This window comes from Carcharhinus amblyrhynchos, chromosome 13 (genome assembly GCF_965287045.1).
Source record: "Carcharhinus amblyrhynchos chromosome 13, sCarAmb.v2.hapA, whole genome shotgun sequence".
Classification (NCBI taxonomy): domain Eukaryota; kingdom Metazoa; phylum Chordata; class Chondrichthyes; order Carcharhiniformes; family Carcharhinidae; genus Carcharhinus; species Carcharhinus amblyrhynchos.
In genome coordinates this window covers 58,489,177-58,777,534 of record NC_137336.1, presented here as the reverse complement: position 1 = coordinate 58,777,534, position 288,358 = coordinate 58,489,177, and the positions used below count along the sequence as shown (strand labels likewise).

The 288,358-nt window shown below is 42.9% G+C and overlaps 4 protein-coding genes and 2 pseudogenes across 7 annotated transcripts; 3 read left to right on the top strand and 3 right to left on the bottom strand.

Annotated features, from left to right (window-relative positions):
• The first annotated feature begins 8,097 nt into the window (after positions 1 to 8,097).
• LOC145351539 (acid sphingomyelinase-like phosphodiesterase 3b) lies at positions 8,098 to 27,032 on the top strand. The gene is made up of 8 exons (XM_080201136.1): positions 8,098 to 8,371; positions 12,030 to 12,240; positions 14,693 to 14,790; positions 15,571 to 15,714; positions 18,761 to 18,930; positions 20,077 to 20,257; positions 24,199 to 24,332; positions 26,036 to 27,032. The coding sequence occupies exons 1-8, from the start codon at positions 8,311 to 8,313 to the stop codon at positions 26,402 to 26,404; spliced, it is 1,368 nt and encodes a 455-aa protein (XP_080057262.1). The 5' UTR covers positions 8,098 to 8,310; the 3' UTR covers positions 26,405 to 27,032.
• Positions 27,033 to 30,096: 3,064 nt separating this feature from the next.
• On the bottom strand, positions 30,097 to 47,925 carry LOC145351940 (transmembrane emp24 domain-containing protein 9-like). The gene is made up of 5 exons (XM_080201747.1): positions 47,752 to 47,925; positions 39,041 to 39,141; positions 36,076 to 36,201; positions 34,279 to 34,425; positions 30,097 to 33,320 (listed from the first exon to the last, which is right to left on the bottom strand). Exons 1-5 carry the CDS (start codon positions 47,909 to 47,911, stop codon positions 33,171 to 33,173), a joined length of 684 nt encoding a protein of 227 aa, XP_080057873.1. The 5' UTR covers positions 47,912 to 47,925; the 3' UTR covers positions 30,097 to 33,170.
• An 8,240-nt stretch (positions 47,926 to 56,165) lies between these two features.
• On the bottom strand, positions 56,166 to 121,568 carry LOC145351299 (spondin-2-like). The gene is made up of 8 exons (XM_080200925.1): positions 121,500 to 121,568; positions 118,896 to 119,036; positions 94,085 to 94,197; positions 85,966 to 86,114; positions 84,845 to 85,068; positions 81,944 to 82,135; positions 72,313 to 72,487; positions 56,166 to 56,378 (listed from the first exon to the last, which is right to left on the bottom strand). The coding sequence occupies exons 1-8, from the start codon at positions 121,566 to 121,568 to the stop codon at positions 56,197 to 56,199; spliced, it is 1,245 nt and encodes a 414-aa protein (XP_080057051.1). The 3' UTR covers positions 56,166 to 56,196.
• Positions 121,569 to 124,058: 2,490 nt separating this feature from the next.
• Positions 124,059 to 214,295, bottom strand: LOC145351939 (C-terminal-binding protein 1-like). Of its 4 annotated transcripts, XM_080201742.1 has the most exons (11): positions 214,219 to 214,295; positions 213,969 to 214,050; positions 207,880 to 208,058; positions 151,361 to 151,515; positions 142,167 to 142,311; positions 139,537 to 139,743; positions 138,515 to 138,729; positions 136,560 to 136,690; positions 133,763 to 133,890; positions 130,901 to 131,018; positions 124,059 to 125,710 (listed from the first exon to the last, which is right to left on the bottom strand). In XM_080201742.1, the coding sequence occupies exons 3-11, from the start codon at positions 207,941 to 207,943 to the stop codon at positions 125,527 to 125,529; spliced, it is 1,347 nt and encodes a 448-aa protein (XP_080057868.1). In that variant the 5' UTR covers positions 207,944 to 208,058; positions 213,969 to 214,050; positions 214,219 to 214,295; the 3' UTR covers positions 124,059 to 125,526. The 4 variants fall into 4 exon arrangements, with proteins under 4 accessions (XP_080057868.1, XP_080057872.1, XP_080057869.1 ...); XM_080201746.1 differs by lacking the exon at positions 207,880 to 208,058; XM_080201743.1 differs by lacking the exon at positions 213,969 to 214,050 and having other exon boundaries at positions 214,219 to 214,273.
• On the top strand, positions 177,637 to 177,737 carry LOC145352056 (U2 spliceosomal RNA; annotated as a pseudogene).
• On the top strand, positions 213,510 to 213,685 carry LOC145352035 (U2 spliceosomal RNA; annotated as a pseudogene).
• Positions 214,296 to 288,358: the final 74,063 nt, after the last annotated feature.

Genomic DNA, 288,358 nt, shown 5'->3' with positions numbered 1-288,358 from the left:
TTTTCAAGTTTGCTGATGACACCATCATACTGGGTTGGATCTCCAACAATGACTAGACAGAGTATAGGATTCATAGAAACCCCACAGTGCACAAGGAGGCCATTCAGCCCATTGAGTCTGCACCGACATAATCCCACCCAGGCCCTACCCCCATATCCCTACATATTTACCCACTAATCCCTCTAACCTCCATACCTCAGGACTCTAAGGGGCAATTTTTGTTGAAACCCGCAACCATACTGTTATTACCACTGGACGTGATGATTCCCAATGCTCTGCTGCTGATCTCCCACCTTCTCCCCTTCATAAACATGAACTCACTCAAATGCTGTTGCCCATCTCCTAACTTGCACCAAATCCTGCTTTCCCACCTCCCCTGTGCTCGCTGACTTACATTCAGTCCCAATTCACCCACCAGCCACAACCATACTAAAATTCTCATCCTTACTTAAAATCTTTTCTGTGGTCTCGCTCTTCCCTCCCTCTCTAATGTCCACCATCCCTACAACACTCCAACATACCTGCGAGCTCCAACTCTGGTCTCTAGCGAATCCCCAGTTTGAATTCATTCACCATTTGTAGCCATGCTTGGAGCTGCCAGGGTGCTGTGCTCTGGAATTCACTGCCGGAACTTCTCTCATTTTTGTGGGACTTCTTTAAAAGCTACCACTTTTGACCAAACTTTTAATCATCAGCCCCTAATACCTCTCCACATTACCAACCCTTTCCCCCCCAGCACCACTCCAACAATTCAACATCAAATTTTGTTTGATGACCATCCTTTAATATTTTACTGTCACAATATAAAACTAAGTACCTACAGTTCAAAAGAAATTTCATGGGCTGGGAAGTGCTTTGTAACATCCTGAGGTCAATCTTCCCAATTCCTTCTAATAGTCTGAAGGCTGTATCATCTAAAATATATTTATCCAATTGTGAAGCCTCTTCTATTAAGGAGTGAAAATTTCTCCTGTTTTCTGACTGTAAATTTCCTTCTTTCCCATGATATTCTTCTTATTTTTTCCTGTTTCTGCCCCTCTTTCTGAAAACAATCACACCCTGAGGAGTTCAGCTCCTTGAGTGATAATCTCTCATCCAAGTGTTCAGCCTCTGTGTATAATCTACACAAGTAATATCGTTGGACTGTTCGATTGCCTGATCTCCCTTGGCATCCTTCTGAAGTGGACTTACTGGATAGTAATGAGGAGTACCAGCCCTTGGTTGACTTGTATCCACCCCAAACCCCTCCCCAATCATTCCTATCAAGATGCTGAAACTAACTCAAGGTATATTGGCAATGCCACATGGAGTTCTCCAGCCTGTATATCTGAGCTCCGCATCGCCATCAACCAGCTGAACTGTCAGGGATCTGGCTCCATAATGTCTCATTGGAGTAAAGGCTGACTGGGCTGAATAATAGACCGAATTTCAGACCACGAATTTGCCTTTCACTTTTAAAAGAAGGAGCAGTATGAGTCAATCATTTCTAACACTGTGGGTCAGCACATCGTCTTGTGGGATAGTTTAGCTGCACAGACTAAGAGCTCACGCTATTAGCAGGAATCTGTTCCACTCACCATTCAATTAGATCATGACTAATCTGTATTTGAATTAACACCACTTACCAGCCAATGCTTCATTTATCTTGCTACTCTTACCTAAAAAACCTCTATAGATCTCAGTCTTGAATACTCTAATGGAGTTCAGTATACAGTTTATCTGGTGGGGGAGAGAGTTTCATTAACGTGTATGTCAATGCATGTTTCCTGATTCCACTCCTGAATGGCCTAATTCTACTCTTAACATTGTTCTGGATTCCTAAATGTGTCTTCTCTATCTACCCTATCGAATCTGTTTGAACATCTCAAACAGGACGACAATCCCAGCTGACTTGGCTGCTCTGAATGGGATGATGATGGCTGGAGATAGCTGGAGAGGTGACACTCTGTGTGTTTATAAATATCGATTGCTGTCACAAAGTCCATGTGCAACATTCCAGCTTTTTTAGATTGCACAAAGTGTTTGAGTTATGTTCACAGCTGAATCACCATGGGAATTCATTCGGATTGGAGTCCCCCCAACAGGCTCTTGATCTGAAGATGTCGCTCAGCTGGTGAAGGCTGAACCCTACCCACCAGAAAGTTCCTTGATCTGCAATAAAAGGCAAAATACTGCTCAAACTGGAAATTCAAAATAAAAACCGGAAGTACTCAGCAGATCTGGTAGCATCAGTGGAGAGAGAAAGAGAAAAACAGAGGCTGAAATTTTCTGACTGTTCCCGCCAGCAGGATTATCCAGTCCCAGCAATGGTGACCCACCCATGCCCTTCCTTCCACCCCTGCCATGCATTTCCCAGTAGCAGAGGGTGGGGACAAGGGGAAAATCCGTTGACAGCAGCGGGACTGGAAAATCCATTGACCACAACGGGACTGGAAGATCCCACCACCAGCCAATGGCAGGCCACATCCGCTGCTGCAAAACACACTGCAGAGGGGGTTGGGGGGAGGGAGGGGGTTTGGGTGGGATGAGGGGATTGCAGAAAATTCAACACAGAGTTAATGTTTCAAGTCAAATATGACCCTTCTATTTCCAGAGTATTCAACTCTATAATCCTTGATCCATGCTGATCCCATCAGGGACAGCTAGGGGAGCTACAGTGAACTTCAGTGGTGGTCCCACTCTTTAGACATTACCTGACCTCTCTCCTTTGACCTTTGCAGATGTCAGGAGGCAGAAATTCAAACTTGGTTATTGATGCCCCATGCAGTCGAACAGCCTGCCAACACACGTTTTAGGCTCAAACCGGAGCAATGGCTATTTGGATGAAGAAATGATGGGTGTTCAGTACTTCCACACCTTCATGGGGAGAGTCAGTGCCTTGGGGTGACTGAGGGGTAATTTTCACATTGACATCTTGTATATTGGTGTGTAGAGGAGAGGAGGGGAATTTGGGGGGAGGGGAGCAGTAAGTGTGGCGATATTATTGTTAACTTTTTTAATGGGACCATTCTCTTCAGAAAGACAAAGGAGGGAATGGATAGGAAGCTATCAGGATCCATCCAGCAGCCCGGACAATCAACTGCAGATGGAATGATCCATTCCATCATCTCATGTGGGAAGCAAATCCAGTGGCTGAATTTATGACCTACTTTTAACCAACCATTGGTTCTGGGGAAGTGGACAGGGTGTCACCAGCTCCAGATCTTTGCTGGATATTTAGGGGTCTTTGAAATTCCAGTTGTTGAGATACATGAGGGATCACATTTCCTGAATATCCCCGCCTTTGCTTCCATCCGAAGGTTAAAGTTAAAAGTAAAATTCAGAGCGAAGTTGAGTTCAGGAGTTTTAACATGCCGATCAGGGGCTGCTGGAAGGTCAGAGTCTGCGATTGTATTGGCAGATGTGGCAAGTCCCGAATCACTGACTGCTCAGGAAGAGCTAGCATATGTTGGACCGCTTGTGTTTGACTGACTGGCAAATGGATCCAGCAGGAAGCGGAGTCTATTAATAATAGCTGAGAACACAGGGCCTATTGTACCCAAGGCAGGCAGTGAAGTCATTCAGAATGTACAGGAAAGAGTGCAATAAGTGAATTTCCTGCTCTGGGCAAGGTGGAATTTGAGGGTTTTTTTTCAAAAAATACCATCAGTGTGAGCGGCACTTTATTACTCCAGTCATGTGATTAGCTCTGACCCCGAGGACGCAGCATTCCATCTGACTTTAAAAGAAAAGTCCCCTAACATACCAGTCCCCTTGGTGAGCGGCCTCCACCAACAGAATGTACACCAAAGGCCAGAAAATCCCTCCCAAATCTTGCATTTCCAGAGTTTTACACTGTGTTAAGACATTCCAATACTAATTCCAATGGAGTACATTTGAAGTGTAATGTAGGGAAGCCACCATCGCCGAATCTCTCACCATCAACATCCTGGAGGTTACCACTGACCAAATACCTATCTCAATCAGCCATATAAATACTGTGGCTACAACAGCAGGCCAGAGACCAGAAACTCTGCAGCAAGTGATTTATCTCCTGACTCTCCAAACTCCATCTACAAGTCAGGGGTGTGATGGAATACTCGACAAGTCAGGGGTGTGATGGAATACTCTACGCGATCCCCATTTGCTTGGATGATTGCAGCTCCAACAACACTGAAAATCCTCAACACCACCCAGGACAAAGGAGACCACTTTGATTGGCCCTCAGCCACCTCTGCAAACATTCACTCCCTCCATCAGTGCCACACAATATCTGCAGTGTGTACCATCTGCAAGATGCACTGCAGCAACTCACCAAAGCTACATTCGACAGTGCTTTCGTCCACTTAGAAAGTCAACGGCAACAGACACAAGGCAACATCATCTGCGAGCTTCTATCTCCATCACTCACCACCCTGACTTGGAAATATATCGCTGTTCCCTCGTTGTCACTGGGTCAAAATCCAAAGCTCTCTCCCTAACAGCACTGCGGCTCTACCCTCATCACTGCTGTGGTTGAAGAAGGCAGTTAGGGATGGGCAACAAATGCTGACCTTGTCCTACATCATGTGAATGAAGAAAAAAGAGCAAGTGTTCACAAACAGCAAAGGGATAGCGACCAGCTCATCTGTTTTAGATGTGGCTTGAGAAATCAGTTATCAGGGAAAACCGTTCCTGTTCTTTTTTGCATAGTACCACGGGATCTTTTACATTCACTTGAGAGGGAAAATGGGACCTCAGTTTAACCCCTCATTTAAAAGATATCACCTCCTTTAGTGCAGAACTCCCACACTGTGGGGCACGATTTTTCCATCCCGCTACGCTGATCAGGTAGCGTAGCAGGGTGGGAAATGTAAAATGAGTGGCTAGATTGCACAGTGCCGGAAATACTTGGGCCTCAGCTCACCCAAAAAATGGGCGGGAAAACCTTTTGATTTGATTTTTTGAGGGGAAAATCGCTACCACTGTGTCAGCCTAGATTACATGTTCAAGTACCTGGAATGGGACTTTGGTGCAACAACCTTCTGACACAGAGGACAGAGTGTTCCCAGCTGAGCCACAACTGAGATTAGTTCAACTCACTGGCTAATGTAGGGCCAGAGCAATATAGGCCTCAGTTCACCCGAGCCCAGATTCTGGTGCCTGATTGATGTTCCGTATTGGCTGCCGATGTGATTATGTCTGTATTAGATAGAAACAAATGGCAAGAAGCATTTAGATAATGGCTTTGACATCGTGAAGCATCCTCAAGTGCTTTGCAAATGCAAAGAAGAGGGAGAGGTAGGTGGTGGTAGTGATATGATGTTCAATCAATGTGATGGGTCTTAATGGGTGTCTGAAAGGAGGAGCTGGGAGGGGGGTTTAGGGAGTGAATTCTGGAGTGTTGGGGCCTACACAGCTGAAGGCACAACTGCCAATGGTGGGGCAAAGAGTAGAGAGATATATAAAAGAGGTTAGAGATGGAAGAATAGAGAGCTTTGGGAGAGGAAAATTTGGGACTCAGGAAAGGGGTGAGCATTAGGAGGGACATAAACAGAAGGAGGAGAATTTTAAATTTAAGTCATTGAGGGACTGAGGGTCAATCGATCATACTCAAATATAATAACTGCTATTAAGGGTGACACAGTGGTTAGCACTACTGTCTCGCAGCGCCAGGGACCTGGGTTCAATTCCGGCCTCGGGTCACTATGTGAAGTTTACACATTCTCCCCGTGTCTGTGTGAGTTTTCTCCCACAGTCCAAAGATGTGCAGGTTAGGTGGAATAAAGAACCCAGGTCACTGGAGCTATGAGGCAGTGGTGCTAAACACTGTGCCACCCAATCTTTGTCTTAATAGTTGGAATTGTCCTCCTGTCCGAATCTGAGGGTTGTGTCAAGGCCAGGGGTGGAGTGGGGGTGGGGGTGCGGTGCAGCAGGAACAAGAATTGGGACAGGAATTTGCCACTGCTGAGCTTCCATGTACTTGGAACCAATTCCAAAGAAGAGTCATACTGGACACAATGTTATCTCTGATTCTCTCTCCACAGATGCTGCCAGGCTAATTGAGTATTTCCAGCACTTTCTGCCTTCAAGCTAAGAGGATATTGAACACCGTCTCCAGAACAATCGAATACAAGTCTGGGCGAATCCTGATCAAACTGTACCATGTTCTGGTCAAAGCTTACCTTCGGCGCTGTGTCCAGTTCCAGTCACTGAGAGATGTCAGGGATGCATGTGTTGCAGGAGGTGTGGAGAAAACTACTGGGCCTTTTTTTTTGGTGTTTGTAATGAGGAAAGGCTAGGGAAATCTGAGGTCTCAGTTTTGAAAAGGGGCAGCAGTAGGTGATCTTACAGAGGCTGAAAAGTTGTAAATGATTTGGAAAAGGTGAATCTGCAGATTTAACTTAAACTGAATTGTCAGAGCATAACAAAGAGCTACAGGACAAAAGCATTAAAGGCAAATTTCGAGGCATTAAGTGAAAATTATTGGTTAAGTAAAGGGTGGCATGATGGCACAGTGGTTAGCACTGCTGCTTCACAGTGCCAAGGACCCAGGTTCAATTCCAGCCTTGGGTCACTGTCTGTGTGGAGTTTGCATGTTCTCCCCATGCTGGCATGGGTTTCCTCCGGGTGCTCCGGTTTCCTCCCACACTCCAAAGATACGCAGGTCAGGTGGATTTGCCATGCTAATTTACCCGTTAGTATTCCAAGATGTATAAGTTAGGGGGATTAGCGGGGTAAATATGTGGTGTCACGGGGATGGGCCTGAATATGATAAAAAGATAGTTCAGGATAGACAATCCAGCGCAATGCTGAGGCAGTCCTGTGCTGTCAGAGGTTCCTTCTTCAGGATGAGGTATTAAATTGAGGCCCTGTCTGCCCTCAGGTGGACACAATAAATGCATTGGCACTACTTTGAGTAAGAGCCCAGTGTCCTGGTCAAGATTCCACCGGCATCACTCAAACAGATTTGACCATTATCACCTTGCTGTTTCTGAGGTCTCTGCACAAATTGTTTGCTGCATTTCCCACATTACACTTCAAAAATACCTCACTGGCTGTGGAGCATTTTGCAACTTCCTGAGGTTACGAAAGGCGTTATATGATGCATCTCCACATCATCACATGGTGTAAGTTCATTTCTTCCAAATCAGGGACAATGCCGGTGTCATCTCACCTCCTAGCAGCAGGTGGCAGAATTCATCCACAGTGTGGAGAAACATAGCTCAAACTGCTACCCTGCAGTTGTAACCCATTACGAAATAGTCATAGTCAGTCCAAAAATATTTCTTCTTCAATCTTTTCTTTTTAAGTTTGCTCTGTCAGGCAAAAGATGAAAGATCCCATGGCACTATCAGTGGAGCAGAAGTTTTTATCAGCTTCCTGTTCCACTCACTTAAATTTCCAATAGAACCATAGAAAATTACAGCTCAGAAACAGGCCTTTTGGCCCTTCTTGTCTGTGCCAAACCATTTCTTGCCTAGTCCCACTGACCTGCACTTGGACCATATCCCTCTACACCCTTCTCATCCATGAACCCATCCAAGTTTTTCTTAAATGTTAAAAGCATTTACCACTTTATCTGGCAGCTCATTCCACACTCCCACCTCTCTCTGCGTGAAGAATCCCCCCCCTAATATTCCTTTTAAGCTTTTCTCCTTTCACCCTTAACCCATGCCCTCTGGTTTTTTTCTCCTCTAGCCTCAGTGGAAAAAGCCTGCTTGCATTCACTCTATATATTCAGTCTGTGTTCCCCCTTTAGCATATATTTGTCCTCTATGTTTGTATGTGTCTCTGCAACCACCACCACCTGCCCCTAACACGCTATCTCTCCTCCCCGCGTGTTTCAGAATGAGCCAATCTGCCTATCTCTCTCTTTGCTTCTGTTCGACTGTATCTATGTTTCATCGTATCTCTCTCTCCCTGGGTTTGATTCTCTCTCCACACACACCCACTTTCAATTGCCTGTTTCGATGTCCTGGTGTTTGAGAAGTAAATATCTCCAGTTTTATTTTAAAAAGAATCAAAAACAGAAATTTTTTTAAAAACTCAGCGTTCAGGATTAATCCAAATTCCATTCAATAAAACCACATCCTGCAACCTCTGAACCTGGATCCAAACTCGCAGTTAGGAAATCATTCAACCACTCTCCCCCACACATCCTTTTCTCCAATTTTATATCCCCCCGCCGGGAAAGTCTCAGTAACTCTTGGAGCTTCCGGGGGAAGTTTAGCGTCCTCTTCTGCAACTTTCAGCTTTGGATGAGATCCTCATTTGTAAATTTCAATCCATCTTGAGTCTTGGATCGCAAAGAAACCGCTCAGCAATCTACGAGTTACTTCCTACTCTATCATGTCTCTCCTCGGTTTGCTGGTGTTGTTAGTGAACTCCGGTATTGCCGGATCTTCAACAGGTGAGAATGAATCATTCCTCATCTGAGTCCCTACCTCTACCTGTAGGAACAAGGTAACGCGGGTGGTGAGGGTGAAGCATTTGATTATGGCTCGCTTTTCACTAAATGAGCATGCCCCAAAGTGCTTCACACACAACCTTATTTGACGTTCCCTCTCAGGATGTGCATTTTTATTTAGCAAGAAGACAATGAATGCCTTTCCAGCTGAAGTACTTCTGAAGTGTCGTTGAAAAGCTTTTCCTAAGCTGTTCATAGTCAATTAATTATTTTTGGAGTGTAGCCCTTTGTTTTAGGCTAAAGCAAGGCAAGAGAAGTAGAATTCCAAAACATGTTATCATTGTCCCTGTGTGAAGTTTGCACATTCTGCCTGTGTCTGTGTGGGTTTCCTCCCACAGTCCAAAGATGTGCGGGTTAGGTGGATTGGCTGTGCTAAATTGCCCCTTAGTATCAGGGGAACCAGCTAGGATAACTGCATTGGGTTATGGGGATAGGGCCTGGGTAGGATTGTGTTCGATGCAGATTCGATGGGCTGAATGGCCTCATTCTGCGCTGTAGGATTTTATGATTCTGTGTTGCCGAAATGAAGGATACAGCTGGGAGTCAAGAGAATATCTGGGATGTGTGTTACATGAAGAGAGACAGGAAATGTTTCCTGAACGATAATATAGGGAGCTGGAAGTGTTTTGGATGAGGGAAGTGTAGCAGTAGGGAATGGTACAGGCAGGGTTAATGTGGGTACTGAGTGATTAGCCATCAATAATGTGTGGATTTACAGGGATAGGGCAAAGGGGAGGGCATGGTTGGGACACTCCTTCAGAGAGCTGGTGCAGATCTGATGGACTGAATGACCTTTTTCTGCACTGTAGAGATTCTATGGTTTTATGGCCCAAAGGGAAAAATGAAGAAAAGCCATTGCCAAGCAGATGAATGACATTTTTGTCCACCCCACAAGAACTGATTAAGAATAATAACATGCACTGCCAAACCAGCCAGGACATGGTTTCAAGCAATGGAAGAAATAGATGAAAGCAGACCAAAATGCCAATCCAACCTCCAAGTTAACAAGAACCAGAACCACCAGAGCTTGCCATTCTCCCAACAGAATGGTGAATGAGATGTGGAAAGATTATAAGGCATCTCGACCACATGACCCCATAACTACAAGGACTTGAATTGGGGAGATGGGATACTGAGAGTGTTACTAATGTTAATACTATAATAGCAATAATGTTGGAATAGAATTAAGATTGTAGCAATAAGGTTAATGCACAAGACTTCTAACAATGGAAGACTTCAATTAAACTAAAGTACCTCAATCTCCATGAGATAAACACATGATGCAGAGGTTTGGGGGGGTGTAGTAGTAGGGTCAGGTACATAGAGGGTTAATGTGGAACTGAGTACAGTACCACCCACACAGTGATATAAGAAGATCCATAACCCAGAGAGAAGGTCATTCTGGAGGAGGACAAAGATATGTAAGAACCTAGGATGGACACAGCTCCGCACGTGTACGCACCACTCTATATATGAATGTATTTGTGAGCCCTTTAATAAAGACTTGCTGTTAATATGTTCAAGACCACAAAACCTACTTATTGGTGTCTGAAACACGTTTCTTCAGGAGAGACAGGGAGGCCAGAATTTTCAAAGGACTGTGGGTTTGGAAGCCAGTGCAAGGATTTGATCCCAGTAGTTATCCAGTGACCCTGACTGTTCTGGCACCAGTTGAAATTTTCAAAGTAAGTGAATGGAAATGGTGTTTGCCCCTTAAGAAACTTTTCAAATTCTTTCATGGGATATGGGTGTTCCAAAAATATACTTTATTCATAAAAATCTCAAGTAATCTATTACAATGTACAGGGCTTCGAGTAGCAAAACAATGCGGAATCAAAACATTTTTGCAGATCTGTCCAAACTACAGTGACTACATTTCAGTATTTCAAAAACTATGTCTATGTCTCAATATTTACATATTTGTACTAATTACAATGATTACATTTCAATACTTAAAAACTATATACATGCCTCAAAAGATTACTGTGTGCCGTTAGTGCTCAGATTGGCACACAGTTACGCAGGTCGAGGGTATTCTGCAGTTCCTGGGCCCTCGGTCTGCCTCCGTTAAAAGGCCTTACAGCGTGGCCTTTCCCCATTGTGCCTTTGCGGCGGCTGCCCCAAGCTTCAGCGCGTCCCTCAGCACGTAGTCCTGGACCTTGGAATGTGCCAGTCTGCAACACTCGGTCGAGGACAGTTCTTTGTGTTACTTACAAGGCTGGCATTTGTTGCCTATCCTCTGAACTGAGTGACCTGCTAGGCCATTCCAGAGGTAGATAAGAGCCAACCACATTGCTGTGGGTCTAGTGTCACATGTCGGCCAGCCCGAGTAAGGACGACAGATTTCCATCCCTAAAGAGCATTGGTGAACTGGTTGGATTTTTACAATAATCAATAATAATGTCACAGTCACCATTACTTAGACTAACTTTATAATCCAGATTTATTAATTGAATTTAAATTCTACCAGCTGCCTTGGTGGGATTTGAACTGTTGCTCCCAGGACATTGCCTGGACACCTGGCTTATAATTGCAGTCACAGAGTCATACATCATAGAAAAGGCCTTTCAGCCCATTGAGTCTGCACTGATAATAACTACCACTAAAGTCACACTAATCCCATTTTAAGCTCTTGTTCCATGTTCTTGAATGTTATGATGTTTCAGTGACATTTCTTCTGTACCAGCGTCCCACCAACAGACTTTGTCAGTCAGGATAGCAATTCTCAATGATTGATTGACAAGCCCAAACAGTCTTGTTTGTGTACACCTGGCATGTTTGCCAAGGGGCTCACATAAGTTTGTGTGCATTCATTTTCAAATCATATTTGGCGGGGGGTGGGGGGGTGGGGAGAGCAATGAGCATCAAAATGACCACTGCACCTTCATTTGTCATCTATGGCTATTTCCTGCCATGTTTCCTGGTCTTCTAAGGAGCTTCCTTGCTCTGTTCAGTAAGGTAGCAACAGCCACCAACATGACTACAAGAAGCCTTGCCATCAGCAGCAGACAGGCAGCCCCTGCCTCCTGGACATTCTCAATGCCACTAGCTGGATTCCCAATTTGCCCCCAGCCTAATTAGGGCATTTACATATAAAATAGGGTCACACGGTTCAGGAGTGGGTTGAGTGCTTGGAATTCACCCAGGTTTCGAATTCCTGATCAATAGTCAATTTTAACCAATTGTCCCTTATTTTGACTGTCAGTCTATACCCTTTAAGTTGTCCTGTATTTCTTGGCCACTCCATGGTAGACAGAACCAGGGAGTCTTTTGTTTTATTTTCCATGAGCATGCACACTGGAAGGAATGATGGCCACCTGAACATTCCCACCCAGCTCATATGGTTACCAGCGATTAGCACTTATGCCAATGCAGCACTCCGTCAGTACTGCCCTAGGAGTGGGAGTGTCAGACTATATTTTGTTCTCAAGGCCTCCTGTAATCTGAAAGTGAGGGCAAGTGTGTTGACTCGGAGTTTTTAGAACATATTGAAATAGCAGATCTGGATTAGTGACAAGCTCAACCTATTCTGACCAGTCCTGCCTCCAGAACTGTTTTTGTCTGTTCAGCCACAAGACATACTTTTCTTTTTTGCCTTCAGGTTATTTCTGGCACATCACAGATGTGCACTGGGATCCTGATTACAGAGTTACTGACAATCCATTGGCAGTGTGCCCTTCCGCATCGGAGCCCGTAAGGAATCCTGGAAAATGGGGTAGTTACCTGTGCGATTCTCCATGGGCTCTGATCAATTCATCGATATATGCCATGAAGGATATCTCCCCGAATCCCAGCTTCATCATTTGGACAGGGTAGGTATATATTGCGCGTGAATATGTGACTGTTGAGTACATGGTGTATAGGAACATAGGAATTGCTAGATAAAGAGAGAATAAAGTGCGTCAAGTTCACTCTCTACCATCCTAGTAGTTGGGTTATACACTGGTTGGTAACTAATCATGGCTAAAAATTAGTTTTCAACAGGCCCAGGCATGACTTAAGGGAAACCCCAGTAGTGGAAAGTTTTGGGAGCGACAGATCCAAAGTCTCCTGTTCCTCCATTACATGTGTCTGACTCAAATTAGTTATATATTGTATTCCAAAATACTACTTTCAGAAAGAAATCTCATTTGTATTTGAAGGGACTTATACTAACTGCTTCCACCATCACTCTGGGAAGATTGTTCCATAAATTGACCATTCTCTCACTGAACGTTTTCTGCAGATTAGTTTTTGGATTTATCCTGCCTTAATTGCAGATCATGCTCTCTGGTTCTTCTGTTCTGGCCAAGGTGAAGTAGCTTGTTATGGTCTCCATAGCAAAGTGAAGGGCTCCTAAATGCAAACTCTTGTCCTCAAAGCTTTGATCCCGGTTAGTCTGATCATAACCCACAACAATGCCAAGCTGGAAAATCATGCTGTTCACTTCGCTGTTCTTTCATTATTCTTTAGAGCTCCCTTTATACTGGTCTTACAGTGAGATTTAACTTTCAGCATCCTCCGAACAGGTAGCTACCATTCCAGTCTCCCAGATTCCTCACATATGCATTCATTTGCACTCCTGAATGAGATTGGACCAAATGAGATATCAAAGACTAGGATATGTAGTCTTATAAGATTAGGATAAGTATTTACCCCATGTATGGTAGTGTATTTTTGTTGTGCATTTAACTTCCTTTGACAGCCTTATTTGAAACAACTCTCTGGGAAGTTTGATGGGTTTCGGGTAAGATGGGCACCACAATTTTGGAACTACATTGATTAAGGACATAGCCAAAGTTTGCTGATAATTGTGTTAGCATGAACTTAAGTGAGTGAACAAAACTGTGTTAAATGGATCTCAGTTTGTTCCAATTTCAGTGTAAGGTCATTCATATTAGATTAAAAATGATAGATCAGAGAGAGTACTATCTAAATGGTGAAATGCTAGAAGCAGTGGAGGTCCAAAGCAACTTAATAAGCTGTGTACATGTATATGGATCCCTAAAACATCTTGGACAGGTACAAATAATAATCAAAAAAGTCCATGGAGTGCTGACCTTTATAACTACAGGACAGGATAAGTTACTCTTATCTATACAAAGCCTCGAAGTTTGTCCAGACTGGAGAACTGTGAGAACTTTTTTGGACAGTCACCTTAGGAAAAATAAATTGGCCTTAGAGGGAACATTAAAACAATACTCCAATGATTTAGTTACATGGAGAAATTATACAAACAACAATGATTTAATTACATGGAGAAATTATACAAACAACAATGGTTTAATTACGTGGAGAAATTATACAAAAAAGGGCTGTAATTCCCTGGAATTTGGAAGATTAAGAGGTGATTTGATCAAAGTTTTCAAGATGTTAACGGGAACCGATATTGGGTGGAGAAAGAAAAAGTAGTTTTGCAAGGTGGGAATCCAGGACCAAGGGACATAGCATTTTTGGGAGTAAAGTTAGGAAAGCACCTCCACATGGTGGAAAAAGTTTAGAACTCTCTTCTGTAGTGGAAATTCATGCTAGATTGTTTGTTAATTTTAAATTAAAGATTGATAAATTTCTGCCAAGAGGTGTTGAGGGATATGGGGTAAAGGGCCCGCGATGGAGTTGGGTCACAGATAAGCCATGATTACAGTGAGTCCAGTATCGTAGCCTCAGTCATCTTCTTGGCAAATCATGGCAGCCAGCTTATCTCTGTAATGAACTGTTTCCTAGCATCTGTCCTAGGCTTCTCCCTTATAACCCTCAGCCTGTAACCTTTTATCTTGCTGCCCAGTATTGTTCTGGGTTTATTTTCACCATCCTGTTTGCTTATATCATAAGCTATTCAGCTGGATCAGATATGACAACCAAACAAGAGTCACACAGAGTCCAGTTAAGAAAGTTTACTCTATCAGGAACTTACCTGAATCTTCCTTCTATCCAGTTGGATTTATGTACAAACTCTAATCCCTTCCATTAGTAGGAGAGTCCAGGGTCTGAAGACACAGCCTCAAAGTAAAGGGACGACCCTTTGGAACCAAAATGAGGAGGAATTTCTTCAGCCAAAGGGTGAGAATCTGTGGGATTCATTGCCACAGAATGTTGTGGAGGCCAGTTCATTGAGTGAGTTTAAGACAGGTAGATAGGTTCTTGATTGGTAAGGGCATCAAAGATTATGGGGAAAAGGCAGGAAAATGAGGCTGAGAAACTTGTCAGCCATGACCGAATAGTGGAACAGACTCAATGGCCTAATTCTGCTTCTATGTCTTATGATCTTATGGTTTTCTCCTGCAGGGATGACACTCCACATATCCCCAATGAGAAGCTCAGTGAGGAAGCAGTGCTGAGGATGATAGGGAATGTGTCACAACTCATACAGCATGTGTTCCCAGGTGAGTAACCCCATTGCTGTGGCCTTTGGCGGATAGGCTTCCCAGAGACGAAACAACAAATGGGGTTAGATGACACCCCATTGTTTCTGCCCCTTTATAAGCTGGCAGCAGGAAGCAGAGATCTCTGCTGAGACAGCACACCAGTGAACCCAGCAGAAAGCAATGAAGTACAGAGTGCTGGCTAGTACAAAGTGGTTACACCAGTAGTGTATCAATCAAAGTAGGTCGGTCCTGATCACGACAGGGGAAAGTGCTGGCTGCTGAACAAAACTAACTGTGGTGGACATCACAGCCCAGAATAATTTTGCTTTGATCCAATAGCTACAAAAACCTACTAGTTTTAGAAAACTATCAAGAATGTAACCCCGACTGACTTTTCTCTGCTCCCCAGCCCAGAGTTCTTCAGATTTATTATAGAATCACTGTTACAAATTCAACTGCACTCTACGAACATAGTGCAGACCCACTTGGATGTTCAAGGTTCAACTCCACACTGGACCAGCCACAGGAAGAGGCTCCAGGGCAAACCTTAATTCCACGATCCTGTTTCCGGCACCATAATAACTCTGCAAAATGGAGCCCCTGTGTTTGCTGAGTCCACTGGGCTGACTGGGAAGACTGATGAAGAACGGCCAGTTGGATGAAACACTGGAGAACACCTCCTGCATGTGCAGCAATATACAATAAACCATGTCTTAAGGAGAAATCAGTCCCAGAAGCGACCCATCAAGCTGATGGTCCAACATCTGAACGATAACCATTTTATTATTCTTCACTCAGAGACCAAGGTTTACGCTGCAATGGGGAACCATGACATCCATCCAAAGAGCCAGTTTCCTGCCACAGGTCATGTGATTTATAATCGAACTGCGGAGCTGTGGGCCCAGTGGTTGGACACAGCATCTATTTCCACCTTCCAGAAAGGTACAGTTTGCACATTAGTTTTATCCTTTCATGGGATATGGGCGTTGCTGACTGAGCCAGCATTTGTTGGCTAGCCTGAGTTGCCCTCGAGGGAACATTTAAATGTCAACCACATTTAAAGGAAGTACTGCAGGGCTGTTACAGATTTTTTTTATTTTTAATCTCTGCACCACCCAAAAAAAGGTCTCAATACCACTCTTGACTTATTGACAAATGATCCGTCAACATTTTGCCCTCGGGGCATGTGTCTTCCTCCCCCCCACCACCTCCCCCCACCTCCTTACTTCATATCTGCTAATCTCTCCTGTTCAGTGCTCAATTGCTCCCAGTATAAAATAAAAAAAGGTGGCAGCAACAGAAAATGTTTTCAAACGCCTACGTAGACGTGCAGACAAGATGCATGCAGATTGTGAGCAGGCACAGGGGCACATCCTACATTTTAGAATAGAATGGAGCATCAGTTAAAACAGTTCGTCACCCTTCAAACAAAGTGCAGAGTAAATCAAAGAGATCAGGGGATCTTTCTGATTTGACAATAAATTGGCGCTATTTCAACCTTAGCCCAGTGGCAGTGAGTGAACCCAATAATGATGCATTGTAAGATAAATATTGAGTTAGAATAGTGAGGTAATCCTGACACTTTATAAATCATTGATATGATGAACTTAGTAATATATACTGCATACAATTCAAGTCACCATAGATGGATATTGCTACTATTGAAAGGCTATGGGCTAGAGCAATAGAATGGTTCCTAGGGTTGGAGAAATGCAAAGAGGACCTATTGGTCAAATTGGCATATTCTCACCAGTTAAGAGAAGGTTGAGAGCAACACAATTGTGAATTTTAGGATTCTAAAGGGACTAGATAATGTCGACCATGCCAGGCTATTTCATCTTGTCTAGAACAAGTAAAACCAACTGACACTGTCTACACTTGCACTTCCAAACTCATCTGGGGAATCAGTGGGCACAGGCCTGATTTTAACTCAATGTGGAATGAGTGGGCTTTTTTTTTAAGTCAATATTGGTCTTATTAATATTTCTGTCAGCAAGTCTATGGGCAATCTGAGACATAATGGAAGTGGTTGGTATTAATTCATTTAAATTGAATTTAGATAAGATCTCTTCAAGGAAAACAACATTTTGGGACACAATAATTTGAGATGTGGCATGTGGTAAATGATTAGGAAGAACTGGTAACTTTGGGCCTACGGTTCCCAAAGCTATCCGCCTCTCATGTCATGTTTAAATAATTGAATCATAGAATGCCTACAGTGCAGAAGGAGGCCATTCAGCCCATCGAGTCTGCACTGACCACAATCCTTCAGGCCCTATTCCCGTAACCACATATTTACTCTACTAATCCCCTTTAAGTAGGGTCAATTTACCATGGCCAATCCCCCTAACTTACTCATCTTTGGACTGTGGGAAAAAAACTGGAGAACTCAGAGAAAACCCACACAGACATTGGGAGAATGTGCAAACTCCACACAGACAGTGACCCAAGGCCAAAATTGAACCCAGGTCCCTGGTGCTGTGGGGCAGGAATGCTAACCACTGTGCCACCGTGCTGCCCCCTTAAATTTAAGGTTGTAGAATAATTGATAGAGATTGACAACTCCATTAATTGTTGTATGAAGCAGCTACCAAGATGGCTGATGGTGAATTGATGGACCTCAGTCTTTTCATGACTCATAATTCCTATGTGCCATGCCAGCTACCTACACAGATTTCATTGTGGTTCTGCATTGTGGTAACAAGTCTCAATGTGGGATGTGATTAATTGTTGGCCTAAAACCCTCCTCCACTCCTCAAAATTGTTAGCTCAGTGAGAAATATACATAGGGAGGTTATCCGTGGGATACTTTAATTAGATTCAGGGCCTCAGCTAGGGAAGAGAAAAATAAATAAGTCAGGGTTTTCATTCCTGACAACTCTCTGGTGACTCCTGCACGGTGTGCAAACATCAAATGAATGCAAAATCAGACTTGGCTGTGATACTCTCCAGAGTCAAGTAGCCTGACAGACATAATTACTGAGACTTACATTTGAATAATAATCATTCAAGGGGTTAAGTGCCAAGGGAGCTGCTGAAGCCTAGAGAAACCATAACTAAGCCAGCACGAGACATAGGAACAGAGGATTTGGGAGTGGAAGTAGGCAAATTCAGCCCTTTAAGTCTGCTCTGCCATTCAATCAGATCATGGCCGATCTCTCACTGGCCTCTAATCCACCTCACACCTGTTCCCCATATCCCTCATTCCTTTTTTTTAAAATTAGAAGTATATCTATCTCCTTCTTGAAACCATTTAACGATTCAGACTCCACCACACTATGGGGCAGCCAGTTCCACAAAGTAGTTCCTCCTCATCTCAGTTTTAAATCTATTGCCTCGCAACCAAGACCTGTGATCTCATGTTATAGATGACATCAGAGGGAACATTTGGTATACATTTACTTTAGCAATCCTTTCAAAATTGTATATACTTCGAGCTGATCCCCTCTCATCTTTCTAAACTCCAGCGAGTATAAACCCAAACTGTTTAATCTGTCCTCATACGTCAACCCCCTTCATCCCAGAATCAATCTGGTGAACCTCCTTTGAACTGCCTACAATGCCACCACATCCTTCCTCAAATAAGGAGACCAAAACTGGACACAGTACCCCAGATATGGTCTCACCAACACCTTATACAATTGCAACAACACTTCTCTACAGTACATTCAGCAGGGTGGGTATTAGGTATACCATTCTGCTCAAGGACAATTAGGGGGGGAAAAAAAAATTGCTGGTCTTGCTCACATCCCAGGAACAGATAAAAGCAAAATAATGGCAATGTATTGACACAGCCTGGTGAAGTCTATCAGTGACCATTATGAATCCTTGTCTGTCCGGTTGCAGGCGGGAATGGAAAATTTAGAGGGACAGCCCAAAGCCCATTAATTCTCAACATGACTGTAAAATCCCATCCATCCTTTACATTTTTCCCAGTGGACATGCACGCTGCCTCCAGTGAGCTTTTCTTTGCCATTTTATTCTGCAGGCGCCTTTTACACAGAACAGCTGCTGCATCGGGAAGGGCAGCGAATCATCATCCTGAATACAAACTTCTACTACAAAAGCAATGCACTGACTGCGGATCTGAGTGACCCTGCTGGACAGTTTCGATGGTTTGATGACATCCTCTCCAGAGCCTCAACGGCCGGCGAGAAAGTAAGAGACGTTGCATCATGATAATACACTGAAACACACATTGTCCCAAAAAAAACAGAAAGTTTTGCATTATAACTGCTTTTTTCAAGATGTTATGAAGTCCTAAAGTTCCTTACAGCCAATGCGTTGAAGTGTTGTAATGCAGGAGACATGGTAGCCAATTTGCGCACAGCAAGATCCCACACAAGCAGCAATGTGATAAATGACCAAGGTCAACAGACATCTCAGAGTTCATATTTACCCATTTCCTTTGTCCACGGATTCTTTACATCCATAGAAGGAAGGTTTGGTACGATGGGATGCTGTACAGTGAGAAGTCTCAAGACATGATTCGCTTCATTGCAGCTATATACTGCAAGTAAAGGTTGAAAGGAAGGCAGCGTTCTTGTGTTTGTGTCTGATCTGCTTGAATCCTGAGCATCATTAAAAGTCACAACAATCACAGATGAAAGAATACTATTTTAAGCTAGGTGTTCATTAAAATGACAACTGAAGGCACGGTCATCAAGACTCAGAGTAAATGTGTCCATGCTATGCCATATCAGTTGCAGGTTAAATCCCTGGGCTGTGGTGAACTAACTTGTTCCTGGATGGCACAGCAATACAAGTGCTCGGAGCAAACAAATTATCCCAAGATTCTGACTCCTGATCACTATCTAATGGCTTTCTTTTGCAAAGTGATGTCCCTTAAGTTAAATAGCCAGCCAATATTTCAGTGCAGAAGAAGGCCGTTTGACCCATTGGCAGAGTGTCTCATCCAGGCCCTCTCCCCTGCCCCATCCCCATAACCGCTGTACTTTTACCACAGCTAATCCACCTAACCTATACATTTTAGAACACTAAGAGGGAATTTAGCATGGCCGAGCCACCTTAGCAGCACATCTTTGGACTGTAGGAGGAAACTGGAGCACCTGGAGGAAACCCACACAGACACGGGGAGAAGGTGCAAACTCCATGTACGTCACCCGAGGCCAGAATCAAACTCAGTCCTTTGCACTGTGAGGCAGCAGTGCTAACCACTGTGCCACCGTTCCATCCATAGTCAGTGCACAATGGTTTGCCATTGGGACAAGTTCCTGAGATGTTTGGAGCTTTAGAGAAATGGTGAGAGGCAATTTGAACTAATATTTGAAATCCTATTGTCAGGTTTATATCATTGGGCACGTACCTCCGGGATTCTTTGAGAAGAAAAGGGGAACACACTGGTTCCAAGAAAATTTCAACAAGAAGTATATCGAAATCATCGAAAAGCACAGTCGCGTGATAGCAGGACAGTTTTTTGGACATCAACATCGTGACAGCTTTAAGATCTTCTACTCCAACAATGGTAATGCTAAATTAGTCTCATCCTATTAAAGTTAAATTCTGCTCAATATATCTTTTGCTTTTTGTGTGCAGAGAGTCAAAAAAGAAATGGCAGCAGTAAGTGTCAAGTGAGCCAAGGTAGTGTCACATTCCTGCTCAGCTACTCTCCTAATTAACTTCCATGACCCTCAGCAACAATTCACCTTGATCCTGAAGCAATATTCATACAAAGGCTGCAACATCGCACTAATGTAACTGCAGTACTGATTAAAAGCCTTTTGTAGGGACCATTGAGCTTGTTGTATATTTCAAGCTCTTCCAGCACACAACACTTTATTGTTTTGTTACAGATTTGTGCCTATTGAGGGGAACAGTGTGAGTACAGAGAAATAGAACGTGCCGGTTTTTATCACTCAGTGTCAGTGACAAGCATTCCCAAGTACACTGTGAGATGGATGCAGTGGAAAGCCCTCTCTACATTATACCATCGTGGTAGCTCCATCGACACTGGCAAGCTCTTTGCACTTCCTATTCCAGCCATCCTTGTGACCTGTCTTAGCTTAGAATGATAACTGAGTGACAATTCAGAACTGTACAATCACAAGCAATTTAGCTAAGAATAAGCAACTTTCAGGAAAGGTAGTTAACAGAGTGACTGCAGAGAAAAAGGACTTGGATCCCCAAAGGTGAGCTGGTGAAAGGCTGATTAACTGCAAAAATGCGGGAAATGTAAAGGACGAGAAGAGGGCATTTGTCAATCTGATCTTCCTCTCTGGTACCCAACTCTCCCAGCTATATTTTGAGCTCTGTTAATATCCTTACCTCTGTGATCTAAAGTGGAAGATTAGGTCATCTATTCATCAATCTTTAAATTAAAACAACTTTTTTTTTCATTTATTCTGCATGACTTTAATGGGCCCTAACTCCACCAGCTTGGTTTAAACTGATATAATAGCATGGTGAATCATAGAATCCCTACAGTGCAGAAGCAGGCCATTCGGCCCATAAAGTCAGCACTGACTCAAAATCTTACTCAGGCCCAAACCCCCACCTGCCCACTGTGGCATGCCACAGCAAAACCCAGAATTTTCCTAGTTAATTCTTGGATGCATTGCTGATCATAACTGAAACGATAAAGGAAGAAAATCACTTGACTGTAACATCTGGGCTGAACTCCTGAAGTTCTTCCTCCTTCAATCAAAACTCCAGTGTGATGATAATAAATATTTCACTCAGCTCACATCTGGGCAGAATGCACACGTGCAGAGGACAAGACACCAGCTTTCACACATATAGACTTCTGCCAAAACCACCAAATTTCTCTCTCCTCTCCCAATCCAGTGGACACTAAGTCCAATTGCAACATCCTGACTGAGAGAATGAAAACTCAGCACAGATGGAAATCCAATGCAGGACCCCCCCTTGGACCATATCCTCAGCTACTAACCAGTTGAGTAATTGAAAAAAAAACACAGAAATGTCTTTATTAAATAAAAATACATTTTTCAAACTTCTCCTGATGATCTATTCTGGCAGCACTCACTGACTAGGCTGACACATGAAATGATCATTAGATGAGGTAATGGCTGCACCACTGTCTGTATTAATGTGGCCAGGAGAGAATAGGTAGAGAAAGGGATTATCCAACACAGCTAGTTTTACTGACACTCATTTACTTCATGTGAAAAAAAAACGCTTGTTTGCAGTGAGGTATTCTAATTTCATGCTCAACTTCCTCCAATCTGGAACTGAGAAAATAAATAAACACTGCCTAATTAGTCACTTAGTCCTTAGTAACCAATCACCTCCTCCATTCAGGATGAGAGAATATTTTGACTTTTCTAAACTAATTTGTTTTCTTCACTGACTTCCAGATGACTAATATGGGTCAGCTTGGCTCAGTTAACAGATCTCACACTTTTAGTTTAGAATTTCTTCACCAAGACTTTTGGCATACAACTAATACTCTAATGTGGACATTGTTTGCACGCTCTGGAATTCCCTTCGTAAATATTTCTGCCTCTCTACCTTTCTCTGCTCCTTTAAGATTCTTCTTAAAACCCACCTCCTATCCTGTTTTTAATCACCTATCCTAATGTCTCCTACTTTGAATTGGTATCAATTTTTGTCTAATCACATTCCTTTGAAACATTAAAGCCATTATATAAATGCAAGTTCTTAGAATTAGTGAATAGTAAGGCACAGAAGTAGGCCACTCATCCCTTTGCATATCTGCCAGCTCTTCAGAAGAACAATCCAGTTAATCCCGGGGCCTGGCTCTTTTAAAGGATTGCTGAGGATTCTTGTGCTCACCACAATACTTCCAGACTTATCTATTTTTATCTAATCTCGTATTCCAACAACCTCATTTACCATAACTTCAGCAACATCCTCTTCCTCGATACATACAGATGCAAAGTATTCACTTTGTATCTTGGCCACACCCTCTGTCTTCTCCATGGGATCTCAGTTTTAGTCCCTAATCAGCCCCACTGCTCCTCTGATAATCCTGTTACTGTTTCTATACCAATTAAAGCTACTTGGACTCCCTTTTAACCACTAACCCATTCTCGTACTTCCTATTTTGACCCTCCTACTTCCTTTTTCACTTCTCCTCTGTACTTTTTATTTTCAGCCTGACTCTCCCTTTTTTATTCAGCTGATATTTATCATTATCCCTGCTTCATCCTAAGCTCTGATTTCATCATCCAGGGAGCTCTTACTTTTTTTGCTTTCTTCCCTGTGGTTATGTATCTAGATTAACCCAAACCATCTCCTCTTTAAAAACCTTTTGCTCTATTATAATGCCACCTGCCTGTCTTTGACTTCAACTTACCTGGGCGAGCGCCTTCCTCAATTCACTGAAATCAGCCCTCTTCACGTACTTTTATTTTGGATTGTTCTGTGTTGCCCTTTTCCATAATAAATTCTCTGATACCACAATCATTGTTCCATCCCTGTGACAGCCTCCAGCAATGCCTTTCCTCACCGTGCAGGAAACATATCAATCAAGAAAATTCCCTGAGCAGACGTCAGGAATTCCTCCCTTTTCAGCCTTCAACGCAGTCACTTCCCCCATCAATATTGGCAGAGTTATACTGGGATTCTCCCAAAAAAATTTGAAGTTTGCAACGTGCGGGAAAATGAGAGTAAATCCCACTAGTTTTTTTTAGCATATTTACCAGAGCGATCCTCCAACACTCTGTGCATCACTGAGTGCCTCGGTGAGATTCCCACTGAAGAATAGGGGCAGGGCAGCATAGCACTGAGCGGGCCACCGTGCATGCACGTCAGAGTGGAGATCAGCGGACTCACAGTGGTCCCCCCATTGCTGATCTCCCGATCGCTGGCCAGCCCCGCAACTCTATTGTTAGCCTTCCGACCCCTCCACCCCTGATTGTTGGCCTCCTGGACCTCCCCAAGCCGGCCTTTATGTCCCCAGTCGTCTCCTTAATCAAAGTTGCTACATCCATAACAAAGCCAAGGATACTAGAACTGTATAAACAACATGAGCTTCATGGATAGATTATATGAGCTATTGATTCCTTACAACAAATCATGTTGTTGAAATCATCACTTTTGCACCTTGATCCTTCCTAAAGTTAATGGAGAATAGATAGGTGCTTGATGGCTAGCGCAGACAAGATGGACTGGAGAGCCTCTTTCTGTGCTGTAAAACTCCAAACCTCTTTGAGTACTGGACAGAAATGCTAACTGTAGGCTAACAAATGACTTGTATTAGCATTACAACACTGTCTTTATCCAACTTAGGCTTTTTCTTGAAACCATTTGATCATTTTGTCCTCCTATTTTTGAGGTTTTGAACCTTTAAGCCTTTCTGCTCTTTTATTCGAAGTTTTGTGATTGAGTGTTTCTTGCCTCTTCCCACAGATTTCTTCACATTAAATTTTATATGTGTTCATTGGCCTTAGACTAATAAATCACAGAATTATTTCATTGCAGGTTCTCCAGTCAGTACTATGTTCATTGCCCCTGCAGTGACCCCTTGGAAAACCACATTGGCTGGTTTACGAGATGGATCACAAAACCCTGGGATTCGCCTCTTTGAATACAATACGGACACTCTCCAGATCTTGGTAAGAATTCACACAAATTAGACAGGCTGGCTCAGTGTCTATAGTGTCATCTCTATGTTCTTGAAACAATGTGTAGTATTGTCTAATGATCTATGCCATCCACCCCAATCCATTCCCTCTTGCCAATGCCTGAAATTTACTCATGGAGGGTCCCCCTCATCTCCTGCCAGTGGAACTCTAGTCGAGCATCATTAGTGACCACTTGCCTTATTTTTAGAGTCAGTACTATGTTTTGACAGGGGAACTCCATGACAGTTCTTCCTCCTGATCACAACTAACCAAGTTACCTCATTTATTTTTCTTGTAAGGGAGTATGTTATACTTTGGGCCTGGCTGAGTGCTGGGTTCACACATGGTTCACATCTTTGTATCCCACAAAGTTGTGACTTTGGAGCAGTAAGTCATCAAAAAGAAAAAAGAACAATGAACTGTGTTGCAAAGTGAGTATAACTTGAGATGCATGCTGAAAAAGTATGATGGCCTGTTCAGAGCACTTTGTCCAGATTTGGGTCATGCAGGGACAAGAGAAGCCTTGAAGCTGTGTGGAGAATAACCACAAGCTGATCTCTAGCAGAATGGGACCAGCCCTGAACCTTTAGTTTCACCTTCTCCCTTAGGATTTAAAAAAAGGATATTCACAGTGGTCTTCTAAAAGGGCATAATACATAATCGCTTGTAGTTCTTCCTCATTCAAGCAGAACAGCCTTGAGAATGAAGTTGGATAGGTATCTACCCAACCTGTATCACATCTTCTGCATCAATTGCTGATCAGCTGCATGAAACGTATGTAAGCTGTCAGTCAAAGGTTTGAGTTTCATGTGTGACTTTCATGTGTACTGCTGGAATACAGGGTCAACAAATTAAAGCTTCAAGGATAGTTACCTCCTCCCATAGCTGTGTGTGGGTGCTGCTGGAACTCTGCATTGCACTGATCATAGTAGCCCACGCCTGCCAAGCATACTCATTGTTTTTCATCAGTTGGGTATGCCCGAATTTCCCAAACAGGGAAGCCTTCCTCTTGCAGTAGCATTTCAACTTAAACTAAGTTCCAGCATTGCCCCAGACCAGCTCTCCTACTGACAATTTTCATTCTCCAATTCTGCTTTGGAATTCCTTTTTTTTGCAAATTACTGATATTGGCCCAGATTTGGGAAAAGTTTCCGAAAAGGAACTTTGAACCATCAATGGACCAGGTGTGTGCCTATATCTTTTCCCAACGTTCTCCCTTAGGCCACTGCATTGTGTTCGGTATAATCTTACAGGTACTGCCAGCTCCAATACCCTAGTCAAGTGGCCATTGTTGTCTGTTTGCAAACCCAGATACTAAGCATTGACACTGAGCACTATGAAACCTAAGCTGATCCCCAATGTCTGCCCACATATTCCAGCAGGAGTCACTGGCAAGCAGGACAGGCTAAGTCTGGAGTAAGTACCCCAGTGCCTTGATTTTTGTTTTAAACTTCTTTTGGCCACAACAGGAAATAATTGTAACTGCATGTCTCAAGTGAGCACAGACCATGGGTTGAGTCCAGAAACTTCTGGTCAGTCTTTCAATTAGTAATGCAGTGTGTTGCATTCACTTGCTAAAGCAGTGTAGCAACATCCATGTGTGGGAAATGGAACGGAACATGCTGTCTTAATCCAGAACAAAATTACTGCTTGGTCTTATTCTGTATCTCTTTCTCCCCCTTCAATCACCTTAGGATGTAGTGACCTATTATTTAAATTTAACCTTTGCGAATACCTGGGCTCCACGTTGGGAAAAAGAATACCGCTTAACGGAAGCATTCCAAGTACCCGATGCCACAGTTGAATCGATGCAGACTGTGCTGGATAAATTAAGCCAGGACAAGAGTTACCTGCAGAAGTATTATGAATATAATTCGGTCAGTTATGACTTGGGGGAATGTAACGAGTGGTGCCGGACTGATCATATTTGTGCAATTAAAGATGTCGATTATGAAAGGTACAAAAACTGTATCAGGTCTGAGGGATCATCCAAATTGAATGAAAGGCAGTTTTTGCCGTGGCTTTCTGTGCTATTATCTGCCCTGTTATTTCCTTACAATTGACGGCAATGGCACAAAGGAATTTTATGTCTGAATGCAGATCACTTAATCTAGTATTACTGTTGAGAGTTAATCTTGATATGGTGAAATGAAGGTTCACATGGGATATAACCTATAGCATAGACCTGTTGAATAAGCCTTTTTAGGTGATTTAAATTCTGTACTCACATACCAGTTCCCCATACATAGACAGCATCAAGACACCACTTCCTCTAATACTAGGACAAAGGTCCAGGTTCAGTTCACTGTTGATTTTTCTTTTGACCTCCTTGACCTGTGTTGCTTAAGACTCAAGAAAATACATTGAAGATGTTTTCTCAAAAAGGCTATAGAATTCTATATAGGAATACTTAGAATTTCACTCTCACACTTGGAAATTGAGTCACTTCCCATTTACGGACCTGCACATCAGTACAACCATTGTTCCAGATTAGTCTCAGCAATAACATCAAATTGTACCTGCCAGCAAAGGATGTTCCTCTGTGGGGAGCTATTGAGATACTAACCCCATATTAAACCATATTTTCAGTTATCACATTGTCAAATATTACTGGACTGTTAAGACTATCTTCCACTCAAAATGTCTTTGATGGTTTAAACCAAGATTAAATACTGGCCTTTTGACAAAAACAACGATCCCAATTGGTGTCCTGCTTGAAGGACTCTCAATGCTGAAATAAAGTGAGAGGGTGAAGTTGTGGAACCACAAGTCCCCACAAGGTGACCTCTGAATTTCACCCAAATGATTGTGGGCAACCAGCAAGAGAATGCTACGTCCTTCCTCAGGCAAGAAATTATAAATCCAATAGTTTAATTTCAAACTTGTATTTTTTAAAGCATGCTGAAACTAGGACAACCTTCCTCAGTTGTTTTTCACTAACCTTTTACTGGCAAGAAAAAGCAGGTGTGACTGAACAAACACTGATAAAGCACTTATAAATGAGTAACCCAAATGTTCACACACAACAGCAGATTTGCCAAGATACTCAAGAAGAAATGGCAAGCTGCAATAGTCCCCATGCTAGGTTACAAGTATTATCAGTTTAAAACCTTTTGGCTATGTTATTGAAGTAATATCCAGAAGCAAGAGCTCAAAATTTCACCAATGCAGCCTGTGAATTAGGTAGATAATTGGATTATTGATAAACATGATGGCTGAAGGTGCCGAATTGTGAAAATGACAAAACAAGCAGTTATATCCAATGTTATGAACTATCGTAAAATAAAAAGGATTGCAGTGATCATTTCAGCATGCATATAGTTACATGTCAAAATGCAGATCTCCTTGATTTGCAGATTAGAAATGAAAGGCCAGCTGTACCTCATTGTGTATTAATGTCTAAAGATATGTTGTCAGGTTGAGTTCCTTAAATTTTTAATCACTTACATACTATTTATGTTCTTTAAAGTAGCCAATTGGGTGGCCTCAGACTATTCATTCTAAATCTTATTTGTAGGAGTGTCTTTTCACCTTAAATTCCACCACATTTTTACTTTTGTTTTGTCATATGTATTGGTATACAGTTAGAAAGTATTGTTTCTTATGCACTGTAGACAAAGCATATCGTTCATAGGGAAGGAAAGAACAGGGTGCAGATTGTAGTTAGAGTTATAGCTAGGGCGCAGAGAAAGATCAGCTTAAGTGTAGTTACGGCAAGAAATAGATGGGACTCAAGTTTTATTATTTTGTGTTTTCAGTAAAGGAACACATTCAGTTGTGCAATCATGTCAGACGAGCTTTGATGCTTGTTATCTAGGATCAGTTTCTGTGCTCGTTGAGCGCTTTCAAGCTTGCTCACATGCTCTATGGAAAATCCAGCATTCTAAATAGGCATTGCGTATCCAACAATTGGTCTTACATAACTATCAACCAATGAATAGATCTATTTGGAATGCAGTGATGCTGAAGACATCATACATTAAGTCATTATGCTCACAAGCATTTCACACTTTAAATTCCATTTGAGATCACTTTCACTGTCCATTCTTAATGGTGTGATGCATGGTTGTTGCATAATTTCCACATCAACTGAATTCATGAGGAGGGGAAAAAAGGATGCCAGCAATAGTTACACATGAATCAATTAAAGGAATTTGGTTAATTAAATAAATAATGGAATAAAAAGCTAGGTCAACACTGATGATCACGACATTAATGGATTGTTGCAATATTGCACCTGATTCACTAATTTCCTTTTTAGGAGGAAATCTGCCTTCCTCACCCAGTCGGGTTTACATGTGATTCCAGACCAATATCAATGTGGTTGACTCTTAACTGCCCTTTGAAAGTCACCAGTGTTTCATGGAAATTAGGGTTGGCCTTGCCACTAAACCTACATTCCAAGCGCAGATTTATAAACTGCTCAATATTTTTAATGTTTAAGTCATTGGTTGAGTAAGTACTGAGGAATGAAACACTTACAATTTCAGTTTCAGTGCTATTTGCCATTCCCAGGTTATATAACATTTGATTTAGGGCCAGTTGTGTATTGGAATATGTTAAGATTACTCAGACTGGTTACAACATTAAAGTCATGACAGGAGGCAGAGTCTTTCTTCCGAGTTTGGGATAAATTTCAGCTCAGTCACAAATCTTCCCCAGATCAAATCACATATAGCAATAAGCCAAATATTTTGCCAACATCAGACAAAACACAGATCCAGGAATATCCAAGATTGGTGCTGAGGGGCTGGTGTGAATTTTGACTAGAATTATCTGGGGAACACAAGAGCCGGCTAGAATTATCTGGGGAACACAAGAAAAACTGGACTTTACAAGAACAAAGACGACAATGGAGGATGGATATAATGAACACCTTTATTAAATCTTTAGTTGAAGTGAAAAATAAATCAGCTTAAAAATGATTTACAAATTCATCTTTTTTTTATAAAATAATCAAGATACAGCAATTCTGACTGCAATATTTAAATACTGAACACACACCTGAAACAGAAAGTAGTCAGTTCCAGAAATGTGTGTATCAAACCCATACAGGTTTTGCAGATCCACCTGGGTCTCACTGCATCCTGTTACATTTGGCTGAGGGATTCCGTAAAAGTGAAAGCAGAACATTATCCACATCTAAATGGTTTTTAATTGTGGTCTATAAAAAGCAATTAATTTCTGGCTTTGAACTCAGCAGTCACAACTTTTCATTCCTCTGTCCACCATCCCTCTGGGGCTAGATGAGCGTTCAAAGTTCTCCACTACCTCGGCCAAGTTATCTTTCTTCCTTGATGAGCCAGGGCAGCAAGTGTCAGAAAGCTGTTCACTTGAAGCTTAAAAGCTGAGCCCAATTCTGTTCTCAACATGCACGTGCAATTCAACAGGCAGGGATCACCGGCTCAGTTGTGGTGGCATTCTTCTCCTTCCATTTTCCCCTCACCCACTTCCTAGTCAGAAGATGCTAAGATCACTTAGCACCACATCCTGTCAAGATCAGTTAATTCACCTCATCAGAGATCTGATTGAGGGGATATGGTCTATCTGGTTCAGTATCACACAGCACACTCATGTAAGCCAAAAGGAGAACAACTGGAAGCTGTAAGTTTAATGCAGTCATTGGGCTACAATGCAGTTTTGATTTATCCCATGTATGGATTTATCAAACCAAGGTTCTTGTTTTTAAAATGCAAGTTACATATGCCTAAGGCTCAAGTAGCCAGCATGAAGAATGAGAAACTTAAAAAAGAAAAAAGGTGGAACTGGTTTATTTCAAAAATTGAGAACTTGTGAAAAATAGTCCATGGTAGCAGTAACTAAAAACTTGTACATGTCAATTACTGAACATACAGAGAAACAAATCTCATTAAACAATGCAATCTCTAAACAAAATGCACCAATTTCCAAAAGGGGAAAGAAATTATAAAGAGGATGGAATAAAAGAACAGAAAACATACATTCAAACAAAAAGCAGAAATTTGCACTGAGGCACTATTTATTTTCTCAACATGTATATAATCAATGACTTGGCTCTGATGTATTATACCAACATAGTTAGAAGTCTATATTTTGATATCCAAGGCCAATTGTCCACTTGTAATAGTTGCCCTGTGCATGTTCTTATTTATCTGATTGAACAGATTGGGAGGATTGTTTCCAAGTGGCATACAATGGCTCTCTGTTCATTTCAATTTTTCCACACTACACCCAGAACAGTGCATAAATCTGAGCTGTTATTTACAGTAAAACCTCTCATTTAAAGATATCAGGGGTAAAAGGAATAGATTAAACCACACATGTTCTGTTCTTTACCATAACTAAGTAAAACAGCATCCATTCACTCTCAATCCAGACAGTTCTTTTACAGCTGCTTTTCAAGAGAACGTGTAAAATGTCATTTATCACAATAGGATCTTCCCTGTCAAGTTTGTCAGGAGTATTATCTGCAACATGAAAGTCCACTTTTCAATCTAACCATTGGTTCACTTCAATAGTGAGCCTATCATTGTTTCTTACCTCACCAGACACCTTTTCATTTACCATCCATGCCTTACTTAAGCACTATTGTAATCAGCTCCGTTGGCTGCATTCTCCAGGATTGCTGGTTACACTGTAATACCAAAGATGCCATGGAGTGGCACATGACCCTAATGGTCCTGGCTCGAGGTAGTTGAGAACACCAAGCCTGTTAAAACTTGAACTCATCATGCACTGAAGTCATGTAGTGATGAACATCATGCTTGTGAATTGGTTGACATCAATATTCATCAGGAGGCACTATATATCTGGAGTGCCTCGGTTTACTGGGCTAATAAGAACAGATTTAACCACTTTGTGGTATTTTTCCAAGTAGAGCTTCCCAAACAGGACAAATGGCTCCAGGGAAATTACAAACATGTTATTTCCCTGAAAGGGAAGAAACAACATCTATTAATTAACATTCAACTTTTTCAACTTATCATTTTGGTTAAATGACAAGGCTCAGAGGGTAGGAACAATTTAAACTAAAAACTGGGGCTCAAAAGTTGTTAGCTGCAATTAGACAAGCATGGTTTACAATAGAGCAAGCATGACATTTGTTTTGAAAGCAGTAAGCAAACTAAAGAAACCGCTGCTTTGAGATGGGAACCATTGCATCAGCTTTTTTAGAGCAATTTAGAGCCAAGGATATGGTCCCCTCAGCAACCCACCAAGCAAATAGCAAAATGCTGGCAGCAGTGGATCATGAATATCCAGATATCCATGTCAATGACCAAACAAGCATGACATGATACATCTGGATAATGGCAGTCAACATGGTTTCTCATCTAGAAATTCAACGATAGAGTATGCAACTGAAGTATGCAACAACTCTCAGATTCAGCAGGATGCCCCATGTCATGTTGAATACTTTGGTGTACTCGATTAAAATGATATTCTGCCAGTTCCTCAAAACAGGAAAACCTCATGAATGCAATCCAGTGGAGTCAGTTCATTGAACAGGTCATGTTGACAACAGTAGAAAGTAGCAATGACCAGACTCATTTATCTGCCCCCCCAAAAAATGAGGCAGATAAAGGAAAAAGAAGTCCCAACATCAGTTTAATGATATTTTCACCCAATCTCTATCAATCCACAGAAAGCAGCAAAGTTCAAAACTTCACAGACAGACAGTACAAGTGTACACGAGTTGATTCGGTCATGCTCAAAACGTTAACAATTTGGATGTGGTCAGATTGAGGCAAACATCTCTAATTTCTACTTCTGCCAATGTGCTGCTACTGGATTGCAGATAGTCAGCAGTTATGGTACAAATATTAACAGCTGCCTACAAACAATCAGAATCAGTGCAGCTGCACAGATGTTATACCAACTCTGTTTCATACTCAAATTCAAATAGGATATCCCCCACATGTATTCAGTGGTTCCTACATCCTTATCCCGCAGTGACTGATAGGACCAAAACCAATGCTTCCAATTACAAAGACATATGGCAATTCAATAAATTATGTTTGAGAACATTGCAAGAAAATCGAAGCATTAAGTTGCTCTGCAGTGTTGCCCTCCCAATGTCAGGGAAATTCAATTGCAAGCAGGTATAATTATAAATAATCAACTCTTGCTTCATCACAAGACAGGCCATGTCTGGTAACATTGCAAAACCTTACTCATACCTCCATGATCACACCTAGTCACAGAGGTTGCCATTGCACAATATTTAAGGGTGATTTAAAGGAAAAGGTCACACAAAGGAAGCTCACAGGACACTGCTTTGTGCTTAATAGCTCCAAAAATGTTAAGACTGGCCAATAGATTTAACAACTCGAGTGCTACAGATGGGAAGAAGGAATGCATACCTTCGTACATTTAAATACTGCATAACTCTACTTCAAATGCTTCAGTAATGGAGTATTCAAACTTTTGGTAAGATGAAAAAAAATGATAGATTTACAGTGACTTAACAAGATACAGGATCCCAAAGGCAACAAAGCAGTCATCTTCAATGTGATGTCGGTTGGACAAAGCTGCCTTTTTGTCATTGGGCACCATGCCAAAAACACACCTGGCAAACATATCTGTTACTTGCCAGGATCCACTTGGAAAAAAGACTAGCATTTATATACGGTAGCATCTTTCACAACCTCAGGACATCCCAAAGCACTTCAGTCACTGAAGTACTTTTGTTATGTAGGAAGCACTGCATGTCATGGAGATTGGGGAGGGAGAACAAAATTGGGCCAAATCCAATGAGCCATGACTTGAATTGTGTAATTGAAAACATGCCTTTGGCCAATCAGCCTTGTACTGTATTTAAATCAAGTTAATACAGGTCATTGCAAACATGACCTATACCAGTTTCTTGGCCTCAAAAAAGCTTTTCAGATGCCTCATCTGCCAGATTCCAGTCAGAATGAGGATCAGCGTTTGCACAATTGACCACCACAGGACTCGTTGATTGGTGCTCTCGCTCGTCACCCGGAAACGTTCCTCACGATACTGGAACAGAAAAAGACATTCAGGATACAAAAGTACTTACAGCACAAGAGGCCCTATCTTGGAGTAGTCATTACACTGTATCATGTTAAACACAAATGCTTGCTCTAGACCACAATTTTATATTCCTGATCCAAAGAATAAAAAGCCTCAGCTATACCAAAATATCCTCAGCTTTTTCAAAAGTAGGGCACTGCTTCCCTAATTCCAATTACAACATACAACAGACTCCAATTACAACAGTGCAGAAGGAGGCCATTCAGCCCAACAAGTCTGCACTGACCACAATCCAAGTCATGCCCTATCCCCATAACATCGTGCATTTACCCTAGCTAGTCCCCCTAGCATTAAGGGGCAATTTAGCATAGCCAATCCACCTAATCCGCACCTCTATGGACTGTGGAAAGAAACTAGAACCCTTGGAGGAAACCCACTCAGACACAAAGAGAACATGCATACTCTGCACAGTGACCCAAGACAGGAATTGAACCCAGGTCCCTGGCGCTGAGGCAGCAGTGCTCATTGCTGTGCCACAGTGCAACTGATGCACACAAATGCCACATTAAGAATCAATGAAAAGAGAACAAAAAAAACTTAAATATTTTGGAATATGTTGTTTAAACAAAAACAAACAGTGGACAGGAACCAGATGTTTCTGAGCCCCTGTATTCATAATTTCTAAAAGCAAAATGAGGCACTAAACTAAACTTATTGACTCTACATTCCCCATGACTTTTCTACCTAGTTTTATTGCTGTTGATTCTTAGTTCTTAGCATTCGAAGTTTTAGTTTCCCTCTGTGCAGTCACTTTATTCCTGCCCTCACTTTCTAATTTGGTTGCCCCTATCCTCCTCTCCAGAAAGGATGTTCCTGCCCCTCATTTATTCCAACTGTGATGTCTTTGCCCCTCACCCGTCCCAATATGTCTATCTCAGACACTTTCCCATCGAGCCCCACTTACCCGCTGGTAGTTCTGTTCTTTCTGGATTTGTTCCACCTGTTCAATGAGTTGTCTGACACGGAGTTGGAGCTCTGACAGCTTGTCCTTTGCTGCAATTTCAACATAATCATTGGCATGTTCACCAACTTGGATGTCTAAGTGAACCCGCTGCAGAGAGAAAACTCATTACTTAAGGATAATTGAACTGTTCAACCAAATTTAGGAGCATCCTAGTTTGTATGGATTAGTGCCATATAAGGGGAGGGATTCAGACAGGCATTTAATACCACAAGGCTACTTTTTAGTGCTTCTTTAATTAATATGACTTCACATTGCTCTAATTATTTTACTGAACAGGATAAAGAGAGTGGGCTAAAAGAGTGGAATGTTATGGTGGCACAGTGGTTAGCACTGCTGCCTCACAGCGCCAGGGACCCAGGTTCAATTCCCACCTTAGGTCACTGTCTGTGTGGGTTTCCTCCCACTGTCCAAAAGATGTGCTGGTTAGGTGCACTGGCCATACTAAATTCTCCTTCAGCGTACCCGAACAAGCGCCGGAGTAAGGCAACTAGGGGATTTTCACAATGATTTAATTGCAGTGTTAATGTAAGCATACTTGTGATTAATAAATTTATAAACATTAAACCTTAAGACTAGCATTACAAGGAGGATTGCCTCTTAAATCTACTGCTAAAATATCACATGAAACTTCAATATTTAAGACAAATTTCAAATTCTGGGGACAAGACGACCCCAGCTGAGTTAGGGACATCAGCCTGAATTTTTCTTTCCCGCTCCTCCCACACCCTCACCCCAACCCCTTCAGTTTATCTGTCCCCATTCTGTTCCACCATAGGACATTCAAAGGCAATATGATAATGTACCTTAAGTAAAAAAAAAAAATCAGTCATTCTCCCTCCCAACCACAAGGAATCCAAAGATTTCCCAGGGTAAGGAGAATAACACAGAACTAATACTAAAATTAACAACAATATTTTTGTTGGATTTAACTATGATGGGAAAAAGCATTTCATTCATCTCCATAGGAAGGCAAGTAAAGTCATCAAATTCACTAACATTCTGTCACAATGACCATTAAAATCAGAACAAATTTTATCCACTAAAAGGAGGGAGAAATGGACAAAATGGTATTTCCATTGCAAGGAAAGAAGTTATGCTAAACTTACGTGGAACCTTGGCAAGACCACTTACAATAATGCACACAGCTCTAATTTTCACAACACAAAGAGACTAGAAAACATGTAAAAAAAAAAAAAATTTTAAAGGGTACCAAAACTGAGAAGTTATGCCATCATGAACATGTATGGGCTGAGATATCTTTCTATGGAAAAAAAGAAAATGCTGATATGTGGCCTGAAAATAATCTCTAAAGTTATGACCTGGTTTGATAAGGTGAATGTAGAAAATGTCTTTTCATTGTGGGAGAGTCCCAAATTGTGAATCATAAATACAGGACAGTCACCAAATGACCTAATCGGGAATTCAGGAGAAACCTTTTTAAACGAGAAAATGATTAGGATTGGTACTTGCTACCACACTTGAGTTGTTGAGGAAAATAGCATAGATGCATTTAAGGGGAAGCTAGATAAATACATTAGGGCAAATAATAGAATATGTCAATAGAATTAGATGACACAAGATTAAGAAAGAAACTCACGTGGACATAGCAGCACAGATCTGCTGGGCCAAAAAAATCCGTTTGTGCTATAAATTCTAAAAAGTTGCACAATCAATATTTGTTACTGATTTTACCTTTGTTTCCACAAGCTGTATTATTCTTACAAATTTTTTGCTTACCAACATTCCTGATGCAAAGAGAGAGAGTTTGGTGGAATTGGAGTGCAGACAAATCTGGTGCTCTCCTGGAATATGGGAGGTGAATGTGAATCTTCCTTCAGAAGCATATTGCCTTGACAGGATGACCTACAGAAAAAGACACATTAAATCATTAGTACAAGCAAAATACTGTGGATGCTGGAATCTGAAACAAGAACAGAGGGTTATTTGATATTAACTCCAATTTATCTTTATAAAGCTTGATATACTGACATATCTACAATATTTTCATGGTTTTTTGGTAAAGCTCTGAGCAAATACGCAATAATCGCAGAGTGCTGCGTGTATTAGAGACAGGCAGGTACAGTGAAACCCCAATTTTATACACCCTGATTTAGCACGAATTCAGATATAGCGCAATGAGTCACTGGACTTTTTTTTGCTCTTTCTGGGGAACTGAAAAGTTTTTGGTTACTGCAATCTATTTCTAAAGTGAAAGAAACTGTGGACAGAAAACACTTGCTTCCCCCCTTGCCCAGTTCAGATAAAAGGATTCTCACTTACAGAAAAAACTACATTAAACAGTTGTTCAAAAGAGGAAGTACTTCGCAGTTAATGGACCATGGAAGTGTTTGTGTAAATAAACATCCCCACTGCCTGTTTTAAATTAGCCTGGACCTGCCAAATCAAAAGGTTTGTAAAAGTTAGTGAAGTGTGTAGTGATTGTATGAACAAGCAGAGCTCTGGCAGACACAGATCATCCGTAACGAAACTGTAGCACCCCGATTTAGCACGACACCACTTTTTTCGCGACAACGTTTTATGAACCTCAACCGTCGCGTTATAACGGTGCCGCACTGTATATAGAAAGAGCTTCACAGCCCTTTCCTTAAAATACAGAGCAGTGGAAGTCTTGTAGCCCAGAGTCATAGAGGTTTACAGTATGGAAACAAGCCTTTCGGCCCACATTGTCCATGCTGCCTTTTTTTTTACAACCTCTAAGCTAATCCCAATTGCCCACATCCCTTGATACCCATTTTATCTATGTAACTATCTAAATGCTTTTTAAAAGACAAAATTTTACCCACCTCTATTACTACCTTTGGTAGCTTGTTCCAAACACTCACCACCCTGTGTGAAAGAATTGCTCCTTTGGATACTTTTGTATCTCCCTCTCACCTTAAACCTATGCCCTCTAGTTTTAGATTCCCCTGCCTTTGGGAAGAGATGCGACTATCTATGCCCCTCATTATTTTATAGACCTCTATAAGGTCACTCCTCAGCCTCCTACGCTCCAGAGAAAAAAGTCCAAGTCTATCCAGCCTCCTTATAACTCAAACCATCAAGTCCCAGCAGCATCCTAGTAAATCTTTTCTGCACTCTTTCTAGTTTAATAATATCCTTTCTATAATAGGGTGACCAGAACAAAAACAGTATTCCAAGTGTGGCCTTACCAATGTCTTGTACAACTTCAACAAGAAGTCCCAACTCCTGTATTCAATGTTCTAACCGAAGAAACCAAGCATGCCTAATGCCTTTTTCACCACTCTGTCCACCTGTGACTCCACTTTCAAGAAGCTATGAACATGTACCCCGAGATCTCTTTGTTCTGTAACTCTCCCCCAATGCCCTAACATTAACTGAGTAAGTCCTGCCTGGGTTCAACCTACCAAAATGCATCACTTCGCATTTGTCTAAACTCCATCTGCCACTTATCAGCCCCCTGGCCCAACTGATCAAGATCCCGTTGCAATTGGAGATAACTTTCCTCACTGTCCACTATGCCACCAATCTTGGTGTCATCTACAAACTTACTAACTATGCCTCCTATATTCTCATCCAAATCATTAATATAAGTGACAAATAACAGTGGACCCAGCATTGAGCCTTGAGGTATACTGCTGGTCACAGGCCTCCAGTTTGAGAAACAACCCTCTACAACCACCCTCTGACTTCTGTCAAGAAGGCTTCAGGGCCCTTTAATTTTGTTCATAAATCAGAGCATCACTGACGGGTATTGCCCATTCCTAATTTTCCTTGCAGTAGTTGTTAGCCCCATTCCCCAAACACTCACCCATTGCAATACGAGTGTTTTTAGGGAGATCCACAATGCAGTTAGAAAGAGAGTTCCAGGATTTTGATCTAGCAACAGCGAAGGAACAATATAGTGCCAAGTCACGATGGTGCGTGACTTCGAGGGGAACTTGTAGGTGGCAGTACTGCCACACATCTGCTGCCCTTTTTCTTCCAGGTGGTAGTGTCATCAGCCTGGTTGGTGTTGAAACAACTACTTCAGTGCATCTTGTAAATGGCACACTGCTGCCTGATAGAGGAAGTGAATGTTTATGGTGGTGCATGAAGTGCCAATCAAGTTGGCTGTTATGTCCTGGAAGGTGTTGAGCTTGTGTGTTGAAGTTACATTACCACCCATGCAAGCAAGTTGTGACTTTTCCATTACATCTCTGGTTTGTGCCTTGTACATAGTGAACAGGCTTCGATAAGTCAAGAGAGTTATTTGTTGCAAAATTTCTAACTTCCGATCTGTTCTTGTAGCCATAGTATTTGTAAGGTTTGTGCAGTTAAGCTTCTAGTCAATGGTAACCTCCACGCCCCTTGATATTATTCTCAACAATTTTACCCGGGAGCTGTCATTTGTGAAAATTAGACTGAATATTTACATTTATTATATAATAGCACAAACTCTCAATCATGGAGACATTATTACCATCTAATTAAGCTTGCCCTTGAAAAAAAATAAAGTAAATGTAACCTCAATAAAGTTTACATAAATGCTTCATGCGGCATCTAACCAGACTTGAATCAAGTACAAAAATATTCCCATTTCCAGCACTACCATTTATCATTAGCACAACATACATATTGAAAAAAATCATTTGGCTGGGAGAAAATGCCCTAAAGCAGTAGAAAATGCTCTTGAATTGAGGAAACAAATAGATTTGGGTTTTTTCAGTTGGATAAGTCATACCTTTTCATCGGGATCTTTCACTTCCACAAACATTCCAAGTCCCACAGGAGAAGGCAGGTACTCCTCCCTTTGTTTGTCATACATCAGGGTTTTGTAATTACCTGAAAAATTCCATTAAAACATTAAGTCAATCAATTGCTAAATTGTAATTGGATAGTAGCTGTGAGGCGGGATAAGAGGAGAAACTCCAGACACTGTTCATAATAAGTTTCCTGCCGACAGATTCATGACCATATTGACGTATAAAGTTAACAAACATGAAGCTTACACCACCATGCAGCTCCCCCAAGGATGGTTGGGAAGAGGAGGGGTGTGGAAATTCAAGCATTTATAATCAGTAAAATTGAACAAGTACTCTAGCTGGGGCCCAAGAGTGGCTTAGTAGCACCATTAATAATCGAGTTCTGCAGCAGATATTGAGGGAATCAAGAGGAAATACCTACTTGATCTTTATCCTCAGCAATCTGCCCATCACAGCTGCACCAGTCCAGGAAAAGGTAAGAATGAACACGTGGAGATGACTTCCATTCTTCATCCTGTTGTGGTGTTGTCTGCATTACCACTATGCTAAATGGAATAGAGTCAAAACTGGGTCCACTGTTATTCGTCACTGGGCGTGTATGAGCCTTCAGGGAAGCAGAATTGCATTTAACCACAATCTATAACCTCATGACCCAGCATATCCCTTACTCTACCACTGCAAGCCAGAGTTCAAAGAAGAATGCAGAAGGGCTTGGCAGGCATATCTTAAAATTAGGTGCCAACCTGGTGAAGCAGCAGAACATTATTACTTTAATGGCAGGGATAAGAGTGGCCAAAAATGGAAAGGTCTGAATTTTTATTAATATGACAAGGAATTGAGTACACATAGGGCAAAACAGTGAAGTCACTGCAGCAAGAGCTGGAAATTAAAGCAATGAAATGCAACTGCTCCGAGACCACAAATTAAGCTCCAAACGGACAGATGTATTCATTATCCATTTGTTTGCTTTCTGTTATTGCCAAAACTGAGGATCAACGTATTTGTATAAAATTACCAAAGTGACTTTGGCATTTCAATGAGTATGCTTTTCATGCAACTGGTACACAATAGCACAGATTTCATCCCGTATTTCAACAGAACATGACCTTGCTGGATTATATACAACATGGGCGGGGAAATCACCCTTTAATTATCTTAAGTCCAGAATGAATACGATCAGAGTCAACTCCAAACCCCCATCAGAACCTGAGTACAAATCCCACTAATGCAATTCAGAACCCCACCTCAATCCCAAGCAGGTACAATCAGTCTTCTCCCAACCCGAGCCAGGCATGATGCCCCACCACCTCTGCTCTGGATTTCGGCCTACCTTTTGCTTCCTTTTATCTTATGCAGCTTGTCTTCAGCATTATAGAAGTATTGAATGGGTCGGATTGGTCGATCATCCAGTCGAAGTGCTCTGTGACAGTTCAGCCAAAAGTCTCCTGCATGTTGACAGCAGGATCACTAAAATAACTCAACCTCCTAGGATAGATTCCCTCCCTCTTATTGCTCCTCCAATCATAGATTCTGCCTCTAGAGGAGATGGAAAATCTGGAAACTGACTGGGAAATTGCAGAAGTTGGAGCAGCAACTATGGAAGAGACAGGTCTGTGGTTGGAGGTGCAGCTCCTCAGATTCTTTCCCTTTCATGTTCACTGCTTCTCCAATCACAACTCATCATTATTTTCCTGTACTCAGTTTTACTTGTCTTTTCAATCCTTTTTGCTCCACTTGCGCTCTAGAATAATTGAGGCCAGAAGCATATCAGAATGCTGGAAATTTCAAAATCCAAATTTTTCATTCTTGTTGCACGCCCAATAGCAGAAGGAACATGTGACAGACAGAATTCCACAACCAACAGATTAAATCTACAGGCTTTCTACACCCAGTCACAAATAGTGGACAATTATATAACTTACAGGGAGTAACTCCATAATATTCCCTGCTACAATGAAGATGGAGCTCAACATGTCTGTGCGAAAGGCTAAAGCAGTTATACCTGTCTTCAGCCCAAAGTAGGTCATCCACCTCGTCCTCCTCCCAAGATGCCCCACATCACAGATGCCAATTTTCAGCCATTAGACTGGGGTATCAAGAAATAGCTGAAGATGCTGCACTCTATGGGTCTTGACAACATCCTGACACCAGCACTGAAGATCTGTGCTCCATAACTAATTGTGTCCCTAGACAAACTGTTCCAGCATATCTACAACACTGGTATCTGCCCAACGTGCAAAACTATCCAGGTATGTGTTGCCCACAAAAAGCAAAGCAAATCCAATCAATCAGTCTTCTCCCATTCATCAGCAAAACACTGGAAGATATCAGCGACAATGTTTTCAAGTGGCCCCTTACTTGGTAATAACCTGCTCACTGGTGCTCAGTTTGGGTTCTGCCAGAGCCCCTTGGCTCCTGCCCTCATTACAGCATTGGATCAAACATGCAAAAAAAAATGAATTTGAGAAGTGAGAGTGACTATCCTAGATATCAAGCCATATCTAGCACAAAGGAAGATGGTTGTTGTTGACGTCAATCATCTCAGTCACAAAATATTGTCGCAGAAATTCCTCAGGGTATTGTCCTAGCCCTAGCCAACTATCAGCTGCTTCATCAATAATCTTCCTTCCGTCATTCGGTCAAAAGTGGGGATGTCCTATAGACTATTCACATTAAGATGGGGTTGGAACGAGGAGGCATCACAAAAGAATCTCATTCCTCAGCAAATATCCACAAATATCTGGTGATGCCTTTCCCCAAGGCATCACCAGACTCTCATCAGTACCTTACAGAATCAGACTGCTTATTTTACTTCACTGCTCAGATCATCAGCTACATGGGCACATTCAAGAAACTGAAGAATTAATTAGTTGGGTATTCATTATAGGCAGTAGTGGTTTTACTTTCTGGGCAGTGGAGGAGCTGGGGTGGCAAAGTAGTTAGCACTGCTGTCTCACAGCACCAGGTACCCCAATTCCATTCTGACCTCGGGTGACTATACAAACTCGACACATTCTTCCTGTGTCTGCGTGGGTTTCTATTGGATGCTCTGTGCTCTGGTTTCTGCCAAGGTTCAAAGATTTGTAGATCAAGTGGATCGGCCATGGTAAATGCATGGGGTTATTGGGGGGGGGGGGGGGGGTGGTAGGCCTGCATAAGATGCTTTTTCAGAGAGTTGTGGCAGACTCCATGGGCCAAATGGCCTCCTCTTGCACCATAGAGATTCTATGTTGGTATCTCACTTTCCTTCTAAAAACAACAACCTTCTCTGATAGGTAATGTCTGTAAATTATCTGCAATCACACAAGCACATTCCCTAGATTATGCTGTCAGCAGCATCACTCTCGAAAACTACAAACAGAACCCAATTCAGCGTTAGTAAGAAACCAGAAAAAAAACGCACCAGTTTTTGTGTTTGCTAATTTGCTGCAGAGTTTATTTCCCTCAGTTACAGCAAACCACCCAGTTGAGCTGTGTATCACTTCTGGAGCTAAACAGTTGTTGTTCCCCTGGGAGACCTATGACCAATGCAAAAACAGCACCATTCAAGGTTTTATGTTGAAGACTGCCACTAAATTTTGAAAGTTTCTATCCAGGTGAACCATTCCCAAATTTGCAGAACTTGAATGACCGCACGGAGGATAAATTACGCTGAGGAACATGCAGCCTGTGCAGCAGGAAGTTGTTGCTGAATAGATTAGAACCATAACAGTAGCGAAAGGAAGTGGTTCACTGAAAAGAACAAAAGTAAATGGTCACCCAGGATTACAGCACTTAACATTAGGCCAAGAGTAACTGACTGAAGAAAAATTATCACATTCCTATTTGTGGGTGCTTGCTGCACATTTCCTGGATTATAACAGTGACACCACTTCAAAGATCCTTCAATGGCAACAAAGCACTGTGATGAGGTTGTGAAAAGCACGGCATCCCCACACATTTGTTTTTAATCTATTGTGAAATTGAAAAATACATGATTTTAATACAAAGCTCCATCAGCACAATCATATAAACATGTCCCACACACACAATCTCCAGAGTTTGTGAACAGAAAATTTGCTATGAAAAAGTACCAAAATAAGGCACTTGCAACAAAGTATTCCACCTCTTCCAGATTCTAAATTGAAGTTTTAGTTGTTCTCTCTACTTTATCATGTATAAAAAGACAAGCTTAAAATCTTTTGTTGATGTGTACCACCTTCTCTCCAAAGGGAAAGCAAATTCCAAAGAATAATCCTACTGCAAACTGGATCAAAGAGTCAGTTTTGTCAGTATATCAAAAGTCAAAAAAATGTCGAAACAGAAAACTCGACCAATGGATGAGTAAATTTTGCAATATTTGCAGCACGCAATGACTGCAAGGCAAGTGCTACAGGCAAGTTCACATAAACATAGTACATTTTGAACAAACTAGCTTCTTTCCCCAAAAGGCACAAGCTGAACTCCCAGTACAGAATTTCACATGCCACACCGCCTTTGCCATTTTGAAGGGTGGCAGTGCCCTGACCTCAATCTGAGCAACATTTGAGATATCTGTTCCTTGTTCTATCAATACCTTGACATTCCTTTCCAGTGAAGCCACAACTCACAAATGAAAGGACATAGGTCTTCCTTACTTTTCACATCTTCAATTCAAGTAAATTGTTCTCAGATTCATCACCCAAACTAAGCTCTGGTCTAAGCATTATAGGCTGAGGAAAACATATCTGGAACAGCAGAAATAAAAGTTTCAGCTCTGAAGGAGAGATAGAAGGTCAATTAGCCTTTTTGAGCTCATCTATTCAGTAAAAAAAGATTGTCCGTCCATCAAAGAGATGGGTTTTGAAACCTTTTCTTAAGAGGGACAAGAAAAGAAGAGTTTGGAGACCTTGAAGTAAGAAAGACCTCGGATGATGCAGGCTGAGACAGATCAGAGATAAACACAGCAAGACCACAAGAAAGATTTCAAGACTCAGGGGAAAATTTAACCTTGCCCATCAAGTGAAAACTTGGAGTCAAGGTTTTAAAATAAGGAAATGAAGCAGAGTTTTGGACGAGTTGGGAGTTTATGCAGGGCAGAGGCCAGGAGACATTGGGCCCGATTTTACCATTGCATCGCGCCCATTTTCAGGCGTGAAAATGTGGTAAAGTCGGGTGTGAGGCCATTAACACGATCCACACCTGCGCAGCTGGCCACCTTACTGAGACCCAGGAATGGCCGTGATCCGATTCACAGCCAAAATGGGAGCAAAGGTGATTTAAATGCATTTGCACACATTTCAATTGAGTTAATAAACTGCCCACCCAACTTCATCAGCATTTCCCTCTTTACCACCACATTTGCCAATCCAGAATCGCATTGAAATGGACATGCTGAGGAAAAGGGTGAATCAGGCCCTCCAACTGCTGAAGAGGTAAGTTCAGCGCTTCCAACGGCTCTGACTCAGATTGGTAGTGGAGGAGGGAGGCAAGCAGGCCAGATCATTCACTGATTGGTGGGGGAGAAGAAAAAAGGGCAGATCGTTGTCTGATTGGGGGCGGGGGTGGGCAGATCATTCTCAGGGGGGCAGGAGGGGAGGCTGAGTACACATGGGAAATCTGCTTTCAGACACCCCAAGTTGGATCTGAACTGCGCCCAGGTTCAGCACTTAGAATGAAAATAGTAAAAATCAGGCTTATCATGTCTGGAGGTGACAAACCATGATGCGGAGATGCCGGCGTTGGACTGGGGTAAACACTGTAAGAAGTCTGACAACACCAGGTTTAAGTCCAACCGATTTATTTGATAGTAAACTCACAAGCTTTCGAGGTTAAACTCTTCGTCAGGTGAATTCGCCTCAAAAGCTTGTGAGTTTACTATCAAATAAATAGGTTGGACTTAAACCTGGTGTTGTCAGACTTCTTACGGTGACAAACCATGGCAGTGATGGGAATGAATTAAGCAACAGTACTGTGCTAAAAGTAGACAGTCTGTAACCATAGAATTCTACAGTGCAGAAGGAGGCCATTTAGCCCATCAAGTCAGACAGCAGTGCCAACCACTGTGCCATGATGCCACCCATAATGATGAGGAAGACAGTCCAAAAGATAATCTCAACACCAAAATGGACAGAAAGATTGAAAATATTCTAGATAAACTTGTGTCAGGCCATGAAGTGCATCGGTAACAAAGCTTGTAGCGAAGTTAAAAGCCCATGGCTTGATTCTTTTGAGTTTGAGCAGGACGAAGTCCTGAGAAGTACAAGGCAGGAATCTGAAAAAACAGTTAACATTACAGAGGCAAGCGAGGAATCAAGAGAACTTGGGTAAGTACAGTTGGGTGCCACCAGCCTGCTTGTGACAGCTGATGCCATCTAAAGAAGATGTCACCAAGAGTCACTGTACAAATGAGAAACACGAAAGGGCAAGGTGACATTCCTGGGGGAAATCACAGAATCCAACAGTGCAGAAGGAGGCCACGTGGCTCATCGAATCTGCACTGACTGCAACTCCACCCAGCAATATCCCCATAATTCTAGCTAGTCCTCCTGACACTAAGGAGCAATTTAGCATGGCCAGTTAATTGGCATAAGGGTCAGGAGTTGATATTAAGGTGTTGAGTGGGGAGGGAGCAAAAAAAAGTAATGCACACAGGGTGGGAGAAGAGGAAAGAAACAAAATTTTGAAATCGAAGGTTACAGAAGCGGGTGACAACACTCCAGGATTTTCCTGGCTTCTGCAGTTATTAAACAGTAATCTCCTATGACCAACACAGGAGAAAATTTGAACTCTTCCATTAGTTAGAAAAAGTGAATATAGGAAAAGGCCTCTTTTACAGAATAGGCTTACATTAACACGGCAATGAAGTTACTATGAAAATCCCCTAGTCGTCACACTCCAGTGGCTGTTGGAGTACAGAGAAAATTTAGCATGGCAAATGCACCTAACCAGCACGTCTGTGGGAGGAAACCAGGGCACCTAGTGGAAAACTATGCAGACACAGGGAGAATGTACAAACTCCACACAGATGATAAGACCCAAGCCAGGAATTGAACCCAGGCACTATGAGACAACATTGCTACCCACTATGCCACCCCACAATAGTTGGAGCCAATAAATTACCTGAAGACACATGCACAGATACAAAGTTGACAACCAAAGGTTACACTAAGTAGGAGACTAGGCTGATGACACCAAAATTGGTGGAAAGGCAAATTGTGCGGAGGGTGGGGAGAGTCTACAGAAGGATCTAGATAGGCTGGGCGAATGGGCCAGGAAATGGCAAATGGAATTTAATGTTGGTAAGTGCGAGGTGGTCCACTTTGGTAGGAATAATGGTAGGAAGGATTATTACTTACGTGGAGAAAAACTGCAGCAGGCGACGGTGCAGAGGGACCTCGGGGTCCTTGTGCATGAGTCGCAAAAACCCAGCTTGCAGGTGGTCAGGAAGGCGAATGGGATGCTGGCTTTCATCGCAAGGGGGATTGAATATAAAAGTAGGGAGGTCTTGCTGCGGCTGTATAGGGCGTTGGTGAGGCCGCAGCTGGAGTACTGTGTGCAGTTTTGGGCGCCGTACTTGCGCAAGGATATTTTAGCCTTGGAGGGAGTGCAGAGGAGGTTTACTAGGCCGATTCCGGAGTTGAGGGGGTTGAGCTATGAGGAGAGGCTGAATAGATTAGGCTTGTACTCGTTAGAGTTTAGAAGAATGAGGGGAGATCTCATTGAGACGTATAAGATGATGAATGGGATGGATAGGATAGAGGTGGAGAGACTCTTCCTGCTCAGAAAGGATAGTAGGACTAGGGGGCATAGCCTCAAGATAAAGGGGGGGCGGTTTAGAACAGAGTTGAGGAGGAACTTCTTCACTCAAAGGGTGGTGAATCTCTGGAATTCTCTGCCCGTTGAAGTGGTGGAGGCTGCCTCGCTAAATATTTTTAAGACGCGGGTTGATGGGTTTTTGATAAGAGAGGGGATTAAGGGTTATGGGGAGAGGGCGGGAATGTGGAACTGAGCCACGACAGATCAGCCATGATCTTATTGAATGGCGGGGCAGGCTCGAGGGGCTAGTTGGCCTACTCCTGCTCCTATTTCTTATGTTATTTTCTAAACATAAGAGTTGAATCCAAGTAAGTTTATCCATTCGAGTCCTCGCATGTCAAAGACAAACCCTGCGACTTGTAACCACCTCCAGGAATCAAGCATTTATATTTCCATGTCCAAAGCTGATATGACACTATCACAATTCCAAGGTCTGCCATAACTACAAGATGGCACTTCATGCTGCTCCTCATCTCCACCAAAAAATAGAAAGTTTTCAAACTTTTCTATATAAGAACTGTGCAAAACTAACACTTGAAAAGATCAGTTAATTGGAGCATAACGTGAACTACTATAGAATTTTTTCTTAAATTAATACACAGCAACTCACTCAAGGAGGTTCAATGTAGATGACTCGCCAATCCCTGAGATCCAATTACAACCCCCCGTTTGGACGGCAGAGTAAGTCTCTCATGAAATAGTGGCCAACTTTCAACTTCCTCTGCCCTGTTTGCTGGGGCTAACATACTCCACCCATGTAACAGGTGTTCGGCTCTGCCAGTGTGGTCAGGGCAGCAGGGCTCAGCCTCAGTGAAGGCCCAAAACTCTCTACCCCGACAAGAGTTTACGTGTCAGTCAAATTAAATCAAAGGGGGGGGGGGGAGCCCCAGCAGAAGCTCCCCTTTCCATTTACCTATGACCATGGTCTCGTCGGGTATCTCCTCGATGAAGCATTTCTTCTCCGTCTCGCCGATGTGGAAATAAAGGCCGGAACATAACGTGGCCGCGACCTGCAGCAAAGCCAAGGAACGCAACCACTCACCGACCGCCATCTTAACGCAGGTATTTACCATGCGCCTGCGTACAACGCGCCACCGGGAGGAAGAACGGGTGTGCGCCCGCGCGTTCCCTGCCGCCGCGAGAACTAAACGTGTACGCCTGCGCAGTGCCGGCAGCTGAGAAGACGAAACGTGTGCGCCTGCGCCTACTCGACAGGTTGGCAGCGGAAGCGTGTACGCCTGCGCTTTCCCGGCCATCTGGCGGAGGAAGATTGTGCGCATGCGCCCTCCCAGTCGCCCCGGAGCGACCGTTCTACACGACGTTGCGGGCAGCGGCGTGACAGTGCGCATGCGGCAGCTACAGTGCCACGTACCTCTTTAATCCCCTTTTCCGATTGGACGGGCTGTAGCGATTGGGCTTCCTCTCTGCCATGGCATCCGCTTATTGGCTGCTCTCACTGTTCCTCATTCTGATTGGCTAATTTTGACAGGCGCTTTGTCGCCCTCTCGGGGCTGCTGTGAGTTATAGGTGTGGGAATGCCGGCGTTGGACTGGAGTAAACACAGTAATAAATCGGTTGGACTAAAACATGGTGTTGTCAGACTTTTTACTGTGAGTTATAGGGACAGTGATGGAATAACCAACCCAGATCACTAGTGATGCAGAGGCTTTGCTTTCACACAATTAAAAATCTAATGGAGTCATAGAGGTTTACAGCTTGGAAACAGGCCATTTGGCCCACATTGTCCATGCTGGCCTTTTTTTAAATTGCTAAGCTAGTCCCAATTGTCAGCACTTAACCCATATCCCTCTATACCCATCTTACCCATGTAACTGTTTAAACGCTTTTTAAGAGAAAAAAATTAACCCGCCTCTACTACTGCCTTAGGCAGCTTGTTCCAGACACACACCATCCTCTGAAAAAATTGCTCCTCTGGACCTTTTTGTATCTCTCTTCTCACTGTAGATCTATATCCTCCAGCTTTAGACTCCCCTACCTTTGGAAAAAGATATTGACTATCCAGCTGATCTATGCCCTCATTATTTTATAGACTTCTATAAGATCACCCAAAGCTTCCTACGCTCCAAAAAAAAGTCTCAGTCTATCCAGCCTCTCATAACTCAAACTATCAAGTCCTGGTAGCATCCTAGTAAATCTTTTCTGCACTCTTTCTAGTTTAATAATACCCTTTCTATAATAAAATAACCAGAACTGTACACAGTATTCCAAGTATGGCCTTACCAATGTCTTGTATAACTTCAACAAGAAATCCCAACTCCTGTATTCAATGTTCTGAGCAAGAAACCATGCAGCCCAAATGCCTCCTTCGCCACTCAATGACTTCACTTTCTAGGAGCTAAGAACCTATACCCCTAAATCTCTTTGTTCTATAACTCTCCCCAATGCTCTACCATTAACTGAGTAAGTCCTGCCCTGGTTTGACGATAATGGAACTAATGGTGATCATGAACAAATTCCCAGGAGCATCACACCTAAAAATGTTCACCAAGTGAAACTACAGCACAAGCCAACCAACATAAGCAACAGGAGATATAGACAGTGGCATCAATCAATGGCACCGTGGCTAGCACTGCTGCCTCACAGCGACAGAGACCTGGACTCGATTCTGGCCTTGGGTGACAGTGTGGAGTTTGCACATTCTATCCATGTCTGCATGAGTTTCCTTCAGTTTCCTCTGGGGGTTCCGGTTTCGTCCCACAGTCCAAAGATGTGCAGGTTAGATTGGCCATGCTAAATGCAAGAAAGCATTCTTTCTGGTTGCATCACAGATCCTGTGGCTCCTGCTCTGTCCAAGACTACAACAAACTACAAAGGGTCTTGAACAAAGTTGAGTCCATCATGCAAACCAGTGGGATTTCAAGAACAGGGTCTAGGTAGGACTGATGTCAGTACAGACTGTGCTGTAGTGTTCTATGTTCTATGTTCTATATCTACAAGATACAATGCAGGGCCTTCCAAAGACTGCACCTTCCAAATACTACCATCTAGAAAGACGAGGGCAACAGACATGTGGAAACAGCATCACCTGGAGGATTCCCACCAAGCTGCTCACCACCCTGTTTGGTAGAACCACTGTTGCTTGGACAATATCCTGGAACTACCTTCCTAATGGCACCCTAATATGGGTGCACCTACACCACATGGGCTACACTGGTTCAAGATGCACCACCTCAAGGGCAATTAGAGGTTGGCAAGAAATGCTGGCCTAACCAGTGACATCCACACTCAGTGAATGCAGAGGTTGTCATTTGGAATAAAGGAATTACGTTTTACTGTAGGAAGTTGAAATAGGTTTGCTTTCTTTGTCATTGTTGGTGACTACAAATGTTGCTTCAAACATTTGTGAATTCAGACAACTGTGCTCCAAAAATTCTGTTCCCAGACCTACCAGTTAATTTATTTTTAAAGAGGATTTCACACCTCTGATTTTCACTCACTAAGTTAAAATTATCTGTTTTCACAAGGCAATCAATTGTTCTCCCTTTGTTTTTCTACAGTATTCCCCTTTTTGTCTACCAGTGCAATCCATTCTGCACCCTGCAATAGGAGAAAGTTACATCTAAACTATGCACTTTAGCGATTGTTAAGACTGGGACGGGATGAATGCACTTTTTTCTAGCCCCACCACTCTGCAGGTAATTCAAAAGTCCAATATACTCACTAAAATGGTCAATTGTTTACCATCTCCCCCAGTCCCAAAGATAGAAGAATCTTTAACTAGGTTGCTTTCAATAAACTCAGAACAATTGTTTATTACAAACAAAATTTCTTTTTACGAGTTGCAAATATTGATTAACACAGTTGTAGTCAGGAAGAATATTCTTAAATAAATACCTCAGCGTACAAACAAACAAAGGAGAAACTGATAGGGGATGGGATTTTACAGTGTCACTTGTCCAGAAACTGTAAAATCCGCCCAAGGTCTACATGATCCGTTCCACACCTGCTCTGAGTCCCATGGTGGGTGGAGCGGTTAAGTTCTGGCCAGAGTCTACAGAGATGGGCTTCTGGACAGCATTATAAAATGAAGGATAAAGTTCTCAGAATCTCAAAGGTGTCAACCTGGAGGTCCTCGTGAGATGACTTTGGATGGTTCTGCCATTGCTATACTATAGTTACTCTGAAAGGGTTAGAAGAAATAAAACCACTTCTAACTTTGCTGTAACTATTTTAAAGAACCAGGCTGAGCCCCACATGATACATTCCCCAATTCCCAAACTTCCGAGAACTCCTCCACTCCTCCTGCCCACATTAAGCACCTCCCAACACAATATTCCCTAACCCAACACCCCACCTGCACAGTATTGCCCAACACCCCGACCTGACCCTTACCAGCCTCAGACCTGATCCAACTCACCCTCGACCACCCTCGACTAGACCAAACCCCTGACACCCATTCTTGACCCTCCACCCCACATGTCCAACCTCGTACCTCCTAATGTCTGATCCCCTCCAAGTCTGAACTTCACCCCCCCCCACCATACTCCATGTGGAATCCAATCTCCCAAACCCCTCCAATGTTTGACACTTGCACCCACCATGTCCAAACCATCCCTCATCCCCCGCCAACATCCAATCCCTCATACCCCTGACGTCTGTCCTTCTGCCCCAATGATAACCAACACCCCCTTGTGTCTGAAGACACCCAATGGCTGACACCCCCCCACCATGTCCAACAAGACTCCCACATCAGCCCCCCAACCCCACAATGTCCAACCCTCCCACCACCCCCAAATCCCATCAATTTACCTTCTCTCACTGGTCTGTTACTATCAATCAGACTTTTAAACTCACCTGCTTAATGGCAACTCGTGCAATAAAAAAGTAGCCTGTTCTCCTTCACTCTGCATCGTTGGAACCCCAATGCTGGAGCCCAGGATGCACCACGTTGCTAGGATCTCACTGAAGGTTAAGGGACACAGGCACTTCAGAATTTTAGTGCAGGTAGATGGGTTTGAGTGGCAATCCAACATTGGTTGCTATTCCAAGGGAATCAGGGCCCATAGAATTTTAAGACTAGTCTAAACTTGAGCCAGTGTCCCCCAGTTTTAGAGTTTGTACCAATCTCTAAAGATAAATGGCCTAGATTTGCAATTTTAGTGAAGGTGCAACATTCACCAGGTAGAGGAGCTGGAATCAGAGGATAAGCTGTGACAGATGAAGATGTCGGGGGAGGCCAGGTAGGGAGGGAATGGGGGGATGAGTAGGAGGGGGCAAAATTGAGAAAAGGGGGGGGTGCGAAAAGGTAACAAAAGGGGGAGATAAAATCAAGGGAAAGATTGGGGGGAAATAAATAAAGACAATATAGAAATAAAAGGCAGGGATCAGTTAAAAGTTAAATAAAATGAAAACAAAGGGGTCAAGGTGGGGTAGAACTAATCATCTGAAGTTGTTGAATTCAATGTTGAGACTGGAAGGCTGTGCCTAGCCGGAAGATGAGATGCTGTTCCTCCAGTTTGCGTTGAGCGTCACAGGAACTTTGCAGCAGGCCAAGGGCAAACATGTGGACATGGAAGCAGGATTGTGTGTTAAAATGGCAAGCAACAGGAAGGTCAGGGTCCTGATTATGCACAGACTGACGGTGCTCAGCAAAAGGATTACTTAGTATATGTTTGGTCTCTCCGATAAAGAGGATCCCTCCTTTTCTTACCTTTTCTCCCCCTTACTTTCTCTTTTCCCCCTTTTTTCTCGATTTTATCTCTGTCCCACCCCATCTCCCCCACCCCACCGCAAATTCTTCTGTCACAGCTTAATCTCTGATTGCAGCTGCTCTGCCGTTTGGCCATTCACACCTTCTATTCTATCTATGGACTGCCATTAGCAGCCTTTTCCCCTTGGTTTTGTGGCTGTGACTCATCTTTCATTCTCCCACCCCACAGTATGACTATCTCCCAGTTTCTATGCCTCTTAGCTTTGTCAAAGGGTCATCTGAACTCGAAACGTCAGCTCTTTTCTCTCCTTACAGATGCTGCCAGACCTGCTGAGATTTTCCAGCATTTCCTCTTTTGGTTTCAGATTCTAGTCTCCACAGTAATTTTCTTTTATCCACTGGGGAAACTCTTCCATTCTTCTTTGAATTGTGCCATGGGCTATTTTATGTTCAGATGAGATGACACATGCAGCCACAGTTTAATATCCCATCCAAAAGGTGGCACCACTGACAAAGCAGAAATCCTTCAGTGCTGCACTGAAGCTTTGATTCTGTGCTCCAGGGTCTAAATTTAACACAGGTATGATTGCTGCTACTGAACCAAGTCCAATTATTTCACTTCCAATTATTATACTGTTTGTGCAAAACATCTGTTACTCTATTATTACAAAATTCATGTGCTTTTTAAAAACTCCTTTCATGTCCTCAATCTACCTTGTTTCTGAGTGGTTCGCAATAGTACAAAGAACAAAGAACAAATAGTGTTCCAGAATGGAAAGGAAACAGTGGATGAAGATTGTAACAGCAGTGACACTGTGGAGATGGAAGGGCAGAGATTCACAGGAGTAGAACTGAAGAGAATGCACCCTAATTGTAAAGGTAAGTATGTTGTAAAGAGAAGGCGGAGTGAAAGAAATGATATGGAGACAAGATGATCACAAATTGAATCCCTTGCTTATAATGAGTTGGCTGCTGTTCACATGATTGGGTCTGCAATTCTCATTACGGAGGGAAAAATAAAGCCACAAATCTGATCCATGTTTTTTAATCAAATTTCTGTCAAAAATTCTGGCCATGTGCACATCAGTTGAGGACAGGACCGGACCTGCTTTTGATGGTACCCCTTCCCAAGATGAAATTAGCCACTAACTCAGTTTACAGGCCCACAACATGCCAACTGGTACTAAGCGAAGGTCTAGGAGTGTTTCTAGAACTAGTAGATCCCACACCTCCCACAAAGGGGCAGTTCTTGGAATCTAGTTAGTGTATTGTGCCACACTGCAGCAAGCAATTCCATCACCCCCCTCAGTTTCTCAGATGGGCTGCACCGAAAGGCATTGAATCTTGGCTTCAGTCCACATATCATCCATCACCATCACTTCCACAGCATCACCTATCGCCATAGGACTAGTCAGAGTCATAAAACAATGCTAGGAGTAGTTTATAGGTCCCCCTAACAGTCGTTATACAGTTGGACACAGCAAACAAATTATTGGAGTTTATGACAAATGCTCTGTAATAATAATTGTCGGAGGGCATTAGTCTTCATGGAGGTTGGACCAATGAAATTGGCAAAGATGGTCTGGGAGATGAGTTTAGACAATGCTTTCATGATAGTTTGCTAGATCTGAATGCTAAGTGAACTCTACTCTCTTTGGATAGGGCCATGAGATCTTTAATATCAATCTGAACTTTCAGCTGATTACAGCAGCTCTGATAATGAGGCATTTCCTCCATTCTGCACAGAGAAGTGAGTCTAGATTATGAACGCGGGCCTGAGAAATGGGCCTGGCACAGCCTTCCGGTTCATGAACTGAGACAAGCTGACTTTTCTGTGGGAGCCTTATGAGGCCTCTCAGAGAGTTTAACCATGTATCGTAGATATGCCAGAGAACACACAGAAATTAACAAGCATGTGGGTGATGGGTGAGCAGGACCTAGTGCAGTGTAGGCTGTGGCTGCTGCAGAAGCTTTGCAGAGGTTGGAATTAGTAATGGGTGGAGGTCGGCAAGGAGAATGCATGTTTGCCCTATTAGATAAACAATGCAAAGCATCATGTCCATCTGAAAAATAGAGCACTTATTCCAAGGTGTATTCTTACATTTTCAAGGGAATTATTGAAAATTCTACATTAACAGTTGATATCTCCTTGCAGCTTCCATCACTTGGTGATTTGATTTCCTTCCCCCCTCTCTTAGTCAACACCTTACTCAACACCAACATTACTGTTTATTATACTGTAATTCGCCTTCCTTCTTCCAAGCTATTTTGAAATCAAAACCTATTGAACTTCTTTCACTCCTTTCCTGGCACCTCCAGCCTGCGGAACTCACTCCCTGTCTCTCTCTCCATCAGTTTTCCCTTCTATTCAGAATTGATATGCTATTAATTTCCACTTCCAATCTTGGTTTTGATTATCAATAGATTGAACCTTCCCTCCTACATGCCAGCATTGGTGAAGCCTCTTTAAAATCTATTCATTGTACATGTAGCATTTCCAGCTGGTTCAGCATTTATAGTCTTTGTGAAGGAGGCGATGAGCCATCTTCTTGAACCGCTGCAGGCCATGTGGTGTTAGGGAGCAAATTCCAGGACTTTAACCAACTAGAGTGAAGGGAAAGGATATAGCTCCAAATCATGATGATGAGTGACTGAAAGGGGAACTTGCAGATGCTGGCGTTCCCATTCATCTGCTGCCCTTGTTTTTTTAGATGATAGAAGTAGCAGGTTTGCAAAATGCTGTCAAAGAAGCCTCGGTGAGTTGCTGCAGTGCATCTTGTAGACTGTACCACTGGGCATTGGTGATGAAGAGAGTGAATGTTTAACGTAGTGAATGGGGTGCCAATCAAGTGGACTGTTTTGATATGGACAGTGTCAAGCTCCGTGAGTGTTGCAGTCCACATAAACACCCGGAGCTTGAACATTAATTGGTTTCAGTTATCAGCTGATTAGTTAACATTAGGAACATTTTGAGATATTCAGCCATCTCCTTATCCACTTCTTTTCAAAAGGACCTCTGATAGTAGAATGATTCAGTGCAGAAGGGAGCCAACCATGCCTGAGACACCCCTTTAAAAGAGTTATCCATTTAATCTCACTCCCCTGCAATTGTTTTTCCTCAAGTAATCTGTCCAATTCCCTGGTTTCCTCTTCAACAGTTCCTACTGACTTAAAGATAGTCTAAATGGTGTTTTATGCTCCTATTCAGGCCAGTGTGTTTTCATTTGGATGGTGAAGTGAAGGCATCTTGAGCTGAGCTGGTGAAGTTCATTTCAAGATAATTGATGTTTTGTTTCAGGCAAATTGCTCACAATTATAAAGGGTTCAAGAACCAAGTGTGCCTGTCGGGGGCTTGGAGTCATAATGGATGTCAGACCTCATCTAAGTGACCTATGGAATAAATGATCAGGGAAGGCCAAATGAAACAGACAGTGCACATGGGTTTGAAAGACATTTATTTGTGTATCCGGAAAAAGAAGGGCTTGTGAGATATGATGAGAAGATGGGTGAGAAAGCAGTGAGAACAATCAAAAAGCAATGGACTTGTTGGTTCCAATGACCTCCTTCCATTCCTAAAGATTCTTACGTTCTTAAGCACACATCAGTCACTGGTACAAACTCTTAGTTGTGACCTACAGTAACAAAGATATTGTCACCCAATTGTCATCCGTCACACATCTGAAGACATCACCAAAAACAATTCCTGGGAATACATTTCCTCTCCTGCTCCAGCTCTGGACAAGGAGCTCCACTGCTGGAAGGTTGTGTGTGGATAAAACGTGTCCTACTCCGAGCACCGAGCTGACTGCAATCTCCATTGCATAGACCCCAAGAAGACCAGGTGGAAACCACACAATCCAGAGGTGTTTCTGTAAGGAAACGCAAGACCAAATAGAGATCAATGTGAGAGTGTTCTTGGAGGCTGTCTAACCCTCACCAGAACAGCAACCCAATAACATAAGGGCAGCAACATTACTGATAACACCATAAGTGTGCAATCAAAGAGATTGTTCCCTTTCTCTCAGGGAAGAGATGAGGATTTTTAAAAATATTATCTATAATAAAGCAAACAATATTGGAATAACTCAGCAGGTCTGGCAGCATCTGTGGAGAGAGAAATAAATTTGATGTTTCGAGCCTGTATGACTTTTCTTCAGAGCATTTTTATTGGTAAGTGTTGTTATGATCTAGAATGTATTGCCTCAAATGCTGATAGAAGGAGATCCCAAAGTAATTTTCAAAACACAAGTGGATAGATATTGAAAAAGTAGATAGCAGAGGAGTGCAACCAATTGGATCACTTATTCAAATGGCTAGAACAGACACGATGGGCCCAATGGCCTACCTCCATGCTGCAGAATCCAGCAATTCTATGACTCATCTGTGGTGTAACCTCAGTTCTTGGCCATCTGCAGTATATGCAATACACATGTACGGACATGCACTCACCCATCACACTACCTAACAAAAAAGGTTCAATACCACTTGAAGTTCAACACCACAGGAGTTCCTTAGCATAGTGTCCTCGGACCAATCACCTTCAGCTGCTTCACCGATGACTTTCCTTCCATCGTAAGGTCAGAAATGGGAATGTTCATTGATGACTGAGTATTGTTCAGCACCATTCACAACTTCTCTGAATATGAAGCAGTCCATGTTCAGACGCAGCAAGACTTGGGAAATATTCCGAATTGGGCTGATAAGTGGCAAGTAACTTTCATGCCACACAAGTGCCAGGTAATAACTATCTCCAAAAAGAAAGCATCTAACCATCTCCTGTTGACATTCAATGTCATTATCCACTAACTTGAGGGTTACAATAGGCGAGAAAAGCCTAGTAGGTTAGAGAAATTTTAAATAATTAGGGATTTAAGGCACTAATCAAACCACTGATACTAAGTGAAATAGTCTCAGATCAGACAGGGGAAATACCTGCAGTAAGAAGTTTAAAACAAGTATTTCTGATTTAAACATGTATTTTAGATTTTAAAATGTATTCGTAGCTGTATGTTTAAAGCAATCTGTAAACTTTAGCCAAAAGCAGGTTACCGCAGAGCCTAATAGCATGGAAGGTTTATTGAGAGGAACCATAGTCTTTAGAACAATGAAAGATTATTAGCAGTAAAGTTCTCAGGGCTACTTCTGAATAGAGTTTATCACATTATCCAAATAAGACGGGTCTCTTCAGACATGAGAATGTACATCTGTCTGGATCAGCCATCCACATAAACAAGAGCTGGTGGGAACCTTAACTTTGATCTTTGTAGTTAGGTGTCAGGAGTTGCTATAGGCAATAGAGGAAGAAGCTTCAGAAATAGGTGGAGGAAGATTCCAGATTCTATGGATCAATAAAATCCCATTATGTCAGAGGGTAAAATGCAACCGGCTGAAGTATATGACAGGTATTATCAATGATTGATTTGCATTGAAGATGATTGGTTGACAACTAACAAAAGGCGAGAGAATTTGATATGAAAAATGTATAATTGATCAATCTGTGCATTGTAACTTCAGAGTTATTTTGGAAAGTTCAGAGCCTTCTCTTCTAGAGAGACATTGGACTGACCAATGTTATCTCTCCCTCCGATCATTGATTAATGTAGATGCATCTTTACCCAGGACATTGACTTTCGTGAGTCTTTGTACTGGTTGAAGTTTTGGTGATTCCTCGCCTCCAGAGAACCCCACAACACCTTTGGCTGTATGAGCAGGGGAGGGTCACAGGAATCTACTGGCAGGATGCGTCTCCTAAAAGGGGATGAGTATATTTTACCTTTACCACCTGAGTAGTTAGGTGAGTAACGTGTCAAGCCATCGGAGCCCTAGATTGACCTATCTGAACAAGTGTTAGGGGTTGCAGAAAGAGTGTCACTGTGTAAAGAAACTGTGCTTAAAGCGTGGGGCGAGGGAGGGAAATAATGGAATTTCACAGCTGAACTGTCAGTAGAGCTAAGAGAGCCACATGGTAGACAAAGATCATAGAATCATAGAAACCCTACAATGCAGAAAGAGGCCATCTGGCCCATCGAGTCTGCACTGACCACAATCCCACCCAGGCCCTACCCCCATATCTCTACATATTTACCTGCTAATCCCTCTAACATACGCATTTCAGGACACTAAGGGCAGTTTAGCACAGCCAATCAACCTAACCTGCACATCTTTGGACTGTGGGAGGAAAATGGAGCACCCGGAGGAAACCCACGCAGACGTGAGGAGAATGTGCAAACTCCACACAGACAGTGACCCAAGCCGGGAATCGAATCCAGGTCCCTGGAGCTGTGAAGCAGCAGTGCTAACCACTGTGCTACCGCGCCGCCCCAAAGATGGGAGGTGTTGGGTGGGTTTTATGTGGAAGGCCATGGACAGACTCGTGGCATGCTCTGAGGAGCAGAGGGAAAGAAAGCTGCGCACTAAGGAGAGCATCAACTGGACGAAGTGCTGCACAAGACTGATGGTTGGCCCGGGTGCTAGAACTTCCCAGTGGGGAACAGGAGTCGCACCCAGTAGGGTGACAAAAAAGCTCTGGAGACAGAGGTTCAGGAATCAAAAGAAAGATAGACCAGCAGTAAGGCAGACAGAAAACAAGCAGCAAGACAGACAGAACACAAGTAGCCTGTGTTAACAGGAGTGAAAGGAGAGTGGGATTGTGTGGTCTGGAGCGCCCTCGTGTGTTGTTGTCGAGTATGGCAGGAAATGTCCAGTTTCGGAGTTGTGATTGCTGGGGAATGATTGAAAGCTTTCATTTGCATCTGAGATGCAGAGTTTAAAATCAAATGGGAATTGGAATGGATTAAACCAGAATAAGATAAGGTCTTGAAATTCCTTAATCTTGAAAACAATCGATGGTCATAGCCAACTTCAAGAAAAGACAGGAATTTGACAGAGATTTTGAGCTCTGTCATTTGTGGAGCTGGGAGTAAAAGTGGAAATTTATGAGCTGTAGCAATCTCAAAATGGCATTGTGTTCCATTTGAACGGTAGTAAGGAAAGTTAACTATTTGAGCTAATGGTTGATTTGGTTTCACATCACTCTGAGATGTGTGCCTGCATCAGTTTATAATGGCAGATTTATGGGAAACAATTAAATATGAAAATTTTAAAATTAGGCTGGAGTGTGAAAGTCTTAATTTGATAGAGATATTTGAAAAGATTATTATCAATCTTGTTTTGGATTAATTTGGATCAAAACTTCTTGACAGCTTCTAAGGTATATTCCTGATACAATTACAGTAAAAAGATCACTTTAAAATTCAATTCTAAGAATTAATCTGGGGTTTTTGAATGCTTCCCAAGAAAAAGAGTGATGATGTAATGATGTCTAATTGAGAACTTTCCTACACTCCCTTTTGAGATGAGCAGAGAATACCCATTCTATCCAAGATAGGATGGATCTTTGTGTTTCAAGATTTGCAGTAGCTTCAAGACATTTGGGAATTTATTTGTAGTTTTTCAATATTGTAGAAATTATTAGCCTAAATCAAAATCTAGCAAGAGAGGGGAGAGCATCTGGTAAGGAGTTACACAAGATAGAGTGGGTGCGGGAGTGCGAGTTTACATTTATCCCTATTGGACCAACCTTTGGCAACCGGTCTTAGGACTGTTCAGCAAAGATAACGACCCAACAGCATTTTAGTTGGAGTGTGTGGAGTGGGTATTCAAAGTTAGGCAAACAATCACAAGACCAGGAGACGTGGTTCAGAACGCAGAGCACGCCGTGTTGCAAATTTTGAATATGGGAAGGTTGAAAACCGCATCAGATGCAAGGCGGGTTCAACTGGAAAGCCTGTTGCTACCACTAAACTGACAGATTATTATAGTTAGAGTTGAGAAAAATAATTCAGTGGAATAGATGAACATTGAAGGGGAGGAATAGATATGTGATGTGCAGATGAGATATGGGGAAGTGCACAGGGTAATAAAAGAGACATTCTAGAAGAGCTGACAGTTGAACTGAATAGGACAGGGTTAAAAGAGAGATGGATAATGGGAATGACAATGGTGATTAAAAAAGAGGCATTTAAAGGGATTCTAAAAAAGGAAGACACAATTTAGATGGTAGTTATGGATGTAAGAACAAAGTTTTTTTAAAACAAAGAAGAGATAAGATAAATGTGAATGGACATTTGAAAGCCCACAACACTATTTTTAATTTGGGACAATTCTGAAATTAGGAAAAAAGCTACCTTAAAAATGTTGGCTCAGATAAGACCAGCATCTAAGGTCAGTCAGGGTTCCCCTTGGGAAATACATGTTAATACCTATACATGGCACATACATATGCTACCTTAAAAATAATGCTATCAGCAATCAAAATAAATTACTGCCTGGCATCAAATACAAAGGTTTGATTTCTGTGTTAAATATGTTATGAAGCAAACTGAATAGGATTAAGTAATTGAGGAGATAGAGATCAGAACTTAAACAGCAAAAGGGGACAGGGATATTGAGTGCAATTCAATTCATTGAAATATTTTGACTTAACACTAAAAGATGTTCTAGTGAAAGGAAAACATATTGTCTGGTAATTACAGATCAGTTTGTCTAATGGGTAGAAGCATTTCCATGTAAATATGCCACAGCCAGAACTGTAGCTTTGATATTGGCAAATGAAATAATATCTAGATGGGGAATGCCTCTTCTGTTAGACTCAGATCAGGGAACTCACTTTACAGGAAGAGCCTTAAGAGAGTTTGCCAGATGTTAGGGATAAGACAAAGGTTTCATATACCATATCACCCCAGAACTCAGGAATGGTGGAATGGATGAACCGGACACTGAAGTATAGTTTATCTAAAGCTATTTTAGAAGAAGGAAACAATTGGGTACAGGCTTTGCCTGCAATATTGCTGTGACAGAGACCTACTCCTTCTCAAGGAACAGGATTAACCCTTTTTGAACCAACAACAGGAAGAGCAATGTGTCTCTCAGAAGGGGCAATAACTGGGGCGGAGGTGGGGGGGACTTGAAATTAGCCAAGGAGCAGCATTTCAATGTATGAGGGATTTAGTAAAGCTTTTACGTTCTCTCAAAAGCAGGTAATTACTCAACAGAGACTGGATGAAAATGATAGAGGAAAATATTCCTAAATTACCCACACCCAGAGGTAAGGTAATGGTGAAACTCATGACAGACAAGAAAGGATTAGGGATCCATTGAGAGCAATTCTATGAAGTGGTTGTCACAGGACAAACACGTGCCGTAGTTAATGAAAAATTCAGCTTGCGGTGGCAGCACTGGATACAACTGAAATTGTATCCTAATAAGTAAACCAGCAACAATGAAATTCGCTAGTGGATGAATGATCCTACAGAACAAAGGGTTATTGGCTCTTCTAACTGCAATAATGACAATAGGGATAATTTGGATTGACAGAAGAATTACTACAGTGAACCAGACCATGGTCAAATCATGGCACAAGAGAATCAGGAGGGTATCAGAAGAGAGAAGATCAAAATAATTCAGTTGATAAGATACTAACTTCAAGGCCGAAGGGCATTTTTGTTTATATTTATAGAATATCACTCGTGCATGAGGATCTTTGGGGCCCCATGGCTTCAAACAAGAACAAGTAGACAACTCCCAATGTTGATGACAAGTGAATGTAACAAAGTGTAACGTGGTTGCTATGTGAATCTGAAAATGTGTTTCACTTACTTGACATTGACCAACAGTTGGGATTTCTTTAAAAAAAAGAGAAGGCTGTAGAAATGGTTATTATGAATACAAGTGTTTATATTTTGTTAGTATTGAATATACAGATTCCTGTTCAGATGGGACAAGCATCTAAGTCATTCAATGTTCCCGATGGAAAATACTTGTAAATACTTACATATACATGGCACATACATATGCTAAATTGTCCAACCAATCAAAGTGTTGGGTTTGTTCACATATTCCCATCAATCCAGGGGGAGGATGCAGGGGGCGAATACCTTTACAACCATCAGCCATCTGTCATGGTCAGAGTTGATAATGGCAGACCAAACATCCCAGAATGTTACTAGAGAGGTGGTGCTCGACAGACTGGAGGGGCTGATTGTGGACAAGTCCCCAGGACCGGATGGAATGCATCCAAGGGTTCTGAAGGAAATGGCGGAGGTGATAGTGGATGCCTTGGTGGTTATTTTCCAGACGTCGCTGGATTCCGGGGAAGTGCCGGATGATTAGAAAGTGGCTAATGTTACGCCGTTGTTTAAGAAGGGTGCCAGGCAAAAGGCAGGGAATTATAGGCCGGTTAGTTTAACGTCTGTTGTAGGTAAAATGTTAGAATCCGTCATCAAGGAGGAAATAGCGAGGCATCTTGAGGGGAATTGCTTGATAGAGCAGACGCAGCACGGTTTCGTTAAAGGGAAGTCGTGTCTGACAAATTTACTTGAGTTCTATGAGGATGTGTCTAGGGCAGTGGATAGAGGAGAGCCGGTGGATGTGGTCTTTCTGGATTTTCAGAAGGCGTTTGACAAGGTACTCACAAGAGGTTATTGCAGAAGGTCAGGGGACATGGAGTTGGGGGTAGGGTGTTAGCGTGGATAGAGGACTGGTTGTCAAATAGGAGACAGAGAGTGGGGGTCAATGGGTGCTATTCGGATTGGCGGTTGGTGACTAGTGGAGTGCCTCAGGGGTCGGTGCTGGGGCCTCAGCTATTTACCATTTATATAGATGATCTGGAGGAGGGAACCGAGTGTATGGTGTCGAAATTTGCTGATGACACCAAGATTGGTGGAAAGGCAAATTGTGCGGAGGGTGTGGAGAGTCTGCAGAAGGACCTAGATAGGCTGGGCGAATGGGCCAGGAACTGGCAAATGGAATTTAATGTTAGCAAGTGCGAGGTGGTCCACTTTGGTAGGAATAACGGTAGGAAGGATTATTACTTACGTGGAGAAAAACTGCAGCAGGCGACGGTGCAGAGGGACCTCGGGGTCCTTGTGCATGAGTCGCAAAAACCCAGCTTGCAGGTGCAGCAGGTGGTCAGGAAGGCTAATGGGATGCTGGCCTTCATAGTGAGGGGGATTGAATATAAAAGTAGGGAGGTCTTGCTGCAGCTGTATAGGGCATTGGTGAGGCCGCAGCTGGAGTACTGTGTGCAGTTTTGGGCGCCGTACTTACGCAAGGATATTTTGGCCTTGGAGGGAGTGCAGAGGAGGTTTACTAGGCTGATGCCGGAGTTGAGGGGGTTGAGCTATGAGGAGAGGCTGAATAAACTAGGCTTGTACTCGTTAGAGTTTAGAAGAATGAGGGGAGATCTCATTGAGACGTATAAGATGATGAATGGGATGGATAGGATAGAGGTGGAGAGACTCTTCCCGTTCAGAAAGGACAGTAGGACTAGGGGGCACAGCCTCAAGATAAAGGGAGGGCGGTTTAGAACGGAGATGAGGAAGAACTTCTTCACTCAAAGGGTGGTGAATCTCTGGAATTCTCTGCCCGTTGAAGTGGTGGAGGCTACCTCGCTAAATATTTTTAAGACGCGGGTTGATGGGTTTTTGATAAGAGAGGGGATTAAGGGTTATGGGGAGAGGGCGGGAATGTGGAACTGAGCCACGACAGATCAGCCATGATCTTATTGAATGGCGGGGCAGGCTCGAAGGGCTAGATGGCCTACTCCTGCTCCTATTTCTTATGTTCTTATGTTCTTATTCCTAGTTTCCTGGACACCGAATACCAAGATTCTCTAGCAGAGAGTTGGGGAGGAATTTCATTGTATTGCGTCTTATGTAGGAAAGTTAGGCCTTATCAAGAAATACAAATCTATTTATAACCTAGAAAAATCAGCTCTTAGCTTAGGCTTAAAACAGATGGCACCAAAGACAAAAGAGATATATTGTGCAGAGAATATGGAAGGCACTGGGAGAAACCTAGGCATTAGTGAATATCACTATCGAACAAGCCGGTTATGCCTGAATCCACCCAGTAATGACCAGACTTGCAACACCTCTTACTATTTTAAGGGAGGCAACGCTTACCCAACTCTCATTGATACATGTTGGATTTGTGAGGATAGGGCCTCCTTGGTTCCCTGTCAGGTGGAAGAGATCATGTTATCTTTGCTATGTAATCCCATACATATATCACATTGTGAAACTCTGTGCCTTACCAAGACATCAATGAGCTATTACAGAAACGGAACTGTTCTTTGGAATAATGTTTCCCCCATATGGAGTTGGGAGAGTGATGTGAGAGACTCAACTTCCATACTCAATTTTGGAACAAGTTGCCATTGACACAGCCATTACCCTTACTAAGGTCAATGATGAGATGGTTGCTGTGCGCACTTCAACATTGAAAGGCACTGGATTATGTCTTAGCAGCCAATGGTGGAACATGTGCAGTAATTGGAACAGGGTGTTGCACATACCAGATCATTCAGGAAACATTACGGGCCCGATTTTATCAACATGTTGTGCCCATTTTCAGGTGCAAAAACTTGGTAAAATCGGGTGTGAGGCAAGTGGCATGATCCACGTCTGCGTCCACGCTGGCTTCCTCTTTACCAATGCATTCGCCCATCCAGAATTGGCGCGAAACAGACATGCGCCATTTTACCTATTTTTTCTGTGCATGCGCAGTTGGGGATGCCAACTGGTGCCACAGGGTTTTGGGTGTGTTAAGCCCTGCCCACGGGGACTGTGTGGTGCAATTCGGACTCACTGATATTTTTACAGGGAGAGTGCGAATGGGTGTGCCACAAAACGGATCTAAAAGTTGGATCTGATACACTCCCAGTTTCAAATCCGTCCAGCACTTAGAACCAAAATGGTAAAATAGGGCCTAATGGATCTGATTGGTCACATCAAAAAAGAGGTGGAGAAATTTAAAATGCCCTAACCATTTACTCTAGGTGGTTGGCTCTCAGGTTGGCTAGGTTCCCCAGGAGCATCAATCCTGCATGGGATTGTACTATTTTTCATTGTGATCTTAGTAGTAGTAATAATTATAAAACTGCTCAAATGCGGTTGTGCACAAGTAATTAAGTCCACAAAAGATAAACACCAGTGATGGCAGTCAGAGCGTGGAAGAGAGGATCCCAGAGGCCAACTTACCCTTCAGGATTTAAGAATATTTACATAGACACATCTATTTAGTGGTCGAGTCTTGGGCTAGCCAAGGGCCAAAAGTAGGGGGTGGGGGATGGGGGCTATGTTGGAGAGAAAATCCTAATAAGTTAGAAAAATGTTAAATAATTAGGCAGTTAAGGCAGTAATCATATCACTGAAACTAAGTGAAATGGCCTCAGATCAGACTAATAGTTTAACAAGGGAAATGTCTGCATAAAAGCAAATAAACACAGTAAGTAGTTTAAAACAGGTATTTCTGATTTAAACATGTAGTTTGGATTTTAAAATGTATTCTTAGCTGTATTTTAAAGCAATCTATAAACTTTTGCCAAAAGCAGGTTACAGCAAAGCCCAACGGGATGAAAAGCTTATTGAGAGGAACCATGTTCTTTAGAACAACGAAATGTGCAAGTTCTTGTCAGTGAAGTTGCTAGCAGTAAGGTTCTCAAGGCTACTTATGAATCGGGTTTTCCATACTATCCCCCGATAAGGCAGGTCTCTTCAGATGTGAGAATATACATCTGTCTGGTTCAGCCACCAACGTCAGTAAGAGTTGGTGGAAACCTTAACTTTGACCTTTGTAACCAGGCGACAGGAGTTGCTAGGTAGTAAAAGAAGAAGCATCAGCAATAGCAGGAGGAAGCATCCGGATTCTATGGACCAATGAAATCCTATTATGTCAGCGGATAAAATTCAATTGGCTCAAGAATATGACAGATATTATCAATGATTGATTTGTATTGAAGATTATTGGTTGACAACTATTGAAAGGCGGGAGAATTTGATATGAAAAATGTATAATCAATCAATCTGTGCATTGTAACATCAGAGTTAAACTGGAAAGCTCAGAGCCTTCTCTTCCAGAGATACACTGGACTGACCAATGTTATCTTTCCCTTCGATTGTTGGTTAATAATAATGCATCTTTAACAGGGACCCTGTTAAAGTCTTTGTACTGGCTAAGGTTTTGGTGATTCCTAACCTCCAGAGAACCTTGCAACAGTTACCATTGATAGAAACTTAACTGGATTAGCTATATTAATACTGCGGCTACAAGAGCAGGTCAGAGACTGCGAATTGTGTGGAGAGTAACTCAACTCCTGACTCACCAAAGCTTGTCCACCACCTACAAGTCAGGAATGTGATGGAATACTCTCCATTTGTTTGGCTGAGTGCAGCTCCAGTAATACTCAAGAAGCTCAAAAGCTGTCCAGTTGGCTGGCACCCATCCACCATCGTAAACATTTACTCTCTCCACCACTGATGCACAGTGTCAGTAGTGTGTACCATCTACAAGATTCAGTGCAGCAACTCATCAAGGCTCTTTTTACAACAGCTCCCTGTAAAGCCCATGACCTCTATTTGCTAAAAGGACAAGAGCAGCTGGCACATTGTAACACCACCACCTGTAAGTTTCCCTCCAAACAAAACACCATCCTTATTCAAAACTATATCACTGTTACTTCACTGACTCTGGGTCTAAATCCGGTAATTCCCTAAAAACATTGTAGGTGTACCTATACCCCATGGACTGCAGCAGTTCAAGAAGGCAGTTCACCACCACCTTCTCAAGGGCAATTAGGGATGAGTAACAAATGCTGCCCTAGCCAGTGATGTCCACAACAAATAAAGATGTTTATTTCATGTATTCTACAGTACAGAACGGATTCTGAAAGATTTTGCTCTCTGTACAGAATAAGCACTACCAGCAATGATAGGTATTAATGCTAATAACACCATGACTTTGCCTTTGTTGCAGGTTTGACCTGGACTGACATTCTGTCCATATCAAGGAAAATGAGCAATGGAAACAGTAAAGATACTAAAGCAACTTCAGAGCAAAGGCGCATTTGCACATCCATCCCATAATAGAAACAGGATGGATTGTTAATCCAGGCACCTTCAGTCTGTCATAGAATTGCTGCTACTGAAAGTAGTTCCACAGTATAAATGTGTATATGAATCTGACTGCATCTAAATCTGTTTGCTGATCAAATCTGACAAATAATTGTTGAATTATTGTGCAGCAATACCTCTCATTGTACTGGCAATTCATCTGTATCTTCTATTCAACATAATATATAATCAGCTTTAATTTCTGTCCAGCACTGAGTTAGCTGATCCCTGCTGTGTAGTTTCTGATGCATAACTACTGGCTTTGGCACTCCTAGGTTAAAGGACGAGAAAGAATCAACCGGGATTTCTGCTCCCAGTCCCTATCCAGTAACTTCTGCTAGAAGGTGTTTAAGAACATAAGAACATAAGAAATAGGAGCAGGAGTAGGCCATCTAGCCCTTCGAGCCTGCCCCGCCATTCAGTAAGATCATGGCTGATCTGAAGTGGCTCAGTTCCACATTCCCGCTTTCTCCCCATAACCCTTAATTCCCTTGCCTACCAAAAACCTATCTACCTGTGTCTTAAATAAATTTAGCGAGGTAGCCTCCACCACTTCAACGGGCAGAGAATTCCAGAGATTCACCACCCTTTGAGTGAAGAAGTTCCTCCTCAACTCCGATCTAAACTGCACCCCCCTTATCTTGAGGTTGTGCCTTCTAGTCCTGCTGTCCTTTCTAAGCAGGAAGAATCTCTCTACCTCTACCCTATCCATCCCCTTCATTATCTTATACATCTTTATAAGATCCCCCCTCAGCCTTCTAATCTCCAACAAGTACAGACCCAGTCTATTTAGTCTCTCTTCATAGTCCAACCCCCTCATCTCCGGTACCAGCCTAGTGAACGTCCTCTGCACTCCCTCTAAGGCCAAAATATCCTTGCGCAAGTGTGGCAACCAAAACTGCACACAGTATTCCAGCTGCGGCCTCACCAGTGCCCTGTACAGTTGCAGCAAGACCTCCCTGCTTTTATATTCAATCCCCCTCGCTATAAAGGCCAGCATACCATTCGCCTTCTTGATCATCTGCTGCACTTGCAGACTGGGTTTTTGCGACTCATGCACAAGGACCCCCAGGTTCCTTTGCACCGTTGCATGCTGCAGCTTTTCGCCCTTTAAATAGTTTGCATGAGCAAGTCTCAAGATTGGACTCCTTGAAATCTACTTCTCTGAAAAAGCTTTTAGTCACTTTCCAGGCTAACTCCTTAAGTGCCTCATTTACCACATTTTGTCTGATAACATTCTTGTGTCGTGTCTTTGGGCATTTAACATTCAAGGTACTATATAAATGCTGGTTGTTGTTGACTGGTCTGTGACACTCTTGGTGCTATGGCAGCCTATCAATCCCTGTCCAGTCATGAAGGACGGGCTCTTGGAGAAGGTATAAGAGACTGCACTTCAACAAGGTTGGGCGTGGGGGGGTGTGGGTGCGGGGTGGGGTGGCGGGTGGAAGTTATGGTGTACAAAATTATCCTGTGGTGATAAACAGATTAAGAAGTAGAGGACTGATAATGGCAAGAAATGGCCCAACACGTTTCGTAAAGTTACAAAAGTCCAGATAAATTCATTAGGGTTTATGTTAGTTCCAAGTAGAACAGGAGACCATGCAGTTACAGCTGCCTCAAATTATCACAAATAGAGTTCTGGGCATAGTCCAAGTCCAGTGATTCTGGCTCAGATTTTATAACAGAAGTAGAGATCCCTAAAACATGTGCTATGAAGAATTAAACAACCACAGGATACCTGGAGGAGATAGAAATTACTCAAAAAAAAACCCACAAAGGAAATAAGTGAGGAGACAAACAAGGCTCAAGTCAATATTATTAGCTTCTCCAGAAATGGATGACTGGAAAATGGATTGGCCTAGAGACCAGCTAGCCAGAGTACTTTAAAGAACAGTACTGCTGGGCTGATATAGATGGGCTGATCAGTGGCAAATTGAATTCAATCCAGATAAATGGGAGGTGATGCACTTGGGCAGGACAGACAAGGCAACGGAATACATGATGAATGGCAGGACCCTGGGAGGCACTTGGGCTGCATGTACACTGGTACCTTCAGGTCACAGGACAAGGGAATAAGGTGGTTAAGAAGGCATACTTGCCTTTATTAGCCAGAACATAGAGTTTAAGAGCAGAGAGGTTATGCTGGAACTATATAAAATTTTAGTTATGCAGTTCTGGAATCCACATTACAGGAGGGATGTGGTAGCATTAGCAAGGGAGTAGAGGAGATTTACTAGGGATTTGCCTGGGCTGGAGATTTTTAGTTATGGATAGACTGGGACTGTTTTCCTTGGAGCAGAGGATGCTTAGGGGGGACATGATTGAGATGCTTGAAATTATGAGGGGCATAGGTAAACTAGACAGGAAGAAACTTTTCCCCTTGGTGAAGAGATCAATGACTAGGGGGCATAGATTTAAGATAAATGACAGGGGGTTTAGCTGGGATGTGAGGATAAAAATTTCATCCAAAGAGTGGTGGGAGTCTGGAACTCACTTCTTGAAAGGGTGGTGGAGGCAGAGACCCTCTTAACATTCAGTATTTAGATGTACATTTGTGATGCCAAGGTACAAGGCCATGAGCCAAATGCTGAAAAATGGAATAAAAATAGTTAGGTCGTTTGACTTTGACCGGTGCAGATGTGATGGGCCAAAGGGCTTTTTATTTTGTTCTGTGTACCTTCTATGACTCTATAAACAGTGACATTATATCATTTAAAAATAAATCATTCTTGGGATCAATGTCAAGGCTGACATTTATTGCCTGCTGTTAGCTGCCATTGAGAAGGTAGTGAAGGTCCCTCTTCTTGAACAGTTGCAATGTATATAATGAAAGTACTCTCACAATGAGAATGTTCCAGGATTTTGATCCAATAATGATGAAGGAATGATGATATATGTCCAGGTCATTGCGATGTGATCGATCAGCGAGGATTTGTTTCTGCTAAGAGTTCGCAGATTGTAACTTTTTGCCTCTAGGTCGGAAGAAACCATCGCGAAAAACAATTGACTTCCTGTCTCCTTTACTTGTAGTTTTGAGCCTTTGGAGTGTGACAGGCACACAGCAAATAGGGCAGGTTGGAGTTTTGCACTGGTATTCCCATTCACCCACCTCACTTCAGGAGGGTGGGTAGGAATAAGGAAACATCAGATAAACAGCGTAAACAGAAGATACGGCATTTACCCAAAGTATCTGCAATATTTTCCTTAATGTTGCTCCAACGTTGGGAAACTTGTTGATGACATTAATATATAACCAGCTGATTCAGACTGAACAGATTTCCTGATTCCGAGGGGCATCAATTTGGTGACAAAGCAGGAGGCAAATGAGTTCCTGTGTGGATCAAATTCATCACATGATGGAAAAGTGCTTTTCTTTCTCGTGCCTCATCTTTTGATTCAACAACTTACCACAATGATGCTTGGACATAGTTAAAAAGAGGAAGATTGAACTTGCTAGCAACCATCCAGTACGCATGGTCATTCTTCATTTGTGAATCTGGGCTGTTAGAGTAGGCTATTCCATCATGGAGGGCATCACAATTACTCCAGTCTGTGGTGCACTGGTACTTTATGGGCAGGGAGGCATTATTTAATCACAGACTCTCCCACCCGCCCTTCCACAACCCTCACCATTAGCTCAGGGGCATTTTATTCTTTCCTTGTCTGAAATCAGCCAACTCAGTATTGACCAGAAATCAGCTTCATTGGTTGCTTGTAGTAGCACCATATGCTCTGTGAATGTGGTTACTGACTGTGGAATGTTGTAGGGCACAGTACAGTAATTATAAACCAGCTGTAACTCCATGGGTTTGTACAGATCCTCTTACACTGTTCTCCCCAGTGTGGTGCAGTGTGCAGGAGGACTACTGAATTTCTGGATAAATCATTGAACTTTAGACAGAATATTTGGAAGGGTGGAAGGCCTGAATTTATCCTAGAATCCTTACAGTGCAGAATGAGGCCATTTGGCCCAAAGAAAACCAAATGATGGAATATCTCACCCAGGCCCTCTCCCCCACCCTAACCCACAATCCCACACACTTACCATGGTTAATCCATCGAACCTACACATCTTGGGACACTAAGGGGCAATTTAGCATGACCAATGCACCTGACCTGCATATCTTTGGAGTGTGGGAGGAAACCAGAGTACTTGGAGGAAACCCACACAGACATGGGGAGAATGTACAAATGCCACACAGACAGTGACCCAGAATTGAACCCAGGTCCCTGGCACTGTGCTACAAAATCTGAACAACATTTAAGTTTGGACTTAAGCAAGTGGCATTTGCATCACACAAGTATCAGGTGAGGTCATCTCTAACAAACAAGAATCCAGCTATCTCTCCTTGACATGTAATGGTATTATCATTGCTGAATCTCCCACTATCAAGTCCTCCTTGATAACACTTCACCTTGATAGCACGACACCTTTCATTACTTTTTGATGATTAAGAATAGACTGATGGGACGGCAATTGGCTGGATTGGATTTGTCCTGCTTTTTGACAAGACGTATCTGGGCAATTTTTCCACATTGTTGGTAAATGCCTGTGTTGTAGTTGTGTTGGAGAACAGTAGCTTGGCTAGGGGTGCAGTGAGTTCTGGAGCATAAATATCCAGTGCTACTCCTGCCAGAGCCCATACCCTTTGCAAATACGTGTCAAGTATAGCATTAAGTAACTCTAAGTGAAGTCTCCTGTGGCATTGGCACTCGCAAATTTCGTAGCTTTGCAGAACGATGCAGAGCAAAAGAGGCTCTTCATCCCATCGAGTCAGCACCAACACAGATTGGGGCTTGCTGTCAACTGGACACTTTGAGAAAGTAGCTCAAGGTAGGGGGACTGTCTTACCTGAAAGCCTCTCAGTTTCCCTGCCAGGAGGTATGAAGTTTAAGTTATTAGTTGGTGTTTTTACTGCCTGCCAACTCTTCAGTTTCCGGAGTGTGACTCGTGCCATTGGAGGGAGATGTTGGAGTCTGGGGTAGTAGAATGAATTTGCGCCATGATTAGGAAATCCTGCTGTTATCTGGAAGAAGCAAACATTTAAAACATGGCGTTACTGGAGTTATCCAATAATTAATCCATTTGTCCAGAGGAGGATAGAAAGAGAGAGAGTAGGAAACCTCTGCAGCTTTCAAAACATCTATTTTGTTGCTTAATACCTGTGTATGTGGTGTCCAACACTTAAAGACAGCAGAATTGAGTCAGCTGACTTGAGGGACTAAGCGAGGAAGAACATAAGAACATAAGAACATAAGAAATAGGAGCAGGAGTAGGCCATCTGGCCCTTCGAGCCTGCCCCGCCATTCAATAAGATCATGGCTGATCTGTCGTGGCTCAGTTCCACTTTCCCGCCCTCTCCCCATAACCCTTAATCCCCTCTCTTATCAAAAACCCATCAATCCGCTTCTTAAAAATATTTAGCGAGGCAGCCTCCACCACTTCAACGGGCAGAGAATTCCAGATATTCACCACCCTTTGAGTGAAGAAGTTCCTCCTCAACTCCGTTCTAAACCGCCCCCCCCTTTATCTTGAGGCTGTGCCCCCTAGTCCTACTGTCTTTTTTGAGCGGGAAGAGTCTCTCCACCTCTATCCTATCCATCCCATTCATCATCTTATACGTCTCAATGAGATCTCCCCTCATTCTTCTAAACTCTAACGAGTACAAGCCTAGTTTATTCAGCCTCTCCTCATAGCTCAACCCCCTCAACTCCGGTATCAGCCTAGTAAACCTCCTCTGCACTCCCTCCAAGGCCAAAATATCCTTGCGCAGGTGCGGCGCCCAAAACTGCACACAGTACTCCAGCTGCGGCCTCACCAATGCCCTATACAGCTGCAGCAAGACCTCCCTACTTTTATATTCAATCCCCCTCGCTATGAAGGCCAGCATCCCATTCGCCTTCCTGACCACCTGCTGCACCTGCAGGCTGGGTTTTTGCAACTCATGCACAAGGACCCCGAGGTCCCTCTGCACCGTCGCCTGCTGCAGTTTTTCGCCACGTAAGTAATAGTCCTTCCTACCATTCTTCCTACCAAAGTGGACCACCTCACACTTGCCAACATTAAATTCCATTTGCCATTTCCTGGCCCATTCGCCCAGCCTATCTAGATCCTTCTGCAGACTCTCCACACCCTCCGCACAATTTGCCTTTCCCCCAATCTTGGTGTCATCAGCAAATTTCGACACCCTACACTCGGTTCCCTCCTCCAGATCATCTATATAAATTGTAAATAGCTGAGGCCCCAGCACCGACCCCTGGGGCACCCCACTAGTCACCAACCGCCAATCCGAATAGCACCCATTGACCCCCACTCTCTGCCTCCTATTTGACAACCAATCCTCTATCCACGCTAACACCCTACCCCCAACTCCATGTCCTCTGACCTTCTGCAGTAACCTCTTGTGAGGTACCTTATCAAACGCCTTCTGAAAATCCAGAAAGACCACATCCACCGGCTCTCCTCTATCCACCGCCCTAGACACATCCTCATAGAACTCCAGTAAATTTGTCAGACACGACTTCCCTTTAATGAAATCGTGCTGCGTCTGCTCTATCAAGCAATTCCCCTCAAGATGCCTCGCAATTTCCTCCTTAATGACGGATTCTAACATTTTACCTACCACAGACGTTAAACTAACCGGCCTATAATTCCCCGCCTTTTGCCTGGCACCCTTCTTAAACAACGGCGTAACATTAGCCGTTTTCCAATCTTCCGGCACTTCCCCGGAATCCAGCGACGTCTGGAAAATAACCACCAAGGCATCCACTATAACCTCCGCCATTTCTTTCAGAACCCTCGGATGCATTCCATCCGGTCCTGGGGACTTGTCCACAATCAGCCCCCTCCAGTCTGTCGCGCACCACCTCTCTAGTAACAGTAATGTCATTAAGACCCTCCAGTCCTACCACCTTTCCATCGCTAACACCCGGCAAATTATTCACGTCCTCCTCCGTGAAGACAGAAACAAAAAAGTTATTCAAGACCTTAGCCATATCCCCATCCCCTACCACTAGGTCCCCTTTCTCATCCTCTAAGGGACCAACGTTCACCCTAGCCAGCCTCTTCCTTTTTATATATTTATAAAAACTCTTGCTATCCTTTTTTATATTAAGCGCTAGCCCAGCTTCATAGCTTCTTCTACCCTCCTTTATCAACTTTTTTGTCAATCTTTGTTGACATTTAAACCTTTCCCAATCCTCTTCTCGCCCACTGCTCTTAGCTACTCTAAATTCCTCCGCTTTTAATTTAACACTTTCCTTCACCTCCTTCGTTATCCACGGCTTATTACATCTCCTCCTACGGTCCTTTTTGACCATCGGAATAAATTTCTGCTGAGCACCAAGAAAGATCTCCTTAAAGATCCTCCACTGCTCCTCAGCAGACCTACCTTCCAACGCGCTCCCCCAGTCCACATTCGCCAATTCTTCTCTCATCCTACCATACTCCCCTCTATTCAAACAAAGGACGCGTGTCCGGGAACTCACTTTCTCCTCCTCCATCTGCAACAGAAACTCCACCATACAATGATCACTCTCTCCAAGAGGATCCTTCACCGCAAGGTCCCTAATTCTACCCGCCTCATTACATAGCACCAGATCCAAGATAGCTCGCTCCCTTGTCGGCTCCAACACACACTGGTCCAGGAAACTATCCTGGCAGCATTCCAAGAACTCCTCCTCGAGCCCACCTCGTCCAACATGGGTCGACCAATCAATATGCAGATTGAAATCCCCCATAACTACTGCCGTCCCATTCCTGCACGCCGCACTTATTTGCGCGTTAACAGCCCGCCCCACCTCCAGATCATTATTCGGGGGCCTATAGACGACACCCACCAGCGTCTTCCTCCCTTTGCTGTTCCTAATCTCTACCCACAACGATTCCACTTTCTGCTCTTTGGCTCCGATATCATCCCTTGCTACCACCTTGATGCTGTCCTTAATCAGCAGAGCTACGCCACCCCCTCTTTCCTCCTGCCTATCCTTCCTAAACACTTGATAGCCCTGTACATTCATCTCCCAGTCCCTGTCACCTTGCAGCCACGTCTCTGTAATGGCCACCAGATCGTATCCATTTGTGTCGGAAAGAGAGGTATTTTCCTTCAGGAACCATGTTGTAAGCATGTAGAACTAAGATCATGCATTAGATCAAACCCAAGATGGGGTGCAATGCCTTATCTTGTCAGCTTGGATCGTGTTTGTCTCTCTTGTGGGAATCACAAATTAGATTCAATTGCATTTTGAATTTGATTTTTGGAGGAAGCAAGGGTTGGGTTTGGGTTTGCCCCATCCATTCTGAACATTGACTTTGTAACTTGAAGCCTGAATAATCTTTTTTTTAAAAACTGGTTTCTGTCCCAGGTCAGCCTTCGTGCTACACAAACGTCCATTACCAAGTTCTCTCAACAAAAAATATCTTTTGTTTCAAACAAAGCCTGAAATCTTTCGACAATGCCATAACAGCCACAACGTAACAATACAAGTAATTATTTTCAGCAAATTCATGTCAAGAACATCTGGAGCGTGGAAAATGAGGATGTAGCAAGTTTGTGCAACTGATGATTGATGAATTTGGACCAATGAGAGACATGATGAAAGGGTTTGTATCTGAAATAGTCGTGAATGGTTTACATACATGAAAATGAACTTGGATCTATCAAGAGCCAGTTTTAACAAACACTGGTCAATGCACTCAGTGAGATAATGGATTCCGTGGTATCTTGTAGTGTTATTGATGTTGCTCTTCATTTTGTTCCAAAGTAACTTACTTATTTCATTGAATTGTGTAGCATTAAAGTAGACAAGTCCCCAGAGCCTGATGGGATATACCCCAGAATACTGAGAGAGGCAAGGGAGGAAATTGCTGGGGCCTTGAGAGAAATCTTTGTATCCTCAGTGGCTACAGGGGAGGTCCCAGAGGATTGGATAATAGCCAATATTGCTGCTTTGTTTAAGAAGGTAGCAAGAATAGTGAGCCTTACATCAGTGGTAGGGAAATTATTGGAGAGAATTCTCCAAGACAGGATTTATTCCCACTTGGAAATAAGTTGATGTATTAGTGAGAGGCAACATGGTTTTGTGAAGGAGAGCTTGAGTCTCACTAACTTGATTGAGTTTTTCTAGGAAGTGACGAAGATGAGTGATGAGGGTAGGGCAGTGGATGTTGTCTACATGGACTTCAGTAAGGCCTTTGACAAGGTGCCTCATGACAGACTGGTGCAGAAGGTGAAGTCGTAAGGGATCAGAGGTGAGCTGGCAAGGTGGATACAAAGCTGGCTCGGCCAAAGAAGACAGAGGGTAGCAGTGGAAGGGTGCATTTCTGACTAGAGGGCTGTGTCAAGTGGCAATCCTCAGGGATCAGTGTTGGGACCATTGCTGTTTGTGATATATATAAATGATTTGGAGGAAAATGTAACTGGTTTGATTAGTAAGTTTGCAGATGACTCAAAGTTAGGTGGATTTGCAGATAGTGATGAGCACCATCAGAGGGTACAACAGGATATAGATCAGTTGGAGACGTGGGCGGATAGATGGCAGATGGAGTTTAATCAGGACAAATGTGAGGTAATGCATTTTGGAAAGTCTAATACAGATAGGAAATATACAGCAAGTGGCAGAACCCTTAAGAGTATTGATCTGGGTGTACAGGTACACAGGTAACTGAAAGTGGCAACGCAGGTGGAGAAGATAGTCAAGAAGGCATATGGCATGCTTGTCTTCATAGGCTGAGTTTAAAAATTGGCAAGTTATGTTGCAGCTTTATAGAACCTTAGTTAGGTCGTACTTGGAATATAGTGTTCAATTCCGGTTTCCACACTACCAGAAAGATGTGTAGGCTTTCAAGAGAGTACAGAAAAGATTTATCAGGATGTTGCCTGGTATGGAGGGCATTAACTATGAGGAGAGGTTGGAGAAACTTGGTCTGTTCTCACTGGAACAATGGAACTGATAGAAGTCTACAAGATTATAAGAGGCATGGACAGAGTGGATAGTCAGGAGTTTTTTCCCAAGGTGGAAGAGTTAATTAGTAGGGGGCACAGATTTAAGGTGTGAGGAGCAAGGTTTAAAGGACATCTACGAGGCAAATTTTTTACACAGAGGGTGGTGGGTACCTGAAACTCGCTGCTGGGGGAGGTAGTGAAAGCGGATACGGTAGTGGCTTTTAAGGGGTGTCTTGACAATACATGAATAGGATGGGAATAGAGGGATAAGGTAGGGAGTTTTAGTTCAGTCAAGGAACATGGTCGGTGCAGGCTTGTAGGGCCGAAGGGCCTGTTCCTGTAATTTTCTTTGTTCTTTGAGTCCAGAATTGAGATAGTAATCCACTTAAAGCCATTTCTCTGCCTTGTCCCCAAAGCCTTTTAAGTCCAAAAGGTGTGCTGGTTTGGTCCATTGGCCATGCCAATATTTTTATGATCGCTTTTTGATTTTATTTACAGATTTTGTTTTAAACTGAATTCAAATACTGGGGCTGCCTGAGTTTTCTGAATTATTTCTTGAATTTTTCCAGCAATGTAACCACTGTACCTATGCTTAAGCTGAGACTTCCAACCATGGCGCACTAGTCTGATGTTTTCTCTGTGGCTCAGTTACCAGCTGAACCACACAGACTGTGAAGATCCCAGGTTTCATCCCCTGCCTGTATTAGGTTAAGTCATCTCATATGATGCAAGATAACAATTTTTAAGAGCTCATTGCTCATAGTCTTTATGCCTATAATGCATCATTGACCACTAATAACCATCAAGATTATCTGTTAAGACTGAGAGTTAAGACAAGTGGCACAGTGGTTAGCACTGCTGCCTCACAATGCCAGGGACCCGGGTTTAAAACATAAGAACATAAGAAATAGGAGCAGGAGTAGGCCATCTAGCCCTTCGAGCCTGCCCCGCCATTCAATAAGATCATGGCTGATCTGTCGCTGCTCAGTTCCACTTTCCTGCCCTCTCCCCATAACCCTTAATCCCCTCTCTTATCAAAAACCCATCAACCCGCGTCTTAAAAATATTTAGCGAGGCAGCCTCCACCACTTCAACGGGCAGAGAATTCCAGAGATTCACCACCCTTTGAGTGAAGAAGTTCCTCCTCAACTCCGTTCTAAACCGCCCCCCTTTTATCTTGAGGCTGTGCCCCCTAGTCCTACTGTCTTTTTTGAGCGGGAAGAGTCTTTCCACCTCTATCCTATCCATCCCATTCATCATCTTATACGTCTCAATGAGATCTCCCCTCATTCTTCTAAACTCTAACGAGTACAAGCCCAGTTTATTCAGCCTCTCCTCATAGCTCAACCCCCTCAACTCCGGTATCAGCCTAGTAAACCTCCTCTGCACTCCCTCCAAGGCCAAAATATCTTTGCGCAGGTGCGGCACCCAAAACTGCACACAGTACTCCAGCTGCGGCCTCACCAATGCCCTATACAGCTGCAGCAAGACCTCCCTACTTCTATATTCAATCCCCCTGGCTATGAAGGCCAGCATCCCATTCGCCTTCCTGACCACCTGCTGCACCTGCAAGCTGGGTTTTTGCAACTCATGCACAAGGACCCCGAGGTCCCTCTGCACCGTCGCCTGCTGCAGTTTTTCGCCCCTTAAGTAATAGTCCTTCCTACCATTCTTCCTACCAAAGTGGACCACCTCATACTTGCCAACATTAAATTCCATTTGCCATTTCCTGGCCCATTCGCCCAGCCTATCTAGATCCTTCTGCAGACTCTCCACACCCTCCGCACAATTTGCCGTTCCCCCAATCTTGGTGTCATCAGCAAATTTCGACACCATACACTCGGTTCCCTCCTCCAGATCATCTATATAAATGGTAAAAAGCTGAGGCCCCAGCACCGACCCCTGGGGCACTCCACTAGTCACCATCCGCCAATCCGAATAGCACCCGTTGACCCCCACTCTCTGCCTCCTATTTGACAACCAATCCTCTATCCACGCTAACACCCTACCCCCAACTCCATGTCCCTCGACCTTCTGCAATAACCTCTTGTGAGGTACTTTGTCAAACGCCTTCTGAAAATCTAGAAAGACCACATCCACCGGCTCTCCTCTATCCACCGCCCTAGACACATCCTCATAGAACTCAAGTAAATTTGTCAGACACGACTTCCCTTTAATGAAACCATGCTGCGTCTGCTCTATCAAGCAATTTCCTTCAAGATGCCTCGCAATTTCCTCCTTACTGACAGATTCTAACATTTTACCTACCACAGACGTTAAACTAACGTTTGATTCCCGGCCTTGGGTCACTGTCTGTGTGGAGTCTGCATGTTCTCCCCGTGTCTCTGTGTGTTTCCTCTGGGTGCTCCAGCTTCCTCCAACAGGCCGAAAGATGTGCTGGTTAGGTGGATTGGCCATGCTAAATTCTCCCTCAGTGTACCCGAACAGGCGTCGGATTGTGACGACTAGGGGATTTTCACAGTAACTTCATTGCAGTGTTAATGTAATCCGACTTGTAACAATAATAAATAAACTTTAAAGTTGTTCATTTTTCAAACACTTATCAACTTCTACTTTAGAAGTTATTGCAAATTCTATTTCCATTACTGTTCCTGGTATGATCTTACACGTCCTAAAAACCTTCCTCTAAAGAAAATAATTCTGCTCACTATTTAATTTGATCCTTTGGTGATGATTTTGAAATTATAGCTGGAATTCTTCAATCTCACTGACAGCTGGGATTCTCTGATCCCACTGCAGTGAATGGAGATTGGGTTGAGCACCAAATTCTCTGTTCTCACTGGCAGCAGTAGCAGGGTGTATAAGACCGGAGAATTCCTGCATATATCTTCTACTTAACGGATTGATAAGTGTCAATTGTTTCCCTAGTTTGTCTTCTCAAAGCCCAACAGACCTTTCAACCTCTCTGCCAAATCTTCTCTTCACTCTTAAGTGAAAAGTTTCTTTAATTCTTTAGTTCCTGGGATGAAGGGCTTGTCTTTGGGCCTGTACACATTGGAGTTTAGAGGAATAAGAAGTGATTTTATTTAAACACAAGAGACCCTGAGGGGATTTAACAAGCTGGATGCAGGGAGGTTATTTCCACTTGTTGGAGAGACTAGAACTAGGGGACACCATTGAAAAATAAGAGGTCTACCGTTAAAGATGGAGAGAAGGAGAATTTCTTTCTCTTGAAGGGCCATTAATTCTCTTCCCCAGAAAGCAGGGGAGACTGGGCCATTGAATTGATTCAATGCAGTTAGACAGATTTTTGATAGGCAAGGGAATCAAAGGTGATGGGAAGCAAACAGTGAAATGGAGTTGAGGCCACAACCAGGTCAGCCATGACCTTATTGAATAGAGGAGAAGAAGGCAGAATGGCCTACTCTTCCATCAATATTCCTACTCTTCCATCAATATTCCTACTCTCTTCTTGACTGAAGCCTCTCATCCTCATATTATTTAATGTAAATAAATGTTGTGGTTGGGACCAAGCTTTTAACTAAAATCTTTGGAATGGGAAAGGGACCTGAGTGTTATGGTATACAATTGTCTATAGGTCATAACAAAAACAAATTGAGTATTAGAGTGCATTTACTATAAAGTAGAAAGCATTATGGTGTCCTTATTAAGGATCTTGATTAGGCCTCACCCAGAATAAGAACGAAAACTGGAGGCAAGATGGATTTGAATGAATCTGCAGGTGTTGTTGGTTTGGGCAAAAGAAGATGCATTTGGACTTACCACAAACATGTTTTAACTAACGTTGATCAATACCCTCAGTGAAATGTTGAAATCCAGAGTCCTTTGCACTTGGCAGGTCATAACACTCAGGGCTATGGGCCAAGTGCTGGCAGATGGGATTAGGTGGAGGTTCAGCTGTTTCTAATATTTTGGTGCAGACTCGAGGGGCCAAAGGGCCTCTTTTGCGCTGTAGGATTCTATGATTTGCAAAGTTATTAATGTTGTTTCTCTACCTGTGAAAAAATACATAGAGGAAGTTGGGTGGTGTGCCTCATAGTCATTGTAGTCTCCTGGAAATTGTGTTTGATCATCTTAGAGAGGGGTCCGAGCTTTTATAAGTTTATTTTTCTACCTCAGTCAAATGATTACATGATGCTACCAGGTTTGCATCACGGTGTGTGTGTGTGTGTGTGTGTGTGTGATTGGTTGGAGGGGGGGTGCATTCTGATAATAATGGTTCCACACAGGTCCTTATCATATATAAGAAGTGTGTGAACTTTATCAAAGTATTTGTTTGCTGGAATGGTCTGTAATGTCATTGATTATTTTCCACCTTTTCTCTCAACCATAATGTTGACTCAAGTGGAAAATAATTTGAGCAATCAATTGGTACAGCTCCTAATAGCTGAGCGCAATCTCTTAATGGACTGGAATTAAAGGCCACTAACCACATATACTTTGCTTCTTTATGGAGAGTACAGAGCACTGTACGAAGCACAAAGTACTTCCTTTCCTCCATCTATTTTGTTCCTTAAATTTTATTACAAATGTACAGTCGGAAGTCAGGTTAATTACCTTTGTTATTTTGTCCTGTGGAATTGTTGCAAAATTGGGTGAGGAAAAAGTGAAGCCACTGTCTGTCCCAGCATCATAAGGATAAAGGTCAAGTGTCAGCTCCTCCTTCCAGTGACTTCCCTCGCACAGAATAATGCTGTCACCACCAACAAACCAGTCAGGACTAGGGACTATCCGGACCATAAAGGACAGCTGAAGAAGAACCAACAAGTAAACCACAGTGATAGGATACAACACTCTGTACAATCACACATTACCACAGCATAGATATCCCCACTCAATCCCGACTTGATTCCTTTAAGAAAAATATACTTTCAATTTCCCAATCGAGTGAGAGATTACGCAGTGTCTGGGTGGAATTTTCCCGTCCTGCCCACCCGGGAACCATAACGGCTGGGGGGATGGACCGTTCGATGATCCATTGACTTTGGGCGGGAATTTCCAACTGTGGGGCAAGCGTGGTTAGAAAATCCCACCCACTTGTTGGAACACTCTTTACGGTTTGGTGTCTACATTGCTCACAACTAAATGTCAGCATGGTGGCAAACACAGCTTCCTCACAGCGCCAGGGACCTGGGTTCGATTCCCGGTTTGGGTCACTGTGTGTGGAGTTTACACATTCTCCTCGTGCCTGTGTGGGTTTCCTCCGGGTGTTCCGGTTTCCTCCCACAGTCTAAAGATGTGCAGGTTAGGTTGATTGGCCATGATAAATTGACCTTAGTGTTTGGGGGATTAACAAGGTTAATCTGGAGTTCAAGGCCTGGGTGAGATTGTGGTTGGTACATAACTGATGGGCTGAATGGCCTCCTTCTGCACTGTAGGAATTGTATGAAATGTCAGAGCTGACGTTAACCATTGCTTGCTGCGACAGGGTGATGGGAATAAAGCCAAATTTTTAAACTTAGAGGGCAATTTTACCATTTTGATTCTAAGTGCTGAATCAAGGTGTAACTCAGACCCAACTTGGAAACCTGCTCTCAGGCGCCCCCATACACACTCAGCCTGAAAAAGAAATTGCAAGTCTGAATTGCGCTGTGGGCGGGGCTTATCACGCCCGAAGCACCGCTGCTCCAATCGGAGTCTTCAATTGTGCGTGTGCGCAGAAAAAAACCCGATAAATGCTCTCCTGTCACATCGCTTCCAGGCCACAAAAAGCAGATAAAGCAGCCCCGGAGCAAAAAGCAGGAGCGATGGCCCCCACAGATATCACCCCACCCCCACAACATAACTGACCTCTATCCACTCCCCCCCCAACCACTACCAGCCCGATCGCAACCCCCCGCCCCCTTTCCCCCTCACCAATCACCTGCAGAGTGGCAGCGGACCCCTCCGCCCCTGCCAACCCCAACCTCCCCCTCCCACAAGAGAATGATCTGGCTTCCTCCTTCTCCCTCCCCCCACCAATGATCAGGCCCTCCTCTACCAGAGATACATTCGGCCTCCCTCCTCCTCCCCCCCACAACCAGAGGAACATCTGACCTCCCTCCCTGCCTCCTCCACCTGAGAATGATCTAGCCCATCTCCCTCCCCCTCTCCCCGCGCCCCCCATCTCCCATCACCTGAATTAGAGAACCATTGGAAGCTCTGAACTTAACTCTTCAGAAGCTGGAATGCCCGAAACAGACCTTTGTCAAGCATATCTCCTTCACGCTGCATCTGGACGGGCAAACACAATGGTAAAATGGGAAACGCAGGTAAGATTGGGCGTCCAGCTCATTAAGTCAATTTAAATGCATGGAAATACATTTAAATTAGCATTGTGCTTGTTTGGGGCACGGTTCCGATCGCGGCCATTTTCGGGCCTTGGTAAAGTGGGAGTCTGCGTGGACATGGGCGCTGATCGCGCTACCTGCCTCACACCTGATTTTACCGAGTTTTCACGTCCTAAAAAATCGGGCCTTTAGTGATCAGAATGAGATCAGTTTGCTTGAATTTACCAATACATAAATTTAGTTAAATTCAAGTATCAGGCTGGGATTAGCATGGTCCTTTACTTTTTATTAATTTATGGGATGTGGGCATCATTGGCTGGGCCAGCATTTATTGCCCATCACCTGTTGCCCTTTAGCAAGTGGTGGCCTTTTTGAATCGTTGCAGGGCCTAAGTTTTAGGTACAGCCACAGTGCTGTTAGGAGGGGAGTTCCAGGACTTTGACCCAGCGACAGCGAAGGAATGGTGATATATTTTCCAGTCGATGATGGTGAGTGACATGGAGAGGAACCTTAAGATGATGGTGCTCCCAGGCATCTGCTGCTTTTGCTCTTCTGGATGGTAGCAGTCATGGGTCTGGAAGATGCTGCCTAAGGAACATTGGTGAGTTTCTGCTACACATCTTGTAGATGGTACACATGACCACCACTGTTCATCAGTGGCGAAGGGTGTGAACACTTGTGGAAGGGGTAGAAATCAAGCAGGCTGCATTGTCATAGATGGTGTCGAGCTTCCTGTGTATTGTTGGAGCTGCACTTTTCCATGCAAGTGGAAAGTACTCCATTTACAGAAGCCAGAGGTCTCGAACCTACAGCTTGTGGACTACAATTGCCTAAACCCAACCCACAAAGCCCAAGCATTTCAATCCTCTGTGATTGCTCCTCATTCACTGGTTTGTCCTGTTTGAATTTTTATGGGCCTGTTGATTTAGAAAGAGTTCATTTTAGGTTACTGCCGCCTTATTGTATTAGTATCAGCAGCTTGAGGCATCTGAATGTGAATTGTAATAACTTTCATATGTAGCTAAGTGTATCTGAGAGACAAATAGATGGGCAGGTCTGCACTGAGCTCTGTGCTGCTTCCATTGGCATCGCAACACAATTTCCTCATGACATTCTGTGCTTCCATCAAACCAGGTGAGCCAGCTGTCTACCTTGTACACATAGAAACATTGCTTCACCAATTCCTTACCAGCGGATGTGTTGGATAGACTGTAAGCTTAGTTGATCTCTGTCCTATCCCAGTCGGAATGGCTGGTGCTTCGAAGAACCCAGCAACGCTGTGCATCTTGTTCTTTGCTCTCTCTGTCTCGTATGTTAGTGTAGCATGTGTTCCTCTTTCTGCGTATTCCCGTACTCCAGGGCTGGCCAGGGAATCCAACTGCCAGAGCTGGTATCTGTCGCTATGAGTGACGGCTGTATTGGAAAATAAAGCTACTAACTCAGCATTTATAAAATCATTGAGTAAACTCCTTGATGGTAGATTAAGATGGTGAGCAGCTAAGCCGCTCAGACCTGGAAAGAATAAACAGTTACTCTGTTGTAAATCTTTATGTGTTTGGATAAAACAGGTTCGAGTGTAGCACGAGCCTCTTTTGCATTTCTCCTGATCTTTAGTTTAAACGGATTGCCAACTCACTATCAACTCAGTTTTATAGCACAGAAAGAGGCCCTTTGGCCCATCGTGTCTGTGCTGGCCATCAGGCACCTATATATTCTAATCCCATTTTCCACCACTCGATCCATAGCCTTTGATGCTATGGAATTTCAAGTGCTCTAAAAGCTTTTTAAATGTTGAGGGTTCTCACCCCTACCACCCTTTCAGGCAGTGAGTTCCAGGTTCCCACCATCTCTGGCTGAAATGGTTTTTCCTCAAATCCCCAACAATTCTCCTGCCCCCTTATCTTAAATCTATCGCCTGGTTATTGAGTCCTCTACTAAAGGGGAAAGGTTTTTTTCCTATCTGCCCTACATCCCTCATAATTTTGTACACTTCAATGCGATCCCCCTTTAGCCTTCTCTGCTCGAAGGAAAACAACTCCAGCCAATCCATCCCCTCTTCCTAGCTGAAATTCCCCAGTCCAGGCAACATCCTCATGAATCTCCTCTGCACCTTTTTCAGTGCAATCGCATTCCCCCAGTTACTTATTGCCCCATTGCCCAACTGTCCAGCCCACCACACCCTCACCAACCCCCCCCCTCCACACACACACAACCCTTTCTCCCAATGCAGCCCATCCTACCCACTCCCCCCCCCCTCAATTTCTCACATCGCTGCTCCATTATTTTCCAGCATGGCGTTTCTCCTCCTACCTACGAGAGGTGACCACTGTGCAGGAGGCCTGTAAAGCGGGTACTGCTTGGGGAAGGCACTGGCGCTCCATTTGCCTTTAAACACCAGTGAATACGAGGCAGCACTGTGAGCTGAACAAGACAGGACAGAGCTACCATCAGTGAGCGGCGTAAGGAACAACAGCTCCAGGACATTCCAAAGGCACAAACAGATGAGAGGCTCCATTGGGATACCTGCATGCGGGAGAGGGAAAGAGGAAAAATGATACCACATTGTTTAACACTGTTTCCATTCATTAACAGGTCTTTGTGAAGAAACATAGTCTGCTATTAATTACACACACCAATGTGGGGAAGACCGAGGCCATGGGAAGTAGGCAGTAATGCACAGGATACAGACAGAGTAATGCTTCAACAGAAAGGCAGCAGAATTTTATTTGAAAACCTTTTGAAACTAATATTCCCTAATTTCAAAATTGAGATGAACCGAGAAACTGATTATTTACCAAAAAATTGACATTTTTAAAAGAGTTAAAAGTGTTTGTTTCAAGTGTAAAGTTAAAAATTAAACACCATGTTACTTGACCAGCTCTCCTCTCCCTTGGCTCATGATTCCCTGATATTTGGAGAGGTGTTTATTTGACAGTGGTGGTGGGTTCAGTCCATGACTCAGTCACGTATGGAAATAATAGGCACTAAGATCATTTCCAGATGATAAGGATGATTAAAGTCAGATTTTAAATGTCAGTATTAGATCCCAGGGTTTTTTTGTTTCAGGTGTTTTCCAGGCGCTATTTTTAGCATCAAAATCTCATGAAAATTAAAAGAGGAGAAAATAATTGGGCCTCAAAGTCGGGGTCAATTAACAAAAAATCAGTATTTACGTCACAGTCTAATAACTGAGAGCACATATCGCCAAAGTGAAACACAGAAGCTGAAATATTTCCCCAGCGATGTAGAGGAAAAGAGATTACTTTTGAGAAATCTTAAAATTCAGAGTTGTTAGCATCGGCCTATTCAAACAGATCGCATCAAAACATACTGGAATTGACACTTATTTTTAACCCTTTAGTATTGAATGTTGCCTGAGTAGAGTGGAGAAAGGAATATCTGGCAAGCCCAAACAGAACCCAATGGATTTTACTTACATTTATTTTAAAACAAAAAACTAAGAACAATGAAGAGTAGAGCACAGGACAGGCCATTCGGCCCTTCAAGTCTGTACTGATCATAGTGCCTTAACAAAAAAAATCTTCTGCCCTTACTTGGTCCGTATCCTTCTATTTCCTCCCTATTCATGTATCTATTCAGATGCCTCTTAAAGGTTATTGATGTGCCTGATCCCACCACATCCTCTAGCACGTGTTCCAGGCACTCACCACTCTCTGCGTGAAAAACTTACCCCGCACGTCTCCCTTAAACTATTCCCCTCTCACCTGTGCCTCCTTGTAATTAACACTTCCACCCTAGGAAGAAGCATCTGACTCTCCATCCCGTCTATGCCACTCATTATTTTGTGGACCTCTATCAGGTCTCCCCTCAGCTTCTGTCTTTCCAGTGAAAACAATCCTAGTTTATTCAACCTCTCCTCATAGCCAAACCCCTCAAAACCAAGCAATGTTCTAGTGAACCTTCTTTGCACTCTCTCCAAAGCTTCAATTTCCTTCTGGTAGTGTCATGGTCCTTGTCAAGGTACAGCATGGTAGGTTGTTGCATAAAGTCAAATCCCACGGGATCCAGGGTGAGGTATCTAAATGGATACAAAATCAGCTTCTTGACAGAAGTCAGACGGTGGTTGTAGACAGTTGTTTTTCAAACTGGAGGCCTGTGACCAGCGGTGTGCCTTAGGGATCAGTGCAGAGTCCATTGTTATTTGTCATCTATATTAATGATTTGGGTGAGAATATAGCGGACATAGTTAGTGGATTTTGGTGGCATAGTGGACAGTGAAGAAAGTTATCTCCAATTGCAACGAGATCTTGATCAATTGGGCTAGTGGGCTGATGAATGGCAGATGGAATTTAATTTAGACAAGTGCGAGGTGATGCATATTGGTAGATTGAACCAGGGCAGGACTTACTCAGTTAATGGTAGGGCGTTGGGGAGAGTTACAGAACTAAGAGATCTAGAGGTACATGTTCATAGCTCCTTGAAAGTGGGGTCACAGATGGACAAAGTGGTGAAAAAGGCATTCGGCATGCTTGGTGTCACCAGTCAGAATATTGAATACAGGAGTTCGGACATCTTGTTAACGTTAGACAAGTCATTGGTAAGGCCTCACTTGGAATTCAGTGTGCAATTTTGGTCACCCTATAATAGAATGGATGTTATTAAACTAGAAAGAGTGCAGAAAAGATTACTAGGATGCTACCAGGGCTTGAGTTATAAGGAAAGGCTGGGACTTTTTTCTCTGGAGCATAGGAAGCTGAGGGGTGACGTAATAGAGGTCTATAAAATAATGAGGTGCATAGACAAGGTAGGTAGTCAATAACTTTTCCCAAAGGTAGGGGAGTCTAAAACTAGAGGGCATAGGTTTAAGGTGACAGGGGAGAGATACAAAAATGTCCAGAGGGGCAATTTGTTCAGAGGGTGGTGAGTGTCTGGAACAAACTGCCAGAGGTAGTAGTAGAGGCAGGTACAATTTTATCTTTTAAGAAGTATTTAGACAGCTATATGGGTATGATGAGTAAAGAGGGATATTGGCCAAATATAGGCAATTGGGATTAGTTTAGGGGTTTTAAAAAAAAGGACGGCATGAACAAGTTGGACCGAAAGGCTTGTTTCCATGCTGTAAACCTCTATGACTCTATGACCCAAACTGCAAGCAATACTTCAAATGCGGCCTTATGTAGCTACATGATTTCCCAACTCCTGCACTCAATGTCCCGGCTGATGAAGAAACTCAATACTAGGATAAGCAACACTTTTTCTTTTGTTATATTGACATTCACACACCTATCCCTGACCTCAACATCCGTCATGTCCTTCTCCTTGGTGAATATCAGTACAAAGTATCATTAAGGATTTCACCTACTTCCTGTGGGCTCCATGCATAACTTCCCTCATTGTCCTTGAATGGGCCTACTCTTTCTCTTGCTACCCTCTTGCTCCAGTGGGTCCCTGTACCAGCCTCCCTGTCTAATCTTCTCTACACTCTGCCCACAGAATGAATGATGTTTAACACCCAGGATGATTAAAATCCTACAAATCACAACACATCACACCATGGATAACTAGCCCTGTAATCTATTGAACATTGGGTACAAGTGGCTTTCCTTTGAAGCACAGGGATTCTCTCTTTACAGCTTTGAATGGCAGAGTGGCAGTGATTAGCACTGCTGCCTCACAGCGCCAGAGACCCTGGTTCAATTCCTGGCTTGGGCCACTGTATGTGTGCAGTCTGCACGTTCTCCCCATGTCTGCATGGGTTTCTTCCGGGTGCTCAGGTTCCCTCCCACAGTTTCATTGGCTGTGTTAAATTCTCCCGCAGTATACCCGAACAGGCGCCGGAGTGTGGCAACTAGGGGATTTCCATAGTAATTCCATTACAATATTAATGTAAGCCTACTTGTGACACTAATAAATAAACTTTAAACTTGTGCCCATCCAAAAGCACTGAAGAACTGAATGATTTCTACAGGCAATATAATCTCTAACTTGATAATACTTGAGCTTAGGATAGGGCAGTGGGACTACGTAACCCATATCAACCAGAAAAAAAAGGCCTCTGCAAAATCGCCATAAATGAACTTTGCCATAGACACAATTAAAACACTTAACCTTGTTGAAATGATAATTACATTGTACATATGTTGTACAGTTACCAAAGCTCCATAGAGGTAAACAAGGAGATATCCTGATCCTTTATAAACAGGAACACCTGTCAATTACAATATGATTAACATATGATAATATAAAAGTAAGTTCAGTTACACTCACCATATCATAGCTGGGGTCAGAGGGGCAACTTTTACTACAGATAATACAATGAGTTGCCTGTACACAAAGTGCATATGTGGCACACTAAAACCTTGTATGTGAATATTCCTAGATCCTACTTATATTTCATCAGAGAGTTATCCATGTGTACCAGTGGCCCCAGCAACACTGAAACTGCCTTTTCCACAGCTGTATTTCACCAGCTTCTTACAATTTGCCATCCAGGCACATCAGTTTTATTCCTGCTTCTTTTTCCCGGTTCCTGGCGTTAGAAGCAGTTGTGATCTTGTATGATGTGGGTCGTGTCTGTTCTGCATGGCACATGAAACATACAGCTTGTAACACACATAAATAGCATAAAATAATGACTCACTTTTATGCAACAACAGTTACAACCCCAGGACTGCCCAGTGCACTTTATGACCAATTGAGTGGTTTTGAAGTATATTCACTGATGTAATATAGGAAATGTGCATGTAGCAAGGCCCCACAAATAGTAATTTAAAGTTACCCACAGTTGTACCGATGCTGCTTGATAGATAAATACTGGAAAACTCCTGAGCTCTTCATCCAAATACTGCCACAGAATCTTACTACCACAGAATCTTTTACATCTACAGCAGAGATCAAACGGGGCAATGATTCATCATCTCATCCCAAAAAAGGGATAGCTCCTACAGAGTGACAGAAAAGCGAAAGTCTAGATGATGTGCTCAAGTCTCTAGAGTGGGACTTGAACAGAAAATATTATGGCCCAGAAGTAAAAACCAGGAGAATTTCATTTTCCAATAAGTTTACCCACTAAAAAGTTGATTTGTTGGAAATCAGCAAAGGCAGTTTCAACGATCCTTGCACAATATTAATCCACACTGAAGTTCTGTCATTAGTATCTTTTTTATTGCCTCCTTCAGGACACTGAATCATAGATTCCTTACAGTGCAGAAGGAGGCCATTCAGTCCATCAAGTCTGCACCAACAACAATCCAACACATGTAATCCCCCCTGACACTAAGGGGCAATCCCACCCAGACCTGTTTCCCATAACCCCAAGTATTTACCCCGCTAATCTCCCAACCTATGCATCTTGGGACACTCAGGGGCAATTTAGCATGACCAATCCACCTAACCTGCACATCTTTGAAGTGTGGGGGGAAACCAAAGGAAACCCACATAGATACAGGGAGAATGTACAAACTCCACACAGACAGTCACCCAAGGCCAGAATTGAACCCAAGTCCCTGACGCTGTGAGGCAGCAGTGCTAACCACTTTGCCACCGTGGTTAATGATGTATATCTATGTCTGAATGAAGACAGATTGACACATTGATGGTGTTGTTAGGTATCTTTATAAGGGCGTTCCTGTTTATGCAATAGAATCGGGATTTCTTCCTATGTTTCTGTAGCGTGATCCTGCTATAGTTACCAAATAAAACCTGGTGTTGTCAGACTTTTTACTATATTTACCAAAGTGAGGGACACACTTTATTTCAGAAGACATTTCTGATACTTTCACAAATGTTGCCAAATTTCTAACTTTTTTTCAAACAGAGGAAAAATCTCGATAAACATTCTCTGCTGAGGAGATGTCAGGGACTTTCTCCTTTTAGGGAATTAACCTGTGAAATTTAGAATTTCCCCAGAATTGAAATCTGAAATCACAACATGAATTTCAGGGGCAAAGAGAGGGTAGAAATCAGGCATAAACTTCTTTTTTTGCTGTGGATTTTCCCGGAAAGCTAAGTGAGAGAAGGGAGCTGGTTAGCTCAGTTGGCTGGGTGGCTGCAGTGAGTTGCAGAATGATGTCAATCCTTGTACTGATTGAGCTAGTTCTTTGGGCCTACTTCCTTGCCTCATAGCAATATCATGGGGTAAAGCATGATTGTCAACCTTCAGTTGGTGAGGACACTACTGAACAATAAAGAATGAGGTATAAAGAGGTGGGTGAAAGCTGGACTGGGAGAGGAGAGTGTAAAGAAATCTGGAGGGAGCAAGATGGTAATGAGAGCTTCACAGGTTTACAAGTAAACAGATTTTAAGAGAATTTTGCATTATATGGAAGAGCAAAACAAATTCAAATTATAAATGAAAAGACTTACAGGGCTGAAGGAGATGGTCAAAGATGTTTCAAGTTCTCTCTGCAACTTTTGCCTGGATATGCTTGTCTCTTGCTATCGTCTCCCCTGGATTTTTTTCTCCTCTTCCTTTTCTGTGAACTTTTCTCCAGTCTCTCTGTCTGTTCCCTCTCCAAAACTCTCTATCCTCTGCTCCCTATTTGTTTCTCTCCTCTTCTTGCTCCTGTCTTTCCTTTCCTCACTTCCCTATCTCTGTCTCCTCTTCCCCTCTCTCTCTCTGCTTTCTCATTTTATACGTGCACACATGCAGTTCACTTACGTTAACTCATTAACACAGACCCACACATGCTGAGCTTGGCTCACGAAAAAGCGCACATCATTTTTTTTCCTCCTGAACACTGAAGTTTCTTTTGCCACCATTCGAGTTACTATAACCTGAAGTAAATAAAATTCAATCCAGTTTGTCAGACGTGACCTATACTTTATAAATCCATGATGTCCCCTCTCTCTGATCAGCTGGACATTTCAAACTGTTTATGCATCTTGCCTGGAATTCTCCAGCCATTCGCGCCCCGCTGCCGTGGCAAATGAGGACCGAGAATTTGGCCCTCAGCCAAATCTCCGTTCACTGTAGCTGGATCAGAGAATCCGTGAATGACTGGAAAACCCCAACCCTTACCTTTAATTACGTATTAATTTATGAACAATAGATGTAAGACTGACTGGTCTATAATTCTTCAGTTTATGTTAAATATCGACCAGGAATTTGAACAAAAAGAAAAGTAATGAGGTGACACACTTGTGGGTTAAAGTCAAACATGATTCAGCTTCATTGAGGAGATAAAAATGGAAAATGCTGGAAAATCCCAGCAGGTCTGACAGCATCTATATAGAGAGAATAGAGCCAATGTTTTGACTCTGGATGACAGACTCAAGGGCTGGAATTTTACCACCTCGCTCAGCCTGGAATCAGGGCAGACAACGATTGCAGAACAGAATTCTCCATCAGTCTCGGGCAGGATTTTACGAGCCTCGCCCAAGTGAGGTCATGAAATACTAGCAAAAAATTTAGCTCTATTCTCTCTCCACAGATGCTGTCAGACCTGCTCAGACTTTCCAGCATTTCTATTTTTGTTTCAGACTCCAGCATTTGCAGTAATTTGCTTTTATTTTGTTGAGAATGTGTTGCTTGTCCAAGGTCCAAGGTGGAAGTGCAGGAAAATCCTTGGGAGATCCAAATATTTTAAATACGTGCGAGTTTCCCTTTCTAACCTTTCTTAAATTGCTGTGTGATATATGTAACTTTCCAATCGGGGAGAGGCAATGGCCTGGTGGTATTATCGCTAGACTAATAATCCAGAAACTCAGCTAATGCCCTGGATATCCGGACTCAAATCCAATCATGGCAAGACGGTGGAATTTGAATTCAATAAAAAATTTCTGGAATTAAGAATCTACTGATGACTGTGAAACCATTGTCAATTGTCAGATAAACCCATTTGGTTCACTAACACCCTTCAGGGAAGGAAATTTGCCTTCATTACCTGGTCTGGCCTGCACGTGACTCCAGAGCCACAGTAATGTGGTTGACTCTCAACTGCCCTCTGAAATGGACTAACAATCCATTCAGTTCAAGGGTGACCAGGGATGGGCATTGAATGCTGGCCAGCCAGAAACGCCCAGCTCCCATGAATGAAAACTTCTAAAGGAATTGTTCCTAAATCAAGAGGAATTTGGAACATCTGCAATGTTCTCATCTACTTCCTTTAAAAGCCTGAATGTAAACCACCTGGTCCTGGGTATTTATCACTGTTTCATCCCATTATTTTCTGCATTACAATTATTTTGCTTGTGTTAGCTTTGATAAGTCCCCATCCTTGATTAAGCATTAGCTTCCTCAAGCTGCCTGCCATCTGCTTCCCTTCCTGTAAATTCTGGTTCGTCTTTTTTCTTCTTTTCTTTTTCTTCTTTTACTTCCTACATCTGTTTTCCCTTCTCTCCTCTTCAAAATGTAAGTTTATTTATTTATTGTTGTAAGGTAAACTATTTTCAGTACTGTTATTCATTACAATTAACATAATTTTTTTTAAAATTTGGTAGTTAGTGTAGCTATTAGCACACACAGGATTGTCCAGCAGTGTTGCCCAATTGCCAAATCACATCAAAAAGTTGATGCCTTGTTTTGACTTTTTTGAACTTGACCTTGTTAAGTATAGTCTGTACTCTGCCTGTTATGAACACCTGAAGGAACATGCTGTTTTCTATGATCAACCAGTCATTGGGACATATAGTCTACATATATGATATGGCAGTGGCACTGAAACATGTCTCTATATTCAACTCTACCATTTCCTTGTATTCATTGACAATATCACTATTATCAGATCTCAAGAAGTCCACATTATTCATAACCATTCCCTTTTTCTAACATAAGTAGAACATTTTTTGGTGTTGATTTTAATATCTCTTGCAAGTTTGTTTTCAAACTCCAGTTGCTGTTATCCCATCCACCAGGATTTGTGTTAGTTCTTGCATTCTTTTGAGCTTTCTCTTTCAGTTTTAGGTTGTTCCTTTCCTTTTTAGTCATCCAAAGATTTATCTTTTGGTACACAAGGCTCTTCCTGCTTATGTGTATGAATTAGTTCTGTTTCACGTTAAAACAGTTCATGAACACTGATCTATCATTTGACCCATACTGAAATTTTCACTCAGCCCTTCATTACCTCGAGATTTCGTTATTCCAACGCACTCCTGGTTGGCGTCTCACATCCTATGCTCCATAAACTTGAGGTCATCCAAAACTTGACTACCCGTGTCTCAACTCACACCAACTCCAGTAGCCCTATCGCCCTTATATTGACTCCTAGTAAAGCAATGCCTTATTTAAAATCCCAATTTGTTTTTAAATCTCTCTGTGACCTTGCCCTTTCCCATCTCTGAAATTTTTTCTAGCCCCTGAACCCTTGAATTTTCCATCATCTATTTCCTGAAGGTTACCACTGATCAGAAACTGAATTGAACCAGGCAGATAGGTATTCTGTCTACAAGAACAGGTCAGAGGCTGGGAATTCTTTGGCTTATGGTTCACCCCCCCTGATTCCCCAAAGACTGTTTCACCATCTGCAAGGCATAAATCAAAAGTGTAATGTAATACTATGTGCTGAACTGGATGAGTGTGACTCCAACAGCATTCGAGAAACACAACAAAGCAACCCACTTAATCAGCACCTAAAACATTCACTCCCTCCATTATCGACATGCTGTGGCAGCACTGCGTACCATCCACAAGATGTATTTTAGTAACTCACCAGACTGGGATTAATTAATGATCTCAAATTAAAGGCACCTCAGATAGAAATGATCAGATCATGATTGAATTTTGCATTCAGTTTGCGGGAGAGAAGAGTAGATTTAAGATGAGTGTATTAAATTTTAATAAGAGCAATTATGAAGGTGTGAAGACTGGGAAATTGGATAAGGAAATTGGTTAATTGAGATGCAGTGGCAGATGTTTGAGGAAAGATTTCAGAATACTCAGGAAAGATACATTTCAGTGAGAAAGAAAAAGTCTAAGAGAAGGTCATGCCATACGTGGCTAACTAAGGACGTTAAAGGTAGTGTCAAATTGAAAGAAAAAGTGTAAAATTCTGCAAAGATTAGTAACAGATCAGAAGACTGGGCAAAACATAAGAAACATCAGAGAGTGATGAATAGAGGGAGATATGTACAAAGGTGAGTGTTGGATCTCCAGAGACTGAGTCTGGGGAATTAATAATGGGAAATAAGGAAATGGCGGATGAATTAAAAATAAATTTTGTGTTCATCTTTAGAACCTAAAGAGGATACAAATAACATTCTAGAAATAATTGTGAATCAATGAGGTGAAAGGGAGGAAGAAACTTAAAGTAATTGGATCACTGGGGAAAGGATACTGAGGAAATTATTAAAACCCTAAAAGCTGACAAGTTTTCAGGTCTTGATGGGCTTCACCCTAGAGATTTAAAAGAAATGGCTGCTGAGATATTGGATGCATTAATTTTAATTTTCCAACCTTCCCTTGATTCTGGGAATGGTCCCATTGGAATAAAAAATAAAGCATGTAACTCCTCTATTCAAGAAAGGAAGGTGACAAAAAGCAGGACACCATCGCCCAATTAGCTTAATATCCGTCACTGAGGAAACCTGGAGCCTATTATTAAGGGGGTTACTGTGGGGCACTTATTTGAGGAAGTAGCATCCAAGTGGATAAAGGGGAACCTGTAGATGTAGTAGGCATTTGACATGGTGCCACATCAAAGGTTACAATGCAAAAGAAGAGCTCATGGTAAGATTCTAGCATAGATTGAGGATTGATTAGTTAACAGGAAAAAGAATAAACATAAATGGCTCATTTTTGGGATGGCAGAATGTAACAAGTGGAGTGCCACAGGGATCAGTGCTGGGTCCTCAACTATTTACAATCTATTTTAATAATTTGAATGAAGGAACTGAATGTATAGTTGATAGATTTGCTGATGACACAAAGAAGGTTAGGAAAGTAAGTTGTGAAGAGGATATAGGGGACAGAATTTTTCAGCCTTGTTCGAGCGATTCCAAAAATTCCTCCCTGAGGTCCTTGGAGGTTTCCATTGTCAGAACCTCACCCACTCTGATTCCATAGCAGATATGTTGGTAGAACTTCAGCTAAGGAATCTGCAAAGGGATAAAGATAAGTTAAGTGATTAGGCAAAAACTTGGCAAACTTAGAAAAATGTAGAAAAATGTGAACTAGCCCAGTTTGGCATGAAGAATAGAAAAGCAGCATATTATCTAATTGGAGAGAGTTTGCAAAACTTTGAGATACAGAGGGATCTGGGTGACCTGGTAGATAAATCACTGAAAGTTAGTATGTAGGTGCAGCAAGTGATTCGGAAGACAAATTAAATATTGCCATTTATTGCAAGGAAAAATAGAATATAAAAGTAGGGAAGTTTTGTTACAGTTGTACAGGGTGTTGGTGTGACCACATCTGGAGTACTGTGAACAGTTTATAGAACATAGAACATTACAGCGCAGTACAGGCCCTTTGGCCCTCGATGTTGCGCCAACCTGTGAAACCAATTGAAAACTTGTATAACAAAATACATAATTTCATTTGAAGCAATTCAGAGAAAGTTCAGTCAACTGATTCGTGGAATGAGGGGTTATCTTATGAGGAAAGCTTGGACAGGTTGGCACTATGTCCATTTCATGTTTAGAAGAATGAGGAGTAATCATATTTACATACTTAAGATCCTGAGGGGAATTGATAGGGTGGATGTTTCCCCTTATGGAAGAGACTAGAACCAGAGGACACAATTTTAAAATAAGGGGGCTCACATTTAAATCAGAGATATACTAATTTGCATGATCCTATATAACCCTCCAAAATATCTGTGCTCCACTAATTCTGACCTCATGTGTATCCTCGCTTTTAATTGCTCCACTGCTGGTAGCTGTGCCTTCAATTGCCTAAGCCCCATAAGCTCTGGAATACCCTTCCTACATTTCCCTGCCTCTTTGCCTTGCTTTTCTCCTTTAACACATTCCTTACTTGTACCTCTGACTTATTATTTCCTTATGTAGTTCAGCATCATTTGTTTCATAATGCTCTTGTGAAGTGCTTTGGAATATTTTATAATGTTGTTTTATGAGCAGATTTACTGTTATCTCTCTTTGGCTCATCCCACTGGTATCAGTCTTATCTAAATCTGGAATCTCCGTCGCTGTTTTTCATTTCTCTCTTTCAAACACAATGCTGAACTCACTCATATTATGATTGCTATCACATAAATGTGTGTACCATTAGGCTGTTAACTACAATAGTTTCATTATGCATGGAAACATTGCAGATAGGCAGTATTAAAAATATGTGGAAGGATTTGATCAAAATTTGGGGAAGTACTTGTTTTTAGGACTGGTTTGTTTGGCTGTGTGGTTCCTTTGTGTCCTGTACTTTGTTCCCAAATTATTTTCAATTACATTTTATTTACAAGGGCTTGCCAAGGTACAGTAACTAGTCCATTCTAAATTAGCAATTCAGATCCAGGTTTTCAATAAAAACTGCCCTGTAAGCAGAATGACTGGTTTAAATAATTTTTAGAACTTGCCTTTAACGAAGATTATTTGTCCGTTCTCCCTCATTAAAACACCGCTCTAAGCTACTTGAATAGGTTTCAGCAGGGAGCTGGGACAGAAGCCATTGGGTGCAACCTGGAGGCAGTTATAGAAATTGAAACCAGGCAGCTACACATTTAATGACAACCTGGCCCATTGTTCTATTAAGAAACCCAGTCCTAGAATAGAGATGCAGGCTGGGTGAGAAAGCTTGCAGCCCCAACAAGAACGACCAATTAAATTGCCTTCTGGCATGCAAAAGACCTCCTCAGAACAAAAATAATTTGATTCAAAGTTGTCCTTTCCCTTCCTGCCAAGCTAAGTCCAATGCTGAGATATTAGAAGAAAAAAGTGTGCGCATGATTATGGCAAATAATTAAGCTTTAATTCATTATTAATTGGATGTGCAGGCCCAGTGCTCCCAATGATTCCACTCTGCAGTGCAAGGAGGTTTCAGAGATAGTGAGGGGTGAGGACATGACTAAATTTGAACAAGAGGATGGTCATTTCAAAATCAAATTGTTTCCGAACTTGAAGCCAATTTAAATCGGCAGTCACAGGGATGATGTGTGAACTGACCTAAGAGTGGGTCGGGAAACGGGCAGTAGAACTTGGGTTTATCGAGGCTGGAAAGTTCAGGGACTGTCAGAAAAGTACTGGAATAGTCAAGTCTAAATGTAACAAAAGCCATGGATGAGGGTTTCATCAGCAGATGGGCTGAGGCAGAGATAGGTAGGCAATGTTATGGCAATGAATGTATGTAATTGTTGGAGAGAATATGAATTGAAAGCATGGTTGAGGGTGATGTAGGCTAGCAAGGTTGTTAACTGTCTGAGTTAGCCTGAGATAGTGGTCAGGAAGAGTAAGGAAATCAGTATCCAAGGATCAGTAGCTTTGATCTTCCCAATATTTAACTGGGGGGAAAAACTGCAGGACTAAATAGCACACAAGAGTTGACAATACAGAAGCGGTGGAGAATTCGAGAGATACAGGGGTACAGCTGGGCTATACAGTAACAGTTAGACCATTCAGCCCATTTGAGTCTGTTTTGCCAATCAGATAGATCATAGCTGATCTGTACCTCAACGCCATTAACCTGCCTTTGCTGCCTTAATTAATATATCCCTTTATCTGACAAAAATCTAACCATTTCTGTCTTTAAAGTTTCAACTGATGCAGCGTTCAAAAACTTTTTGGGAGCGAGAGATCGAGATTTCCAGTACCCTTTATTTATAGACATGTTTCTTGATTTTACTGTCATTCTGCGTATTGTATATAAGTGGATGTCATTCATACATGTCCACCAGCATGAACCATTAGATCATTATTCCTGAGGTGCCTGGTGCAGAACTAAACAGAATACTTTAAATGAGGGCTGAATAAAGTTCTATACAATTGATGTAACATTTCCACCCATGTGTAATCCTGTCCCCTTGAGGTAAAGGCCAATATTCCTTTGGCCTTTTCTACAGGTTCACCAGTTTTTGTGCAGATGGGCACCTCAATCCCCTTGTTCCTGCACAGTATCCAGTTCCCCACTACTTACAAAATCCCACACTCTGGTCTGTCCTTTCTCAATTCAAAGGGGACCACCTCACATTTTCCTGCATTGAATACAATTTGTCACAGTTTTGCTGACTCACTTAACCGGACTCTGGGCCAGGATTCCATGGTCCCCGCTGAAGTAAATGACAATGTAAATGACCTGTCGCATCCGTCAGAGACAGACAACCATTCCCCCTTCCCAGACCCGCACTCCCCCCACCCCTTTCCCCTGTCCCCCGTCCCCCAGCAGGACTGTAAAATCTTGGCCCAACCATAGCATGTCTCTTCCCCCAACGTACACCATTATTTTGTAGTCTCCTGCCCCCAACTTACTGTGCCTCCCCAGGACTATGTCACTGAGGGACAACATGCATGGAAATACAATGGGGGCTTGGATAGATCTTTGTGGGACTTCAGAGGTCAGCGTGTGAGAAAGAGAGGCCATTGCAAGAGATTCTTCAGTTGCGACTGGATTGATTAGCAAGGGTGTTCTCATTCAGCTGGAGAATAAATATTGCATGGTGTGGTCAGCTGTGTCAAAGGCTGCAGACAGGTCAAGAAGGACGAGGAGATGGAATGTACCATGGTTATGCTCTTATAGGATGTCAACTGTAATTATGATAAGAGCCATCTGAGTATTGTGGCAAGAATGGAAATCTGATTGGAGTTAGATTTTGTTGGGTTTCATGTATACTGTTTCTCACAGTAAAATCTTAATTAAATATAGACTGATCATTGAAGCTACAAAAGAAATAAAGGTAACTTTATCCATCAGACTGGATCAATTGTGCCGAACTTGTTAATCCACTGAAACCTCTCCATCAATCTAATTTTAATTCTGCTTTCCAGAAAGTATCCATGTGAAGTATACATTGCTTATACTGAACTCCACACCCACATTCCATCTGCTTTAGAAATGCTGTTTTTTGCAAACTGAGTTACAATTTCAGTAAACTATTGGACTGAGCAAACCCTTCCACCAGTGGCCTATGCCTGAGAACTAATAACAACTTGCATTTATGGAGTGCCTTAAAAAGCAAAACAATTTAAGGTACTCAAAGGGATCAAGATTATTAAATGTGTTTCATTAATTCAGTTAGAGATACTACAGCAGGTAATCAAAAACTTAGTCAAAGGACATGGTTTCAAGGAATGTATTTAGGGAGAAGAGAGAGATGGAGAAACTGAAATTTAGGGAAGAATTCCAAAGCTTAGGTCCTAGTTACAGTACGGTGGCACAGTGGTTAGCACTGTTGCTTCACAGCACCAGGGACCCGTGTTCAATTTGCACATTCTCCCTGTGTCTGCATGGGTTTCCTCCAGATGCTCTGGTTTCCTCCCATACTCCAAAGATATGCCGGTTAGATTGATTGGCCATGCTAAACTGCCCCTTAATGTCAGGGGGATTAGCAGAGTAAATACATGGGGTTACAGTGATAGGGCCTAGGTGGAATTGCTGTTGATTCAGGCTTGATGGGCTGAATGGCCCCTTTATGCAGTGTAGGGGTTCTATTCTGTGTTTCTATAGATAGCTGAAAGAACAGCTGCCACTAATAGGGCGATGAAAATGAAGGATGAACAATAGGCCAAGATTGAAGGAACACACAGATCTTAGAGCAGGAGAAGACGTGATGGGCGAAGGCCATGGAGATACTTGAGCATAAGAATGAGAATGTTATATTTCAGGCATTATCTATCTGTGAGGCAAGCCAATAAAATCAGTGAGCACACAGCTGAAGGGTGAGTGAGACAGTGTCAGTTACAATGTGGGCTGCAGAGTGTTCAATGAGCTCTGGTTTATTCGGACAGTAGAGTTGGCTAGGAGAGAACTGGGTTCACTGATGCTGGAGGTAACAAAGGTGTGGAGAAGAATTTCAGCAGCAGGTGCACTGCTGGACCCCTGGACAGACTCCAGGGATGGGGATGAGCAATATTACAGAGCTGGTAGCGGGCCCATTGGTGACAGACAGGATATGGGGCCGGAAGCTAAATGCAGAGTCAGATAGGACATTGACATTTCAAGCGGTTTGGTACAGATATGGACAAAATATTTGGAAGTCTATGTATAAAAATTTAATTTCCCATATGCAAAGTCATGAGTCTGGTTGCCTGTCTATATTCAGCACTGTGTTTCTGATTATCAGATTTGTGTATATGTGTGTGTGTATGTGTGTGTGTGTGTATATGTGTGTGCGCAGAGTCAGCTCTTTTGAAATCGTTGGCCAGCTTAAGCTCGATTTCTGCATTGGGACATCTGGCAAGGGCTTGTAGCCTGGCAGAGTGTAGTCTGCATTATACCCAATGTGATTTCTGCAGTAAAGTGGCTGTGCTAAACCTGGTTCTGGCTGGTTTACCAGATTGGATCCAGGTGTATCTCTTCTATCTGAAAGAGTGATAAACTTTACACTAGAGGTGAAAAAACGCCACATTCAATCATTTTATTCCCGGATCATTTTGTACTAAAGCAAGTTTTATTACTCCTCTGTGCAGTTAGCATGTTGGCTTGTTCCCGAGATGACACACTTAGTTCCAGTAGGCAATTTCTGTTGTTGTAAATCATTTGATTTTATGGGGCTTAGAAATAAATGGTAACATATTGATTTTTATATGGAAAAGAAAAGGGGACTCTCTTTGTTCAAGGTGTACGTGTAGCTGACTCTCTGGTTCCTTGTTGCATAATTACTTTCACTTTGGAATTTTACAGCAAACTTTCCTCAGTTCGCTAACTTTGAAAATACTAAACCCATCTGCAGGTGGCTTTTACCTGGAGGCAGAAAGAAAAGTGGCTGAAGGTGTTTTTCCATTTTGTCTTTTATCTTTGTTCCATCTGAGTGAAGCAGTGTCAGGTAACTGAGCGATCACAGCTCTTGACAGTTAACTGGTGTCGTTTAAAATCAGTACCTTGTGTCCACCAAAGGCTTGCCATCACAGGGCAACTAGGGGGGTGCAGGTGAAGAAGGTGTTTCTCCGCTTATATCTCAGCTTGTCCCACTAACGGCGAAGTTTGGCATTCTGCCCTCATCATTCTATTTCTTGTGTAATCCTCCCAACCCACAGCAAATGTCCCCATTAAACTGAAATATGATTGATTTCAAAGCTGCTACCCAACCGTGGTGGTCAGATGTGAACACGTTAAAGGAGAAGAAAGGTGTAAATCAGAACCAGTATGGTTTCTTTAAAATATTCTCCCATTGCCTACTGAGAACAATAAGTACATAGATATTGACTATCATTTTTGTTCCATGTGAATTAAGGTGTTCTAGTTCAAGAATCACAAAAGGTTTCTGTGCAGCCACAGTAAATATTCTTAAAATCCTATAGTACAGAAGGAGGCCAGTCAGCCCATCGAGTCTGCACTGTCTATAATCCCACCCAGGGCCGATTCCCATGACTCCCTGTATTTACCCACTTAGTCCCCTGATGCTAAGGGACAATTTAAGCATGGCCAATCCACTTAACCCGCACATCTTTAGACTGTGGGAAGAAACCGGAGCACCTGGAGGAAACCAGAAAGGGGGAAGAATGTGCAAACTCCACACAGTGACCCAAGCCGAGAATCAAAACCGGGTCCCTGGTGCTGTGAGGCAGCAGTGCCACTGTGCAAGAAGGCTAATGGAATGCTATTCATTATTATGAGAGGAATTGAATATAAAACTAAGGATGTTATGCTTCAGTTATAAAGGGTATTGGTGAGACCATATCCTGAATACATTGTACAGTTTTGGTCGTCTTACTGAAGGAAGGATGTAAGTGGATTGGAGACGGTTTACTAGATTGATATTTGGAATGAGTGGATTATCAGATGAGGGAAGGATGGACAGACTGAGCTTGTTTCCACTAGGGTGGTTAGTTGATTGAAGTATATAAGATCCTGAACAGTTTTGACATGATGGATATGGAAAAGGTGTTTCCTCTTGTGGTTGAGTCTGTAACTAGGGGGAACTGCTTTAAAATTAGGGTCGCCTTTATAGGATAGAGAATTTTTTTCTCTCAGAAAGTTGTGAAACTTTGAAACTCTCTGCCTCAGAAAGCAGTGGAGGTGGGGATGATTGAATATTTTTAAGCCAGAGGTAGATTCTTGTTGGGCAAGGGAAACAAAGGATATCGGGGATAGAAGAGAATGCGGAGATCAAAACACTGACAGACCAGCCATGATCTTATTGAATGGTGGAGCAGGCTTGAACAACAAAGAACAAAGCACAGTACAGCACAGGAAACAGGCCCTTCGGCCCTCCAAGCCTGTGCCACTCATTGGTCCAACTAGACCATTCGTTTGTATCCCTCCATTCCCAGTCTGCTCATGTGACTATCCAGGTAATTCTTAAACAATCCCAGCGTGTCTGCCTCCACCACCCTACTTGGCAGTGCATTCCAGGCCCCCTGCACTCTCTGTGTAAAAAACGTCCCTCTGATATCTGAGTTATACCTCACCCCTCTCACCTTGAGCCCGTGACCTCTTGTGATTGTCACCTCCGACCCGGGAAAAAGCTTCCCACTCTTCGCCCTATCTATACCCTTCATAATTTTGTACACCTCAATTAGGTCTCCCCTCATTCTCCGTCTTTCCAGGGAGAACATCCCCAGTTTACCCAATCTCTCCTCAGAAGGAGGCCATTCTGCCCTTGACGGGCTGAATGACCCACTCCTGCTCCCATTTCATACATTTGTATAAATGCAAGTTGCTCTTTTTTCCAAAAAAATAAAGATAACTTGTCCCTCCCAGTGCAGGTTTCCATGTCATTTGTTGTTTGGAACAAATGTTAAACGTGTGTCCAAATCCTGATTTCCAACTGTTAAGGTTCTGGATCACTAAAGGTATCAATAGTGTTTTTGATTGGAGCAAACCTACACACAGAACTGGATTACCATTGACTGAGTCACGATGTTGCATCTTGCTCGACCGCAGGTTTGTGTTCTTGTTTGGATACCTTTCTTCTCCATTTTCCTGAAGATGTTAACTCTTGCCACACATGTCAGAAGGCCTCTGATAACTCTTCAAACCATCGAAGCTCCAGGAAGGCATTGAGAATTGGCAACCTATTTGAACAAGAGGGCAGCATCGCTGAACCCAATCCTGTCCTTGCTTGACTACTATGCAACTGGAAATGGGGTGATTGGTCAGGAGTTGTGGGTCTGTGTTTCTCTCCTACCCCAGGAACACAATTGCAGCATCCCTTTAATCACGTGTGCTGATGTGATGTAATACAACTGTGTACATCATCTTGTTGCCAACAGCAATAATTCAGCTGTGTAGTTGTATAGCAGTCAGGTAGTGAGTTTCAGCTGGACTGGGGATTTTGTTATGTGCTATTATAGCCAAAGAAGGAGTCTAATTGCTGTGGTAATGATTAATTACTTTTATTTCTAGAAGCTCTCATGCAAAGGTTCCCAAACATTACTCATTACATATCTCCTTCCAGCTGTGTGTAATTCTACCAGCATAGTTTTAAATGGTTTAATACCTAGGCATTGAACAAAATACACACATTATAATAAACACATGCATACAACTTAACCAATTACTTAATGGTGCCACTCACAATTAATGTGATGGATGAGGTTGTTTGTTTGAGCTTAGGTGCATAATATTTGGAGGGATTGTTAATAGCTTGTTTTCTACACAAAGGCATTGACTGTGCTCTGATTTAATTCCAGCAAGTGATGAAAATCCACTTTCAGGCATGTGGCAAATAGCAGCAAGACCTTGTAGCCCATTCAGGGAAAGATGTTCATCTTTGGACCCTTGGACCTTTGGCAAGTCAGCTATGAAGCTCACCAACATTCACAGATGCACTACAGAAAGCATTCTTTCTGGTTGCATCACAGCTTGGTATGACTCCTGCTCTGCCCAAGATCACAAGAAACTACAAAAGATCGTGAATGTAGCCCAATCCATCATGCAAACCAGCCCCCCATCCATTGACTCTGTCTATACTTCCTGCTGCCTTGGAAAAGCAGTCAACATTATAAAGGACACAGTGCACCCGGACGTATTCTCTTCCACTTTCTTCTATTGGGAAAAAGATACAAAAGTCTGAGGACACATACCAACCGACTCAAGAACAGCTTTCTCCCTGCTGCCGTCAGACCTTTGAATGAACCTACCTAGCACTAAGTTGATCTTTCTCTACATCCTACCTATGACTATAACATTACATTCTGCACTCTCGCCTTTCCTTCTCTATGAATGGTATGCTTTGTCAGTATAGTATGCAAGAAACAATCGTTTTCACTATATACTAATATATGTGACAATAATAAATCAAATCAAACCAACAGACAACAGCTTATGTTGGAACTTAATTTTGATTTCACTGCCCATTGAGTCATCTAATTATTCTCTTGGTCTTGTCTTGACAAGTTGTGTGGCATAAAGACTGCGGTAAAATTTGTGGAAAGGATAATGGACCCAGTTGCTTTCAGTTCTCATGAAGGAAAAGTAATAGGAAAAGTAGGGTGGCACAGCGATACAGTGATTAGCACTGCTGCCTCTCAGCCCCCAGGACCCGGTTTCAATTCCCAGTTTGGATCACTCTCTGTGCAGAATCTGCATGTTCTCCCCGCGTCTGCATGAGTTTGCTCCAGTTTCCTCCAAAATACGTTTTGGTTAGGTGCATTGGCCATGCTAAATTCTCCCTCAGTGTACCTGAACAGGCGCCAGAGTGTGGCAACTAAGGAATTTTCACAGTAACTTCATTGCAGTGTTAATGTAAGCCTATTTGTGGCACTATTTATTTTCTTCTTCTAATCACATTACGGGCCCCCGAATTTTGTTTCTTGGTGTCACCTTTAACATGTCCTGCAGTTGATGACTTGCATCCAAAAATTAAATCAATTAGTGCTGGTTATTATCAAAGGCAGAAGTGATTACAAATCAAGAAATGGCAATAGTGTCAATCTGGAACAACAAAAAACAAAGAAGTGTACAGCACAGGAACAGATCTTTCTGCCCTCCAAGCCCGTGTCAAAATCAAAGTAGAAGAAGAAGCAGGAACTCAATTGTGTTCTGATAAGAAAGTTCCAAGGGCATGGAGGAAAAGCATTTTGGTACCTACATTCAACGAAAAGGAAGACATTCAAGATTGCAAAACCAGAGAGGAATTAAATTCCTCCCACAAACCTTGAAACTGAAAGGAAGAATCTACAAGCCAGTTGTGAGACAAACCTTGGGAAACATCAGGAAGAGAGGAACAACATCTGGATACCAATGAGATGCAGATCCTGAGATGGATGTGAGGAGGATAAAACCTGGAAACAGCGCATCAGAAGACCAGTGAGGATTGTGGGAGCATTGAAGGAAATAGTCAAGAGAAAGCCGAAATGATATGATCACATATCGCAAAGAGAGAGAGAAAGAAGAAATGTGGTGAGGCGAGTGATAGAAATGGCACTGCCAGGTAGAAGAAGAGGAAGGCCTGAGACTAGAGGGAAAGATGCAAAGGCAAGAGAGAAACACAGCAGCACTGGAAGAGAAATAGGTTCCAAGAGGAGGTGGAGAATGGTGATCATCCAGCATTGTGGTGACCCCAAGTAAAATGGGAGAAACTGAAAGAAAATTATCAATGGGCACAACGTCACACTGAATTAATAATATGGCCAACAACATCTGAATTCACTCAGGAACATAAGAACATAAGAAATAGGAGCAGGAGTAGGCCAGCTAGCCCTTCGAGCCTGCCCTGCCATTCAATAAGATCATGGCTGATCTGTCGTGGCTCAGTTCCACATTCCCGCCCTCTCCCCATAACCCTTAATCCCCTCGCTTATCAAAAACCCATCAACCCGCGTCTTAAAAATATTTAGCGAGGTAGCCTCCACCACTTCCACGGGCAGAGAATTCCAGAGATTCACCACCCTTTGAGTGAAGGAGTTCCTCCTCAACTCCGTCCTAAACCGCCCCCCCCTTTATCTTGAGGCTGTGCCCCCTAGTCCTATTATCCTTTCTGAGCGGGAAGAGTCTCTCCACCTCTATCCTATCCATCCCATTCATCATCTTATACGTCTCAATGAGATCTCCTCTCATTCTTCTAAACTCTAACGAGTACAAGCCTAGTTTATTCAGCCTCTCCTCATAGCTCAACCCCCTCAACTCCGGCATCAGCCTAGTAAACCTCCTCTGCACTCCCTCCAAGGCCAAAATATCCTTGCGTAAGTACGGCGCCCAAAACTGCACACAGTTCTCCAGCTGCGGCCTCACCAATGCCCTATACAGCCGCAGCAAGACCTCCCTACTTTTATATTCAATCCCCCTCACTATGAAGGCCAGCATCCCATTCGCCTTCCTGATCACCTGCTGCACCTGCAAGCTGGGTTTTTGCGACTCATGCACAAGGACCCCAAGGTCCCTCTGCACCGTCGCCTGCTGCAGTTTTTCGCCACGTAAGTGATAATCCTTCCTACCATTATTCCTGCCAAAGTGGACCACCTCGCACTTGCCAACATTAAATTCCATTTGCCATTTCCTGGCGCATTCGCCTAGCCTATCTAGATCCTTCTGTAGACTCTCCACACCCTCCGCACAATTTGCCTTTCCTCCAATCTTGGTGTCATCAGCAAATTTCGACACCCTACACTCGGTTCCCTCCTCCAGATCATCGATATAAATGGTAAATAGCTGAGGCCCCAGCACCGACCACTGAGGCACTCCACTAGTCACCATCCGCCAATCCGAATAGCACCCATTGACCCCCACTCTCTGCCTCCTATTTGACAACCAATCCTCTATCCACGCTAACACCCTACCCCCAACTCCATGTCCCCTGACCTTCTGCAATAACCTCCTGTGAGGTACCTTGTCAAACGCCTTCTGAAAATCCAGAAAGATCACATCCACCGGCTGGCCTCTATCCACCGCCCTAGACACATCCTCATAGAACTCCAGTAAATTTGTCAGACACGACTTCCCTTTAACGAAACCGTGCTGCGTCTGCTCTATCACGCAATCCCTCTCAAGGTGCCTCGCTATTTCCTCCTTGATGACGGATTCTAACATTTTACCTACAACAGATGTTAAACTAACCGGCCTATAATTCCCTGCCTTTTGCCTGGCACCCTTCTTAAACAACGGCGTAACATTAGCCACTTTCCAATCTTCCGGCACTTCCCCGGAATCCAGCGACGTCTGGAAAATAACCACCAAGGCATCCACTATCACCTCCGCCATTTCTTTCAGAACCCTCGGATGCATTCCATCCGGTCCTGGCGACTTGTCCACAATCAGTCCCTCCAGTTTGTCGAGCACCTCCTCTCTAGTAACAGTAATGTCATTAAGACCCTCCAGTCCTACCACCTTTCCATCTCTAACACCCGTCAAATTATTCACGTCCTCCTCAGTGAAGACAGAAACAAAAAAGTTATTCAGGACCTCAGCCATATCCCCATCCCCTGCCACTAAGTCCCCCTTCTCATCCTCTAAGGGACCAACGTTCACCCTAGCCAGCCTCTTCCTTTTTATATATTTATAAAAACTCTTGCTATCCTTTTTTATATTAAGCGCAAGCCCAGCTTCATAGTTTCTCCTACCCTTCTTTATCATCTTCTTTGTCAATCTTTGTTGACATTTAAACCTCTCCCAATCCTCTTCTCGCCCACTACTCTTTGCTACTCTAAACGCCTCCGCAATGTCATTGAAATGCTTTGCGCTTTAGCTAAACAGATCCACAGACATGACAGGAGCTCAATTCTGATATGCATGAGATATGTTTATAAAGGTGCAATACAAGCAGGCATTTTGATTAGTTGGACGCTGCCTACCAGGGTAACAACTGAGCAGATTTCCTCCTTGCTTGACAGATTCATAAATCATTTGGTTACAAGGTAGTGTTATCTGCAACAATGGAGAAAAGTTAATGACTGGTTGGAGTGCCATGTATCAGAGCATCTCCTATGCAATGTGATTGCATTGCAGAGCATGTGGTGGGGAAACACTTGCTATCAAAACCATGCTTCTGAAAGTTAAACCTTGAATTGCAAAATACTATCTGTCCATCAAATGATTTAGGAAGCAGGCACATCAATCTGTTGCTGTATGTGGGGGCTCAATAGCTGTCATGTGGCAGGGTCTTGGCATATTTCTTTGAACTCAACTCTAAGGGCAAGTTAATCTTTACAGATTACCCATTCCGACTCTCTCACTGTCTGCATGATACAACCTGGCTCTCATGGCTAGGCATCTCTATATTATCCCACCTGACTATGTTAGACCTGGGGTTACAAGGGCCAAGTGCAACCACTTTCAATCCCTTCTATAAGATTCAGTCAACGATTTGTGGAGGAAAACAGCACCGTAATTGTTTTCTGAACATACATGAATTCCTGACAATTCGGTGAAAATTTCTGACAAATCCTTCTGCTATGTATTAGGTTATCTGACTTTGCAATTCTGTAACTCACTAAGTATGGGGCCAATTAATACTAAAATCAGCAACACAAAACATTCTTCCTCACCAATAGTAGCATTCATGATTGTTTGAAAGAGTCTGGCAGTTTGTCTTTGTTTATATTCTGTCCCCAAATGTCTGTGTAGAAGAATTAAAGTCTTAACTTTGGCCATTACTCAAGAGGACTTTAACACACACACTATGGCTGACAAGGTATTCAATGGTTCCAATCTAAGTGAATCCCATTTCAATGTACCTTTTCTCATACTTGTGTGTCTGTAATATCAGTCTTGTTTTGTGCCTGGTGTCAAAGTTTCAATGACATTTGTGATTTGAGTCACTTGTTATCTTGCCAGTCTTTTCACCAAGTAGACTGGCACTAGCAAGGCTGATTTCATTCCTTTACGACTGAGTGTTTTCTTCTTAACATAACCTCTCTGTTTATTGATCTGTCCATTTTCCACTATTATGGTTTGGCAGATTTAGTGGTGTAGTTAGAGTGGAAACGTATATCACAGATTAAATCTGCCAGCTCCCCATAACAAACAGCAACTATTAAAACTCCTAAAAGCACCAACTGGCCCCAGTACCCAAACAAACATCAATTATCCCCCATTCCCCCAGAGACCAAATCACCCACCTCACCACAATGTTTCAATATCCCTTAAGGGGAGGATGTGCTGTCAGGCACAGTCTATAATAATTCACTTATTCTCTGCATTTGGAATTGTACACATGAAGCAACCAACACACACTGAGTCTAAAAGTTAGAAATACATACTTTGTCTGGATTTCTTCCCGAAGCAGCCCTAGGTGTAGGTGAAATCCTGAACTGAATAAGGCAGCCAGGGTACCAGACTGGCCATTCCACAGCCCAGACAAGGGGAGTAACGGGGTACAAAAACAGAAAATGCTGGAAAATCTCAGCATCTGCGGAAAGGAGAGCCAGCATTTCAAGTCAGGATGACCCTTCATCAGAGCTGAACTGGAGTTGTTTTTGTTGAATTTGAATGGTGTGCAACAAAGGTCAGAAAAATGGTGTCACATCAATATTACCCTCTTTTTTTTGGAAAATCTTGAGACACCAGCACCCTCCCACGCAATAATACTAAGAAATTGCACACTTGTGAATGAAGTGGAAACAACAGAGGGAGCACGGGTGAGAGAGCACAGAGGGGATTCACAAGAGAGTGTGTGCTCGGAGGGAATATGCAAGAGAGAGCAAATTGATGGAGGCATGGGGGTGCAGGAGAGAGAACATGAGAAGTGGGGACGTGCAAGAGGATGCACCATTGGGTAATTTCTCTTGCGCAGCCCCAGAGATGCCCCACATAGCCCCAGCTCCAGATTGTTCCCTTGGTCAAATGGCAATGACATTACTCACTGCAATGTGTTTATTCCCATCAGGGAGCCATCTAGTGTTCAGTGATTAAAATGCATATGTAATACATGTGTAACTTGTTTTCTCCTTTGCACGTTGGCATCCATAACCCGATGGCTGTAAACTACAACCACATTATATTACAGAGCAGCATTCAGCAAACCAGGTCTATGCCAATATTTTTCTCCACAGACTTCCCAGAGTAAACCATCATCTTGCCACTCGCTGTGACCTTTTAATATTCCTCATTTTCAAACAACTGATACTCTCCCTCAACAATTTCTTAATTTAAATCACTCATGGGATCCATCAGTGAAGAACCAGTATTTGTTGTCCATCCCTAAATCCCCTTGAGAGGGTGGCTCTCCTCCTGAACTGCTGCAATCGGTGTAATAAAACCATAGGAATAGAATCATTGTAAGTTTACAGCACAGATGGAGGCCATTCAGCCCATCCTGCCTGTGCCAGCTGAAAAATGAGTCACCCAACCTAACCTCATTTTCAGCATTTAGTCTGTGGCCCTGCAGGTTACAGCACTTGAAGTGCATATCCCAACATTTTTTAATGTGTGGAGGATTTCTGCCTCGATTACCATTTTAGGTAGTAAGTTCCAGACCCCCGAAACCCTCTGGGTGAAAAAACATTTCCTCATCTTTCCTCTAATCTTCCTACCAATCATTTTAAACTATACCCTCTAGTCACTGACTTCCCATCCACTCTATCTAGGCCACTCACAATCCTGCACATCTCAATCAAATTCTGAGGAAGGATGTTCTTGCTCTCGAGGGAGTGCAGAGAAGGTTTACCAGGCTGATTCCAGGGATGATGGACTGATTTATGCAGAGAGATGGATTAGATTAGGATTGTTTTTGCAGTAGTTCAGAGGGAGATCCCATTGAGGCTTATAAAATTCTAACAGGACTAGACAGAGTAGATGTAGGGAGGATGTTCCTGATCGTGGTGGTGTCCAGAACCAAGGGTCACAGTCTGAGGATACAGGGTAGACCATTTAGGACAGAGAGGAGGAGACATTTCTGCACCCAAAGAGTGGTGAGCCTGTGGAATTCATTACCACAGGAAGTAGCTGATGCCAAAACATTGAATGTATTCAAGAGGCAGCTAGCTATAGCACTTGGGGCAAATGGGATCAAAGGTTATGGGGAGAAAGCTGGATTAGGCCATTGAATTGGATGATCAACCATGATCATGATGAATGGCGGAGCAGGTTCGAAGGGCTGAACAGCCTCCTCCTGCTCCTGTATTCTATGTTTCTCTGCTCCTCAGTCCCCTCTGCTCCGAGGAGAATAACCCAAACCTGTTCAGTCTTTCTTCATAGCTGCAATTTTCCAATCCTGGCAACATCCTCGTAAATCTCCTCTGTACCCTCTCTACTACAATTATATCCTTTGTATAATGAGGTTTACCAGATCTGCTTGGAGTATTTAAGTTGATTTGATTTTGGTTTGATTGGATCTATTATTGTCACATGTATTAGCATATGATGAAAAGTATCATTTCTTGAGTGCTATACAGACAAAACATACCATTCATAGAGAAGGAAATGAAGAGTGCAGAATATAGTGTTACAGTCATAGCTAGAGTGTAGCGAAAGATCAACTTAATGCAAGGTAAGTCCATTCAAAAGTCTGACAGCAGCATGGAAGAAGTTGTTATTGAGTCAGTTGGCACATGACCTCAGACTTTTGTATCTTTTTCCCGAATGTCTGGGGTGTGTGAGGTCCTTAATTACTGCGGCTGCTTTGTCTACACTTCCTGCTGTCTTAGCAGAGTCAATGGATGGAATGCTGGTTTGCATGATGGATTGGGCTACGTTCACGACCTTTTGTAGTTCCTTGTGGTATTGGGTAGAGCAGGAGCCTTACCAAACTGTGATACAACCAGAAAGAATGCTTTCTATGGTGCATCTGTAAAAATTGGTGAGAGTCATAGCTGACATGCCAAATTTCATTAGTCTTCTGAGAAAGTAGAGGCATTAGTGGTCTAACTGAGGATTTATACAATTCCAGCATAACCTCCCTACTCTTATTTTCTACACTTGGCTAACAAAGAAGAGTATTCCACATGCCTTCTTAATCACTTTGTTGACCTGCCTTCAGGGATCTGTGAATATCCAAAATTCTTTACTTCCTCCACACCTTGAATATTCTCCCATTAATTATGTGATCCTTTGCCTTGAATGAATTCTCCACATGCATCACCTCACACTTCTACAGGTTGAATTCCATTTCCCACTTTACTTCCCACCTGAGCAGTCCATTGATATCTTCCTGCGGTCTGCAGTTATCCTCCTCACGATCAGCCATGTGGCCAATTTTTGTATTATCTGCCAACTCTTTTATCATGCCCCCTGCAGTTATATCCTAATCATTAATGTCTACCACAAAAGGTGAGACCTAAAACTGAGCGCTGGAAACAGTCTTCCAGTCAAAAACACCCATCAAAAATTAACCTTTGTTTCCTGCCACTGTGTCAATATTGCACCCAGCTTGTTACATTCCCCTGGATCCCATGGACTTAATTTCTTTAGTCACACTTCCAATTTGGGACCTTGTCAAAAGCCTTGCTAAAATTCACGTAGTCCACATTGGCTGCACTCACCTCATCAATCCTCCTTGTTACTTATTCAAATTATTCACTCAGGTTAGTCAAACATGACCTTCCCTTAACAAATTCGTGCTCACTGTTCTTGATTATTCTGTACCTTTCTAAGTGACAGTTTATCCTAATTGATTCCAATAATTTGCTCACTACTAAGGTGAGACTGATTGACCTGCAATTATTCAGTCTATCCCTGGCTCCCTTTTTCTCAAAGGTTATTTTAAACAAACATTAGCAGTCCTCCAATCCTCAAACACCACACCTGTATCCAGGATTGGAAAGTGATGGTCTTTCCAACATTTTCTCCCTGGTTTCTTTCAATAAGCAGGGGTACAGTTGATCCAGCCCTCGTGAATTTTCTACTTTTAAGGATGCTAATCCTACTACTTCCTCTCTCCCTATGATTATTATATCCAATACTTCACACTTCTCCTCATCTACAATATTTGGATTGTCCCCTCTTCCACGAATACTAACGTGAAGTATTCATTAAGAAACATACCTTCTTCTGCTACTTCTACCGATAGGTTACCTTTTTGGTCTTTTATGGGCCCTACGATCCCACCCAGGCCCTATCACCTTAACCCCTAGTATTACTCTGCTAGTTGCCCTAAGGGGACACCAAGGGCCATTCAACCTAACCCACATATCTTTGGGCTGTGGGAGGAAACCGGGAATTGAACCCAGGTCCCTGGCGCTGTGAGGCAGCAGTGTTAACTACTGTGCCACCATGTCGCCCCATCTTTTGTGATTATCTTAAATTAGTCCCCTATTGTCCCACTTGCTAACCGATGGAAACAATTGTGCACTATATAAAAGTTTTTCAAGATGACCAGTTCACAACTTTTTTGTCTTTCAGCCCTCGTCAATTAACTTGCTCAACTTCTTATTTTCAAGTCTTCTTTCATAATTATAAGTTCACTTCCCTGTCCAGGCCCTAAGATCTGGAATTCCATCTGCTCCCATTCTCAGCTCTCTGCCTTTTTCACCTTCTTCAAGATGTTGCTTAAAAGCTACCTCTGACAAGTTATTGGTCACCTATCCTTCTTTGGCTTAGTGCCAATTTCTGTCCAATTATACTCCAGTGAGGTTCCTTCAGCTGCTTTGCCATGTTAAAGGGACTTCATAAATGCAAGTTGTTCCTTTGGACATGGCAACTGAGCCAGAACAACTCAGTGGCAATTCACGGTCATGGTTTTTTTTTATTCATGGGCTTCACTGGCTGGCCAACATATATGCCGATCCCTAGTTGCCCTTGAGAAGGTGGTAGTGAGATGCCTTCTTGAATCACTGCAGTCCATGTGCCGTAGGTTGACCCAAAATACCATTAAGGAGGGAATTCCAGGATTTTTACCCAGTGATATATTTCCATATCAGAGCAGTGAGTGGCTTGGAGGGAGACTTGCAGGTGGTGGTGTTCCCATCTGTCTGCTGCCCTTGTCCTTCGAAATGAAAGTGGTCATGGGAAGGTGCTGTCTAAGGATCTTTGGTGAATTATTGCAGTGCATCTTATACACTGCAGCTACTGAGCGTTGGTGGTGAAGGGAATGGATGTTTGTGGATATGGCGCCAATTAAGTGAGCTGCTTTGTCCTGGATGGTGTCAAGCTTCTTGAGCGTTGTTGGTGCTGCATCCATCCAGGCAAGTGGGGAAGTATTCCATCACACTCCTAACTGGCTTTTACTAAATACATTTCACAAAAACCCAAAGCAAAAAGACTTCTCTCCCTTGTGCAATTGTTAAATGGTTCATTTTTTTGTTACAAATACATTCATTTGGGCTCCTCGCATGCAGGTCAGCAGGATAGATTTGGGGTCTTCACAAAGTAGATGTGAAAAAGGATATTTCCTCTTGTTAAAGAATCTAGAACAAGGGATTACGGTTTTTAAAAAAAGGGGGTCGCTCATTTAAGACGGAGACGAGAAGAAATGTTTTTCTCTCAGAGGGTCTCTGGAATGAACTTCCACAAAAGGCAGTGGAAGCAGAATCTTTGAATATTTTTTAAGACAAAATTAGATAGATTCTTGATTAACAAGGGGGTAGGCAGGAAACTGGGGTTAAGGTTACAATCAGAACAGCGGTTAGCCCTGCTGCATCACGGCACTAGGGACCCGGGTTCAATTCCAGCCTTGACTCACTCTCTGTGTATTTACATGTTCTCCCCATGTCTGCATGGATTTCCTCCAGATGCTCCGATTTCCTCCCAACAGCACAAAGGTGTGCGGGTTAAGTTGATTGGCCATGTTAAATTGACACCTAATGTCTGGAAGATCAGCAGGGTAAATACATGGAGTTACAGCAATAGGGCCTGTTTGAGATAGTTATCGGTGTGTGCTCAATAGACCGAATGGCCTCTTTCTGCACAGTAGGAATTCTATAATTCTATAAGATCGGACATGATCTCATTGAATGGCAGATCAGGGGGCTGAGTGGCCTACTCCTGCTCCTAAGTCGTATGTTATATATATGTTTGTGTGAATGCCAGGTTATAGCAGATGGGTCCCAGTATAAACTGGCTTAAAATGCTCCAAATCCTCTGTGAAAGGAACAATAATTGTCATTATAAAGCTTCAGCATGAGCAGCTGGGAATAACAATAGCCTTTTCCAAGTTTCTTTTCATGACACTCCTGACCTCTCCATTGCCAAATGCTTCAAAATGTTTAATGAGAATTTTTTGTTTACAGCAACAGAACAAGATCATTAAACCACCACCAGATGGCAATAATTTGGCAATGTACTAAAACCAGCATAGATTCTTTGCAATAACTTATAAAAAGGCAACTTTAAAAAATAATAACAACCTGGCGAACTTGCTCTCTTGGGCATCTGGACATTGCATCACACATCAGGAATTGACCATAGGAACATGGAGCAGGATTGGGCCATTCGGCCCCTCAAGATATTCTGCCATTCAATTAGATCATGGCTGACCTTCTACCCAACCCCATTTTCCTGCACCGTCTCCATATCCCTTCATATCTTTAATAATTAGAAACTTATCAACCTCTGTCTTGATCATGATCAATGGCTCAGTCTTCATAGCCCTGTGGGGTAGAGAATTCCAAAGATTCTCTGCCCTCTAAATCAATCAAGTCTTCCTCATCTCTGTCCTGTTGCTTATTAAACTGTGTCCTCTTGTTCTAAACCACTCCCACCACCCCAGCCAGGGGAAACATCCTTCTTGCCCCTACCTTATCAAACCCTGTAAGAATTCTATTTGTCCCAAAGAGGTCGCTTCTCATTCTTCTGAACTCTAGCGAATACAAGCCCAGTCTCCTCAACCTCATACGACAATCTTACCATCCCAGGATCAGTCTGGTGAACCTTCGTTGCACTCCTTCTGTAACAAGTATATCTTTCCTCAAGTAAGGTGACCAAACTGCATAATATTCCTGATGCAGTCTCACCAAACGTCATGGTCAAGGTGGAAAGAAATGATATATATATATTCACCAGCCAGACTATTTTATAAAATTATTTTTCTCATTCTGTTTTTCAAAACGGATAATTGCTAGGCTGAGAAAATGGCTCCAGCTGGTCACATGGTGGCTTCTGGAAATTTCTGTGCAGCTTGAAGGCAAACAAAGGTAACAGCTCAAACAGCCTGCAATGTAAGACTCCTTGCATTGTATAAATATTCAAGCCAAGCCAACATAGTAGCTTGGCCTCAGCAGAACAGAAGCAGCTTCTGGGGACCCTCAGTCTCCAATCTGGTGCCAATGATCTAAGCATTACCTGTTCAAACACACAATAGCTCAACCAGGGGCCTTGTTTAGTCAATCTACAACCAGTGTTTCCAAGAACAAAAGGAATTCTGACTCCCATTAAACATCTCAAGATCCCAGTCCTAGGAAAATTCAGCCTTTGTCCAATAATTAGGAAAAGTGGTGGGAGGTATATAATCACATGACTTCCTCCTCGCTGCTGGAACCTATAATATAGTCCTGTGGAGCTGAGTTCAGGCAGTTACAGTTTGAGCTCCAAAGAGAAACAGTAGCTCCAGACAAACAGCCTGCACTGTCTACCGTCAAGCAGACGGCAGCAAACAGAACTCTAGCCCTCATCAAAACTGCGATATTATAGGAGCATTGGGCATTGCACCTTCAGCTCTACACTTCTGCTCCCCTGGCGGAAGTCTCATTTCTGGAAAGACAGAATTGTTTCCTATATCATGACACCATGGTCAGTTTGCTCATCCACCTTTCACACCCTGCTTTTGTCCACACAGGCCGCAAGAACTTCAAACCTGTTGGACAACTGCAAAGGCTGAGGCACCCTTTACCTGCTTTGCTTTCTATGTTGTGTCCCTAACCATGGGCCAAATTAGCTGACCCTAACCTTAGGCAAATGCCTGTGTCCTGGAACAAAGTGTCCCAGTAACTTTCTCCCTCCCTGATGTGCTGCAATGTCTGCAGCTCAGCCTTTAGCTCAATGACCTTGGGCCAAAGTTCCCCCAGTTGCAGATACGTACTGTAGATGTGTTTGCTTCAGATCATACAGGTGTCCATGAGCTCCCACATTCTGCAGCCGCTAAACTTACCTGCCCTGCCAACTTTATAACAATTAAAGTTTATTCATTAGTTTCATAAATAGGCTTACATTAACACTGCAATGAAGTTACTGTGAACAATTAATCAATTATTTCACAGATTAATTCAAATTCATGTCTCTATATCTTACGATCTTGTTATTTTAATAATAAATGTTCTAGAACTATGATTGAAACTCCCTTGTTAAGGTAAGTAGAAAACACCAGCAAAATCTACTAAACTTTATTGCTATTAGTAAACCGTCTATTACAAATAAAATCTTCCTGTTACTAAGATTGCCCAAGTTTTGAACGATAATTGAGAAAAATAATCACCAACTAATGAACTACCTGTTTTCCTGTGACGTTGCAATTGGTTGTTCTCTGAGCTTGGTCCAATCCTTTCTGTGGCTCCACAGTAGACCAGCCTGTTTCATGGTTCCCTTCTTGCTGCTCCACCAGCTGATCACATGATGACAACTCTGCAAGCATCTAAAGTCACACCTTAGATCAATAGTCAAGTTAGATTTAGGAATTAAGAGTTATTCACTTTTCAGATGGCAGGCAATGGGAGCAGGTGGTGTGATTTTGTCTCTAACGGTGAAGGGATTGGCTGTTGATTTTGGTTATTGACATAGATAGTAATAGTACAATGAGATTGCATGCCCACAAAATACAAAGAGTCGGGTTAGATGCTAAAATCAGATATGCCAACCCTCTGTAGCAGGTTATTAATACAAGTAGTAAGTGAAGGTACAGTGGAACCCTTTTAGAAGGCACTCCATATATTTGTGATGGAGCACACAGGAGATCTACATGGGTTAGTTAAGTTCACTTAGCAATATGGCACAGGTTTCTGGCACCTTGCTTGATTGCCTTCTCAGATCAGAGAGGAATTTTCCAGAATTCCCCTGAAGTTGGCCATGGGCCAGTTGTTGTGCTTTTGCTGGCTTTCTCCCAGCGATTAGCATTTTGGGCAGTTGCACCATCTAGTGGATCACAGCATCAATACATGAACCCAAGAATTTTATTGGCCTTCCATTTTTTTTTCAAACACCAGTACACAGAGTCATGCTCAAATCCCAGATTGGTGAGAGGAACCTGGCAGGGCAGGGAAACTACCTCTTCATGGTGCTCTCTCAGCAAATCACAGTGGCCAAAATAAATAAAACACACAAGGCCTGAGAAAAACAGTTGGTAGTTATAGTGTGTCACAAAATCTACATCGAACATTGCCAACTATTTGCGTGGATTTTGTAAAGATTGAGTAATTTAACTATTATTGAGCAACTTTGAAGTGCCAAGTCAATGTCAAACATTCAATTCTGTTTTTTTCTATTTCGAGATGTGGATGTCAATGGCTAGGCCAGCATTTATTGCACATTCCTAACTGCCCTCCATTTCAGAGGCCAGTTGAGAGTTAAACACACTACTATGGATCTGGAGTCACATGTGGGCCAGACTGGGTAAGATTTCTTTCCCTAAAGGATATCAGTGAATCAGATGGGTTTTTACAAATCGCAACGGTTTCATGGTCATTGTTAGACTTCTAATTTCAGATTTTTTTATTGAATACAAATCACCATCTGCCATGAAGCCAGGTCCCTGAATCTTACCTAGAGTCTCTGGATTAGTAATCCAGTGATAATACCACTATGCCACTGCCTCCCAGCAGTACATCAATTTTAGTACATCAATTACACAAGTCAATTAATAGTAAGAAAGCAGCAATAAATACACCAAAAATAAGAATTTCTAAATGACCTTCTCTCTGCAATACTGAAACATGATTTCATCATTTAAAATTTTATTTACCATTTCAGAAGGTGCTCCAGCTCTGTCTTTACAACATTAGTGAATGCATACTCTCTTACAATTAATTTCATGGCATTAAATAAACATCTGTGAGGGTGTTGCACAGCTTCCCAAGTGTTCAGAGCGTCACAACCAAAACAGCACTGAACACACTGGTAATATATTCTTTCACTGACCTCTATTGAATTTTATTTTCAACAATGCCTTAAGGGAGTGCAGTCTGAACTGAAAGGGAAGATTCACAATGTGCTATTCACTATAATAAGTAGAATCAGCAGCAGCTGTTTTTTACAAGGCTGTGTGGGATGATAGCATGCCACCTCTCACAAAGTTGCCTTCATTTGGTATCCAAATCTTTTGCGAGCCTTGAGCCATGTTCTGAAGGTCTCTTTCACACTTCTCCAAGCTAACTGGGGGAAGAAGGTGAAAATGATCTATTTGGTGATCAGCATGATGCTGAAGAAGACTGAGTCGAGAGTTGGTACAGCATGACATCACATCAACGCAATACAACAGCACCACTGGCAATGTGGGAAACTGCATTTCAGAGTTAGCAGTCAAAAGGAGTGAAGATTGATGCATACAACTAGGATACGGACCAAGTCAATTGATGCACATTATAGCAGCTATATGTCTACTTACAAAACACACCATTGATCATCAACAGTGAAATGCACTTCAGAATGTTTAATCAAGAAACACTTCCTTAGGGTTGGCAACACTGGTTGGAAGTACATCTAAAGGCTCAATTTTCAGTCAGGAGATGTAGAGGTCATGGGCGAGGCCAATATTTATTGCCCAACCGTCACTATCTTGGGAAAATTTTTGACTACTGCAAGACATGTGGCATTAGGGAACAAGTTTAATTTTGATCCCGTGACAATGAAGGAAAGATGATTTGTTTCTTGGATGGTGCATGATTTACAAATGAACTTGAGGGGTGCAGGGGAGGGGGTTTGTTGTGTTCCCATCTGCTCTCTGCTCTTGTTCTCCTGGTCAAGGTCACAGGTTTGGAAGGTCCTTGAGAAAGAATAAAAGCAAGTTACTGCAGATGCTGGAATCTGAAACCAAAAGAGAAAATGCTGGGAAATCTCAGGAGGTCTGGCAGCGTCTGTAAGATGAGAAGAGGGTTGGACTCACCTGGGCTCGAAATGTCAGCTCTTTTCTCACCTCACACGTACCGCCAGATCGGCTGAGATTTTCCGGCATTTTCTCTTTTGGTTCCTTTAGAAGAAAGGTGAGTTGCTGCAATCCAGCTTATAAATTAGTCATCTGTAGTGCAAGAGATGCACTTTTAAAGTTGTATCTGGGCAGCTATCAAGTGTTATGATTTATCCTGTGTGGTTTCTTGCTTTGTACTATTGGAGTTGCCAGGCTAGTGGAGAACATTCTATCACATTCCTGACTTGTGCCTTGTAGATAGTTACTGCAGAACCCCTAGCTTCTGAATTGTTGCTATAGTTGCAATATTTTGATGGTCAGTGGTAACCCCCAGGATGTTGATGATATCGGGAATTTGGTGACATAATACCATTGACTATCGAGGGGAGATGGTTATATTTTCTCATATTGTAAATAGTCATTGCCCGGCACTTGTGTGCTACAAATGCTACTTGCCAATTAGCAGTCAAAACCTGAATGTTGTTCAGGATTTTAGGCATCTCGGTGCACAGTTTTTCAGTATCTTGAGGAGTTGCAAATGCGACTGAACACTGCAATCATCACTGAACATCTCCATTCTGATCTTAAGTTGGAGTGAAGGTCACTGATGGCATTAGCTGAAGATGGTTGGGCTTAGGACACTACGCTGAGGAACTCCTGCAGTGATATACTGGAACTGAGATGATTGGTCACCATCATAATCATCTTCCTTTGTGCTAAGTATGGCTCCAACCAGCGAAGGGTTTTCCCAATTCTCATTGATTTCCATTTTTGCTAGAATTCCTTGACGCCGTGCTTGGTCAAATGTTGCCTCGATATCAAGGATGGTCACACACACTTCATCTCAGGAATTAGGCTGTTTTGTTTGGATCAAGGCTGTGAAGAGATTAGGAGCCAAGTGCTCCTGGAAGAACCCAAAATGAGCCTTAATGAGCAGCTTATTGCTGATAAAGTGCTACTCCATAGCACTGCTATTAACATCTTTCATCCCTTTGCTATGATTGAGGGTAGATTGATGGGGTGGCAATTGGCTGGATTGGATTTATCCTGTTTTTCTGTACAGGACATACCTAGGCAATTTTCCACATTGCTGGGTAGATGCTGGTACAGTAACTGTGCTGGAACAACTTGCCTAGGGCACAGCTAACTCTGAAGCACAAGTCTTCATTACTATATCTGGGTTATCAAGGGCCAATAACCTCCGCCATGCCTTTAGCTGTTTCTTGCTATCACATGGAGTAAATCCAATCAGTTGAACCCTGGTATGTATTGGAGTTGTGCTTTGAAATGTGACCCTAACCTGAGCATGACAGTATTCAACATTCTTAAATTACCAGCATTGATCTGCCAGTAGATGTTCACTCGATATGTGATCACTCTACCTTGCAACTGATATTCTCTGCTCGCTATCATTTAAATTAAAAGAGCAAACATTTCATTTGCAGTTTGCAAAGTTAACTGTCACATCTTGTTTGGGGAGCGGAGGAAGCAGGGTGAGAATTGGCATCAGGAAGGTGAAGAAAGGATTGGAATCAGTTCTGAACCTCACACTCCCAAGTCAAACCTGCGAACACAACCTCAAGGCTGACACATGAGGATCAGCCACTTTAGTGAGGCAGTCTGGCCAGAGATATTCAGTCATCTACACAAACAAGCTAGCACTTTCACGAGCAGAGAGATAAGGGACACCAAAAGAAAATATATGGGAAGAAAGTTCAAATCAAGTACCCAGATCTTGGTTGTATGCAGACATGACAAACCACTTTATACAAGTATCCCTAGGTTAAATTCGGTCTGCTCACTGTTCTATTACTTTTTCATTCATATTCCCAATCCCAGCACAGATGAACATTTCAGGCTTGAAGTCTTTAACTACTATAGACATTATTTACATCAAAGGAGACTAGTATTTCTGGGGCAAAATTTCCAAACATGCCCCTTCCACTAGGTAAGCTTTTTACTTATGGATTGCCATAGTTGGACCACGCAACTCTGTTTGCATTTCCCACTGTAAGGCTACAGCAAATAGAGCACAACTTCACACAGAACTGCTATGTAAACACATCCCACTATGCAAAGAAGTGTCTCCATGGAGAGGAAGAGATGCACATGCATGCATTGACAAGGGGAGAAGGGCACTAATGGGTAGAAGGACAAGGGTGAGGGGGAGTGTGCCCTGTGAGGTAAAGGTAGGGAGCAGTGTGCCCAATATGGCAAGGGGCCAACTGGAGGGAACACCAGCAGATGATGCTGAATATTTGCAAGAATTGTCCAATTAGTCCCACTCCTCTTGCATCCTCACACTGCCTTGGCAATTGTACCTTTTTCGATATACGAGAAATTCCGTTTTAAAAATTACTACAAGAGCCATTTCCACCATCTTTTCAGGCAGTGTATTTCAGGATACAAATGAACGTGAAAGATAAAGGCAATTTTATATAGACATGGTGGCCGATAGTTAAAACCTTTCACCTACCTGGAGCATAATGAAAATTGCTACTGGCTTTACATAACAAAATACAGTAACCGCCTGACAGGTTGTCTCAAGAGTTTTGTCTTTTTGTTGATTTTATTAAAATATTTCATACCAATGATTACAGCCACAAACATGATTTCTAACAAAAAAAATGATCAAGGAGCAAGAGGGCGTGTGTAAGGGATAGAGATTAAAAACTTATTCAGCAATCGGACGCTGGGACTCACAGTATCAATGGCCGTAACAACACAACAAAATGATTCAGGTTGAATTCCTAGTCTGGTTTCTACTTCACATTACAACTGACATTATAAATTCTCATTCTAAACAGAAGAAAAAGAAATAACCTTGGACTTTTTTTCCTTTAACGTTAAAAAGGTATTTTGTGAAAATTCATGGTGTAAAGATAATACGGTTGCTTCAAGTCCCTTCAGGTACACCTGATGCAAGTTCTATTGCTACGTTTTAGAGTGTGCTGACTGATTTAATGCTTGCAGAATTAGACGTTAAAAACAAAGTTTAAATAAATTCATCGGGTTTTTCATTTTAAAATTGAGAGATAAAGCAGAAAGGCCAACCTCTCATTTCCAGAGTTATCGCCTAATCCCCACACACTTACTGTAGTGCTCCATGCAACAAGCCAAGTAAAAGCTCACGTGCTGCTTATTTAATGAAACCCATTTCTAGTTCATAGTGATTGTATTCAGGGCAGGGCAAGACAAGGTGGGGGAAAGGAATGGCAAGATATGAACACGCTGGCAGAAGGAAAGATGCAATCTTTGGGGCAGAGCGGGGGTGGGGGGGTGAGAAGGAGTCAGGATCAGACTGCCCCACGGATCTCCTTTCAACTGGAGAAAGGATAGGTAAATGTCAACCTTACCTGAACGTGTCAGGTTGAACTTTGAACATACTAGATGCATTATACACAGGTTTTTTTTCCCTCCCCCATGGGGTGGGGGTACAAGGTCAGAAGGTATAGTTTCTGAACTTGGATATGATGCATCTTTCACCAGATACTGTAACTGGGAGGACTGCAGTTACCCGAGTGGGGCTCTCTGAACCTCTATAGCCACTATTAACAAAGACTCTGAAGGGACTTGGTGCAAGTCACCAAGTAAACTAAGACAATAAAATCATGAAGTTATTTTTTTTCGCCTGAGAATCTTGTGCACTGACAAAGCATCTCCATATGCAAAAGTAGGAAGTCTTGTATATTTTCACTTTTTCTTTTTAAAAAGTATATTCACAGCTAAACAAATCTGTGGCTTCTACAAAACTGTACACAGACAGAGTACATTCATGGCTGACTTGAGGTACTACAAGGTTTTTTTCCTTTTCATACAAGGTCACAGAATTACAGACGTCAATTGGAAATGCAGTAAGACTCCACACTTTGCTTCTGTTTAACTGCATAAACTACACTTTGCAGTCCCAGTTTTTTTTTTGCTGTGAACTTCAGGGCTACTTCCTAGCGGAAGGTTAAAGGTCAAAAGGTGAGGAATGCCATTTCTTTTCTTTTCTCGAGAGTTGCTATTGGTCAGCTGGGATATCTCTGTCAGGTTCCGATTTGGCTGTCTGGCTTGGCGATGGCGTGTGCGAAGGGTGGGCTACTGAAGGCATCCCATGTTGCATGGGGATGGCACCTGCTACAATTCCTTCAACTGCAGCGGCTGGGATACCTGCTGCTGTTACTCCGACCACTCCACTTGGAAATCTGCAACGAACGAGACAACCGTCAATGAACTGTCCGAGTATAGGGTTGCCGAGCTTAGCAACAGGACTGTTACACAAAGGCCGAGGTCTAGATGGGATGGCTCAGTGGCTAACTCAGATTTGGGTCTAAGCAGAACTCACCAACAGGTTCAAAGGGACATGATCTGAAAATTAGTATTAACCCAGTTTGAAACTTAATTCAGGAAAAAACATATTCACACACTGCTAACAGCATGTACAACAGGCAATCCTAAGGTTGTACTGGATGCAGAATCAACTGGCTTTCAAAAAACCATTCAATATTTGCCTGGGAAGTAAGCGACGTGCACAAAGGTGCGAAGAGATTGGAAATGCTTGGTCGCTATCTGTGTAGAGTTTGCACTTTCTCCCTGTGTCTGCATGGGTTTCCTCCCACAGTCCAAAGATGTGCAAGATAGGCTAAATTCTCCCCTCAGTGTACCCGAACAGGTGCTGGAGCGTGGCGACTGAGGGATTTTCACAGTAATTTCATTGCAGTGTTACTGTAAGCATACTTGTGACTAATGAATAAATAAACTTTTCTTTACTTTAAATGGGATGAATAAGAGGAGACATGATTAAGGAAATGGCAGAAGAGGTTCAATGGGTTGCATGGCCTATTCTTGTACAAGCTTTCCATTCCTCAATGCTTCTGGAAAGTGCGAGGATGATTGCTGAGAATAGAATTAGATTCAGCCTTAATTCCTCTTTATGTCTGAATATTCCACTGATGTCTATTGCTAAATTTCCATGTGACGGACAGGGGGTGGGGTGTGGAAATGTATGCAATGAGGTGGCGCTATTGGTTCATTTTAGATCTGAGATTTCTAAATTCTTATTATTCAAAAGGTATTAAGGAATATGGATAAAAACAAAATACTATGGATGCTGGAATCTGAAACAAAGACAGAAAATGCTGGAAAATCTCTGCAGGTCTCACAGCATCTGTGGCCAGAGAACAAAGCCAACATTTCAACCCTTCATCACAGCTAAGAGCAAAGGAAATCAGAAGAGATTTATACTATAAGGGTGAGGGGGGCATAAGACAAAGGGGATGTAAATGAGGATGAAGAATTTGATTTGATTTATTATTGTCACATTTACAAATATACAGTGAAAAGTATTGTTTCTTGCAGGCTATACAAAGCATACCATTCATAGAGAAAGAAAGGAGAAAGTACAGAATGTAGTATTAATCATAGCAAGGGTGTAGCGAAAGAACTTAGTGTGAGATAGGTCCATTTAGGAGTCTGACAGCAGCAAGGAAGAAGCTGTTCTCGAGTCAGTTGGTACGTGATCTCTGACTTTTGTATCTTTTTTCCGATGGAAGAAGGTGGGAGAGAGAATGTCCAGGGTGCATGGGGTTCTTAATTACACTGGCTGCTTTTTCAAGGCAGCAGGAAGTGTAAACAGAGTCAATGGATGGGAGGCTGGTTTGCATGATGGATTGGGCTACATTTACAACTCTTTGTAGTTTATTAGAACGTAAGAACTGGGAGCAGGAGTAGGCCAACTGGCCCCTCGAGCCTGCTCCACCATTCAATAAGATCATAGCTGATCTTTTTTGGACTCAGCTCCATTTACCTGTCCACTTACTGTAAACCCTTAATTCCTTTACTGTTCAAAAGTTTATCTATCTTTGCCTTAAAAACATTCAAAGAGGTAGCCTCAACTGCTTCAGTGGGCAGGGAATTCCATATATTCACAACCCTTTGTGTGAAGAAGTTCCTCCTCAACTCAGTCCTAAATCTGCTTCCCCTTATTTTGAGGCTATGCCCCCTAGTTCTAGTTTCATCCGCCAGTGGAAACAACTTCCCTGCTTCTATCTTACCTATTCCCTTCATAATCTTATGTTTCTAGAAGATCTCCCCTCATTCTTCTGAATTCCAAAGAGTATAGCCTCAGTCTACTCAGTATCTCCTCATAAGCCAACCCTCTCAACTCTGGAATCAACCTAGTGAATCTCCTCTGCACCCCCTCCAGTGCCAATATATCCTTTCTCAAGTAAGGAGACCAAAACTGTACACAGTACTCCAGGTGTGGCCCCACCAGCACCTTATACAACTGTAACATAACCTCCCTGTTTTTAAACTCCATCTCTCTAGCAATGAAGGACAAAATTCCATTTGCCTTCTTAATTACCTGCTGCACCTGCAAACCAACGCCTTCAGATTCCTGCACAAGGGTACACAGGTTCCTCTGCACAGCAGAATGCTGCAAATTTTTACCATTTAAATTATAGTTTCTTGTGGTCTTGGATAGAGTAGGAGCCATACCAAGCTGTGATACAACCAGAATGTTTTCTATGGTGCATCTGTAAACGTTGGTGAGAGTTGTCGCTGACATGCCAAATTTCCTTAGTTTCTGAGAAAGTAGAGGTTTTGGTAGGCTTTCTTAACTATAGTGTCAGCATGGGGGAACCAGGACAGGTTGTTGGAGATCTGGACATCTAAAAATGTGAAACTCTCGACCATTTCTATTTTATCCCCATTGATGTAGACAGGGGCATGCATATTCTCCTTTATGCTTCCTGAAGTCGATGCCTTCATTTTGTTGACTTTGAGGGAAAGATTATTGTCATCACACCAGTTCACCAGATTATCTCATTCCTGTACTCTGTCATGGTTTGAGGTAAGACCCACCACGGTGGTGTCATCAGCAAACTTGAAAATCGAGTTGGAGGGGAATTTGGCCACACAATCATAAGTGTTCAAGGAGTATAGAAAGGAGCTAAGAACACAGCCATGTCCGACACTAGCGTTGAGGATGATCGTGGAGGAAGTATTGTTATCCTTACTGATTGTGGTCTGTAGGTTTGGAAGTTCAGGATCCAGTCGCAGAAGGCGGAGCGAAGGCCCAGGCCATGGAGTTTGGAGATGCATTTCGTAGCAATAATAGTGTTGAAGGCTGAGCTATAATCAATAAATAGGACATAGGTGTCTTTGTTATCAAGGTGTTTCAGGGTTGAGTGCAGGGCCAGGGAGACGGTGTCTGCTGCGGCAGTAGGCAAACTATAGTGGATCCAGGCAATCCGGGAGGCTGGAAGTGACTCGTACCATGACAAACTTTTCAAAGCTGAGACGATGCCAAAAGTGTCCATTAAGTAATCAGAATGCATGAATGGCAGAACAGTGGTACAGATGATTAAGGCAATTGCCAGGGTGGGCTTGTGGTACAGCAAGGACAGCAGGAATGGAAGTGAGAAAGAAGAATGATAAATTGGATGAATGAGATGAAATAAGATAAAATAAATGGAAATAGGGTGAAGGTGGAAGGGAGTGTTCATACTCTGAAGTTGCTGAACTCAAACGTTCAGTCCAGAAGGTGTAAAGTGCCCAATCGGAAGGTGAAGTGCTGTTTCTGCAGTTTGCACTGGGGTTCACTATAGCATTGCAAAACCCCAAGGATGGGCATGTGGACAGGACAGCAGGGTGGTGTGATGAAGTGGCAAGCGACAAGGAGGTCTGGGTCATGCTTGCACATGGACCATGGGTGTTCAGCAAAGTGATCACCCAGTCTACATTTGCTCTCTCCGATGCAGAGTAGACCGCATTGGGAACAGCGAATGCAATAGAGCAGATTGAAGGAGATGCACATGAAGCGCTGCTTCACCTGAAAGGGGTGGTTAGATCCTGGGATGGTGAGCAGGAAGGAGGTAAAAGGGCAGGTGTTGCATCTTCTATGATTGCATGAGAAGGTGCCATGGGCAGAGGGTGAGGTGTTGGGTGTGACGGAGGAGTGGACCAGGGTGTCCCAGAGAGAACAGTCCCTGCGGAATGCTGACAGGGGGGAGGGGAAGATGTGTTGAGTAGTGGCACCATGGAGTTGGCGGAAATGGTGCATGATCCTTTGAATGCTGAGTCTGAGTGGGTGGAAAACCACAATAGAGGAAGGAAGAACGACATATCAGCAGCACTATTTTGGAAAGTGGCATCATCAGAACAGATGCGGCAGAGGTGAAGGGACTGAGTGATGGGCTGGATTCCTTAAAGGACATGGGGTGTGAAGAGCTGTAGTCAAGGTAGTTGTGGGAGTCAGTGGGCTTGTAATGGAAACTAGTGGACAGTTTATCACCAGAAATGGAGACAGAGAGGTGCTAGAGATGGACCACGGGAAGATGATAGAGGGGTGGAAATTGGAAGCAAAATTGATAACTTCTTCCAGGTCCAGACAAGAGCAATAAGTGGCATCAAAATAGTTGTCAGTGTACTAATAAAGAGTTGTGGGAGGGGGCTGGAGTGGGACTGGAACAGGGAATGCTCCATATGACCCATAAGAGACAGGCATAACTTGGGCCCATGGGGGTGCCTAAAGTCACACCTTTTATTTGGAGGAAGTGAGACGGTCGAGTGAAAGAACAGTTCAGCCAGACAGAGAGTGGGGTTGTTCAGATCTCTGTTTAAGGAAGAAGCGAAGAGCTTTGAGGCCATCCTGGTGGGGAATGAAGGTGTAAAGGGATTGGACACTCATGGTGAGGAGGCGGTAGTTTGGGCCGGGGAACTGCAAGTTGTTGATAATGGCATAGGGCATCGGAGGAATTGTGGATGTAGGTGGGAAGGGACTGGAGAAGAGAGAATGGAGTCAAATAGGAGGAAATGAGTTCAGTGGGGCAGGAACAGGCTGACACAATGGGCCTACCGGGGCAGTCCTGTGACATCTACAAGGCATTAGGTACAGATTAGCCTGTGTGTCTTGTACAAATTAATGCAGTCGATGAAACAAGATTGTAAGGAAACCCTGAACAATGGGGTTCATAAATTACAGGCTGTGTCACAATAATTAGTATCATCATGCTGGGATATACAGAACCCCAGGTTCACTGTGCCTAAGACGGAAAACTCTAATTGTAGAACCCGATCTGCATTTGCATAAGATGTGAAAGATAAATGGCGGGTCCACCATGACTTGCTCCTTAAGTGTCCTTTCAACAAAGCTTTCAGCCACCTCTTCACTATATCTTGTTCTTTGGCTTGGCACTCATGTTTCTCTGGTGTCAGCTCTGAGAACCGCATCAGAAATGCGCCAGATACATACCTGCACGCTGTGACTGCTGCTCACTCAGGTGTAGACAGCATTGAGAGTGCAGTTCAGAAAGCCTGGCCCAGGCTTCAGAGTGGTGAGTACCTGCAGCCAATTGCCTCAGTAAGAATCCATGAAGAAGTCCCTACCCTACCTGTAAGCAGCTCCATTCAGTTCGGGATGTACGGCCACAGGATCAATGCCAGTCCATTGAGCAGCTGCTGCCAAATACTCTTTGTTCACACAGTTTTTTAAGGTATCCGGAATGCGGCCTGTAGAGAAGTAAACGTAGGAATTAGGAGCAAGGGTAGACAAGTTCAGCACTTCCCACCTGCTCCACCATTCAATCGGATCATGGCTGATCTTTCAAATCCACCTTCCAACCAATTCCTCTTATCCTTTTTTTTAAATCAGAAATATGTCTATCTCCCTTTCAAAACCATTCAGCAATTCAGACTCCACCAGGCGATGGAGCTCCACAAATTCAATACCCTCTGCGAGTAGTAGTTCCTCTCCATCTGTTTTCAATCTACTGCCTCTCAACCTGTGACCTCTTGTTCTAGATTGACCCATAACAGGAAACATTTGGGCTACATTTACTTTATCAACCCTTCTTAAAATTTTATAAGCCTCCATCAGATCCTCTCTCATCCTTCTAAACTCCAGCGAGTACAAGCTCAAACTGTTTAATCGCTCCTCATACATCAATCCCTTCATCCCCAGAATCAATCTGGTGACCCTCCTCTGAGCTGCCTCCAATGTCACTATATCCTTCCTCAAATAAGGAGACCAAATCTGGACACGACACTCCAGATGTGGTCTCACCAACACCCTACACAATGGCAACAACACTTTTTATACTCCAGTCCTTTTGCAATAAATGTTAACATCCCATTTGCCTTTCTTATTATATGCTGCACCTGCATATTGACTTTCTGCGATTCATGAACATAAGACACCAGATCCCTCTGCCCAGACACATTTTGAATCTGTTTTCCATTTAAGTAATAAATTGCCTTTCTATTTTTGTTTGCCAAAATGGATAACGTCACACTTATTGGCATTAAACACCATCTACCAAATTTCAGCCCCTTCTTCTAGCCTATCTATATCCATTCATAGAATCTTTACATCCTCTTCGCTGTCTACTTTTCCACCTATTTTAGCATCATTTTGCTACATTACACTCTCCCTGCTTGCAGATTATTTATATAGATGGTAAACAGTTGAGGTCCAAGGACTGACTCCTGTGTCACCCCGCTAGTTACATTTCACTAGTCAGAGAAGGACTCATTTATCCCAACTCTTTGCTTTCTGCCAGTCAGCCAATCCTCAATTCAATCTAGTACTCTACCCCCCAATCCCAATCTCACCTTCTGGATCAATTCTTTTGTGGCATCTCGTCAAACACCTTCTAGAAGTCTGGATATACCACATCCATAGGCTCCACTATGCACCTTGCTGGTTATGTCCTCAAAGAACTCAAACAAGTTTGTCAAGCTGACTTTTCCTTCATAAAACCATGGTGACAATTGAGCTTTGACTTTCCAAATGTTCAGTCATCTCCTCCTTAATGATTGATTCCAGCAACTTGCCCACCACAGAGGTCAAACTAACTGGCCTATAGTTTCCTACTTGTTGCTTCTCGCCCTTTTTGAATAAGGATGTCACATTAGCATGTTTCCAATCCACCGGGACCTTACAGAATCCAAGGAATTTTGAAATATCACAACCAATGCATCCACTATCTTTGCTACCGCATCCTTTAATATCCTCAGGTGCAGGCTATCAGGTCCCAGGACTTCTCTGCCTTTAATCTCATTAATTTATTCAATACCCTCTCCCTAGTGATGGTTATTGCATCAAGGTGCTCTGCATTAACTACAGTTTTTGGAAAATCTTCATTATTCTCTACTGTGAAGACAGAGGCAAAATATTGATTTAGTACCTCCGCTATCTATGTTCCCCATTAATACCTTACCAGTATCATCCTCTAAAGGGTCAACATTTACTTTAGCTATTCTCTTCCTCAATTTAATGCCTGGGCAAGCACAGGAGCTAACATGCAGAGGAGGATGACAAGACCACCCAGTCAGAAGTCTGAGGCAGGTTCACCCTCATACAATCCCTTCCTCAGCAGCCCTGAGGGACAGTCACCCAAAATTACACACGTATACCTCTCTGAAAAACATGATTAGAGAAATGACAGAGGTCTGGTCACCTGCTCTCGCTCGTGGGCTTTCATCTAGAAGTGCCCTGCGGGGATAGGCTGCCTTGGCAAATCTCTTCCTTTTAATTTAAAATCCCCTAGTAATCTTTCCTTAGTTATAATATTCTGATTTTCTGTTCTATAACATGCACCCAAAATTACACATTTAATCTGCATTAAAAATGAGGAAAAACTACATCGCAACATACAATCATTTGAAGTATTATTGTAATAACCAAATACTTGTGTCTTATATCGTGAACACAAATTTATATTTTACATGAATATAACTGATTCACCCATATAGCAGATCTCTTCACATATACCTAAGTTTATGGGTTAAAGCACGTCCTGCGATGCTGGCAACTTCCATACTTAGATAATGCTGTAAATCTGTTAACTGCTACTAAACGCGAGTCATAGGGAGGCCACCAAGCTACAGGGTGGGGAGAAAGCCGAGCTGAGCCACAGAAAGACAGATCATTTATGCTACTAGAGCAGCCTTACTCCTTTTTTTAATCCACTGCATGGTCAAAGTACACCTTGCAAGCGGAAAAGCAACGACACATAACTGCCCTCTTGTGGCAGGATAAATACTTCGCTCAACAGCAGAACGGCAACAGCTCAACACAAATGATTGTATTTAATCAATTGTACCAGAGTTTTGCAACATTGATCAATCATTTAGACAGTACCTTAGTACTACACATAACAGCACCAGCTCTGAATCTCCACTCTCCCACCCAACTTTTCTTTCCCCCTCCTGAAGGAATCAATGCCCTTTCCCAAGGTGCAGTAAAACAATACCTGTGATAGCTCTGCGAATCTCTCGAGCTGCCTCCTCTCGCACTTCAATGGACGCCTGCTCGCTGTACCATGCTGTGTGCGGGGTGCAGATAAGGTTTGGTGCATCCTTCAGGGGTCCCTGACTAAAGCTGGAAGATGACAAAAGTAAAATATCTTTTTAAAAATTCCAGAAATTTGATTTAAGAAAAACTACAATTCTGAGAAACGTACAGAAAAGTAGAGAAAAAGATAACAACACTTCAGAGGCACAGATAGCAATGTGTCATTTGTTCTTTTTCCAGCTGGAACTGGAAAAGCCTTTTCTCCGCAAGAAGAACCCACTAATCCCTCTCCCCGAATCCCAGCAAATTTTCTCACTTCAGATAAATATCCAATTCCCTTTTGAAAGCCACGTTTGAATCTGCATCCATTACACCCTCAGGCAGTGCTTCCACACATTAACCAATCGCTGCATAAGAAAACTTTCCCTGATATTTCCTTTGGCCATTCCTCTCAAATCCGAATCCTCCGGTTCTCGCTCTCTTATGTTAGCATCTAGTCTCCTCTCACAACCTTTGCTTCTCTTATTAGTTTTTCACTTCCCCTCAACTTTCTATATTCATCCTGGTTCTCATTGTATTGTCAACCTGATATATGTCAACGTGCACCCTTTTCCTGCTTCGTCTTCCTCTCCAGTGCTTTCGTTAGCCAGGGAACTATGGCTCTGTTAACCCTAGCTTTCCTCTTGTGGAAAATTACCTCAATTGTGGCCCAACTATCTCCTCTTTAAAAACAATCCATTGTTCTATCACAGTTTTGCTGCCAACCCTTGACTAATTTCCCTTGGTCAGATCAGTTCTCAATCTACCAAATTGGCTCCCACTTTACTAATGATATCTACGCTCCTTTGCTATAGCTAATCTAAATCTTACACTACCACTGTCCCCCAAATCTTCACCTGACTGATGCTTGATCCATCTGACCCAGCATACTTGCCAGAAGCAGCTCCAGCAATGCCTCCTTCCTTGTTAGGCTGGAAACATACTGATACGGAAAATTCACCTAAATACACCTCAAACTCTTTCCCTCTCTGTCCTTCACTATTACTATCCAGGTCTATCTTAGACTTAAAGTTCGCCATTATAACTAGTCTATGCGTTTTTTGCCCCTTCATGATTTCCTTTATTCCTCTATGTCATTTCCCCCAGTTGGTGACCTTTAGAATACACCTTGTAATGTATCTGAACTTCTATTGTTTCTTAGCTCTAATCAAATAAATTCTGTTCTTGATACCTCTAGGGCATCCTCTCTCTCCATCATTATAACATCCTCCTTCATCAATACTGCCACCCCTCCTCCTTCCCTATCTTTCCTGAACACAGTATATAGGTCTCTTTTCCTACTGCAACATGGTGATGCCTGAACCTCATTAATTTTATTTACTATACTTGTAAATTCACATACATGCATGACAAACACAACTTCAATCTTACTGCATTCCCTCTTACACCGACCCTACCTAATGCCCATTTCTTACTCCAGTGTGAGCAGTCACACCCTCTCCACCCCCTCCTTTTGTGCATCCTGTTTCTTCTTTCTCTTCTGCTGAGTTAACATAAGTACTCACCAATAACATTGGCAAACCATCCCCAAAGATACTGGTCTTGGCCCTTTAAGATGCAACCCACCAGGCCCCAATGCCACTAGAACCAATCCTAACATCCTAAGAATCAATAAAACTCACTCCTGCACTATCTTGTGAGCCACGTATTCATCTGTTCAATCCTCACTAATATATGGCATTGGGAGCATTTTGGAGATTACCAACTTTGACCTACACTGCAACATAGCATTATTCTAGCAGGTTGCTAGCATTACACTATTACACACCTGCGTACTTTCTGCTGACTGATAGAGCATCTACGCAGTGCACATTCTGGGCATGCTCTTTAAACTGTCTCACTCCAGAGGAGCTCCACAATAAACTGTAATTTCTTTTTGAGAGGTAAGTCTGGTACTTTGCAGATTCGTGTGACCTTAGCACAATTTTCTCCCCATCTTTGCTGAAGGTGCTGACTCCACATTCAAAACAATTTTTATTCGGGTAAGCTTGGGCAGTGAGTGCCAACAGGCTCCTTGACAATGTGGGGCATTAAAAGAACTTGAACCTGTGGGGATCTGAATTTTCTTTTATTCACTTATGGGACAAGGGTGTCACTGTCTGGGCTAGCATTTATTAACCATCCCTGACTGCTCTCCATTTCAGAGGGAATTTGAAAATGAACTATTGCTGAGGATCTGGAATCACATGTGGGCCAGACAAGGTAAGGATGTCCTTCCTTAAAAGGACATTATTGAATCAGATGAGTTTTTACAATGATTGACAATGGCTTTCATGGAGATTGCCAGATGTTTTTATTCCAAATTTTTAATAAATTCTAATTTCACCATCTGCCATGGTGGGGTACAAACTCTGGTTCCTCAGAGTATTAACTTTGGTTTCTGGATTACTAATCCAGCGACAATACCAATATGCCACCACTTTGCCTGTGGGTTCTTCTCAGTCAGTTTGGCTCAATTACTCACTGAGGCTTTGACAAAGGGTGATTGCGGGGTGGGGACAGTAAAGTGTACAAACACATTCTGAGAAAAAAAAATCATCTTGTCCCTCTCTTACCTGCCCGCTCATGCCACCCAGCCCCACCAAACACAGACAGTATAAAAATGAAGGAAACTAAACATGCATACCAACCAGCCTTGAACAACCCACCTCCCCTTCCTTTTTGAAAGCCACTTTGCCCTACATGCTGTACTTCACCTGAAAGGTTCTGATTCATGAACATCTAAAGCTGCCCCTCGTATCCGTCCATCCTTCAGCGCCTGGCTCAGTGCTTTCTCATCCACCAGCCCCCCTCGTGCTGTATTCACCAGGAACGCTCCCTGACGCATCTGCGAATTGCGTTCACAGTATTACCAACAGAAACAACAGGGCAACATTGAGAGATCAGAAGTAAAATAGTTCCATGAACTAATTTAACATCAAATTAAATAACACAGTAACGTACTGTAATATACAACAAAGGCAACATTCTCTGATGCACAGATTGCCGCTCAATAAACCAGATTAATTAACTTCTGTAAAAGTTCTTATGTATTCAATGACACTAATCAGTTAGCATCTGAACTGACAGTTAATACCTACAGGAGTGACCCCAACAGAATTAAAGCCACTTGAAATTGTGCATATAAAGAATTAATTGCAAAGAGAGCGAGATTTACACATTATCAAAATAGCCAATTTTGCAAACTAGCCAATTTTCAAATCAAGGGCTTGGCAACTCACAAGTATTCAATTAGCTGATTGTACCAATTTATTAAATTACAAACAATAGTTACAACTTTTAAAGCTCATTTATTAGTGCCACAAGAAGGCTTACATTGACACTGCAATGAAGGTACTGTGAAAATGCCCTAGTTGCCACACTCTGGCATCTGTTCGGGAACACTGAGGGAGAATTTAGTATGGCCAATGCATCTAATCAGCGCATCTTTCAGACTGTGGGAGGAAACCCACGCAAATACAGCGAGAATATGCAGACTCCACACTGACAGTGACCCAAGTCAGGAATCGAATCTGGGTCCCTGGTGATGTTAAGCAGCAGTGGTAACCTCTGGTAATCTCTGGAATTCTCTGCCAGTTGAAGTGGTGGAGGCTACCTTGCTAAATATTTTTAAGACACGAGTTGATGGGTTTTTGATAAGAGAGGGGATTAAGGGTTATGGGTAGAGGGCGGGAATGTGGAACTGAGCCACGACAGATCAGCCATGATCTTATTGAATGGCGGGGCAGGCTTGAGGGGCTAGATGGCCTACTCCTGCTCCTATTTCTTATATCCCTTATATCTTATAACCAGTGTGCCACTTGTCCTAACTCTCATTCTTAACAGATAATCTTGACGGATATGGCATTAGTGGTCAATGATGCACTTATGGGCACAAAGACTATGAGCAGTGAGCTCTTATAAATTGTCATCTTGCACCACATGACATGAATTAACATAGTACAGACAGGGGATGAAACCTGGGGTGTTCACAGTCTGTATGGTTCAGCAAGGAAGTGAACCATGGGGGAAACATCAGACTAGTGCGCTGTGGGTGGAAGTCTCAACTTAAGCACAGGTACATCGCTGGAAAAATTCAAGAAATAATTCAGAAAACTCAGGCAGTTCCGGTATGTGAATTCAGATTTTAAAAATCTGGGAATAAAATCAGAAAGCGATCACAAAGCTGCTGGGATTGCTGCAAAATCCGAATTGGTTCAGTAAGGTCCATTAGGGAAGGAAACCTGCTGCTCTTACCTGATCTGGCTCTAGTCACACACCAACATAGTCGATTCTTATTTGCAGAGTGAAGAGGCCTAGCGAGCCATTCAGTTGTACCAAACTGCTACAAAAAATAATAAAACTGTTCTTTCAGTAGGTCAAGAAAGGGCTTTAAGGGTGGCCAATAAATGCCAGCCTTGACACGGATGTCCACAGCCCAGGAATGAATTTAAAAGCCTTCCCTGAAGCTACACCACCTAACGTCTGTTCTACTGATTGAAAGAAAGGGGATGTAGGGGTGTATGTATTTAAAAGGGGCTTGGAGAACGTACTAACAGCACACTCACGTTTAAACAGCACAAGTTTCTCCAAGGGTTTCACATAACAAATTGCTCCATTTCCCCAGTGACACACTGACACAGTAACACACAAGACCTTGTCCTCTCTCTACCTGTTTGATGGTGAAGTCATTGATGAGATGGTGATTGTGCTCATTCAGGCTGCAGTGCAGGGTCACACAGTCGCTGTGAACCAACAGGTCCTGTAAGGTGCTTATTCTCTGGAGACCAAGTGACTTTTCCACTCCGTCTGGCAGGTATGGATCATAGAAAATCACATTAAATCCAAATGTTTTTGCTCGTAAAGCCACTGCCTGACCAACACGACCTGTAACAGAAAAGGGTCACGTGAGACGTCTGAAACAAGTACCATCCTCCTTTATGGTTAAGTTGGGACAAAGCACAGGGAAGGCAGTCCCAGGATCAATATCAGATTTGTGTAGAGTTAGCTAAGCTCAGCTGGGGCAGTCAGGATAGGTTTGGGCACTGTTCCTGCACCTGATCATTATCCAGGAAGTGCAGGAGACAAAATACACAGCCAAAGGCAGGATGGGTCGGCACATCACATTGGCAATCTTTCTTCCTTCTAACTGTAATTTTCTTTCACCAGGCTCCCAGATGCTTAGCTGTTCTCCTTAGCCACTTTCAAAATTTCTGTCTCTACCTGCTTTTCCTCCATCTCTTTATTCAAACATTGTCTCTCTCATTTCTCGCATTATGCTTATTGTCACATGCCTGATTTTACATGAGCCATTAAATCATTACCTATTCACTGATGCACTTTGCAAGCTCAATCTATTCAACGGAGGGGTGGGGTGGGGAGAATTGTGGGGTGGGTAATCATTTCCCCTCATTGTTCTGTTTTAAACGCTGAGTTTAATATCTTCCAGCTTTGGCAGAGAATATCCACTGAAAGCAACCACTCATCTGTTCTCGCTACAGATGTTTGACTTGCAGAATGCTTCAGCAATTTCTAGTTCTGCTGCATGAGTTGTGTGTGTGTGTGTGTGTGTGTGTGTGTGGGTGTGTGTGCGTGCGTGCGGTGTGCGCATGGGGTGGGGGAGCTAGGTAGGTAATAGAAAGAGAGGGCTATTCATTTGGCTTCATAGCATTACAAGACATCTAGCTAACATACCCAGGCCAATGATACCCAGAGTCTCTCCACGGATTCGGGCTGCTCCTGCAGCTACCTCTCGGATCTGTTCAACACTCGACACCCTTGTCCCCTCTCGCAAAGCCTGGTGGAGCCACGTTGATCGTCTGTAAAGGTTTAATATGTGACACAGTGTGGAGTCTGCTGTCTCTTCCACCGAAGACGAGGGAATGTTACACACTGCAATCCCTGCGACGAAAAAAGAATCGTGAATTTAACATTACCATTAAATGCACGCAAGCCTACTTGTTACTGGATTAGCATATTCCCTATTAATCATAGAATCCCTCCAGTGTAGAAGGCGGCCATTTGGCCCATCAAGCCTGCACCAACAACAGTCCCGACGTATTTATCCTGCTAGTCCCTCTGATGCTAAGGAACAATTTAGCATTGCCATTCCACCTAACCCATACATCTTTGGAGTGTGGGAGGAAACTAGAGCACCTGGAGGAAACCCACGCAGGCACAGGGAGAATATGCAAACTCCACAAAGTCACTCAAGGCTGGAATTGAACCCATGTCTCTGCTGCTGTGAGGTAGCAGTGCTAACAATGTGCCACTATTGATCAAGTTGACTTTACCAGTATTATTAATTGAGCTGGGAAAAAGGCAAGTCTTATCATTGAAGCATGGAACCATTCTCATTTTGGCATCCAATATTTGCACCGACCACATCCCAAACAAGTACAGAAGGTTAGGCATAGAACTAAGTTCCATCTGGGTTTGCTGCACAGGTTACGCACAATATAATGCTCCTACCACATCACTCTAAGCAACGAGCAGCTTTCGAATTACCGTCTCTGGACCGGGAGTTAGTCTATTCAGCCTGCAAAGACAAAACCTACATGTAATCTCACCCTTCCCACAATGATGCTGCCAGTCCCTAATACTTGTAGCTGCTCCAAAGACATTCCAGTTTCAGAACCAAATTAAGCTACTCCAGCAAACTACCAGACCAGCAAACAGTTCTATTCACATTGACACACTCTGCTCTCAGATCGCCCACCTTTTTTCCTTCATTCACCTATCCAGCTAATGTTGACATAGCGTCTGCAGCCTCCACTAATCCTGGAAGTCAATTCCACAACATCAATTTTTGTGGATAAAGTGGCTTCTAACTATTGCTCTAAATCTCTTACACCTACCTTGCACCTATGGTCACTCTTTTATAACCACTCAACTAAAATAGTTTCTATCTATCCTGCCTCATTCCTTCAAAGTCCGAAACATGCTTATTATATTGGTTCATAATAGGTTGTTAAAACCAGTTACTTGTTTTATTTCTTTTTCCTCAGACTGGGCAACGAATCCATACTCTACCCTACTGAATACTGTCGCACAGAGAGCAGGCATATGAACTGACAGGGGGATGTGAAGGAGAAGCATTCAAGCATTAAAGAACATTGAAATGTTTTTTAAGAAGGACATTTCAAACAGGCTTCCTTTGACTACATTCGAAAGTGTTGTTCTCTGTATCGCCATTAGGCTCAATGATTAAAGAAACAGTGCCCAATCCTCTCATGTCAGATGCTTAAATGCAATCATTTAATTGCTGCTCACTAAACTTGATGACAACGGTTGTATGTGATATTATTGCTTTGTTGGGCAACACAATGGCACAGTGGTTAGTGCTGCTGTCTCACAATGTCAAGGACCCAGATCCGATTCACTGTCTGTCCACAGTCTGCACGTTCTCCCCATATCTGTGCGACTTTCCTCCAGGTGCTCCAGTTTCTTCCCAAGTCTAAAAGACATGCTGGTAAAAGTGCAACGGTCATGCTAAATTCTCCCTCAGTTTACCCAGAGAGGTGCCGGTGTGTGGCGACTAGGGGATTTTCACAGTCACTTCAGTGGAGTGTTAATGTGAGCCTACTTGTGACTAATAAATAAACTTTAACTTTCTAAGGAGCAGTGGACTGCTGGATTGCAGGTTTCCATTCTGAGCAACATGGACATTTTTGTACGATTTTCAAAGTGGTGGACAATGACAGTAGTGAAAAGTTTAGTGAAAGTTTAGTGAAAAGTGCTGACATTTCAAGGCATCCTGCCCAAAGTGTAGACTTGGCAAGACAGCCTGCAACCAACGTGCTTCAAGGTGCCATTAGTCTAAATGGTACCTCAGAAAATCATCATTTTAAATCTTAATCGCCCTACTGGAAATGCTCTCATCATCCACTTATCCCCTCTCCCAACAGTGGGACAAGATCTGGAACTCATCAGTTAAGTCAAAACAAAAGGCAAAAAACTCTCACTATTCTAAGGGACAATACAGAATTCCAGTGTGCTGTCCCAACATGAAGGGAAAGTCAGTGATTATGGGAAAAGTAATTTATGTAGTAGCAGGGTAATAAATACACCAACTACAATAAATTAACAGTAGTCACTAAAATCAATGAACAGACAATACAAATAATTATTTGTTGCACTCAACCCTCAAATACATCAAACGGGACATGCATCAGACCAATTAATGCAATAACAAGGTGCCAATTAGCCATCATACGTGAGTGGGGCAACACAGTAGTCTTGTGGTCACCACTGCTTCATTGGGAGTTGGTTTGATTCTCCTCCATCTCACAGCTCCCTAAGTGGGCTGTAGCCCAATCCCTTACCCAAATCTGCAGCCGATTTGATGTCGACATTGTCGTAGCCACTGCCAATCCTGACGATAATTCGAAGTGCTTTGAATTTCTCAAGGTCCTCTCGTGTTAATGTAATGGTGTGGTACATCAGGGCACCCACCGCTTCATTCAGTACCTGCATTGAAACAGAGTCTGATCAGTCTGGCCTTTTCATCATGTACACTCAGGTGGATGTAGCACAGGTATAGATGCAGGGATCATAGCTCCCCCTATGGTCTACCTTCGCAAACTTCAGTCACGTAAATTTTAAAAATTGATTATTCAATAGTGCAAGTTAAGCGATTGTAATATAACAGTCATGAGTTTTCATAGCAAAGTACAAATTAGGAGGATAACTCAAAATAAATATCAAATTGAAGAGCAATAAACCACAGACTATTTAATCAAAGTCTGCTGGGTTAGGCACAACAGGACATTATGGTACAACGTTTTCTGCACCATCCATCAAGCATTCATAGCTTGCATACTGCGTAGGTTAAAAGTTCTCTAAATACTAGCTCTTGCTGGATGCAGTTCTACAGGCTTAAGTCACCCCTCCCACCATCCATTTGTTCAAACACACACATAGCTATTTATGTGCAGCATATGCAATATTCTTATACACTCATTTCAACATCTGTCACTATACAAATCTGTGTCAATGTCAATCTAACGCCGCTTTACACTTTCCAAGCAACTCTCAATTGAATGGAGGAGGATACAGCAAAGCTTTGAGAGAATGGTTCCAGGAAAGAGGGACATCAGTTACTTGACTAGATTGGACACATTGGATCTGGTTTCCATAAAGAGAAGATATAGAAGAAAGTTGATTGGGGTGTTCACAACCATGAGGAGCCTGACCAGGGTTGACGGAGACTGTTCCCACTGGCGAAAGAACCAGGGGATGCCAATTTAAAGGTGATTGGCAAAAGGAGCAATAGTGGCATGAGGTGACATGTTTTACCCAGTGAGTTATTAAAATCTGGAATGCAGTGTCTGAGAGCATGGTGAAGGGAGATTTCATTAAAGCCTTCAAAAGTGAATTGGATAATTATCATAGAATCCCTATGGTGCAGCAAGAAGCCATTTGGCTCATCAAGCCTACACTGACAACGATCCCACCCAAGCCCTATCCCTACATATTTATCCCGCTTGTCCCCCTAACACTAAGGAGCAATTTAGCACAGCCAATCAACCGGACCTGCACATCTTTAGACTGTGGGAGGAAACCGGAGCGAAGCCGCGCAGTCACAGGGAGAACATGCAATCTCCACACAGATAGCGACCCGAGGCCAGAATTGAACCTGGGTCCCTGGCACTCTGAGGCAGCAGTGCTAACCACAATGCTGCTGAACCACTGTGTCATTGTCTAAAAAGAAAAGAATTGCAGGCTAAGGAGAAATGGCAAAGGAAAAGGGACTAAGCGAGTTGTTCTTGCGGGCAGTCAGCACGGATATGACCTCCTTTCTTTGATGCAACCATTCTACAAAAGGACTGAATCCGAATGAGGAGGTATAAAAATGACCCAAGCCACTGCTACACATTTGGTAGCTTATCCAGCTGCATGAAAATTTCATGCATTTTGCTTCACTGAAATTGAAATGACAATGCAGCACATCAATTAAAAATAATTTGTATTATCTCCAAATTTGCAGATGACCCAAAGTTGGGTGGGAGGGTGAGCTGTGAGAAGGATGCAGAGATGCTTCAGTGTGATTTGGACAGGCTGAGTGTGTGGACATCTGCATGGCAAATACCGTATAATGTGGATAAATGTGAGGTTATCAACTTTGGAAGCAATAATAGAAAGACAGATTATTACTTGAATGAATGTGAATTGAGAGAGGTGGACACTCAGCAAGACCTTGGTGTCCTCGTGCATCAGTCGCTTAAAGGAAAGACGCAAGTACAGCAGATAGTAAAGAAGGCAAAAGGTATGTTGGCCTTGCTTTGATATTACATGAATGCAAAAATACTGCAGATATTGGAAATCTGAAATAAAAATAAAAAATGCTGGAACACTCGAGAAAGAGTTAACTTTCCATGCTTATCAACACCGATCGTGGGTCATTGGCTATGTAACCTTGGTGTGCAAATTGGCTGTTGTATTTGTCCACAAGAACTAGGAGCAGGCCATTGAGCCCCTCCAGCCTGCTCCGCCATTTGGTAAAATCATGACCAATATGATTGTCGCGTCAACTCCATTTTCCTAATTTGCACCCATAACCGGACTCCTTTGCTATCAAAAATCTAACAACCTTGAACAAATTAAATGATCCAGCCTCCCCTGCTCTCTGGAAGAAAATTCCACATACTAATGGATTCCAAGGGAACAAACTTCTTACCTCAGCCTTAAACGGGAAACCTTTAACGGGAAACCTTTAACTTTTACACTCTGTTCCCTGTTCTAGACTCCCTACAAGGGGAAACATCCTCAGCAACCACCCTATCAAGATCCCTCAAGATCTTATATGCATCAATAAAATCACCTCACCTTCTAAACTCCAACATGTATAAGCCCAAGCCATTCACCCTTTCCAATTAAAATTTTCTTCATCCCAGGAATCAGCCGAGTGAACCTTCTCTGAACTGCTTCCAATCCAATTATGTCCTTTAAATAAGGAGATAAAACTGTACATTGTACTCCAAATGTGGGCCATTTGATGGGTGCTGCATTTTAAATTAATTAATTTCAGGTGGAAGCAGTTCAAGCTGTTCCTCAGTGACATGGAAACAGGCTACACGATTGGTCACCTCTCTTCTTTTTCAAATTGGTGTGAACACCACATCGTCTCAGAACTCATTCTGTCAACGCAACCCACTTCTTGCTTCCTTGACTCTAACCTCATCAAGCTAGTGACCGTTCAACCTCTCTTCCTGGCCCCCACGCCAGCCAAAACTGTTGAAAGTTTCCTCTTCTCTAAAGGTGTCCCCTCCCTTTCAAATCTATCACCTTTAACCCATTGACCCCAATGTCCTTGTAAAATATCATTCCAACCTCTTTCCCCTCAAATCTATGCCAATCATCCCTTCAATTCCATGTTTAAATGTCTCAAATCAAATGTCACCAGCATCCAGTGTAAAATGTCTATAACACTGCAACACAGCCTGCACCGCCTGTTTGTTTCCTTGCACCCAGTTACAAGATATAAACACTAACTCCTGCCTCGGCAAGATAACCACTGACTGCATGTGACCCAAAGACGCTATTGGTAGGAAACACAAATCCACCTCCTTTTCCACAGTCTTGAAATTTTTCATATTGAATTTTATTTTATTGTCCACGTTTCCCCAAAATGACTCAAACCACAAAAGAAAACACAGCCAGGTGGACGGTCCCTCTAAACCAGTTAAATGATTGGTCTGAAATTTCAAGTGATTTCACAGTCCTGAGCCCGCAGCAGGCACCCAGAACATGTCTTTGTCTCCAGCTTTCTCTCATCTGTCCCAGATACCAGCTTATTCTAACTGGAGATTGGGGGTGAAGATGGGTGGATGAAGTGGGTCCCATTTGCTCTGTCTAGCCCTGTCTGAGAGTTGTGGGGTGAGCTGTAGGCAGAGGGAATTATTAGAAGTGTTAGCTTGATGCTGCCAGTGCTATAATATTTCAAATTCCAGGGCCAGTGATGACTGCGCATCCGCCCTACTACACACTGCTCCCTATAAAGATGACAGCCGTTCATCAAATTGCACGTGGGTGGCATTGGTAGGAAATGCAGCCATAAGATAAACATGCACCTGTGGGATAAAAAACGAGGTGGATTAATAATTTGAATACAACATGTCATGGCTGCAAAGGCCAGGGAAGGGAGGTGGCTCGACCTACATGTCACATATATGCAAAGACATGATTTTTGGGGTCAGAAAAACGAGGTAACTTATACAATGTGATTTGCAGGTATACTGTCTTTGAAAATATAGCTGTTGTTGTCACTATCAATGCCTCTGCCAATTCCGCAAAGCAATAATTGAGTTTGCAGTTATGCCTTGACTGCACTATACTTCCTGGGGAGGGCAACATGCAGTAAAATCCCACCATTCGTGATTTCCTATTTCGTAAACACTTTTACTTGTGCAAAAGTCTGTGTACTTTGAACCCCATTGAAGACTGGTTTGAGAATTTCTTTCTGCATGTGGCCAGGCTTATCTGAGGGAAAATAACTTGTCCTTCAAGGCCCTACTTATTCTTAGGAACACACCTGGACATCCATACACTATTGCGAATCCAGATGTTGGTTTCTACACCCAAATACAACCTCACTTAGCCAACTAGTAGACCAGGGGGCCACTGCATCCAAAGCTTACTCCCACCCCCCACCCCCATACAAGTTTCAGCCACATTCACAACATCATGAAAGCAAATCCATCGGCCACAGTCCATGACTGCCGGAAAGAATTCAACATCCTCACAGAAATAGGGATAACAGGTCATCTGGGATGAGGTTAGAGAATGCCTGCTAGCCTGAGGCTGTGAATGATTTCACAGGTTACTCCAAAGTGAGTGTCGAAGTGGCCAAGATTTTTGAATTGGCAAAACAAGTAGATGGGGAGGGATTTGAAAATGTGATGATGTGGATGTGCCGGCGTTGGACTGGGATAAACACAGTGAAAAGTCTGACAACACCAGGTTTAAGTCCAACCGATTTATTTGATGGTACTAGTGAGTGTACCATCAAATACATCGGTTGGACTTAAACCTGGTGTTGTCAGACTTTTTACTTTGAAAATGTGGCCAGGAGTGTAGGAGTTGCATCAGTCTCATCAAGAGGAACTCTCTGCACAGAAATTGGTGGAACAAATTGAGTGAATTTAAACAGGTGCAGGGAGAAGAGCGTAAAGCAGCTCATTTTACACCCAAGACGATGCTTGACCTCAAAAGATCTGAAGATCTGAAAAAACAGGTGACAGACATCAGAAAAAACAGATACAAACATGGAAAGAAGCATTGTCTTTTGTAGTGTGATTAACACAGCTACTGCTCCTTCCTGATTAACAAAACTGAAAGGCAACAGATGAAGCATTATTCTTTATGAACCACGTCTAAATCAGCCATTTCACCCATTCCCTCCACCCCCCCAGTACTCAAATTGTGATAGATTTTCTATTGTTTTATTCAACAATTTCACCAACAAATTTCTCTACAATACATTTCAGAACATAACTGTTTCTGCCTCTGTTCCTTCATAGATATTGAATTTTGGGATAGCTGGAACCTATCTAAATTGACTCCTGTTGTGCACTATTTGCAATTTCGCCCTTTTAGATTTTGCAGGAATGTAACTCATGTGAACAGCGGGACCTTACTCTCTACAAATAACCTAAACATCTTTCATTCTTCACCTGAACTCTTTGCTGGGATTTATTCTGAGAAGTACGCCCCCTTACTTGTCCAAGTCTTCACCAGTGAGCAATCTTGGACAGCAAGTATCAGCAGAAATGTAACCATAAAAGGCATCATAACCAAACCAATCCTGTCCTTACCTGATAGCTCCACAGCATACTCTTGGTAGCTCCTGCTGCCAAGTAAGTTAAAAGCAAAGAAAGTCCCTCTCACCTCCCAAGATTTGGTTGGGACCAGAGAGTACAATTCCATTTTATCCTTTCACAGTCTATTGAGCCATGTAGCACCAACTATGGGGACCTTGCTCCCAAGCCTTCACACCAAAACAACATGTGACGGCTGTTTGGAAACAAGCAACAGCACACAGGGATGTGACTCCCCTGGGAATTCGTCCTCTTGTGGAAGAAGGCATGTACAACTTCCCAGAGCAGTGGTATGGGAAATAAACATTCAGCAGTATTGTAACTGCAATTATCTTATTAAAATTAAATGTACTACCGCACTTATATTAAAAAAACAAAAGAAAATCCAAGAAGAATGCGTCTAAAAGCAAATCCAGAGTCACTCTACCTTCCAGGTCTCGTTAACACTATCGTAATTACCAGCAAACATCTGTACCTGTGCTACTTAGTTATGTAATATTTATTTTATACACCTGGGACAATGAATTAGACATTTTGTTCACTTTAAACAGCCAGGCAGGTTCAACTGCAGTTTAACAGGAAATGAAACATCCAGGGCAAATGACTGTCACAGAATGGTTGCATCACTGAAGGAGGCCTGCATTCAACTCATCATGTCTGTGCTGGCCCTCCAAAGACACATTCACCTACTGCCTCTCCATTTTTTCCCTGTAGCCCTGCATTTTCTTTCCCTTTTCAGATAATAATCTAATTCTGGAAGTTCACCACAGCAACTGCATTACCCTCTTCAGCTCTCTGTTACTTCATCAGAAAGCTCAAGCAAGTTAGTTAAACATGATTTGCCCTTAACAAATCCATGCTGAGTATCACTCGTTAACCTGCATTTGCTGTAGTGACCCATTTCCGAACAAGAGTGTAACATTTGCAATTCTCAGGTCCTCTATCACCACCCAGAGTCTGAGGAAGATTGGAAAAATATGGCCAACGCCTCCATAATTTCAACGTTCTCTTCCTTCAGTGTACTGGGATGCATATCATATGGTCTTTGTGCCTTAATTTGAAGTACAGCCAACCTCATTAGTTTTAAACTGCTCAAGTGTCTGAACCCACTCCTCTTTCACCATGATCTGGGGAGCATTTTCTTCCTTGGTAAAGATAGGTGCAAAGTATGCATTTAGTACTTCAATCATGCCCCATCTGCATGCATAATTCTCCTTGTTGATCCTTAAATCAGCCCCATTCTTTCTCTTTTCACCCTTTATATGCCTAAAGACTATTGGATTCCCTTTTACTTTAGCTGCCAGTCTTTTCTCATGCTCTCTCTCTCTGCTCTTATTTCCTTTATCAATTGCCCTTCTACATTGGGCCTGGTTGTCAATTGTATTTTCTACCTGATTTGTCAAAAGCACATTTTTTTTTGCTTCATCTTAATCCCCATCTTCTTTGTCATCCAGAGAACTTTGCATGTATTTGCCCAGCATTCTCTTTTGTGGGAATATACCTTGACTGTATTTCACTTAACCCATCTTCAAAGACAGCCCTTTGTTAAGCTAAAGTTTTCGTGGTAATCTTTGATTCCAATTGGCTCGGATCAGACCCATTCTTCCCTCATTAAAGTTGGCTTTCCCTTGGTTAATGATTTTTACTCTGGTTTGCTCCTTGTACTTTTCTATAGTCAATTTAAATCTTATGATACAATGATCACTTTTCTTTAAATGCTCCTCTAACACTTGATCTACTTGGCTCACCTCATTCTCAAGAACCAGGTCTAACAATGTCTCCTTTCTCACTGGACTGAAAACATGATACTTTAAAAAAAAATTCTCCCAAACGCACTATCAATTCTTGTGCTTCACTGCCTTTTATAATACTACTATCCCAGTCCAAGTTCGGATAATTGAAGTTCTCCATTATAACTATTTCAAAATTTTTGCACTTTGCTGTAATTTCCTTGCAGAGTTTTTTTTAACCTGTATATCTTTCCCACTAGTTGGCAGACAAGACTACATCGAGCAATGTAATTACACCTTTTTTGTTCCTTAGCTCTAGCCAAATAGATACCGTGCTTGACCACGCTTGGACATCTTTTCTCTTTCTTCAGCACTACAAATATTCTCCTTGACCAATACTACACGGCCTTCTCCTTTCCTCTCTTTCTAGAACACCTCATATCCAGAAATATTTAATACCCAGACCTATCCTTCTTTGAGCCAGGTCTCTAATTGTCACAAATCTTGTTGAAGCTTTTTGTCTTGTATTCATCAGGACAATTTTAAGACTACAAAATGTAACAGAACTGCTGCTTGATTGGCAGGTGGACGCCAATTGGTAGAGATATTGCCATGAAGAATGCACCAGTTAATGGTGACTGACAGTTAGCTGCCAAGCATCATTTGAAAATTTAAACCAGGCGGTATGACTCTGATTGGTCAGGGCATTATCCTGAGTAATGAGCCAACTTGTTATCACTTAACCATTTCAGTGCAATGTTAGGTATGCAGACTGCACATCCCAAAGCCTGGCAAATCATAGCAAACAATATGCCCCTTCTGCTGTCTGCAACTGGCAAGGTACAGATCATACGCAACAAGCCCATGCTTACACAAAATGTCCAACATTAGATGTAATTTTGTAAGTGGAGAACATTTGCTAAAGAATCCTCAGTATGCTAAAGATTACACTGACAGTCAGGCTCAGTGTGCAGCGATTGCACACACTGGAAGCTACAAGTATTAATACATAAGGCCCTGCTCTTTGAACAGATGTGAACGGTAAATAAGATTGAGTTGCAGGGCTATGTAGCCACATTGAAATATATAATTGTTGTTTGGAATCACAAACTTGATTGCTGAAAATAGACACTGTTTCAAAGTTTCTTGTCTTGCACTCATCAGGACAACTGCAACAATAACAGTCAGCGGAAAACAGCAACTTTACATTATATGAAGAGAATGCTGATTGGTTGGCAGGTGGATTCTAATTGGCAGATGCATCACCATGGAGAATGCATCAGTTAATGAAAGAACATATACACACGTTACACCTGCTTCAGCTAAACTATTTTTTGTTTCAGCAAAATAAGTGATCACCATTCGCTGATTCATTCCTCAGGCCAATGCCTTGATCGATCACAGTCAAGCTGACTGGTTTAAATTTTCAAACAATGCTTGGCAGTTAATTATCTGTCACCATTAACCGATGCATTCCCCATGGCAATGCCTCTAACACCCCTATTGTCGCCCTATTTGACCCGTTTTTTTTTTGCACGTTCACCATCTGGCAAGTAAATTACGTTTTAATTAAAGAATTCTGCGAATAAATCGTTGTTACAGTAGAAATCAAAACAAACTAATTTTTATACAGTATAAAGTTGCCGTTTCTCCTGACGTTGGTATTGTTACGATTGTTCTAATGAGTGGAAGACAATAATCTTCGACGCTATGTCTATTTTCGGCAATCTTCAAGTTCTATACGACTAAACAACTATCATATTGAAATGCGGCTATCTAGCTCTACAACTCAATCTTATTGACCGTTCACATATGCGCACTGCAGCCCTAAACTCGACGTTAATAGTTTCCTTCTTGTGTTGAATATGCAATACCATTACTATTTTGCTATTAGTCTCTAGCATTACCTCAATTCCCACACCATTGACATGAGTTTAAACCCTTCTCACAGACAAATCAGCTTGTCCTTACCTTTTCGTGTATCTCCTGAGTAGACTGCGCATCACAGAATGCCACTGTTGCGACATCTTTCAGGACTGGCATCTCGACAGTGCAATCCCGGCCATCCAACAGCGCCACTAAGGGCCGCGGGTGCATCGGGCCATTTAAAATGGGAGGACGAATGCCTGGAAACAAATGAAGCACAAATCAATGATTCCATCAAGTTGCAAGAACTGACTGGCAGCTCCTTTTGCAAGTTGATTTTCTATGAATCTATCAGCATTTTACTGAGTCATCTGCAATGTTTCTGTCACTTTCAACACTGGCTTTCCGATGCTTGACTCAGTTTTAGCAGTCATGCCTCTGAGCGAAATGGGGTTCAAACCCCGTAAGAAGGTTAGTAAGAACCCTGGCACACAATCTAGGCTGAGAATACCAGTGCATTACTAAAAGGAGTCCTGCACTATCAGAGATGTCATTGTTGAATGGGATATTAAATAAAAGGCCCTGTCTTCCCTCTTGGGTGTACATAAAAATTCCCAAGATACAATTCTAAGAGGGGACAGTTCTCCTGTGCACTCTGGGCAATACATATCCCTCAACCAACCCTAGCAAAACAGGCAAAAATCAGTGTCATTCTCTGACTATAATTTCAAGGTAGTGAACAGGTTGCTAAGAGCTTTGAGGCTGATTGAAGTAGCTAAACGCATTATTCAGAAAAATACAACTCATCATATACATATATTTTAATGTTATATATGTTCGGGTGTGACACTAAACTGTTTCGTCAAATTATTCCCACCATTAACACCACCAGTTACTTAAAGCCAAACAACCACCAGAACACTCTCCTAGTTTTATCTAGCGCAACATGTTCTTCTCAGACACAACCCAAGTTTGAAAGCATATAGAACTTGGCGTTTTCAACTTAAATGCAGATTTCAACAACTTCAGTCGTCCCACATAACACCTCAATGGAAATCTCAACATCAGCATTGATACATCCTTCCTGTCATTTCGTGCCCAGAGCCGGATACATGATTCTAGATCAATTTGTTTTTGAAATGTTTACTGAAAATTTTCTTATATTTTACAGAGCAAACAAACACAGATACAGATCCACACAGTGCTCACATGTACATTCCAACCCAACTGGACACAGGGCTCCCCATAGCCAGGGGACAAGCCCCTGGTACGCTTCCATACCCACCCCACCCTAAATCCCATCTAATTGCACCAGTAATTACAGTAACAATATAAAAACAAAAAGGCAGAGGAATGCCGCTGGAGGTCCAACTGGGCGCCCAAAATGATCCTAGGTCAATTTAGTCTGCCATTTACCTGCCCAGAAGTGAAGCAGGTATGGTGAGCCTCTGACCAATAGTCACTGCCTCAAACCACCCACGCTCTTTTTCTTTGCAACTTGCCCACCTGCCCAGAATCGTAATATTTTCTTACAGCAGTCATCAAGATCATCAGTACTGTGAATTCTGTGGACAATCCATCACCCCCAATAATTGTTGGGATGTAAAATTTCAAATTATGTTTCACCACAGATGAGCAAATTCAGATTCAAAAAAGCCAAGGTTGCTGATGAGTCAGTTGTAATCTCAAATCAATCTAGCGAACAGGGCACCTAAAATCAGCACAGTTCCGCAAAAGTCAAGTGAAATGAGTAATGTACTATTACAAAGGCGGCCAGGCGTCATTATTTCACATTTGAAAATAGCGTTGATCAGTGGGGCACTCTATACAAAAAGCACTTCTGACATAGGCTATTCTGACTTAATCCTGGGAGTTTCTCATGTATGTAATATTTATTCTGACAACTGGTAAAGTTAGCTGCCTGCATATTAAGCATCACTAGATGAATGGGTTTGGCCTCGGTATCTCATATAGATCACCAGGGCACCACATTCTGACTTCAAAGAAGGCGCTAGCACCTAAAGTTAAACAACTTTACCAATGCAGTTTTTTTTCTTAAAAATCATCTTTGTGCACAAAAAGACAATCACAGCATGTCGAAAACTAAAGAAAGCCAAATGGCTTTGTTCAAGTGGGTGGGGACTCACAGTTTTGAATATGTATGGTCTAGGTCATTGCGAATCATGAACAAATGTCAAGGCTGATAGGAATTTAGCTGCAGTACAGCCCTGACAATTCCTGCAGTCTAAAAATAGGCGCTTATCATTCCGACAGTAGACAATCAGATTCGATGCAATGCCTATGGCAACAAGGCAGACCATACAGGAAAAACAGCACAGCGACTGTAGCGTTGGATGGTTAACCCGTTAGAGGTCAAAATTAACTATTATCATCCGACTCAAACGTTTCACATGCCATAAAAAGTTAGAACAGAAGTTTTCCAAACTACGCAATGAAAATGCAATATCTTGAAAACAAGAAAAATGAGCAACTTCACTTTAGTTAAACGACCCAAGGCACTTCACAGAAGCTTTAAACAGAATTTGACACGGAACCTTAAAAAGGGGAGATTACAGCGAATGGAAATAGGTTTTAAGGAACTCTTAAAGAGGTGGAGGTGTTTGTTGGGGGAGAAGTGAGGTGGATAGAATTCGGGCTTAGCCTTAGTAACTGAGGACACTAACTGGAAAAGCTTTGAAAAGGACAATCCAGTTTCTCTTGTCCCTCCGCACATCTGAAGTCTGTTGTCGCTGGTATGATTCTGGAAAATCTCTTCCACAATCTTTCCAAAGTATTGCCACCTTTCTTGAAAAGAGTGGTTCCAGAACTGGGCAATAATGGGAATCCTAACCAATAATTTACGAAAGCTTAGCATAACTTTGCTGCTGTACTCTCTGGTGCTTTTTGTAAAGCCAGGATTTAGTATGCTCTTAAAACCATCATTTCAATTTCTTCTCTCCTCTTCAAAAGATGAGAAGCTAATCCAAGCTCTAATTTGGAACCATGCCGGAACTTGTACATCAATACTATCATCTTAGAACATACAGGGCTCCAGGCTAAAGGGAAAAAAGCGATAGTTGGAGCAGATGGTTGAAACAGGAGGAAAGGAAGAGTGAAATCAAAGAGCTAGAAGGGAAAACTAGCTTTGGGGGATGATTGGAGACAGGAGAGCACAAGAGAGAGAGGCAGCATGCAAATGAGGTAAATGAAAAAGACTGGGCAAGAAACTGCAAGCAAGCAAACACACACAAGTATATTTTGTAGACACAAGGAGTTGGATGATCAGCTTCTGCAGAAGACTCCACCATACAGTTCAGCTGCTTGCTGTTGGGTAAGCAGTGCGAGGGTCCACTGCAATAGCAAGGTGTTTTCTCACGGCACTGCCTGCACACCTGCACCCCCTTAGTGTATACAGGTACAGCTACTGCCAAGTTTTCTACCAACAGTTCCCATCATGTTGCAACAGCTGCGGTCTGATGGAGATGACAGAAAGTGATGAATGCAAATATCAGACTGAAGCACTACTCCCTTTGGAGCAATAGAAGGAAATTTGATACAATTGTGCGAGAATATGACAGGTTTAGATTAGGGAGACAAAGAAAAACTGTTCACCCTAGCTGAAAGGACAAGAATTGGGGGACACTGATTTAAGACTTTGGGCAAGAGATGGAGAGGGAGATGTGAAGATGCAACGAGTAGCAATGACCTAGAACACACTGCCTCAGGAGGTGGTGAAAGCAGAGATGCTCAATGAGTTCAAAAGGAAATTAGATGGGCACTTGAGTGAAATAAACCTGAGGCTTACATGGGTAGAGTAGGGGAATAGGACTGACTGGAATGCTCTACAGAGAGCTGGCATGCAATACAAATATATAGAGACTACCTACATGTTCATTAATTATGGATTCATATCATTCAAAAGAGGACTCCCATGTTACATACTGCTATTGTTGCTTAAATAAAATTAAAAAATGAAAACTGATAAAAGGCAAAATGTTATTAAATTCATCATTCTGTTCAGCAATATTTTGTTACATAAAAAGGGTGTGCAGATTACTTGAAATACAGCCCTTTCCTCCAGCTGCTTTCAAATGTATTTGCCTTTGAAAGGAGCAAGAGAAGAAATGCAAAAGCGTCTCTCGAGACCATCACTAGAGCTGGACCGAACGGAGACTCTTCTTTGCTCCTACGCAGCGTGGTGCTAACACACGTCTTGTTAGCAGATAGGGCTGAGTCTCCAGTGCACCGCATTTCACCTGAGGCAAAGGGTTTCACAAATGAATCATTACCAGCTGTGTCATTTGCTACTTGCAACAAAAAGGATTTTATCATGATTGATGGGGGCAATGCAGTTTGAAAATCTCTATTAGTCATCATCACATAGCAACACCAGGCTCTCTCTTTCTCGGCTGAGTGGTTTAAAACAGAAAAGTAGCTCAATTTTCCCTTCTATCCTCATCAAAGAAGGGCAATTCTCCTCTTCATTTTCCAGAAAGTATTACTTTAATAAAATTGCTTCATTTTCTCCCAAAGATAACAGCTCTTACTGGAGCACAGCCATCACGGAAGGGACCATTTCCTTTTTAACCCTGTGGCAGCAACGGAGGGAGTAGCAACTTGCAGTGAGGTCTGAAAGTAAGCAAAGTACATGCTCGGGCTGATTCAGTTTTGTTTCAGACAAAGCAGGCCGCAAAAACAACAGCTAAAAATGTTTAGAAGCATCATATTTGGCCAGATTTCAACTCAGGAATCTCTGAAGTGCCAGGGTAGATTGCGACAGAAACAGCACTTCATTCAACATCACTCCGGGTCGTGACGCGCAGTGCCAATAGTGACAAAGACACCACTCTCGGAGCAGCTGTTACAAATGCATATATTTTAAGATTATTTTTAGTTTGGAAATTGTAGTTTTTTAAAAATGCAAAATAAATTAAAGAATGCCTGGGCTGAGGGCATCACAGACAGACATGGGGTAATTACTGATCAAAGGAGTGACGTCACAACATGAGGTGTTAAAATTAAACAATGGAAGCCTCGTTAACAATCTCTCGAGGACACTGTCTTTCCGCGAGGGTTTATGCGATTCACGTAATTTCCTCAGGTCAGAGGAGCTTGAAGGTCACTGTTGCTCTCCTCCACCTTCTTCCGTTGGGAAAAAGATACAAAAGTCTAAGGACACGTACCAACCAAGAACCGCTTCTTCCCTGTTGCTGTCAAGACTTTTGAATGGACCCACCTCACATTAAGTTGATCTTTCTCTACACCTTAGCTATGACTGTAATGCTACATTCTGCATTCTCTCCTTTCGTCCCTATGTAGGTATGCTTTGCTTGTATACTAATACACTTGACAACAATAAAATCAAAGGAAAGCTTTAAAGTATCCATATACTACTCATTTCAAGTAGTATATGGATACCCACGTTAAATTCCAGCCTTGGGTGACTGCATAGAGTTTGCACATTCTCCCTAACTTTCCTCCGGGTGCTCCAGCTTCCTTCCACTGTCCAAAGATGTGCAGGGTAGGTGTACTGGCTATGCTAAATTGACCCTTAGCATCCCAATATGTATCAGTTAGGGGTAAATACATGGGAGTTACGGGAACAGGGCTTGGGTATGGTGCTGTTGATGCAAACACTATGGGCTGAATGGCCTCCTCCTGTAGTTTTGGGACTCTATGACAGGCGGTGTGTCACATTGCCATGGAATTGGCTTGAGTGGAGTATTGTTGCATCTGACAGTCTGTGAATCAGTCCGTGTCCGGAACAGCTTGGAGTAGAGGATCTGTCAGCAGATAGAGCAAGGAGCCGAGGGTCATCAGGAATCAAGGATGTTTCTGATTTGGAGTCACTCGCAAGGATGCTTTCTTAGGCTGGTAAAATCCAAAATCATGAAGTGTTGAAGTAGGGTTGGAGGATTCACCTAACCGGATGCTCATGAGAGAATCCCAAGAAACCTCTCACCTCTGGAATTAACTGAGACAACGGGGAGAAAAAAATGCAGTAAATCCTTGGAAGTTGGTTGGATTTCAGGAAACCTGAAAGGACACACAAAACTATAACATTTAGGGAGTTCTTGGCGCAAACTAAACGTAGAGTTCGGTTTGGAATTGTGGTTTAAAATATATACGCTGACAAGATAGTGCTAAATGCTTGTTTGCTTTCGTCAGTAAATGTTTTTATCCCTTTAAGACACTGGTGTTGCATGTTTTTTTTCAGTTAATCGTTGGCATTTTGATTTTTTAAGTTACCAATTCACCTAAGATTGTAACAGCGCAGAGTGGCAACTATGTCGCTTGCAGCATCAGGGCAAATTACACAATTAAGTACATTGGACTAAGTTCAGGACATGTACAAAACAGTATACGTTTTACATCTAAATTGGGCGTTTTGCTGTTTTATCAAATTGCTTTTGATTGTGTTTTCAGGATATCTGATGCCACTGTCATACCATAAAACTGCCAGAGTGACACAATGAGCTACATTTGCACTGCACTGGAATTTATTGGATTTGGCAAGATTTTTGTTGAGGCTGTGGTGGATTGTCAGAGGGTACTCCTTATCCACCTACCTTGTACCTCGATCCCCACGAGTTGCTGTAACTGACCCCACACCCAAGAGGAGAGGCTCACCATTTGTGCTCACCTTGGGCTGCAGTATCTCAGCCAGTTCAACAACATGAAGCAGACCAAGCTGATCCGTTGGGTTTATACTCACAATCTGAACCACATCTAGCCCAACTTTCAGCCAATTTATCCAAAAAAGATAAAGTCTCAGGTTACATACCAACGGACTCAAGAACATCTTCTTCCTTGCTGCTGACAAATTTTTGAATGGACCTATCTTGCAGTAAGTTGATCTTTCTCTACATATTGGCTACACTACATTCTGCACTCGTGTTTCCTTCTCTAAGAAACGGTATGCTTTGTATAGTGTGCAAGAAATAATACTTTTCACCTACATGTGACAATAATAAATCAATTCAAAATCAATTCCTAAGACATCACTGATGGGATTTGTCTATGGTTCAGTACATTTAATTGGAATCCACAGAATTCCTACAGTGCAGAAAGAGTCCCTCCAAAAACAGTATCCCACCTAGGTCCTCCCCTCCACGCTATCATTATTATCCCATCCATGGCTAATCCACCTAATTATCCATATTTTGACACTAAAGAATAATTCAGCATGGCCAATCCACCTAACCTGCACATCTTTGGATTGTAGGAAGAAACCAGAGCAGCTAGTGGAAACCCACATAGATGCAGGGAGAACATGCAAACTCCACACAATCACCCGAGGCTGGAATCGAACCCGGGTCCTTGGCGCTGTGAGGTAGCAATGCTAACCACTGTGCCACCATGCTGCCCATCTCGTACTACGTCTTCAAAACTGATCAGACAAATAAAGAAAAGCTCATCAGGGAGAAAACTGAGCGATGATTTAGACCATCATCTTGAGAACTCAAAGCAGAAACGATGACATGATTGGTAATTGTACTGTATATACTACAGAAATTGTAAAATGTCTTAATGCTTTAATAAATGAATTAAAAAAACAATCTGGTAATCTGTGGGCAGACATCATCAAAAGAATAACCAGACTGACAATTAGTTCGCTCATGACTGCCACCCCAGATGATACTATGTTCAGAGGCAGAAGTACGTTATGTAGAAAAAAGGAAGTTACGAAGAGGCACAGGCTAAAGTGAGTAAATCAAAGAGTTCAACGTGGAGGAGGTCTGAGCTCATCTATGCTGGATCTCAAAAAGAAAAATTAGAATTTTTTTCATGGCACAACATTCAGAGCTATGGAAGAACAAGAGAGATAGGTGTTCCTGTGTACACATCGCTAAAAGCTAGTGCACAGGTACAATAATAATCAAAATAGCTAATGGAATGCTGCTCTTCATCTCAAGGGGGGCAGAATTCAAACATGAGCAAGTAATCCTTCATTGGTACAGCCATGGTCATATCCTATCTGATGGCAACGCTGCTTCACAGCACCAGGGACTGGGGTTTGATTCCCTGTCTGTGTGGAGTCTGTACATTCCCCACTATGTCTATGTGGATTTCCTCCGGGTACTCCGGTTTCCACCCAAAGTCTGAAAGATGTGCTGGTTAGATGGATTGACCACGCTAATTCCTCCCTTAAAGTACCTGAACAGGCACTGGAGTGAGGTGACTAGGGGATTTTCGCAGTAACTTCACTGCAGTGTTAATGTAAACTTCCTTGTGACGCTAATAAATAATTTATTTTGAAATCTAGAAAATTTCTGTTCGGGCACTAAAACGCAGGCAGACGCATCAGCCTTGGAGGTTGTGCAGCTCAGATTCACCTGAGCAGTAGAAGAGATTAAAAGGTTAAATTATCAGAACAGGTTTCATAAACTTGCCTTGTATTCCTGGATTTTCAAAGGTTAAGGGAGTGTTCTAACGGAGTTGTTTAAAGCGATTAAGGGATTCTACAAGGAAGACACTGAGAAACCGTTTTCTCTGGTGGGGAAATTCCGAAGCGGATACCATCTGAAAATTTGAATGAGGTCACTTAGGAGTGAAATCCAGGAAGCATTTTTTCTACACAAAGGGCAATGGAACATTCAAACGTTCTCATTGAAAAGGCTGTGGATACAGTCAATTGAAGTTTACAAGATTGCAATTGACAGATTTGTTAGATAAGTGTATCAAAGGATATGGGGAAAAGGGCAGGTAAACGGAAATGCATTGCAGATCAGTCGCACCATAACCATGTTGGAATGGGTCGTGTTGAACCTCCAATGCTGTCTGGCTGACCAAACTGTTCACTTGTAAATGCATTTCAGAGCAGCCATTTTCTCAGGGCCACAAGGGGAGAAGCACCACACACGCTCCCAAAAACCAACTCCTTTGTCAGCCTGCCATACTGTTGAGGATTGGACTCTCCCTCTCTCTGACTTGTCAAAAGATTCAGCAGCACATAAATAGCAGCTCTAGCAGCCTGTGCTCAAGTACTGCCTACTCTTCACTGCACAGCCTGTGGTGTAAAACAGGGCTGCGTTGGCAGAACATTAGCCCCTCTCCCACTGGCCCATCTGTCCCACATGTCGAAGCAATAACAGACATCAGTGCAGACATCTTGGTATTCCGGAAACCTCTACAGGGTTAAGCAAACTGGGAGGGTTGCCAAGGGAATACACTGCTCAGGCATAGGCCTGCCCTTGTTCTCACTTGCACACTCGAGATTCCAGTTCCAAAGAGTTAACCCAAACTGAAATCTTACTGCAGACAGGAAACCACAAATGTAATCAGGAGTGCACACAACATTCAAACAGGCCTCTGCATTGTTAAGTAAACAGAGCTCTCCCAGACTAGCCCAAGCAGCACAGATTCCTACTTCTTTTTTCAAATCGCTCCCGTTTCCCCTCCCTCGGAACAGACAGTATTCAAAAAGCTGTGATAACGAACAAGCTACTCATTCAGAAACCCTGCCACTCCAGCAGATCAACATTGGCAAGGTTTTGAGAGAAGGGGTGGAGTGGGGGGGGAGAGTCAAAGGAATCTGTTCAGCCAGCATTGTTAAATTAAGCGGCTGCCCCTTTCATTGTTTTTACTGCAGCTCTTGAAAAATTCGTGCCTACCCTATGAAATGTTTTAATGCCTTTCTCTGCAATAAAATGATCAGCATTTCAACTTTCCAGGGATTAACTTCAGCGAGTTAACAAACCCAGGAAAGCAAACCATACATCCATTCCAACTCACCAAAATGTAAAGGTGCTTTAAAAACTTTGCTTGTAATTCAAGTGATTTCTCGGAGGAATGTGATTCTTGCAACTAAATTAAACGTATTTCTAACAAAATACAGGGGAGAGGTGGAATTGAGATCAGGGAAAGATCGACCATGATGTGACTGAACGGCAATGCAGGCCTATTTCTGTTCCTAATTCCTATGTTCCTATCCTACATTTATGTATGACACTACCTAAAAGCAACTTAGGAGGAAACTTACAATGCAAAGCCACCCTTTCAAGAGAAAAAGACAAATCTGAGGTTTTTCAGTACTTTAGAGCAGAATTAGCTGAAAACGTGGTCCACAAAACAAGGTTTTAGCATACCGGTACAGTAATATCTTGCTTAACAGTGCAGTTGCATTCTTGAAACATGCAACTTTAAAATGAAACAAAGTAAATTGGATTTGCCCATTACAATCAATGTGAAAGATGTAATGAGGTTCTAAAAGACCTTTCCCGTCAGAAAAAGACATTAAAACATAACACATGCATTAAAACAAATAACATACATTCCCAAATACATAAACAAAGCAACTTTTAAATAAAATCCATAAAAGAAATATGCTAACTCTTGCTATTTGCCTCTCATTAATTTCCTCTCCATCTCACCAGTTTTCCCACTCAACTCTCTCTCTCTCTCCCCCACTCTCCACTGCTCACTTCCTCAACTCGCTGTTTCCCCACTCGCTCTCACTTGCTACTTCCCTTACCCAAACCCTTGCTGTGAGTGAGCGGGAGAGGTTGCCAGAAAAATGGCGATTAGGCCTAGTGCAAAACAACACTAAAGCAGAAATTCCATTGGCAAACGCTCATACTGTTCCATTATATAAACTGCCCTTGTAAAAGCAGGGCAACTTAAAATGGAACTTGCTGCAGTTAATAACCCACAAAACTCAAATAACAGCAAGGAATAATGAGAGAAACCTAGGATGCATGCTTTAAAAGATGTTTACATTTATTCATTATGGAATAATAATAATGTTCCAAAATATGGAGATTTTTCAATTAAATTCCATTCTGCTTAGTCTCGATTAATGAACCTCTACCACAAACTAATTACTGTGGCACAGATTCACATGAAATCACCCTGCAGTAATTCCCATCAAGTAGTCCTCTTTTCCTTATGCAAATAAACATCACAAGTTATTTGTGGACGGTGGTGCAGTTTATGCCCATCGCCTCACGCATACACATATGCGTGCACTAGCAGAAGGTTATTTGTGGAGGGCAGCACAATTGCACGGGAGAATAGTAGCCACTGCTGTCTCGCAGTGCTGGGGACTTGGGTTCGATTCCGGCCTTGGGTAACTATTTGTCCATGTCGGAGTGGGTTTCCTCTGGGTGCTCTAGTTTCCTCCCACGGTCCAAAGATGTGCAGGTTAGGTGGACTGGCCATGCTAAATTGGTATTAGTGTCCAAAGATGGGTAGGTTAGGTGGGTTAGCCATGATAAATGCACAGGGTTACAGGGATAGGGCGAGGTGAGATTGGCCTGCATAAAATGCTCTTTCGGAGAATCGGTGCATACCCGTTAGGCCGAATGGGCTCCTTCTGCACTGTAGAGATTCTGTGGCTCTGTGTCAGGGATTAAGGGGGAGAACACTGGCTAGTTTTCTCCTGACCTTCTGATCCAAGCATATCAAGTCCATTCATGAAGCCACCCCATGTTACGATCATCTATCTTGGAGAAATCAAACTAACTAGAATCATAGAGCCCTACAGTACAAGAGGCGGCCATTCAGACCATCGAGTCTGCACCAACCATAATCCCATCCAGGTCCTATCCCCATAACCCCATGCATTTACCCTAACTAGTCCTCCTGACACTAAGGGGCAATTTAGCATGGCCAATCCACCGAATTCGCACATCTCTGGACTGTGGGAGGAAACCAGAGCACCCAGAGGAAACCCACGCATCCACGGGGAGAATGTGCGAACTCCACACAGACAGCCACCCAAGCCAAGAATCGAACCCAGGTCCCTGGTGCTGAGAGGCAGCAATGCTGACCACTGTGCCACCATGCCGGCCCTGTTGAAAACACACTTATTTTGCCATCCTTCACAGGAAAATTCTGGTGAATGCTTAGAATTCCTTGTGCTTACTCATCTTTATTGGTTCCAATACCAAAATATTTCAATTTTAAAATTCACGTTGGCCTCAAATCCAACCATGGCCTTGCCACTCTGCATCTCTAACCTCCTCCAACAAAGCAACCATCCAAAACCTCTGCAATCTTCCAATTCTGACCCATTTCTAAACTGGTTCATCACCCCCACATTGGTAGTTGTGCATTCAGCGGCCAAGTCTGCAAGCTCTGGAATTCCCTTCCATCTTTCTGCTTCTTTCTTCAAGGATCTCCTTCAAATTTAGCTCTTTGACGTGGCTTTTCGGTCACCTGTCTCAAATTTTGTTGATAAAAATTCTGGGATTTTTTATTTTAAAAAGATTACATATAACTGGAAGTTATTCAAGCATCACCAGGCACCCTCATATTTCAGAGTGTAGACTGGTAATTATTCTCTGATTCTACCTTTAGGAATGCCTAGTCCTCAATCAATAGCTTGTGTAAAGCTAGAACAAAACATAAAATATGGTGTTGCTATGTTCAGAAATGACCTGACTACAGACATTCAAATCTGGTTTAACAGCAAATTCTCTTGCTCAGTTAATTTGCTTCCTCGCTGCTTTGTTTGGGCATTCGAAGAGCTAAAACACCCACAAATTTTTTTTTGTTTTCCATCATGAGATTCCCATCCCAAGAGCCCACCCTCCTGTGCTAAAATATTTCAACGTGCAGAAATATAGACTGATGTCCATATTACAGGCTCAGGTTAAAATAGGACCTTGTTAAAACATTCTCACCGTGGTTCAAGACATTGGAGCCAGCTACAAACTACAAAGGAAGTGACTACGTAGAATAGGAGAGAGAGAGAGAGTGTCAGACAATGGACTGGGCTGTGAGCTACACAGGACAACTGATTGGGCTGTGAACAGGAGAGGAATAAATCAGTAGCGAAAGACAAATCTCATTAAACTGAGTAATTTTGATGTCAGGTTACAAGAGCCAAACTCAAGCTGCATGTTCATGTCAGCACAATATTGAATTTGAGCTTTAAACCCCCTGCCAGGTATTTATTATAAATATGCACTGTATAAATATAACACATTGATTGCCTGTCTTACTCTGCAAGGTCACAGAAACTGGCAACTTTTTTCACTTGTGCAGCACTCTCCTTCACAGGACGAGTTATGTCTCGTCAATGTTTCACTTTGAATCAAACTTGATTAGGTCAGACCTTGGACTGAGTGATCAGAGGAGACAGACTGAATTTCATCCACCTAACTTTGCTGACGATGACAAATAATGTGACCCATTCTTCACCAGAAACACCTTTGTTAGATAAACACAAATTATGCCAAGGTTTAAAATCAAGTTGGAAATTCAGTACAGCATTTCTAAATTCCCAGTCTACTTCAGGCTTTTTTTGTCTATACTTCATCGAAATAGCTGGAAAGACTACATACCCAAGGAAATACTTACATGGAGACATGAGACAAAATTCTACAACAGTAATACAGAATTGAAATCTGAATGTCGATGCCCATTCTTTGGAATAAAACTCAGCTATTATTCTATTAACCAAAAAATTAAATCAAAATGTAGGTCTTCAATGAATTCCAAAAGTCAACTTGTACCAAAATTTCCATAGAAGAATGACCATCATGGTTGAATGGATGCAGGACAATCAAGCATTTAACAATATGACCATGTAAAGAATAGCCACTTTGGCATGGAGGAAAACAAGGACAAATATGTTATTTGAAGCTCAAACACAGCTAGTGGCAACTCTAGCCAAGAGAAGGTCAACAAGCTTCATTCTGTTCCTTGGTTATAAGAATGCAACAACACTAGTGTAGTTCAGAACACAATAAACAATGACCCAGATCTCATCACAACTACAGCTCTCCTATTATTTGGGACTGTTGCATGCACAAAAGGACTAGCAAACCAAATTTTTAATTCTCAATACTGCCACCTAAATTAGAGGCAGAAGAGAATAAGTAAAAATGAAGGACAGAAATACAATTTAGTTGTCACATAAATGAATAGGCCATACCAAACAAAAAAAAATGTTTGTAATATCTAAGTGATCTGGGGGAAAATGTGGATGGTCTGATTAGTAAATTTGTGGTTGTCATGAAGATTGGTGGGAGTTGCTGATAGTGCCAAAGATTGTCAGATACAACAAGATATAGGCAGATTGGAGACTTGGCCACAGAAATGGTAGATGGAATTTAGTCCAGACAAATGCAAGGTGATGCATTTTGGAGAATCAAATTTAGGTGTGAATTATACTGTAAATGGCAGGACCCTGAGGAATGTTAACATACAGAGGGATCACGGCATGCAGGTCCATAGTTTGCTAAAAGTGGCAACACAAGTAGCCAAGGTGAAGAAGGTATATGGCATGCTTGCCTTCACCAGTCGGGCACTGAGTGCAAGGGCTGGGAAATCATGTTGCACCTATATAAAACCTTAGTTAGGCTGCATCTGGAGGCTGCATCTGGAGCACTGTGCGCTGTTCTGGTCACCACACTACCAGAAAGTCGTGGAAGCTTTGGAGAGGGTGCAAAGAAAGTTCACCAGGATGTGATCCGGTCTCAAGAGCGTTGGCTATGGCGAGAGGTTGAATAAACTAGGATGTTTTCACTGGAAAGACGGAGGTTGAGGGGAGACTTGATAGAGGTCTACAAAGTTACGAGAGGCATAGGCAGAGTGGATTCCTAGGGTGGAAGTGTCAATTACAAAGGGCCACAGGTTCAAGGTCAGAGGGGGAAAGTTTAAGGGAGATGTGCAGGGAGATTTTTCATGGAGAGATTGGTGGGTGCCTGGACCACGCTGCCAGAGGTGGTGGTGGAAGCAGGCACATTAGCAACATTTAAGAGGCAGCTAAATGAGTACATGCATAGGGAGGGAAAAGAGGGATACAGACCGAGTAAGGTCAAAAGGTTTTCAAAAAGTTTTAATTAGGGCGTCATGATCGGCATGGGCTTGGAGGTCAAAGAGCCTGTTCCTGTGCTGTACTTTTCTTTGTCCAGAGGGAACAGTGCTGAGGATGAGCTGATAGAGGACTTTATTATGGAAGAAAGAAGAAAATGTTTACACTTGGTAGTCGATGCCAAAACCAAGGGCCTAACTATAAGATGGTCACCTATAAATCCAATGGGGAAATCCAAGACCAGCCTCTTTAGCTGAACAATGCTTAGGAAGGTAGAGCTCATGACTGCAAGCAGTAGTTGAAGCAACAAGCATTGATACATTTAAGAGGAAGCTAAGTATACAAAAGGATAAAGAAAGAGAAGGATATGCTGATGGAGTGGGATGAGGTGGGGAGGAAGGAGGCTGGTGTGGAGCATAAACACAGACACAGACCTGTTGACCTAAATGTCCTGTTTCTGTGCTTATAAATATTACATAATGCTCTGCTTTTAAACTTCCTTCAGACCAAAAAAATCTCAGCGTGACAACATTTACCCAATGTCAATTTATCAAGGCTACCTTTCTTTCACGGCCTGATATTCCTGCAGCTTGCTTTAACATTGCAACACCATTACCAATCAGCTTTTAAGACTGCAATACCTGTTCCATATTTGATTCAGAGCAGCAAGCCATCGACAATGAGGCTCAAAAATGTGCTTACACTGGGTTTTATTCCATTCAAACTATAGAACATAAAAAGTAGAACATACAGCACAGCACAGTACAGGCCCTTTGGTCCTCGATGTTGTGCAGAGCTATATCCAGTGCCTGATTTCCAGGAGAGCAAATATGTGTTCGCCTTCAAATTTCTGATATTTTTCTTTCCTTTGTTAATTCAACTAATGTGTCATTTCTGTCACTGTCCACTAACAATTTTTTTTTCCCCAATGCTTCTTTGGGTCACTAGCATCATCTATTTGTAAGCTGTAATAGAGGGGAGGCCCTCAAGATGTTGTTACCCACGTGTGGACAAGTTCCAGGAACACGTCAGCAGTCAAAGACGTCCCTAACACAGAAAAGCTTAAACATCGAGCAAGCAAAGATTGTGGACACAAGGGACCAGTAATGATGACTCCCTTGTCCATCTTCTTAGCTTTTCTAAGCCAATGCTTGCTGGGCTATGGTGTGTGCATGTGCTGGTAACCCGATGATTCACCCAAGAGGTAATCTGTCTTTTGCAAAGCTAGACTAAATTAAGTGCAAAGGGTCCAACAGCTGAATAGGTCCTACAGCCAATATCCACATATGAAGTTTCCGACCAGATACCACACTGGCAGGTGGTGTCCAGGAAACCGTGATCAATTACAACCCATCGCGCGTGGGCAAGCTGACTGAGCATAGAGCAGGATTGAACCTGTGCCCTGCTGCTCTTAAAGGCTCTGTACTACAGCAGGCCTTCAAGGTAATTTAATGCTAGTTTGACAACCCGTTACTGCTCCAAATATTCTCTCTCTCTGTGTATTTGAAACATCACATGGTTTAATTGAGTCATAGAGCTAAAACAGCCCCGCTTTGATTCTACGCTTACTCTGTGGCGGCAGTAGTTGGATGGCAAGAAGGACATCAGTGCCATATTGGTGGAAACGTGGCAGGAATTGGGAAATAGAAAAATCAGCACTGGACAGTTTTCCCAACTGCTAACCAACAAATTTGTAGATTAAATCCAAGGATTGGTTGCTGTGAACAGCACACCGTTGAATATTCTGCCAGTACAAACTATTTATGTTCATGAGGAAGTAACCATTTTAGCAAAGTACAGAGAAGTCACTTCACTTATGAAACCAAGTCCCAGCACAATGGAACTGGAGACAGTAACACAAGGTGCTGACTGGGAGGGGCTAAAGCCCAGGGCAAGGAAGCTGAATTATTAATAACATAGGTTGGTAGGTGACTGGGAGAAGTTACTGAACGAAACATTGCGAAGGGGGAGGGGGGGGGCAGCATGATGCTATTTACTGTGGGTTTTGTCTCTAATTTCAAAATGCTGATTCGGTCCAGCCCCTTGGGTGAGACATTGGCACACACCACGACGTAAAAGAAAACAGAAAATAAGCATTAGCAGTTCATTTCAACTTTTCCACCTCTTGAGACCACAGACTTCCACTGGAAATTGGCTCCCTAGGCACAGCCCCACCTTCCAAAACCCTTGGTTGTTAAAATTAACCTCAGGACAGTGCATGCAAATCACTCTCAGCCCACACCTCAGATGAGCCCAATCTGATCCTTATCTTGCATCCATACCCACAAGCTCTCCCAGGAGAATGTTGGGATGGTTGTCATGACTGGGAACTCCAACCAACAGTTTCCATCACTAATCAAGAGGCGCAGACGTCAATTCTACCAGCCTTACTGTACGATGTCTGCAATGAGTACGGAATACTCTACTGCAAAAGCGTAGACAGAGGTTTACAGTCCAGCCCATCATGTCAATGTATCAGCATATGTGATACCTCTGGAGACTGTTTCCTCTGGATCAACCAAACAGATATCCTATTCTGAAAAACGTGACCATCAATTTAGCTTCAGAGATGACCATCCATACTTGTGCAAACTGACTCACTCGCAAACAAGCAAAACTCAGCTGAAAACAGGATTTTATGATATAAAGACTCAATATTTGAAATATTAACAAGAGATGCAGGAAATCATGCTAAACAGCATCAAATACTAAGCCTTCTTTGCATATCAAAAGGTCCGCTACAACAGTGACCATGCCTCAAAAGTTCTTCATTGGCTAGAAAACATCTGGAATGGTCTAAGATAGTGAAAAACGGTCTAGAAGCATAAGCCTTTTTTTCTTGTTTTCAGCAGATTAGGGAAGGAAAACAACAGGTAGTACAGGAAGAGACGCAAGTGACACAGCCGCAGCCAGTGAGGAAGCACCCGCAGAGTAACTCTGGAAATGTAATTCTTGCTTACAACTAGCACAGGAAGAAATTCCATGACCAAGTTCACATCCCCAGAAGATCACTGTATCATATCTTCACACTCTTCCCTGTCACAGGGGATGGACATGTCTCAGCATTTAAAGCATCTCTAAAACAAAAAGGCTTTATCCTACAGGTAGGTCATGCATACCAGCAAACTGTAAATGACTGGAGGTGACCAGGTAGGTTGGCAAATAGGTGAAGCCCCTTCTGGATCCCATTTCTAGGTAAAATCCACTTTCAAGTAGGTTCATGCAGGTTCACATACATTTTCTGTTTGATATTATGCACAGACTCCAACCCCTCCAATACCTAAATCAACAATGACCATTTTCAGGCTCCATATTAATGCCACTTTCATTAATTTTCACTTTCATCAGCCACTACACCACCAGAAACACTGGGAACATCAAAAGCTATTGCGCTGAACAAATGAATGGTAAAGTTAGAAGTGTATGTATTTGAAGCAAAACAGATGCACTCCATAAACTGCAAAGGATAATAAGTGTTTAACAAGTTACATACTGTATTGAGCCACACACCTTTCGCTCTCAGTCATCAAGATGAATTGTAATAGCCGGTTCAGCACTTGGTTCCACAGCCATTAACCTTTATGTAATTCCTGGAGCCCCTTTGCCTGTCACTGTTGGATTCCTACCCCACCACTTTTGCCCATTATCCTCTATACAACACTTGCCAGTTGATTGCCCACTATCATTCATTACTCGCAGTCTTGTCACTGTGAAGCTTGCAATCCAAGCCTTAATACCATGGAAATACATTCTCCCCGTGTCTGCAAGGGTTTCTTCCGGACGCTCCTGTTTCCTCCCACAGATCGAAAGACGTGCTGGTTAGGTACATCAGCCATGTTAAATTGTCCTTCATTGTACCCATTAAGAGGGCTGCTTGACTAGAATGCTTGAAATGGCGACGGAAGAAATGCAGGAGTCAGAATGAAGGAACAGCCAGAGGGTGTGTCCAATAACCTCTTCCAATGTCGTACGATTCTATGTATTAAAGGTTCAGTCTGCACATAAACATTCAAATGCTATTAATTAATTGAATCATTTCACTTCATTTCATAGTTTAACGAATTACACCCGTTAATGGTGTATGTTTGTAATCTGATGACAGCAAAAATAAAGATTCACAACCAATACCGGGATATTTGTAATAGAGTCAAAATCAAACGCCACTTGTTACATTTTTTCAACAACTTGGGATGATTAATTGTGGCCTACTTGTCCCACGAGCTAAACCGTTCTCATTTCAGGATCTTCAGGGATAGTTTACATGAAACTGCCCCTAACAAAACCACACCGGCAAGTCTAGTAATGAGGACTTTTAAGATGATATTAGTTATTGGGCAATTCCATCAGCAGCTACTCAAGAAAAGAACAATTTACTAATCCTCTCAACCGCTCGATCTCTTGATGGAAGGCTTTCATTTCAAAAGACACACATTTTTAAGAGTTCCTACATGAACTGTGGATACTTAACACACTGCTGCATTGGTGGGCCTGTCATTCAGACTGTGGTTGGCTTGTCTCAAAAGAGCAGCATGGTGACACAGTAGTTAGCACTGCTGCCACACAGCTAGGGATCGGGTTTGATTCCCAGCTTGGGTCACAGTCGGTGCAGAGTTTGCACATTCTCCCCATGTCTGCATGGGTTTCTTCCGGGTGCTACGGTTTCCTCCCACAGATTGAAAGACATGCTGGTTAGGAGCATTGGCCATGTTAAATTGTCCTTCATTGTACTCAGACAGGCGCCGGATTGTGGCGATTAAGCGATTTTCACAGTAACTTCATTGCAGTGGTAATGTAAGCATATGTGTGACACTGATAAATAAACTTGAACTAAGGTTTCTGGGGCTTCCCCATTGACTTAGCAGGTTTGCATGTTAAGTCAATGAAAAATCCTACGGTCTGGTCTTGTCTCTGTAGTGTGTGCTGATCTCAACTAATGTTTCTGCTCCCAACTACCACTCAGCAATTCTTCCTAAGGGTGCATGATTGCATGCAGTGAATGGAGTGACAGGGCTCTTATTTCTCCTGCCTATCAACAAAGAGCCCAATAACCTTTTTAGAGACGCAAAGAGGGGTGCAAGATAAGAGTAAAAATTATCAAGAACAAACAACAATTTCCCACACAGTTTTAACATTCAACCTCGCCCCAAATGTTCTCCTTCTTCCTACCAAGACACTGGCCTTAAGTTGGAATACAGTCTGATGGCAGAGTACTAACATGTGAATCTAGATGACGCTAGCAGGCTATTAAATTGTGGAAAGCATTACAATCGGAGCTAAATCCTCCCCACACCTAACAGCCACACTACCCATACTTTCCCAACCATGGTCACCAGAGCAGTATTCCCTACCTTGGCCCCAGCTGACTTGGGAACTTCCTTCTGCAACAATCTAGTAGAGGACTTTCCAGTGCACTTCCAAGGTAATTCGAGTTTTCATCTCAAGGTTAGGATAGAGGTTTGCAGCTTTTCCCATAACCGTTCTCTGGCTAGCTGATCGACAGCACAATCCAAAATGCACGCAAGTTGGACCATACTGCTATTTCCAGTGCCCTAAAGAAGTGAAACAGCTTACACGGACGTACGCAGAGCTGCTTAAGTGTCCAGAAGCCCTTCAGTTCAAACCAACGAACATTTCTTCTTCAGCTACGAGTTCACTTCTAAGAATCCCTCCCAGTGTTTGCTGTACAACATTAAAATTAATGCAGCTACATCATTCATTGATAAGCGCTCACCAAAGTTCAGCATGTTCTGATCGGTAAGGTCTGCCAGCACTTCCAGAGACAGATGTAGCTCATCTTAGATTCAGAGTAAAGGCCTGAATACAATACCCCAACAAACAGTCTTAGACCCGGCCCAGGATACTCTACTTTGGGGCAGCATGGTCGCAGAGTAGTTAGCACAGCTGCCTCAATGCCAGGAACCCGGGATCAATTCCCAGCTTGGGACACTGTGTGGAGTCTGCACATTCTCCCCATGTCTACATAGGTTTCCTCCCACAGTCCAAACATGTCCAGGTTAGGCGGATTGGCTATGCTAAATTGCCCCTTAGTGTCAAGACGACTAGTTAGAGTAAATGTATGCGTTGTGAGGGTGGGATTGTGGCCAGTGTGGACTTGGTGGGCCAAGTGGCCTCCTTCTGCACTGTAGGATTCTATCAATAACATACTTCAAATGTGAAAAGACTAGCTCCAAGTACATTAGTGTGACAACTGCATACCAAACTTGCCGATTGAGATGATCATGCTGAACCGTGGGGCTATTCTTCATTGTGCACACCCTGATTACCAACCAGCTCGCACTTCAGAATCATACCTTTTTCAGTCTAGCCGTTAGCTAGAGTAGAATTTATTGCCCATCCCCAACTACTTAGGGGTCTGCTAACATCATGGTTTAAGCAGCATTCAATCCCAAACCAAAGCGAAAGGTAGGTGGGTCACTGGGTCTCCTGGAGTTACAACAATGCTTTTAGGAGTGGGAGCCGAGAGACAAATATCCCAAAGTTTTCTTTTCCTGAATTAGCCAGAGGAAGGGGCTCTGGGTGATGCTGCATAGAAGTAAACGAAAAATGTGGTAGTTGTGATGAACCAGCTGTCTTTCCTCACACTCCTTTTTTCCATGTGTTTGGAAAGTGAACAGAAGGGAGGAACTGCAAATATCCAAGAAAAAAGGAACAAGGCTGAGTTAGACACCTGTCACTTAGCACCATAATAACAATCTCTGGAACGGAATGCCAGTTGTGCAGTAAACCTTAACTTAGCTGGAGCACATGGTTTATGATGGGAAAAAGATAACTCAAGTGGGAAATTGACATTTGATTCCTGATCACAATTCAGTAACAGAAGATGAAGTGTGCATCCAATCCAGATGATATCAGGCTAACTCACCTACAGTTCCCTGTGCAGTGGGAACCACTCAATGCCCAGGTTCATTCATGATGAATGGCTAGTCGGTGAGGTACTGCGGTATGTCAACTGTCTCAGGAACTCCATGCCAGCACAAGTTAATAGATCTATTTATTTCTTTGTCACAAGTAGGCTTACATTAACACTGCAATGAAGTTACTGTGAAAATCCCCTAGTTGTCACACACTGGGCCTTTTTCGGGTATGCTGAGGGAGACAAAAAGTTCAAAATCAAAACAATCCAACTCCTTGAGTCAAGTCCTTGCACAATTTGTACAAGGGACCTTGTCCATCAAGAAGGTCAGCCAAGCCCTCAGATCGGCTCCCTTCCCAAGGTCTCCACTAACAGCACACCTTCAGCTCCATATAAAGACCATGTGAATGGTAAGTCATTACTTCAGCAGGAATACACCAAGCCGCAGACTTGTACTTCCTCAGGCAAGGCATTTGCACATACACAGACACTTTCCCATGGCAAATTGCCAGACACCTCCAAGGCAAACCTACACACGCCCACTGCAAACAAGCTGAACTTTCTCCCCTGAAAGCATTTGCAGAAATTGGAAATCTGCAATATCTCAATTTGACTTTGCCAGCCCTTGCTTCGTCAATCTGAATTCTGCCACTGGCCAAGACTGCTGTTCCACACAGATTTATTTTCATCAACTGCGGGTGAAGAGACTCAGTCAACTATGAACTGATTATTTCCATTGTTCCCTTATTTCCATCATCTTCCACACGACACCCCACCCAATAAACAAATAGAATTATATCCAGTGCTAAGTTTCCTTTACAAGTAATTTTTTTACCATTGTCCTTGACTTGTCCCACTCATGGAGCAGTGCAACACTGAACAAATCCTACAGCTGATGCACATGGTTTAGCTCACTTAACCCTCAGGCTTGTGTGTTGTACAGTGAGTACTGATTAGTCCCCTCACACTATTTGGTTCAGTAACTCCTTCCAGCCACCACCCTGTGACACTGACTGCATCTCTACTGATGTTAATCATGCTTCATCACATCATCATTCAGTAACCCCTCCTGGGCTGCACCCTCCAATACTGATTGTAGCCTGACTGATCCAGCTTCCTCAAACTCAACTTCCAGAGTTTCCTCAAGCTCCGTGACTCGGTATTATGTAGGCATTATTCACAAAACCAACTGAAATGGAATGAGAGAAAAAAAAATCAAAAGATGCCAGTTTAGATATTATAAAAATTAAAAGTGGTCCTGGAGCAGAGAATTTCTACTTTAATTTGTGTCACTATAAGACACCATACCTTAAGAGACCATGACCCAGAGAACAGGACTGTAGAATTCCTACAATGCAGGAGGAGGCCGTTTGGCTCATCGAGTTTGCACCCCCTCTCCAGTAGAACATCTTACTCAAGCCCTATCTCTGTAACCCCACATATTTACCCTGCTAACCCACACATCTTGAGGCACTAAGGCAATTGAGCACAGCCGATCAACCTAACCTGCACATCCTAGGACTGTGGGAGGAAACCGGAGTACCTGAAGGAAACCCACATTTAAAAACCCATCAAGTGTTCGAAAAAATTATGGAAAATAGTTAAGTAGACAGAAGTGCTACAGAATTAATTAGCTGAGAGTAAATGGGCTATATTCAGATTGCCACGCCACTTGAAGTTACTTGGAAATCCAGGTGAACTTATCTAGTCCGAGCTTCCACCTCAGGTCAGGCACGCTCCTGGAGCCTACCCTCAAGGTAAACTACGCCCCTTTTTTTTTACAGCACTAGCTGGCATGAGGTGTTTGGGGGTGGGGGTATGAGATTATCACACCCAAAAGCGAGAAATAATTTTAATTCTTTTAACTTTTTTCTAAGTAACTAGAGCTGCAACACATATTACATTTAGGCAGCACAGTGGCTAGCACTGCTGCCTCAGTGCCAGGGACCTGGGTTCAATTCCAGCTTTGGATCACCGAGTGGAGTTTGCACGTTCTTCCTGTGTCTGCGTGGGTTTCCTCCGGGTGCTCTGGTTTCCTCCCACACTCCAAAGATGTGCAGGTTAGGTTGATTGGCCATGATAAATTGCTCCTTAGTGTCGGGGGATTAGCAGGGAAAAATGTGAGGTTACGGGATTAGGGCCTGGGTGGGATTGTCATCAGTGCAGCCTCTTTGGGCTGAATGGCCTCCTTCTGCACTGTGGGGATTATCCATTAACAGTTGGAACCATCTAAAGTCAACAACTTTAAATCATATTTTGGAATGGTTCCCAATTAAGGGAAATTGTTCATCAAGACGCTTGAACTTCCTGGACAACTGCCGTGCAATCCTCACCCGAGAACGACTGGGGTCGGGGAGGGAACTGCCCTGGAGCTCTCAAGTTCCAGCCAAATAAGTAGCATGTCCCTAGATAGTGTTTAGCCATCAATGGTGGAGCTAAATCATTAGTTGTAAAATACAAATATAATGTAAATTATCACAGAACTTTGACAAAATGTCCCATTTTCTAAAAATAATTGCAAATCAATTCTGTATTGACAAAATGATTTATAAAATGCACCTATACTGTCCTTAATATATTCTCATCAGCAAATCAGCAGAATTTCATCAGAACTCAACACTCATCCTACTGGGTGTAAAACTTCATGGAGGCTACATGCAAGGCAACTCCAAGGTCAGACCATTAGAAATGATGCATTGTGTTTTCCTCATTGCTTCACCGCTCTCCCCCCCCTCCCACCAACTCCACAAGACAAAAGAAAGGTTTTATAAATCCCATGAAATGGATTCTACATTCAACCTGGCACAAACACACACTTTTCCATCGAAGCATCGCATTCTCAGGACCTTGGGGCGAGGGGGGAAGCTTGCAATGCCAGTTTAAACAGGCTAATTCCAACTTCCTCCAGCTCATAACACCACTTCCTTTTGGATGCAGATACTGAAAAGCTTGGAACAAAACCAAGTCTATTTTCTTACACTGCTTTACTAGAAGGATAATTGCAATTGGTGAAAAGAGCGGGATCTTGCCAAGCAAGCTACAAACAGAGGGCGTTAACATGTCCCTGACTGTACTGTATGACATTTACAGTGTACTGTGGAATGTATTATCAGGCAATTTAAGTAGGACGGAATACAAATGGCTTGACATCGTCTACTCTTATAAGCAGAGCAGTAAGAATTAATTGACAGGTTAGAATTACAATCTTCATTGTAAAAGGGGGCTGACCATGCATTTACAACTGCATTTCGACTGGCACCCATTTAATCTGTTCACCAAGCTCTTGTTCAGCCCACACTCACCTAACACCGGTCAGTGCCTTGACTCAGTGTTGGCCTCAGTACTCTTCGCAGTCTCAATGTCAGTCAGCACAGTATCAGAACATCAAACGCAACCTGTACCTAACCTGGGAGTATTTTATGGAGCAAGGCAAGTTTAATTTAATTGCTCTTCTTAACCTGAAAATATTTGAAGAGGAAAACAGAAGGAATTTGACCCAACATTCATCACCATGAGCACTTGTTGGGTCCATGTACTGAGAGCTTTACTTGCTTGCAACCAATCCCAATGCTAAGTTCACAGTACTCGAAGGAGAGGTATATATAATCTAGGAATGCTTAATACAGTCGACAAAAGCAGTGGGAGTGGGCAGGTTTCCCCACCCAAAACCTCAAAGAGAACTAAATACAAATTTTGTGGGGTTTTATGGAAAAAGGGAAACAATAGCAGTGGATATATCTGCAATAAACTATGATGCTAATCCATTTTTGCATCATATGAGCCAGTAACTCTTGTGCGTGCACAACCGTCTGCAGTTTCCTCAGCCATGACTGAGCTTCCATTACTGATTAGATTGTCATTTAAGGTTAGTGCCCACCTACTACAAGACTCATTTGCAATAGTGTACATCAGTTTAAAATGATCACCCATTTTAATAAAATAAATCCTACATCATACATTTAAAAATGACCTGCTCTTTCTGGTAACTCTGACTTCCACCATTTCCTGCCCAGAGTTGACAGCGCAATTAGTCAATGTGTGCAGATATGCATAGGAGTGGAGCTAGGCCCAGTGCCATCACTCATAGAAACATCACATCCAAATAGGGCAAGTCACTGACTGGGTTAATTATCAAATTACTTATCTATAAATTTGCTAGATGCTGGAATAGAAGCATGCCCTGTTGTACTATTCAATGCAGTACTTGATGAGTTTAAAACTTACAGCATCATTTGAGATGTCACCAGGATATTTTTCCTTCAAACGGTGATAAACACCAATGCGTCAGTTACACTCTAGACTTCCAGTACACTGAACAATTTCTGATCTCTGTGTTCAGGACAACTGTCACAGTATTATATGGAGGGGGAACGGGAGTGTCTCAACTCTCTGTCTACAAGCTCCAGCTGCAAACTGGAGGTAGCTCTGGGGATCTTTCTTCAGATGTGGGAATCACTGGCAAGGACAGCATATATTGCCAATGCTGGATTACCCTCGAGTTGGAGGTGGCGGGACTTTCTTCTTGAACTGCAGCAGTCCTTATGAGGAATGTGCTTTCACAATTCTATCAAGTAGGGAGCTCCAGGAACTTAATGCTGACAATAATGGAATAGCACAGATATATGCCCAAGACAGGATGTTGTGCGATTTGGATGAAAATTTGGAAGGTGATGAGGTGTTTACTTACTGCCCACTACATGCACATCTTCAAACATTGGGAAAGAAAAGACACAAGTACGAAACAAAGCTTCTCGGCCTTTTGGCTAAGATCAAGTGTAGTATTGACATGCTGCGCTTGGTTGAAGTCATTAGGTTACATTTTAGTTTCATTTGAAGCAATTTTTAAAAGCAGCATATGGGCCTTTTGGCTAAGACGCAAATGAGATCAAGCCTTACAGGAGGAGCTATGCCTACACCAATCAGCTTGGATCATGTAGGTCAAGCCCAAGACAGGAGGTGAGAGCCCTGTCTTGTCAGCTTGGATCGGGAATGTCTCAACTTGTCGAGACTCTGAATTGGACTTGATTTGATTGAACTGGAATAAAAACAAAACAAAAGGGTTCCAAATGTTACCTTATTCAAACAGGAAGTAACTCTTCAAATACAATATGACGCGCACCCTAAACCCACAACTTGCTGAATTACTTTTACGGTCAACATGTCTCTTGGAGAATAGTCATGGGCATAACAACATTTTTACTGCTCTCTAATAAACTCTGGATCGATGCATACTTGGTCTGTGAGTTACTGCCTCAATCAACATGACCATTTCCCATTCGGTCCAGCACAGAGCTCTAAACTCTAATGGGCATAATCACTCACAACAATCACCGATAAATCAGAGACGTGGAATGTAACTGAAATTCTTGAAGTAGCATGCTTTCAATATAGCAATTTCAAATGTACCTTGCACTGAGTTCATTAAAAAGCACAAAGAAACTGTGCACAGCTTTTACTTTACAAATTTACTCCATCGTAAAATGTCACAGATGGCACAGACTCAGGAACACACTTTTCATCTGGCTGCTGAAGCCAACATTGCAGAGGATCAAATACGCAATTATGTTATTTTAGTACCAATGGCAATACCAAAGTAAATTTGTTAAATTCACTAAGGCCTGTGGTAGAAAGGCTCTCTGAATTTCGCAAAAAATGGGCTTTACCAAAGCATGGCATGACCACCACCATCTAGAAAGACAAGGGCAGCAGGCACAGGGGACTCCCCTCTAAGTCACTCACTATCCTGACTTGGAAATAAGTTGCCGTTTCTTCACTGCCACTGGGTCAAAATCCTGGAACTCCCTCACTAACAGCAGTGTGGGTGTATTTACACCTCAAGAATTTCAGCAGTTCAAGAAAGCAGCTCACCACCACCACCACGTCAATGACGTGGGATGGGCAATAAATGCTGGTCTCCCCAGCGATGCCCACATCCCATAAATGATTTTTTAAAAATGCTTTCATGAATCTAACATTTCAGTGCTGCCACAAGCCAGGCAAAACCTGCATGCAAGGAACTGGTAGTAAAACGAACAATATGAAAAAAATCAAGACAATTAGAATTCAGTATCTCTTGATATACAATTATAAGGCACAGTGACATTGATGCCTCAGTGCCAGGGACCCTGGTTTGATTCCCAGCTTGGGACACACTCTGTGCAGACTCTGCACATTCTCCCCATGTCTGCATGGGTTTCCTCCAGGTGCTCCAGTTTCCTCCCACAATTCCAAAAGAAATGCTGGTTAGGTGCACTGGCCATTCTAAATTCTCCCTCAGAGTACCCAAGTGTGGTGACTGGGGGCTTTTTCACAGAAACTTCATTGCAGTATTAATGTAAGCCTACTTGTGACACTAATAAATAAAACTTTTTTAAAAAATTGTACTGACACTACATTAAATACTGTTGTCAGGCCTTGACTCAATTGTAAAATTCCCAAAGAATTAAAAAACTGTTGTGGCACTACAGTGGAATGCTGGGGAGTTACAGTGCGGTTGGAAAGACTCCAAAGCTCATCTTGTGTGCATGCAGAAGTTCCTACACCACTATTCACAGACCAGGGAACTTTTCTGGTCAACATTTATCCTTCAATCAGCACCTAAAACAGGTAATCTTGTTATTTATTTCATGAGCATTTATGGGACCTTGATTTGCATTAATTGATAGCTACATTTCTTATGTTACAACAGTGACTTCAAAATGGAGGATTTGATAGCACAAATAGGAGAAACAGCTTCTGCTGGAAAGTGGGGCTGTAAATAGAGAACAAACAGTTCAAATAATTGGCAAAAAATACTAAATGGGAATGTCGTGGTGGGATCTGAACCCAAAACTCAGGGCATTAGTCTGTCCTCTGTACTATTGTTCCAGTGCCATTACCACCACGCCATCATCTCTCTGCCAAAGGAGATAAGAGAAGTTAAATGATGCCATTGAATTTCAAATATGGACTTAAAATTCAATGTGATTGCAACTTTACCCCACAAGTGGCAATGCTGAGCACGCTGAAACTGAAATATTGTAAGATGTTCTTTTGTATTTGATTCATTGTCTCTTACATATACATGAAGAGAACTAATTTGCACAGAGAAGAGGAAGGACAAGGGTGAGAGGTTAAACTGACCCCTTTCAAAGAGCCAACAGAAGGATGACGTTAACTGCCCCCCTTTTGCTGTATTATTCCATGCCAATACTAATGCACTGCATTTTTTCTTTCCCAAAGCATACTTTATTTATAAAAATTATAAAACTACATTGAATGGATTCAATTCAGAATATTTTGCACAGCGATACAGTGGTTAACACTGCTGCCTCTCAGCGCCAGATTCAATTCGACCTTGGGTGACTGTGTGGAGTTCGCACATTCTCCCCAAATATGCATGGGTTCCCTCCCACAGTCCAAAGATGTGCAGGTTACATTGATTGGCCATGCTAAATTGCCCCTTAGTGTCAAGGGGATTGGTAGATTAAATATGTGGGATTACAGGGATTTGGCCTGGGTGGGTTGTTTTCAGTACAAGCCTCATGGGCCAAATGGCCTCCTTCTGCACTGAAGGATTTCTATGATTCTCCATACAGCATGTTCCACTCGTGCCTCAACACAATTTAAAATACTCTTGATATTCACATCACACTGTATACAGCCTAAGGGGTTCTGCAGTTTCCAACCCTGCGGTGTTCTTTAGCTAAAACATCTTCTTAGACGATGACCTTTCCCAATGCACTCTTGTATCAGCTCCCTAATGTTTAGTGCACTCTTCAGCTTGTAGACCTGGACCTTGGAATGTGCCAGTCTGCAACACTCGGTTGAGGATAATTCTTTGCACTAGAAGACCAGAAAATTTCGGGTAGACCAAAGAGTTTCTTTCCCTGTGAAGAGCCAACCTTGACAAAAACTGCTGTGCCTCTCTCCAGCCCATCTTTGCAAAGGCATGTTCCAGGAAGAGGTGGTTAATGGCCTCTTCCCCACCACAGCCACCTAGAGAAGAGGAGAGACTCCAGGCACGTACTAAAATAAAACTATAAAATGCTTAACGACATCAAGTTTACCTTTCTTGATGGATCATTTTACCACTTTTAAATTGTTCCAACTACTACTTACTCCTAAATCCATATTAATTAGAATATACAGCATGTTCCTGGGCTTTTATAACAAATATTGGAACAGCTTGCATTTAGATAGCAACTAAAACATAGTAATACATATGTAGTGCTTCTTGGTAGCATCATCAAACAAAGCTCAACAAACCATAGGAGTTATCGGGGGGGGGGGGGGGAATGGAGAAAGGAGTGGGGGGAGAGAGAGAGAGAAGGGAGATGAAAGATGGGTTTTAAGGGATATTTTAAAAGGAAAAAAACTAGCATAGGGAGGTTTAGAAGGAGAATTTGAGCTTAGGGTCTCATCAGCTTAAGACATGATGGATCAATGAAAATCAGAGATGTTCAAGATGCCAGAATTAATGGAGCACCATTAGATCGGACAGCTGGAGATCTAAAGACAAATGCAGAAGTGTAAAGAGAATAAGCCATGCAAGGATTTGAAAAAGATGACAAAAATGTTTAAATCGTGGCGATGTAGGTCAGTGAACACAGGGGTGACAGTGAACGGGATTGGTACGAGTTAGGACAGCAGAAGGTGGGCGGCTGGCAAGGTATGCAATAAAATAGTTACAGCCACATGTAATAAAAGGCAAGGGTGAGGGTTTTGACAGGTGAGCTGCAGTGGCAAAGCTGGGAGATGGAAACAGACGAACCTAGTGATGGCAAGGCTGTGCGACTGAAAGCTCATTTCAGGGTCATCATATGTCACAGCTCAGTCTCAGACTGATCGAGGGAGAAGAATGGAATCGGTGGCTAGGGAGCCATTGTGATGCATAAATATATATATAGTTGGAGGAAATTTTCACTGAGGCAGGGTATTAGACAAGTTTTCTGACAAATTTACATTTTGTTGGTGAGGTAGGTTAGGATGCTACTGAAGAATGATCATTTTTTTAGGATACGGCTGCTGAATGGTAACATGTAGACACCAGAGAATTGGTGCAGGAGCAAGAAAGGATGCCGAGTCAACTGATTATCTGGCTATGGCTATATGGGAAATGGAGTCATATTCCGCCAGACATTTGGCCCGGGGTGGGTGGGTGGTGGTGGTGGTGGTGAGGTTTGGTGGTAGAGCGGATGGTGCTGTTAATGGTATCATCAATGGTGTCAAAGGCTGCAAACAAGAAGAAACGAACAAGGAGGGAGAGGTTATCAAAATCAACTGGGATGTAATTTGTGACATTGACATGAGCTGTTTCAGACAGTAGTTGGGCAGAAATCAACACTAGGAATCTGGGAAAGGCGGACACCAATTTGGGAGGCAATAGCACATTCAAAGACTTTGGAGATGAAAGAAGTTGGAAATGGGGAAGTGGTTTAGGAGGCCAGAGGGGTCAGTGGTTGGTCTTTGAGTAGAAGGGCGACGATGGCAGATTTGGAAGGAAAGACAGTACCCATGGAAAGGGAATCATTCACTACATCATTTAACAAGGCAGCCAGTGAGGAAATTGGGTGGTCAGCAGTTTAGTGGGGCTAAGGGAGGGGGCTCAGACAAGATGAGCTTGTGATGATTATAAACACACTGCACAATGGAATACGTCATACACTACAGGGAAATTGTTACATAATACAGAGTATGCCGGTGTAACGTAACATTGCATTTATCAAAATACATTGAACATTACTGAGGTAATGCACTCATTTGTAGCATTTCTTTAAAACTTAAACATCAATAATTTTTTTTTAAAAACGCTCAACACTTCTGGTCCACCGCATTTCAACCAGAACTGCTTGGAGTTGGTTAATAGAACTAGTCAGCTTCCAGCGTCTAAATGTAGGGTTTAAACGAACTAAGCCAGTCAGAGACCTGCCAGAATCACAACTTTAGATGGTCGCGAGAAGCACGATCCCAATCAGTTGTTATACGAAGCGAGAGGGCATCAAACCCAGTGGCTAATATCACAGCCAACTACAGAAAAGAGTTAATCACACATAAACATCCATTCATTGCATCAGCTCCCCCTGTACAAGCACCTTGCCCTCTACTGATCAGCCTACATTTCCATTAAATATTTCCCCCCTTCCTCCACACCTCAAAATGTTATGCAGCAACTCGTTCGCTGTTAAATTTTAAAATCACTCCACATTGCCTTGTCAGGCAGCACTTATCTAATTCCTTTCAGAACATAGGTTGGGTTGGGTTGGGCAGGGCTGGGCTGGGCTGGGGTAGGGTAGGGGAGGGCTGGGAGGGGGAGGGGGTGCTGGAGAGACAGAAGAACAGTTAAGTTTTACAGGATGTTAAAACTACATTTCATTTACAATCTAGCTTCTAGGCCTTTAACTGAATTTTTTTAAAAAAAGAAAACTGTTCTTGAATTGGCTGTTTGCATCTCAGCAACAACATGGTGCTCAATGTTCTGCACTCTGCAACAATAAAGCAGTAACCTCCCTGCCAACAGCTCCAATGAATACACAGAAACCTCTGTTCAAGTCCGTGTTCAAAGAGCGGCAGGAACAGTAGCAAGCCAGCTGCTGCAACCCCACCCTGACCTTACTAAGGGGAAAAAAAAATCAATCCCCTCCCCCTACAACCCTTGCAATATCAGTACAGCACAAGCGAACACTACAAATATTTGAAAGTCTGCATCTAAAAGTACGGGGAAGAGCAAGAGAGAGAGAGAGAGAGAGAGGGCATGTGAAAGGGAGAGAGAGAGAGAGCGCGACAGCGAGTGAGAAGGGAGGAACTAACCTTGCATTCCTGTCTTTACAGCTTTCTCCACAGGCTAGGCCAGTTCAGGGAAGCAATGGAGAATGTGCAGTGTGTGGATCTACTCACTTTCCACACACACACACACACACACTGCTTCAAGACAAACCAATCAGACGCAGACATTATTCAGTGCTAGCCAACCATGACAAAGCTCATTAGCTATACATCTTGCTCTTTTGGTTAAAGAGCCCGAACCACTAACAGTGGATTTTATTCAGTGGGATTTTTTTTTTAAGCCATTAATTCCCACCGGGAAAAAACCCGAACAAAGCGTCAGTCAGCCTCCCTTGGGAGAGGCTAAGGATAAGATGTCGGGAACAGCACAGCGGCTTTTGAGTTAATTCGGCCAGCCTCTCTGCCTGCAGCCTCGCAAAACTGTGCCTTGTACATCCCACAGCACCTACAGAAATAATTAGTGTAAATAATATATTTACGCAACAAGAATTTGTAGGTCATATCTCAAGAATAGCCGTCAGCTTCCTGTATGTGAACGATAGCCAAAAAGCTACAGAGTCCCAGGAATCCTCAACTTTAAAATCAAATTGATTTAAAGGCGAACTTAAACCGCTTTTGGCTCACTGTATAGCAACACACGTTAGTATCCTCTTAAAAATGTTTGCATCCTGTTATGGCATTTTTTTAAAAAAAAAAGCCTCACCAGGTGAGGGTTGCCCGCATTAGGAACTGGAGCATTATACATCAGACTTACCGCAAATCACAGGCAGAACTCACAGAGTTTACTCTGTTCAACCCCAAATTAGGGGCAGCATGATGGCACAGCAGCTAGCACTGCTGCCTCACAGGGCCAGGCACCTGAGTTCAATTCCAGCCGCAGCTGGCTGCGTGGAGTTTACACGTTCTCCCTGTGTCTGTGTGGGTTTCCTCCAGGTGCTCCCATTTCCTCCCACAGTCCAAAGGTGTGTGGGTTAGGTTGATTGGCCATGGTAAGTTGCCCCTTGGTGTCAGGGGGATTAGTTGGGTAAATATGTGGGGGTTATGGAGATAGGACCTAGGTGGGATTGTTGTCAGTGCAGGCACAATGGGCCCAACGGCCTCCTTTTCCACTGTAGGGATTCCATGATTCTTCTATTCTGAGATACAGTACAAGTTAAATTCTGTGTGAAGCTCCTTCTTTGGAAAATGCCCAGAGCCACTGATACTCAGTATCAGTCTTCTTCTTGTCACAACACTTGTGACTTCATCACTTTTGCAAACCTGGCCTTGATTGCCAGATTACCACAGACGGTGTCACTATTGCCCCCGCATCTCCCCACTTATCAACACAATAATTTCATGGATACAGGTATTAGCAAACAGCAAGGAGCTCGCCACTTTAAGATTAAAAACCTCCAAGTCACCCAGAGACTCAGGTTTCAACACGAGGTGAGGATGAAGAATGGAGTGAATCCCTGAAGGTCGTTTCAAGCCCCTCTATATCTGGAAAAGAAATCTCAAGAGTGTTCTGATATTTGCCACAGGAAAAATAGAACACAGACGTAGTTTCCCAAGTTGTCGAACAACCTACTGCTAGTAGAGGTTGTTAGAATGTAACTAATGGTAACATGCTGTGAAGCTCAGCTGAGCTGGTATAAATGGAAAGCAACAACAGAAAATGCTGGAAAATCTCAGCAGGTCTGACAGCATCTGTGGAGAGGCGACAGAGTCAACACTTCACGTCTGGATGAACCTTCGTCAGATTAATTGAATAGTTCATCCACTGGTAGGTTAGTTCGTCCATTCTGACGGAGGGTCATCCAGACTCGAAACATTAGCTCTATTCTCTCTTCACAGATGCTGTCAGACCTGCTGAGAATTTTCCAGCTTTTTTTTGTCTTTGTACGAATAGAAAGCAGATGGGGATTGTGGGGAGACATTTGTGGTTCAGGGCATGGCCCAAGTAGTGGTTTCTTTATTAAACCATTTCTTTGATTTACTTTGTGTGTTGCTTGCAACTGGAGTTATCCTCACTGCCCGATGAATAGAGGTGATCTACAAAAAAAAAGCCAAAAAGAGATGGCCTGAAGATTATCTGCCCACCTTTGCGTCTTCCACAATAGCACAATTCCAGAACTAGTCATCAAGCCCTGTCGCCTTGAATCAAATCTCAGTAAGTTAGATCGTTGAGCACATAACAGAGAATTGTACATTTTTAATGTGTTTGGGAAAAACAGTATACTAAATGAAAATCACTTTCCCATGACAATGTAATGTAGACGTGTAAATTCCTGACTGTAATTTTTAGATTAAAAACCTACCAAACATTGATCCTGGATCAGAACTACCAGATATTGAGAGCTTGAGGACCTATGGCAGATATGTTTCACAGTCCATGTCTGCCAATATTACAAACATACCACCATCTCCACAAACCTCCCCCCTTTCCCAGAAGTTGTTAACTTATCAGAGTTTTGGAAAACACAAGAGTGATGACTGCCTTTGGGTGTTTATATGAGAAAGGGATCAATACATGACTATCACTGAACAAACAAGGGTGGTGCAATTGAAATCAAATGTTTCATTTGCAGAAAAACAAGGATTTGACTAACAGAACTCCCCCACGTGTGACTACATAACATGTAATTCAAAGCCCGTTCAGACATATACATCATACTCTCTGAAATAGTGACTGAACTTGCCTACAAAATTCCAGTGCACCCTTGTTGCTGCCCTGGTACTGACAAAATCCAGAGGCACCAGAAACACTGGGGAAAGTTAACAGGTTTGAATTCTGATGAGTAAGATTTAATTAGTATCAACTTGTCAGCTGACCCAAATCCTAGAATCCTATAATAAAGGCATTCAGCCCATTGTATCTCTGCAAGCTCTTTTAAAGAGCTAATAAATTAATAAGAACATAAGAACATAAGAAATAGGAGCAGGAGTAGGCCATCCAGCCCTTCGAGCCTGCCCCGCCATTCAATAAGATCATGGCTGATCTGTCGCTGCTCAGTTCCACTTTCCCGCCCTCTCCCCATAACCCTTAATCCCCTCTCCTATCAAAAACCCATCAACCCGCGTCTTAAAAATATTTAGCGAGGCAGCCTCCACCACTTCAACGGGCAGAGAATTCCAGAGATTCACCACCCTTTGAGTGAAGAAGTTCCTCCTCAACTCCGTTCTAAACCGCCCCCCTTTTATCTTGAGGCTGTGCCCCCTAGTCCTATCGTCTTTTTTGAGCGGGAAGAGTCTTTCCACCTCTATCCTATCCATCCCATTCATCATCTTATACGTCTCAATGAGATCTCCCCTCATTCTTCTAAACTCTAACGAGTACAAGCCCAGTTTATTCAGCCTCTCCTCATAGCTCAACCCCCTCAACTCCGGTATCAGCCTAGTAAACCTCCTCTGCACTCCCTCCAAGGCCAAAATATCTTTGCGCAGGTGCGGCGCCCAAAAATGCACACAGTACTCCAGTTGCGGCCTCACCAATGCCCTATACAGCTGCAGCAAGACCTCCCTACTTTTATATTCAATCCCCTTCGCTATGAAGGCCAGCATCCCATTCGCCTTCCTGACCACCTGCTGCACCTGCAAGCTGGGTTTTTGCGACTCATGCACAAGGACCCCGAGGTCCCTCTGCACCGTCGCCTGCTGCAGTTTTTCGCCTCATAAGTAATAGTCCTTCCTACCATTTTTCCTACCAAAGTGGACCACCTCACACTTGCCAACATTAAATTCCATTTGCCATTTCCTGGCCCATTCGCCCAGCCTATCTAGATCCTTCTGCAGACTCTCCACACCCTCCGCACAATTTGCCGTTCCCCCAATCTTGGTGTCATCAGCAAATTTCGACACTCTACACTCGGTTCCCTCCTCCAGATCATCTATATAAATGGTAAAAAGCTGATTAATTATTAATAATTATTAAAAATTAACCTCAGTCCCCTGTAAATTTTCCCCTTCAAGCATATCGCTAATCCCTTTTGAAAGTTACGACTGAATCCATTTCCATCACCTTCAGAAAGTGCATTCCCGATTAACACAACTTTGTTCTTGCACGCTATAGCTCAGTTTATAAAGTTAAGGACCCCGCATGCTTTTTTAAACAGCTTTGTAATATCATCCTTCCACTTGCAAAATGCAACTTGATTATAAACGACATGCATTACTGAAATTGGTTTCAACAAGGAAGAAACCTAGAGCTAGATCCAGTGGACCACAGATAAATATACCACCGAACCTCCTGGCTATCAATGGTTACTCTGAAATACAACAGGGGAACTTAACTTCACAGTTACTTTAACAGTTCAGATCATCTGCCAATAAGATCTCAAAAAACCGGAGAAAATTTAAAATTCTGAAACTCCTGCTTCATTCTTGTTTTCTGACAATTGGGAACATACAAATGCAGCCTGTCAAGTGTCCTCAGTATCTTTTATGTTTCATTAAGATCACTTCTCACTCTTTTTAACTCCAATAAATACAGGTCCAGCCTGTCCAACCTTTCCACGTATCAGTTTAGTGAACCTTCTCTGAAGTGTTTCTCACAGATTTTATAACCTTCTTTAAATAAGGACACCAAAACCATACAGAACGCTTCAGATGTGGTTTCACCAACAACTGTGGCAATAAACAACATTGCATTCTCCTTCCTCATCATTTCCTGGAGCTGCATACTAATTTTTCCTGATTCACGTACCAGCATACCCAGATCCCTCTGTATCTCAAGTTCTGCAATCTCTCACCATTTAAACAATGTGCAGCTTTTCTATTCTTCCTGCCAGAGGTGCAGATTAGGAGAACTGGCCACGCCAAATTCTCCTCAGTGTAAATGAACATACGCCAGGGTGTGGCAACTAGGGGATTTTCACAGTAACTTCATTGCAGTGTTAATGTAAGCCTACTTGTGACTAATAAATTACTTTAAGTTTACAAGTCCACATTTTCCCACATTATACTCCACCTGCCAATTTTGTACCCAATCATTAAAGCTATTATGTCCCTTTGCAGACTGTTTACGTCCTCTTCACAATTTACTTTCCTATCTATCTTTGTGTCATCAGTAAATTTAGCAACCATACCTTCGGTCCTTCAATCAAGTTATTGATATAAATTGTAAATACTTGAGGTCCCAACATTGATCCCCATGCCATACCATTCCTTACATCTTGCCAACCCAAAGGCTAATGCCTACTTTGTTTCCTGTTAGCAACCCAATCCTCTATCAATGTGATACCTTGTCAAAGGCCTTCTGAAAACAAAAATCGAAGCCAAGCACACCAGCAGGTTCCCCTTTACCAAGCTGCTTATTTCTTCAAATAACTTCAATATATTAGTCAAATAATGATTTCCCTTTCACAAAACCCTGTTGACTCTACCTGATTTCATTGAGATCTACGAAGTGCTCTGCTATACCTGTCCATAAATGGATTCCAACAATTTTTCCTAAAATGTTAGGCTAACTGGCCTAAAGTTTCCTGCTTTATTCTTCTTCCTTTCTTGAATGGAGGAGTTATATTCACTTATTTCCAACCTGATCACATCTTTCCAGAATCTAGGGAATTTTGGAAAATTGAAACCAACACATCTTTCTCTGAGTTTAGGATGACGTTCATCAGGATTTGGAGGATGTGTCAGCTTTTAGTTCTTAGTTTTCTTAGTACTTTTCTTGGGAATTATAACTGCTTTAAGATTCTCCCTCCCTTACACCTCCTGATTCACAATTATTTGAGATATTTTCATATGATCCACAGTGAAGACAGACCCTACATATCTATTCAATTCATTTGCCAGCTCCTTATTTTTCTTTGTCAATTACCCGTTCTCATTCTCTGGAGGATCATGCTCACTTTATTTACTTTTTCCCTTCTTAAAAACCCGTCAAAACTCTTGTCTGTTTTTACATTTCTCACTCGCTTTCTCTGCTACTACAATTTCTTCCTCCTTATTGAGCTTTTATTTCTTTGACGTTCTTTATATTCTGTCCAATCTTCTGGTCTGCCACTTATCTTTGCAGAATTGTACTTTTTCTTTCAATTTGACACTATCTTTAATTTAATAAAAGCAAATTATAGAAGATGCTGGAATCTGAAATCAAAAGAAAAAAAACGCTGGAAAATCTCAGCAGGTCTGGCAGCATTTGTAAGAAAAGAGTTTTCTTTGGTACAGGGATGATGGTCATCTTCTTGAAGCAGGCAGGAGCCTCAGATAGGAGTAAGAAGAGGTTAAAGAAGTCTGCCAGTACCCCTGCCAGCTGGTCTGTGCAAGATCTGAGCTGCCTTCTGTGGGTTAACTTCCAAGGCGGCTGATCTGACATCTGCAATAGTGACCTCAGATATCGGTTTGACCAAGGTTGTTGGGAATGGATGACAACCCTATCTGATTCTAGATCTTGATGTCACCCTCAAAAATGGAGTCTCTAACATGGCTGCTTTTTTCCTTAACCGAGGTTTCCCCCACCTGTGGTTGGCAATGCACTCAACCGGGTTCTTGCACCTCTGTCTTCACCTCTTCTCCCTCCCTCCCACCCAGAACCATGGTTGGGCAACCCCCCCCCCCCTCCCCTTTCCACCCCATTAGCCTTCACATGCAAAGGATCATCCTGCGCCATTTCCACCAGTTGCAGCACAATGCCACCACAAAACATACCTTCCCCTCCAAACCCCTGCATTATGCAGGCACCCTCAGTGATACCCTGATCCACTCCTCCATCACGCCTAACTCCCCGCTCCTTCCCACTACATCTTCCCTTGCAATCGCAAAGGGGCAAGTATTGCACCTCTATCTCCTCATCATTCAAGACCTCAAACATTCCTTCCAGGTTAAGCAGTGTTTCAATTCCACTTCTTTTAATTTGGTCTATTGTTTTCACTGCTCCTAATGCAGTCTCCTCTATATTGTAAGGGACTAAACACAGATTAGGTAACACTTTGCAGAGTACCTTTGCTCAGTCTGCAAACATGACTTTCTTGTTGCCTGCCATTTTAATTCAGCACCTTGTTCTCATGCCCACATGCCCATCCTTGCTGCTCCAGTGAAGCCCAGTGCTAGCTGGAGAAGCAACATATTATCTTCCAGTTACAGCCCTATGGGATTCAACCCTGCGTTTGGCAGCTTTAGATTGTGACCTTCTTCTCCATCTCAAACCGTTTTCTAAAAAAAATTCCATACATGTTTTGCTTTGAAGTGATTTTATTGTCACATGTACTGCGATACAGTGAAACGTATTGTTTCCTCTGCGTCATACAGGCAAAACATAATACTCATGAAACACATAGGGAAAAAAGGAAAAGGATAGGATGCAGAATATAGTGTTGCATAGGGTGAGGTAAAAAAAAAAATTGGCTTAATATATGGTAGGTGCATTCAGAAGTCTGATGGCAGCAGGGAAGTTGCTGTTCCTGAGTTGGTTAGTACGTATTTTCAGACTTTGACATCTTCATCTCAATGGAAAAAAGTGAAGAGAGCATATCCAGGATATGTGGGGTCCTTGGTTATGCCAGCTGCTTTTCTGAGGAAGCGGAAAGTGTAGACAGAGTCAATAGATGGGAGGCCGATTTGTGTGATGGACTTGGCTACATTCACAACACTTTATAGTTTCTTGCAATCTTGGGTCAGAACAGGGGTCATACCAAGCATCCGAAAAGGATGCTTTTTATGGTGCATCTGTAAAAATTGGAGAGGGTGTAGCAGCCATGCCGAATTTCCTTTGCCTCCTGAGAAAGTAGAGGTGTTGGTGGGCTTTCTTAACTATGATGGCGGCATGGAAGGACCAGGACAGGTTGTTAGTGATCTGAACACTTAGAAACTTGAAGCTCTCGACCATTTCTACTTCATCACCATTGATGTATACGGGGTGACCTCCTGGTGACATGATGACCTCCACTACGTTTCCTGAAGTCGATGACTATCTCCTTGGTTTTACTGACATTGAGGGAGAGATTATCATTGCATCATTTCACCAGATTCTCCATCTCTTTCCTATACTCCGTCCTGTCATTGTTTGAGATCTGACTATGGAGTTGAAGCAGATTTGGCCACACAGTTCTAAGTGTGCAAGGATTATAGAAAGGGGCTGAATACAGAGCCTTGCAGCGCATCGGTGTTGAGGATAATTGTGGAGGAGATGTGATTAGCTATCCTTACCGAAGGCAGTCTGTGGGTTAGGAAGTCAAAGATCCGGTCGCAGAGAGAGGAGCAGAGCCCTAAGCCATGGAATTTGGAGACAAGTTTTATAAGAGTAATGATGTTGAAGGCTGAGCTGTTGTCAATAAATAGGAGTCTGACATAGGTGTCTTTGTTATTCATGTGTTCCAGGGTTGAACAAAGGGCCAGGAAGATGGCATCAGCTATTGCAGTGATAGGCAAACTGTAGTGGATCCAGACAATCTGGAAAGAGTGGAGTTGATGCACTTTGAAACACTTCATAATGAAAGATGTTAGAGCCATCGGGCAGTAGTCATTAAGGCTCGCTGCCTAGCTTTTCTTTGGTACAGGGATAATGGTCGTCTTCTTGAAGCAGACAGGAATCTCAGATAGGAATAAAAAGAGTTTAAAGACGTCTGCGAGCATCGCCAGCTGGTCTGCACAAGATCTGAGTGCAGTCACCTTCTGTGGATTAACTTCCACGAAGACTGATCTGACATCTGCAATGGTGACCTCAGATGCCAGTATGACCAAGGTTGTCAGGGTGGATGACAATCTCTCACTGACCCCCTGCTCAAAACAAGCATACAATGCATTGAGCTCATTGGGGAGGGATGCATCGTTGGGGACAATTACATTCACCTTCACCTTGTAGCCTGTTATGTCGTGTAGACCTTGCCATAATTGATGGGTGTTTGTGTGGCTGGCCTGGGACTATGGCTTCAATGCAACTCTCCCTCCTCACACAAGGCCCAGGTTATCTGTTTTTTGCTCTTAAAGCCGCTACTTTTTGTTGCAATCTCACACAGATCTAAGACATTCTGCCTCCCGTCAGTTCTGAGAATGGACTCAAAATGTTAATTATGCTTTCTTTCTTTCTTGCCAGACCTTAGTTTTTCTAGCATTCTCTGTTCTTGTTTCACATTCCAGCATCTGCAGTATTTTGCTAATTCTAGATCTTGATCTCCAGAATTAAGGTCATCCTCTCTCTATTGCACCAACTTCATCCTTAATTAAGATCCCTAATTACCTTTCCACCTTTGTTTAATTAACATCCCTAATTACCCCTCCATCTGTCCTTCCTGAAAGTCACGAAGCCTTGAATATTCAAGATGCAGTCTTTGTCATGCTATAACCATGTCTATGTAATGACCATAGATTTATTTGTATTTGCACTGTTAATTCATCTGTTTTGTTGCAAATACTATATGCATTTAGATACAGTGTGTTCAGTTCGGTCATATTACAATTTTTGCAATCTCCAATCTAGCCTTAGCTGCTGTGCCTAGACTTGTGCACTCTGTCCTCTCCCATCACACTGATCATCATTTCCCCTATTCCTACCTTGTTCTCTCATCTTGTCTCCTCTAGTTATCACATCTTCTCAAACTCCAACCCTTGTACCATGCACCCCACACTACATAGTCTAAAGCTCTGTCTATCACATGGTTATATGACACGCCAGCATGTTTCAGATGAAGACCATCCCAATGTTATATCTTCCACTTTCCCCCATACTGGTGCCAGAGCTCCATGAATCAAAACCCATTTCTCCTACACCAATCTATGAACCACATATTGAATTCTTTAACCTTACTAACCCAATACAAATTTGCTTGTGGCTCAGGTAGTAATTCAGAGATTACGAGCTTTGCTCCTCATACTCTAAGCAGAACCTCTTTTCTAGTTCTATGTTTTGTTGTTGGCACCTACATGAACCACAAATACTGGATCCTCCCCCTCCCACTGCAAGTTCCTCTCCAGTCCACAGCAGATCACAGAAATCATAGAAACCCTACAGTGCAGAAAAGGCCATTCAGCCTATTGCGCCTGCACCAACAACAATCCCACCCACACATTTACCCTGCTAATCTCCCTGACATCAAAAGACAATTTAGCGTGGCCAATCAATCTAACCTGCATATCTTTGGACTGCAAGGGGAAACTGCAGCACCTGGAGGAAACCCACGCAGACACAGGGAAAATGTGCAAACTCCACATAGATAGTCACCCAAGATTGGAATTGAGTACAGATCCCTGGCGCTTTGTGGCAGTAGTGCTAACCAAAGTGCCACCACACTGCCCTTCAGAAATTTGAACCCTATGGTCAGGGAGGCAACACAGCCTAGATTCCTGCTCAACTACAGAAAGCCATGTCTACCTGACTACACTGTCCCCAACTATCCCTGCATTCCTATTAATTCCCCCACTTGAATGGCTTTTTATAATATGGTGCCATGGCCAGTTTGTTCAACCATGCTACACGGCTTTCGTCCATACAGGCGACAAGAACCTCGAATCTGTTCGACAATTACAAAGGCTGAGGCTCCTCCACTTCTACGTAGTTGCTTCAGTTGCAATCGCACGCTCCTGTCCCTGACCACTGACCAAATCAGAAGATTGTATCCAAAGTGGTGTGACTCAAACAGGAAATGCTGGAAAATGTTTGTTTATGTTTCAGATTCACAGTATTTTGCTTTTATCCAAGTGGTGTGACTGCCTCCTGCTATGGAACGTCCAAGTAACTTTCCCCCTGCCTTGTGCACCACGGCTTCCACAGTTCGGCTTCCTGCCCAATGACTCTGAGCTAAAGCTCCTCAAGCCACAGCCACTTACCGGGGAGGCACGGTGGCGCGGTTAGTACCCAGGTTCAATTGCAGCCGTGGAGGACTCTCTTGTGTGGAGTTTGCACATTTTTCCCCGTGTCTGCATGGGTTTCATCCGGGTGCTCTGGTTTCCACCCAGTCCAAAGATGTGCAGATTATGTGGACTGGCCATGTTAAATTGTCCCTTAATGTCAGGGGGATTAGCAGGGGAAATACATGGGATTACGGGGATAGGTTAGGATTGTTGTTGTTGCAGACCCAGTGGGCCAAATGGTCTCATTCAGCATCATGGGAATCTATGATTCTATATGTTTGGTCTATACCACACTAGCATCCAGGAACTCCCACTTTCTGCAGTCGCATTATATCACCTGTCTTTTACATTAATTATTCATTTATTTTTCTTAATTTACAAACAGTAAACACTGCTATCCTCAATAAGCTTTACTGTTGCAAATAAACCTTACTCTGTCTAATAAAACCTATAAAATAAAACTTTACAATTACCAATTAGTTACACAGGATTTGAAGATACCAATCACTTACCTGCTTTCCCTGGGATGTCACACTTTGACTTCTCCCAGAATACAGCTGCTCCACTCTGCAGCTATGGATTGGAATAGACCAGGCAGCTCTTATAGGTGCTGCTGACTGCCTTCAGGTCCTCTTTTTGCCTGATTCCCTGCCTCCTGGTCTCCAGGACAGACAGATATTATATGGACAGCAGCTTCCACTTATATAGCACCTTTAACTTAGTGAAATGCCCTGAGACATTTTTCAAGCAAAATCTGACACCAAGTCACATAAGATGATGTTAGGCCAAATGATCAAAAGCTTGGCCAGGCGTAGGTTTTAAAAGAATATTTTAATAAGAGGTAGATAAACAGGTGGATAAATTTAGAAACGGAATTCCAGAGCTTGGGGCTTTGGCAGCTGAAGGGTCAGCCACCAATGATGCAGCGAGTAACATCTGGAATGCTCAAGACAGCAGAATTTGGAGGATCAGAGATCTCAGGGATCAGCAGTATGCAAGGCTACAAGAGATCAGAGCTAGGGAGATTGAACAACACCTTCCTTCTTAGTTTGGTTATGAGCCAACTCCACTCCAGACTACTGCAGAAGACTCACTCAATATTCATCTTCTGCAAAAGGAACCGTATAACCATATTGACTTAGTTTCAAATCTTACTGTCCAATGTTCACTCACCTAAATGGCTCCCAATTATCTCAAATGTGTTGATTCTGGCTTTAGCGTGGACAGAGGACTGGTTGTCAAATAGGAGGCAGAGAGTGGGGGTCAATGGGTGCTATTCGGATTGGCGGATGGTGACTAGTGGAGTGCCCCAGGGGTCGGCGCTGGGGCCTCAGCTATTTACCATTTATATAGATGATCTAGAGGAGGGAACCGAGTGTAGGGTGTCGAAATTTGCTGATGACACCAAAATTGGTGGAAAGGCAAATTGTGCGGAGGGTGGGGAGAGTCTACAGATGGATCTAGATAGGCTGGGCGAATGGGCCAGGAAATGGCAAATGGAATTTAATGTTGGCAAGTGCGAGGTGGTCCACTTTGGTAGGAATAATGGTAGGAAGGATTATTACTTACGTGGAGAAAAACTGCAGCAGGCGACGGTGCAGAGGGACCTCGGGGTCCTTGTGCATGAGTCGCAAAAACCCAGCTTGCAGGTGCAGCAGGTGGTCAGGAAGGCGAATGGGATGCTGGCTTTCATCGCGAGGGGGACTGAATATAAAAGTAGGGAGGTCTTGCTGCGGCTGTATAGGGCATTGGTGAGGCCGCAACTGGAGTACTGTGTGCAGTTTTGGTCGCCGCACTTACGCAAGGATATTTTGGCCTTGGAGGGAGTGCAGAGGAGGTTTACTAGGCTGATTCCGGAGTTGAGGGGGTTGAGCTATGAGGAGAGGCTGAATAGATTAGGCTTGTACTCGTTAGAGTTTAGAAGAATGAGGGGAGATCTCATTGAGACGTATAAGATGATGAATGGGATGGATAGGATAGAGGTGGAGAGACTCTTCCCGCTCAGAAAGGATAGTAGGACTAGGGGGCATAGCCTCAAGATAAAGGGGGGGCGGTTTAGAACAGAGTTGAGGAGGAACTTCTTCACTCAAAGGGTGGTGAATCTCTGGAATTCTCTGCCCGTTGAAGTGGTGGAGGCTGCCTCGCTAAATATTTTTAAGACGCAGGTTGATGGGTTTTTGATGAGAGAGGGGATTAAGGGTTATGGGGAGAGGGCGGGAATGTGGAACTGAGCCACGATAGATCAGCCATGATCTTACTGAATGGCGGGGCAGGCTTGAAGGGCTAGTTGGCCTACTCCTGCTCCTATTTCTTATTTCTTATGTTCTTATGTTCTGGAGCATTCCCCATCTCTACATCTCCAAGAATACTAATCTCTTGTCTATCTACCGCCACTCCCTTCACCTTATTATTTATTGGTGGCCACCTCAGCACCAATCTCCACAAGTTCCTCTCTTATCTTACTCTCCTCTATCTCCATTGATTTCTTCTCCTTTCAGCCAATCTCCAGCCCAGCTGGTGGTCACCTCTCCCAAAATTTCCTTCCACGAGTGTGTTGCCTAATTGCGTTGTTGTTGAGCACTCTGGAATGCTTAATGCATTAGAGGCATTAAAGAAACATACAAATTAAGAGTAGGCAATTCACCCTCACAAGCCTGCACCACCATTTGATAAGATCATGGCTGATCTGATTGTAACCTCTATCTCCCTATGCTTTTAGATTTTTGGCTGACATAAACCCAAGTTACTGTAATAGTCTTTTGACACTTGCAAGTCCCATGCATCTGTGCGTGTGAATGTGTGTAAATTGTACCTCAGCCAGCTTTGCAAGTTATTTTAAAAAATAAGTTTTGTTTCATACAGATCAATTATTCGGAATTTACTGGAAGAAGCCAGTGTCTAGCAGTAACAAATGTGAAAAATTGGTCATTTTAGTGAGCCAGTTATGGTGCTGCCTGTGGAGGAGTGGGCTAGTGAAATCGCACATTCCTCACATCCTGCTCCTATGTGATGATATTGGAGGATAGTTGGTGAAAGACATGTTGATTGCAGCACTTAGCACTCAAAGGAAACCTAATAGTGATAGCTCATTTTAAGTTGTAGCTAACATAGCAAACGTACTTGCTTTCCGTTCTGACAGAAAATAATTTCTCTCCCCAAGTACTACATAAAGCCAACATTTTGAAGTACAAATTAATTTTTACTTGGGCTTCTCATCACAATCGCACATCAGCTTTCCTGTGTATAGAGTTATTTTGCCAGCTTTATTCAAGTTACTTTGCTCCTGATACACTCTTGCTCTTTAGGCTTATCTGAATGGGATCAACAACGGTTAGAACTGAAAGCAAGTTCACTTGATACCTCGGTTAAACCTCTTGCATCAGATGTCAATTAACCCTGGTTATGCCGCTCGAAAAATTCACGAATGAAAAACTAACCAAAAGGCTTGACCAACAGCTAGGAGAAGCAACTTGCATTTAGTTTGAAACTGTATTGCACAATGTTGGCAATAAAGTATTAGGTTGTTTAAGTAACAAAATTCCATGGCACAACTTCTGGTGTTAAAGCAAAAGTTCACCTCAAATTGATGGAAGATATTTCTCTTTCCCAATTAAATATTCCTCTCACCTTCTTACATAAACGCAAGTTGTTTCTCACTTCTCTAGAAGCTGCAACTAACAAGTGCACAATTCCACAGGCCTTGCATCATTTGGCATTTTAGAAGCATAAACACATGGAAAGCTTGGGTGCTTTGGGATCAGCAGCATTCCCAATCTCGAGACTTTCCAACATGCATGGCTCACCACAACAGGCAACTTTCCTATTCTATTTTAACGTATTAGCCGAATACAAGTTAACGCAGATTCAGAATTTCCAGTCAACAGCTGAAGTTATTTTGTACCTCTAAAGAAAAGCCCAATTTGTCTTGCAAGCTCCAGATATGAAGTTAATATATTTTTAAAATAAAAAAAGGAAGAAAACTAGGAATAACGGCTTTTATAATCAATTGTGTCAATGTTCAAACCCCTCTCTAAACCTTAAGCACATAATCTAGGTGAACACTATAGTCCAGAGGGCAAGAAGTGCTACATACTCAAGAGATACCACCAATCTTTCAACCGAGTCATTATGGCAAGACCCCGTTGGTAATGATCCTACAGCAAAGAGGGGCATTAAGTTCTCCCCAACCAGCATCAAAAGATCATTCATCCCATTGCTGTTTGTGGTGTGGGGCCTGCACAAAACAGTGTGCAACTGTCCACAAACGACTATTACACTTCAAAATTTGAGACAGAATAAGGTGGCTTACAACTGCAAAGCTTTTCTTCTTCAGTAGAGTATCTAACCTCACTTGAAGCCTGTGCGCTAGATCATATCAAAAATAACAAGTGAATTGATGCATCAACACAGGATATTTCAGAAACTTCCTTGACACCTGATAAATATCTCCACTGAACAGACTGATCAGATTGTCAGAATCGATAATCTAATTCTCATCAAGAGTTGCAGATTTTTGTTTGCGTTGAGCAAGACAAGACTTGGAAATACCACACCCTCCATGTCAGATGAATCAAAATCCTCCTCCAAAACCAGAAGAGCACTTTCTGCATGTAGCACAATTTCCATTTCCCACTCTCACTCATTCTTACAACCAATTGCCAGCTTGCATCAAATTACAGGCAAGTTTGCCTTGCGGTCAGGAATTCCTCCCCACCCATCCACCCCCCCACACTCATTACACGTACAGTATATACACAGGCACATGGCAAGGAAAGACCAATCTCATCCATCACTGCTCACTTTATACAGTAGACGATGAACCTTGTACACCACCTTTCCCAATCGCTAACAACGTTAACTCCTTGGGATAAAAATAAAACTTTCTGCACAATTACAGGAAGGAACTTTGGAAAATTCTTCCCCAATTCCCTAAAGTAAACAAGCAAGTTCTAAGAGATTGTGACAGCCATCTGATATAATTAACCCCTGCATTGGCTCAATTTGTTATAAAGATCACAAGAAAGTGTTTTTAATAATCAGATTAGTTCCAGACTTCATTTTCAACTTCAGCTCCCATACCACAGCCCCCTTGATGCCCCAATACCGCAACCCCCTTGATGCCCCGATACCGCAACCCCCTTTGATTCTCAACTTTTACTTCATCTATCTCATTCTTCATTAGTCCAGTCGGTGATCAAATAGATCCAACTTCACCTTGAGATTTGTTCTGTTCACTGTCAGTCTTGCTTGAATTGAAACTCCAGTGAAAGGTCAGCAATACAGTACACCAGCATGATCTTTCATAGACATATTCAACTAGAGCTACCTTGAGTATTTTTCAATTCATGATTAGTTGAAGCTGATTTTTCCTAACCCTTATTCGCAAAAACAGCTTTTTGTGGTTGAATGTTTACATCAAGGGCTTTCGTGGAAAAGTGGGAAGGTGACACAGCAGTCAGTACTGCTCAGGATCTCCCAAACTTTGGAACGCAGATATCAAGGAGAGGATAGATGACAAGCTGGTTCTCCATAGGGAAATGGGACAATTATAACTAGACAGCACATCATTGCACTTCAACACGCTCGTACTTGGTCAGTTTCAGACAAAGACAAAAGGCCATCTGCCCCACCACAGGCACTGACTGATGTGCAGTCTAACTGAAGGATACTGGATGCAAGTGGCATTGCAGTGTTGACAGCAGGAGACCAGCTGAGGATCTAACAAATTTGCTGTAAACAGAAGACTTCAGCATGAAGTCAGAACATAGAACATAGAAAAACTACAGCACAAACAGGCCTTTAGGCCCACAACTTGCGCCCAACATACCCCCACCTACTAGGCTTACCTATAACCCTCTATCTTACTAAGTCCCATGTACACATCCAAAAGTCTCTTAAAAGACCCTATCAAATCCGCCTCCACCACCACCGCCGGCAGCCGATTTCATGCACCCACCACCCTCAGTGAAAAGCTTACCCCGGACATCTCCTCTGTACCTACTCCCCAGCACCCTAAACCTGTGTCCTCTTGTGGCAGCCATTTCAGCCCTGGGAAAAAGCCTGAGAATTCACTCAATCAATACCTCTCAACATCTTTTACACCTCTATCAGGTCACCTCTCATCCTTCTTCTCTCTAAGGAGAAAAGACCGAGCTCTCTCAACCTATTCTCATAAGGCATGCCACCCAATCCAGGCAACATTCTTGTAAATCTCCTCTGCACCCTTTCAATAGCTTCCACATCCTTCCTGTTATGAGGTGAGCTAGAACACTACAAATCTAGGTTCAAGGTTCAATTCTATTGTTGACAACTGAATGGAGCAGCAGGAAAGCAAGTTTGTTGCATCAGAATGGTTTTAGAATACAATAGTCTGCAATTTCTCCAGCGTTAAACCCACCACATATCCAACTGACAATTTTAAGAAGGAATCTGTACTGTGCTCTAGATATGAGTCAAGCTGGTAATAACTCACAAAATTCAAGAATCAAGATGATGCATTGCTAACTACAGCAGTCTGGAGCCTACAGTAAGCTAAGAAAGATTTCAGTTATGTGGAGAAATCTGAAATCTGGGGTTGTCCTTCTTAGGGCACAGAAGGTTAAGAAGAGATCTGATGAAGGATCAAAAATGTGTTTAGAAAAAATAATTAAGGAGAAAGAGTTTCTAGCAGAACTATGCATAACCAGTGGAAACAGATTTAGGGTGATGACAAAAAAACCAAAGACAACATGAGAATGTTTTTTTGAAAACAGTAAATGGTTATGATCGGGAATGGTGTCAGATTCTGACACTATTCAGAATAGTGAATTCGGAATTGATTGAATCACCCCACCATCACCCGACCCCAACATAATGTGGACAGTAATACATGCTATATACAAGCAACTATGGATCTACAGCAAATGCAGCCTATAATGAACCAAACAGGATTAACAGGACTTTTACACACAATGTTTGGCTCTCCACGTTCTTAATAATACAGCACTGCAACCAAGTCTATCTATTCCTGTTTCAAAAGGGTGGGTGGAGGGCTGCTGAATGGACATGGAGTGGGATATGAGGAGGGGAGTGCGCCGAGTGGGGTGCAGAGGTCCGATTCTCTCTCCTTGGCCGCAGCATGCAGAAGGTCATCCAAAAGCGACTGGCGATGGCGCAGCCCAATGGCAACAGTGGGGACAGCCAGGATCTGTTCAGCAACTTCCAATTACAGGTTTCATCCCTCCAGCCCTTGCTGCTCCTCTAACCTTCCACTCTGTCTCTGCAGGAATAGCAAGAGTGGGAAGAGGAGAACCTGTGACTGGAGGAGCAAGTGTGGGATAGACAGTACTGGTGAATGGAGGAGCACGTCTGTCTCTCCTGTATTCATTGCTCAACCATAACTCTGCAGTCACTTGCTCTTTCAAACCGACAAGAGTTGCTTTGGTTCTTAAATCTTGAACAACCTTAAAGGCCGGAACATGTGTTTAAAATGGCAGATTTCCAAGCTGTCAGAGTCAGAAATCCACCAAGAGGTAGAAATTTCTCAACCCTGCACAGTCTCTCTTAAGGTCCTCAGATGAGACATGTGTCATGCACATCCCTTGTCTGTCAACTTTATTGCATTCTGAGGCAGTTCCCTTCCATAGGAAGGAGGGTAAAATAGTTCCCATCTTAAAACATAAGATAAGCCAAACCCTATAGCTTAGATGACTGTAGACTCTTTAATTGAACCTAGTAGAAGGTAAGATGCTTGAGAAGACCATTACAAATGCAATACTTGACAACTTAGAAGGAGCAGAACACATAAGAGACAAGTAAAAACACAAAATGCTGGATACACTCAACAGAGTCTGGCTGCATCTGTGGAAAGAGAAACAGGGTTAACGTTCGAGTCCTCAGAAGAGTCATATGGACTGAAAATGTTAACTTTTTCTACGTATGCTGCCAGTCCTGCTGAATTTATCCAGCATTTTGGGTTTTTATTTCAGATTTCCAGTATCCACAATATTTTGGTTTCCTAGTGCGGACAACATGGCTTCAAAAACAAAGTCACGTCTCACGTTTGAATTTTTTAAAATCACCGAGATGAGGGGGAACCAGTCAACACTGTCTAATTAAACTTCCACAAAGCTTCGGGCAAGGTACGGCTTTGGCAAGAGGCTCCTTTTTAAGAATAAGCCTTCTTCAGTATTAACCATAACAGATTGAGCTGGATTGAGAAATAACTGGAAGATTGTAGTAGATGGAGTTTGGTTCTTCTTGGGGGCTGGTGCCAATGGTATCCCACAGGGTTCAACGTTGAGACCACTGATCTTAACTAATTTTATTTATGTTCTAGATATAGGCTTTGGGAACATGATCAACAATTTTGCAAAGTTGCTACTATTTGCCTGAGTATTCGTATTGCAGATGATGAGTGCCTACTTCCAGATCTTGTGTTATGAAATATGGTTCGTGATTGTACTCTTCAATGTTAAACAACATTTGCGACCGTAAAGCATGTGGGTCGGATGAATTCCAAACATCCTCGTGTAGAAGGAAATTTAGTTACTTTAATGCATAGATCCAAAGGTTCACGAGCAATGCCTTGAAGCAATAGAGGGTGTGATGGAGGAGGAGGGGTGCGGGGGGGGTGGAATTAAGATGCATTTGAGGCAATGTTCTCCATTTTATCATTCTACAAGACATTGATAAGGACTTCAAAATGTGCAGTTTGGCTTCCTCCCAAGGTGGGTGATAGCAAAGAGGGTACAGAGGAGGGCCGCAAGGTTAACTTCTAGTTTAAAGGGTATTAGTTATCAAGCTAGGGTAAAGTAACTGGGACCGTACAGCTTAGAGAGGATTTTGGGGTAGAAGAGAGATGTTGCTCCAGTTAAATAATCTAGTGAGGACCAAGCTGGAGGGGACCGGGATGGTAGTTACTGGGCCACATCTAGGATATTGTCAGCAATAGTTCTTTTCTCAGTGAACTGTGGACCTCAAGGATAGGTGTTGGCTCATGTAGTTGATGCCGATTTCTTTTATTCCCTCAAGAATTGAGAACACCTTGCTCAGATGTTCTGTACTACATAGCTGCTATCTAGTTTTGATCATCTAAGAGTGGGGAGAGGAATTCCCCAGTTATTCCCCCCCCCTCAGACATTGACCTCGGTTTTTAAAAAAGTGCTTTTGAGCCTCTCCCAAGAAATACGGTTTCACATGCAGTGGAGAGCGTATATATAGCAAGTCAGAAGGAAGGCATTATTGCTGTGTAGGAAAAGCTGGATGGATTTGAGGGTCTTTCTCATTATTGTTTGTGATTTCAATCCAATCAGTGATACAGCATTTCCTCAACAATCTCACTAATGCCACATATTACAACGATTCCAGTGTATTTATTTCGACAAATACAGTCCTCCCCAGTCTAAGTGTAAGTAGTAGCACTTGCCTTGGATTCAGGTGAGGGGGAATTAAGTCTCATTTCAGAGATATAAGCACCCATTCCTCTGGCTGTCACTGCACTACAAAGAAGTGATCCCCCTATTGGAAGTGATATGTACCGGATGAGATTCTGCCTGCTGTGGACTGGAGGCAACTATATAACCAGTATTTATCCCTCAGTAAATCACATTACCTCTCACTGTGCTCATCACAATTTGTGATAGCCTGATGTGCAAATTAACTCCTGGGTGAGGTAATATGACCACAATGACTATACTTCAAAATCCTCCATTTTAAGACACTTTATCTGAGCACTTTATTTATCTTCTTCTACCCCACTCCCAACTGCGAGTGAGTGGCAAAGCAAAAGATTGAGAACTACCAGCTTGCCATTTGTGCTCATCTTCATTCCCATGCCTAGGTATTGCTATACCACATGTAAAGTCAGGGGATTAAGTAGGCCATTCTGCCCATCAAATCCAACACAGCATCTTACGCAGACCCACCAACTCCCACCCTATTCCTGTGACCCTGCACATTTAACATGACTAACCTACGTACCTTGGGACTGTGGGAGGAAGCTGGAGAACCCAGAGGAAACAAACGCAGATAAGGGGAGAATGTGCAGACTCCACACAGTCACCGAGGCTGGAATTGAACTGAGTCCCTGCGCTACAAAGCAGCAGTGCTCACCACTGTGCCACCCTTAGTATTTCCTATGTTTTGATCACTAATGAAGCTTCCATCTTACAGTTGGAAAGTCCATGGCATTTTGTATGCTTGCATGTTTCAACTGAAGAGCACTTTCATGGTATTATATCAAATTTTGTACACATTTCATACACTTTAAAACAAAAATGAAGTATAAATTGGATTCACCTTCTCATCACCTGCAATCTGGAGTTGTGTTCAGTCAATGCAATGCACTATTCTTGTAGTCAGAACAAGGTTTCAAATGATACCCAATGTATTAGTGGTGTACGTGTGAGTTCAACGAAGGTGCTTTTTGGCAATTTAACAGAAGGCTAAAATATTATTTTACATCCAAGAGATGAGATTCCAGATGAAATAGATATAATGAAATGAGGCTGAGATCAAAAAGGGCAAGACTTGTTTGGTCAGAAGATTCAAAAACCAACACTAAAAATTATTCTATCGCAGAGTGCCAATTATATAACACACAATTCTGACCATCTCTCTGGATAACATCTCCAACTAAGATGCGGCTTAACCTGGGCACCAGACACCAGGTATTTACAACCCTTTGACAGTCCCTGTAACCACCAGCTACCAGGGTTAAGGTTATTTTATCTTGAACAGTGGCCGTGGCATGATTGCAATTTGTCAATGTTGATCAAACTCAGTGAAAAATACATCCAGCTCATTGAAATCCATTGTGAGATTTCAGATTTGACATTCTTGTTGATTTTAAACCCAGCTTTAGAATCATAGAATCCTTACAGTGCAGAAGGAGGCCATTCAGCCCATCGAGCCCACATCGACAACAATCCCACACTTTGATGAGCTAAGAAGCTGGATCTGGGTTCAGGGAATGCACAAGCTACTACAGATCCTACTGCAATAACTGGGTTAACTAATACAATCAGATTGTATAATAATATAACTGTGAAGTGATACTTGATTATTACACCACAATGTCACTGTGGAAAGGAAAAGTGGGATATTAGATATGGAACAGTCAGTCATGTTTCACCCATTCTATTACACGATGTCTGTGCTCCAGTTCATCTCACTGGCCTATAATGCAATGAAACCATCATGAATTCAAATGTTACACCTTTTCCAAGGGCACTTCTATCATTCAAAAAGCTTTGGGGACTATTTCTAAGTGACAAAACAAAGAAAGGAAATTTGTCTGATCATAACTCTGACCCCCAAACATCAGCTCCTGAAGAATCCAGTAAAGTGACACCAAAAATTAATCAGTGACTATTGCTGACAGTATTACTTCCTAGTTTTCCCACTGGGCAACGATTCCACCCAGATATTGCCAGCGTACTCCCACAGTGCAAACTTTAAACAGCCCATTCATCCCATAATAAACTTTTACTGCTGCAACCAACATTTCCATGTGCTGCCGAAGTGTTATCAACAAGCAACCAAAGTCATGGTCTGGGTATCCACCAGCTGCAGAGTTGGACTGTCCTGCATACCCAGAACACTTCCAACTTCAAGACAGTCATTCTCTCCACTGCATCAATGTGACATTTCCCACAGTGCCAAACAATGCAATCCCACCAATAAAGGCTAAGACCGAAGCATTTGGATTTTCAGCCAGAAATAACGACTGAGTGACACATCTTGGCCTCCTCCTCACACCCCAAGCATCACAGAGCCCAGTCTGCTGCCAAATCAATTTATTCCACATGATATCAAGAAACAGCTGAAGGCACTGGATACAACAAAGGCTATAGGCCCTGACAACATCTCAGCAGGATTACTGAACACTTATGCTCCAGAACTAGTGATGGCCCTAACAAAAGCTTTCCAGTTCAGCTACAAAATGGGGGAAAATGTTCAGATGTGTACTGTCCCCAAACATACAGACTCAATCCAGCCCATCAGCATACTATCAATCATGAAAGCAATGGAAGGTGTTGTCAACAGTGCTATCAAGAACTTAATCTGCAATAATCTGCTTATCGATGCTCAGTTTGGCTCCATTCAGCTCCAGACCTTACTACAGCCTTGGACTAATCATGGACAAAAGAACTGAATTCAAGAAGCAAGATGTGAATGAGTGTCCTCAACGTCAAAGCACATTTGATTGAGTTTAGCATCAAGGAGCCCTAACAAAATTAAAGTCAATGGCAATCAGTGAGAAACAATGGTTGGAGTCATAACTAACAAAAGGAAGGTGATAGTGGTTGTTGAAGGCCTATCACCTCAGCCCCAGGGTATTGTTGTGGAAATTCTTCAGGATAAGATCACAGGTCCAACATCTTCAGTTGTTTTACCATCTTCCTGTCAACTCAAGATCAGAAGTACCATATTTGATGGCTGCATATTGTTCAGTACCATTTGCAAATTCTCAAATACTGAAACAGTCTGTGCCAACGTGCAAAATCGATCCAACACCAGGCTTAGGTTGACAAGTGGCAAGCAACATTTGTGCCACAAAATTGGCAGGCAATGACCATGTCCAAAAGAGAGAAGCAAACCAGTTCTCCTTGACATTCAGTGGAATCACCGTTGCTGAACTCCCTACCACCAATACCATTGATGAGAAACTGAACTGGACTAATCACAGAATTGCTATGGCTGCAACAGTAGGTCAGAGACCAGGAATTCTGTGGTAAATCACCTTCTGACCACCCAAAGCCTGTCCACCACCTACAAAGCACAAGTTAAGAGCATGATGGGATATGCTCTATGTACCTGGATGCGTGCAGCTCCAACAACATTCAAGAAGTTAGGTTCCATTCAGGACAAAGCAGTCTGTTTGATTGGCATCTCATCCACCAGCACCAATATTCCCTTAGTTGGTGTTCCACATTTATACACAAAGAAAGCTATACTGAAAAGATTAATATTTAAATCCAAACATCTCAACAAGCACTGGGGCATTTGGAACAACTGAATTGTCCATTTGATTTCAGAATCAGGTAGCCTATCAAAACAACTCATGTTTTGAAGCCTTCAACTGAAGTTTAGCCATCAACAAGATCTCAACGAGATTTGGCTATCCCAATAGCTATCCAAAATCTCAATGAGATTTTGTTATAGTACTGGTCACAGCTATCCCAATAGGTAATATTTTGAATGCCTTTTTCTTCAGGGTTAAATGTATGTTATTGACTTCCCACACAGCAAGTTTCAGAACTCATGCACATTAGCTGGGCATAAGGAAAGCACCAGCGACACAGCAAGCTGCCAGTCCTCACAGCAAAACCAATATCAAAATTCAGTGGAGATGAGAAATAGACTCATAAATAATCAGAAGCAACACGGCCAAGTAAATTCCACTCCAAATGCAGAACACTAAGGCATAACCTCATAATACATCCTTTTCAACTGTCTTTAACCTCTTACCTTCGCAAATGCGATCAAGACGTGCCCTCTTTACTTTGTGTTTGTCCATGACGGGCACAGACATGGGGACTACAGCTCGTTGGTGACTGAAGGTGGGTTAGCTTTTAACCACAGCAAAAACCGGAGGTATCAGACATCAAAATTCACAGGTTTCAATATTTCCAAAAGTTCCTGTTAGCCTGTTTTGTAAAAAAGAAAGTTGAATAATCTCCAGTTAGGTACAGATAGGATCTTCCTTTTCCCCTAATTAATTCCCACATGTGGTTTAACCAAAAAGTATTTTAAAACTTACAGCTGAGGCGTTAGCATATAAAGATGACAATCCCCCATCTTCATGCTGCACCATTTCTCACCCTGTTTATCTGACTCCCACACAATATGCAAGAGCAAGCGACATTTTGAATGTTAATTTCATGTCCTATTTACAGTGTAATTTTATACATACACCTCACAGCTCTGTGGTTACCTACTTACACAGAGTGCAATCTGAGGCAGCCCCACATTGTACGGCCCAGCTGTAATGTTGTAATTTTGAAATAATTTAAATGACATTCTCTTCTAGTCACCTTCCCATCTTCCATAACACTGAGCTCATCCAAAATTCTGCTGCCCGCATCCTAAACAGTCCAAGACCCCATCATCCCTTAACCCCGTAATTGCTCACCTACATTGCCTCTCTGGTCCAGGAAGGCTTCAATTTTAAAATTCCCACCCTCATGTTCAAATCAATCCATGACCTTGCTGCTCCCATCACAGTCTTCTATTCCAGGTCTAGTCCCTAAAAACTCTGCAATTTCCTCCCAAAACCTGGGCATCTTCTTTAAGATGCTCCTTAAAACCTAACACTGACCAAGCTTTTGATAAGCTGTCCTAATTGTCCCTTGCTTAATATGTGCCTAATAATACTCCCATGAAGCAGCTTCAAATTATCCAAATCCTTGATGCCCACGTCTTTGTATATCACTCCCAATCACCCTTGACCTTCCTGACCTATACTGACTTCCCACTGAATGCCAAGAAGTTAGAATTCTTATCATGTTTAAATCTCTTTAGAGATTTGACCCTCTCTATGTCCAATGTCCTCTAACTACGGGCTTATCTTCATTGATCCAAGTTGTGGGATTCCCTGTCTAGCTGCTTCCATTCCTCCACCTTGGTCTCACTCTTTAAGGAGCCTCATCAAACCCATCTCTTTAACTTCCTAATATTCTTCGCTTCAATGTCAATTTCTATTTGCAGTGAAAAGCCTTGGGAAGTTTACAAACTTGAAATGGACAGTTTTTTTAATAAGTTCTTATGAGATGGATCTGCTCATCACTGATAAGGCCAGCATTTATTGCCCACCCTAAATTGTCTGTGAAATGACTGGCTTACTAGTTACTTAAGGGGTAATTAAGAGTGAGCAATACTGCTATGGATCTGGAGTCACATGTAGTCAGACCAGGTAACAATGGCAGATTTGATTTATTATTGTCACATGTATTGGTATACTGTGAAAAGTATTGTTTCTTGTGAGCTATGCAGACAAAACACATCGTTCATAGAGTGCATAGGGATGAAAGAAAGGAGTGCTGAATATATTGTTACAGTCACAGCCAGGGTGTGGAGAAAGATCAGCTTAATATTTCCTTGTCTAAAAGACATTAGTGAACCAGATGATTTTTTTTCTTAAACAGCAATCTATGATAGTTTCATGGTCAGAATTCTCACAACACCAGATTAAAGTCCAACAATTTTACTTATTAGCACAAGCCATTAGCTTTTGGAGCGCTGCCCCTTCATCAGATGAGTGGGATTTCACTCACCTGACAAAGGGGCAGCACTCCAAAAACTAGCAGCTTGTGCTACCAAATAAACCTGTTGGACTTTAACCTGGTATTGTGAGGCTTCTTACTGTGTTTACCCCAGTCCAATGCAGGCATCTCCACATCACAGTTTCATGATCATCATTACTGAGACTAGCTTTATGCTCCAGATTTAAATTCCACCAGCTGCTGTAGTAGGATCTGAACCTATGTCCACTGTCCTATGTCACAGGACTATTAATCTAGAGGCCTAGACATGTCTATGACATTACCGCTAGATCACTGCTTCTCTCCAATACAAGCAAATGTTGCAAAACTACATGTAACGGTAAAGAACAGGGATTTTAAACAAAATTCCACTCTCCTTCCTTTGACGAAGATAAAGTGATTGTATCCATATGAAATCAGCTAACTCGGCACACGCTGGAGATAGAACACTGCCTGCTCTGTGACCGTGAGATGGTGTATACACTTGAGAATTAAGGGAAACAAAGCACAACCCATCACCAGAAAGAAACATTGATCTTGCCCTTGCCAGAGGTTCATGCACACACATAGCTTCCAGGCCAATTATGGGATTTTTCCTTCTTCAATTTCCAATTCAGCTGAGACCAGCTAATTTAGTTGAAAACAGGGATACGTCTGAACAGCTCATCAGCACACTTCGCAATGCCTTCACAGACAAAATCAAAATCTTGCAACTGTTTACAGCAGCAACATCAGGTATTTGCACTTCAGAAGTAAAGTTAACCTTTAGTAGTTTCACAAAATAAAATTATCAGCCATGAAAGAACTACAAACGGCCACAGTGCATCAAATTAAGAGGGAGGCAAGGCCCTTGTTGAAAAGAGCACATGCTGAGAAGTATGCCCAGGATTGCTCAGTTGAACGCTGTCTCAACATACAACATCGACAAGGCTACAGAATCTCAGTGCTTATGGAACTGTAACCTAATAATCACCAATGTCTGAAACTTGGGCTATTGAAAATATTTACTTAAACTCACGGGTGAATAAGCACAATGATGCTTATTAAGCAGAAAAATTTTAACAATTGAGCCAAATCAATATCGCAGTATGTATAGGGCCTGCATGCTTATATACCGAGGAAGTGAATAAGAAAGGAAAGTTGCATACCCGAATAACATCAATGTCAATCTGTAATACTTTCACATTATAACGGACCAGTTACTGGCTCCTGACAAAATATTTTTAATGAGTATGAAATATTTGAGCAGGAATATCAATTCAAAGCAGCAAAACACCCTGAAATTTTCTCACTTATGCTGATGCAATATCCTGGCAAAGGATCATGATTCTGCTCAGGTGCCTGTTTCTAAACGAGAGCTCAGCAATAATAGCCCCACTCAGCTTACAACAGTGGGTAGATTTTGGTCCTGACTTTCCTAGCTCTGTAGCTGGGACATTCAACTTTTCAAGCAGTGTTCAGAATTGAGAGAATGATCAGCTTGCTTGTGTTAAGCAGAATCATACTCAAGATTACCGGTCAATGATAACAGAATTTGTGCTTCCAAGGGATTTCTTTAGTTTTATTTGTTAGTATCACAAGTAGACTTACATTAATTAACACAGCAATGAAGTTACTGTGAAAATCCCCCAGGCTCCACTCTGGCATCTGTTCGAGTACATCGAGGGAGAATTTCACATGTACCTAACCAGTGCGTCTTTCAGTCATGGGAGGAAACTGGGGCACCTGGAGAAAACCCACTCAGACACAGGGAGAACGTGCAGACTCCACACAGACAGTGACCCAAGCTAGGAATTGAACCCTGGCACTGTGAGGCAGCAGTGCTAAGCACTGTATTACCATTCCACCCACAGGCATTGCAGCAAGGCTGGCATGTTACCCAATTCCTAAACATCCCTAGTGAAGATGGCATTGAACCACCTTCTTCAACAATTGCACACCAGGAGATTAAGGTTATGATTTGTATTTCAGGAACTTGATCCAGCGATGTAGAATCATAGAATCCCTGTAAACGCAGAAGGAAACCATGTGGCCCATTGAGCCTACACCGACACTGTCCTATCCAGATCCTATCCCCATAACCCCACATATTTACCCTGCTAATCCCTTGACATTAAGAGGCAATTTAGCATGGCCAATCCCCCTAATCCGCACAACTCTGGCCTCTTTTAAGGTCAAACAAAATAAACAAACTCAAACTAAATTAGGACAAAGTAAAAGGGGCAGCTCCCCAAAACGAGGGGGAGCAGCCCAAACAAAATCAAAGTACAAAGGAAAACATCAAATTAAAATGTGACTATTAGGGTCGATAATGCACCCCAGCCCCTGCAGTGCCCAATGGGTGCGGAAGGCATCAACTGCACCCGTGGACACCGCATGCTCCCTCTCCAGAGACATCTGGCCACGAACGTAGCCATGGTAGAGGGGCAGACAGTCAGGATGGGCAGCCCCCTCGATCATCCGCTGCCTGGGCCTGTAAATGGTGCATTTCGCCAGGCCCAGGAGCACGTTCACAAGAAGGACGCCATCCCGACCCACCCCTCTCCACACCAGGTGTCCGTAGATCAGGAGCGTGGGACTGAACTGCAAACAAAACATCAATAAAAGGTTCTTCAGGAAAACGAAAAGGGAGTGCAACCTAAGATACGAAACATAGACATGGTCCACAGACTCCACAAGGCTACAGAAGGGGCAAGCTTCGGAGCCCGTGAACCAGTGAATCCTACGGTTGTGCGGAACAGCTGCATGCATCACCCTCCACCCCAGGTCTCCGATGTAACTGGGGGAGATCCCTCTGTAAAGGGACCTCCACTGCCCGTACATCTTTGGAGTGTGGGAGGAAACTGGAGCATCCAGAGGAAACCCACTCAGACACAGGTAGAACATGAAAACGCCATACAGTCATCTGAGGTCAGAACTGAACCCAGGTTCCTAGCACTGAGAGGCAGCACTGCTAACTACTTTGCCACCATGCTGCCCTATACAAAGTCGAAGAGGATGGTGCACACCTTGGAGGGACTACCTGGAGGTGATGTTATTTCCTCACACCTTGTCTTTCCAGACACAGCTAACTTTAAAAAAGTTCCTCTACTTAATTTGAATGTTCTAGGGGAGTCCAGAAATCCAAATCCAGATTGATACTGCACTGGAATAACAGTTCAAGCACAGTCATAGGCACGTGATTCAAGTTTATTAACCCAGGAAATTTCAAAGCACTTCATAAGTTGAGTACCAGCCCAACATTTATATTGCAACTTATGTACTGGGGTAAATTACTACAATCACAGATCAACAACATAACAGTAAACATCAATAGATGAAATTATGCAAGTATCAATTGGTCAATTTACAAGTGAAACCTGAGTCAGTCTTTAACTCTCCAATTTAATGACTGAAAAACTATAAAAGGGGGCTTTTCAATTCACATTTCTAGAGTGTTGGAAGAGGCAAAGTATGAAATCTGGGCAGAACAGTGGCACTGCTGCATCACAGCACCAGGGACCAGGGTTCAATGACCATGTCTGTGCAGAGTCTGCACGTTCTCCCCGTGTGTTTCCTCCAGGTCCCTCCCTCAGTCCAAAAGACACGCTAATTAGGTGCACCAGCCATGCTAAATTCTTCCTCCATGTACCCAAACAGGCACCGAAATGTGGCGACTGGGGGATTTTCACAGGAACTAACAGTGTTAATGTAAGCCTACTTGTGGCACTATATAATAAAGTTTAAACGTTAAAAAAAACTTTAAAATGCTGGCTGGTTTTATTCATGTGAAGTAACGTGATGAATTTAAGACCCCCAAAACTGGCTTGCAACAGCCAAGATCCTAACTTTTCTCTAATCGTTTCTCAGCCTTTTGGCTAAGATCAAGTGTAGTATCAACATGCTGTGCTTGGTTGAAGTCATTATGTTACATTTCAGCTTCATTTGAAGCAATTTTTAAAAGTGGCATCTCAGCCTTTTGGCTAAGATGCAAATGAGATCAAGCCTTAGAGGCGGAGCTATGCCTACTCCAATCAGCTTGGATCATCTAGATCAAGCCCAAGACAGGAGATAAGAGCCCTGTCTTGTCAGCTTGGATCGGGAATGTCTCAACTTGTTGAGACTGAATTGGACTTGACTGGATTGAATTGGAATAAAAACAAAAAAAACTTTGATCCTACTTCAGGTGGGCCTTGGAAAGTTTACAATCTTTATAACTGCGATGCTGTAAAGAAACACCGATTGTGGGGGCTTTGCAGCTCACGTCTCTTCCTCTAAATAAATAAGGAAAATCCCCTTCACTCATGCTGCATTTACCTTAATCCTTTCTCTTTCAGCAAAAGTGGGCTAGCTCCTTAAACCATGCTGCTTCCTGTTGGTTCCCACAGCGAGGCTGATCCTACCGGAAATACAAAGAGAGAGAGAGGAGGGGGAAGAAAAAAAGCAGATGAGAAATAACTAATAAAAGCGGGTGTTTGTGCTGCCATTGGGTGCAGCCAGGCAGACACAAAGTGGCCACGCTGCCTGGCAGCAGCCGCAACACTTTCCCGGCGCCTCTGCCACTCACATTTGATACACGGCGTTCCACACGCTCACGCTCACTACAATGTTACCGCTCCGCACGTCCCAGCTCAGCGCGTGACCACCGCGCAATGGCGTCACTGCGCGACGTCACCTCAGGCCCCGCCTCCCCATCTCGCAGCTGGGGGGGGCGCGGAGCCCACAGCCATGTCAGGCCCCGCCTCCTCATCTCCCGGGCTCCGTCCCCGCTACGCCAGACCCCGCCCTGCCGCACGCTGGTGTCACTCAATCGTCACGTCAGGTGGGCCCCGTCCGTTCCCTCCCACAGGCGTCACGTCAAGCCCCGCCCCTTCTCCCGGGCTGTCGTGCCGTCAACTCAGACCCCACCCCTTTACCCGGGCGTCATTCCGTCATGTCTCTCTTCCCCCCCGTCCCTCGCCTCCCTCACGTCTTGACGTAGAGCCCGTTTATTATTGCCCATCAGGATCGCTTTCCCCACGCGGTCGGGCGAAAATAAAATTAGACAATGTCGATTTGAATGTTCCCGCCGTCATATTTACTTCCCCCTAGCGGTTTAATCCGGGAGGAGGCGGGGGGGGGGGTGGAGCGACAATGATCTTGTCAGTGTGGGTCTTTTTTTGTCTCTCTTCTGGGGACCTTGGATTAGATTCAATTTGAATTTGGTTTTTGGAGCAAGCAAGTCCACTCTGAACGTTGGCTTTGTAACATTAAGGATGAAGTAAAATATTGTTTTCAATCAATCAGTGATAGACTGCAAAATGTTCCGAAGTGTTTTCAGCTCACCGCCCGCTTTCCCCAACACAGCCCAAGCTAAAAGTTTATTTATCAGTAGGCTTACATTAACGCTGCAATGAAGTTACTGTGAAAATCCCCTCATTGGCACACTCCGGTCAAACACTGGCTTGTTCCGGGGAGGCACAGTGGTTAGCACTGCTGTCTCACAGCGCCAGGGACCTGGGTTCAATTCCCAGCCTTAGGTGACTGTGCAGAGTTTGCACGTTCTCCCAGTGTCTGCGTGGGTTTCCTCCGGGTGCTCTGGTTTCCTCCCGCACTCGAAAGATGTGCAGGTTAAGTTGATTGGCCATGCTAAATTGTCTCTTAGTGTCAGGGGGATTAGTAGGTTAAATGTGTGGGGTTATGGGAATAAGGCCTAGGTGGGATTGTTGTCGATGAGCTGAATGGTCTCTTTCCACACTTGGAATTCTTTGATTCTATCTTTCCCACTAGTTAGTCACTTACAGGCTAACCAAGATGGCACCGGAGCGTGGCGAGTCCATGCAAGCTGTGCCAGCGTACCTTCTACAACAAATAATGCTTTTTTCTCGTTCCTTAGCTCTAGCCAAATAGAACCTGCCCTTGACTCTTTTGGGATATCCTCTCTCTCACTAGCACCACAATGTTCTCTTTAATTAATACTGCTTTTGTTCCTCCTGCCACGCGCGCCCCCCCCCACCTTCCTTCCTTCCTTTACTATCTTTCCTGAACACCTCAAATCACTACTGTTAGTTACCCATGTTCACATACATGCACAATTACTCTAATTTAGACTTTTATCACTGTCCCTGTAACATCAAACCTGCTTAATACATTTTATTATTTCCTACTGTGCCCCATGAGTGAACAGCTAAGCCAGATATAGAATTGGACAATCTAAACAAAACAGTGGCCAACAGCCTCTGCAGCCAGGCCTGATGGGAATTCAGACAGGCCAAGTTTAATACATAAACACAAAGGTCTAAGGTAAGCAAAGGTATGTCTGGACTTGCCCAGTGACCTGCAGCCAGAGGTCTGGCCAAATAAGGATAGCGTATATGTATTCCTCAGTTTCGGCCAGACACATTGGTGTTGAATTCCCGCCATTACTCTATATGGAAAGGGGCAATGTGCACCCAGTGCACCTGAGAATAGACACCTAGAGGTCCCAGTGTCTTCCATATAACCCATTGGATGCTGTGATCCCTCTCATCTGGTAACCTCATTGGCTGGAAGCCAGAGAACATTCCAGAAGGGCACAAAGAGACACCTGGAGGCCACCTTCAGCAGAGACGCAGCAAAGATCCTAAGAGGAAGCATCAAAGACTCGAGGACAACCTTCACCTGAATTCAGAGCTCAGTGAAGACCCAATACCAAGATTCGTACCTGGTGGATACAGCCTGGCCAGTTCAATCTCATGGGTAGTAGCTAGGTCTTGGATAAATTAAGATGGAGTCCTTTATTTGAATAGAGCATTGTAAGAAGATAAACTTGATTATGTGAGTTAAAAGAATGTTGTAAGAAATTTGGTACCAAAAGTATTGTAATAAAGATTAAATTTTTTAAGTAAAATTGTGAACCTACACTTGTCCTTTGCTTGTCTCATGAGTAAGGGCGCCTGAGTAAACATGTTTTAGTGCAAACTGATCAAAGTGCCTAATTTTCATTTTACACTACTCTCATGCTATTTGTCTCTCCTAATATTCTGTGCACCTTGGTGTTCCCCTCTAGGATTGCCTCTTGATTCTCACAGCCTTCCCATGTTTGGTTAAACGTTCCTCAATAGCACTAGCAAATTGACCCCTAGGAATTTGGTTCCACCTCTGTGTACTACAAGTTAGCTAACTTGTATAGGTCCCATCTCCCTTGAGCCGATCCCAAAAACAGGAATCTCAAGCCCTCCCTCCAGTAACATCTTTTGAGCCACTTATTTATTTGCTTTATCCTTATGTCTCTAGTCACTCATTACACACTCCTGAGATTACTACTTTTGAGGTCCTGCTTGCTAATTTCCTACCTCAGTCCCTACATCATAACTCACTCCCTACATCCCTTTTTCTACCATCGCAGAACACAAAGGTTGTAAAAAGAAAGCTCAAAAAAGGATGGAAAACAGGTTGACCTGGGTGCAGAAAATAAAGAATTTACATTTATATAGTGCTTTTCAGGAATCCCCAATGAAGTACATTTGAAGTGTCGTTTCAGTTGTTATGTAGGAAACGCAGCTGCCAACTAAGGCGCAATAGGCTCCCATAAACAGCAATGATCAGATCACCCCTTAGCAATCTCGGGGCAAAGATAAATATTGGTGAGGGCACAGTGGACACCTCCACTTTCTCTTCAAAATAGATCTTTTACTTCCACTGGAAAGGGCAAATGAGACTGTGGTTTAGCTTCTCCTCCAAAAGACAGCACACCTGACCATCCAGGACTCACTCAGTCCTGCATGGAATATCAGCGTCGAACATATGTTAAGATTTCCAGATAGCAAGCTTCTTTTCAGAAGCCAAGTCCAGGGAGAATAAAATGGTAATCAGTGTGTCTCAGTATCAATGACTATGATTGTGAAATTAATTCTACTGAAGCTGAAAAGACCTCACAGGGACATCAGTCAGGACTGGTGGGGCCTGGTGATGTGTTATTTTTGAAAGCCCTTAGCAGGCTGCCCAATGATCAATTGCAACCACCATGATATCTATACCGGCATGTTCTTGTTCCAAAACCCCCAAGGTGTTTTCTGTCTTTCTCGGTGAGAAAAATAGAAATGTAAGAGTGGAAATTAGCTCAGGCCATAAGTCAATAAATCACAAGTCTGTTTTATGTCTCATATGCAGGAGGTAAAACATGAAATGAAAAAGGAGACAGGTTATTGCTGATAAGTCTAATGCCGAAACCATTGGCCCCAATCCTAACCACTGACCACTAACACTAAATCACGTGTAATTACCTGTATTGTGTTTAGTCACCATTGTAATGTCATGAATGACTCAAGTCATTCAAGACAATTGTCATTCTGAGTAGGGAGTTGAAAGAAACCTCAAAAGAAGTCACTAAGCAGTTATGGTATGTTACTTCAACTGTCAAAATTGTAAAGTGAAGAACACAAATCCACCCCTGCCAACCCCCATCCTTTGCATTCTCTTTCCTACTGTAAAGCACCGAGAAATAACACAAGGAGAAAGCAGCAGAAAATAGTACATGCTTATAGATTTTAAGAAATGTTACAGGTGATCCTTCTATTTTTACCAAGGTGGGCCTCAGTCAGTCATTTACTCCAAATGGCACAGCAATTGTACAAGATGCCACAGTTTCAGCAGTGGCAATGAATAAGATCTAACCGTAAGTACCAGTCTGGTTTATCTTCAACTATTTCCATCTTTAGCTGAATATGACCCAAGCCAAGCACCAGGATATTGGATCACACAAACCATAAAAATGAGTTCAACACATCTGGATTGAACCATCACCTTTCTGCTTCTTTACCTCCTTTGACAGAATGTGATCACACACTTTCATTGTTTGAAAACAAGCTCAGCCTGATACATTTCAGTGGGTTATAAACCCTTCCTTTAAGTAGTTACAGTTGAAATAACATTTTTGTTGCAGGTCAAGTTAAACGTAAGAGGTTTGTCCTCACAGCCCCCAACTCCAACATTGGGAAAGGTTGACACAGTCTCACTATCAATTCAAAAAAGCGTAACACATTGAAAAAAAACTCTGAATAAAGACATAGCACGAAGGCCATGGCTTCAATTAGATCAGTGAAGTTCAATTCCTTTTTAATATAGAGTTTGAATTTTGATGAAAAATAGAAATATGTTGCTGAAACTTTTCATCTTGCACTCATCAGGATGAAGGCAAGCACATCAAAATTGATATGACTGGTTGTTGCTGCATTGGAACAGTTTGGCTGAAGCTGCAGGTAGTTCTGCAGCAGAGGTCTTCAGGACTAGAGCTGTGATGTTGTCAGGGCTTTCAGTTCATTCTCGATATCACAAGAAGTGAATGGAATTGGCTGAAGACTGGCTTCTATGATGCTGTGGTCTTCATCAGGCCAAGGTGGATCATCCACTCAGCATCTCTGGCTGAAGATGATTGCAAATTCTTGAGCCTTGTCTTTTGCACTGATGTGCTGGGCTCCCCCATGATTGACAATGGGGATATTTCTGAGACCTTCTCCTCTGGCCATTTGTTCAATTCTCGCCCCCTCCCCTCCATTCCCATTCATGACTGAATCTGGCAGAACTGCCGAGCTTTGATCTGATCCATTGGTTGTGTGATTGCTTTGCTCTGTATATCACTTGTTGCTTCCACTGCTTAGCACACAAGTCATCCTGTATTTTAGCTTCACCAGCCGACACCTCATTTTTAGGTATTCTTGGTGCTGTTCCCAGCGTGTGTGCTTCTGAACAAGTGTTGATAACAAGGGTTGATCCCCTTGTGGTAATGGTAGAGTGACGGATATAACAGGGGTTATGAGTTACAGATTGAGGTTGGATATATTTCTGCTGCTGTTGCTAATGGTCCATAGCTCCTCATGATTGTGCTCCTCATGATTGTCCAGTTTTGAGCTACTAGACATATTCTGAATTTGTCCCAATTCGCACAGTGGTAGTGCCACACAACGTGAAGGGCACAGTGGCACAATGGTTAATGCTGCTGTCTCACAACGCCAAGGACCTGGGTTCGATTCCAGTTTTGGGTGACTGTATGGAGTTTGCAAGTATGCATGTCTACATGGGTTTTCTCTGGGTGCTTCCGCCCCTTAACATGTGTTGGTGGAGATTTCGAGGTGGCCAGTACCGTCAGAAATTTCAGACAATATAAGACTCACAAAGCCAATGTCTCAGTTTAAGGAGATAACCTTTATTTTGACTAGTGGCAGCTAGGAGAAATCATCAAAGGATCAGGGCAGCTCCCGAGATGGAGCAGCTAGACCTCTCCAATGAATTCTAACATATACAATTCAAAACAGGTCAATTATTAACAGATTTTCTTATCAATTATTCCCACCTTTCATTTGCATTCAATTAATCGTCTTCAATATACTTAAATCAATATTAATATCTGTCACATAGTTTAGCCAATCACGTCTTATTCTCTGGCATAATGGAATTACATTAGTTCTCAGAATTTGGACGCTTCCTCCCCTTTTGGCTAACTTAGCTTCTTCTGTTGCCTAGCAATCTCAGATGCTAACCACAATGTTCAAAGTGAATGTTCTCATAAATTCCCCTACAGGTCACTGCCAAACCAACTTAACATATGAATCCACATCTGGGCATGCATCCGTCTTATTTGGACAGTGAATAAACTCTATTTATACAGTTTGATTAAGTCTTCTGAATCTTCTTACCATTAGAAACTCTGCTGATGAAATTTGCATATTTCTATGGTTTCAGTATTCCCTTAGAATATGGTTTTGTCCCAATGCCCTTTGCCATGATGCTTTGCAGCAATCTGCCTTTGGCTAAAGTGAACAATGATTCTTAAAAATACATTATTATATTCAAAATATCAGCATATGTGTTTTTAAATCATAATCACTTGTCTAAATCTCTTACTGCATTTCATATGTGCATAAACTGCTTTGTTGTTAGCTTATAAGTCTGTTTTAAAGTCATTTAACTCAATGCTGGTAGTTTTGTCAGTGTCTTAATGTCTAATGGTTTAAAAATCTTTACTAATCTATTTGGATTTCTTCTCCTTACAGCATGCAAGTAGTCCTCTACTTTATCTTCACCAGTTGACATCTTATTTTTAGGTATTAACCTAAACCGGTTTCCTCCCACAGTCCAAAGATGTGCAGCTTCGGTGGGTTGGCCATGCTAAATTGCCTCTTTATGTCCAAAGACATGTCGGTTAGGTGGATTAGCCATGATAAATGCATGAGTTACTGTGATGGTTGGGCAGGGGTGTTGCTGGGTAAGATGCTCCCTCAGAAAGTCAGTGCAGACTCAATGATCCAAATAGCCTCCTTCTGCATTGTAGGAATTCTAAGATTACCCTTAGTGTGAACACAGGACTTTGTCTCCACAGGCACTGTGCAGCGCTCACACCTATCAATACTGGCATGTTCAGATCCATTTGTGCCAGGTGGATTGGTAAAGGTAAGGTGAAATAGGTTTATTCCCTCTTGTTGGCTCTCTCACCACCCAGTGTGGAGTAGGCTGATATGTCCTCTGACCTTCAGCTCAGTCAGTCTCCCAATTTTGGCACATGTTCCAGATGTTAGTGAGAAGCACTTTGTAGGGTCAACTGGGAGGGTGTTCCCTTTGTGGTTTCTGGTGCTGGATGGTTTCATTCCGGTTTTATTCTTTTTAACTTGATTTGGTTTGATAAAACTGTTTGGCCTGATAAGCTAAGCAAAACTGGATGAATTTAAATTAAACCACTTTCCTCAACTTCCTTTTGCAAACAGATAGATGTCAATGCTGGGGAATCATAGACATTTTCACTATCGAAATTCACCATCATTACTACAAGCACAAAGCTCATTTCCAGCATTTGCAGAGTGAAGCTCCCCCTACTGTTTCATCAAATATTCCCAGGCCAGACACAGTACAGTTACAAATAAAAACGGAATATGCTAGAAAAACTCAGCTGGTCTGGCAGCTTCTGTAGAGAAAAACAGAGTTAACATTTCGAGTCTGCATGACTCTCCCTTTTATTACAGTACAAGCTAAAGTTTTCTCTACATTGCCCTGTTGGGCAGTTTCAGGTCGTATATAGCAGGATTTACATGAGAGTGTCACCCCATGAACTTTAAATAATAAATTATTCCATTCTTAAAGTTACAAAGCCAATGCTCAAAGTGGACCAGACAGACCCAAATCCATTCCTTGCTTGCTCCAAAAACCCAACTGAATCCAGTTCATGGTCCCCACAAGGGAGACAAAAAAGATCCAAGCTGGGCTTGATCTGATGCTTGATCTTAGCTAAAATCCATAAACATTTTTTTCCAAAAATATGCTTCATTCATAAGAAATCTGCAAGAACATTACAAACATTCCAAAATGACCACCACACAAAAAGCAACAATATTCCAGTTCTTTGCATACATCAAATGACACTCCGAGATACTTTAATGCAGTAAATACAGTCTTACAAATGTTGCAAAGTTATTTTAAATCGAACAAGTTGCACTCTGTGGTGCCTCATCAGTACAGCTGAGGTCATAAACCATTCCTGAGTTAGGCATGGCACAAGTTAGGTGGCTTGTCAAACCTTGTAAGAAGTCTCACAACACCAGGTTAAAGTCCAACAGGTTTATTTGGTAGCACAAGCCACTAGCTTTCAGAACACTGCCCCTTCATCAGGTGAGTGGAAGTTCTGTTCACAATAGGGCATATAAAGACACAAACTCAATTTAGAAAATGATTATTATATGGCCTGATTGTAAACAGAACTCCCACTCACCTGATGCAGGGGCAGCGCTCCAAAAGCTAGTGGCTTGTGCTATCAAATGTATCTGTTGGACTTTAACCTAGTGTTGTGAGACTTCTTACTGCATTTACCCAGGCAACATCGGCATCTTCACATCTTGTCAAACCTTAACAGCAGGTGAAGCCCACTACCACAGAATCATCCCTTTGAGTAAGCCTGCCTGTTTAGAAGCAGCAATGCCAAATTATGGGCAACTTCGCATGAAGAACTGCTTTGAGATTAATCAAAACTAATTTCACTTAGGATCCTGACAACCGCCAGAAAGGGAGACTTTCTTCTTAGCAATCTGTGCCGGATTTGAAACTATTTCATGTTATTTTCTGCCAAAAAACTTTCTGCCTATATTTCCCTAATCACTGACTTTATTGATAAACGGATTCTGAAATGAAATGCTCTAAGAGTCACTGCAAGTTAGATTTCAATTGCCAATTATAACAAGCTGATTAAAACCAGTCCCCTGAATACGATCATGATGTACGTGCGTGAAACGTATTCATCAATTAAAAGCAGATTTTGTCAAGCTGCAGTTTTTTTTTCCAGGCAGGGTCAGGATTGGAAAATACCAGGTACTTTTTCCATATACCCTACATCAAAACACGAACACTGACCCAAACCACAAATCCATCCTGGAACACTTTCAGTAAAACTGAGTGAACAGTGTTTGTTGAGAAACTGGATAACACCTCGCTGCTGGTAAAATTCTCTTTGTTGAAGTCAATCAATCCTAGTGAATTTATGACCTTTGCAGGCTGATGGAGTTTGTACAGTCCCAGAGTTTTGATGAACTGCAAACAGAAGCTCCATTGATGGCTCAGTGAGAGGCTGCCTTGGCTTAATAATAGCACTGAATCATTCAGTCCAACCACTCTGCTGAGACAGCTAAACCCAGACTCAAATAAAGATTTCTTTGGACCCTCGGCACCGAAACACTCAAGGCTCCTCGGCAACCCTCGACCAATCACCACCACAATTCCCCTTCCCACCTCTCCGATCATTAAACCATAGATGCATGAAAAAAATAGGCTTGTGAAATGATTCCTCAGAGGATGGCATCCCTCCACCACCTTCTCTTTATTTACAAACTCAATCTCATTCCCAAGAGTGCTTCAGGTACAATGTCAGAATCAGGAGTAGCCCTGATATATTTATACTCTCTGCTTGGTCAAGCAATCATTATGTCAGTCAGGGAGCTCATACTTCAAAGGCCAACCTCATGGGCCTCATTGAGATCATTACAGCCTGTAAAATGATTTCAGTATTTCTTTAGTGCCAACCAGGTCTCACCTCTCCTGCCCCTTCTGAAAGTATTCTTAAATGTTAGAATAACTGTTTGGTGGTACAAATCTTGAGTACGGCTGAAAAAAAGAGATGTTATTTTTCAAAGTCCTTTGCCTTTCAATCGTAAGAGTACACAACCAAGGGAAACAACAAATCCACACTGTATGCGATTAGAGTGCTGACTCATTGGCAAGTGGACTCCAACTGGTAATTGAAAAACTCAAAACATAGGGAGCAATCTGACCAGCCGTTCATGCCACACTCCCTCTGCAGCGGGGTCGGAGAATTTGCGCCCAGCCAAATTTTCATTCACTGCGGCAGGATGGGAAAATCCCATTGGCGTGAACAATGGTAATGTTCCAGCCATGGTGCCTAACAATAGATGTGATTCTGCAATTGGGTAACATTCACTAACATAAAAAAGTGCTAAGAATTGCACTGACAACCAATTTAAGATTGTGGGCTAGGCTTCTAGTAAGGGGCATTTGCGTGTACTGGAAGCTACATTCACAGGGCCCTGTTCTTTGCATCTGTTTCAGCTAAACAAAATAAGTGACAGCCATTTGCTGGTTCAATTCCCAAGGCAATGCTTTGACTGTCATGAACATGTCTGGTAATAAGCAATACTAAGAACGTAACATAACTAATGTAGAAAACACCAGCCTTTCAAAAGGTTTTTCATGGGGTATGTGTCTCCCATTAATGAGATTAGCAGGCTTTGGACAGATCAGAAGACTACAACATCATGTTAATAAGAAATACCTTAGTTAGGCAATTGAACCAACAAGGGGAGGCATGTATGTGTTCATCTTTTAGAGCTACAGAAACTGAGGGAACAGATCTCAAATACACAACGCGAACAATAAAAGGGAAAAAAATAGTACAATTGCCAAAACTCAGGGAAGCAGGAAAGCAGATTATGCCTAGCATCCTGGAAGCCAGTTCTAACTAGAAGATAAGAAGCAAGAGTTCAGAAACCTTCATGGAGGTAGTTAATACCCATACCTTCGCTGAACCAAGAAGAGATGTTTCCCAGAATAATCCTTCAATCGTGTATAGTGTAGTAACCATAAGCTGGCATTTACATATCGACCCATTGAAGTGGATGTTGTTTGAGAAGAGGGAAGTCCTGAAAAAGTTCAGATTACTTAAATATACTTTCAATCAAGAAGGGAGACTTCTACATAAACTGTGTGAGTAGTTCCTACATGTAACTCACTTGGATCATTATAGATCTGTTTTTGTAAGTCTATCTTTTCTTTATTGTAATAAGTAGTCTTTAATAAGTGTTATGTTATTACCGGGCTGGTTACTTTCTCACTGGGTCTTCCACATGACACCTCACACCATTCTGTAAACAAAATTATACACCACCATGAACTGATGTTCCAGGTTGGGACACCCTTATACACAACATCAGCTGGGTTTGTGACACTGACTAATCAAAATCAAGCTGTGTGGTTTAAATTTTAAACAACACTTGGCAGTTAACTGTCAGTCACCATCAACTGGTGCATTCTCCACAGCAATCAGAGATACTTGCCAACCAATCAGCACTCTCTCCTCATATGGTATAAATTTGTTGCTTCCCTTGAATTTGTATTCTTAAAATTGTCCTGATGAATGCAATAAGTAAAGCTTGGACAAATAGCAGCATGGTGGCATAGTAGTTAGCACTGCTGCCTCACAACGCCAGGGACCTGGGTTGATTCCTGGCTTGGGTCACTGTGCGGAGTTTGCACATTCTGCCCGTGTCTGCATTGGTTTCCTCCGGGTGCTCCGGTTTCCTTCCACAGTCCAAAGATGTATAGGTTAGGTGGATTAGCCATGCTAAATTGCCCCTTAGTGTCAGGGGACTAGTTAACGTAAAATACATGGAGTTATGGGGTTAAGGTCTAGGTGGAATTGTGGTTAGTGCAGACTTGATGGGCCGAGTGGCCACCATCTGCACTGTAGTATTCTATGAATGTCTTTTTTTCAGTGATAATCAAATGGTAGTATGTTTGAAACAACAATTCTATGCAGTTTCTCTGCATTATGGAGATTTACTGGAGGCCCTCGGGTACAGTCTCCATATAATCCCAAGCGTTAATCCACCCTTTTAAGTACCGGCACAAATCCTATCAGTTCAGAGTCTGTAAGTACTGAAGTTACAGAAAACAAAACATTACTTGTAAGTCTCAGGTGAAAAGGAGCTGGTAGAAACAAAAGGTATACAAAGTTAACCATGCAAATATATTGGCTGTATGGAAAAGATTATGTTGGTAGTGTTAGCTTAGCTCAGTGACAGCACTCTTTTCTCAGTGTGAGTTCAAGCCGCTCTGTAAGGTTGAGCACCAAATCAAAGCTGATTCTTCAGTACAATCCTAAGAGTTGTTAAGAAGGCATACGGGTGTGTTAGCTTTTATCGGTAGAGGAATTGAGTTTCAGAGCCATGAGGTCACGTTGCAGCTGTACAAAACTCTGGTGCGGCCACACTTGGAGTATTGCGTACAGTTCTGGTCACCACATTATAGGAAGGATGTGGAACCATTGGAAAGGGTGCAGAGGAGATTTACCAGGACATTGCCTGGTATGGTGGGAAGGTCTTATAAGGAAAGGCTGAGGGAATTGGGGCTGTTTTCGTTAGAGAGAAGAAGGTAACTTAATAGAGGCATATAAGATGATCAGAGGATTAGATAGGGTGGACAATGAGACTCTTTTTCCTCAGATGGAGATGGCTAGCATGAGGGAACATAGCTTTAAATTGAGGGGTGATAGATATAGGATAGATGTCAGAGGTAGGTTCTTTACTCAGGGAGTAGTAAGACTGTGGAATGCCCTGCCTGCAACAGTAGTGGACTTGCCAACGTTAAGGGCATTTAAATGGTCATTGGATAAACATATGGATGATACTGGAATAGTGTAGGTTAGATGGGCCTTAGGTTGGTTTCACAGGTTGGCGCAACATCGAGGGCTGAAGGGCCTGTACTGCGCTGTAATGTTCTATGTTCTATGAGGGAATCTCCAGGGAGCTACCTCCATTTCAGATGAGATGTTAAATTGAGGCTCTGCCAGGTAATACAGGTGGATGTAAAAGATCACATGGTACTATTTGAAGGAAAGCAGGAGAGTTCGCCTGACATCCTGGGCAACATTTACTGCTCTACCAAAAGAACCAAAATAAAAGATTCCATTGCTGATCGCATTGCTGTCAGTGAAATCTTGCTGTGTACCAGGTTTGCGCACATACAATACTGCCTCTACCTCAAAACTCATTAGCTGGGCTATGAAGCTCTTTGGAATGTAATGAAAGCTGCTGCATAAATGCAAATTTGTTCATTATAATGTTGGCCCTCTCTTCAAACTAGAGTTTATGCTGGAGCAAAAAGGCCATTCATTATAGCACTGTTTGTACCCACCTGAAGTAGCTGACATATAAAGTGCCAGAGCTAACAAGAGTAGTCAGCAAGTAGGTGGGTGAATGCATGGGACATCATAATTAATGTAGGATTTATATATATGCAAATTTTCAGAGACTTTATATTTGAAAATAATCTGATTTTTCATCTGTTGTTGTTAGATATTTTGAAACTGCAGAGGTGGAAGAATGTGAGGAGGAGGAAAGTGACCAAAAGCTAGTTGAAGTCTTAAAATTGTGCAAATATAAAGATCAAAGAACAAAGAAAATTACAGCACAGGAACAGGCCCTTTGACCCATCAAGCCTGCACCAACCATGCTACCCAACTTAACTAAAACCCCCTACTCTTCTGGAAATAAATCCCTCTATTCCCACCCCATTTATGTATTTGTCAAGACACTGCAGTTTGTTTTTAATTATATTCACACCAACCACTGCAGAGATTCATTAATGAAGGGTCACCCAGACTCGAAACATTGGCTCTATTCTCTTTCCACAGATGCTGTCAGACCTGTTGAGTTTCTCCAGCATTTTCTGTCTTTGTTTCAGATTCCAGAATACACAGTATTTTGCCTTTATATTATTATAGCAGATATTCACTCCATTGTTTGCTGTATTTAACATCTGTTCCTGGCTCAAATAATTACTTTAAATAATCCACTCAATGTCTATATCCTCATCTCTCTTTTCTGCACTGTCATTCACTTCATCAATGCTCTCCCCAAGGGTGAGTGGCAAAAGACCTGAGGCCTTGAGGTCACTTGACCAAAAAAATGCTGCAAAGGCTTTTTTCCACGCTGGAAGTTGCACCATTGTTGTATGGATAGGCTATATCGACTAGCAGTCTTTTTTCACTATCCGTCATTTATGCTTGTCTATAGTTCATTATTGATGTTCCTGCTGTCAGGTGTGAGAGATTTATCCAAACACACAGAACCATAAAATAATAGCTGCACAGCCATCTGCAGGGAAAGCCCAAAACACAGAGGGAACCAGCACAAACCAACTTTCCCCTCACAAGCACCAAGATCTTGTGCGTCAACTTAGACAAGTCTGTTATTATAGAATTTGACAGGGTGGGTGGAGGGCATACCATGTGGCAGCAGATACATACCGACTATTATCATATAAATCCAACCAATTTGGCCAAAGGAACATGTGGGGTAAGCTTCTTTCAGAGTAGGTAAGTGCCGGCAGTCACTGCATTGTTGGATATAGCTTCAGCACTTTCAGGCCAGGCATCTCAACAGCACCACAATATTCAACAGCAGCCTTAAGCTAGTAGAGCTCATTCTACTATCTAGACATGAACTTAAGTTATCTTATAGTCAAGGAAACTGATAAAGCCACTAAGGAGAACCATGATAGTAGGATTCAGAACATTTTATTTTGTGTTACTTACGTTAATTACTATTAATGTTACTTCTCTGTATTTAAGAGAAATGTATTTGTGGGGTAGGATTACAGAAAGATAGAAAGTACTGGTGGATGAAAAAGGATCACAATGCTGTTTCCATCCCAGTGCTTGAAATTGCCTTTAAGTCAACACACATAGATGACATAGTTTGGTCATTGTTTCTACAATGGAGCAGAAATGGCCTCGCAGGCCTACTTTGAAAGACCCAAAGGAGATTGGCATGGTCAATAAATACTCTTCTTCATGTACCCATAGGTGCTAACATGTTGAGCTATCATAGAAATCATAGAATCCCTACAGTACAGAAAGAGGCATTTGGCCCATCGAGTCTACACCAATTGCCTGGTTCATTGAAACCCAGACGTCAGCTTCAATTCTGCGTCAGGAAACGGGAAGTTTCCATGGCAGGATGTCCATTGCAATCTTCCGGAAGATGACTAATTCAGAAGCCGTCTCATGGAGACCCCGTACAATTAAGGATACTGGGTGGTGGACCAGGAAAATCAACAGGCTCAGTCAAATGGTCTGCTGCAGTGATATCCGGCTGGCTGCCCCGCCAAGAGAGGTGGGCAATGCGGAAACAGGCAGGCAAGTACACTCAATTTATATATTAAAGGGCCCAAAGCTGGTAAGGTCATTGGGTTGGAGGGGGAAAGGCTGCACACTGAACTGCAGCCTTTCATCGCGATGAACCTGCCATTGTAGCGTGGAACCTTTCATCTACTGGCCTGCTGCTGGGATACCTGTTTGTATGAACTGGGCACCTGAACACACAGCAAGGGGTTGCTCTCCACCAATAAAATATCAGCACTGGCTCAACATGTCCCCTTAGTGAGACTTGAATTAGACTAATTGGCTGCCCACCTCTATAGACAAGCAGCTGGCCTAGTTCCCTGCCAGCACCGTGGAGGTCACAATGTGTCAGGAAGCCATCCCAATGTGGCTTCCCCTTTATTTTTCCAGATCCCAGCCTCTAATCTCCAGTTCCACAGGGCCAGGAAATTCCAACCATAGGATCCGAGCATTTGACCCTCACACTCCTAACATAGTCCATGATATACAATGTGAACAACACAAAGAGTTCCCATTCTGCCAAATGTATCTGCTAAAACTTGACCAGCAAACTGAAAAGACTCCTGGAGTGCGTTACCTCACAAACTAAATGCCTGGGCAAAAGTGCAGACAGACACAGGCAAACAAAGCTGTGCAAGATGTTAATAACTGATGCTACATGAAATAAAGCACCAATTCACAACAGCAACCTTGCTTTAAGGATTGGGCTATGTCAGGGCAGGCCCATTCAGTCATCATGCTACCAGGTGTGAGATGGGTGGAAGGATTTGGAACTTCTCCAAAACTCAAGTAGTTAAATAAAAAGATTATTCCAATTAAGAAGAGCATTACATTAAAAGTATTGGGTGGGATTTTATGACCTCACTAGGGGGAGGCTCCTAAAATCCTGCCTGAAGCCAACAGAGAATGCTGTTTTGCAAGTCTCATCTGCCCCGATTCCAGGGTAGGCAAGATGGTAATTGCCTCCTTTGGTCCTGAAAAATGTTGCATGTGGATAAATCTGCTTTACTGTGTGTTGAATTTGTGAAGCTGACACTGGGATGGGTGAGCAGCATATGCTACTGGTGCTCTGCAGTACCAGTGGAACTTTGTACAATCAAGGGCTTACATCCCAAGCTAAATTATAAATTGTCAGTGGAAGAAACATACTCAGAAGCAAATTGAACTCACAAATAAAATGAATATAGTGCATAACTTTTACAGGTAAGTTAAACCTTTTCTAAGTCCACATGTTGTGTTTAATTCAGTGCCCTCCCTTGAGGTAAGTATAAAGGAAGGGCGGAGATGAAATTTAATTGGGCCAGAGGGTGGATGGGTGGCCTCAACACCCACAGGGATCCTTAAGTGGGCTATTAATGCCCATGTAAATGCCTCATCGCCAAAGATATTCAATCAGTGACTTGTGGCATACGGGAAGCCAGGAAAACAAACCCGACTCAGGCTCTTGGGGAAGCCCCTTGTTTAGTAGTACTCAGTGCCTGATTGATGGGTCACACATTGGGAGCAGGGGCGCAGACCACTGAGAGTCACACCCTTATCCTTGCTGATGGCTACCTTCCCATGATCCCCCATCCAGGACCCCATCCCACCCTCACTCACCTGTAACCTGGTTCCCTTGGCGATCCTAGGCCTTTTGGTGGGAAGATTGCTGCCAACGCTCCCAGTGGTGATATATGTAATGAACAGCTGCCGGCTTCTGACGGTTGACTGCCCTCACTTTTAAGTGCTTGGAACTTAATTCCGTGTATCTTCCCCAAAAGAGGTGACAGAGTGTTCCAGCTGTCCCTTTAGCCAGCAGACAGACCCTGCTGCCTCAGTTAGATGCTGTCTGTTTTTTTCAAGCTCCTGACATTCTTTTCTCAAGCATCCTTTACTTGAGTTTTTTAGGCAACTATACATCTTTATACTCATGTAATTGTGCCTTGCTGGGCAGAGCTGGCAATACAGTTGGCTTGAGTGGATGATTGCCTCAGCCTGACAGTCCCTGGGTAGAAAACCATCATTCAACAAAGGTCAAAGAACATAGAGGCAGTTACCACACGTACGTTCATACTTTATTCAGCTGTCACCTTGAGCTATGAGCTGCTAAGCACTGGAAACAATACATCACTTTCCCCCTAGCTGATTAGTTAACAGATTGAACAATCTTGAATGCTGTCTTTGGACAGATTGACCCCATTCTCAGCTTGTGATGAAATGAGGGAAGGTATTTCCAGTATTAACCCCAGCTCAAGAACATCGATATTTCCTGACATATAATAAGTACAGTTATAAAACAAGGGGTGGGGGTTGGAAGACACATGTACCACAATTTCATAATTTGTTGTAAGATGGAACTCGGCTTCTCTCCGACTATCATGGCTTTAGCAGACTTATCTCAATTCCAAAAGGAGCAACGCAGCAAATGTAAAGAGTTGTTGTAAGTCTGTCACTGGCCTCCTAACATTTTATGAGGTAAGTGGTAAGTAGTTCTGCTAAGAGTAGGCACCATCTATTTCCCATAAAAATATAACGGGTTCTTTAGGCCTGAAGCAATCCAACAACAACTAACTTTGTGTAACCTACTTCGCTCAGGAACACTTAAATCGTAAAAGACTTCAAAGGGTATAAATTCTTCAGCAGTTTGGAATTCAGGCCAGTATTTAAAGTGGAGCTTAGTTAATACTGCCTGGTTTAGCTTGCCAGTGCATAAAAGTGACAGTAGCAGTATTTTACTCTAATAGGTTTGAGTAGTGTTCCAAAAGAAAATTCAGGGCGAAAGACTTTGCAGTGAAATCACTGCGTGATCACCATCAATTCCTGTGACATGTGTAGCACATTAGTTACACAGTGGTTGAACAAAGGAAGTAAAGCAACCCTATCTGATCATGTAACAAATGGATGGTGAGTATGAGCAAAAGACAAGTTGAGATTTTTAAAAAGTGATATGGAACTCTGTTAAGAAGAATTGGATATTTAGAATTGTTGCAAAAAGAGAGAAACTATAGAAGCTTTTCATCTTCCACTCATCAGGGCAAACACAAGAATACCAAATTTCAAAGGGTATGCTGCATGAGAAAAAAATGATTGGCATGTGAACTCTGAATCGTCAAAGTATTACCATGGAGAACGCACTAGGGAATGTTTACCATCAACATTTGATGTGATTCCATAATTAGGCAGCACTTACTAAACAATCCTGAGTGTGCTAAGAATTACATGAACAACCAATTTAAGATTACCTGACTTGCAAAGTAGCTCATTTCAGCTTGGAAGAAGGTATGCGTATTCATTGCTGAGACTGTCTTCTGCAAACAGAAAGAACATGTCCTGGCATTATGCTTTTTATAAATAAACAAAAACTTGGAGGACATCAGTTCATTGGTGCATTTCCCGTGGCAATGCCCCAACCAAAGAAAGTTGACCTGCCTTTTTTTGAATTTAGACAAAATGTTAGGGGTTAATTATTACCTGTTTCAATCTCTACGGCAATAACTTAACCAATCAGAGCCAATTTGCCAATCAATCACTGCCTTTCTCTCATGCAGTATAAATTACTCTTCCCTTTGAAATTTAGCATGCTTGTATCTGTCCTGATGAGTGCAAGATGAAAAGCTTTGACAGCATTTCTCTTTTTGCAGCAGCACACAAATTCTGTACTGCCAACAACTAATTGGATCTTTAGACCTGTCATGTGGATTAATTGGATTTGGAACAGCACAAGATAAAATAAAATGTGTCCTCAATGGATGAATTAGATTGTTTGGACATCTACACACGTATGCTTTCCAGCAACATTAATTTTCCAGCAACATTGTGATCAGAAGTGGGAAACCCATTCAAATTCACCCCCTCCCCCCCTTCCCCCAACCCTCCTCTTGATATTACAGGAACAACACAGCTGGTCATGGAATCCGTGCAATTAACGCAACTCAGACCCACTAGCTCAAATCTGAACATTTCTACGTAACATCGAGTGAATCGTTTGGATGCCATTTTGTATATATTTTAGGCAAATGAGAAACCAATATTTTTTCAAGTGCACTATATTGTTTTTCATTCTAGCTCCTATTTATTAGGTTTCCTATTTATTACCAATGGAAATATTTTAACAAAATAATCTGACTAGTGGATTATTGTAAGTTACAGTTACGAAGTTTACCTTCATACATGATTACAAATCTTGTGTAAGGAGGCACACTTCCTATCCACAAAGCTTACTTCCTGTTAAACACCTGGCCTTGTCAAAGTTTACCACTGTAAATTACTATGTCAACATTTCTTATTCAATTTAGATTGTTAGTGACTCTAACAGAGGAACAGAATCGGGACACTAGATGGCAGCATGGAGTGAGTCACTGAAATTTCTCAGATCTGTAGCTTTAAAATCATAGAATGGGGACTGCTTGTAGAGCAATCCAGTTAGTCCCACGCCTTCCCCATTTGCCTTCAATTTTTTTTTCCCTGCAAGTATCTATCCAATTCTTTCTTGAAAGGTGTTGTTGAATCTGCTATTCTATCAGAAGTGCATTCCAAATCCTAATCACTCGTCTTCTTGTGCACAAGAAGATTTTCATATACCAGATGACTGTGGGCCTGTCATGGCTAACTCACAAATTTAACAGAAATCCATTGCACAGCTTAACCAGATAGTACAGGAATGCTTCAGGGTTCAGTGTGTCTTTAAAAAAATTTGATCCCATTTCTTCCTGGATTTCCTTTCCTGACTATTATAACTTAAGGAGCAGGAACAGTGCTTAAAGTCTTAGAATCATAGAGGTTTGCAGCATGGAAATAGGCCCATGGCCCAACTTGTCTATGCCGCCCTTCTTTTTTAAACTGCTAAGCTAGTCCCAATTGCCCACATTTGGCCCATATGTCTTTATACCCATCTTATCCATGTAACTGTCTAAATATTTTTTAAAAGACAAAATTGTATCCACCTCTATCACTCCCTCTTTCAGCATATTCCAGACACTCACCACTCTCTGTGTGAGAACATTGTCCCTCTGGACGCTTTTGCATTTCCCGCCTCTCACCATAAACCTATGCCCTCTAGTTTTAGACTGCCCTACCTTTGGGAAAAGATATTGATTATCTAGTTGATCTATGCCCCTCATTATTTTATAGACCTCAACAAGATCATCCTGCAGCCTCCTACACTCCACAGAAAAAAGTCCCAGTCTATCCAGCCTCTCCTTATAACTCAAACCATCAAGTCTGGGTAGCATCCTAGTAAATATGTTCTGCACTCTTTCTAGTTTATTAATATCATTTCTATAATTTCTATAATTTCATCATTTGCTGATGACACCAAGATTGGGGGAACGGCAAATTGTGCGGAGGGTGTGGAGAGTCTGCAGAAGGATCTAGATAGGCTGGGCGAATGGGCCAGGAAATGGCAAATGGAATTTAATGTTGGCAAGTGTGAGGTGGTCCACTTTGGTAGGAAGAATGGTAGGAAGGACTATTACTTACGGGGCGAAAAACTGCAGCAGGCGACGGTGCAGAGGGACCTCGGGGTCCTTGTGCATGAGTCGCAAAAACCCAGCTTGCAGGTGCAGCAGGTGGTCAGGAAGGCGAATGGGATGCTGGCCTTCATAGCGAGGGGGATTGAATATAAAAGTAGGGAGGTCTTGCTGCAGCTGTATAGGGCATTGGTGAGGCCGCAGCTGGAGTACTGTGTGCAGTTTTGGGCGCCGCACCTGCGCAAAGATATTTTGGCCTTGGAGGGAGTGCAGAGGAGGTTTACTAGGCTGATACCGGAGTTGAGGGGGTTGAGCTATGAGGAGAGGCTGAATAAACTAGGCTTGTACTCGTTAGAGTTTAGAAGAATGAGGGAAGATCTCATTGAGACGTATAAGATGATGAATGGGATGGATAGGATAGAGGTGGAGAGACTCTTCCCGCTCAAAAAAGACAGTAGGACTAGGGGGCACAGCCTCAAGATAAAAGGGGGGCGGTTTAGAACGGAGTTGAGGAGGAACTTCTTCACTCAAAGGGTGGTGAATCTCTGGAATTCTCTGCCCGTTGAGGTGGTGGAGGCTGCCTCGCTAAATATTTTTAAGACGCGGGTTGATGGGTTTTTGATGAGAGAGGGGATTAAGGGTTATGGGGAGAGGGCGGGAAAGTGGAACTGAGCAGCGACAGATCAGCCATGATCTTATTGAATGGCGGGGCAGGCTCGAAGGGCTAGATGGCCTACTCCTGCTCCTATTTCTTATGTTCTTATAATAAGATGACTAGAACTGTTAACAGTATTCCAAGTGTGGCTTTACCAATGTCAACACGACATCCCAACTCCTGTATTCAGTGTTCTGACCAATGAAACCAAGCATGCCGAATGCTTTCTTCACCGTGTGTGACTCCATCTACGATGAACATGAACCCCTAGATCTCTTAAGAACATAAGAACATAAGAAATAGGAGCATGAGTAGGCCATCTAGCCGTTCGAGCCTGCCCCGCCATTCAATAAGATCATGGCTGATCTGAAGTGGATCAGTTCCACATTCCTGCTTTCTCCCCATAACCCTTAATTCCCTTGTCTTTTTGTTCTGAAACTCTCGCCAACACCCTACCATTAACTGAATAAGTCCTACCCTGGTTCAATCTACCAAAAGGCATCACCTTGCATTTATCTAAATTAAGCTCCATCTGCAATTCGTTAGCCTACTGGCCCAATTGATCAAGATCCCATTGCAATCCTAGGTAGCCTTCTTCACTGTCCACTATGGCCCCAATCTTGGTGTCATCTGTAAACTTACTAACCATGCCTCCTATATCCTCATCCAAATCATTAATATAAATGACAAAAGACAAGGGAATTAAGGGTTATGGGGAGAAAGCAGGAAAGTGGACCCAGCACTGATCCCTGAGGCACACTGCTGGTCATAGGTCTCCAGTCTAAAAAAAAAACCCTCTACAATCACCTTCTGTCATCAAGCCAATTTTGTATCCATTTAGCTATCTCACCCTGAATCCCATGAGATTTAACCTTATGCAGCAACCTACCATGCGGTATCTTGTGAAAGACATTGCTAAAGTCCATGTAGACAACATCAACTGAACTGCCATCATCTACTTTTTTGGCTACCCTTCAAAAAACTCAGACATGATTTTCCACTCACAAAGCCATGCTGACTGTCCCTAATCAGTCCTTACGCCTCTAAATGCCAGTAGATCCTGTCTCTCAAAATATCTTCTAAAAATTTACCCACTACAGATGTTAAGCTCACCAGCCTGTAGTTCCCAGACTTTTCCCTGCAGCCCCTCATAAACAAAGGCACAACATTTGCCACCCTCCAATCTTCAGGCACCTCATCTGTGATTATCTATGATTCAAATATCTCTGCTAGGGGACCCGCAATTTCTCTCTAGCCTCCCACAATGTCCTGGGATACACTTCATCAGGTCCCGGGGATTTATCTTTCTTGATGAGCTTTAAGACTTCCAGCACCTCCTTCTCTGTTAGATGTACAGTCCTCAGGACATCACTATTTATTGCCCCAAGTTCCCTAACATCCATGTTTTTCTCAACAGTAAATACTGATGAGGAATATTAATTTAGGATTTCATCCATCTCTTGTGGATCTGCACATAGATGACCCTTTTGATCCTTAAGAAGTTCTACTTTTAAGATGTCCCTACATGCTCATTTTCAGCGAAGGTTCAACCATCTAACTGATCAACATCAATTGTCAATTGTAGTGCCCATAGGAGTACAAGGTACATCTACAAGGCAGTGAGTGAGAGTTGGAGAAACTGAACAGTACACCTATATTGTAGTTCAATCTTAACTGTTGTTTTACAGTTCACAACAAAGAAAATCCTTCAAGTTCTTCAGCTACTGGACATTATTCAGCTTTTGACAGATTTTTAATATAAAGTATGTCATTCTATTCTCATTTATCGTCAATGCTTTGGTTTATACCTGCATTGCTTCCAACTAAACTCTTTCTGTTAGCTGTCACTTTGAGTAACAAACCATGTGGCCTTTGCTTTCTTGACAACTATTTTCACTAAAGCATTGCCCTTAGGATCCATAACATTCTGAAAGGAACAGATTGTAACATTGTGCACAAGAAGGATTAGTACTCTATTGCGCCAATGCGCTAACTTGGCATATTAATTAAATATAAGATTGGTGGGTCAGCTGATATTTTTGTTGGCAATAGCACCTGTGACATGGTACTAAACCATAGATACTAGGAACATTCCAGGGACAATCCCAGTCCCTGCTGAGTTAGCTGGTTTCTTGGGAATATGCCTCTGTGTTGTTGAACTAGGAAAGGGAACATGATAATCAGGGCTCCTATTCTCAACTGCTGGTCAATTATTAATTTTGTAAGGAAACCCATGCAGAAGTCATGTGGCAGTGACAGCAATAGGCTCAATTCAGAGGCTCTGCAAAGAATCAATGGCTTCCAACATTCAAGCTTTCATACAGAGAATAGATATTCCTATTCAGGTTACAGGAAGGTTATAATTGTCTGAGGAACTGTACCCCAGTAGGATGTCACTACCTTCTGGTTAGGATGAGGATGGGTGGGGAGAAGATAGGGAAAGAATTTTGGAATCATTACCAAACAAAAAATCTTAGATCATTTTTTGCACCGATCCTTAATTATTAATTATTGCATATCCCATAACATGTTGTTCTGTTGCAAACTCCACATGACTTTGTGGCAATTCACACCCGCCCACTCTACACCAGCACTTAGCCAGCAAGCCTTCCACTTCAAGCACTTGTACTGTAGAAATACGCTACAGTCAATGTTTTCATGTTTTTAAACAAAAGATCAGGTTTGAGAAATGTATTTTTTGCTTTTGAAAACCTGGCGATGTGGGCAGTTGAGTTGGAGGCTGTGAGCTGGACAGGGGGACGAGGTTATGAGAGAATGAGAGAAAGGGTTAAATTATGACAGAAAGAAGCAAGCAATTGCTAGGTGGGAGGTTGAGAAACAGTAGGTGATTGTTGAGGTAAGAGCGTTGGATGAAGAAATAAAGTGGGGGAAGAGGCAAGAGGCAGGATGGAGAAAGATGGGAAACAAGGGGAAAGGGTAATAAAACAGAGAGTATTGTAAAAACTCAACAAGTCTGGCAGCATTCTTGAAGAAAGAAATAGAGTTAACATTTCAAAGCATTCCAAAGTTCTGAGGAAGTTCTGAAGAAAACTCATATTGGACTTGAATTGTTAATTCTTGTTTTTCTCACCATAGATGCTGCTAGGTCTGCTGAGTTTTCCCATCATTTTCTGTTTTTATTTCAGATATCCAGCATCCATGGTAATTTTATTTTATTGAAGGGGAAAGGGGAGTGATGGAGTGAGAGCTTGTATCAATCATTTGGAAGAATAATTGAAGAATGGGAAGGGCCAGGAAATGGGCTAAATACAAAAGAATTTGAACCTCCCTTTCACCCATAAGCCTTTGTGCGCTACCAGATAGAAGAGCAGAGAGAATCAGAACAGGAAAAGAGAGAAAATGAATGGATAGAGGTAAATAAAATAGAAAGTCTAGAGGGGACATAATGAAGAACTTTTTTATGCAGAGGATTGTGGGGGTCTGGAATTCGCTGACTGAGTTTGTGATGGAGAGGCAAACACCCTAAACCTTTTTAAAAGTTGCATCTTAAGAGCTGTAAGCAACAGGGCTATAGGCCAAAACTGGGATTAGAAATGGCACCTGGGTTTCCTCGGGCTGGCATAATATGATGGGCTAAATGGCCTCCTTCTGTGCTGTAATCTTTCTAAGGCTCTAAGGAGAACAGAATGGACAGCAAAAGGAAAAAGAGATGCAAGTATGGAAACACAAGATCACTAATAAATAGAAGAGAGTCAAGTACAGAACCATATAATGAGATAGAGAGGGACAGAAAATGAGAGAAGAAGAATGGAGCTAAAAAGAGAGACCAAGCAACAATAAAAAGTACAAAGATTGGCTGAAAAAAACACTCCCACTCTGTCACCAGAATTATGAGAAAGCTGCAAGTATAGGCACACAAATCATATGGGGGTTTTTTATGGGGAGCAGGTTGAAGTGGGTTACTCAGTTCCCTACCCTGATTGCTGAAATACTTTTGGCTAACGATCATTGCATGTTTGTGTCCGTGAGGGTCCTGCCAAAGATTGCTCTACCTGCACCTTGGTAGCACAGGTTTGACCACAGGGAGAGGAGGAAGCATGTGGGTGCTTTTTGCTTGGTGGGAGGCGTACGTGAAAAGGTGATGAAGAGGCAACAGGTTAGACATGAGAACTTTGTGAAATTCCAACTTTCATGTCCCCTTTCAGCATCAGTCTCCCTCCCACCTCAGCCCAGCCTTGAACCAGTGGCATTTCACTGCCACCAACTGAGGGGCCCATTGGTGCATTTTAAGGTCATGGCTAAGACGTAGGCATTTTGGCATTTAAAGTCTGCAAGTAATGACCTGAATGGATGCATTTGATTAAAGTTTCACCGTGGAGGCCAGTTAGTCCATGGAAGGAGAGATCCTGGCAATGATCTATGACATCAATCCACAGATTGATCCATAGAGCTCCTCCATCCTCTCTGCTATTGTGATCAATATGCACATCAGGACTGCCTGCACTGTGTAGTATTGTTGCTGTACCTTTATTACTATCCCTATCATCAAAGGTCCCCTCCTAGTGTTCAGCGTTGGTACTCAGCTGAGTACAACTTGGAGGCAAATGCGCCCTTAGATGTTAAAGTTCCACAGCTACCCCTGCCACCTTCACCCCATTTCCCTTTATTTTATTTCATTTTGTTTCAGCTCGTTCATCCATTTTGTCATTCTTCTTTCTCACTTCCATTTTCCACTCTCCTTGCCCCACACCGCACCCTCCCCCCCACCTCCATTCAGGGCAAATGCCATGATCCATAGAGAATCCCTTAACCATCTGTACCTCTGTTCTTCCATTCACACATTCTGATCACTTAATGGACATTTTTAGTACTTTCTCAGCTTTCTGTATCCTCATTTACATTCCCTTTGTGCCCCTCTAGCCACCCCATCCCTCCCCCCCGCCTTCATAGTATAAATCTCTGCTGATTCTCTTTGCTCCCAGCTCTGATGAAGGGTCACGTAGACTCGAAACATTGGCTCCATTCTGTTCCCACAGATGCTGTCAGACCTGCTGAGATTTTGCAGCATTTTCTATTTTAGTTTCAGATTCCAGCATCCGCAGTATTTTGCTTTGATCTCTGAGTATGTTCACCCAGTGGATGCCGTGCTTTGGCCGATGGATCACATTGCATAAGGGATTGGATTGGGTGTCAGGATTTCATGGATAGATAAGCAGGCGAGGACGTGCAGAACAAGGGAACAATGGTTGCCCTTCAAAGGTAAGTGGATGTGAGGAGTGTTGTGACAGGATAGAGTAACAGGTGGGGAGAGTTTGTGTGCCTTAGGATGGAGGTGAATCTAAAACTGGACTCTAGAATCTTCCTGACGCGACTGGATCATTAAAGTGCTTTGTGCACAATACACTGGTACAGGAGGCATTCCCCCTGCCACTGATCTCCTCTTCCTCCGCCAACCACTCTGTCTTGGTGAGAGTAGCTAATTTCTTCTTCTCGTTCAAGGGGAAGACTATCTCCTTCCTGCATATCAAGGTGAAGGATTATTAAAGTCGGGTGCTGTCTTTGAATGTACTGAGCCCATTTTGTATACTTGCTCTCCCTTTGTCAAACCTCTCAACTCCTCCACATTCCATCTTTGAATTAACTGTTCATTTAATTGTCAAGTGGAGATCGTACCTTGAAGGTGCACATCATGCCTGCTGATGTGAGGCGAATTTTCCCAATGCGCCCATTACGGGAATTGTAGCGGGCGAGGAACAGACCACAAAAAGGTCCTTTGATCTTGGGAGGGATTTTCCGGTTTCAGGGGTGAGCACGGCTAGAAAATCCCACCCTTTAAAGCATTGCAGTAACTAGTTGATTAGGTATCCATGAAGGAGGTGGACGTTCCACACCATCAAAGCTTCTTCTGGGTTTCCCCACAGCACACCACCGAGCCCATTCAGAATCCAACCTTCAGTTAGTGTCAGGCCCTATGCATCTATCAGACTTAGATATCACGTTTAAAATTTGTAGCATCTCTACGACAGGAAAATGCCTCAAATTGTCTCACAGAAATGTTACGATCAGATACCACCGTAGTTCTGACCATAAGTGATGCCAACTAGCGATCTGGTGGCATTATTCCCATGACCCGCCGAGCAGCTTCCGGAAAACCAAAGTCTTTGGGTTCCAGGGGGAGTATGGTTGCAAAGCTGAAACTTAAAGGAGCAGGCCACAGAAGGAGGCATATAAGACATGTTTTCAAATGCAAGGTCAAAGATTATTTTAAGCAGCATCTTCAAAGGAGGAGAAAGGGACAGAGAGTTTTGTGGAGAGAATTCCAGGGCTCAGGGCCTAGTCACCTACAAGCCCAACCACTAAGGGTGGGTGATGTGTGGGTGTAAAAAATATCTGTGTTGGAGGAATACAAGGTTGCTTTGCTGGAGGAGTTAACAGAGATAGGGGCTATAGACCAAGAATGGATATGACCATCAGGACTTGAATTTGCAAACAAACATTTCCAATAAATTTCATTACTCTTGAGCCAGTAATTTGCCAGCATTTACCAACTTACAAATTTCCTTCTACATCAAAATTGACTGCTACTCCAAGGCCTGATGTGCATATTTACAATAAATAGATTGTGGCGCTGACAGAACAGGACAGTTAAAATATTTCCATTTGACAGAACATTTCTACATTTTCCATTTTATATGATATGCACAATGTAGCATTTCCTCAAACATACTTTGAGCAATGGCACAGGAGGTCCATTAGCACAGAGATTTGTTTATATTTCATCCTCCTCTGTCTTGTGTTCATTTCCCTTGTCTTCCACACTTGCTCAAGATTTAATTTTTTAAAATATTTAACTTAAAGCAATTTGTGTGAAGCCTGTTGTCATCTGAGGGGACTCTTGGAAGGGGAATGTCCCACTTTTCTCACCAATTTTAGTATCTAGAGCTCCCAGATTAGCTGTAGAAAAAGTTGATGTGAAACAAAGCTCCCAACCTCAAAATAATATTCGCTATTGCGCCATTATGAATTTATGCACATCAGCCATTTTTATGCCTTCTCTGAATGAAGCTGTCATGTTGGTGCTGAAATATGAATACTTTTGTGTTCTGGGGCTTGTAGCCTCTGAGTTTCCCCCTAGTCATCCAGTCACACCATAAGTAGCAAAATACCTGACCTGCATTAGGTGCAAATAAGAAGTGGGTGGCAGTTTTGGATGGGTGAGAATTCTCTACCCACATTGTGGCAAAGGGAGGAATGTATGGATCTTTGTCCCTTTATTAACCTTTTGTTGTTTCCTACTTCCAACAGTCTGTTTCTTGTTGCCATCTATTATTTGACCAACTTGCCCCTGTGGTTTTGATTTCCAGGTCATTTAAACGGATAAACATTGATTCCTTCAGATCTCCGTTCAACAAACCACACCCCATCTCTCTCTGCCCTAATCTGACATTGAATGTTGAAATATTTCCAGTGCTGAGGTATTTTCAATGGCAAGCAGTTGAAGCAGAATCTGCCAATGAATGCAGTCAGCAGCTGGACACTTCAGCGAGGGCAAGTTGCCCAAAACTGCCACCGGCTTTGAGTTTTGAAAGCACTGTGCTCTTCGAGATTTTACTCAGGCTTTCATCCTCTAAGAATATGTGAGGCACTTCTCTGGCTATGGTTTTATTGAGCTGTGTCAAGTTGACACAAATACAGATGGACCTGTTTTCATAGAATCATAGAACCCTACAGTTCAGAAAAAGGCCCTTCGGCCCATCGAGTCTGCACCGACCACAATCCCACCCAGGCCCTACCCCCATATCCCTACATATTATACCCACTAATCCCTCTAACCTACGCATCCCTGGGCACTAAGGGGCAATTTCTTAGCATGGCCAATCAACCTAACCTGCACATCTTTGGACTGTGAGAGGAAACCGGAGTACCCGGAGGAAACCCACGCAGGCACGAGGAGAATGTGCAAACTCCACACAGTGACCCGAACCGGGAATCGAACCCAGCACCCTGGAGCTGTGAAGCAGCAGTGCTAACCACTGTGCTATCATACAGTGCGTTTTGTTTTGAGACTAGAGCCATGCCGGAACACAAGGCAGCTGGTTTTGTGACTGGGAGATGATCCCCATGTTTGTCATCTCATCTAGCTGCAGTTGCACCTGATTCATGAGTGGGTGGGGATCCTTTCATGGCATGAACAGGCACACAGGTTTAACATCACCCCACCTGCGTTCTCCAGTTGCCCAAATCCTGTAAACAGCTGCAGGAATTCCTTTTTAGACTTGGAGCCAGGCCCCTGCTGGTTGACAAGGTGCAGTGTTTTTCAGCTGAGCAGTTACCAGTCCTGGTTGTGGGTTGTCACTTGGATTCTTTTCTCCTTTTATCTTAGTGTTCCCTCAGGGTACCTTCCATCGGGAGCTTGATGCCCTTCGCTTCATACTGGTACATTGTAGGTGACAACAAGTGTTAAGTTATCAACCTTGGTTCTCTGTCAGATAGAACTGTAACAATGGCTCCTGTGTCCAATTTAAAGTTTGTAAGATGACCATTAACTGAGATGTCCACATTTCAAAACAGAAGTCTGGGATCTTGGACCTCACCCAAGAAGCATGGGTGTTTGTATTGATCTTGTGAGTCCTCTAGCGGTTTTCTGTGCGTTTTGATGTTTTGGCTCTGCACAGATGGCCAAAGTTACATTGAAAGAATTGGGCTGAAGTGCTGGGCATGGTCACTCTATTGGTCGGTTAGAGAATTGTTTTCCCTGGCCTGAAGCCTCCCCATTTCTGTGCTGTTTCACTAACTGAACAGTAGGGTTTACTTTGTACCATGGTTTGATTTCTATCTTACTGTGGATCTGCCCTGCATTTTGATTTCAGAATGCCTCACAAGCTGGATGACTTTCTCAAGAGGGGGAGGGGTGTGAGGGGTTGGAAATCTTCCTTCACTTGAAGCATGTCCGGGAGTGTGTCGTCCACTACTTCATTTATTTTATCCCTTATTAGCTTAGATTTCAGGTTTCCCTAATCACAGCTTTTTGCCATTCTGTCTTGCTCAATAATGGAACGGACAGATTCTCCTGGCTGCTGGACTTGGTTATTAAATGTAACCCTTTCAAGGTTTTTATTACCTCCGAGGTTCAAGTAAGTGTCAAATTATTTTAAAACCTCAGCAAATTTTACAAATGATTTATTGATTCCTTACAGCCATTATATTGTTAGCTACTGGGCATAGCAGTGTGTTAACTTGTTCAGCTTCCTTTTTTTATCTAGACCTGAAGAAATATAAAGATTCTCTTTCTCCAAAGTTTCCAATTCTGTGAGTGATATGGGCCTTAGGTAAGTCTAAATTGATCTGAAAGAGAGGACTTCTGATCCATCATTAAAACTTCTAAATTGCTGCTTCAGCTTTAAGAGGTTTCTGAAAATCCAATGTGTTGCACTGCATGCTTCTTCATAAAGGGTTTTCCTGTGCTTAGCGCTTTTGGCAAGTTTTATTCATTCATGGGACATGGGCGCCCCAGCTGGCCAGCATTTATTGCCCATTGCAAGTTGCCCGAGGGCAGTTGAGAGTCAACCACATTGCTGTGGCTCTGGAGTCACAGACCCAGGTAAGGGCAGCAGATTTCTTTCCCTGAAGGACATTAGTGAACCAGATGGGTTTTTCCAACAATTGACAATAGTTTCATCTTCAGTAGATTTTTAATTCCAGCATCTGCCATGGCAGGATTTGAACCCGGATCCCCATTAGCTGAGTTTCTGGATTAATAGTCTAGCGAGAAGGCCATTGCCTCACCTAAACAGTAATGGCAGTAGCAATCTCAGCATTTAGATTTTTTCAACAGTGGTTGCCTGGATTAACTGGTTAGAGCCTTCCTGCTTCAGTGCAATCTGCTCTAGTTTTTTAAGTTGTCTACGTAGTCCCAGGCTCGGGGATCAGGTTTCTTGGACTGAGATGTAAGTGGCAATTTCTAAGCATTGCAGAATTTATGTGTTTTCAGGACCTGTATTGTCCAAGAATTTTAAATTGTTAGCTCCCTCAGTCTGCTGACTCTGCACATTCTGGGTATTGACATTGTACTTTCGTATGGGATTTAACGGAGTCTTCTGCTGCAGTCAGAAATTTAACTTCTGCCTCAAGCTTCCAAACCATTCTTTGGAGCTTTTCCCTGGCAATTTCCTTCTATAACTTCATTTAGTGAATTCTTCTTCAGGTCAGAATGTTTCTTTGACTTGTCCTTCAGGTTTCCAGGATTTTTAAATTTTCATCTGCCTTCTCTGCCAGGTTTTGAGTTGTTCCATTCACTGCCATCATGTTGGAAGTTGTTGGGCATAGCTCAGTAGGTCCTATTAAGGTATTTGTGGTCTTAGGTAGTTCAACAGTAAATATTTATTAACCACTAGAAACTATGTACATGGGTACAGTACAGGTCCAAATTAGGAGCTGTCTCCATACTTGCTTCTACACACGGCTCTGTCCAACACTACACTGACTCCTAGTACGGCTCATGTGTGCTCCTACATCGTTGTGTGGGCACTACTATACTCAGTCCTGTGTTAACCCTTTATGTGGCAGACCTTTATACACCTCTCCTAGACAAACCATTTTGTCTTACATTATTTAATACTTTGCACACTTTAATAATGCATAACTTATTCCTAGTCCACGACAGTCGACACTACCAATTACCAGCTGAAACCAAGCCAAACACAAACATTTGTTTTAACTACACTAAAGCACCGTGTTTAAAAAAGGACAAAACATTTGAGGGGGATAAAAAAGGTACTGGAGAATGGTAAGCAGCTCATAAATACAAAAAGGGCCTTTGATCTGGCTTCTAGTTTCATTACTGAGGCGGAGCTACATTTTCGCAATGTTTCATTTCTTTCATCGATTGATAGTGAACTAATCTGTACAACAATGTGATTTGTTGACAAAAGTTATAAGCCTGGAAATATTCTCTATGCTGGAAATGAATAGGGTTGCACCATTTGAAGGACAGTAACAGTGGGTGGTACTATTCTACGTGATAATAGCTTTCCAAATTCTGTTGGTGACCTTCACATATCGAAACCGAGCGTCATAAATGCTCATTCCCTGTCTGCTGATTTTATTCCCATGAAGCAACCATTATGGAGGGCCAAAAGCCTCATTCCTGTGCTGTACTTTTCTATGCTGTTTTTTATTTTAGGCAGGTGCATGATCCGCGCAGGTTTGGAGGGTGAAAGGGCCTGTTCCTGTGCTGTACTTTGTTCCATTCTTGTGAAAGGCAAAAGAAGGGTCTGTAATCCATTTAGAAATTTCCCATCAAAAAATCTTCCCCGACCCCTCACAAGAATTCTCAAGCAAGCTCCAAAACCACAAGTTGTTGTCCAAAATGCCTTGCTTTCCATGCTAGGGTCACCTCTTTATCCATGTGTATCTTTCGCTTCCTCTGGAATTCTGTTCCACAACCAAATCCCATTCACGTTCAATATCTTTAACTGAATCCTCCACCATCAGTATCCTGAGTCACCGTTGACCAAAATGTTTGCTGGGCAAAGGTAAAACTTCTAGACCTTCACCACATTCCCCACCATCCCGCCCCCCCCCCCCCACCCCATTCATTCATGGGATGTGGATGGTGTTAGTAAGCATTTATGAAAAAGAAACATAAATTTAGTTGTGACTAACCAAGGAAGTTGAACAGAGAGGAACCAGCCCACCCCCTCTTACCTGGTCATAACAATATGCAGCAAAACTGCAACAATGTTCAGGCTTGGACTGATACGTGGTAAACAACATTTGCACCACCCAAGTGTCAGATAATGACCATCTAGAACAAGAGAGAATCTAATCAACTGCCTAACTGCGGTTGAGAAGGTGATGTTGAGCCTTTGTCTTGAAGCAGCAGTGCCTGTGAGGTGTTCGTACACACAGTGCTATAGTGAGGGAGTTCCAGGATTTTGACCCAGTGCCAATGAAAAAATAGCGATATCTTCCCAGGTCAGGCTGATGCACCACTTGGAGGTGCTGTTGATCCTGTGCACCTGATGCCCTTATCCTTTTAAAAGGTAGAGGTCGTGGGCTTTGAAGGTGTTGTCAAAGGCTCCCTGGCGGGTGCCTTGTATATGACGCGCGCTGCTCCCATTGTGTACTGATGGAGGAGGGATTAAAACTTTAAGGTGACAGATGGAGTGCCAATCAAGTGGGATGTTTCACCCTGGATTATGTCAATCTTCTGACTTTGATGCACTTATCATGTGCCTTAAGATGGTGGACGGGCTTTGGAGAGTTAGGAGGTGAATCACTCACTGCTGAGTTCCCAGCATCTGACCTACTTTGTAACCACTGTACGTATGTGGCTAGCCCAGAAAAGTTTTTGATCAATGGTGACTCAGGATACTGATGGTGGAGGATTCAGATAAAGGTGTTGAATGTGAAGGGGAGCTGATTTGATTCTCTCTTGTTCTAGATGGTCATTATCTGACACTTGGGTGGTGCAAATGTTGTTTACCACGTATCAGTCCAAGCCTGAATATTGCTGCAGTTTTGCTGCATATTGTTATGACCAGGTAAGAGGGGGTGGGCTGGTTCCTCTCTGTTCAACTTCCTTGGTTAGTCACAACCAATGTTTATGTTTCTTTTTCATGAGGATATGCCTTTTCCAAATCAGAATGTATTTAACTATTTAAGCAGTGAGCAATAAAGAGCCAATCAAATCAGTGCATCTTGTAATCGATATGCACTGCTGCCATTGTGCACTGGAGGTGGAGGGCATTGAAGTTTAAGGTAGTGGATGACATGCTGATCAATAGGGTTGCTTTGTCCTAGATTGGGTCTGGCTTCTTGAAAGTTGTTGGGACTACACTCATCCAGACAAGGGTAGATTATTCCATCACACTCCTGACTTGTGCCCTTTGGATGGTAGACAGTCTTCAGGGAGTCTGAAGATAAGACCCTTCACAGAATTCCCAGCCTCTGCCCTGCTCTTGTAGTTAGTGTTTATATGGCTGATCCAGTTAAGTTTCTGGTCAATGGTGACCTCAAGAATGTTGTTGGTGTGGTTTCAGCGATGGCAATGTCATTGAATGTCTGAGGGAGGTGGTTGGATTCTCTCTTATTGGGGCTGGTCACGGTCTGGTACTTGAATGCCACAAATACTTCTTCTGACTTGATGATGGTGGAAAAGTTATTGATACAGCAGCTGAAGATAGTTGGGCCTAGAACACCACCCTGAGGAACTCCTGCAGCGATGTTTAGGGAGTGAGATGATTGATCTCTGGTAACAGCAGCCACCTTCCTTTTCCTAGGTTTGACTCCAACCAGCGGAGAGGTTTCCCAATTCCCATCAATTTTAATAGGATTCCTTGATGACATTCTTGGTCAAATTATGCCTGGATGTCTTCTTCTTTTTGGGAATATCACTATACCAGTTGCAAATCTTTCCTTCTTTTAATTCTATGCCTTTAGTAACCTTAATTATGGATATTATCTCCCCTCTAGGTCTGTTTCTCCAGGATGTACATAATCAAGGTGTTAAATTTATCTTCACAGCTCAATGTTTTGAAGCTAAATATCATCCTGTTGTCCAGCTATACTATCCTTCCTGAGATGCAGATGATCTAAACTGGTCACAATAATGCAGAGGATGTCAGCCAAAGATTATCTGATTCTTTCATTGTGATCTTAGACCTGCAATCATAGAATCCTACAGTGTAGAAGGAGGCAATTCAATCCAATGAGTCTGCATCTATCACAATCCCACCCAGGCCTTATCCCCATAACCTCATGCATTTATCCTAGCTGGTCCACTCATACTAAGGGGCAATTTAACCTGGCCAATAAACCTAACTTGCACATCTTTGGAGTGTGGGAGGAAACCAGAGCACCCAGAAGAAATCCATGTAGACATTGGGAGAATGTGCAAACTCCACACAGGCAGTGGCCCAAGCCCAGGAATCGAACCCAGGTCCCTGGTGCTATGAGGCAGCAGTGCTAACCACTGAGCCACCATGCTCAGTGGAGGATTCAGGTCGTCATGGTTTGTCATTGTTGTGGCCTCCTCACTGAGACTTTGAGGGAGTGGCGATGATCACTGCTCAGGTTTTCCTCCTCCTTCTCACCTCTAACTCACACTAATCATTTTACACGTCTCTCTGAAAGACTTCAAAGTGAACTGAAAGTCATGTGAACTTAGGGTAAAACCTGCAAGAGAACAGGAAGTTGGTTAAAGACCAAAAATTTAATGGGTGTGATTTTATCATCCGTTCATGCCATGCTCCCGCTGCAGCAAAGTCAGAGAATTAGGTGGCCAGCCAAATCTGTGTTCATTGCACCAGAGTGGGAAAATCCCACTAGCATGAATGGTCGGCCAATAGCTGAGTTTAATATTGTACTGGGTGAATATAGTTATGGATAATGCAGGGATTATTGCTTAGACTCCTCTTTCTAATTAACATTTATAACCAAAACTAAGGTTGTAAAACTTTCGATTGACATTAACATAGAGCAGTGGAGGATGTCACAAAGAAATAAGTCTGTTTACACAATTGTGCAATGAAAGGACAAAAGGGAAGTTTGACACCAATATAAACGTAGAATAATGTTGGTTTGTTGAAACATGTTTGGTGAAATTCTACCAAAAAAATTCCAAGTTCCGTATTCGCGTAAAAACGGGAATAAATCCTGCTGGTTTCTTCAGTGGGAGTTTCAAAATGAATCTCCCACACTCCGTGCGCTGCAGAGTGCTTCAATGTGAATCCCAATAAAAATCAGTGAGTGGGACCTATTCCCACTGGAGAGGCTGGCAGCATAGCGCTGAGCGGGTCACTGTGCATGTGCTGATCTGTCAGAACCACAAACAGCTCATGCGCACTAGCCCTGCACTGCCAGCCTCCCAATCACTGGCTAGCTCAATCACTGTCAGCCCACTGACCATACATTGCTGGCCGTGTGACACCCCTACTCCCCGATCGCTGCCACGTGTCCAGGCCATCCCCGACCACACCCATTCCACCCAAGCCCTTCTCAATCTCCCCCCCACCCCACCCCCACCCCCAGCAGTCCTGATATCTCTGACTATCACTATTCCCCGCAGCCCCAACTCCCCTCACCCCACAGCCCCAATCAGTCCTTCCTTCCCTCTGCTCACAATCCTTGTGCAGAGTGTTCGATGCAGAGTGGAATGAGATCCCCCACCCATCTCCCCTGCCCCCCATAGGCCCCCTGCAGTTGGCCCAGTGCCAAGGTGCCCCCTGGGCATTGCCGTTTTGCCCCTTGGGCAGTGCCACGGGGCCAGGCTGGCACTACCATGCTGGCAGGGGCAACCCCCCCTTAGACCTGACCTCCTGGGGGTAGAGCCCTCCATGGCCTCTGATCTCTCTAGGAGGTCGGGCTGCCTGTTCTCTGTTAATGAGGAGCTGTTATAAACCCTGCTGGAGTGAAACAATCCTGGCCAGGATGGGGACAGGTTAGCGGGCCTGGAGACTTCAGTCCCGGGCCTGGTAATCATATGTAAAAGCTTATTTCAATAATTTATTCAGCCCTGCACCGATTTCTGGCACAGAGCTAGTGACACAGTGGTCTGGAAGAATTTCCCCCATAGTAAGTATAAAATTAGCCCAATTAACACAAGGAGATTTAGAATGCTGCCTAAATAGTTTTTCAACCTTTTAGAAATGGATCCAGGATGAGGTTCATCTTGACAATGTCTAGACAAAATGACAATGTAATAATTTTTAAAAATCAATTACTGAGTTAAGTAACCGAAGCAGCAGTGTACAAATGCACAGGAAAGTTATTGGAACTATTTACCATGTCACAAAAAAAAGATGTCATGGTATTGACGAGGGTAAAGGAACAGCAGAGAGGCTGATCCCAAATGTAAAGGGATGAACTGTCAACAAAAAAAATTAAATGCTGGAGTTTAGATGGAAGGTGGTTAAATTGGGGGAACTGAGTGGAGAACCTCATATGTACAACACATGTACTAAAGAAGAACGGAAAGGTGTAGATGGTCATTGGCTTGTCTCGTTCCAGATGGGATCATTTTTATGACTCCCCCATGTCCCTTCTCCATGCAGCCCTGCCACGTTTTGGTAAAGGCTAAGAAACATGGATCAATTTAAGGAAAAAAATTCTTAGGAGATTGTCCTCTGATTATCAGATACAATCTAACAAGATCCAGGAGACCAATGTAACTGAGGGTTTTAGTTGGCTGATGACCACCTCCACCTGTAGAGAGCATTTCTACTTTGCCAACACTTGCCAACTCCCTTTATCTGGGACCCAGCAATAAAATAGTCCTATTTAAATGACATTATAGTAAACAAGGTTACTGCTAACATCTGTTTGCTGCATGCAGTCAGCTTGTTACACCCTGCGGTCCCTTTAAGATTGCACCTCCGCACACTTTGAAGGTGTAAGGCCTGTTTGTGCGGCCCATTCCTAATTGCTGTATGACCTCTGATTGATGGTAAACCTTGAAACTAAGGAACAGGAGTAGAGAATTCAGCCTCTTGTCCCATCATTCAGTTAGATTATGAATGATCCATATCTAAATTCCAATTATCCTCCTTGGTTCCAAAATCTTTAATATCTTTATGCAACAAACATCTATTGACCTGAGCCTTGATATTTTCAATTAATCTAGTCTTAACAACTTTCTGCAGACAGAATTCCACATTTCCATTATCTTTTGTTTGATGAAATATGTCCTGATATGTCCCTGAATGGCCTACTTCTGATTTTATAATAATGCACTTTTGTCCAGGAAATCGTTTCTCTCCAGCTACTTGATCCATCGGATCACCCTTAATCTTCTGTATTCCCTTTGTGATGATAGTGGTGCAAATGATATGGATATATTATATTTATCAGTTTAAAGTTATGCAATCTGGAATAAAAAAATGTATAAGGCTCACCTGAAGAAGGAATGAGACTCCGAAAGCTCGTGCTACCAAATAAACCTGTTGGACTTCAACCTGGTGTTGTGAGACCTCTTACTGTGTTTACCCCAGTCCAACGCCGGTATCTCCACATCATAAAAAATGGTGCCAGCAACATTCCAAAGACTAACCAACAAAGTTATTTCTGGTCCAAATAATTGTACAGTGCACATAAATGATCTGGTGGTTTTCAGTCAGACATGGAAGGAGCGTTTGGAAAATTCAAAAGGAATTGTTTGTTCAACTGAAGAAGGTGGGCTTGGTGGTAACCTTGGCTAAATGTGAATTCACAGAAGCCCACATACGTTCTTAGGTCATACATTGGACATAGACAGATGGAACACCACCATCTGCAAGTTCCACTCCAAGCTACTCACCATCCTGACTTGGAAATACATTGCTATTCCTTCACAATTGCTGGGTCAAGATCCTGGAATTCCCTCCCTAACGGCATTATGGGTTAACTCACAGCACATGGACTGCAGCGATTCAGGATGGCAACTCACTACCATTTCTCAGGGACATCTAGGGATGGGCGATAAATGCTGGCCAGCCAGCAACGTCCATGTCCCACAAATGAATTAAAAAAAAGTCATGATAAAGCATTTGCAATCACGTTTTCTTCCTGCCATATGTATAATCTTCAAATTAAATGGCTGTAACAATAAGTTCCATCTAAACTGTGTTGCATTTTTATCTTGAACCTTCAATGGATTATGATCAGTGTAAATAAGTTCCTCTGATAAATTGCTAGCAACATAGATGTTTAAATGTTGCAATGCCAATACCAAGCTCAATGTTTCCTGCTCGTTGATCGAATATCTCTTTTGATGAACATTAAATTTTTTGGAAAAATGATCAATAGATCTTTCTGACCTTTTGTCATGTTCCTATAACAGAACAACCCCAATTCCCACATTACCCGCATCAATGAAATGCTTTGTATAATTCAGTGCCACCAAGTATGGTGGTTAACACAATTTTCAGATTGCCAAATGCCTCCTGCCATTCAGATGTCTGCTGAAATGTTCTGTGCTTTTTCAGCAGTTCAGTCAGTGGAGCAACAGCACTACTAAAATTTGCACAAATTTCCTGTAGAAACCACTCATCCCCAGGAACCTCAGCGCTTCCCTTCTCGTTGATGGTACTGGGAACTCCCTAATAACTTTTGTTTTCATATTCCATCAATGCAACCTGAAACCATCAATTAATCACACCTAAAATCATCTGCATTGAAAAATCTCTTTATAACATCCTAAAATACAGTAGGGACATTTTGGTACAGTTGATGAGATCACAACTGTAATAAGAAACATAAGAAATAGGAGCAGGAGTAGGCCATCTAGCCCTTCGAGCCTGCCCCGCCATTCAATAAGATCATGGCTGATCTGTCGTGGCTCAGTTCCACATTCCCGCCCTCTCCCCATAACCCTTAATCCCCTTGCCTGTCAAAAACCTATCCGTGTCTTAAATATATTTAGCGAGGCAGCCTCCACCACTTCAACGGGCAGAGAATTCCAGAGATTCACCACGCTTTGAGTGAAGAAGTTCCTCCTCAACTCCGTTCTAAACCGCCCCCCCTTTATCTTGAGGCTGTGCCCTCTAGTCCTACTGTCCTTTCTGAGCAGGAAGAGCCTCTCCACCTCTATCCTATCCATCCCATTCATCATCTTATACGTCTCAATGAGATCTCCCCTCATTCTTCTAAACTCTAACGAGTACAAGCCTAGTTTATTCAGCCTCTCCTCATAGCTCAACCCCCTCAACTCCGGTATCAGCCTAGTAAACCTCCTCTGCACTCCCTCCAAGGCCAAAATATCCTTGCGTAAGTGCAGCGACCAAAACTGCACACAGTATTCCAGCTGCGGCCTCACCAGTGCCCTGTACAGTTGCAGCAAGACCTCCCTGCTTTTATATTCAATCCCCCTCGCTATGAAGGCCAGCATCCCATTCGCCTTCCTGACCACCTGCTGCACCTGCAGGCTGGGTTTTTGCGACTCACACACAAGGAACCCGAGGTCCCTCTGCACCGTCGCATGCTGCAGTTTTTCGCCATGTAAGTAATAGTCCTTCCTACCATTATTCCTACCAAAGTGGACAACTTCACACTTGCCAACATTAAATTCCATTTACCAGTTCCTGGCCCATTCGCCCAGCCTATCTAGATCCCTCTGCAGACTCTCCACACCCTCTGCACAAGTTGCCGTTCCACCAATCTTGGTGTCATCAGCAAATTTCGAAACCATACACTCGGTTCCCTCCTCCAGATCATCTATATAAATGGTAAATAGCTGAGGCCCCAGCACCGACCCCTGGGGCACTCCACTAGTCACCAACCGCCAATCCGAATAGCACCCATTGACCCCCACTCTCTGCCTCCTATTTGACAACCAATCCTCTATCCATGCTAAGCCCCTACCCCCAACTCCATGTCCCCTGACCTTCTGCAATAACCTCTTGTGTGGCACCTTATCAAACACCTTCTGAAAATCAAGAAACACCACATCCACCGGCTCTCCTCTATCCACCGCCCTAGACACATCCTCATAGAACTCCAATAAATTCGTCAGACACGACTTCCCCTTAACGAAACCGTGCTGCGTCTGCTCTATCAAACAATTCTCCTCAAGATGCCTCGCTATTTTCTCCTTGATCACGGATTCTAGCATTTTACCTACAACAGACGTTAAACTAACCGGCCTATAATTCCCTGCCTTTCGCCTGCTACCCTTTTTAAACAGCGGCGTAACATTAGCCGTTTTCCAATCTTCTGGCACTTCCCCAGAATCCAGCGACGTTTGGAAAATAATCACCAAGGCATCCACTATCACCTCCGCCATTTCTTTCAGAACCCTTGGATGCATTCCATCCGGTCCTGGGGACTTGTCCACAATCAGTCCCTCCAGTCTTTCAAGCATTGCCTCTCTAGTAACAATAATGTCATTCAGGCCCTCCACTCCAACCATCTTTCCATCGCTAACACCCGGCAAATTATTCACATCCTCCTCCGTGAAGCCCGTAGTAATACTGTGCATAGTAATACTATGCACTAGTAATACTCCGTAATACTGTGCATAGTACTGGTCTCCTGACCCAAGTGAGGATTAGATTCCTGGGAGGAAGGGATCATTTTATGAGGAAAGGTTGGATGGACTGAGACTGTATCCATTGGAGTTTAAAAGAATGAGAAGTGATTGATTCCTGACTTGGGTCACAGTCTGTATGGAGTCTGCACATTGTTCCCATGTCTGCATGGGTTTTCTCCGGATGCTCCGATTTCCTTCCACGCTCCAAAGATGTGCAGGTTAGGTTGATTGGTCATGCTAAATTGATCCTAGTTTCGAGGGGATTAGCAGGGTAAATATGTGTGGTTACGGGGATAGGGTGGACTTGTTGTCGATGTAGGCTCAATGGGCCGAATGGCCTCCTTCTATATAGTAGGGATTCTATGATCTTATCAAAACGTATAAGATCCTGAGGGTTACTTGAAGGGCTGGATGTGGAAAGGATGTTTTCCCTTGAGGGAGAGACGAGAACGAGGAGACATGGTTTAAAAATTAGGGGTGTCCCATTTAAGACTGAAATAGGGATAATTTTGTCCTTCAGAGTGATAGTTTCTTCCCCAAAGAGCAGGGTCATTGAATATTTTTAAGGCTTGGTTAGATAGATTTTTGATTGGCGAGGGAGTCAAAATTGTATAGAGGCAGAGCTGAGGTCACAAGTGGATCAACCATGATCTTATCAAATGGCGGCGCACGCTTGAGGGGTCAAATGGTCCACTCCTGCTCCTAAATTGTTTGTTTGTATGTAAACATCCCAAATCATTTAATCATTTTTAACATAAAAGGAAGGAAGGGTGAAATAAGAGGCTTGACAATTATTGGACTTCATGCTTGTTTGCTCCAGCAGTTTCCCTCAATGCAATATGCAGTTTGATCACAAGAGGGCCACATATTCTCAGCTGATACTCTCTTGCAGCCATCATCACCCCTCAATCAAATTAACGAAGAGTTTCTGTGATCAAGGCAAGCCAAATTCAGACCATGAGAGGGAGGAAGAGACTGGGAGGGGGGTTGGGTGTATGCTTTGAGAGGATACTGACAGTATCATGTGTTATTTCTGAGGTTTGCTTTCCTTGAAGAGAAAGATTAATGGTCTCAGTAATCCATTCCATACCACACAGATGTGGAAAAGAATGGACATGCTATGTTTTTCTTTGAAACAGCCTCTAAATGTTTTGGATACAGGCAGACAGTACATTCAAGAGTCTAGTCGAACAGCAGATCATGGCAGCAGAGTGGCACAGTGGTAAGCATTGCTGTTTTATAGCGCTAGGGACCCAGGCTCAATTCCCGGCTTGGGTCACTGTATGGACTCTGCACATTGTCCCTGTGTCTGTGTGGGCTCTACTGGATGCTCCACGTTCCTCTCACAGTCCGAAAGATGTGCTAGTTAGATGCATTGGTCATGTTAAACTCTCCCTCAGTGTACCCGAATAGGCGCTGAAGTGTGGCGACTAGGGGATTTTCACAGTAACTTCATTGCAGTGCTAATGTAAGCCTATTTGTGACACTAATAAATAAACTTTAAGGTTACTGGCAGTCTTACTGAGGGAAGCAGGAACATACCAGTCCCAGCTTTGGGGTAACATGTATCACGTCATTTTCCCTCATGATGTTCACTTCTGATTTCTACTCTCCCACGCCTCCCCTCATCAACCAAAGTAGCTTACCTCTTGTTAGTAAGTTCAGGGGTATTTGACATCCATTTTGAATGGTGACAGGCTGTTTTGCCCACAGGTTCTTCACCGCTGAGCATAAGCCTGCGTTCACCCAATACCTACCTACGCAGATTCCAGCAGAGATTGTTGGATAGATCAGTGGAACAACTCCTCAAGGTTGGTGTCCCCTCATCAGATTTTCTTTATTTACAAACTCATTCCAATCCTACAGTTCTTCAGGTACAAAGTCAGAGTCCAGAGTGTCCATGGACCTGACGCTCCCATATTTATATAGGTGAGATTCCCTGATTGGACAGTCAATTATAACCTCAGTCAGGGACATCTTTCAGCGCCCAACCAAATGGACAAAATTAAATTAACTTCGGGACAACTCAAAAGGGGCAGCCCCCTAAAAGGAGGGCAGCCAACCTCAATCATGGAGCTCATACTCCAAGAGGCCAACCTCATGGGCCTCGCTGAAGTCATTACAATCAGCAGCAGGAGCCCGGCTGTTTATTCCCTTTCCTGACCTAATGGTGCTGAGGCCGTCACAAAGGCTTGGCCATTAGTTTGCCATTATGTGAACGTATGAATCAGAATCAGGAATCGGACGCTAGACCCTTTGAACAAGTTTCACCATTCCGTAAGATCCTTACTGATCTGATTGTAACCTCAATTCCACATACTTGGCTTCTCCCATAAACCTTTCACCCCTCCTTATTAGTCAAGAACATATCTAACTCTGTCTTAAAAATATTTGAAGCCTCTGCTTTCACTGCCTTTGAAGGAAGAGAATTTCAAAGACAGAATGGCCCCCTGAGAGAAACAATTTCTCCTCAGCTCTGTCCTAAATAGGCAACCCTTTATTTTTAAACAGTGACCCCGCCTGTGGCTAGGTTCTGCTACAATAGGAAACATCCGCTCCACATGGACCCCGTCAAGATCCCTCAGGATCTGGCGGCCAAAGCTTTCCAACCCTTCCTGCCATAGGATTTTCCGGTCCTGCCGTTGATGAACACTCCCCCTCCCTGCCCCCAGTGGGGCATTCCTCTGTGGCAGAGGGTGTGAGGCACGCAAAACTCCAAAGACTTTAGCGGGACAGGAAGATGCCACCGCTGGCCAATGGCGGGCCACCTCCGCCAATGGAAAATATGCTGCAGAGGGGATTAGCGAGATCCCACTTTGTATATTTAATCTGGTCAAGACCAGCATTGCTGATTGTTGGCAAACCAGCTGTGTCTGAGAATATTGGCTAATAAACTGGGCCAGTACCAAAAAGGCCAAAGACCTTTGGAAAGAAATAAACCATTGTACAAACCATTCTAAAACTTGGTTCAACACAAGGTATCCAGATAATATGAAAAATAAATGAAGCCCAGAATGCTGCCCTACGCTCTCCAGGAAAGGATATCAGCTGAATTAGATCGCACGGAGCCTGATGGCACAACTGGGAAGTCTGGCCATGGCTGCTGGGCAAACGCGATTGTCCCAGTGAGAGCAGCCGAACAGGGTGGTGTGGAGATTCTTTCATTGTTACGCCATTGAGAGATCTGGCAAAGTCACGCATTTTAAGAGTTTTCTCATTTTCGCCATGAAGTGGATGATACCTCTTTGCGTCCTCAAACCTTTCCATTGTAACGGGAGGTTTTGGGCTCAGAGGCTCTTTTTACACCTCTCAACTGGGCCGTTGCAATCAGAGTCTGAATCAACTGCAGGTTGCAAATCAGAAGCAAATCTGCTCCCTTCTTGGCAAGATCATGTGTCTTAAAATAAATATTGACCATTAAATAAATTTCAAATATTAAATAAATATATAGCTCAGTTTGACCCCATTCAACACTCTCTGCTTTTTTCCAATATGATGAAGCAAACTTCAGTAACAAGGTTTGTCCACAAGCAAAGTAAAAACGATGTCTAACATTCAATCATTTTCTCAATGCTGCGCCCTTCGTCTTTATACACAAACTAAAATGCCAGCCATTGACTAGTCCATCAACCCTGCCCCATATGCATGCTGCCTATGCCTCGCCTGTCAACCCCATTTCATCTCCCAGGGGAGGTAAAGAAAACAGAACATTAAAAAGACCAAAAGAGGGGAGAATTTCTCTCCAGTGCCCACATGCAGTCAAAATCCATCCAGGCCATCACATTGACAATGTCTTTGTTAACTGTTAAATCACTTACCACTTTGTATATGCAATCTCTACCCCAGAGTGGGCCCAATTCCTTTGAATACCTGTTGCCATTGTGATCTCTGAATAAACACTCACATTGTTGTGGTAATAACCTGCTGCTGTCTTCATTTCCAGATCCTCTAGATCTTCCATCAGACAATAGCAATATCAAAAAGTGAGGATCAAAAGAAGGTGATCCATTTGACTTTCTCCTGAGGTACCCACCACCAGGGATGTCAATCTTCAGCCAATTATATTCACTCCAGGTGGCACCACATCTACAAACATCCACTCTCTCCACCAGCGACGCTCAGTAGAAGCAGTGTGTACTTTCTACAAGATGCACTGCAACAATTCAGTAAAGATCCTTAGACAGCACCTTCCAAACCCGCAACCACTTCCATCTAGAAGAACAAGGGCAGCAGATACACTGGAACACTACCACCTACAAGTTCCCTCCAAGCCACTCACCATCCTGACTTGGAAATGTATCGCTGTTCCTTCACAATTGCTGGATCAAAATCCTGAAATTGCCTCCCTAACAGCATTGTGGCTCAACCCACAGCTCACCGCCAACTTCTCAAGGGCAACTAGGGTGGGCAATAAGTGCTGGCTAGCCAGCGACGCCCATGTCCCACAAATGAATAAAAAAGGTGGCAGCAAGAAATGACTGGAGGGTACTGGATACAGCAAAAGCTACGCCACCGCCCCCACTCCCCCACCACAACCCTCCCCGCCATCCCCCAAAACATTCTGGCTGTAGCTGGCGCAAGTAGACAAATTTGCCGTAATCTAGAGAAGAGGGTATGTTAGCTGCCACAATCCCATCAGCATGTTGGGAATGTTGGGGTAAAACAGCTACCATTTATCGAGCCAGGGAATAGACTGCTGAGTGCCAGTAGTGATTATTTAACCTGTAAATGATACATTCCTCATGGACTACTCAATTACATTAAACAGGAGCGAGGGAAACTGAGTGGGAACACTGCAAACTCTGTGCTAGATTCTGGCACTTCATGGTATCAGCGACATGTTTATTCAGAATTGGCTAGGAGTTCCTCCCATAGCTCATTGTGTTTATCCAGTGCATATCGGAGCTAGGAAAGTCCTTCTGCTTAATTCCTGACCTTATCTCGGCAAAGGCAGTGGAACAGTCATGGCTACAGTTCTCATTAGCTCTAACCACCTCATCTTTCCCAATCCTACTCATCATTCAGTAGTCCAAGATACATTTGTATATCTGTGAGCACTGGGTTGAGGACAGGATTGGTTTTTGCTTTAAGGATGCCCAAGGTCAGGGTCTGAAGACTCACGATTGAATGGTGGCTACATGGACTCTCCCTGCCTCCTGGATGGCATCCCAGTCAGTAGTTGATGCCTCAACAAAGAAGGAAGTAAAAGTCAACAGAAAAAAACTAAATAGACGGGGAGCACATGAGCTGCTAATACTTTAACAAACAACACAACTTGCATTTATGTGGTACCTTTGTTACAGTAAAATGCCCTAAGATGCCCCAGAGTATAATAAGAGAGAGAAAAAAATAATACCAAGTCAAAGAGGAGATATTAGAACTTGATCAAAGAGGTAGGTTCTTAAAAGGGTCTTAAAGGAGGTGAAGAGGTCAAGGGAAGGAATTCCAACAATTTTGACCCAGAGGACTGAAGTCAATGGTGGAGGGAAAGAAGTGGGGGATGTACAGGAAGTCCGAATTGGGGAAACAGAGAGTTCTGGGAAGGTTGTAGGGCTGAAGGAGGTTACAAGGAGGGGAAAATCATTTCAGTGATCACATTTGATTTGCTGTGGTGTTTGCTGAGTCCATTACAACTTCCCCCAGTGCACTCCTGTGCACTCATGTTGATTGTATGATATATTTAAATGCCAAGCACATTTACCACCAAGTGCCCACAGCAGGCACGAGGGGCAACCTTTGAAGATTGCTTTCCCAAAGATAATTCAAGCCAGTCAGTGTTCACTGCTCAGCTGCCTGCATATTTATGTTCCATTTACTGCTCAGACTGATTTATCAAAATGCCATCTTTTGGCTTTCTGAGCAGTTGCACTATGCAGCACGCCCATGTCGTGTCAAGTCAAGGTCACCTAGAGTCAGAGAGTCGTAGAAGTTTACAACATGGAAACAGGCTCATCAGCCCAACTTGTCCATGCTGCCCTTTTTTTTTAACCACTGAGCTAGTCCCAATCCGCGCTTGGCCCATATCCCTTTATACCCGTCTTACACATGTAATCTCGCATAGCTGGGATGCTGGATGGGACAATTTCTCAGATAAAGGTACCTATTTCTGCTCCAAGACAGTCCACATCTAAAAAAGTCACTTTGTAGCTGTGGGGCAGCATGGTGGCACAGTGGTTATCACTGCTGCTTCACAGCACCAAGGACCCAGGTTTGATTCCCGGCTTGGGTCACTGTCTGTGCGGAATTGGCACGTTCTCTCTATGTCTGTGTGGGTTTCTTCCGGGTGCTCTGGCTTCCTCCCACAGCCCAAAAAACATGCTGGTTAGATGCATTGGCCATGCTGAATTCTCTCTCAGTGTACCCGAACAGGCACTGGAGTGTGATGACTAGGGGATTTTCACATTAACTACATTGCAGTGCTAATGTAAGCCTACTTATGACATTAATTAATTAATACATACATACTCTGAACACAATTGCTAACCTAATTTTGATGTGATTCAGGCTCTGGAGGTTTCAGAGCCCAAAGTATTCAAAGTTATTATTACCCAGTGCTGCGGGCTGGTACCAGATCCTTCATTTGAGTTCTTCAATTAAAACTCAATATCATCCTAGAGCATTGTGATGGAACGCTCTCCACTTGTCTGGATGAGTACAGCTCCAACACTCAAGAAGCTTAACGCTATTCAGGACAAAGTAACCCCCTTGATTGACATCCCATCCACAAACATTCACTCACTCTGCCAGCAATCCACAGTAGCCGAAGTGTGCAACATCTACATGGTGCATTGCAGGAGCTCACTAAGGCTCCTGAAACAGCATTTTCTAAACAATTGACCACTACCATCTAGTGGGACAAAAGCAGTAACACCACCGACAGGAAGTTCACTCCAAATCACTCACCATCCTGACTTGGAAATACATTTCCTTCACTGTCACTGGGTTAAAATCCTGCAACTCCCTCTCTACCCCCCCTCCCCGCACCCCCGTGGACTCCAGTGGTTCAAGAAGGCAGCTCCCCACCACCTTTTCAAGCACAGCTCGGGATGGGTAATAAATGCTGGCCTAGCCAGTGAAGCCCACATCCAGCTTCTCCAACCTAACCTGGTAGTTAACTTGGGTGGTACAATGGCACAGTGGTGAGCAATGCTACCTTACAGCACCAGGGACCTGGGTTCAATTCTGACCTTAGGTCACTGTCTATGTGGAGTTAGCACATTCTCCCTGTGTCTGCTTGGGTTTCATCTGGGTTCTCTGGCTTCCTCTCACACTTCAAAGGTGTACAGGTTAGGTTGATTGGCCATGCTAAATTGCCCCTTAGTGTCAGGGAAATTAGCTGGGTAAATACATAGGTTTTTGGATAGGCCTGAGTGGGATTGTTGTTGGTGCAGAGTTAGTGGGCTGAATGGCCTCCTTCTTCACTCTAGGAATGCTGTGATTCTTTGAAAATCCCTGGAACAATTCTGGTGAATCTTCTTTGCACTCTCTCAAGGACACTTTCATCTTTCTGAAGTGTGGTGGCCAGGACCAGACACATTACTCTGGTTGTGGCCTAACCAGTAAGACAAATACATTCCTCTAAATAGAAGCAAAATACTGCAGATGCTGGAATCTGAAACAAAAACAGAGAATGCTGGAAAGTCTCAGCAGGTCTGACAACATCTGTGGAAAGAGAATAGAGCCAATGTTTTGAGTCTAGATGACCCAAGAACTGATGAAACATTGGCTCTCTTCTCTCCCCACAGATGTTGTCAAATATCTGAACACTCGCTGTCATTGCCTGCGAGGCCTTGTTTCCATTTAAGACGCTGATACCTTTGAATTAATGTCTTAAGCTTGTGAGGAAGGCAAAACAAGCACCTAACTTGAGGTTGTCTCACTCTTCATCAAAGTCACTTGGGCAGTCACAGGCCCTTATCGAAGCTTCCTGTAAATGAACATCTTCCTTCCCCCTCCCCCAAATAAGTGCTGGTGGTTTGTAATCCGTTGCTTTTTGTGCGTATGATTACAGTTATTGAGGTTCGTCTTCCTCTTCAGACATTGGGCATCAAAGCCACTAATAGTGACAGGTGTTGCAATAGAGTAGCAGCCATATTTACTGTACTCTCTGGGAATTATGGCTTCTGCAGAAAGAACTTTCCAAACCTATCGAGCAGCAGAATCTATCCGCCCAGCGAGGGATATTGCTTTTATATCTCTTATTTTACAACAAAACCAAATTGCATTTCTCTATTACCTGTAACATAGTGAAATGCCTCAAGGTGCTTCTTGGGAGTGCAGTCAGTGGAATAAAATCAACGTAGATCCAAAGAAGGAGACATTAAGGTGCTCCGTAGAGGAGGGATAGGTAGCGAGATGGCAAGGTTTAGGGAAGGATATTCACAGGTTAGATGCTGGGCAGCTGAAAACATGGCCACCAATGGTAAAGTGGCTGGGGAATGTACAAGCCACCAGAGTTGGAGGAACTCAGGAGTTCTGAAGGAATTCAGGACTCAAGGATATTACTAAAATAGGGAGGGGCAATGTTTTACTGTCTCTTTAGTCTGCACCTCACCCAACCACCTCCCCTCCCCCATCCCAGCCACACCCCTCCCGCCCCCTCCCCACCACCACCGCTGCCACTCTTTGCCCAAGTTGATTTCTCTTGCAAGTCAATTCTGTAACATCCCTCCTGCCTCCCATCTGTTACTTTTACTGAATTGTTACAATGCCAGTAAAAGCATTTATGAATTTATTAAAATAGTAGAGCAATATTCTTTTCGAAGGATAGGCAAAAAATATTATCCATTTGTGTAAACACAGTAACGTATCTTGTGTGTTTACGTTGTGAGTCAGGTTTCTGGCTAACACCAGTTAGCTCTGACAATTGCCAGCATTGTTCCAGTTCTGTGGAAGGGCGTGTGAATAATGTTTAAGCACCTGACAGGGGAAACTAATAGTCCCTCTGAGTCAACCCAATTGAGTGCATTGCACAGAGAAAGTCCTTCCCATGCAAACAACATAACATTCAGAGAACCACATTCCCAGATCACAGATTCGACCAGATGTAAAACTAATACCTAGTTTAAAAGGACTAAAAACTGTAGCTTCCTCAATAGTTCAGTTGTTAATGTCACTGAGCAGTGGAGCTGTACACAGCAGCTGCTGAGTACGCGGATCCCTGGTGAGGAGAAGGAAAAAACCAGGCTTCCTACTCCTTATCGCTATCAGTGGCCCCTACTGGAAAATGTGCATATGCACAGTTAGGACTAAGACAATAGAACCATGGAATCCCTACAGTGCAGAAGGAGGTCATTCGGCCCATTGAGTCTGCACCGACAATGATCCCACCCAGGCCATGGCCCTCTAATCCCACGTATTTACCCTGCTAATACCCCAACACTAAGGGCCAATTTAACATGGCCAATCAACCTAACCTAACCTATCTTTGGATTGTGGGAGAAAACCCATGCAAACACAGGGAGAACGTGCAAATCCACACAGTCAACCGAGGCCAGATTTGAAGCCGGTTCTAGGCTAGTGGGAGCTGTGAGACCCTTCCCCAGGTTAAAAGACATATTAAAACTCACAATCTTGGCTTGCAGATAAAAAAAAGTTAGCTCAGTGAATGGAGACTCAGGACACCTGTTATTTTACTCAAATTGGAAGGCGTAGCCCAGTTTGATGTGCCAGATTGAATTGAGTCCCAGGGACTATTAGTTTTCTATTACACATGGCAGAAGACAGCTCCAACCACCTTCACTGCCTAGCTGGCACAGCTCCCACTTGCCTGGGCTATTTTTTGGTACTTCATCTGTGACACTGATTTTTCCCCCTCCTGCGGTCATCACTCTAGCCTGGAGTCCTTGATTGGACTGTGCTGGTGTCAGCCACAAAACATGGAGTGGATCAACCCACAAAGATCAAATGTCAGCCACAAAATACGGGGTGCATATAGGAGTAGGATTGGTGATCTGACTAAGGCATGCCTTCTGCTCATTTCTCCACACCTCACAGTCTGGAGCTCTCCTCTTCAGTTGCTCACAGGAGTTGGCCATTAGCAATTTTAAGTTGTCTAACATCATCATCCACTTCTTCCCTTTTGCTCCAATGTCAGCCCAGTGGCACAGTGGTTAGCAATGTTGCTTCATAACTTCAGGGACCCGGGTTCAATTCCAGTCTTGGGTGACTGGCTGTGTGGAGTTTGCATGCTCTCCCCGTGTCTGCGTGAGTTTCCTCCAGTGCTCCGATTTCCTCCCACACTCCAAAAGTGTGCGGGTTAGGCGGATTGACCATGATACATTGCTGCTTAATGTTCTGGAGACTTGTGGGGTAATGCGTAGGGTTACGGAGATAGAGCCTGGGTGGGATTGTTGTCCAAAATTCTTTCAAGAGGTGTGTGTGGTACCGGAAGGGCCAACGTTTGTTTGTGCTTACTTATTTGCTATTAAGAAGGTGATGGTGAGTTGCCTTCTTGAACTGCTATAGTCCATGTGGCTTAGGTACAGACTGACTACAGTTAAGAAGGGAGTTCCAGGTTTTTGACCCAGCAACAATGAAGAAATATATTTCTCAGTCAGGGTGGTGTGTGGTTGGAGGAGAACCTGCAGGTGGTGTTGGTTCCATGCATCTGGTGCCCGTGTCTTTCTAGGTGGTAGAGCTTGTGGGTTTGGAAAGTGCTGACAAAAGAGACTTGTTGAATTGCTGCAGTGAATTTTGCAAAAGATACACACTGTACCAACTGTGTCTGAGTGTTGGAAGGAGCAAACACGAGAACATAAACAATAACAGCAGGAGCATGCAATTTGGTTCAACTCTGCTCTGTCTTTTCATTAGATCATGGATGATCTAATTGTGGCCTTAATTCACCTTGCTGCTGGCCCTCCAAAACCTTTGACTCTCTTGTAGATCAAAAATATGCCTAACTCAGCCTTGAATATACAATCAATGACCCAGTCTCTACTGCTCTCTGAGGTAGAGAATTCCAAAGATTAATAAGCGTCTGGGAGAAAAAAATCCTCATTTCCATCTTAAATGGGAGACTCCTTATTTTGAAGCTATGTCCCTGGGCTTTTGATGTCCCCACGAGGGTGAAAAAACTCTTAACATCTATGCGGCTCAGCGTGATGAATGTTTAGGGTGGTGGATGGGGTGCCGGTCAGCAGGATGGCTTTGACCTGGATGGTGTTGAGCTCCTTGTGTGTTGTTGGAGCTACGCTCATCCAGGCAAGTGGAGGTTAGTCCATCACACTCCTGACTTGTGCTTTGTAGATGGTGGACAGGTTTTGGCAACTTGGGAGGTGAGTTAATCCCAGTAGGAAGCTTTTTGTAAATTTTAACATAATAAGGTTATCTGTTATCACGTGTTAAAAATGTGGGGTGGAATTTTCCCATTTCACTTGCCATGGAAATCGTAGCGGGGCAGGGGCAGACCTTGCAAAGGTCTATTGATTTTGGGCAGGAATTTTCAGCCTTGGGGAGAGCACACCCACTCGTGATGTATCAATCACTTGCCTTACACACACAATGATTAGATGTAGATGAAGTTAAACAAATACATTTACAATTTACGATTGTTTCAATCTCTTTTATGGCAAGCTTGTGTTTCTAAGATGAGTTGATGCTTTAGTTGAAGTGAAGATCTTGTAAAGTGAAGGATTCTCAGTAGGCTGCAAGGCTTCTGGTAGTCAAAGAATCAGGAGGATGGTTTTCAGGTGAATATGAAGTTGGAATTGTTTGATTTTATCTGATTTTGATTTCATTTATTATTGTCACATGTTAAAATACAGTGAAAAGTATTATTTCTTGCTATACAGATAAAGCATACTGTTCATAGAAAGGGAAACGAGAGAGTGCAGAATGTAGCTAGGATGTAGAGAAAGAGCAACATAGTGCGAGGTAGGTCCATGCAAACCTCTGATGGCAGCAGGGAAGAAGATGTTCTTGAGTCGGCTGGCATGTGACCTCAGACTTTTGTATCTTTTTCCCGAATGAAGAAGGTGGAAGAGACAATGTCTGGGGTGCGTGGTATCCTTGATCATGCTGGCTGCTTTTATGAGGCAGCGGGAAGTGGGGACAGAGTCAATGGATGGGAGGCTGGTTTGCAGAATGGACTGGACTTCATTTGTGACCCTTTGTAGTTTCTTGCGGTCTTGGACAGTGTAGGACCCATACCAAGCTGTAATACAACAGGAAGAATGCTTTCTCTGGCATCTCTGTAAAGACTGTTGAGAGTTGTTGTGAACATGCCAAATTTCTTTAGCCTCCTGAGAAGTGCAGGTGGGCTTTCTTAACTATGGCGTCAGCATGGAGGGACCAAGACAGGTTGTTGATGATCTGAACACTTAAAAACCTGAAGCTCTCGACCATTCCCACTTCATCCCCATTGCTGTAGACAAGGAAATGTCCTCCATTATGTTTCCTGAAGTCAATGACTACTTCCTTTGTTTTGCTGTCTTTGAGGGAGAGACTATTGTCATTGCACCAGTTCACCAGATTCTCTCTTTTTCCTGTACTCCATCTCATTGTTTGAGATCTGACCACTACAGTGGTATCATCAGCAAAATTAAAAATTGAATTGGAGGGGAATTTGGCCGCACAGTCATAGATGTACAAAGAGTCTAGTAAGGGGTGAGGACACAGTTTTGTGGGGCTTACAAGGTAAGTTTATGACCTTGGCTGTTTGGATGATTTATAACTGGTTTGGTGGCTTTCTAATGGAACTCTGCTTGCAGAATAGCTTCCTACTATTATTTTAAAGCAGAGAACAAAATGTTTCCCTCACCACATGACTTGCATAAGTTCAAAGTCTTTTATCCAGAAAAGAGTGGTGTAATGATTACATATCCTGTGCTGTCCTTTGACATTTTGAACCTCACTTGGTCTAGTTTGAATGAGTGCTGATTGTAATACAATGGAAGGTCAGTGGAATCCATTCACATTCATCTTACATCGAGTTTTGATGTCTCTTTTGTCCGTGGTGAAACAGAAGGATGGTTTGGCTAGAATGCTATAGCTTTTTTGTTGGTGCTCCATCCTTAAACAAAAGGATGTGTGAATTCCCCGAATTGCTGTGACTATCCATATTTAATTAGGTATTTGCTTCAGATTCAGAGCTGTCTGGAACTCAAGATGTCAAAGTTTACATTATTTTCAGCAATCATTTTAACAGTCTCTGTACAAACTTTAAAGTATTGACTGAAAGTTCATAATAAACTGTATAACATGTTATACAGGAAAAATAGAGAAAAAATATACAGGGAAAAAGCAAGTAGCTTTTCAGAGTATGAGTTGGTTAAGCAACATCTGACTGGGTTGCCGGAGTTCAATCAAAACCAACTTACTTTGATATACCAACTTTAACATTGGAAAAGATGTTTCATGGGGGGGGAGAGGACAAAAGCAGAAAGGTGCCACATTAAGACATTGACTAATAACCTGGCCAAAGAGCTATGTTTTGAAGAGACCTTAAATGGAGAGTTGGATGTGAAGAGGCTGAGTTTATGGTGGTAATTCCAGAGTGTGGGGCATACGTGGGACAGTGGAGGGCCCTGGACGGACATTGGTATCCATAAGTTTTTGGAGCTTGCATTCCTTAACACCTGAAAGATAGAGAAAGAGTTTCTTGTTAAAGGCATCCGATGAGACAAAGAATAAACAAAGAAATGGGGATAAAGACAGCTTTTAGAAAGGGTGAGTCAGTGCTGCTGGAGAGAGAGGTCATTTATATACATATGGCAGTGTGTGGCACTGAGTGTGGATTTCAGAATGTGGCAAAAACAGCAATCTGAGGAGTGTTGTATCTCCTGGCGATATCTGCAATTGTGGGTAGATACAAAACATGAGGGATGGAACTTGAATTGGAATCCAAGGTTAATTTGGTTGTGTTCAATATAATCTCTTGCCCCAAAATCTGAATCATCTCAGTCCAAAAGTCGCCAGTATCCTGCTTTTCTGGCTCTTCTTATTTGTCTGCTAGAAAGAGTGCATGGGTCATGAAATGGACGTCAGTTTTAGTCTTGCCGATATGTTGTGCCAGCTCACTGCTCCACATATTGTTTAATCACCTGTCCATATTCTGATGAGAATCTCATCCAGCCACCTTCTTGTGGCTTGGTTCTTTTAACAGTGAAGAAGGACACACTTTAATCGAAGTCTAGCCCAACTCTACCAGGTTTCATCTACACACTGCTCCGAGCTCCTTTCCAGCTTGGAAATTGTTGAGCTGCAACTATTAGCCTGAATAGTCCTAGACTATGCCAAAGGGAATCAGAGATGGGCAGAAGCATGGTTGTCAAACAATGCTATTTGGTTGAATTGTACTGTCCATTCTCCAGTGCCATGGTTGAATGGCATAGCCTCATTGTTTAGGATCATTGGGCAAAGGTCTGTCCATGCCTATAAAATTATCCTCATTAGGAGATGGAGAATGGGTTTTATGAAGAATGCTTTGGATCTATGAGGAACTATTTTACACAGAGTGTAGCGGCTGTCTGGAATTTGCTGCCTGAGTTGGTGATGGAGGCAAAGACCCTAAACTTTTTTAAAAAGTACCTAGATCTGCACTTTCAGTGCTGTAAGGTATAAGGTTATGGACCGTGTGCAGGGAAGTAGGATTAGAAAGGCACCTGGGTGTCCTTGGGCTGGCTTGGACAAAATGGGCTGAATGGCCTTCTTCTGTGCTGTAAATTTTCTATGGTTCACAAAACTCAAAACAAAACAAATGAAATCTAAGCTTTCTTTCAGCCTTTCACTATCAGCTGTACAAGTGTAGTTCTAGTTGGACCAGAGTGGAGAAGGTTAATGCTTCAGTTTCCAGTATCCGGCTGCTTTCTAAGTCATTGTGCATGTGCAGCTAGAGTCAGCTCAATGGTGTGGCCTGTACTTGCCAAACCCCAGGAAGAGTTTCCAGTGTTTCAAACCCTCCTCCAGTTCTCCAGCTTGGAAGCAAAAATAAAAGCTCTAAGACATTTTTTTTTCAATGTTTGCCAACTGTCAAAAGATTAATGAAGAAAGGAATGATCTACAGTCGGTGCAGCCTGACCTCTCCCTCGGCCAGCCTTTCCCCACAATCTGGTGTAAGATGGAAAGTTGCAGCAGCATAACGAACACAGGAGGACAAATGTAGCTCTGTGCTACTCAGAGAGCTTGCAACTAACCCCACCACTGGGACCTCTTTGAAAATCAAACTGCTGCAAAAAGGAAACTTCAGTTTAATTGTGCGTTTCTGTTGCTGCTTCTGTTTTATTTCAAAGAGCTCATTCCGATGAATTTCATTGGCTGTGAGCACTAAATGAGCAAAACTTTGTGAGGCACCTGGATTAACATCAATAGATACAGTCAATAACACAGGATGCTGATTAGGCAGAGTCATTAAGCCCCACAGTGAGGGAGGTGGGTTAACATGAGTAGAGATGTAGTCAGTAACACAGGAAACTGTTAGCAAAATTTAGAGCACGTAAAATTTGAGGCAACCTTGTGGCATGGTTAGGAAATTGGATTGGTGGCAGTAGACAAAGAGTAGGAGTAATCTGTTTGTACTCCAATTGGCAGGATGGCATCTATTGTGTCCTAGGACCTCACTTTTTTATCAATGACTTTGATGAAGAAATGGAAAGCTGTATATCCTGATGGCACCAAGTTAGTAGTGTAGCCGACAGCAGACATTACAAAGAGCTACAGACAGATGAAATAAGTGAGCATGACCATGGTTTAATTTTAAAGTTTATTTATTAGTATTGCAAGTAGGCTTACATTAACCCTGCAATGAAGTTACTGTGAAAATCCCCCGAGTAGCCACACTCCAGCACCTGTTCGGGTACACTGAGGGAGAATTTAGCATAGCCAATGCACCCAACCAGCATGTCCCTTGGACTGTGAGAGAAAACCGGAGCACCATAGGAAACCCACACAGATACGGGGAGAACACGCAGACCGATGTAGGGAATTAGGTCATCCACTTTGTGCTAGCGAGCTGAGGAACGGGGAGAGAGTGCCGATAAACACGTGGCTGCAGGGATGGTGTAGGAGGGAGGGTTTCATTACATGGATAATTGGAGCACATTCTGGGGAAGGTGGGACCTGTACAAACAGGATGGTTTGCATCTGAACCACAAAGGCACCAATATCCTGGGAGGGAAATTTGCTCGGCTCTTCGGAGGGGTTAAACTAATTTGTCAGGAGGATGGGAAAACAAGCCATAGTCCAGAAGCCAGTGTTGAGTGTAGTGAGGTACTGAGGAGGGTATCAAGGTTGCAGAAGTGTACCGGCAGACAGGAAGGTGAGTTGAAGTGTGTCTACTTCAATGCAAGGAGCATCCAGAATAAGGTAGGTGAACTTGGAGCGTGGATTGGTACTTGGGACTACAGCGTTGTGGCCGTTACGGAGACATGGTTAGAACAGGTATAAGAATGGTTGTTGGAAGTTCCAGGGTATAGATGTTTCAGTAAGAGTAGGGAAGGTGGTAAAAGAGGTGGAGGAGGAGCATTGTTAATCAAGGATAGTTTAATGGTGCAGAAAGGCAGTTCGAAGGGGATCTGCCTACTGAGATAATATGGGCTGGAGTTAGAAATAGGACAGGAGCAGTCACATTGTTAGAAATTTTCCATAGGCCCCCTAATAGTGATAGAGATGTGGAGGAAGAAATTGCAAAGAGGATTATAGATAGGTGTGGAGGTCACAGGGTAGTTATCATGGGTGACTTTAACTTTCCAAATATTGATTGGAACCTTTACAGGTTAAATAGTTCAGATGGGGCAGTTTTTGTACAGTGGGTGCAGAAGGGTTTCCCGACACAATATGTGGATAGGCCAACAAGAGGTGGAGCCACATTGGAATTGGTACTGGGTAATGAACCGGGCCAAGTGTTAAATTTGTTTGTGGGAGAGCACTCTGGAGATAGTGACCACAATTCAGTGTCTTTCATTATTGCAATGGAGAGGGATAGGGCCATACGGCAGGGCAAGGTTTATAATTGGGGGAGGGGTAATTCTGATGTGATTAGGCAAGAATTAGGGAGCATACGATTGGAACAGAAACTGCCAGGAAAAGGCACAAATGAAAAGTGGAGCTTGTTCAAGGAACAAATACTGCGTGTCCTTGATAAGTATGTCCCTGTCAGGCAGGGAGGAAATGGCCGAGTGAGGGAACCATGGTTTACAAAAGAGGTTGAATGCCTTGCCAAGAGGGAAAAGGAAGCGTATGTAAGGATGAGAAAACAAGGTTCAGTTGAGTCACTTGATGGTTTCCAGGTAGCAAGGAATGAGCTTAAAAAAGGGCTTAGGAGAGCTGGGTGGGACATGAGAAGTCCTTGGCGGGTCGGATAAAAGAAAACCCCATAGTGGGCATGGCCGTCCCTCCTTAGAACATAAGAACCTAACATAAGAACATAAGAACATAGAACATAGAACACTACAGCACAAACAGGCCCTTCAGCCCACGAGTTGCGCCGATCACATCAACACCTACCAATCCATAGACCTATCTATAACCCCCAATCCCATTAAATTCCATATACTCATCCAGAAGTCTTTTAAAAGACCCCAGCGAGTTCGCCTCCACCACCACTGACACCGATTCCATTCACTCACCACCCTCTGAGTGAAAAACTTACCCCTAACATCACTTCTGTACTTGCACCCCCGCACCTTAAATCTGTGTCCTCTCGTAGCGACCATTTCAACCCGGGGAAATAGCCTCTGAGAATCCACCCTATCTATTCCTCTCAACATTTTATAAACTTCTATCAGGTCGCCTCTCAACCTTCGTCTCTCCAGGGAGGAGAGTCCCAGCTCCCTCAACCTAACTTCATAAGGCATGCCTCCCAATCCAGGCAACATCCTTGTAAATCTCCTCTGTACCCTTTCAATAGCTTCTACATCCTTCCTATAGTGAGGTGACCAGAACTGCGCACAGTACTCCAAGTGAGGCCTGACAAGGGTCTTATAAAGTTGCAGCATTACCTCCCGATTCCTAAACTCAATCCCTCGATTAATGAAGGCCAGTACACCAAACGCCTTCTTGACCACATCCTCCACCTGCGAGGCCGATTTAAGAGTCCTGTGGACCCGGACCCCAAGATCCTTCTGCTCTTCAACACTACTAAGACTCCTGCCCTTGATAGTGTACTCGTTCATCCCATTGGTCCTGCCAAAATGGACGACTACACATTTATCCGCGTTGAAGTCCATCTGCCACTTCTCCACCAGTCCTGCATCCTATTTATGTCCTGCTGCAACTTTTGACATCCTTCCAGACCATCCACAACACCACCGACCTTCGTGTCATCAGCGAACTTACTAACCCATCCCTCCACTTCCTCATCTAGGTCATTTATGAAAATGACAAACAGCAAGGGTCCTAGAACAGATCCCTGGGGCACTCCACTGGTGACTGACCTCCATGCAGAAAAAGACCCATCCACAACCACTCTCTGCCTTCTGCAGGCAAGCCAGTTCTGGATCCACAAGGCCAAAGCCCCTTGGATCCCATGCCCTCTCACCTTCTCAAGAAGTCTTGCATGGGGGATCTTATCAAACGCCTTGCTGAAGTCCATGTACACCACGTCCACTGCACTTCCTTCGTCAATGTGTTCAGTCACATTTTCAAAGAACTCAACTAGGCTCGTAAGGCACGACCTGCCCTTGACAAAACCATGCTGACTATTTCTGATCATGTCAAACCTCTCCAAATGCTCGTAAATCTTGTCCCTCAGAAGCCTCTCCATCAGCTTACCAACCACTGAGGTCAGACTCACCGGTCGGTAATTTCCCCGGCTATCTCTGTTCCCTTTCTTGAAAATAGGAACCACATCCGCAATCCTCCAATCTTCCGGAACCTCTCCCGTCTCCATTGACGACGCAAAGATCATCGCCAGGGGCTCTGCAATCACCTCCCTCACCTCCCACAGTAACCTGGGGTACATCCCATCTGGTCCCGGCGACTTACCTATCATGATAGAATTCAAAAGTTCTAACACATCCTCTTCCTTAATATCCACATACTCAATCTTTTCCATCTGCTGCAAATCCGTGGCAAAATCTCCCGTAGCAAAATAAGAACATAAGAAATAGGAGCAGGAGTAGGCCATCTAGCCCTTCGAGCCTGCCCCGCCATTCAATAAGATCATGGCTGATCTGTCATGGCTCAGTTCCACATTCCCGCCCTCTCCCCATAACCCTTAATCCCCTCGCTTATCAAAAACCCATCAACCCGCGTCTTAAAAATATTTAGCGAGGCAGCCTCCACCACTTCAACGGGCAGAGAATTCCAGAGATTCACCACCCTTTGAGTGAAGAAGTTCCTCCTCAACTCCGTTCTAAACCGCCCCCCCCCTTTATCTTGAGGCTGTGCCCTCTAGTCCTACTGTCCTCTCTGAGCGGGAAGAGTCTCTCCACCTCTATCCTATCCATCCCATTCATCATCTTATATGTCTCAATGAGATCTCCCCTCATTCTTCTAAATTCTAACGAGTACAAGCCTAGTTTATTCAGCCTCTCCTCATAGCTCAACCCCCTCAACTCCAGTATCAGCCTAGTAAACCTCCTCTGCACTCCCTCCAAGGCCAAAATATCCTTGCGTAAGTGCGGCGACCAAAACTGCACACAGTTCTCCAGCTGCGGCCTCACCAATGCCCTATACAGCTGCAGCAAGACCTCCCTACTTTTATATTCAATCCCCCTCGCTATGAAGGCCAGCATCCCATTCGCCTTCCTGACCACATGCTGCACCTGCAAGCTGGGTTTTTGCGACTCATGCACAAGGACCCCAAGGTCCCTCTACACCGTCGCCTGCTGCAGTTTTTCGCCACGTAAGTAATAGTCCTTCCTACCATTATTCCTACCAAAGTGGACCACCTCACACTTGCCAACATTAAATTCCATTTGCCAGTTCCTGGCCCATTCGCCCAGCCTATCTAGATCCTTCTGCAGACTCTCCATACCCTCCGTGCAATTTGCCGTTCCACCAATCTTGGTGTCATCAGCAAATTTTGACACCATACACTCGGTTCCCTCCTCCAGATCATCTATATAAATGGTAAATAGCTGAGGCCCCAGCACCGACCCCTGGGGCACTCTACTAGTCACCAACTGTCAATCCGAATAGCACCCATTAACCCCCACTCTCTGCCTCCTATTTGACAACCAATCCTCTATCCACGCTAACACCCTACCCCCAACTCCATGCCCCCTTACCTTCTGCAATAACCTCTTGTGAGGTACCGCGCTCCCCCAGTCAACATTCGCCAATTCTTCACTCATCCTACCGTACTCCCCTCTGTTCAAACAAAGGACACATGTCCGGGAACCCACTTTCTCCTCCTCCATCTGCACCAGAAACTCCACCATACAATGATCACTCTCCCCAAGAGGATCCTTCACCGCAAGGTCCCTAATTCTACCCGCCTCATTACATAACACCAGATCCAAGATAGCTCGCTCCCTTGTCGGCTCCAACACACACTGTTCCAGGAAACTATCCCGGCAGCATTCCAAGAACTCCTCCTCGAGCCCACCGTGTCCAACTTGGGTCGACCAATCAATATGTAGATTGAAATCCCCCATAATTACGGCCGTCCCATTCCTGCACGCCGCACTTATTTGCGCATTAACAGCCCACCCCACCTCCAGATCATTATTCGGGGGCTTATAGACGACACCCACCAGCGTCTTCCTCCCTTTGCTGTTCCTAATCTCCACCCACAACGATTCCACGTTCTGCTCTTTGGTTCCTATATCATCCCTTGCTACCACCCTGATGCTTTCCTTAATCAGCAGAGCTACGCCCCCCCCTTTTTCCTCCCGCCTATCCTTCCTAAACACTTGATAGCCCTGTACATTCAGCTCCCAGTCCCTGTCACCTTGCAGCCACGTCTCTGTAATGGCCACCAGATCATATCCATTTGTGTCGATCTGCGCCACCAGCTCATCCACTTTATTCCGAATGCTTCGTGCATTCAGATAAAGTGCCTTCATCCCAGCCTTCACCTGGACCCTATTTGCCAGAACGCCACCAACCATACTCACGCCCCCTACTCCTTTTATTATTGGGACATCCTCGGCCTCTTCCCTTACCTGTACCCTCTGCTTAACTTTAGACCCCATAATGTCACCTACCCTCGCACCCCCCCCCCCAATTAGTTTAAAGCCCTGTCTACAGTCCTATTTACACTTACCTCATGAAGGCATCATTGATTACAATGGTCATTGCTGCATAGATCATAGAAGGATGCAGAAGGAGGCCATTCGACTCTCTTCCTGCCCTACCCTTATAACTTTATCCATTTACCATGTCCAAACCATCTAAACTGCACATCTTGAGACACTAAGGAGCAATTTACCAATGCCAATCAAGCTAATCTGTACATCTTTGAACAAACAGCTAATGGTACCTTTATAACTGATCCTTCTTTCCACATGCCACTTCCCCCTTTATTGAACACTCTCTACTGATTTACAAACTGCAGATGGTGTAATCATGCAGGGGAGGATGTGGCATTGTGGTAATCTCACCAGACTAGTAATCTAGAGGCCCAGGTTGATGGGGACGGAAGTTCAAATTCCAACATGGTAGAACAAGCTCATGGAATTTAAATTCATCAAACACATCTAGAATTAAAAGTTAGACTCTATTTTGGTGACCATGAAACCACTGTGGATTGTTGCAAAAGCTCACCCTGGTTCAATAATTTAAAAAAGGAAATCTGCCATCCTTACCCATTTTGTCCTACATGTGACTCCAGACCCATGGCAATGTGCTTGACTCTTAACTTGCTCAGAAAGCCACTCAGTTGTAGCTCCCTTCCTAGAACACTGAGAAAGTGCTAAGAAGTTGTCAGAACTACAGGGAATAGAGAAAGTTAGGGGTCTGTAATGACTCAGGAAACTCAACTGGAAAGGAACACTGTTTATTACAGAATACCAAGTAAAACCACTGCCGTTCAGCAGGCCCAGTCCTGGGCCTGCCTTATAAAAGGCTCAGGGAGTGAGTTGCAGCTGGGCAGGCCACTGTCTGTTACCAGGGGAACTCTTGTAAATGAGGCAGAGAGGGAGATCAATCAGTGATTTACCATGGGCCTTGTATGGGTTATCACAGAGTCCATGCATGGAAACCTGATCATCACACTCTCCCTGTTCACACATCACACTTATACCTTTCACCTTTCAGATACCCAAGAACCGCCAAATGGCGAGTGATGGAAAAGCATCAGGACTTCAATGATGAAGAAATATTGTCAATTTAATTTAACTCTTGCAGTGACCAGCTGAGATAATGACACTGCATGTCATTCAGAAGAGGTGGCATCACATGTGATGACGGTCTGGGTATGACTGGCCAGTCAACGCAGGGGGCGAAGATTGTGAAGGTGCCAGCTCTCTAAAGGCCCAGGTCATGCATGAACTCGGTTGACACAAATAAGACAGTCAGCCTGGATTTGTTAAATCATAGAATCATACAAACCCTACAGCACAGAAGGGGACTATTTGGCCCATTGAGTCTGCACCGAGAAAATCCCACCCAGGCCCTATCCCCGTAACCCCACATATTTACCCTGCTACTCCTTTCAATCTAAGCAACCCAGGACACTAAGGGGCAATTTAGCACGGTCAATCAAAATAACCCAAACATCTTTGGACTGTGGGAGGAAACCAGAGCACCCGGAGGAAACCCATTCAGACACAGGGAGAACTCCACACAGACAGTAACCTGAGCCGGGAATCGAACCTGGGTCCCTGGTGCTGTGAGGCAGCAGTGTCAACCACTGTGCCACTATGCCGCCTAAAGGACGACTATGCCTGACTAACCTCATTGGGTTCTTTGAGGAGCAAACAAGGAAGGTTGATTCATGCCACAGGATGTAATTAAGATTTTAAATTAGACTTTTGACAAGGTATCATATGGCTAACTGGCCAGAAAAGAAAAAATATCTATGGGATCCAAGGAAAAATGAATCCAAAATTGGCAAGAAGCAAAGAAAAATGATGACAATATTTTGCGTTGGGAAGGCTATTATTCCCTGTAAGGTTCTGCAGGGCTCACTACTCGGACCTTTTCTTTTTATATATATATATACATAATATATAAAAATATATATGACCTTATGTATATATCTGTATAAATTATGTATCTACACAAACATATGAATCAGGAGGACATGGACATTCAGCCCTTCTAGCCTGCCCCGCCATCCAATAAGATCATGGCTGATTCGCTCATGGCCTCAATTCAAAATTCTTGCCACCCCTCCACAATCTTTCCCTTGTTAGTCAAAAATCTATCTCCGCCTTCAAAAATTCAATGTTCCTGCTTCCACCATCTCTGGGGGAGAGAATTCCACAGACTCACAACCCAATGGAGGGAAAAAATTATCCTCATCTCTGTCTTAAATGGGTGACCCTAATTTTTAAATAGTGTGTCATAGTTCTAAACCTTCCCATACAGAGAAACAACCTCTCTGCATTCACTCTGTTAAGACTCTTCAGGATCTTATGTTTGAATAAAATCACCCTTCAATCTTCTAAACTCCACTGAATACAGACCCATTCTGACTAACCTTGCCTCAGGAGATACCCCACCTCATTCCCGCATTGCTCAAGTGAATCTTCTCTGAATTGTTTTTAAAAGATTTATATTCTTTCTTAAATAAGGAGACTGTACACCCTACTCTAGATGTGTCTCACTGATTGTAGCAAATTGTCCTTACTTTTATATTCCATTCCTCTTGCAACAATTTGCTTTCCTAATCATTTGCTGTACCTGCATACAAACTTTTCCTGATTGATGTAGCAGGACACCAAGGTCCATCTGTATCTCAGAATTCTGTGAACTGTTTCCATTTAGATAATACCTGCTTTTCTATTCTTCCTGCCAAATTGGAGAATTTCACATTTGCTCACACTATATTCCATTTGATCATTCTTTCCCATTCACTTAACCCATCCATATCCCTTTTCAGACTCCTAATGCCCTCTTCACAATTTACCTCCCTGCCCATCTTTGTGTCATCAGCAAATTTAGCAACCACACATTCAGTCCCTTCATTCAAGTCATTGATATAAATTGTAAATAGTTGAGTCTGTAGCACTGTGTGACACACCACTCTCACATCTTGCCAATCCAAAAAAGATCCATTTATCCCTATTCTCGGCTACCTGTTAGCTAACCAATCCTCTCCCCATGCCAATATGTTAACCTCTACACCATGAACTCTTAGCTTGCATGTTAAAATCAATAAGAATGATTTAGACTTAAATATAGGGGGCATAATTAAGATGTCTGTAGATGATAAAGAAAGCTGTGCAATTGATAGGCAGAAAGGAGGCTGTAGACTCAATGTACTGGCCAAGCACACCAAAAACTGACAAATGGAATTCAATCCAGAAAGGGATGACGTGATGAATTTGGAGAGGGAAAACAAAGCCAGGGAATACACAATAAATGGTAGGATACTGATATTCATCGAGGAATAGAGGGATCTTATGGTGCATGTCCACGAGTCCCTGAAGGTAGCAGGACAGATTGATAAAATGGTTAAGAAGGCATTTTCCTTTATTAGCCAAAGTATAAAATATAAGAGCAGGGAGATTACGCTAGAAATTAATAAAACACTAGTTAAAGCACAGCTTGAGTATTGAATACATATTTGGTCACCACAATGGGGCAGCAGGGTGGCACAGTGGTTAGCATTGCTGCCTCACAGCGCCAGAGACCCGAGTTCAATTCCTGGCTTGGGTCACTATGCAGAGTCTGCATGTGTCTCCACGGGTTTCGTCCAGGTGCTCCAGTTTCCTCCCACAGTCTGAAAGACATGCTGGTTAGGTGCATTGGCCATGCTAAATTCTCGAACAGGCATCGGAGGAAACCCATGCAGAATACATGTGATTTTTTTTTCCCAGCAGGTGTCTCTGGATAATAGTTATGAATGGAAACACTCCACGATTCTCATTACCAAGCCAGAAGATTAGGTGGTCAGCTGTCCTATTCCTAAAATTGTCCAGGCTGGAATCAGCAAACTAATTCCAGTGTCAGGGCTGGGCCTGGAACTCTCTGCTCTGCATATCCTTGTAACAAATTGAGTAATGTTCTTACCATATTGAACCATACCTCAATTCTGTAACGCTTGATGACTTCAATGTGCTATTGCACCACAATATTGTTGATAGCTAGATACCAATTACCTAATGCTCTGTCAAGCCAGATAGCATTGCAGCAATAGCTTCCCCATCTGTCATTTATGTATTCTTGGGGATACTGGTTGGCACTCAACATTTTTTTTGAATGAAGAATTGGTGGTTTAATGATGTGGTCGCACATAACTCCAGGCTGAGCAATTTTGCTGAATTGCTGAAAGCAATAACAAGCTGTTGAAAACTCCTTCCTAGGTTGGCAGAGTAAGTCCAGTCTCAGTGCCAGAAGAATAAACTTCTGGAGCTTTGGTGTTTGACTAAGATGTTGGCCTATTGTAGTTTTTCAACTGGCAAATGTAATATCGGGGGGTTCGGTTCCCTCAGTTGGCTGGACGGCTGGTTTGTGATGTGCAGCAAGTGCAACAACAATAGTTCAATTCCCGTACCAACTAAGCTATTGCCTTCTCAACCTTTCCCCTCGGCTGAAGCATGGTGATCTTCAGGCTAAATCACCACTAGTCAGCTCCCTCTCGAAATGCAGAACAGCCTTTGGGACTGTGGCGACATTTCATCTTTCACAACATTCCTGTTGTGTTCCACAGCTCCAGTGTATCTCAATGAAAAGCCAGTGTGGAGTTCAGAAACACTTTCTTCCAGTTACAATCCTTGCATCTACTGAAGGCCCTCCCAAGTCCTCTTAACTGTTGTGATGGATGCCAACGGACTTGGACATTTAACAAAGCATGTGCATATGCAAACATATATGGATACACCCAAATACATGAGCATATAGACATCCACATACATGGGCATGTAGACACAGATCGACACAAACAGATGTGAATATGAATTCATACATGCACAGTGGTTAGCACTGCTGCCTCAGAGTCAATTCCCAGCTTGGGTCGCTGTATGTGCAGAGTTTGCATGTTCTCCCCATGTCTGCATGAGATTCCTCTGGTCACCTCCCACAGTCTGAAAGACGTGCTAGTTAAGTGCATTGGCCATGCTAAATTCTCCCTCAGTGTAACCGAATATGTGTTGGAGTGTGGTGATGAGGAGAATTTCACAGTAACTTCATTGCAATGTTAATGTACATCTATTTGTGACACACAAATAAATTTTAGAATATGCATGATATGTTCACATAGGAACAATAGAAACAGGAGTGAGTCATTGTACCTTTTGGGTCTTTTTAACTATCTAATTTAAATCTAGTATCCTTTCTTTGAAAAAGTGCTTTCTACTTTCATTCCCGAATGTCCTTGCTCTAGCTTTAACCTTATGTTGATCTGTTTTACACCAATGCATCCAATTCCATCAAGAACAATAGGTATTGTTTATGTTATTGGCAAGGACAGAGTGGTGAGCAGCATGTCTTCACTTTCCCAATCTGCAGGCCTTCCATCCATAATGTTTAATTGTAAAAATGTTTGATAGATTTTTTTCAGGGGAGGAAATTGATAGATCCAATCTTTCAAATGGTTTAGGGAGGAGGAGAAGAAAGGGAGATGTGTACTCTCACAGTTAACACTGTGAACAATAAGCATCTTTCTTCAACAAGAACAGTAAATAGAGATATTGAAACAAGTCTGTGCTAAACCTGAAGGATTACATAAGAACCTGAGGCACTGTTGTTACCTCATATAAATGGCATTATGAACATCACACAGCACACCCTGTTCAGCTGTCCCTCTTGGAAATAGTTTCTGAAAACATTTATTCATGCGAGTTAAACAGTTTCAGAGAAAGTGCCCACAACCATCATAGCATATTACTTTCCTAATTCCATCAAAGACAGATAAATTCATCCTTCAATCTCATTGTTATTTGGAATCTTGCTGGTTGCAAAATGGTTGATATACTTGCTTATATAAAAGAAGCAACTGCGTCAAAAATAACTCAGTGTCTGAAGGTCTATCAATGTCCGAAAGTCTACCAGTCTCCCAGGGTTTCTCAGTGTCCGATGGTCTCTCAGTGATTAAGGGCTCTCAGTGTCACAGAATCATAGAATCCCTACAGTGCAGAAGGTGGCCATTTGGCCCATCAAATCTGCACTGACCACAATCCCACCCAGGCCCTATTCCTTTGACTCCACATTTTTACCCAGCTAATCCCACTAAAACTAAGGGTCAATTTAGCTTGGCCAATCAACCTAAACCATACATCTTTGGATTGTGGGAGGAAACCAGACCATCTGGTGAAAACCCATGCAGACACGAGGAGAACATTCAAACTCCGCACAGGCAGTCACATGAGGCCGGAATTGAACCCAGCTTCCTGGCGCTGTGAGGCAGCAGTGCTAACCACTATACCACTGTGCAGCCCCAACTCCACTGTTACTGGGGGTTTTCACAGTAACTTCATTGCAGTGTTAACATATGCCTACTTGTGGCACTAATAAATAAACTTCTTGCCACTTCCCGTCCCTGTTATTCCTAGGCCTCTGCAGTATTCCCTACCTCCTCCTTCCTGTTATTCCTAGCCCTCCCCAGTTCTCTTCCCCACTTCCCCCTTACCTCCCCCTTGTCCAGGACTCTCAGTATCAGAGGCCCTCTCAATGTATAAGGGTCTATCATTGACTGAGGGTCTATCAGTGTCCAATGGTTTATTAGTACCTCAGCATCTATCTGTTCTTGAAGGTGTTATACTCCAGGTCAGAAACTCTAAGCTGTTTTATGGAATCAGCCAAGATCATATGTTTTGTACTTCAAATTTTGGCATAACATAAGCATAAGATGCTTCACTCCAGGTATGATTCAAATGACTCACCAGGGAGCTTTTATCAAACAAAGTTTAATTAAGAATATAGTTAACATTTGAAATAACTTTTACAACTTACAAGCAAGAAAAAAAAACAACCATGATATTGTATAAACCTTAACAGCTATGATTACTGTTCCAATACAAGCAAACCTATAAACATGAACCCCTGTTCCAAGCTTAACACAGAAAGTAAGTATGCTCACATGATACTGGATCTTGCAACTTTGCAACACCTGCTGTGAGCTAGTCTTTGGATGGAGAATTGAAATTCTGACATCCCCATTCTGGAATTCCTAGGCCAACTCGAGGTAGTCCCATGTCTGAAACGTGCAGCAAGTCCTGTTCACCTGTCACCTTATGCTCAGTGACCTATACTGGCTCCCAGTCAAGCAACATCTTAGTTCTAAGATACTCATCCTTTCAAATCACTCCATGACCAATCTCTAGCCTACCTCCTCCAATACCATAACCTTCTGAAATACCTCTAATTCCTCCAATTCTGGCCTCTTGTGCATTCCCAACCATAACTGCTCCATCATTATTGGCATGCCTTCAATTGCCTTGGCCTTGAGATCTGGAATTCTCTCCCTGGCCGCCTCTGCCCCATTTTCTTCCTCGCGTCTTAAAATCCCTCTTTCTGATCAAGCTTTTGATCTTGGACCTAATGTCTCCTTATACAGCTTGGTGTCATATTTTGTTTTACGCTGAACCTGCGATACATCTTGCGATGTTTCATTATATAAAAGATGTCATCATATAAATGATTGTTGTTGCCATTGGGTCAGAATCTTGAAATTTGGGCATTAAAAACATGGACTACAGCGGTTCAAGAATGTGACTTACCATTGTCTTCTCAATGACAATTGTAGATGAGCAACCAATGCTGGTCTTTAACACTGGTCCCATGAACGAATAAACAAATGCATTTACACTATTGCATTGTGTGGTTGCCAAACCTTTTGAATTTGTTGTCAATCACCACTCCACGAAGGCTAATGTTGAACTTTTGTTGTTCCTTTCACAAATATTGCCAATGCCATGTGCGTCACTATCCATCCACGTATGGGATGTACACTTCAGGTGGGCATTTCTTTCTCTAGTTTACCTTGCCCAGGTGCAGGGAGGGGGATCTGTCCTGCACACCATGCCCTTTTACTGAGTGGAAAGCATGAAATCAGGAGCATCCTGAGTCTGAACTTGTGGGAATGAGCCTCTGGCCATTGCATGGCACATGGGGAATTAGCTGGTTCTGTCACTGAGCTGCTATCCTGGAATGAAAAAGTAAAAACTCACAGACTCCTAACAAATGCGGGGGGTTGGTTGGGATGATTCCTAGGAAACTGTGCTGCACCATTTGATGAACTCCTCCCTTTTCAAAAGGCCCCTTTGTGGTGACGTTCATGTTAAGCAGCATAGGCGTTGCAATGGCTGGGGAATGGAGCTAACTTCCTGACAAGTTGGTTATTTTTTTCTAACCTGCTGATCCTTCAGCCACAAAAGCAACTTCAAACAGAAGGGAAACAGCTCTTTCACCTCACTAAGTTAAAATCAAACCCTCCTGCAGTTGTCACATTAAAGAAATGAGGTCAAGAAGGAAACATAGGCTGCATTTCAATATGGAGGCCTCTCTAAGAACTTTCACCACACGATGTGGGACTTCCTGCAGAGGTGGCACAGTGCTCTTATTTTCATAATCTCAGTGGAACAACAGCATATTTATTGAGCGTTTCTAATGGGACGGCATGGTGGCACAATGATTAGCACTGCTGCCTTACAGTGCTAGGGAGCCGGGTTCAATTCCAGCCTCGGATGACTGTTTGGAGTTTGCACGTTCTCCCCGTGTCTGCATTGGTTTCCTCCTGGTGCTCCCTTTTCCTCGCACAGTCCAAAAATGTGCAGGTTGGCCATGATAAATTGCCCCTTAATGTCAAGGTTTTAGGAGATTAAATACATGGGGTTGCAGGGATAGGACCTGGATGGGATTGTGATTGATACCGACTCGAGGGGCCGAATGGCCTCCTTCTGCACTATCATGATTCTATGAATACATCCTAATGTATTCTAATTACATCCTAATGTAATGCTAAGGGAGAAAAAATCCAGAGAGCATGGGTTAAGGGTGAAAGGAGAAAAGTTTAAAGGGAATATTAGGGGGGGATTCACGCAGAGAGTGGTGGGAGTGTGGAATGAGCTGCCGGATAAAGTGGTAAATGTGGGGTCACTTTTAACATTTAAGAAAAACTTGGATGGGTTCATGGATGAGAGGGGTGTAGAGGGATATGGTCCAAGTGCAGGTCAGTGGGACTAGGCAAAAAATGGTTCGGCACAGACAAGAAGGGCCAAAAGGCCTGTTTCTGAGCTGTAATTTTCTATGGTTCTGTGGTATGCAGGAGTGTTATCAAACAAAGACAAAATATGGTATTTGAATCCTCCTCTAAAACAGGAGCGCACATTTTGTCTGAAATATAAAAAAAATTGTGTTTTTAAGATCAAGTTCTGAGGTAAGTCAAATCCTGATGAAAGATGACAGGGAATTGTGTGCACAAAGGGAAATAGTGGGCACAGGCCCGACCTCCCATTCCCCAATCCAGCTGGTCAATCCTCCCTCAGCGATATCACCTCTGTAAGCTGAATGCTTTTGTCTTGGGTTTTACCCCAGGAATCTGAGCTCAAATCCAACTCTGGCAGATCGGGAAGATGAAAGTCGCCTCCGCTGGGTGTAAAGGGCCAAAGTGAAGTGAATCTGGGAAGTCTGAACTCAGTTCCAAAATGCGTGTGGAACGAAAGCACAAGGCTGCACAAACAGGTTTCATCAATAATGAGAGGTTGGTGTGGTAAAGGGAAAATGCTCCATTTGGTGGGTAAAATGGTTTGTGTCTGAATCCTCCACTCACAAAGGAATAACATCTGAGATCACATGACTCAGAGATCATCCTCAGCTACCTGTTCAGTTTAATTTGCCTTTTTGTGTTGAGCATTTTTCCATCATATCGCTTCAACTTTACCTACAGGTCAGATCTGAGCAGCTCATGATGTTGCAGTGTCTATCTGATACCTCACGTTAACTTGATACTCTCCTGCAGTCATCATTCCAATAATCACAAACCACTTCTTTCCCCTTGAGGCTGGAGGGTGCCAACCTGGTCTAGGGTGTCAAATGATTGATCAGAATCATCATCTGACATCTTTCCAGCAACCTTCTTAAGAGGCTTGCTTTCCTTCTCTCCAGCAAAACACTTGCAGGCAAATTGATGCAGCTTCTTGCAGTTAGAGCACTGCTTTCCCCACACTGACCATACTTCTTTTTCTTTCATGTGGTGTCCTTTGTGAATATTTACATCCTGCACTCAGGCTTTGAACTTTCTGCTGGCCCTTCTGTAAATAGTTCTTCCTTTTCTCTATTGTCTTGAGTTTGACAGGCATGAACTCAGCACAGGTAGTCAGTTCACCCATTATCATAGAATCCCCACAGTGCAGAAGAAGGCCATTCAGCCCATCAAGTCGGCACTGGCCACAATCCCACCCAGGCTCTATTCCTGTAACCCCTAATATTTACCCTGCTAACACTAGGGTCAATTTACCATGACCAATCAGCCTAACACACTCCGCTGTGAACTGTGGGAGAAAATCAAAGCACCAAGAGGAAACCTAAGAACAGGGAAAATGTGCAAACTCCACGCAGACAGTGATCTGAGGCTAGAATTGAACGCAGCTCCCCGGCGCTGTGAGGCAGCAGTGCTAACCACTGCGCCACCGTGCCACTCTGCAGCTGATGGTTGACTACTTCAGAGCTTCTGCACATCAGTAGCTTTCTTGAGAGTAAATTTCTTGTCTCTCAACAGATGTGCGCATATGGGATAATCTCTTGCTCTTAAGAAATTCCTATCTCTGATCAGATCATCCTTCAGATGTTCATACTCAAGATTAAGCTAGATCTCTCAGTGCAGCCACATACAGACCAATATTCTCCTCCCACTCCCTGAGCTCTGGTGTTGAACATTCGTTCAATAACATTACTGGAATGGGTCACCAAAATTTCACAAGACTGGCTTTCCTGCTCCTCAGTGAGGCCTAAGGTGCAACACAGCTTGAAGCGGTCTTTTTTCACAACGGAAAACTATATTGCTGCTTGTATCTGTTCAGGTGTCCTGTTTAACTTTGTAGCAAGTTCATATTCTGCCACTGAGATCGGAAGAAGTTCCAATTCATTCTCAAATCTGCCATCATCTCCAAAGAAGCTCGTACAGGAATATTCAAAGCCAAGCATTCAATGTCCTGCACAGAGCCACTGCCTGAAATTTTAATTAGTTTTTGCCATTTCTTACAGTAGCTGTGTAGCTGTCTTACAATTATTATTAAAATCCACTCATATTTATTGCATGCCCTTAACACCATGTTCCACATGGTGGGTAAAATGGCTTCTACCTGAATCCTGTACTCACAAGAGAAAGCCAAAGGTCACATGACTAGGGAAGGCAGCAGCGTAGCGGTATTGTCACTGGACTGGGAATCAGAGTCATACTCTGGGAACCTGGGTTTAAATCCCAACACGGTGTTGAAATTTGAATTCAATAAAAAGCTGGAATTAAAAGTCCAATGATGACCATGAAACCATTGTCGATTATCATCAAAAACCCACTTGGTTCACTGATCCTTTAGGGAAGGAAATCTGCCATCCTTATCTGACCTCGCTTACATGTGACTCCAGACCCACAGCAATGTTCAATGCTCTTAGCTGCCTCTGAGATGGCTTAGCAAGATATTCAGTTCAGGGCAATTCTAGGGAGAGAGTAGATGATCAGTTGATCCTAAGGACAACAAGATTATCTATGTGTGGATGCACAAGAGATGGGCGAGATCCTGAATTAATATTTCTCATTAGTATTTATTGTTGAGAAAGGCATGGATGTTAAGGATCTCAGGGAAGTAAATAGTGATGTCTTGAGCAATGTACATATTACAGAGATGGAGGTGCTGGAAGTCTTAAGGTGCATCAAGGTAGATAAATCCCCAGAACCTGATGAAGTGTACCTCAGGACATTGTGGGAGGCTAGAAAGGAAATTGTGGGTTCCCTACCAGAGATATTTGAATCATCAATGGCCACAGGTGAGGTGCCTGAAGATTGGAGGGTGGCAAATGTTTAAGAAGGGCTGCAGGGAAAAGCCTGGGAACTGCAGGCCAGTGAGCCTCACATGTGTAGCGGGTAAGTTGTTAGAAGGTATTCTGAGAAATAGGATCTACAGGCATTTAGAGACACAAGGACAGATTAGGGATAGTCAGCATGGCTTTGTGAGTGGAAAAGCACGTCTCACAAATTTGACTGAGTTTTTTGAAGGCGTAACCAAGAAGGTAGATGAG

Excerpts from the sequence above, each read along its gene's own strand:
- LOC145351939 (XM_080201742.1), bottom strand. The coding sequence starts at position 207,943 with ATGTCTGTGCCCGTCATGGACAAACACAAAGTAAAGAGGGCACGTCTT. Across the intron at positions 139,744-142,166 it reads CAAATCGGCTGCAGATTTGG|GGATTGCAGTGTGTAACATT; the intron begins GTAAGGGATTGG and ends TTTTCGTCGCAG. Across the intron at positions 138,730-139,536 it reads TCTGGGTATCATTGGCCTGG|GTCGTGTTGGTCAGGCAGTG; the intron begins GTATGTTAGCTA and ends TTTCTGTTACAG.
- LOC145351299 (XM_080200925.1), bottom strand. The coding sequence starts at position 121,568 with ATGCCGGAAAATCTCAGCCGATCTGGCGGTACGTGTGAGGTGAGAAAA. Across the intron at positions 119,037-121,499 it reads AGCTGACATTTCGAGCCCAG|ATGCTTGCAGAGTTGTCATC; the intron begins GTGAGTCCAACC and ends GTGTGACTTTAG. Across the intron at positions 86,115-94,084 it reads TTGGGCAACACTGCTGGACA|GCCGCTCACTGATGGTAGCT; the intron begins ATCCTGTGTGTG and ends GTTGTTCCTTAC.
- LOC145351940 (XM_080201747.1), bottom strand. The coding sequence starts at position 47,911 with ATGGTAAATACCTGCGTTAAGATGGCGGTCGGTGAGTGGTTGCGTTCC. Across the intron at positions 34,426-36,075 it reads TCTTTGCATCAGGAATGTTG|CGGGTTCACTTAGACATCCA; the intron begins GTAAGCAAAAAA and ends TTCTCTCTGCAG. Across the intron at positions 33,321-34,278 it reads AAGAACAGAACTACCAGCGG|TATCGTGAGGAACGTTTCCG; the intron begins GTAAGTGGGGCT and ends TTTCTGTTCCAG.
- LOC145351539 (XM_080201136.1), top strand. The coding sequence starts at position 8,311 with ATGTCTCTCCTCGGTTTGCTGGTGTTGTTAGTGAACTCCGGTATTGCC. Across the intron at positions 15,715-18,760 it reads TATTTCCACCTTCCAGAAAG|GCGCCTTTTACACAGAACAG; the intron begins GTACAGTTTGCA and ends TTTATTCTGCAG. Across the intron at positions 20,258-24,198 it reads GATCTTCTACTCCAACAATG|GTTCTCCAGTCAGTACTATG; the intron begins GTAATGCTAAAT and ends ATTTCATTGCAG.